Source organism: Mercurialis annua, linkage group LG5 (genome assembly GCF_937616625.2).
Source record: "Mercurialis annua linkage group LG5, ddMerAnnu1.2, whole genome shotgun sequence".
NCBI lineage: Eukaryota > Viridiplantae > Streptophyta > Magnoliopsida > Malpighiales > Euphorbiaceae > Mercurialis > Mercurialis annua.
In genome coordinates this window covers 5137515-5420268 of record NC_065574.1, presented here as the reverse complement: position 1 = coordinate 5420268, position 282754 = coordinate 5137515, and the positions used below count along the sequence as shown (strand labels likewise).

Genomic DNA, 282754 nt, shown 5'->3' with positions numbered 1-282754 from the left:
TGGCGACAAAACTTAAAGACTTAATAGTTTTAAAAAGCTATTTTTTTTGTCTTTTCATAAATAAATTTAAAGCTTTTAAAACTTATAAATCAAACTCATTTTAATAATTTTATTCGTAAATCTATTCAATTTATTTTCAATTAATTTAATTATTATTTTAATTTTTGTATTAATTTTTTATAATTGTAAAATTTAACTTTAAATTCCAAAAAAAAAAATCAAAAAAAAATATTAAAATTAATTTTAAATTTTTTATCTTTCAAAGATTGAAGCTTAAAAAAAGTTAAAGAACAAAATAAATATAAAAGACAAATGGATATTGTACTTCAGTAAAAAACTGCAAAATTAAGTTGATTAAATAAGATTGAATAGCTTTTTAAAAAAATTATCAAATTGAAATAGATTTGCAAAATTTAAAAAGCTCAAAATATATTTATAAATAATCAAATACAAAAAAGAGATTAAATCGATACAAGAAAAAAGAAATGTTGGTTAATATGCAAATAACCCTTTCAAATAGTTGCAACACTTTAATCTATTCACTACAATTTGATTAAAATTGTAAAAAAAAGTTAAAGCTTTGATTAAAATTATAAAAGATCAATAATGGTTCATGAATTACACGCCGGTTAATATTTTTGACTGTGTGGAAATTAAGTGAAATTGGACACACATTACTAAATTGATTGAGAATGTTTGAAATCGGATTAAAGTTTTAAAATTCCAAATTTTATTTAAAATTATAAAATAGTAAAAAAAAATCAAAAATCAGGCTTTTTAAAAAAATAAAAAATGAGCAAAAAAGTAGAAAGAGAGAAGAGAATCAGAAATATGTTTGATGAGGGTCAAGTAGGAAACAGAATGACATAAAGTAGTTGTCATTTTCATCAAATAGATAAACACCATATAAACCCACTTCCATAATTTTAATCATATTTAATCACTTCCTACCTCTTAATATCTCTTTTCATTTTTAATTAAGATACGCAAATTTAAAAGGGGAAATTAAGGAAAGCTAAACCACATATTAATTATGCAAGATGTGCCGACGATTCTCCGCATATAATTAGTATAATGATTGTCCTAAATCTTCTATATAGCACATTTAATTTAATAATTTGATCCAATCATATAAAAAAATTCACTTTTTCTGGAAATGTGATTGGTCGTTAATGTTTGTGTTAGAATTTTTTTTTTATTTATAATTATATTAGTGTTACAGTTAAATTTGAAAAAAATAAATTAAAAAGCTAAAACAGTAGGTCGGCAGATGTTAGGGGCGAACCCCTAACCATCTAATAGACTGGATTGCATAGGAGGATCTAGCCATTGAAACTCAGGTCTACTTGCAATACAAAATTCAATTTGGTTGTGGGTAAAAAATTTAAAATTTAGTTATTTCAGATTTTAATTAATTTAGTTTTAGTTAATTTAATTAATTCAGTTATTTCAATTTACAATTGATGAATTAATTTAGTTTTAACTAAACGAATCGGTTTTTAATAGGAGGAGCACTGGTTGCAGAAAATATAGAGCTTGTGAAATCTACTGTGTTCTCATTAAATTATTGCATCTATGGACTCAATTCCATCTTTGATTCTTATATACAGCTGTTTCATCGTGGTTGCATAATTACATTTTTTTAATTCAATTAAGAGTTACCCAAGTACTTTATTTATATAAGAAAAAGCACTATCTATCACTTTAAATCATCTTATATAATTTTAAAAAAAATCTGATTTATAAATCATTCATATACTATTATTATAATATTTAACTAGTTTTCTTATTCTCATTAAATTATTATTAATAAAAATAAATTTTAAAAAATAATAATAAATTCTCTTTTGATATTCTAAAATGATTATTATAAACCAAAAAAATATAGTATTAAAGCGTCAAACATTATAAATCAGAAGGAGTAACTAGTTCAGTAAAAGAATCATCTCTAGTGCGCAGGTGAGTTGGTAAAACGTTCTTCTGGCTTAAATGAAGTCGCGGATTCGAACTGTACTCATGTAGACAACAATCTCATGTTCGATTTTTCTCTTCTCATTATAATTAAAAACAAATATTCCAATTACAATCCAATTTTTCAATACGCTGAAAATTAAGAGTAATCAATATTCATACCTCTAAAATAGATACATGATCGGTAATTTATTTTAAAAACAATAACAATATTTACTTGTAATTCATATTGTATGAAAATAAAAGTATTTGAGTAAAAATGTCAAAATACTATTCCCTTCGGTTTATAATATTTGTCGCATTTGATAATTTGTTTTTGGTACATAATATTTGTCACTTTAAAATATCAAAAGAGCATTCATTTCTATATTTTCATGTTTGCTCCCATTGATTTATTAAAAGAATACAATAAACATATAAAAATAATAGTCATAAATGTAAAGAAGTTTTAATGTAGGATTAACTTAGTGAAAATATTTATAAATTAGCAAAATATAAGACTAATGCGATAAATATTATGGACCGGAGAAAATATTTTTTACAAAATAAACTAGAATGACAAATTTTTTTGCAAGGCGTAATAAATTGTCCTAAATCATAATGATTCTCAACCTAAAGATACATGGAGTAGTTTATTGATTTGTTTGGTTGGTTAATGTTGTGATTGCCAATAATATGCCTTTTTTACCACTTAAATATGGAAAAGAGGAATTATAAAGTGGCAAATGGTGAATTGATATCATGAATATGACCAAACCACACTAACCAAATTCACTGTTTCCAAACTCCAAAATTAGGAGCATGCTGATAATGACTTATTTTAATCTTTTCTTGTTTTTTTTTTGATGAATAATCTTTTCTTGTTTTGATAAATACTTATTTTAATCTTTCATTACAAACATAATGCTTAATGTATGTAACATCGAATGATGTCCTTTTCTTATATCTAACACCTGTCACATTTTTATTTGTAAAGTTTCTAACCCAAACCTATAGAATCCGGATTGGAATTCTCTCAACTTCATCTTGAATTTGAGGGGTTATGTTTACGATTTATACCGTTTATTATAAAATAAACGTCGTAGATTAATTTGATCAAAATTGTTCTTTTTAATCTACACTGTTCATTTTATAATAAACGATGCAAGTCGTGAACATTGACCCCTTAAAATTTATTTTGCACTTAAGGAAATTCCAATCTATGAAATCCATATTAATTAATAACAATAATAAAGGGATATAATTTATCCGAATAAAACAACATAATAATATATATTTTTTTGATTTTTGAATATAAGGATTTGTTTTTACCTTTATAGGTATATACATTGAGAAATGCATAGTGTTTGGGTAGATGATAATTTTTTTTTGATAAATAACAATTATTTAATATACCCCACCTTTTTAATATACTAGTTTCGCATTACGTGCTATGCACGTGACTCATAACGTAACTCCTCAATGAACATATTAATAAATTTATTATAATAATATTAATTTTTTATTTATAATTAGTTAAGAAATTTTGTAAATATAATATATTCGGTTATTAAATTTATTTTCCATACTGAATTTATTCTTCTTTTGGTTTTATAATAACCATAATAAAATAATTAATTTAATTTTATTAATAATATCTTTAAAAATAATAAGATAAAAATATAAATAATAATATATTGACCAAATTCAGTATTTTAATTTTGTAATTCAATCAAACTAAAAAATAGGTATTCCTACTAATTTGGAGACAATTTAGTTATTTCTTACATACTAAAAATTAAATTGGAGATAATTTAGCTACCTATTCTAATTAGGACTTTAATTACAATAGTGATTAACTAAATAACTAATTAGTTAATGACTATAAAACTTTTATTTAGTAGTAAATTGAAAAGAATTATTCAGTAAATTTGTCTGCCCCCCATTCATGCTTTTATATATAGTATAGATGAAGAAAGAAATGGAAGTAGAGACAAATAAAGGATAAGTAAAATATATGGAGAAAGAAAGGGAGTGAAATGAAAATAGAGAAAAAAAGAGTGAGGCAAAAAATTATCCATTACCAGTGGACCTTTTATTTGCTGAGAAAAACAAAAGATAAGTAAATTGAGAAAAAAATATTCGAACAATAAATGTCATCAGACTTCTGAATTAACAAAGTTAATGATCTTTTTTGTTATACAGTAATTAACAAAGTTAATGATCTAAATAGAATATATTAGTCTTTTCTATAACTATTAAGTATTAACGTCATAACTAATGAGTCTATCTGGATAAATTTTATTCCCTCCGTCTCATTTAAAAAGAGACGTATCTCATTTTTATTTGTCTCATTTAAAAAGGTCATATCATATTTTTTGTGTCAATTTATATGAATTTTTTTTTTATTTTATTTTCTCTTTTCATAATTAATAACTATTAGGAAGTTCTTATTTAGACCTGGTACATAAAAAATTCACGGACCTATCCAATAATAACTATTAGTTTATACATAAAATACAACACTATTTTAAATAGAGAAGAAATAAAAAAAAATACTATAGAAATTAATGCTTTTTTTAATACTAGTTTCGCATTACGTGTTATGCACGTGGCTCGTAACGTAACTCGTCAATAAATATATTAGTAAATTTATTATAATTATATTAATTTTTTATTTATAATTAATATTAAATTAGTTAAGACTTTTTATAAAAATGTAATAAATTCGGTTATTAATTTTTTTTCAATACTGAATTTATTCTTCTTTTAGTTTTATAATAACCATAATTAATTAATTAACTTAATTTTATTAATAATATCTTTAAAATAATAAGATAAAAATTTAAATAATATTATATTGACCAAATATAAAATTTTAATTTTGTAGTTCAATATAAAAAAAAGATAGGTATTCCTACTAATTTGGAGACAATTTAGTCATTTTTTACACACTAAAGCCTAAATTGAAGATAATTTAGCTATCTATTCTAATTAGAACTTTAATTACAATAGTAATTAATTAAATAACTAATTAGTTAATTACTATAAAACTTTTATTTAGTAGTAAACTGAAAAAGATTATTCAGTAAATTTGCCTGTCCCCCTCCCATCTGTGCTTTTATATATAGTACTAGTTTTTGCCACGTGCTACGCACGTGAGCGATATTATATGACCCGTTATTTATAATTACATATTTAGATATTTTTTATTTTAGTAATATATATATTATTTATATTAATTAGGATTGTATTTTTATTTTCGATTTGTATTTAATTAACAAAGTATTAACTTTTTAATGAAGATCAAGGTTTTTCAACTTCTATAATAACCAAATAAATTTTATCACCAGATTTACAAAAATAGTGTTTAATTAAGAGTATATACATCAATAAAAAGATTAGATTAAAGTTAGATTATTAGTTTGCCTAACTCATCCCACATATATAGAGTTATAGTGTTAGGTTAATACTGCAATTTTGCAACCTAAATTTATCAAAAAAAAGTATATTACCTTTTATATTAACTAGTGTCGCTTTACGTGTTTCACACGTGGCTCATAGCGTGACTCGTCAAATAATAATAATTATATTTATTTATAAAATATTAAATAATAATTAAAATGGTAGTTAATTAGGAATATTTATAAAAAAATATAGATATAAAATATATTAAATAATAATTAAAATAATAATTTATTAGAAATAGTTTACTTTAAGAATTCTAAATAATTGAATAATAATTTAAATAGTTTATTTTAACTAGTACTCTAAACAGTTAATATTAATATAGTATTATAAGTAGTTGATTTTAGTTCGTACTCTAATTTTAATAATTATCTCAATATTTTTAATTAATAATTATATTTTATAAAGTAAAAAAAACATTAATGTAAAAATATTTGTTACTAAATAACCCATTCAAATTCCAAAAAATAAAAAGTCGGCGGCTCAAAAGAACAATTAGCAAATGGAATTTTAAATTAAAACCAAGAATTGAAAATTGTGGCATCTGAGTTTGGTTATAGTAAAAGATTAGGAAAATACTATTTAACCCACCATTTTGTACCTCCTTCATTGTCCCTCCTTACGTAGCAGCATTTAATTCGTTCAATATTCCCCTCCTTACGTGGCAGCATTTAATTTGTTTAATTCGTTCAATTCTCCTCCCTTCCTTCATTGTCCCTCCTTACATGATTAAGAGTATTCAGTATAAAGTGATAATAATAAAACCTTACCTTAAGCTATCAATTAGCAAAAATTACCACGATTGTTGGAAATATTTAGAAAACATAGTGAATTGTTCTATCGTATGCTAACCAATATATCGATTACTTGTTAAAATCAAATTAACTATTTTCTTATTCTAATAGTATTTTATTTTTATTAATTAATTACTAATTCAGTTAGAAATAACTAATGACCATAAACATGTTATTAAAATAAATTTGAAAGGATAGTTTAGTAAATTTGCCTGTCCCCTACGCACGTGTCTCGTAACGTGACTCGTCAATTCATGTATTATTATTTTAAAACAAAATTAAAAAAATCAAATTAAATTTTTTTATATAGTTTTAAGCATAAATAACAAAGATTTGGACAATATTAATAGTGTTGCTAGTATAGTCAAATTAAAAAATTGATATTCCTATTATTTTGGAAAAAAATTAACTATTTTTCTACACTCAATTAGTATTCCTCTGTCATGATACAATTTTATTTTAACTAAGACTCTAATTATAATAATTTTTTAGTGATTAATTAAATAACTAATTTGTTAATTACTATAAAACCGTTATCTAATATAAATTAAAAAGGGGTATTCCGTAAATTTACTAAAAAAATTTTTTGATGAATCGAATTATATTAAAAAACCACCAAAGGTGGCAAAACCTCCTACTCTAGCTTTCGCACATGAAGTGACACATACTAGATGGCACACTAGAGGCTACAACTAAGAGCGAAGGTTAAAAGGTTACATCTTGAAAAAGAATATTGTAAGGATTTCTGAAAAAATCCGACCCTGAATTAAAAAAGGTTATTCCATAAATTTACTAAACTAGTTTCGCATTACGTGCTATGCACGTGGCTCGTAACGTAACTCCTCAATGAACATATTAGTAAATTTATTATAATTATATCAATTTTTTATTTATAATTAATATTTTCGGTTATTAAATTTTTTTCATACTTATTTATTCTTCTTTTGGTTTTATAATAACCATAATTAAACAATTAACTTAATTTTATTAATAATATCTTCTAAAATAATAAGATAGAAATTTAAATAATAATATATTGAGCAATTATAATATTTTAATTTTATATTTCAATCAAACTAAAAGATAGGTATTCCTACTAATTTGGAGACAATTTAGTTATTGTTTACATACTAAAAATTAAATTGGAGATAATTTAGCTACCTATTCTAATTAGGATTTTAATTACAATAGTGATTAATTAAATAACTAATTAGTTAATGACTATAAAACCTTTATTTAGTAGTAAACTGAAAAGGAGTATTCCGTAAATTTGCCTGTCCCCCCCCATCCGTGCTTTTATATATAGTATAGATTAAAAAGGGTTATTCCGTAAATTTGTATGTCTCCCCCCTGCTTTTATAGATAGTATAGATAGATTAGGAGTATAAGGACTCTTATTTCTTATCTAATTTATAGTAAAAGAGGATAATTTTCATATTTAATTAATTAAAGCTACGTATACACAAATATCTAAATGGCTATTTAGGTTATTAATGATAGTTTTATTATAGTTCACCAGCCTTTATAACTTCTAAATAATAGTGATCTTTGATTTATAGTACACTGCCTACTCCTATCTAATGTTGCTGTAGTTATCTTTATATTACATTGATTTAAACTAATTTTTTATTACGGAAGAAAACAGTGTATTCATATTATTTGATTTAAATTGAACTATTATTAATTTTATATTTTTTAATAATTCTGAGAGATAATAGCCAAAAATTTAGTAGTTTAATGTTCATTGCTATCTTCATACCGAACTTCATCGTCAACAGCTCCGCCACTTCGACGTTACTCACCCCTTGAAACTGCCGGCAACCATGAAAAATTACTGAACCTGCACTATTCCGAATAACAACTGCAGACCTGCAATTTTTCTGTCTTTTGAGAAACCTGCATCTAGTAACCTTTAACCATCCCTCACAAGGCAACTTCTATTTAGTAGCAGGTGTCTTCTTCTTCACATGGGCTTGATTAGCAAGGGAGTTGCATTGTTCCAACATATGTTGTACCGATTGGAAAAGTAGATCTCCATCCCATCTTTTATTTTCATGGATTAGGTTGTTTCTATCATTCCACAGTATAAAAACGTCTAAAATCATCGTGGTTGAGGACAGCCATTAAAGACTCAATCCAGTCTTCAATTTGCTTTTCATGTTGATCGTCGATCCGCAAAGCCAGCGGTGATATAAACCACAAACCACGTATAAGAGCATGTATTTTTACATTATGGACTTTACAATGAAAAATTTATCACGGTGTCATTTCAATTTAGAGTATTTCTAATTTTTTCTATGAGTAGTTGTATTTGTATGTTATACAATGACTTAAATATGCATATTTAAATTAGAATTTTATTTAGTTATTTTATTATTAATTAGACTTGTATATAATTTTGTAAATTTTTTAATTATTAAAGGTTAATGTTATAAATTTGCCTGTCCTCCCCCCTCCCCCTTCACACTTATAGAATAGTTATAAACTAGCGTTTCGCCACGTGCTACGCACATGATCAACATTTATATGACCCGCTATATGTATTATTTATTAATTTAACTATTAAATGATATATTTTAGTTTTTATTTTATTATTTGAAATAAAAAAGTGATAATTTCAATAATAATAATAATGATAAAGATATCACAAAAGTTTTACAATTAAAATGATAATGTTTGATAAATTAATTATTAATCATATGTCTTTTCCATTCTTAAATGGATTTTTGTGGTTGTTTTTTCACCTTCATTTTATGCTAGGATTTAGCATGAAAAATTATCTATCTATACTATATATAAAAGCACAGATGGGGGGACAGGCACATTTACGATAATATCCTCAATAATAATTTAAAAAATTATGTTAATATTTTATATTAATACAATCCAATAATCAATCCTAATTCAACTCATAATATACTTCCTTATCCAAATACGATATTAACTTTCCTAGAATATAGCATCCTTAATAATCTAAACTTTAAACTTTTCTAAGTGAATAAAAACTCTATAATGTTTGATTACCATTTTCCTTAATGAACTCCCATAGCTATAGCAACCAGAGATAGATTAATTTTACTAATTAGCGGTGTTGTCAATTTTGTACACTGTATTTACGAAGTTGGGAATTGAGGGAATTAGGTATTTTGTATATGTAATAGTAATATCATAATAATAAACTTAAGTAAATGACTTATAATAGAATACTCATTGGGCGTGTTAATAGCAATTTTATATATTTTCAATTTAAAGCAAATTATTTAAAAAAAACAAACAAATTTGGAATGTGTTAGCAATTTTATATTTTTTTTCAATAAAAAAAATCAAGAGAATTAGGATTTTTTATATATATAATACTAATAACATAATAAGATTACTTAATTAGTTTGCTTATTAAATTACTTATAATAGACTAATCATAGTTAAAAATATCATCAGTTTTATAAACAAACAAAAATTATAACTAAATTTATATTTAATTATATAAAAAATATATTGAAAAATATAATAGATTAAAAGAAATATATTATCAACGTCAATTAATTTTAAAATCAATAAATTGAAGTATTATTTTGTTTATAATAAAAATTCTAATTAATTTTTATGTTGATTATAAATAAACACATTGGTATAATTATAATGAATTTAATTAATACAAATTGGCGGGTTACACTACGAGCCACGTGCGTAGTACGTAATGCGAAACTAGTATGTTTAAGTAGAGATATCGTTGGACTATTACTACCTTTAATATTAATTTCCTACCTATTATTAAAATTCTCATTTAGTTTTATATTTTACTTTTTTATTAAAATAAAACTCTTTAATTATTTTACGTGAACAATATTCATATAACCCAATATATATTTAATAGTAATTTAAATATTAAATAAAATTAGTTAGTAAAATAAATTATTACAAATGATTTTTTTATAGACACATGCTACGCACGTGAATGATAATTATATGACCCGTTATAAATCAAACAATTCATATATAGCTAGACACATTTTTATATATCCATTGTTTAATTTAAATACTAATTAAATGGTTAAATGTAGTATTTTAGCTATAAATAATTCATAATATATTTTGTATATTTAGATTAAAATTGTAGCACACATTATACATATTAAAAAAAATTAATTACATATTTACTATTTTAAAAATGGTTTCAGTTTATCTTTCATTTTAATATAATTTAATAATTAGAAAAATCTCACATCAACAATTCCTAATTGTTGACCATTAATTATTTTATTCAATGCATGCATACTATTGTTTGTCAGTCACAATGAATAGTAAAAGCTATGTTCATTGTGTTAGATAATCATAGATTATAGGAAAAACCCATTTCCAGGTCCTTAAAGTATACCTGTTTTGATTATCTGGTCCCTAAACTAAATTTTGTCTTTTACTGGTCCCTAAACTACACGGATTCGCGACTTCAGGTCCCTAAATGGAAGTCTGTTAAAAGTGTGTCTGCACGCTCCGTTAAAACAACAAAAGCAATTAATAAGAATCCACGTATGAAAATAATTGATGACAGTGAAAATACACGTCTGCAATTTCCAATACATGGCAACGGGTTTATTGAAACGGTAAAATGGATTTTAATTGGGTCGGGATATAAAGGTTTGTCTAATTGTTTTAGGGTTTCAACTCAACACAAACAGAAAATCACCATAACTTACCATTGCATCGACCTGTCGGCTATGGCTGAAGAACTATCAGAAGACATTTTGAAAAATCAAGAGGATTATGCAGATGGATTCCCCATCTTCAATGTTCCTAAATGCAAATGTGGAATGCAAGAAAGGGTCATGGTGTCGTGGACTGAAAAGAATCCTAGGAGGCGATTCTTTCGTTGCGCAAAACCTAAGGTTAGTTCTGTGAAATTCATCTTCTTATGGAGTTGGTATTCTAATTTTAGGGTTCCCCATTTGATTTTAGGGTTCTGATTTTAGGGTTTCTGATTTTATGGGTGTAATATCCCGTAATTTTTTTTTTGGCTTTTTCCAATGGGATTCCAGTAATTTTGGAGTCGTTTGCATATTCGTGGTTCGATTTGTGGTTCGAATCGTGATCTGATTCGTGTTGGGTTGGTTTTGGGTCATCCAAAATTCGGTTCGACCAAATTTTGGTTGGATCTCGTTAACCAAATTATATATGTGTATTGTTGAATAATCTTAATACACTACAAAAGTTAGTTATCCTTTTATTCTCATTATTATTTTTAATGGTGATAGTATTTTAATATTAGTGATAAAAAAGCCCAATCAAGTATTAAACGTTATGTTGGCTCGCAAGAATGTGACCTGCATTCTTCTTTTATTCTTCAGTTTAGTTCATTAACCCTAGCTGTTTCTTGCCTATTTAATCTATATTTTTTTTACCCTAATCATTCTTCTATTATTCAACCTTAGCCGTCACGTTATTCTGCAAATCTCTGAAAATTTCACTCTCTCAATCCCTCCCTGATTTCTGCAATTCGGTGAGTAACTTTTGAATTTCAGTTTAATTCATTAATGGTCCTTATCGTTCCTGATCAATATCTCGTTCGTTTTAGCAGCGAAGCGAGATTCATTGTTTGCTGGCATAGCTAACTCAGTCCTCTTCGATTCTACGATTGAAATTTGTTATTTGGTACGTTATCCTCTCCGTACGAATCGCCATCGTTTCACTGCTTTTGCTGTTTTGGGATGCTGTTTGGATTGTTTAATTGCGGCTGCTGTATTCTGGTTATTGATTAATATGTTATTCTTTGAGGATTTGATAGTTGCATTAACAATAAAGATTAGCATCACCATACTATGTATTGATATTGAGATTGTAAATTTAATCCTACAACAGCGTGTTTTGTAGCTTGAAATTGTAATCAAACGCTGAGTGATTGAATTAGATGTTCTTTTCCGGCAAATACCATTGGACTAGCCCATACCTTCTTTGGGTGAAATACTGAAAACAATTCTAGAAATTATGTATAGGTGACAAAATTAAAGAAAACTTCTTGAATTTGTTTTGAAATACTGAAAACAACAATCTATCCGGATTAAATTTGTGGTGCCCTTGCTAATTAAAATTCAAATTGAGTAACTGAAGCCAATTGGAAGAAGTAAGGTGAATACTTGCTGTAAACCCATATAAAAGTAAATATATCAAATTTTGTTATCAAATTGTATGCAAAGTTCGACTTGAGAGTGCTAGCTGCAATAGTTTGCAACAGTATTATTATTTTGCCATAGATTATTATAATTGATGGAACAAATGTTTCATAATCACCATGGTTATAGTTTTATTTGCACTCATTATCTGGGATCCATGGCAAATAGTTTGCACTCATTATAATCACCATGGTTATGGTGATTATTTCCATATATCAAGATAGTTTGTTTTATTATCTTTTAATTGAATAATTATTCGGATAATTATTATTTTTGAGACTTTTGGCTTGTTGTGCCAAATTGGCTAAATTACAATTTAACTTTTAAATTATTTTTCCTAACTTATTTTAGTTAAGTAATTATAATGACTGTTGATTACTTATATTTCAAGTTATTGAGTTCCGATTTTATATTTGATTATTATTTTATCAAAAAGTATTATTTTGGAATTATAAACCGTGGTTTATAATTTTGATAAAATATTTTGTCGGGTTAGACTTGGGTCGCCCGACATGTGAGGTCAGCTTGGTAGTTATCGGTACTCGGCTAACCCACTATTTGAAAATTAAATTGATTTATTATTTAATAAATATTTAAATAATATGTTCTGAAACGGATTTTAAAGCGGGAACTCAATAGACTGGACTTGTTTATAGTATCAAAATTATTTGGGTATTGTGTTTACTCTGTGTGGCTTTTACCTTGACTTGTTGTTTGTGCTAGTCCTACGTGGTGTCTAGTACTCTCTAGAGTTAGGGTCTATTTTTAATTATGATTTTATACCTTGTCTAGACTCGTCGATTGTTTCGTACTTCAGAGGCGAACCACAGTTAGATTGCTTGCCAGGTTTCACGTGGAATAGCAAGCAGTGAGTTTATATCTCTATTTACCTCTTTATTAAGAAAATGTTATATTTTGTATATGTATATGTATAAACAGCTTTTGAACTGTTTTTCGGCATTGTGGATTTGATTTGGAACGTGCTACTCGATGGGCATCATCGGGACTGCGTGCGCACCGGTAATGAGTATGGTATTGAGGTAGGTTTGAGATACGTCTCACCTTAGTGAGGGCACCGGTGGAAGATACGTCTCCTGAGCTCACTATTTTATTAAGTGATAGTCGGGGATCGGTTATTGAGATACGTCTCACCGACACGACAATGGATTTAGAATTGTGGTTTAGGGTTTCATTGATAATCCATAATGAAAATGTTTTATTAAACGTTTTTTAAAGTTTTCAACTTAATAAATGTAAATGGTTATATAAACTCTACTCAGTAAATCTGACCCTGTTGTTTTTCCCAATTTTCCCCAGGGTTGTGATTTGAGCGAGTCAGCTGGTCTCTGATTCTTTATTTCCTCAGAGGTTTATTTTATTTTATTAAAACTATTAAATTGATTTTATTCTTAGACTGCAGTAGTAATTAGAAGTCGTACTTGTCTAATACTTGTTATTAGAATTATTCAATTGATTAATTGTTGTTTTGGCATTAATATAATAACTTGGGTTATTAAATATTTATGCTATGTTGGAGACTCGGAATTGATCGAGCATCTATTATATAAATATTGTATTTTATGAACTGTTAGAACTAGGCTGAAGTCTCGGTTGCGCCCGAGCATTGTTTTCTTGCATGTTATGTATTTATAAGGTTAACTGTAAGGCTAGCTACGGGTTTTGGTACAACCATACCCATACCCTAGCGCCGGTCGCGATTCATGAAAATGGGTCGTGACAAACTTGGTATCAGAGCTTTGGTTTCAAACCAAGGCCATTTGCATGCTATGTGTTTACTCTGTTAAGTTGTTATTGAGTCATAGGTACTGCTGCGGAATTAGGATTCGTGTCTTGTCTTTTGAAACGTCATCTTTTAATTTTAAACTTTCTGCCTACACCGATAGGAATGTGTCGAGTCAGTCATTTTTATGTCTTGATTTGATGCTAATATTTTTTGTTGTTGATTCCGTTTCGCTTGGATGATATTAAATTGCTTTTGATTTCGAAAATCTTATTCTGATAAATTGCTTTAATTCATGGTTGGACATGATGTTATTTTTCTTATCATGTAGTTGATGCGTCTTACTGGGTGATAGTATTCTTGTTTTTATGCCTTTAATAAAAATTGTTGATGTTGAATTATTTTGTGAGTACTTATGGCGTTGGCGGAAAGCCTTGATTTTAAAAATGATATTTTGTCAGACTTTGACATTATTTCGGGTTTAAATGATTTTTAACTGAATTTTTTTATCATGTTTTGTGGATTACGTTGTTGGCCACGTATTATTTTAAATTTCCTTAAGAAAATTATTTTAGCCTAATTGGTGTTTTGACGTAAAAAGTTAAATGGGTAGTCTGGACACGACACCATAAAATTTTATTTTAGTATCTTGCCAGTAAAAATTGAAATTCATGTATTTCAAATTTTTACATTTGACTAATGATTGCAAAAGGGTTATTCTTCTGAAATAAAATGGATTTCTCGTATTTTAAAAAAAATATTAAAGATTACATCTGAATTGTTGTTTCCAAAACGACTGTCTTCGAAATAAAATTATTTTAAAAGGGAATATCGCTTTGACATTTTAATATTACATTTGTGATTTTACCATTTTGTAATTTGTCAACACTTTGATGTTGTTATGCTCGATTTGCTAGTTTAACTGAAGCTTTTGTTTCTGATAAGGTTGATTAAGAAAAAAATTATTTTCTCACTCGGGTGATGAGTCTGATGTGTTATTGGGTGACGTCGAGTTTCCTATTTAAAAAAAATTGAGATTTTGTTTTAAGTGCATTTTCCGGATTTACAAATATTTAGAATACGTTTTAGAAACGGTAGTTTTGGGTTTGACTTGGGTCACCCAAATTTAGAAGTTGGGCTTGGAAGTTGTAAGGACTCGGCTAACTCAATGGTTTTACGAATTAAGATACTTGGATACTTTTAAAGCAATTAACTTGTAAAGGAGGTTTTTCCGGAAAATAAATTTTAAAAAAAAAACTATGAGGCTCAAACTTGGACTTGAAAAGTTTTATGATTGACTTTAAATTTCAAAATAAATTTTAAATTGCACTCTTATAAGATGATATAATTACAAGTTGATTTTGATACGAAAAGTCAAATTTGTTGTAGCATGTCTTGATTTTGGTCTTTTAAGTATGTTGGGCTGATTTTGCTGAATTTCATGTTTGGTTGAACTATTTTGATTATTTTTATTTTTGTCACTTCGTTTGGAGTAACACGTGAGATGAATTAATTCACGTGGTCATGGATGACTTACCTTGTTTTATGGACTTAATATGTGAGTAAGATCATTGTTTAGACCCCAGTTGCTTTTGTCTTCGTTTTTAGTTTTGATGGATTTGGTGTTTTGTTTGTGAGTTGAAATTTTTGGGTTTCGATATCGAGGAAGTGTAGGAATTTTTTTTGAAACGGTTGGTAGTTTCTGATTATACAGGAAAGGAATATCGGTAATCCTGACCCGAGATTTTAAATTGGTGTATTTAATACGCTGGTGTTTTCATTAAGTTGATTCGGTGTGACGCGGGAACTGGTGGTAAGTTTTGTAGAAATGTATGTGATCTGTTATTTTCTCTGAATTAAGTTTCAGTTTATTTGGAGTTTTATTGGATATTACTTTATGCTTATGCGTTTTAGTGGAGATGTTGTTTTAATTTGTTTTGGTGGTATCGTATGATTTAGTAGAATGTAAGTATGGAATTGAAGGAATATTTTAAGGTTGCTTGCAAGAATTTAGTTGTGCTAAGTACGGTATATAATTATATGTAGATTAGAAAGCTTTCGTGGAAGTTTTCGATATTTAATTTAATTTCTATGGATTAAAGGATTTTGTTATGCTCAACTTATTTAATTACACGGTGATTTTAAAATAAAATTTGTTATATTAATTTGATTTTTGTTCAAACATTTTGGTTTATTGATATAAAGGTATTTTTGTAAACAAAGAGATTTGCATTGCTAAATTTTACGTCCTGATGGGAAGAAAGGATTTTTATCAAATCTGATTCAAAATGAATAATTAATTTTTCGGTTGAACGAGTTCTTCAAATCGTATTTTTGTTTGAAAGTAAGATTTAAAAGTGACTTAAAATTTTGGATGTTTTGCAACATTAATGTGTATTTTGAATACGGAGAATTTTTTCACGGTTGATTATTACGAGAAAAGGACAAATGATTTAGCAAGTTTGATTTATAGATAACATAATTTTTGTTAGCTGAACTGTTTCACAAATTTGCAACTTATTCAAAAGTAAAGGAAATTTGTGGATTTAAAATGCAAATATTTTGATTTTTCAGAGATTTACAAAACTGATGGTTTTCCAACTGCAAAGGTACTCGATTTTTGAATATATAAAGGAGGTGTAAGATGTAAAGTCTTTTAAAAGAGAGGTGGAAAATTTTGAATATAAAATGTTCTGCGTATTTGAAAATTTTATACTTTCATAGGCTTGTTTTGAGCATAACTAACAATCCGGTCGGGTAAATTAGTCGTAGTAATTTCTTGTTGTATACGAGGTTATAGTCAATCGATGGAATTATTTTGAGAATTTAGATTTGATTTGGGTATATGAACTAGTTGATTTAAAAAAAAAATCTGATGATTGTGTTTGGTGAGTTTCGACAACAAAGTTGGTTGGTCGACACTGTAGATTGAGGGTTTAATCGTTGAGAGTTTTGATATTGTTTTGTTCGAATATTAAATATTTTTGTATGGAATAAAGTTAAGTTTGTGAGACATAGTTAGGATGTAAGTTGATGATTAGATACTTAGATTACTACGACCTATATTATTTTTGAATGATTGGAGGAATAACTAGGATTGAGATTTTGTTACTAATCTGGAGATTCTGCTATCATGAGTTAAGTTTACTTATTCTTTTGAATGACGATAAGAGTTTTGTGTTTATGATTCACGAAGTTAGTAGTATTTTCAAAATTGGTGATTCTTATGGTGTTTGTTTTTTACCGAAACATTATATGAAATTATTGAGTATTATGATCGATTATGTTGATGTCGAGCTTGTTATAAGTAGAAGAAAGTTAGTGTGGTAGAGTAATAGATTTTATCAACTGTGTTTTCAGTATCCCTGTTTGAGACGATAGAGTTTGGAATTGTAGACCTAGAGTTGAGTTTTAGGCTTAATCTTGCACTCTGTTATTGAGAATTTTATAATAGATAAGATTCGAGATGGTTTTGGAAGCCACTCCGGTAAAGAGTAATCATGACTCTCAGTTGGAAAGTTATTGTTTATTCACATTTCGTGTATTGAGTAATAGTTGGAACACCAAGTTGTTAGAATCAGAATAGTGTACATATGTGTATTGTGATCGCTTACATTGCAAATCAGTTTTAGATTTGAGATTTGAGATTCGTTCTTAATTATCCTAAGTATATCAGTCGAGTGTTGTGTAGTAGAGTTTGTTTTATCGTAGTTGATTTCACCTAGAGTTGGAATTATCGTTTCTATTAAGTGGAACTTAGTGTCGATGCTTTAATGGGCATTTTAGATTGTTCGGTTTATACAAATGGTAGTATTGAGTTATCATTCGAGAAACAACCTGTTGAGTTTTGCTTACGCAAGTGCGTTGGTCGTTGAGTACGGAAAACTTTTGAGCACAGTTGGGGTGGTTCTTGGTTGAGAACTGTTCTTGAAAGAAAGGGTTCGTTTGCAGTATTGTTGTTTTTGTTGTCTTTGATTTCGTTGGGTATCTTGTGGATGCGTTTTCACTTTGGTTACGTGCATCTTGTTCAGATTGACGCGTAGTTTTACGCTATGTTGTACGTCGGTTGTTTTGTTTTAAATTCCAGGACGAATTTTTAATAAGTTGGAGAGAATGTAATATCCCGTAATTTTTTTTTTGGCTTTTTCCAATGGGATTCCAGTAATTTTGGAGTCGTTTGCATATTCGTGGTTCGATTTGTGGTTCGAATCGTGATCCGATTCGTGTTGGGTTGGTTTTGGGTCATCCAAAATTCGGTTCGACCAAATTTTGGTTGGATCTCGTTAACCAAATTATATATGTGTATTGTTGAATAATCTTAATACACTACAAAAGTTAGTTATCCTTTTATTCTCATTATTATTTTTAATGGTGATAGTATTTTAATATTAGTGATAAAAAGCCCAATCAAGTATTAAACGTTATGTTGGCTCGCAAGAATGTGACCTGCATTCTTCTTTTATTCTTCAGTTTAGTTCATTAACCCTAGCCGTTTCTTGCCTATTTAATCTATATTTTTTTTTACCCTAATCATTCTTCTATTATTCAACCTTAGCCGTCACGTTATTCTGCAAATCTCTGAAAATTTCACTCTCTCCCTCCCTGATTTCTGCAATTCGGTGAGTAACTTTTGAATTTCAGTTTAATTCATTAATGGTCCTTATCGTTCCTGATCAATATCTCGTTCGTTTTAGCAGCGAAGCGAGATTCATTGTTTGCTGGCATAGCTAACTCAGTCCTCTTCGATTCTACGATTGAAATTTGTTATTTGGTACGTTATCCTCTCCGTACGAATCGCCATCGTTTCACTGCTTTTGCTGTTTTGGGATGCTGTTTGGATTGTTTAATTGCGGCTGCTGTATTCTGGTTATTGATTAATATGTTATTCTTTGAGGATTTGATAGTTGCATTAACAATAAAGATTAGCATCACCATACTATGTATTGATATTGAGATTGTAAATTTAATCCTACAACAGCGTGTTTTGTAGCTTGAAATTGTAATCAAACGCTGAGTGATTGAATTAGATGTTCTTTTCCGGCAAATACCATTGGACTAGCCCATACCTTCTTTGGGTGAAATACTGAAAACAATTCTAGAAATTATGTATAGGTGACAAAATTAAAGAAAGCTTCTTGAATTTGTTTTGAAATACTGAAAACAACAATCTATCCGGATTAAATTTGTGGTGCACTTGCTAATTAAAATTCAAATTGAGTAACTGAAGCCAATTGGAAGAAGTAAGGTGAATACTTGCTGTAAACCCATATAAAAGTAAATATATCAAATTTTGTTATCAAATTGTATGCAAAGTTCGACTTGAGAGTGCTAGCTGCAATAGTTTGCAACAATATTATTATTTTGCCATAGATTATTATAATTGATGGAACAAATGTTTCATAATCACCATGGTTATAGTTTTATTTGCACTCATTATCTGGGATCCATGGCAAATAGTTTGCACTCATTATAATCACCATGGTTATGGTGATTATTTCCATATATCAAGATAGTTTGTTTTATTATCTTTTAATTGAATAATTATTCGGATAATTATTATTTTTGAGACTTTTGGCTTGTTGTGCCAAATTGGCTAAATTACAATTTAACTTTTAAATTATTTTTTCTAACTTATTTTAGTTAAGTAATTATAATGACTGTTGATTACTTATATTTCAAGTTATTGAGTTCCGATTTTATATTTGATTATTATTTTATCAAAAAGTATTATTTTGGAATTATAAACCGTGGTTTATAATTTTGATAAAATATTTGGTCGGGTTAGACTTGGGTCGCCCGACATGTGAGGTCAGCTTGGTAGTTGTCGGTACTCGGCTAACCCACTATTTGAAAATTAAATTGATTTATTATTTAATAAATATTTAAATAATATGTTCTGAAACGGATTTTAAAGCGGGAACTCAATAGACTGGACTTGTTTATAGTATCAAAATTATTTGGGTATTGTGTTTACTCTGTGTGGCTTTTACCTTGACTTGTTGTTTGTGCTAGTCCTACGTGGTGTCTAGTACTCTCTAGAGTTAGGGTCTATTTTTAATTATGATTTTATACCTTGTCTAGACTCGTCGATTGTTTCGTACTTCAGAGGCGAACCACAGTTAGATTGCTTGCCAGGTTTCACGTGGAATAGCAAGCAGTGAGTTTATATCTCTATTTACCTCTTTATTAAGAAAATGTTATATTTTGTATATGTATATGTATAAACAGCTTTTGAACTGTTTTTCGGCATTGTGGATTTGATTTGGAACGTGCTACTCGATGGGCATCATCGGGACTGCGTGCGCACCGGTAATGAGTATGGTATTGAGGTAGGTTTGAGATACGTCTCACCTTAGTGAGGGCACCGGTGGAAGATACGTCTCCCGAGCTTACTATTTTATTAAGTGATAGTCGGGGATCGGTTATTGAGATACGTCTCACCGACACGACAATGGATTTAGAATTGTGGTTTAGGGTTTCATAGATAATCCATAATGAAAATGTTTTATTAAACGTTTTTTAAAGTTTTCAACTTAATAAATGTAAATGGTTATATAAACTCTACTCAGTAAATCTGACCCTGTTGTTTTTCCCAATTTTCCCCAGGGTTGTGATTTGAGCGAGTCAGCTGGTCTCTGATTCTTTATTTCCTCAGAGGTTTATTTTATTTTATTAAAACTATTAAATTGATTTTATTCTTAGACTGCAGTAGTAATTAGAAGTCGTACTTGTCTAATACTTGTTATTAGAATTATTCAATTGATTAATTGTTGTTTTGGCATTAATATAATAACTTGGGTTATTAAATATTTATGCTATGTTGGAGACTCGGAATTGATCGAGCATCTATTATATAAATATTGTATTTTATGAACTGTTAGAACTAGGCTGAAGTCTCGGTTGCGCCCGAGCATTGTTTTCTTGCATGTTATGTATTTATAAGGTTAACTGTAAGGCTAGCTACGGGTTTTGGTACAACCATACCCATACCCTAGCGCCGGTCGCGATTCATGAAAATGGGTCGTGACAATGGGTTTCTGTTAATTTTATGGAATTGACCTTCTTAATTAGGATATCAGCTAATTGTATGGTTTTAATTAGATTTTAGGGTTTGATTTTACGTTTGAGGATTTCTGATGTTAGCGTTTCTCATTTTAGGGTTTTTTTCCTAATGTTAGTGTTTTTTAATTTAGATATCTGATGTTCTCGTGTTTGATTTAAGGTTTAATTGTGATCTTATTTGTTTCTGCTGTTAGGTGTATGGAGAGGCCAAACCATGCCCTTTTTTTAGGTGGTATGATGAGGAATATGCTCCTCACATCAAACACATGTTGTATACTATGAATAAATCCAATGAGGAACTGCATAAGGAAGGAGAGAAGCTCAGAGGAGACGTATTTGAGTTGAAGTATTTGATAGATAAAACAAGTATTATTGATGCAATTTCTATGGAGGATGAACTGATTAAAGCTAGTGACAAAATTGAGAAGATGGAGGTGGAGCTAACAGATTTGTATTCCTCTAATAGGGGACTGCAGATGGAAATAAGAGAATTGAAGAACGAACTCAATGGTCGCTGGATTAGAGAAGGAAATAGAGGAACTGAAGGTTGATAAAGCACCTCCTCTTAATGTAGTAATTAATTTGTTATGGTAAATTTGGAACTGTAGTGAATGTTGTGTTTAAATTGAGGAACTTATGTGATTGTTGATATTTGTGTTTAAATTCAGAATTTGTGGCATGTGATTTGGATTGTAATTTAATGTGTTTGTGGTATGTGTTTAAACTCAGATTTGTGGATTTGTTCAGAACTTGTAAGATTGTCCATAATTTGTAACTCAATTCATAACTTCTGGTTCAATACAGGACTTGTAACTTCTGGTTCAATTCATAATTTGTAGCTCAATTAATAACTTATGATACTTGGTAGCTAAATTGAAAGTGAAAAAATACAATGCATTTCATTTCAAGTTCATGACAGTTCGTATCCAGAACACTATGGGTCCAAAAGAATACCCATATTAAGGACATAAACAGACCTATAAACAACACTTCCATGTGTCTCCAAAATGACATAAATACAACACAGATAAGACCTATAAACAGCACCTCCATGTGTCTTCAAAATGACATAAATTCAGCACAGCGAAGACCTATAACCACCACAACAATGTGTGTCCAAAAAAACTTAAATGTAGTAGACAACAAACCTAAAACCACCACGACAATGTGGCTCCAAACGTTCAAAACACCAAAATAGCAAGTTCAAACAACAGACTTACAGACCACGAAGCATCACAAACCTGTGCCTCACAAAATACAAAATATAAGTTCTAATATGATAGCTAAAAAACTACTTCTGCACATGTGCTATTTTCACATGAGCTTTCCCTTTTTCCTTTCGCTGCAAACTCTGTCTAGCTGACTGGGTAGTTGTTCGTGTAGTCTGTCCAAACGCAGGGTTTGTCACTGCTGATCCATAAGGTCCAAACAAAGGGCATGCCAGTGCTGATCCAGGCTACAAACACAAATATGATTTATGAGTCATTACACTAACATAATTAAAAAGTTCAAACCAGTAAAACAACATTAGAAATTAATAACATTTCACACTTACATTGAGTGTTGCTGCACCATCATCATCGATGAAAATTCCACGACCAATGGTTGGTCTGCGACCTCGCCCTCTACCTTGGCACCGACCTCGTCCTCGACCTCTAGAAACAGCTTGACCACGTCCTCGACCGCTTCCTTGCCTGATTGCATTGTCAGAGGTACTAGTACTAGCTTCACCACGTCCTCCGCCGCTTGATAGACTAGCCATTGCTCTTAGCACTGCCAATTTTCTTATTGATTCAGTCCTCATCCTTTCTTGATATGCACGTAGATCCGCCAAATGGACATCCACGTGCACACCGTGCCCTCACCCTAATTTTGTCATTTTTCACAAAATGAACAGCCAATTTCTTCACAATAGCATATTTAGCAACCGCAAATCGACATTCTTCTAAGTTTTTGAAAATCATACCCAACCCAAAAACTGGAATTTGGGTTTCAGGATCATAATTAACCTTGCTACTAGCCCTCCTCAGTGCATCATCCCCACATTCCTCATCACTTTAGCTATAGAAACTACCCAACTCATCACTGTCATAGTAGACACTGTCATTCTCATTATCATCAGAAGAACCACTGTCTGATTCCAGTTCATCGTCTCCGTCAGACTCAGGATCATCAACCTCTAAAGTATCCTCATCCTTCTCACTTTCCTGATGACCAGCTCGATCTCCATCCCCCTCATCAGCTCTCTCTCTCTCACCCTGACCACCTCCACCTCCATCCCTTTCTCTAGCTCCCCTTTTACTTTTCCTGCCGGTAGGTCTCGACTTCCTTACATTCGTTCTTGCTGCTTGTAATTCATCGTCTTCATCATCTGTCAATATGCTCACATTGACACAAACATTATCAAATGTTTCTTGGGGCAACCCATCATCCAAATTCACATCGTTGTCACCCTCGTCTGGTACCATTTGTCTACCCTCATGTGGTATAATTTCTCTAACCTCAACATCCTCGTCTACATCACCTACCCTCTTGACATATATGTGAAATTCTGGACCAGCATGCTCCTCATCAATGATGCGCCTCAAAGTTGAATCATCAGGGACTAACACATAGCCACGTCGCATACCTTTGTAGTAAATTGTCTGCATATCTCTACAACCAATTGAGCATATATATGACCTTAAATCAATGTAAGAAATCAGGTCCAAATCCAATTGTACAGCAGCTGTTATTGCACTACCTCCCTCATACTGCTCCGGTCTAAACAATCCCCCGTGATGTATTACCAACGTCGCAAGAACATCCAACATATTACCTGAAACAAACACAAATATCCCATTACTGAAATGCACAGTAGCAAACCAGTTACCCATCATTAGCTCAGAAATGGGAACACAAAGAAACTCTCTAAAATCCACCATATTTTAACATGTCCATTCAAAACATTATGAAATAACCCTAAACACTATGAAAAAACCTTAACAAACAACTTATTTTAGCAATTTAATATCAAAAAAGTCTGAAACCCTAAAAACATAATAATTAATCAATTAAGCAACAACTATAACACAAAACCCTAACTACTCGACAAAAACATGGCAATAGTAAAACCTAAAATTTCTTAAACTGGGGACCACAGATGACAACATTAACCATTATTATAAAAAGCACAAAATTATTCTAATTGGTATGCAGGGGACCACAATGTGAGTAAACAACAATATCTACTAACCTTTTTATCACAGCACAGGTCCCAACAATGGCGATTGCTTTAAATATCAAACCCCAGCAACGTTAACCCCACATACCCTACCAGAAGCAGATGGATCTTCGATTCAAGTGAATGAAAATAAAAAATGGAAGTTTCTAACCCCAGCAACGTTAACCCCACATACCCTACCAGTCGTGGATTTTTTTAGTGAAGGGGAATAAAAAATTCAGAAAATGACGATACCTAACTGAGAAACAAACAAGAACGGCGTATGGTATGATAAAAAAAATTAGGTTTAGGTTTAGAAGAAACTTTTGTTTTCAATTGAGATGAAACGGTGTCGCGTTCTGTTCAAAATTAGAGATCAGGTAAAACGGATCGTTTCATTCTTACCCAGTCACATTAATTGTGTGTCTGACTTGGCTTCCTACGTGGAAGCTCTATTTAAGTTCACACAATACCAACGGAGCGTGCAGACACGCTTTTAACAGACTTCCATTTAGGGACCTGAAGTCGCGAATCCGTGTAGTTTAGGGACCAGTAAAAGACAAAATTCAGTTTAGGGACCAGATAATCAAAACAGGTATACTGTAAGGACCTGGAAATGGATTTTTCCTAGATTATATTATACATTCACCTATATTTAAATTTTAACATGTTCACTTATTATTTGCAAAGTATTATCACGCGATAATTCTATTGGTTTAAATATTAATTACCCGGATTCTCTTATTAAAGTGGCCACTTTTATTTTGACTAGTTTCGCATTACGTGCTATGCACGTGACTCGTAACGTAACTCGTCAATGAACATATTAGTAAATTTATTAAAATTATATCAACTTTTTATTTATAATTAATATTAAATTAGTTAAAAAAATTGTAAAAGTAAATATAATATATTCGATTATTAAATTTTTTTCCATACTGAATCTATCCAACTTTTATAAAAATTACAGTTTTATCTAAATTTGACCAATTTACTATATATCTAATTTGAAGCTGCTTTTTCAAGTGTTAGTAACGTGACGTTCTGTCAATCGGGAAAGGTAAAATTGATTTAATTCTACCTTTTAACAATTGAATATGTAATTTAAAAAAAAAAGAGAAATAGTTATCAATTGAGATAACACATGGTTAGGATAAATTAATTTTGAAGAATATTAAGTCGATTTTGAAAAATTAAATATATTTCCAATGTATTGACTAAATTGGAATAGATTAATAATTTTTAAAAGATAATTTTTGAAAAGTCAATAAAATTTGACTTTTTAATGCCACTAGCCATTAAACAATTGATATAGTTTAGGATGATCAAAAATTCAGTTAAACCAAATTAACTACTAAACGATCTATTTTGGTTACTTCAGTTAAAGGTTTTTTGTCATTTTAATTAAAGGTTTTTGGTTGGAGTGGTCGGTTTGGATGATAATTTTTATTAATTTTGTTGTTTCTACGATTTTGTTAAATTAATTAGATCCAATTAAAGTGCTAAAACAATTCGATTAAGTTGGTTTTAATTATTAAGTCGGTTGGTTTTCACCATTTCTGCTGGTGCCTTACTTAAAAATTCAAATTAATACAAATTTAACTAATTTCAACAAAACAAAAAATGAAAAAAATAAATAAGCTATGTATTTTAAGTATGACACTGATTATCCTTAAAACTAAGTTAAAAGGAAACTTGTGTAGAAAGCAATGCATGGTGGTGATGTAAGTAGAGTAGAAAGCCCCGGATGAGGATTGAGAGTCCTTGTTTTGTTTTACTACTTATCTTACCACTAATTATTTCCTTAATTATACAAACCAATTTGATTTATCCTAACAAACCTCATCTCCATTTTTCCTATAACAATTCTTCCTTTTCTTTTCAGGATTTGGAATATTCTTAATTTGAATCGCCTCTCTATATATTTGTATGATATGATGCCATACAAACACTCTGCTACAAAATACAGAACCAAGAAAGAAAGAAAACCATTTGCTAAAATGGTGAGCCCTGGAAGTAACAAGCAGAAGCAACAGCACCGATTCGGCATTACAGAACCAATATCTTTTGGCGGCCCTACTGAGTACGATGTGATCAAGACGCGTGAGATCGAAAAGCTTCTGCAAGATGCCGGATTGTACGAGACTCAGGAGGAGGCTGTGAGAAGAGAGGAAGTGCTTGGCAGAATTGACCAGATTGTGAAGCGTTGGGTCAAAGTAGTCAGCCGCAAGAAAGGGTTAAATGAGCAGTTAGTGCAAGAAGCAAACGCCAAGATTTTCACCTTCGGTTCTTATCGATTAGGGGTGCATGGCCCCGGTGCAGATATCGACATTCTTTGCGTGGGGCCTAGACATGCGACGCGAGAAGAAGATTTTTTCGGTGAGCTACATGGAATGCTTTCTGAGATGCCTGAAGTCACAGAGTTGCATCCTGTTCCTGATGCGTATGTTCCAGTGATGAAATTCAAGTTTCTGGACGTTTCTGTGGATCTTCTTTATGCAAGATTGTCCCTTTCGGTGATTCCTGAAGATTTGGATATTTCGCAGGACTTTGTACTACACAACACGGATGAACAAACTGTTCGTAGTCTTAATGGTAGTAGAGTTACAGACCATATTTTACGATTGCTGCCTAATATTCAGAATTTCCGCACAACATTGCGATGCATGAAATATTGGGCAAAGCGACGCGGTGTTTATTCAAATGTGTCAGGGTTTCTAGGTGGTATAAACTGGGCGTTACTTGTCGCACGCATATGCCAGCTATTTCCCAATGCACTGCCCAGTATGCTAGTCTCCCGGTTTTTCAGGGTGTATACGCAGTGGCGTTGGCCGAATCCAGTCATGCTCTGTGCAATTGAAGAAGGATCTCTTGGTGTTCCAGTTTGGGATCCTAGAAGAAATCCAAAGGACAAGAATCATTTGATGCCTATCATCACTCCTGCTTATCCTTCCATGAATTCTAGCTACAATGTGTCGCACAGCACCTTGCGCATCATGTCAGAAGAGTTCCAAAGGGGGAATGATATATGTGAGGCTATGGAGGCAAGTAAGGCGGATTGGGATAATCTATTCGAGCCTGTCGCGTTCTTTGAAGCATACAAGAATTACCTGCAGATAGATATTGGTGCACAAAATGAAGATGATTTAAGAAAGTGGAAAGGCTGGGTTGAATCTCGTCTTCGTCAGCTTGTCTTAAGGATTGAGAGACACACATATAATGAGCTTCAATGCCATCCATACCCTGGCGAATTTGCAGACAAATCTAGGCCTCTACATTGTTCGTATTTTATGGGTTTGCAGCGTAAACAAGGAGCTCATGCAAATGAAGGGGTACCGTTTGATATCAGGCTAACTATTGAGGAATTTAAATATGTTGTCAATATGTATACCTCGTGGATGCCTGGAATGGAGATCTATGTAAGTCACGTAAAGCGACGAAGTATTCCTAGTTTTGTTTTTCCAAGTGGTATCCGTCCTTCAAAAGAAACTTGGGACAGCAGACGAAGTTTAGCAGAAAAACTAGCTGAAGGTAAAGGATTTTCAGATGGATCGGGTGAAGGAAGGAAGAGAAAGCAGACTGACGAAAATGTAGGAAATCTGAAGAAAATGTGTGACAGTTCAATGGAATCTTCACTGCCAAATACTACAAGTTTTACGAAACCATCAAATGCACCAGTGATCTCCAACAGTGGAGCTGCTGCATTCACTTCCTTATGTCCTAATGTTGGCTTGGAGGAGCTTGAGTCTGTTGAACTCGCGGCACCAATTTCTATTCGGATTCCATCTGTGGCTCAGCGAAAGCCACTTATCAGGTTGAGCTTCACCTCACTAGGTAGAGCCAATGTCAGATGCAGCTAGAAGGGACAGAGTGTAAGCTGGAAGAAAGCTGGCGCCTCAACATGAGCATTCTCTAGATTTTTAAATATAGATTTTTGAAATTTCAATCAATGTAGATTTTTATAAAAACTTATCATGTTGTCAATGATATGTTTTTGATATTAATTGTAGCTATCACTTTTTTTTATATTGCTTTATTTTTATTAAATTTAATAAATAATATCTTGATTGTTATATTTCATCCGGTTTTAAGCATTTAACTTAAACATTACAACTAAAAAATATAATCAATATATTTTAATTTATAAAAACTTTTACTAAGTTAACTGAATCTTAAAACTTGTTAACATTTATGAATATTATTTTTAATTGTGTTATTATATTTTTTTGAAAAGGGGATAAATTTAAAACAATAGTAATTAATTTTTTTTTAATATTTTTAAAGTGACAAATTAATATTCATCAACAAATTACACATTAAATCTTATTTATATGTGAATAAGAATTAAAAATAAATCAAAACCTTTCAACAATAAAGATAAAATTAGTTAATGGCCAAACAAAATTTATTTTGTTATTGTAACAATAGTATCTTGATTGTTATATTTCATCGGGTTTTAAGCATTTAACTTTAACATAACAATTAAAAAAATAATCAATATGTCTTAATTCACAAATACTTTTACTAAGTTAACTGAATTTTAAAATTTGTTAACATTTATGCATATTATTTTTATTTGTGTTATTATATCTTGTTGTGAATTTCAATTGTTGGCTTTGGGCACACCAAACTCCTGTCCAACCGGTTTATAATTTTCTATCTCCAACATTGAAACAAACTAAAACCAAGAAACTACTTCAGGCTAAAATTCTTCTAAGCATTAAATTTCTAGGCAATTTTGCTATCAAAAGAATCAGAATCATTTACAATAGTTTCGAGTCCTGAGCAGGTCAGCTACCACGAGAGGCTGAATCATCCTTATGTAGAGCAACATAGTTTACTGGTGATGCATTATAAAACCTGCTCTCTCTGCGTTCCTTCCCGGAAGATATCACATGCCGCCCTGGTGTAGCCCCACGCCGCCCATTTGGTGTTCCGGCCATGGTGTTTGCACTTGTGTTCTGCCCCAGAGGCTTCTTTGGTCTTGAACCATACAGTGCCTCTTGTTCAGCTGCAACTTGTTCTTGCTGACGTTTCTGTTCCTGTAAAAGTTTTGGGCAAAAGCATACGTGAGGTGCAATGTAGTAGGGAACCAAAAAACTGAAAATGGTGGAATAAGATAGCAAAGAAATAATATTTTTACCAATGTTATAAATATAGAATTTCAAAGTTCCATAAGCATTTTTAGAACGGAAATAAAATGCGGAAACATAACATTTGATAACTTTATGTGCAACATAAGTAAGGCATGTACAATAACTTAAGCACAGAATCATGAAAAAAGTAGATGAAAACTACACAACTTTGTAGTAGGTAAATGAAAAATACTGAAATGGCGAAATGGAAAGTTTATAAATATATTATAAATATAAAATTTCAAAGTTTTAAAAGCGTTTCTAAAAACAGAAACGAAACACGGAGACGTAACACTTGAGAAGTTCTCATGCAACATAGGTGAGGTATGTACAATATAACTTAAGCGGCATCATGGAAAAAGATGACAACTGCACAAATTATTTCAAATAACCACTCACTATCTAGAAAAAGAGAAATAAGTGGGTGAGCAATAGATACCCGGGATCGACGCTTCTCTTCCTCTCTCTCCTGTCTCAGATCAGTATAATCTTGCAAAGTTTTTAGAAGCGGAGCCTGGATATCAAAAGGAATTTTAGCTGCTGCTGCAAATGGCTTGACGTTAACACAAGAAAAATGAAGCTGGTGTACTACTAACCTTGTCATACAAGAATGGGACTCCATTCTCCAATTCCCATGCCTTCACTTTCGCAGTCAAATTATCAACAATAGCTAGACAACAGCTCGTGTCAAATTAAGATTCAGGGTAAAGGCATTGTAACTTTCACTCTATAAAACAAGCAATCAACTTTTTTCTCTACAAAACAAGCAATCAAGTGCAATTGTGATGCACGACTAGCATACTACTCCCTCCGTCCTAATAGAGTTGTCCACTTTGAGAAATATTTTTGTCCCAAAATTCTTGTCCACTTTGAAAAGGTAACTAACTTTTTTACTCAATTTTTCTATATTACCCCTATTTAAAATCCACTAATGAGTAAATTGAAAATAAATTGCAAGTGGACCCTATATTAAATAGGGGTATAACAAGAAAAGTAAGAAATTTTTTATAAAATCTATAGGTAATAATTGCTTTTCTTAAACTGTGTGATAAAGGCAAAGTGGACAACTCTATTGGAACGGAGGGAGTATATTATAGACCTTCACTTTCAACTCCGATTTATAGCACACTATTGATTATCTAAGTTGCTATGATTTCTTTTAAGTACGCGATTGAAATTTTCCAAAGTTTTATTTTCCCTCTTTATCAACATAAACTGAATGAATCACACTCTTTTCAGATTTCATAACTATTAATTGCCAAAACACTGAGGACGATGTATAAGCACATATGACTAATTTTTCCGAAAGACAGATGGTGTTTATGTTCAAGATACCAGCACAATAAGCGTAAGCGTTGCTCTTATGGTCCACATCACTGGAGACTAGAAATATAGTCATCTCCATAATTGGAGATCATTTCTAGAAGAGGTTATCAAACTTTACCATAATTTCAATAACAGAATAACATAAGGAAATGTGATATGATTGCAAGCTCACATGGTACTTTGCCGACCAGAATCCGTGCTTTTTCTGCACGTTTAAGATTTTTGTGTGCTCCTCTCCCTGCATTATATCTATTCTCATCCTGGTATTTCAAGAAATGGAACCCCATTGAATTATTCAGTAATTGTTATCTGGCAGCAAATTTAATTAATGGTTTCTAATCTCTTTCATGGATCCAAAAGCACAATTACATGAAAGTGGTGAATAATTCTGAAACAAAACAAATAAAGGCAAATGATAAATATCTTGTAAATTTAGACTAACTAGAATCAAGAAAGTGCAGGTGTTTTTGACAAGGAACAGGAGATACATCTAATTCAAATGCAATGGATCATATGACACCAGGACATCCATACTACGAAGCATGTGTACTCAAACCATGAATAAAGTAGCATCTAGCATAGGACTACTTGTAACAGTAGTGTCTGTGCAACTTTAAGAAATGAAAGAGAACAAATTAACGCGATCAGCATATAACATTCTTTTAAAAATTATGTTTCCCAGCAGGGCTTACTCTTTCATATTCATCAAGCCATTGTTCTTCCTCAGATGCACATCTCCACTTCTCTACCTTGTCCAAGATATCCTTCCGGCTTAAAGCGTGTTCTTTGGCTTTTGTGATCTGTTCATCCATGCTTGAAAGCAATTCAGATAGATCCACATTACCTATGACAGCACAATTAATTATGTAAGCAGCAAAAGATATATAAGTAGACCATACAGTCATCAAAATATCCACAATAAATGGGTCCGCATAAAAGGAATACGGCAAACAAGTCTATAGACTAGAATAATTCTGGCATCTCTAATATGGTTGCATTGATCAGAAAACCAGCTACTTTGCTAATCATTGCTGGCTTAAAATCACTATTGAGTATTGAAAAAAAAAAATTGCAGGAATAAATTAATAAAATAAATCTGAGAATAATTTCACAAAGATGCTACTAACTATCGACAAAATATGTAGTTGAATTACTAAAGATGAAGTGAAGATAGCATCTGATGCAACACATCAACCAACAAATATTCTTGAACAGGATATCTATTCAAGTATGCAAAAATGTGAAGTCCATGACAAAATGTTCAAGGAGCATTAGCAGAAACAAGCAAACCAATAAACACAAGGACCAACATCATAATTGTAGTTAGAAATAAGAAGCAATCGGATAACTTGCAGCTCCAACATCAAAACAAACATGCAAACACAAGTAGTAGTCACAGAAAATGCTGAATAGCATGGAAGAAAGTTGAGTTTTGCAGGAAACCAGATTCTGTAAGGCTAGTGAGCGTCTGCCTTGCTGCATCACCATCTACATCCATATGAACTCCTCTGTAGATTTCTTCCAGCTCATTTTGCCTCTTAAAAACTAACTCCTTCAACTTGCTGGTTTTGTAAACATTCAGTCTTTCAACTTCAATTTCAGCCTAAAAATTGTTAGCAGTATATGAATAAAACAGAAAACAATTCGTGCAGTAAATCAAACAGAAATTGAAAAAAGAACTGCTCCAGACAACTACTTCTGGAAAAGGAGAGAGATATTTTGTTACCTGCTCAATAACTTCAAGAGCAAGAGACCCCGACCTTAAATCTTCATCTGCAGAGGCAGAAATTAGCAAAGTAATATGGTCCCATTTTCTTTGCTCCTCAGGTGGAGTGTCCATTAGGTCCCATAGCTGTGTTAGTCTGCATCCAAGACCTTGAAGCTGAAATAAGAGACAAAGATTATAACACAAACAAGAGATGACATAGGTGATAGGTATGATAATATATCCCTCCAATGATGCAGAGGAGCTTGAATAGACTGCTTTCCTGCAGCAAATGCATCAGTTTTATTGCAATTTCAATTCCCTATATTCATCTCATAACTATTAGCCATCTGTACAATTTTACTGAAATTATAGATACAGTGCACATCTCATCAGCCAACTTTTTTCCAATGATATAAAGACACATGAAATGAAAAAGAAACTAAGACATGAATAATGCTACAATATGATTGTGATAATTTCAGGCTAAAAGTTGCGTTTGAACATCACCTTTTGTAACCTCTGTTGTTTCTCCTGCTTTAGCGAATGTATCACACTTGTTAATCTAGCAAGTGTGTCATTGCTGATGCTCTTGGACTGACCATTTTCAGAATCAATCAAGCTACGGTCAACATCTTCAATAGTCTTAGAAAAATCAATTGACATTACAACTGACAGATCATGGATAATACTAATGCTGCTGTTAACCTTTTGTAACCGCAAACTCTAAAATTCAAACAAGGGAAAGTATCAGACTTAAGTCAAATTAAAATCAGCTACAAATTACGATCTCAATTAAACAAATTGCTTGTGTAAGTAACCTTTTCGTTTTGAAGTTCCTTAAGGTGCGACTTAAGCTCCCCCAACTTATTCACCGTCAAATCATTTTCATCAACTTGTGGATCATTAGAATTGATAGAATCATCTGTGCCAGCTATTTCTGCATAAATTCGAGCAATCTGCAACTGTATTTCACTAAATTCTTTCAATCTTCCTTGTTTTTTCGACCTTAAGTCTTCTAGAGCAGGTTTTACTGCAGATATTTGCTGCTTTATAGTGCCCTTTCCCTTTTACAGTTAGAATAAAACACCTCTAAGTCAGTATGCAACATACAGAATAAAACCCCTTATATGAAGTAATGATGCCAAACAAATAATAACACCAATAGAAAGAAAGCACAAACCCGTGAAAAGGAGACAGTTTCCCCAAGAGCCGAAACAAGTTGTGAAATTTCAGCCACAACGTCAGCCAATGTTTGAAGCAAATCAGCTTTGTACTTTCTAGTGATGTCCACCTTTTTACGGTATATATCAAGACACTCTTGCTCAAGGTGCAATAGCATTTTATCTCGCTCACTATCACCCTCCCCAATTTCATCCCATATTTTCTGCATAACAATACCAACTGATTAAAAAAGACTACAGTATAAGTCCATGCATCACTATTCATAACTCCAGTACCCTCATTTACTCTTGTGCACTTCCCAATACTCGAAATGTGAATTCTTTTTCTACGCTCATAAAAATCACGAATAACTAATAAATTCAATACATACTTTTTAGGAAATAATAAACACACAATTGAATCCATAAAACGGCAATTTATAAGGAAATGCAACTAAATTTTTAGTGAATTCCAAAATTTCAAACCCCTATAATTAATAAACCAAACTAAACTCAAACACTTACTAAACCAAACACAATTCATATACATGTCAGTTGCACACAATACACTTCAATCAATCAATAATCAAACTGCTAAAACCTACTCAATCAAACCAAACTATAAAAAAAAAAAACGAAGCCAATCAACAATAATTTCACAATTCCTTTACAAAGACTTGAATTAAAAACCGCGAGATAGAACCTGCAATTCAACGAGGAGAGTGCCGCAAGTAGTGCGAGAAGGAGAGACCGGTGAGAATATCGTTGCCATTTTTGAATGTAAACCCTAGAAATTAAGAAAGCAATTCAAATGAAAATGATATATAGAGAGTGAGATCAGAATATAAGAGCGTTACGATTATGTTTTTCTTACTATGGAAATTTTGTTGCCTTTTATACACTCTGCTACTGCATTACATTTGGAGAGAGGTGAGAGGAGAGGATCTGGAAATTATTATTGATTTGTTTTTTGAAAAAGTTAACGTACGGATTTTAGGCGCCAAGATCAATGTTTTCGTTTTCTCTGTTAAACGACGTGTCGACACTGTAGCAAACTGGATGTAGTTTAGCTTGCTATTCTTTTTCGTTTGATTTCTAAACACTCCTTTTTTTTTTATCAAAAGTAGAATTACACTAGATTAGATATTAGCGGAGTTAGCGGAGGTTAGTGAGATTATTCATTTTTTAAGTAATCGATTGGCTGTCAGAGGGAGGATCGAACCCCTGTCCTCTAGAGATACATAGTGAAAGTAGCCCACTGAAGTACACCTCACCCGTTCTAAACACTCTTTTTGAAAACTAGATTTATTTTTGCCAACTTTTTATCAGAGCTTTACTTTAATTATTCAAATATTTTAAATATTATTAATTATTTAAATATTATAATTTATTTATTTTTAATATATTTTATTCATTTATCCTTCAATAATGAAAGTAAACAGTGTAAAAATAAAAATAAAATAAACATAGAAAAAATATATTTTAAAAATAATTATTGATTTTTGAAATTAGGAATATACTTTTCTTAAAGTTAAATTATTATTAATTTCTATATCCAATAAAGTGATAATTAATAATTAGAAAAAAATGATTTTTATGTTCTCTTATCCGACAAAGATATTAATGTGTATTTTGCACGAGAATTAAAAAATACTCTCTCCGTCACAAACAAATTGATAGCCACCATTATCGTACATTATAGACATTTATTTAAATTTTATTACTTTAAAAAAAATTATATTTTATTAAGCAGTTTTTAGATATACCTTCTTTGATTATAAATAAAGACAGATGTTGGCTATTTTAAAGATTTAATGCATTTTAATAATAAATTTATTTGTTAAATATATGTGTTTATAATAAATTGTATATCAATTAGAAATGGAATAATAGGTTAATTTATTTATTTTTTTACCGACTTTCCATTGTAATCTTAACTTCATTATCTAAATATTTTAAAAGCATAAATTGTTATATGAGATTAAGAAAAATTTATTAAAAAAAAATGAACTAAATATTAATTTTTATATTCAATGAAATGCCTAGTAATGATAATTAAAAAATATCATCTTTGTACTCTCTCATACTATTAAGATGTTAAATTTCATTTTACACAAGAATTAAAAACTAATAAATAAATTTATTTTATTTTTTTAGTAGCCTTAACTTAATTATCTAAATATTGTAGAAATTATTAACTATACCTTTAAAAATCTCAAATGTTATTTGAAATTAACAATAATTTAAAAAAATTATTTATTAATATTTATATACGATAAAGTGATAATTAAATTAACACAATAAACTTGACCTAGTGAAGGATTCAAAATAATTTTTTTATATAGATTTTTTTTCTGATTTTTTTTATTTATTTTTTATAGTGTAACAATAGTGTTTTTACAGTGTAAGATTGGTGTATATATAGTGTTAATTTTATTTTGTATAAATTTTTTTTCTGGAAGTTTTTTTTATTTTTTATAGTGTAACAATAGTGTATATATAGTGTTTTTATGGTGTTTTTATAGTGTAAAATTAGTGTATATATAGTGTATTTTAAGTGTATTTATGGCATTTTGTAGTGTTTTTTGTGGTTTACACCATGAAACACTGCAAATACACCATAAACATTGCAAATACACCATAAATATTGTAAATGCGCCATACATATATTAAAAAAGGCAGAAATACACTATAAATACACCAAAAATACACTAAAACGTAAATATATTATAAAATTACTACAAATGCACCATAAATCAGTTTTTTCTTTACAAAATCAGTAGTAATAAACAAATCTATAAATAAGAGAAGACAAAATAAATAATTATATGAATAATAGAACAATTTTATAAACAAAAAATTATAGATCTACAATAATTTATTTACAAAATATTTAAATCATTATAAAAAAACCTAAAAAATTACACAAATCTAAAAACGAGTCGAGAAATCTATAGCGCGAACGAAAGAGACGAACGGACTAATGCGAACGGAAAAGACGAACGAAAAAACGACCGAAAACGACGAAAAATCCATCGAAAGTAGACGAACGGAAGCACGACCGGAAAGAAGAACAGAAAGACGAACGGAAAAGTAATTGGAAGAGATAAACTGAAAATCAAATGAAAAAGAAGAATAAAAGAAAAAGAAAATAAGAGAGAACTTTGAGAGAGAAAAGAGGGAGAAAAAATGGTGGCTATGTAAAAGTTTAACCTAAAATGAGATAAGACTTGTTTATATAGTGGATATTTTTAGTAAATAAATTGGCGAATTAGGTAGCGTTGGATAAGAGAAAAAGATTGGCCAAAATGGTATAAATACTATACCAAAAACAAATATTTAGAAAATAATTTCTAAATTAAATTGATGATAGAAATTAATATCCAAATTATTTTATATTATATTTATTTAATATCTGAATTGATTCGTCATTTAATTTTTTTTCATTTTTTATATTAACGAACTTAATACAAGGACAGGTATACCGTATTGATATGAAACTTGACGTAGTTGTCTAGCAAAGGGACAAAGTGTTATGGGTACTTGGGTTGAGAGTTGAGCAAAAGTTTCACAAAAAACAGGGGTCCCAAGTTCCCAACACTCACGGGGTATCCTATACACAATGGTGGAGCTAAAAACAATTTTGGATGATCCATTATATTGTTCGGATAATTTTTGTTTATTTTTAAGAATCAAACGACATTTTAAAAAATAAATTAGATTTTATTATTTTAAATAATTAAAAATAATTATTTGATTTTTTAATTTTAAATTTATTGCATTGATTTATTAATCAAATATTAATTATTCAATTTACATGTAAAAACGCAAACAAATTAGTTAATCTAAGTTCAAAATACCTAATAGAAAAAAGAGCTAATTCATCAATTATCGATCATAAATTTAAGTTACTAGTTGCTATCAAAAATATGTTAATGAAATATTAATTTATTTTTGTTTTATTATTGTTAAATCAGTATAAATAAATAATATTTACAATTTGATATAATGTAGTTCTGATATTTGTTAGTTATTTTTGATGGCATTATAAACTTACTTTAGCTAAAAGAAGAAGAGTTTATGTTGCTTAACTATTCATTTCATTTCCCTCCTTTAATTAAAAATAAAATAAAGAAGTGGATGTTCATTTTAAAATTATTGAAATTATAAAAATAATAGAGCTCATTTGTTTTGAGGGACGTTTATTTTCGAAATTTATAAATTCTTACCATTTTTTGTTTTAATATATAATTATTCACATCTGATGGCCTAAAATCTCTCACTACAAACCACGTCTAAACGATAGATTCCCATAAAATTAAATAAAATTGATTTAGTAGTATATTTTAAAATCCTAATTAAATAGAATTCTAATTATGAATGTCTGAAAATAATAAGCGGTAAAAGTTTATCTCTCTTAGATAGAGAAAAATAGAAAAAAATAATTGATTTTTATCGGTTTCGAGCGTAAAAGATTGTGATTTTCATTCTCTAGCCGGAAGTCGTCGTCTCTCAGCTCGTCTATTATTTTGTTTCTCATATCTTTTGAATAAATTCCTCCATTCTTTAAAGTTTCTGTGATTTTTGCGTGGTTTGTTTATTTTGTATATTTTTGAATCGTTCAAGATTTTTTAGCAACTGTTCAATGTTCAGATTCGAATCTTTGAAGATTCAAGTTTTTTTTGTCGTTTAAAGTATATTAACAACGAAACATGAGTTGAATAGAAGTTATGAAGATGCAATTGGTATCAGAAAATTCTCGACACTTAAATTTTTCTGGATTATTTAACACTTGTAAAATTTGTATCTTTTAATTTTTATTATTGTTTATTTTTTCGTGGATCGATTACATGATTTTAGATTGATTCAATTTTTTGGTAATCTTAATCTACGATGGAGGTTATAATCTCGCTTTTCTTAATACATACTCTGGCTTTAATAAATTATAAATATTTAAAATTTTAATTTTCTTTTTTGAATTCAAAATTTTAATTTAATTGAAGTTTCGTTTTTTCATGTAGCTTCGGAGTTCTACGGCGTGCTTCCCTTTCACATTAGCGCCAAAATAAAAAAACATCATCAACAACAAAACCAAACAATACTATTCCACCACCCACAAAAACTCCTCAAAAGTCAATATTTCCGAAGAAAAAAAAAATCAAAAATGGAAAAAATAAGTTCCTCATCGTCGTGTAATCTAATCTCATATCTAATATCATCGTCGCGATTGAGCTACAATTTTACTACTAGTAGTAGTAATTGTAGTTCAACTGAAGACGCTAGAATGTTGTTGCTAAAAGATTACGCGACGCGTGAGTTCAATGCGTTTCTGTGGATTTCACTTATTACTGTAACTGCTCTCTTGCTCGAAAAACTTTATAAATTGCTTAGATTATGGACTAAAGCTAGAGCTATTCCTGGTCCTCCTTGCTCTTCAATTTTTGGCCACAGTAATTTCGGTTGTCGCGAAAAATTCATCGGTAAGTTTAATTTACCTTTTTTTTTTTGAATTTTATGCAGTTTGTAATATCAAAAATTAAGTTTGATTTGTTTTTGATATAAGTTATGTTTAGATATTTAGTAGATAAGTGTTGTTAATTTAGCTATCTTGCCAGATTAAGAAATGATTAATATAATATTAGGTCTTGTTTGGATTTATTTTAAGTTGAAATTATTTATTTGTAGTTCTAGCTATTTTGATACATGAGAATTGGATTGAATTAAATTCTTGCAATTATTTTTAGTTGTGGAGTGTTGTTTTGGATTTGATTTAATGATCTTATTGGTTTCTTAATTTCTTTTGTTAGAATTGTTGTCGGAGCTACACGATAATTATGGATCTGTATTGAAGTTATGGTTAGGGCCTACTCAGCTTCTTGTATCTATAAAAGATCCGGAGCTTATCAGAGATGTGCTTTTAAAGGCTGAGGATAAATTGCCTTTTACTGGAAAGGCTTTTCGTTTAGCATTTGGTCGATCAAATCTCTTCTTTTGCTCGTATGACCAGGTACAAACTTGATTGCACAAGTTTCAGCAAACCTTTTGCTGTTAGAAACTCAAATACTTTCATTAGTTGGGTTATGAATGTATTTAAACTTGAGGCGTCACGGCCCTATAGAAGCTTCAATCGCAATGTCAAAGCTCATTGGTTGGAACTAAATATTTTGATGCAAACAAACTGCGTTCTTTTAATTTATGCTTTCTTAATTTGCCTATAATATTCTCTTTTAGATTTGAGTGTATTTCGTTGTAAGTAGTGGCTTTTTCTGGCTGGTTCATTCTTCCTGTTAGTTGGACTCTTACTTATTATAAATTGCATTTGTGTCAGATGTGTGTCTGCCTTACAGCTCTTAATGTTTCCTTTTCTATATACAGGCGCAAAAAAGAAGAGAATCGTTGGCGTTACAATTGAATGAAAAATTGCTTCCAAGAGCAAGTGTAATTCCTGATCATGTTATACATCGTATCACAGAAAGAATAGATGAGAGTATGCGCAAAGGACATGTTGATTGTAAATTAATTTCTCAACATATGGCTTTTACTCTTATGGGAACTACACTTTTTGGAGATGCATTTTTGGCATGGTCAAAAGCAGCATCTTATGAAGATCTTCTCATGACTATTGCTAAAGATGCTACCTTTTGGGCCTCATATAGAATTACTCCTGTGTGGGAACGAGAATTTTGGAGGTACCAGTCTTTGTGCTCAAACTTGAAGTTCTTAACTCAAGACATTGTTCAACTGTGCAGAAAAAATTGTAAACTATTTCACCATGTGGATCAAAATTTTAATGATGAAATTGTGAAATGTGGAATGAAAGCAGCATCTGGAATACCTCCTTTCGGTGTTGTGATGCAAGATAACCTTTTCCCAAGGGAGATTGATGGTCATTATAATTCAAGAGAAGAGCCGTGTGGAAATATTATGGGCATGATGTTTCATGGATGCATAGCAACAGCAGGTTTGCTGGGCAATATCTTGGAGAGGCTTGTTGCATATCCAGAGTTACAGGATAAGGTAAAAGACTGTTCTCCCCTTTAAGTGTGAGCTCCAGTTTTGACCCCTGTTGATGCTTTGGTAAAGTATTTCTGCATATATAATCTCTTATTCTTTTTAGAAAAAAATTGGCTTCAGGCTGACCGAACTCATTCTGATATATGGCATATTACTTATAAATGTGTATACTGCAGATATACTCGGAGATTATAGGGGTAAGGCAAAGATTAGCAAAAGATGTTCAAAATGTTGATCAGATGCCCCAGTTAGTGGCAACTATTTATGAATCAGCCCGACTTCTACCTACTGGACCTTTGTTACAGAGATGCTCCTTGAAAGATGGTAAGACATTTTCTACTATTTTTACCAAGGAATTGACCGGAACCTATAGAGGTTTCTTGAAAATTTTGGCTGCCTAAAATGTACATCGCATATGTGTTTACCATTATTTATAAGTGTTGTGGCTTGGTTGGAATACTTTAATACAGCTTCTCTGTTAAGCTACCTAATCTGTTCAACCACTTTGGTTATTGCTGCAATGTCCTTGTGACATTTAGAAAATTAGCTTCATTGTTCATACATGTGCACCATTATTTAGAATGTGGGGATTTCTTCTGTGGGAGCACTTAAGTTGTCATTGAGCTGGAAACAATGTGTTTAGCATGTGTTTATTTCTACTGCTCCTTTTCAATATTGCAAATTCTGGTTTTAATAGAATTGTATCATTAGACCAAATTAGATTTGTCAATCACTTGCAACTATGTTTCTTTCTACTACTTTTCAAATTGCAAATTCTGGTTTATTGGTTTTATTTTTGCAGTCAATGATTGATTTCCCCTCTCTGTTTTCTCCTACTGCTAGATTTGATTCTAAAAAATGGTGTAACTATACCAGCTGGAGCAGTACTTGTTGTACCTGTGCATTTGCTGCAGATGGATGATGCTAGTTGGGGCAGTGATGCTGGCAAATTTAACCCGTATCGCTTTTTGTCAAAAGCCGGAAAGGATACTGATTCAATGCAGGATGTGTCTATTACAGGTTCCTTTCTTACTGAAAACAAATTCTCAATCTACTATAAGCGGAGTTACCTGTATCTCAGTTTTACTGTCCGAGATATGTTATTGATAACTAAAAGACATCAAGTCCTGAAGTGTATTGATAACCTCACTACTGAACACATTTTATTGACATTCTATATATATATATATAATATATACATATCTATAAATGTAAATTATAGCAAGAAGAGGAGTATAACTTTATTTGTTTGTAACCAATTTTTGCTACTAATATTCTCAGAGGTTGCAGAAGATGCTGTTGACTCAACTCGGAGCTCACTTGTTTTGAATGATCCAAACGAAAATGCTGCATTTCTTCCCTTTGGTTCTGGTATACGTGCATGTGTGGCTCAGAAATTTACAATCCAAGGAGTTGCCACTTTACTTGCTTCTGTGCTCGAACGCTATGAGGTTTGTCTGTTGAGCCACTATTTATTTCCGTTATTTCTTGTGCTAAATTTGTTTCCCACAATGCCAATATCATGCTGCTTATTTTCATAAAGACTTGTCAAAGCATCTTCACAAGTTTTCTCTGGGTTGGTAGTCAAGATATGATAGTTGAAGTATAAACCCAGATGAAGAGAAATAAAATCTAATGAGTTTTTGAGTGTCTCTAAATTCAAAATATCATTTAGGGATTTGATGATAACTTATTTTGGTCTGAAATTTCTGTTTGGTCTGCTGAGAAATATAGGACTCTGATTGTGATTCATTTACGCAAAATCACAGATAAGGCATCAAGTAAAGTCGGAAAATGATCCACTATCAGCTAGTCGAGAGATAGTATTTGTGAAGAGAAGCGGTTGACAGAACACACATTTATGAATATTATGATGTTTTTTTTTCTTTCCCATTCTCTTTACTTCAAAATCGATGGGAAGCGTTTTTCTTTTTTTGCTCAATAGCTGCGAAAGTGAGGGAGGATACTGCATGAGTTTCTATTTAATGATTCATGCGTCTTCTTGCAAGTTTTTAGAATGGTTCAAAGTTGCTGCGTCGAGTACCATCCATAATTGGTTTGGTTTTGAAGCAATTATGAGCCTCTCTACATTTGCTGTTGAGCTCGTTTTTTTCTTTTTCTTTTTTTCGCTGTTCGGTTTTGTCTTTTTAATTTTTTTTTTCCTCCCCAAAAGGGGAGTTATGTTGTATTATGTAATATGCTTACACAATAAAGTTTTTTACAAGGTCATGTTGGGATGGATTGCATAATGTTGCCAATTGTACTGCAGTTTGAAGGAAAAGTTTTTATTTTCTATAGTTTTCTTGATTATTCTGCAGTATTTTTTTTGTCGATAATTGTTTAAGTAGATCAGGCGTCTTGATCGGAGTGTAAATAGTCTTGTTGTTAATGTTGGTTGTGATATGACTTTCATAGGTTGTATTTGAATCTTCTTAATGAATTTCTATCGTTTGGAAAAAAAAAAAAAAAAAAAAAAAGTATTTGGAAAAGTTATCTGGGAAAATTGTTTACAAATGTGTAACGAATGTAAAATTGTAAGTATGAATTCCTAAAGATCAAATTGGTAAAACGTGTAGGGAAATGCTTGGAGTGCCGAAATTTGCATTTTATAGACTTTTCTCTAATTGCAACATGAAACTAGATAGATATATTTAATATAACAAAAAAGTAGATGTTTAGTAATTTAATTTATTATTTGATATTTGTTCTCTTAAATTGTTTTTAATAATGCAATCTAAATTTAATTAAGCTAAAATTACTTCAAATTTAAATTTCGCTAGATTTAATTTATATAGATTAGAACTCAAAGATAATTAATTAAATTTTGTTCTTACAAACAATTTTTTTTTCATTTAGAACTCAAAGATAATTAATTAAATTTTGTTCTTACAAACAATTTTTTTTTCATTTTAATCTTAAATTTTTTATGATGCAACTGATGTAGTAGAAATTATCTACTCTATTTAAATAGTCTTTTGTGGACCCGATGACCACTAGTTTGATGCTTTATTATTTCTAGAAAGACTTTCACCAAAGTTTTCTTTTTATAGATCTTTTATTATCGATAACAGGACCAGTAATATAAAGACGGTAAAACAGCCACACCCACATATGACCTCATCAGGTCAAGCAAACATGGGGACCCAGCACGAGATACTCACTATGACTGAGCTACTAAATCATAAAACACTTAAGAAGTCGGATCAAAAAACCATCATCTCGGTATAGATAATATCGGTCACATGTGAATCAAAGCTCGGTATCTTTTCCCTTTACCGAGCTAAACTATTCTCCTAAACAAACTCTAACAGAATCTGACACATAGAGACTCTATGCGTCGCATATCTTACTCGACAAACGAGACGTAACAAAAATGTGCCACATCAGCTAACCGATTCTGTGGGGACCAAAGAAGAGCAATAATCCACTGCGGAATAACTGTACCAGATAAAATTATATAAACCACCTTATGGACAAACCCTAAAAGGTACTTTTTTTCTCATTTTGCACTCTTTCTTTTCTCTTTTTTTCCTTCTCTTCTTTCTCTTCTTCCTCAAATACTGATTAGATCGTCGGAGCGATTTGTCGGTGTCCCCCACCGGTATTTCGGCTGACGGTCTGTATTCCTTTCTTGTCTTCTCAGGTACATTTAACCGGATCAGGCGGCAGCGATTTAGCAATTATTGAAACTTAAAAGTTTATTTTTCATTAAAATATGCTCGTCACTAGTACATTTTATTGATAAACAAAATTATTATATTTCTTTTAATCTTTTCTATATTATCAAGTATTATATTCATAAAAAATAATATAAATTAGAACTCTCAAAATCGGTTAAACATGATATATCATACTCGATCAATATATAAAATAAATGATTTGAATAAAAAAATGTAAATTATGTTGAGCTTATAAAATATACTAAAATTATCTTTTTTATTCTAATGATGTACTTTAATGATATAAAACATATTTATACTTTTAAAAAATGAATTAAAACTTAAAATATATAGTATTATCTATAAATGCAACATTATCTATAAGCGTCAACCTGAATGATTATTTAGCTTTATTTTCTCAAAAATAAAATAAAAAGAGTTATTAGCTTTATAAAAAGTCATCTGAGTCTCCGATTGGGCCCGACGATTGTCCAGCATAAAGCTTACTAACTAAGCAAGAGACATATACCAAAAGCAACACATCCCAACGCGGTTGATCAACACGTGTCGACACGCGTCCTTACCAAAAAGTAAAAAAATAAATAAACGGATAGCAACAACGACACAATAATAAGAAACGAAAAGGTCCAAAATAAATAAGAAATCTATAAAAAGGCCATGAAATCCCACACTCTCTCTACAAAATCTCTACTCATAATCACACTCTTCGTCGTAATTACAATATCTTTATCAACAGCAGCGGTTTCAAGCCTTTTCAGCGACCAGACAATGGCAACTCTCGGCGGAGTTCACGAATCCCAAGGCAACGCCGCGAACAGCGTCGAGATCGACGGTCTCGCTCGCTTCGCCGTCGATGAACATAACAAGAAAGAGGTCCGTTCACAATTTTGAATTCAAATGCGTATATGACTATATGATTAGGGTTTGATTAATTTTAAATTTGATAATTTGAAGAATGCGATGGTGGAGTTTGCGCGCGTGGTGAAAGCCAAGGAGCAAGTGGTGGCGGGGACGGTACATCATTTAACAATTGAAGCAATTGAAGCGGGGAAGAAGAAGATTTACGAGGCTAAAGTTTGGGTCAAACCGTGGCTCAATTTTAAAGAATTGCAAGAGTTTAAACACGCCGGTGATGCTGCTTCTTCAATTACCTCGTCGGATCTCGGTGTTAAGAGAGGTTAAATGTTTTTATTGTTATTTTACTTTTGTAATTGTTTGGTAGCAAATTGGAATTGGAATTAAGTGAAATTTTGGTTTAGAAATAAAGTTGTGGAATATGTGTTGTTTATCATCTAATTGTTGATTGATTTATGAGTGCATTGGATTGTCATTGATGTGATTAGGGTTTGTGCTGGTGGTTGCGTATCTTTTTAGTATGAATGTCCCAAGTGTTTGTTAGGAATAAACATACTTAGTGCCGCAATCCAGTCGCATGAGTTTGGTCTGGGCGCCACTCCATAGGTTCAAACTCCGGCTATGCCTTTTCTAATAAATGGAGTGGTTGGAATTGGACTGCCGGCCATTAGCCCATAATTACCAGGTATGTGGGCTTGTGGGCGGTCCACATTCTGGAGTTTGACAGTGATCCCAAGCTTCGGTGTGGTTTTGGGGATTGAGTTCTCGGGACTACAAAAAAGTTTAGTTAGTACTGTGCTCGTGATCGGCTTGGTTGCTAAACAAGCCGATTTCGTGATCGGCTTGGTTGCTAAACAAGCCGATTTCGAGCTCGGCTTGTTTAGACTGAAATGAACAATTTACTGGTCAGAGTTTGAGCTCAGCTCATTTAGAACTGAAATGAACAAGAAACTGACTCGGGTTTTGTTATTTTTTTATATATGGAGTAGAGGGGCATGGTACAGAATGGAGAGAAGTTGCAGGACATGACCCAGCAGTACAAGATGCAGCAACTCATGCTATAAAAACCATTCAACAGAGATCCAATTCTTTGTTCCCTTATGAACTTCAAGAAGTTGTTCATGCTAAAGCTCAGGTTCATTCTTTGTCTGACATGTTCAAACTTTGTTTGAATTAAAATTGGTTTGTTGGATTTAGTAAGGTTAATGATTGATGAAAAATGTGAACAGGTGGTGGATGATTCAGCCAAATTTGAGATGGTTATCAAGGTGAAGAGAGGAACGAATGAAGAGAAGCTGAAGGTGGAGGTTCACAAGAACAATGAAGGAACCTATCTCCTTAATCATATGGAGCCACACAACTGAACTGACTGCTGAATGTACTGACCAATATAATTATTATTACTTATGTATTATGATTTTCTTTTAATACTGTAACTATGGATGCTTGCTATTATTATTATTATTATGTAATTTGGTTGCCTTTTTATTATGCAAATCTATTTCTATGGTTATCAATATTTTGAGGGCATTCATTTTTTTTAAGGAAAACTTACATATAAATTTACCAATTTTACATGTATTTGCAATTACATCAATTGTCATTTCTTGGCAAATTAATATACCAATTGAAATCAGAAAATTATATGACAAACTCGGACTTCCACATATTTATCCATTTTAACTTGTAAAACCTGCAAATTGGTGGATTGACATTTAAATAATTTAATTATATTCTAGTTTGAAGAACTGTATATATTAAATAGTTATTAAATTCATTCGATTGAATTTAATTTTACTTTTAGAAAGATTGAACAGATCATTAACATTAAAACATGTAGGATCATACATCATGCAAGAAAAGCAATTTGCAGCAATCTAGAAGTGGCTCATAATATTATCAATTATCAGATACTAATGAAATGTTGCCTAACTTACACTACAATTACTACAAAGAGTCCATGCATAATAATCTCGCTCAACAGCTTCTACTAAGGCTGCTGTGCTCATCCTGCTCCTACATTTAAATCACACAATCTATAAGCTAGTATTCTGATACTGTTAGCAACTCTACTACTACTGAAAGAGGTTGGTTGTTAGGGGATGGCGTGACCGAGGATGCACAAAGAGAGACGATAGAAAACCTAAAAGATTACTATCTTACTTCCACCACCAGTTCATTCTCCAATTATCAGTTGTCTTTACGGTTCTTCATCTTCTGCTACTTTTATCTCCTTGTCTTTGCGCCCCTTTATCATAATTCAACCACTCAAATTACAGCTCATATCTAACACATAATAAGTTAGCCTTCTTCATCATAATCTTCCTCCTCATCCATCCCTGCACCAAGTTGTGCAAGCTGAAGAGGGTTAATGGCCATCTTATCCATTTCAGAAAGTGGCCAACCTGGATATTCTTCGGGATTAGTTTCCACTGGAGGCGCCACTGATGAGCTATCGACCGCGTGTGTTGCGGTTGTCGTTGATGCTGTAGCTGCTACCCCAGTAGCGATGGAAGCAGCAGCAGCAGCAGCTGTTGCTGCTGTAGCCTTTGCATCATCATTTTCATTCACCTCAGCGTTCAGATCAAAGTTTCTTTCTGCCACATTGGCACCATCAGTGACTATCATATTTTCCTTCAATAACTCTTTAGACTCTGGCTCATCGTCCATGGCTACTCCAGAATTTGAGTTATTTGCTGTGGCTTGCTGAACGGTACTGGGTTCAGATTCAGCTTCACGATGAGAAGAATCTCGTTCTGCATTTCGAGCACCTCGACCACGGCCCCTCCCCCGACCACGGCCCCTCCCCCTTCCACTGCTGCCTGAATGGCTTATTTCCTGCTGCAAAATAGATTTTGACACAATGTTATTCCTCTATAAGCAATTTTCCTTGATTAAAATTCTCTACCTTAGCCGCCAAATACTCAAAAGTTAATTGACTGTTCTAACATCTTTCAAACTTTTGAGTTATTTTGTTCTCTCTTTAAAAAGACATATATAGTTGCCGCAGGTCATGGTTCATGACCAACTACAAAACACTTGCAAAGAAAAAAAACAATGTCTGCTCATGCAATGAACTGTGGATGACGACAATGTCATTTATCAGCAACCTAAAACCCGAGAAGATCTTGGCAATGTATCTTACCATCCTGCTTCTCTTTGACTCCTCATCACTGTCATTGCCCTCATCCCCAATTGGCTTCCTGCAACAATAAGAATAGGTTTAATTCGGTCTCATAGATTACACAGGAAGAAGGATAAGGGAGTTCAGGGGTGGAATAAAGAAGAAGAATTTGTGTACTAACCTCTTTTGCAGGGTCTTATGTTCTGACGCATTATCAGAATGACTGTGACCATGACCATGACCATAATCAGGTACCTTACCGACAATTTCTCTCAGAAAATCAAACACATTGTAGCTCTGCACACAATGTTTTCTGCAATGTAAATAAGAAATTCAATTACATCATATCCACTCTAGAAATTCTTAATAAAACAATAAGGTTCCAGAAGAAAACAGCAGCATGATAGTATAATGTAACCCTCGTCTCAGGAAACAAATTAAGCAAGGCAAGGAAAGAGCTAAAAAACATGAAAACAAAACCCTCATCGTCTTGCTATTACATCATCAAGGAACATTTAACAAAGAAAAAAGGTGCAAAGTTAGGTAAGGGAGCAAGAGGGGAGGAGAATAACACTAACTACACAGCTCAAGAAAACGTCATCATAGTCAAAAGCAGAAGAAATGAAATAGCAACTACATAACCCAGGTGATGATAATCCATAGTTTTCTCTCTGCTCATCCAGAAGCAAATACACTGCCTGACTGAGTCATAAATAAGCAAAAACTATGAACAATTTCATTCTTTACTTCATTGCGTCTCCTCATTTTTATGAAAATAAATAACAATTTCATAAAAGTCAACCCAATTGCGAGAAAAGCAATTAAAGGAAAAAAATCCAAACAAGACAGATGATGCTCCTAGATGGTGAGTTCACAGCAATCAACGGGTTTAGCCAGTCAATGCAAATTCTACTATAGAAGGCATTCTTTCACTCACAAATGCAATGAACTCATAGTTTTTGCTCCTCGTTGAAGGGTGATTTCGTATGTGCGGTCACAAAGGTCTTGCAGAAACAATTCCAATGCTTTAGCTGCAACAGCATATAAACAAATGAATTTTGAAAGCCATTTACTTTAAGGTTACAGCATGGTTTGTTATAGGTACTACTTACAAACTAAAACAGGCACAGCCAGCGCTATCTTCCCAACATCCTCATCAGCTTGCATGATCTTCTTTATACGAGCCTGCCAAGATTTCATTTTACATCAGATAACAGAAAAAAGTAAGACACTCCACTCATCAACAACATTTAGTTTACATTTTTCTACAAGATGTCCCAGTCTTTTTGTAAACTATTTTCAATAATACTCAGAACTGATGTCAATTAAAATCTTCTAAAATTATTTAGGTGAATTTAGTTAATTAAATTTTAACATAAGCCCTTATAAATGAGTATCTTTCCCCCTAAAATTTAGTTTGTCAATTTGTTGCACTTAAGTACACTTAGATCCACCCCGGATCTAATCGTAGAAAGCCTATACATCAGAAATATCCTGTGGTCTCATGCTGCAAAGTCAAACCTGACATTGAATTGAAACTAGAAAAAGGTAGGGCTTATTACTTTCATAAGCATGTCCTACATACAGGCAAAAAAATTTCATGGACATTAATCATCCCACATCGCCTAAAGCACTTGCAGGAAACATACGATCTGGATTGTTCCCTGAACTTCCATACCCCCATCAAGTTTAGCCCCACAGCTAAAACTGTAAGTTAAGTGATTATTATTGATCCAAAAACAAAATGGAACCAGATACCAAACTTAAAAAAAAAACTACAGCCCTTGCCTGGCAGTAAAAGAAAATAGGCAAAAAAAGGTCCGTGGAACTAAACCTTGACCCCATAAGCAAATCTAATCACGAGATTTAACACGACCAAAAATCAAATTAAACAATAAACTCAACCAAAAAAAAAAACATGATCCGCAAAACTTCCACCGAGTACTACGAAATGATCGATTCAGTCTATCGAGTTCAACATAAACCAGTCATAGAAACAAAACTGCTGCAGAATGGTAACACCAAATTCAAATAAACAATATCTCTAACAACAGCCCAATATGAAAGCACAAAATCAGGTAATATCAGCACAAGACAGTTACTGCCAAAAACAGCACAAGCACCATAATCCAATAATACACTATAATTGGCATAATTATCAAAAATTAATTAAGCTAAATCAAAATTAAAAACTACCAACAAAAAAATTCAACTAAACCTTCCAACACTGTAATACCCATAACCTAATTTTTCATGTAGATCGCAATTCAAGACTCAATTAAAACAAAAAAACATAACCCAGATCTTATAAGAGCTAGAGATCCCTAATTTACAAACACCCATTTCCTAATTCCGAAAAAAAAATCAAAATCAAAGGAATCAGAGATAAACTTACAGCTGGGAAACGAGTGTCAAGCTTCTTCCTCATGGCTTTGTCAGATTTGGATCATTTAAACAAAAAAATTGAAATAAATTATTATAATAAACACCAAAAAAAGCCAAAAAAAGTGTGAAAAACAAATGATTTTTTTGTTTGTTTTTCAAATCAAAATCATAATAATTGATTTGGAGTTTCAGATGAAGGATTTAAAGTTTAGATCCGAAAACACGATAAAGCAACAGAACAGAGTCGCTCTTCCACGGAATATCCGTCCGTACAGTTTGATAAAAGTTTTAAAATAAATTTAAAAAATAATAATAATTCTGATGATAAAGTTACGTGATTGTTATTTCGACATGTATAACAGTATCTGTATTCGTGTTCTTCTTTTTACTATTTTTTAGTTTATACAAAGGCCCTCACGTGCGGAAAGTATTTTAAAATATTAGTAATTTATTTATTTATTTTGTCAAAGTGTAATTTATATTTGAACACGACAAATTTATAAAAAATTAATATCTTAATATATTCAAATTTAAATACTAATATTAGATGGAATTTTGAAAGACAAAAAAATTTCAATGTCCTAACTTTTACTTTTGTTATTGAAATGATTATTGGGAAAAGAATGTTTACGACGCTTGTGGAAGAAAATAATTTCGCGACTTTACTAATAATTGTCGAGGGTACATATTATTATGCTTATCGGTATTAGTGTTTAATTTTTCTAAAGTCTATCAAATAAATACTTTCTACCTTTTTTTATTAATGGTATGTTAAAAATACAAAAGAAGAATAACACATATTTATTTAAGCATTCTCGTGACTTTTGAAAATAAATAAATTAGTGATTAAATTATATAATTTTCAATTATTTATTATGAAAAATATTAAAAAAGTTATAGATGATAAAAAAAATACACTGAAAAACTGTTACATATATTAATTAGCCAGAAAATACTTTGTTGTTTTGAATTTTTTTTGCTAATATAATGGATAACTAATTTTTGAAAAGTTAACTATAGACGCAGGGTATATGGACAGATGCCCTAAAATTGGTGTTAAAAATGTAACGAGAAATAATTGTTTGTGAAATCTGCAGAGCGTTGTTTTAAAAGACTATCTGAACTCAATTTTGTGATAAAAGACTACAACTGAACTTAGAAGAGGAAGCTGCATCAACATTGATTTTAATAACATGAGGAGGGGGCAAATTAAACCAGCCTCTGCATGAGCATTTTTCCACTGATATGTTGCATAAACCATCAAGATCTATTAGTTAAGTATACTTTTAAAATCTATGCATAGCTAATGCAATTTTATCCACTTCAAATCTAATTTTATAACAAAACTTTTTACAATTTTTTAATTTTTAAACATGCCGTAACAGAAAACATAACTAGATAATCAAAAGCATGTGTCATCTAGTTATTGTAACTGAGTGTCAAAATATAATAAAATATTTGCAAATGTATGACCTCGTAGATTTTGAACCCGTAATGATAATAGAGAGCATAACTAAACGCAATGGATAAAATGATAATAGAAAACATAGTGACAAAGTCTCTTCTTGTTCACCGTTAGCATTTCGCTAGTAGCAAGACCTTGATGAAAAAATTTAGGCTTAATCACCAAAAAAAATTCTCACCTTTTAGCCTTTTTTCAGTTGCACCATGACGTTGTAATTTTATCAGTTGCACCCTAATTCGCACCTTTGGGTTTTAATTTCACCCTCAAAATCAAATTGGACTTTTTTCATTCGGAAAAAATTTATAAAAACTTTTATAAAGTACTCGTTTAAACTCTTTTCCATATAAAAAGTTAAAAATGGATGACTTATTTTAATTTTTTTCAAATGAAAAAGCGATCAATTTAGTACTTGAGGGTGGAATTGAAAACCAAAAGTGCGAATTAGCGTGCAACTGACAAAATTGCAACGTCAGAATACATTTAAAAAGGGATTAAAAGATGAGGTTTTTTTTGTGATTAAGCCAAAAAATTATGAAGCAACACTTTCAGTTTTGGTGAAATTTTCAAATTTCAAACATGTTGCTATTATTTGCGTGGCATAATAGTAAAAAAAATGATTGTGAATGGCACATTTGTTTTGGTAAAAAAAATGGCACATTTGTTGTGAAACTATTAATTAAATTAAAATATTTTTTTTGGCCTAATTTTTTATTAGAAGATTTAGCTTGTATGGATCGTTATTGGTTCGATGCTAATAATGCCGGTCGGTTCAGTATGATACATGTATCTATCTACAATTGATTTTTTATTAAGGGCGTTTTTCATATATACCCATAGCATATTTGATTTATAAATGAATCAACGGAATTTGTAGAATCTCAATTGGGCAGCTTTAACAGTAAAGATAAGTTCACTTGCTTAAACTTGGAATGGAATAGCTTTCCTGTTCTAGGCGAACTTCCTCTTCTTTCTTGAACAAGCTGTCACGACCCAATTTATTGAGCCGAGACCGACGCTAGGGAACGGGAGTGGTAGCTCCGGAACCCGTAGCAAGCCTAAAACCACTATAAATTTTTCGCGAATTATATAAAACATTTTTAGAAAATCTTTTTAAACTTTATTATTATAAATATCAAAACATCTTTACTACTTTCTGAAAATCATCGCGAATCATTATTATAGACTAGGGTCTTACCGAGCGACACCTCTTGTCCAGCTCTGCCCTGTCTCTGATTATATTCTAGACCAATTCCACACAAGGCAATTGGTTAAGGAAATCAAACGGTTAAAATATGATTTTCATTAATAAATAGTTATATATGTATACTTTTATATCAAATCAGAGTTGCCCATTTAAATATACCGTTTGAATTTAAACCTGACATTACATACAGAAATCTACCGACTACTGCAGCTCTACGAGGAAAACATCCTTTGACATACTCTTTCACTATCATAGACTTCCGGAAGAAGGAAAGGAAGTCCGTCCTTTAAATTGCTTTGACCTGAAAGAAAGACTGTGAGGGGTCAGTATATGGGGATATACTGAGTGAGTCTATACATTTACTAATAAGTATCCATATAAAACGTAAAGCGTAAAACAATGCAATAACGTTCAAACCTCGTGCAGCCAAGTACAGGATCCGAATGAAACCTTAATCCTCAAACATACTAATAATCAATCAATCAACCCAATCATAAATATCAATTGCGAGTCCAACTCGCTGGTGGCCCAGCCACTAGATACGGGGACTTCCAGGCTACACCGTAGCCGAGTTCACTCTCGTATCGAAATCATAACCCCATCGTAAATTTCATATTCATCATCAGCTCCCAGCTGAGTTATATCAAAACTGGTGATCACACAGTCCTATTGTCGCCCAATAGGTAGCACGTTCCATCGGATCAATACTGGTTTCAAATCAAGCATATGCAATTCATAAAAAGAATTCGCATCGCAATCATGTTAAACAAACATAAAGCAATATAAAATATTTGCTTAAATAAATACTTTAAAAGTAAATCGTATAAACTCACAGTGACCGCTTATCCAAAAATACTCTGGTGCTCAGAAACATCTAGCTCCTCGAGCTCCTGGTCCAGCGGCTTCTTGCCTCGCCGGATCTAAAACTATTTTAAAATAATTGACTCACGTCAGAATCTTATTCTAAGATTGACTCTAGACTCGAGATACGACACACTAATTTTATTAACCGTCGTGCTTCTCACGTATATTCCGATAAACGGTATCTAACTCGTTTACAGATCAAATGTCATCTCTAGATTGATTCTCATTTAACCTCATTAGGTTAACGGCTCAAACTAATCGATAATTAATCAATTACTAATTGATTTCAAATCTCGATCTGCGTGTATAGTAAATTTTTCTCAAAATAGATCAATCGGCAAATTTTCTTTACGGGCGAGCCGCCGACGTGTGCGGGCTGCGGTCGCACGCCCTGATGTGCGGGCTGCGGACGCACGCCCCGCATATGCGGGCGCGTCGCCCGCCTATGCGGGCGCGTCGCCCGCGTAGTATGCGGGCGCATCGCCCGCGTAGTATGCGGGCGCATCGCCCGCGTAGTATGCGGGCGCGTCGCCCCGCATATGCGGGCGCATCGCCCGCCTATGCGGGCGCGCCGCCGCCATACGCGGGCGTGCCGCACACACCGTCCCGGACGATTTTCCGACGTGCTTTCGATCCAAAAACGCTCCTAACACACTTATAACATATAATCTAGGCTCAAAACGCTATAATTCAATCCTAATATCGATTAAAACGATATATTCATTTCGTGGCCTAAAACTTTGAATCGATATAACTCAAAATCTATCTGTCTAAACGAGAAAACGTCAAGCTTACCGTGATTCGCCTCTGGAATACGATCAATTCGAGCTATTAAACGTCGGAAACGGACGAGAAACGGAAATCGCGCGACGAACCGTAAGAATTGAACGAGAGAGATGAAGAACTGATTATGCCTTCTGGATGATTCCTTCATCCTTAAGGTTATATATATATTCTGGCTAATTTACATTTTGATCCTTCATCTCTTTAACTTAAACCAATTCTCTATTAAACTTTCTATTTTAACTTAACCATTACTTTAACTCAATTACGTACGTATTATTTATATCCAAATAAATAATACGATTCTAAAATTATTATTTCCCGTCAATAATCCTCTAATTTCTATTCTTGAGGCTCAATTGGCAAATTTACATTTTAGCCCTTAAACTTCTTAAAAATTGCAAATTAACCCAAAATGCATCCGCGTCCAAATTTTAAAAGGTCTTCGATTGACTCGAGACTTTTACCATAAATATTATAAAATATTTTGCGGACCTTGGCGAAATAATTCTTATCTCGGGATTTATAATTTATTTTATATTAATTTCCGAAGTTATTTTCTTAATTCCCACCAATCCGCGCAATAATTATTATTCTTTATTCCCGATATAATTAAATTAAATCCTTCTTAATTTAATTTATCGAAATTCACGACACGTGGCACGACTTAATTATTCTAAAATATTTGGGGTATTACATTCACCCCCCCTTAAAATAAATTCGTCCTCGAATTTAAAACTTTTGCCACGTATCAAGGTAAATTAATACGAATATTTCCACCTTATATCTTCTTTTATTGCTCACGTGTACTTTTCTTACGAACTAACTCGTTCAGGGAACTATTACCATAAGTTCCTTCTTTATCCGAAATTTTCATACTTGTATACTAATGCTCTTTACTGGTTTTTCTTCGTACGATAATTCTTCGGTCATTTCCACCGCTTGCAGTTGAATCGTTCGAGAAGGACTAGATACATCTTTCTCGGGATAACTTGATAAATCTTCTGATAGCGGGGTCGTGTTCAAACGTTATTATCATCCGATGCATTGCACGCTTACCTCCTTTTCCAAACGTCGTTTGAATACGACTATCACTAATCTTTTTGGCGTACCGCGGTCGTTCTTTTACTGGAATTACTAAAAATCTTGTTCTTTATCCTCTTATTACTTTGCTTGCAGGTTCCGGCACTTAATCTCTTATGGATAATACAAATTGTCGTCCTCATAATCTCTCATGTTCTTTAAACTTCTGTGTTTTGTTGTTTCTTAACGGCTTACTATCTACTTGCATGTAGCAAGATTCCTTGCTTGCATTACTTAAATTACTTGTCCAAAGTAATTATCTCACATCTAGCTATACTAATCTTACTCTTGTATTCATTATCTTGTGGTTATTTATCGTCTTATAATGTATAATTTCACTCTAGTTGATCGTAGAGTGAAAAGATTCTTTGTCCTTATTTCTATCAATTCTCCGCTCTGTTGACTTGCTAATCTTTGTGGTCCTGTACCACGAATCGCATTACTCTCGAATTACTTCATGGTGTGTATATTAAAACTCGTTTAAATACCTGCATCCTTATCCATGTCCTTATGGAAGTGGTTTTACTTGGGTTAGGGAAAACCTCTTCAGAACGTTCGTCTTTGTTATATTATCCTTATACGTTTTCCTAAACTTGTATGAAGTTAACTACACTCTTAGTATCACTTGATATATTTAGCATCTGCCTTCTCTGACGTATCTTATTTCTCGATCTTTCGATTCCATTCACTTCTCTGGTTAGTATTACTCTCTCTTCATTTGAGGTTCTATTTCAAATTTCTAAATTCGTAAATTAGTTTTGTAGCTTATCCTTGTAAATAGTTACAAGCATTCTTCATGCTTCTTTGACCTACCTCTCGAGGTATCATTATTCTTTCATATTCTTTCAACAGCTTTTTATCCTTATAACTTATTGTTTTCATTAGACATTCCTTATCTAATGACACTTAACGTTAATCCGATCCTAATCTTCACATTGTTATACTCTCATGTCATTACTGTTCTTATAGATTCTTAAATAATCCTGGTTCGATTCTTCATTAGCTCTTTGGTTCTAAGAAGGTATTAGACTCAATTAGATAATCTGGCTATTCATCTCTCTATTACTTCCGATAGGTAATTTACCTCTTTTCTATTCACGTCCTTTGTTAAAACCATTCGCTTCACGTTGGTTTATGAATCCATAGATAGCTTACGCTTGAAATCATAAAAATGACATTTATAAACTTTTATAATAACCTTTCGTTCCCTTCTTGTACTTTTCCTTGTATTCGCACTATGTATAAATACTTTTACTTACGATTCGTTCTTATCGCAACCTATTACTTCTTTTCATACCTCTTAATTTCATTCATTAGTACTATTTCTCATGTAACTTTCGTAATTCCTTTCACATACTCCTTTGTCGTTGTTCTCACATTCCACTTTTTTGTTGTTACCTTTTCAATCATTAATGAAAATCTTAGATGTTACTTCCTCTAGATCACTTTAAGATCCAATGCTTCAATATTCAATTATACTCATTGGATACATTCAATACTGACATTCGTTATGTCAGTGAGACTAATTTCAACCTTCTATTTTTACATTCCTTTAAAACTTCTCGATTCTTCGAGTAAAGTCCGTATTGAATCTTATACTTGATCTTCGTAATACTTTTGTATCTTTTCCTCATACTAGTCACTTGTCTATTTAATCGCTTTGATTCGTCCTAGATGTCTCTTAAAAGTTGAAATACTAATCATTAATGTTCCACGTATCGTTTCTTTTCGTTCTAAATACTTATAAGTCGTTAATAATCTTTTGATCATACTCCAAAATGATCTATAGCATACATGATGTCAACTCATCATTTCGCCTGTGGATATGATGTCCTCTTTTGTATTTAACTAGTATACCTTGAACTTTAATCAATGTCCTTGAATTATGACTTCACTTTTGGTATTCTAATCTTGACTATTCATTCTTCTTCTTTGACTCATTCGTTATATATCTTTCCATCTACTTGCTCATTTATATCTAATGGGAGGTATTCCTATAACCGTGTACTTAATCCATCGTAACATTCCTCATTCGACGTCATTTCTCGTATCAAACTTCAGGATATGTTTTTCTGTATTGACTATATAGCTTTCTTTCTCTTTTACTCCTATCATAGCTTAACTCTCTTGTATACATCGCTTCCTTGCTTTCTTCGTTTATCATAACATCCTTATCCAGCCATCTTTGTTCGTAAGATATTACGTATTCTAAGTGTTACTTACTTCGATCTATTCGCCAGTCCTAAAATATGGAACTCTTAATTCGTATATGCCTAGTACCATCTTCGTCATGAAACATGTGCCCTTCTTTCACATGCAGCGTTCATGTCTTTCTTTGAAAGTTGTCATTATCAACATTGTATAGCTATCGTACTATACTCTTTGCGCTTCATCCTTCTTATCCTCATCTCGTGACCTTATACTTCGTATACCTGTCTTTATCCTTTAATTTGTTGGTCAGAATGTACAACCGCACAGCTCGCTACACGAATTTCCAATTTCTTAACATAGTCACACAACCACATATATAATCCATCCTTTTTGTTTTATTAATCCTATGTGTCACTCCATTCTTATTTGCTACATATCTTACGTTCTTACTTATTACACTTTCACAGTGTGTTAGCTAGGTTGGTCCTTTCTAGTCGTATAAGTCTCCTATGAATAATCTTATGAAGCTGTCGCTTAGTCCTCCGTTCGACCATCGCAACGGTCAACTCCTAGTCAACCTTCTTAGAAATATTGTACTCCAATATTAAACCGATCCAACGGTTCAATCACAAGATATCTCAGTTTTACTAGACTTGTTAATCTTCCAATATAGTGTAAAACTCACATTTTCCATTCGTGGATATTACCTTTACACCTTTAGAGTTTAAGCTAATAATCACTTTCCATGTTCAACAATCACTTCCCACTCTTCTATCATCTTATAACATATAGAGTTCTAATCACCTCGTTCAAGATAAAGACATCTTAGTTCACCAGTCAATGAATTTCACTTCATCATTCAAGCGTATCGTGTCTTTCTATGTTATAATAGGTCTTAAATCTACGACTATTTTCGTATCTTCCCAAAGCATGACTTCTTGTTCGTGTTCTCGTACACGTTCTTTGTACCTTCGAGAATTGCTTGTAAGTAGATCTTAAGCATTTCCCTTTCGTTACAGAGTTCTAGTCTAGGTCTACTCACATTAAAACAATCATGGTTGCAACCATTTCGAAATCTTTGAAATCCAAAGAAACTGACTCTTTTACGAAATTCATATTTAAATTCTTTAAACATTAATATAATTGTGCACTAGGGCGATGATGTCTCTCATCCCCAAAGAGTTGCCATAACTTACCTTTCATCTGAACATAATGCATATGATGCATGTCCTACTAATGTATGAATTCAGTTCTATTCTTTTCATTTAATGTGTATGTAGTGATGCAATTCTATTCATGTCATGGCAATAGTATATTACTATATCGAATCTAGGCACAATTATACTTTCAAAATCATTAAAACAGTTAATCTTTGTAAATCACAAATCTTTCACCTTGTAAGTTCTCTAAACCTTAAACTCTGTAACTTGGGAAATTCTTCCATTCCTCTGAATCCACGTTTCATTATCGATCATCTAGTAGCGCTTATATCGCATAACTTTAATGGTATCACAATACCATACGATACTTAGCACGCTAGCCTCGTCATCGCGTTGCATAATGTCGACTGTCCACCTCGTACGTGATCATATGCAACGATCACATAATATATATCGATTATTCTTACGTAAGCAGAATACTTTCGCAAACGTATATCATCTAACAATCCTATCGATCATACTAATAGACTCAGATCGTAAGGAGGAGAGTTAAAATCTTAAGATCAAATGAAAACTGATCAAGACATGACTCGAATCCCTATGTGCTGCAGTAGTTCCTAGGTAGACTCACACATAAAACAGTGGTATCCTGAACCAACTGTTTAAAATCACATATTAGCAGAGGTAACTGGACCAACTGCTCTGATACCACAATTGTCACGACCCAATTTATTGAGCCGAGACCGGCGCTAGGGAACGGGAGTGGTAGCTCCGGAACCCGTAGCAAGCCTAAAACCACTATAAATTTTTCGCGAATTATATAAAACATTTTTAGAAAATCTTTTTAAACTTTATTATTATAAATACCAAAACATCTTTACTACTTTCTGAAAATCATCGCGAATCATTATTATAGACTAGGGTCTTACCGAGCGACACCTCTTGTCCAGCTCTGCCATGTCTCTGATTATATTCTAGACCAATTCCACACAAGGCAATTGGTTAAGGAAATCAAACGGTTAAAATATGATTTTCATTAATAAATAGTTATATATGTATACTTTTATATCAAATCAGAGTTGCCCATTTAAATATACCGTTTGAATTTAAACCTGACATTACATACAGAAATCTACCGACTACTGCAGCTCTACGAGGAAAACATCCTTTGACATACTCTTTCACTATCATAGACTTCCGGAAGAAGGAAAGGAAGTCCGTCCTTTAAATTGCTTTGACCTGAAAGAAAGACTGTGACGGGTCAGTATATGAGGATATACTGAGTGAGTCTATACATTTACTAATAAGTATCCATATAAAACGTAAAGCGTAAAACAATGCAATAACGTTCAAACCTCGTGCAGCCAAGTACAGGATCCGAATGAAACCTTAATCCTCAAACATACTAATAATCAATCAATCAACCCAATCATAAATATCAATTGCGAGTCCAACTCGCTGGTGGCCCAGCCACTAGATACGGGGACTTCCAGGCTACACCGTAGCCGAGTTCACTCTCGTATCGAAATCATAACCCCATCGTAAATTTCATATTCATCATCAGCTCCCAGCTGAGTTATATCAAAACTGGTGATCACACAGTCCTATTGTCGCCCAATAGGTAGCACGTTCCATCGGATCAATACTGGTTTCAAATCAAGCATATGCAATTCATAAAAAGAATTCGCATCGCAATCATGTTAAACAAACATAAAGCAATATAAAATATTTGCTTAAATAAATACATTAAAAGTAAATCGTATAAACTCACAGTGACCGCTTATCCAAAAATACTCTGGTGCTCAGAAACATCTAGCTCCTCGAGCTCCTGGTCCAGCGGCTTCTTGCCTCGCCGGATCTAAAACTATTTTAAAATAATTGACTCACGTCAGAATCTTATTCTAAGATTGACTCTAGACTCGAGATACGACACACTAATTTTATTAACCGTCGTGCTTCTCACGTATATTCCGATAAACGGTATCTAACTCGTTTACAGATCAAATGTCATCTCTAGATTGATTCTCATTTAACCTCATTAGGTTAACGGCTCAAACTAATCGATAATTAATCAATTACTAATTGATTTCAAATCTCGATCTGCGTGTATAGTAAATTTTTCTCAAAATAGATCAATCGGCAAATTTTCTTTACGGGCGAGCCGCCGACGTGTGCGGGCTGCGGTCGCACGCCCTGATGTGCGGGCTGCGGACGCACGCCCCGCATATGCGGGCGCGTCGCCCGCGTAGTATGCGGGCGCGTCGCCCGCGTAGTATGCGGGCGCATCGCCCGCGTAGTATGCGGGCGCGTCGCCCGCCTATGCGGGCGCATCGCCCGCGTAGTATGCGGGCGCACGCCCCGCATATGCGGGCGCATCGCCCGCCTATGCGGGCGCGCCGCCGCCATACGCGGGCGTGCCGCACACACCGTCCCGGACGATTTTCCGACGTGCTTTCGATCCAAAAACGCTCCTAACACACTTATAACATATAATCTAGGCTCAAAACGCTATAATTCAATCCTAATATCGATTAAAACGATATATTCATTTCGTGGCCTAAAACTTTGAATCGATATAACTCAAAATCTATCTGTCTAAACGAGAAAACGTCAAGCTTACCGTGATTCGCCTCTGGAATACGATCAATTCGAGCTATTAAACGTCGGAAACGGACGAGAAACGGTAATCGCGCGACGAACCGTAAGAATTGAACGAGAGAGATGAAGAACTGATTATGCCTTCTGGATGATTCCTTCATCCTTAAGGTTATATATATATTCTGGCTAATTTACATTTTGATCCTTCATCTCTTTAACTTAAACCAATTATCTATTAAACTTTCTATTTTAACTTAACCATTACTTTAACTCAATTACGTACGTATTATTTATATCCAAATAAATAATACGATTCTAAAATTATTATTTCCCGTCAATAATCCTCTAATTTCTATTCTTGAGGCTCAATTGGCAAATTTACATTTTAGCCCTTAAACTTCTTAAAAATTGCAAATTAACCCAAAATGCATCCGCGTCCAAATTTTAAAAGGTCTTCGATTGACTCGAGACTTTTACCATAAATATTATAAAATATTTCGCGGACCTTGGCGAAATAATTCTTATCTCGGGATTTATAATTTATTTTATATTAATTTCCGAAGTTATTTTCTTAATTCCCACCAATCCGCGCAATAATTATTATTCTTTATTCCCGATATAATTAAATTAAATCCTTCTTAATTTAATTTATCGAAATTCACGACACGTGACACGACTTAATTATTCTAAAATATTTGGGGTATTACACAAGCATACCGAAAACGAACGAAAAAAAGCTGACCTGAAAAACGTTTCAATCTCCTATAGCATCTTCTTTAAAACAAAGAGAGAAGTATCTAGGATTAAACTCATTCCTATTTAGAAGATCATAATTTATCATATAAAAAACATAAGACAACGATATAGACAAAATAAGTAATCCATGCTGGAATAGATAACTTGTTCACTAAAAGAATGTTCTAGTCAGTATTATTAAACTTATACAAGCTGGAGAGTAAATATGGTATCTGACTGAGATAAATATTGTCTGGTAATTTTTAATTTAAATAAAATATTTATTTAAGCATTATTATGAGGACTATCGATTTTTATATACTATAATTTAATTTTTTTATCTTTTTTATAATAAAACTTATTGTTAATAAAATATTTTCATAATTTTTAATTTTTATTAAACTATTTATTTAATTTTACTATATTATTTATTTTATTATAAATCTTTTATTAATAAATATCTATAATAAATTCCCAATTTGTGTTAAATTTTAATTTTAATTTTAATTGTTAATATATTTATTATAAAAAAATTATTTATAAATAATTATTACTTTTTATTGTAAAGTTGATATTTCTAAAAAGTTAATAATCAATGAAACATAAGATCTAAGTTTCTATAACCTGATTATTTAACTTCATATTACTATTCTATATTATTATTATTCCGTTAAAAAAATATTCTATATTATTTAATTTTAAAATTATTTTATATCATTGTAAGCTTCAAATTGATAGAAAATGCTGATTTAAATTATATTTTATGTATTTTATTTTATAACTAATCGATATTCTCATTAATTTTCAATTTAAATTAGTTGTTTATTTAATTTCTATTTATTTAGTATTTAATTATCAAAATATTACTTTTAAAATTATTATTATTTTCTTTTGTAAAATTTATTATTTTTAAAATCTTAATTATTAAGATTTAATAAATTCATTAATTTTAATTCAATTTATAAAATATAAGTTATATAATAATATTTTATTTTAAAAATACTTATTTTAAAAGTTAATTTAATTTAAATTACAACTATTAATTGTAAACTAATTGATTAATATTATTTTTAAATTGATTAGATTGAAATAAAAACTTATCTATATATAACTTTAATAAATAATATATTATTACAATAATTCTCCGTTACTACACGAATTTACAATTATACGAAAGCTCTTTTCCTTTTTGAGAATATGAGAACTCTTTCTTTAAGAGTAGTGTTATACCACAAGAAGTGGTATGACACTAATTACACTAATTCTGTTGGTATTACAACAATAAATGTGCAATTTAATTTATAAAAATATATAAAAATACTACCTTAAAATAAATTTTGAATATATCACCTAGCATCAATTTTAGAATTTAGCAATACGATGAACGATTGGAAGTTCAACATAAAATTACTAATGTGTCATTAAAATGTACTAAATCATGTCATGTAAATACCATAAGAGTTATCATAATATACTATAATATCTCTAATTATATTTTTTATAATATAAAATATTTTAGAAATGGAAAGTAAATATTTTTTTAATTATAAAAAATATTTTTTAGTTCAATGGATCCTCTAATATTAATATTCTAGTTTTTATAAATATTAAATAATATTAATTTATTAGTTTATTTATTTATTTTATTGGGAAAAGAATAAATATCATATTAATTTGTCCGGTAAATTGAATAGTATCAATAAACAGATAGAAAGTGAAATTTAACTCTATATACACTCTCTACTTTTAAATAATAAAAAAAAAGTCATTTTTGCCCTTAAACTTTGTCTACAGAATCAAATGAGAGCCCCTAACGATATCCTTAATGTCTTATAAGTGAGCAATCAAACACCAATTTTGATTCATAAATGAGACATTGGGCTCTAGTTGTCAAAATCAAAGGGCATACTGTTTCTTTTTAAGATGTTAGAGACATATTTGAACATTTTCGGACGTTAAGGGTTTATTTGATCCTCGAGTCAAATCTTAGAAAAATAAACAACCCTTTTTCCAATAATAAATAATCAATTCAACTTTTAATTTATCATTAAATTCTTTAAATTAAAGAGTTCGACCCTTTTAAAGAATTTTCGGAAGATATTATTAGTGAATTAATGTAAATGTAATTGCAAATAGTCTTTCTCAACACTAGAAAAACAGAACCCTCAAAGAAGAATGATAAGGAAATTGAGTTGGACGTTGAAGGTTAAAAAAAATTCAAAAAGATACTATTAATCTTGTTTATTAATTAATGCATAAAAACTGTCCAATAATCTTGTTCATATAATATAATCAACCTAGATCATAAATTGTTAGAGTTCTACACGTATGAGTTATGTAATATGGATTAATATGATTTGACTACGAATATGTATAGATATAATAGGCAAGAATATCGACATATATATGCAATTTTAATACAAATTAGGAATAAACAGAAAATGTTTGAAGAGATGAATTGGAATTTTATGTACTAAAAAATTCAAATTTGATACCAAAAATGCACAACTGTTGCTCTTATTAACTTCTAACGATCTCTTCAAATTTGAACCATTAATAAATACAATGACATATTATTTCCATTTTTGAAATTTTAATAATCAAACATAGACTTCATGCAAAAGTAAATGTAATAATGGGACCAAATCATGGATTTTTATTACGGAAATTTGACCTTTTTAGGGCAATCAACAATGTTCACATAGTAGTTCAAATTATATATTAGGAATAATTGCATGGACATAAGTATTCTCATCACATTAATATTTTGCTTAATTGATGCATATAATAACTTTAGAACGAGATTTTATTCCATTTTTGAAAAAATATTTTTTTTATTTATATTCAAACCCTAGTTATAAAGACATCCATCTTTGATTAATTTTTGTCAAACCCAAAAAAAAAAGCCAGTTTTCTTTAATTTTAGTCTGTTTAATGGAGTCAATTATTCTAGAACCATGTCTCTCTGGTGCCTCAAGCATATCAGCTGCTTCAGAGGGAAGTAACCCTAAAGCTAGTAATGATATGAAGATGAAGAAGAAAGAGACGATCTCTCCAACAACCCACGAATCGAATTCTCGTGTTTTGCTCGACTTGAAGCTGTCGAGGGAAGATCCGATTCGTGGGTCCAGTTCGAGTTCAAAGTTAGAACTCAATCTTTTTAACCCTATGAATAATAATGGCAGTTCTTCTAATGAAGATAATACCGTGCGCGAGAAGCAATCCGATCAATCAAGGGTTTTTCCATGCAACTTTTGCAAGAGAGAGTTTTCGACATCTCAAGCCCTCGGAGGGCATCAAAACGCGCACAAACAAGAACGTCAACTAGCGAAAAGGCGTCAAGGGATGGATTTAAGTGCTTTTGGTCACTATCCATATTATCCTTATTCAAGCCTTTCAAATACTCATCCTTTCTATGGATCTTTTAGTAGATCACTTGGGGTTAGAATGGAGTCTTTGATTCAAAAACCATCGACTTATCCGTGGATGTCCTCGACTGGCGGGGGATATCGATACGCTCAAGGCGGCTGGCCTAGGCACGCGATGATGAATACACAATCTTCCATTGATCATCATAGATTAAGAGTTGAGAGTTTGAATGGTCTTAATAATGGCGGATTTGGTACTATTCCGAGATTTGATGATAATAAACATAATTTATTTGCTTCATCATCATCAAATAATTTGCCAATTATTAAACCATCCATCGTTGATAATCCTTCTCGAGGCGATCGTCCAGCAAGAGATCAAGTTGATGCATCAGGAATTGATTTGTCATTAAAACTTTAAATATTATGTATTTGCTAGCTTTTAAAGAATATCACATGTTTGTCATTGATTTTTTATTCTCACAATTAATTTAGATTTTTTTAATGCGAAAATTATCATTTGTTTATGATATATGTTGATGCTCTATTGAAGTCTATTAATTAAATTTTGCGTGCATGTAATTTTATGTATTTAAGTAAATATTGCATTTTCCCATGGAGGAAGAGGGTTATGCACTTCAAATTTCAAAATTGAAAAAATACATTAATGTTAGGCTTTAGAAAAAGAATCTGTAAGTTTACTATATTGTGCATAAATACAAAATTTTATTTTTCATTTTAATTATGTATTTTAGTCACTTTTGAGTCAACCATTTAAAATTATCTAATAAAAATACAAAAAGGAAAGATATTTGATTATAAGGATCAAAGAAGATATAATTAAGCATTGATTACTAGATCATTTGATGTTGAGAACTCAGATTTTGTTTTCGTTCTTGATTTAATACGAGTTTGAAAACAAATAAATTAATGTTTTACGTGAATGTAATATCAATATGTGTATCTCGTCATGCATTTGATTTGCACTTACGTAAAACGATCTATTTTAACGTGGGGTTTACACGACGTTTAAATTTTAGCAATCATATTAGCAATTTTATATCAATATTTTAATCGGTACATTAAATTGTAAAATTTTAAGAATTCATACACATTCTTATTAAACTTAGAAAGATATGATAAAAATATTTATGATGGTACTTTTTTTTTATAATTAACTCTATTGTGAGAGAATATAATTAGTTATATGTAACTGGAGGCTTTTCCTACAATTATTTTGTTTTTAGTTTACTTGTATTTTTATAGTATATGAAAATAAACATAAAAATAGTTTTAATATTATGTTAATTTCCAAAGTTTTATAATTTGTTTTTGATATTTTATGCTAATTTCAATATGTTTATCTTCAATTGACTCAATTTTAAAGAAATTTGGATTAAATTGTCAAAATAGACTAACTTTGATCTGAATAAATTTATCTCATAAGTTGAAGCATCAGAATGACCCTCTTTATTTAATGATTATTTGTCAAAAAATAGACGATATGGTTATGCGCGCACAGAGCAGAAGTGTAAAATGTTTTGAGAGAATGGATATGGCGACTGCGACGGCAACCTTACTACGGTCACCGCCTCCAATTTTGGCGCCAAAATCATCCAAAAATTTCAACAGAATTACAGTTAGAGTTTGTAAGTGCAGCAGCAGCGGCAATTCTCCTCCGCTATCTTCTATCACTCCGATCAACCAAAATACCTTATCTATAATTCAGAGTTCTGGTGTTATTGCTTGCCTTCGAGCCAATAGGTACTGTGACTTTTTAATGATCTTTTCAAGATAAGATTTAGTTCTTTTATTTCTTATTGAATTGAGAATTTAGTGCAGAGGTTGCATATGAAGCTGCTTCTGCTGCACTTAGAGGTGGAATCTCAGTGGTGAGTTTTTTTTTCTTTCATATGACATTTTTAATTTCCTAATAATTCTTCGTTTTGTTAGGGTTTGGATTTGTTTTCAATTTTTTTTGTTTATGTGCAGTTGGAGATTGTGGTGTCCACTCCTTGTGTGTTTCAGGTGGCTTTCAATCTTGATATGTCGTTTCCTTTTGGCTTTTGATTGTCTGTTATACTTATACGCGCCGTAATTGTAGTTTTATCTGTATTTTTTTGTCATTTTGAAAAAATATCTGGTGTGGATTTCAGATTTTACAGCAGCTGGTGCAGGATCATCCTACAAAAGTCTTGGGGGTAATCTTAGTTTCTAAAACCTTTTGCTTCTTTCAACGAATTCTGTTATGTTATGTGCTATGGAGTAGACTAGTGCATTATTTGACAAGCTTACCGGACTTTTAGATTAAAGGGAATGAATGGGTGCTTGTCATTTGCGTTAGCATTGCCCCTGTCTTGTGTATTATGGTTATTATATAAATATCTTTATATGATTTGAATGTGTCAGCATACCAGAAAATGTAGCGTGTTTCGTTTGCAATGAATTCCACCAAGATGCAGGCATTATGCTTTCCCTTTTAGTATTGACATGTTTTACATTTCTATATGAGCAATCTGGCTTTAGACACAAAGTATTCATCTTATATCTATCTATATAATTTAGAAACTCATAGTGGACTGAATCACTGAGGGAATTTGTGGTCATGATGAATTTTACAGGTTGGTACCGTTTTAAGTCTTGAGGATGCTATAAATGCGAAGGATGCTGGAGCTAAATTCTTCATGAGTCCTGCAATGATGAAGGTATAAATTTTCTATTCTTAGAATTACATGACTTTTGTTCTTGAATTAAACTGAGTTATTAGCCATGAAGAGTTTCTATGCACTCTCCTCCACCTTCCTCTCATATATAACTAAACCCGCTTGCTTCTCATTAGGGTATCATGGAAGCTGTCCACGATGGTGAAGTTCTGTACATACCTGGTGCAATGACACCGACAGAAGTAAGAAACTCCTTCACTTAAGCTTGATTCTTATTCTATTTTGCTACTGTTATAATCTATGTAATGGTGAATTTGGAAGACTTATTATCATATTGTAGTATTATTAGTGTTGGACTATGAGACAATTTCAGCCATTTTATATTTTTATTGTTTTATAACCAGAACCTGTTTTTACAGATATTGTCTGCTTATGATGCTGGTGCTAAAATTGTAAAGGTGAACTTACTATTCTTAAGGTATTGCAATTGGTAGAAATAGTGAAGGAAACATAGAATCTTAGCTGCATTGACTTGATGTGGTTTAATGTCAAGACTCATTCTTTAATATGTAACAACTTATCTGAATAGCCAATATGTGTGCATTTAGTCTTAAATTGGTTTAGGCGCTTTGTAAAAAATGTATTTGCATGTTTAATTGGTTATTATTCTTGTCCATTTTCATTATTTAAGAAATGCTTTAAATTGTGGATGATGGGTTTATGTTTAGACCATGAAAGAACTTATGGAATTTGTCTTTATCTTTTGGGTGAATCAGGTCTATCCAGTTTCTGCTTTAGGCGGTATCCGATATATATCAGCACTAAATAAACCTTTCGCTCACATACCCATGGTTGCATCTCAAGGAATAAAGATAGGTATGACATGAGCACTAAATCTGTGATCCTTGTCCCCTAATGAAACTTGTATGGTATTAAAGAAAATATTTTTGAAGCATATAAGCTTCCAGTTTCATTACTTGCTCGATAAGTTTATTAAAACATGTCTGCGGCGTAACAGATATGTACATTACTGTCATCGCAGAAAGGATGAAATTGTACTTATATGATTGCTTTCTTGTCCTCAATTTGAGGTTTATTTTTCATTATCGAGTACATTTGCCAGGTGCCTTTCAGCTCTTGAAGTGTTTTTATGCCTTCATAATAAATTGTAGCATGCATTATTCTCATTTCCATTTTGTTTGAAAAGAATGGTAATTAAGTACTGTATTTTCATCTGTGTTATTCTGTAATCATTGCATTGCTCGATAAAGGTATAATTTATAGGGCATTGAGCTTCTTCTTTTTCCTCTTTCCTAGGTCCCAGTTTAATACTACAGTAAAAAAAATGTTCCTTTGTTTCCAGCTATAGGTGCTCCTTGCTTTTGAATGAAATTCATTTCAAATTAATGCAGATTCTGTAGGTGACTACATCTCCTGTGGAGCATCATCGGTTGTTTTATCTGATGCCATATTTGAGAAAGAAGCAATGGCTCAAAAAAAATTCGATGCAATATATCAACTTGCAGAGCTTGCTGCTTTGCACGGCAAAAAAGCTGTGGCACGGTGAGTTTGAGTATGGCTTGTTTAATATAATTGCCCGTCTTTTCCATGTTTAGCTAGACTTTAATCATATTTTGTCTGCTAAATTATGTGGCATTCCCTTCTGTCTTCGGATTCCATAGTAGCTATGTGTTTTGTGCTCAATCCAGTCACATGCATCACATAATGTTACTAGATATCAAGCGAGGAACCTAACTGATTGAGTAGTATATCTGGTTTGGTACTTGCAAAAGTGACTTCTCTTATATAAGCAAGCTACTTAGCCTAGGAGCCTGTAACGAGTTTTTCTTTTATCGAGCATCACATGATACAAAATTTGCAATTGCTTAAAATAGTAACAATAAAACACACTAGTTAGAACATAGTTTCTAATTTATATATTTCGTTATCTGTAAATGCTAAATGACATAGATCTGTTTTTTGGCAAATGTATATTTCTGTGCTAATAAATCACCCCGTCACAAGAACAATTGATCATCATACTTCGCACTGTAGTTCTATTGGCTTCATCAAATTTCTTCATTACATGTATTTTAGGCATCTCCATTTGCTATAGTTTATCAATCTCCATATGCTCTGACAGTATGTTACTTAGTTAATTTAACAAAATCTTGCTTTCATTTCTTTTTCCTTTTGAAAATCTTATGTTTTTGATTTTTGCCGAATTGTCTTGTCGTGCAGAAAGCAAAATAACACCTCAAACTAACTGAGCAGCTTCCACATGTTGTGCACACCTGACTTGTTTAGAAGTGGTGAGACGGTATTGAAGGTCCAGTTGGAACATAGTCCTGTCTGAGACTGGTTAATCTCTGCATACAGCCTACGCATAAGTCTTGTTGAAGTATTCCATATTTCTAAACTGTTTAACAGATTTCAGATAATTTGTTCATTTGGAAACTCCGGTGAGTTGCAGATCCTTGTCTACAGAACTTCCGAAAAGTTGTGAGCTCGGCTATGCACAATCCAACAAAGATAAAACGGGGTACAGTTATTTCCATTCCAAAACTTTTCTTATCAGTACTTGTTCATATATGGAGTCTGGTGCCTGTCTAGAAGGTGAAAGAAAATTTTGAATAATGTTAGGGATGCTTATGGATCAGATTAAGTAGATGAATCATGAAAGTTATTCAGAAGCAGCCACCCGAAAGGAATTTTGTTTTGTACAAAAAGAATATTGAATGGAAATGTTCATATTTGTTATTTTGATAGTCATGTGGTGATAGGGGTGTGCAAAAGTTGGAACCAAAACCGACGACTTAAGTGGCAATTTCCCCTCAACTTCTAAGCAATGAGTAATTAACACATAAGTTAACTTTGTGAGCAAACTAGTCACGGATTTGGTAATTATGGGCAATTAACCCCATTTTGGCAAATTAGATTACAAGTTGAGAGGGCAAATTGTCAATTTAAGGAACAATTAGCTTACAAGTTGAGGGGACAAATTGCCAAAATGAGGTTAATTGTCCATAATCAACAAGTTTGTGACTAATTTGTCCACAAAGTTAATTTATGTGTTAATTGCCCATTGCTTACAAGTTGAAGGGGTAAATTGCCATTTAAGTCAAAAACCGACCAATGAACCTAACTAGAAAATTCTTTCGGTTTTGTTTGGTTTGACAGTATAATTTTTTTAAGTTTTCCAGTTTGATTCGGCTTTGGTTATAAAAAGTTGCAGTTAAATGTTAGTGCAAACCAAACCAAACTGAAAATTATTAGAACTGATTCATTTGGTTCAGTTTGAACTTTGATATCCTTATAAATGTGGTTTGATTTTAAGAAAAAGTACAATTTTAGTTCATGTTCAAGCAAAGAAACAATGTCATTATCTTGGTAAGAAAAAGCAGAGGTTTTTGAACTGTGTCATATCAGTACAAGTCAATGAAAAAGTTGTATGGTTACTGGGTGTCTAGCCATCAATTTTTGCCAGCTGTCTGAATCCTTAATCTGTATATTAATTAATTTATATTTGGTCAAATTATTTTAATTAAATTCTATAATTGGAAAGATCTTTGATTTATCACACCATAAGGACATCTGTGGATTGTCGGTCAGTTCTCAATTTGTAAACAATTATTGTAGTATTATATTTTTAATTATCTCCGAGTTATTTTTGCTGATTGATCTTATTCCCTAGTTCTCATTTGAACTCCTACAAATCAATTCCATCTTTCTTTCTGAAATCTAATTTTATATTTGTTTTTTATCAGTTGACATAATTAAAAAATTGCATTGGTTAAGTTATTATAAAACATAATTTTAAATATGGCTTTTGAATTTATTTTATTTCTATACGAGGCCATAAATTGTCAAAGATTTTATTTTTTAAGCTCTAAAATTTATTTTTTTAGCTCTAATTTTTTTTTTATTTTAAACAAGTCATAGATTTTATTCTCTAAATTTAACAATTGACATTGTCATCATTTTTGGCGAGTTAATGAAAATTTCGTTAGCTTTAACTCGTTTGGTGTATGATGTATTGTAGATCGGTGACTATAATATTTAATTTGTATAGTAATCAAAATCAAAATATAGATACTATAAAATAATAAAACTTATTTGGTTAAGAATTACTATTAAATGTCTAATTTAAAAAATATTTATATAATTCTTTTATATGAAATAGTAACTTTATTGAGCATTAAAAAAGAAATTTAAATGACATCAATTAAAATAAATATTATAACAATAACTAAATTTATAATAATCTCATAATATTAAATATTTTTTAACATAAATTGATTTAATATCTAAACAGTTGGATCAATTCAACCGGTTTGATAGATTAATGTTAACAAATATTTTTTTCTTTATTAAAATGAATTTTTTGGTTTAATTGATCCAAATTCTTCCGAATAAACTAGTTAATAAATGGGTTAAAGTATTGATTGACTGAATGATATTTATTTTATTTTAATAATTTTTTTACATAATTTATAACAAATTTTAACAACTATTATATATTTTAAATTTTTATGGCTTTAATTTTTTAATTTTCTTAAATAATTTATTTATAAAAAAATTACTTAATTTCAAATAAATTAATAATTTAATCTAGATACTTTTAGGATAGATTTATTGAAATAAAAATAAGTTTAAGAGTTAAAAATAATTTACATGTTTAATAATTCATGCACTTATTTGAAAATAAAAAAAATTCAAAAGTTTAATTGGAAGTGGAGAGTAATTTTGGTAAAACTGCAAGAAGGTGATTCTACTCTAAGTAGGTGGCCGAGTTTCGGACAGTTTACTGGGATCCTAACGGCATTCAAACAAAGGTGAATACGTCTCCTGAACTTGTTACATAAAATTATTTAATTTGATTTTTATCTTTTTTAAATAATTAGTTTCACTTTACGTGCTTTGCACGTGGCTCGTAAGTGACTCGTTCATAGTATTAATTAAATTTATCATAATTACAACAACATATTTTATTTATAATTAATATTCAGTTAATTAGATTTTGTTAGAAATAAATAGAATACTCCTTTTTCATTTATTAATTTTAAAAATTAATTGAGGTCAATAACGTTAACTTATAATTTTTTTTAAAAAATTCAATGCGTTTTATTTATAATCATACATTAGTTTGAATTTTTTTGTTTGATTATAAAATATTTTATGAGTTGAATTAAATTTATTATAAAATTATATTATATTTAATATATTTGTCATAATATAAATTTATGACAAAATCAAGCAAAAATATAAAGTAAAAATTTTCTTACTTTATATAAATTTAGAAAAAAGACTTATATTGTTTGAGTTTAAATAGGAAGGACGGAAATGTAATTGTAATAAATATTGAACCTCACAATAATTCGATCTAAAAGATTTACTATTACACAGTTCTTTCGGTAGTTTGTAGTACTGTAATTTATGGAATCATAAACATGTTGGTTGTGTAGATTTATAAAAACACTATTATAGTAGTAATTACAATATTTTATATTAAATTAATTAATAATTTATTTCAAAAATATTGATAAAATTAAAATGTTTGTTCATAAATGGAAAAAAAAAAGGTTTGGCCTATTTTTTGGAGTTATATAACTTAAATATGTGTTTTTGTTGACTTTCTTCTATGTTAGGATATTATATAGTATAGACATTCAAAGAAATTTCTGAATGCAGGTTCTTGGTATACTTTTTACTTCAATTTCTTCGCATTCCTTATCCGTTCAGCCTCTAATATTACCGGAAAACGTAATAATTTAATATTTACATAAAACTGTATAATAAAACAGATAGATAAGAATTGCTAATTACCTATGTTCATAGTTTAACTTGAATTTTATTTTGTTTTATTTTATAATAGTATAATTTAAACTTTAATTGTCTAATGTATTCCACGTTAGTAATTTTCAAACTTTTTAATTAAGTATTAAAAGCAAGTTTGATATAATATTGATAGTGCCGAAAAAGCAATGTCAATTTAGATAAGTGTTTAACTCTAAATAGGATGTTTACTATTTGATAAATATCTCTAGATTCCTTACTCCAATTAAATTTTATAGTTCAACTTCAATCAAATTAAAAGGCAGCTCTATTCCTACTAATTTGGAGATAATTTAGCTATTTTTTCCATACTAAATTAGCAACGTTCCGGCCCAAAAATTAAATAGGGGACAATTTAACTATCTATTCCAATTAGGATTTTGATTGTAATATATATTTAGTGATTAGTTAAATAACTAATTAGTTAATGACTATAAAACCTTTATTTTAATTAATTAAAAAGGATCATTCGGTAAATTTGCCTGTCCCCCCCATCCGTGCTTTTATATATAGTATAGATATAGATATAGATTAACTCTAAAATTCTTCATTTTTATCAGATTATTTTATAATTTATATTTTTATTATAAAAAATAAATTTAAACCTCATTTGATTAGGATAAATTCATTAAGGAAATTTAACTTTCCGAGAAATAGAATATTTTTCTTACTTGGTTCATCTTTGTCAATCTACTTTCCAGAAAGTTAAAGGGTTGACTTCCCTTTAATTAGAAAAATGACTTCCCTATTAAAATCTAAGTAAATTTTACTTGCCTAATTAAGTTAATTAAAATACGATTATAACTCTATATTTAATTAGTTAATTTAGTTATTGAGGGTAATATTGTTTTTATATTTTAATTAATTAAAAGTAAAATGCAATTCCGGGAAGTTACTAAAAATATTAATTTCCTCCACACTAACTTTCTTAATAATTAACTTCCCGGGAAGTATTATACTCTTTTGAACCAAGTGTGACTTTAAAATAATTTTATTGTAATAATTAGGAAATTTTTTAATTTCTTTTTCGCATCCTTCACATCTGATTTGTATTTCATGCATTTTAAAAATACAATTATAGAATAATCTGATCCAAAAATAATTTTTTTTGAAATTAGTTGCTAAAAAAAATAAAAATTGAATTAAGTAATCCAATGTCACAAGTTCAGGAGGCGCGTTGGCTTTTTTTTTTCAACGGCCTTCTCTCTACCCTAATTTCCATCTCTATTAATATTTCATCTTTGATATTATAAAGATTGAAAGTTTGTATCGCAATTATAAGAGTTATTACAAATTAAATCACGAATTGTAAAATAATTTGCAATTACAGTATAAATTTTAAAATTTAACAGTGTCAGGTATCAATTTTTATTTTTGGAAGATCAAAATACTGTTCATTTTTCGATACAATCTGCCGAGGTGGAAGCTGATATTGCCAGATAGACTGACACGTTGAAAAGTAAACGGTTTTTCCATTTAAAAAAAAAAATAAAAGTTGATGAAATTTTAAGTTAGTGTTGTAATTGCAAATTGCACTAAAAATTGTGATTTAATTTACGATATATTAAATTACGTGGAAAATACTGAAATCTATTATGTCAATATATATGGCAATTTCGGCTTCCGACTTAGCAAAAATGTCCTGAAAAAATATAGATGTATTGATTTGCCAAAATTACAAATTTCATTGATGACATTGCCAAATTTTAAAATTTATGTTTTAATTGCAAATTAGAGCAAAATTGGTGAATTTATTTACAGTAAACCTTAATTATAAACTACGCTAATATTATATTTTAATTTGTATGTAACTTCTAGATATATATTTTATAATTTATGTTCAATTCTTTTTGCCTGTTATATTCAACTTCAAAATTTATTCAATTTGCATTCAACCTTATGTTCAACTTCTAAAATAGGATTTATTCCACAGTTGCTAACTTAATTTTTTTTTTCACAAGTTGATTATCATAAAAGATACTAGAAAATTCCGCTTTCCTTACATCAACTTATAATTCAACAATTAACAACTTAATCATAACTAAAAATTTGAATTATAGATTTCAAAATAAAAATAAAAATTGAGTTATAGTATATTTTTGTACTTATCCTGACTCTACTAATAACGTTCAGATTTTCATTTATTTTTTTAATAAAAAAATTATAAGAAGAGGATAAAAAACAAGTTTCCATGACTTTTAAGGATAAAAAAACACAAAAATTATACTAGCAAAAAACAAAAACAAAATAAAAAAAAAAGGATAAGAAACGGAACTCAAATCATACATTTAACCGAAACCTAATAATAAGGCTTGCGCACGATAAGGAAGCATACAAATACCAAACCAATTAAACCATTTAATTTTTTTTTCTTTTATTAAAGAAAACAAACAACAAGAGAACAGAGAAGAAGATTAATCGAAAAATTATTACGAAATATTATCGGAAAATCGACCAGGTTTGTGTAGATCTGCTTCTTCTTTTGTAATCTAAAATTAAATTTAGATCTGCTTTATTTTGATTTTGAATGTCAATTTTGCTTGTTGAATTTTGTTTTTTAGGTTAGATTTGGTTGTAATTTCCTGGGCTTATGTTTGTTTCGTGATTAATTGTTTTTTAGTTTTATGTTTTGTTTATGCGGATGTGTAATTTAGGTTTTTTATTTATTTTAAGATCGAAACGTATTTTTTTGGGGTTAATTTTATTTGACTCTGTTGGTATTTGGGAATTTTAATTTGTGTAATGGTTTTGGGTTTCTTAATTTTAAGGGAATTTTGGTTTCGCATTGTGATTTAGGTTGAAATTTTGTGAACGCTTCAAACTTTGATTTATAACGATTTGATATAAATCAATTTGATATAAATTGGATGTGCAATGCGATTTAAATTTTGATTATCGCACAGTAATTAATTCGATTGAAAGTGTCGTTGTATTTTTGATTATTGTCTTTTGGGGGATTTTTCTTTTGTATTTTAAAGAGAGTTGACATTGAAAACGCATTAAGGTTTTTTAGTACAGAATTTGAGATTTCTTTTTGACATTATATGTGGGAAATTGTTTGTATCAACAAGTTGCTTAAATTGGTTGCGGAATGTTGCTGTCTTGTTAGTATATATAGTGGCATAAATTAGCTAAAGCATCATACTTCTTCTGTTAATTGAAGGGTAGTAATTTGCATTGATATGTTGCTTTATTGGCGTTTGTTTTGTACGTGAATTCTGCATCGTTTATCATATGATAAACTTACAAATTATCATTTGTTTGTATCGATAAATGTGTTACTTTTTAGCTAAAATGTTATGGCTGTTTTTGGTATGGTTTGTTGTTATCAATTGTCTTCCGTGTTTTTCTGTAAGAATTTGAGCTATCATGTCTGTCATGTTCCATTCCCCGTTTATTCATTACTGCTTCTCTGTTTAATTATTGCTTCTTTTCATGTGTGTTATCCGCAGGATCATACTAGTGAAAATATGTCTCCAGCATTGAAATCCAAGAGTAAGTCAAAAGATAAAGCCCCTGAAATGGCTTCCAAGGAACAGCAGAAGACATCTTCTAAGTCTTCTGGGTCTTCCAACAATGCAAGTGGTACTCCAGCGAGTGCTTACAATCCCATATCTGGGACATTTCATACTCTAGAGATACCATCTGGAGCTTCTTCTCCACCTTTTCATGACAATGGTCGTTTTAGAAATATAGATGACACTGATGAGCATTCTAATAGTCCACATGGAACTGTTTCTGAGTATGATTCAGTTTCAAATAATGGCAGTTGCTCTGGTGAATCGGAAGATTTAAAAGAGAAGATATCCAATTCTTCTCGGCAGGAAACTTTATCCGGATTAGACAATGAGAAGAGAGAAAAGATTCGGTTAAAGAATGAGAAGAAGCATCAGCGTCAGAGAGAGAGGCGGGCTCAAGAGTTGCATGACCGTTGCATAGAATTGCTGATGTCCAGGAAACTAGAATCTCTCTCGCAGCAGCTTGTCGCAATGGGATTTTCTAATGAGCAGGCAACTTTGGCCCTTGTTATGAATGAGGGAAAGCTAGAGCAATCAGTAAATTGGCTCTTTGAAGGGAATGAAGAGGAAGCTCGTAACAAGGATACTAAACCTGGAAGTAGTAATAATTTAAAAATAGATATTAGTGATGAGCTTTCTCGGATCTCGGCAATGGAGGTGGGTTACAAATGCTCAAAGCAGGAGGTGGAAAGAGCTGTTATTGCCTGTAAAGGTGATCTTGTTATGGCAGAAGAGAGCTTACATGAACAAAAGCAGGACACACCAGTCACTCTTCCAAATCCCGAGGAGAATGTTAATGGCTATACTATGAAGAGAACACAAGAAAAGCCTGGGACACCAGCTTCAATTACAATACAACAGAGAAGAAATGAACGGGATTTTAACTTTACCAAATCAGCAATTCCAGTGACTACAGCTGGTTTAGAACCTGGGACTCGTAATCTGCAATCTTTGAATCAGCCTAAGCCTCTTGCGGAAAAGAGGTGGATAGCAGGATTAAGCTCTTCCGTTGCATCAGTAGCTATGCCATCATCTATGGAAGTGACAGCCCCCTTATCAAAATTGGAAGCCCGGCCTGGTGTTTCTGGAAATAATGTGAAAAGTCATCAGCAAATACCGAGGGAACCAGTAGTGATGATGCAGCGTCCGCAATCTATTAATTCCAAGCAAAACCAAGTCCCTAGCATTACTGCCTCTCCTGCTGTAACAGCTGGATGGTACTCAAATAATATACCAGGAATTGAAAATACAAGGTCTAACGGGAAGTTACTTCCGAATCAGAGCATCGGCGCCCTTGGCTTTGTAAATCAGTATCCTGAGCAATTCTACCATCCGGCATCGTTTAAAGAAAGCCCGTATCCTTTAAATGGCCCAGTGGATTCTACATCATCGGTAGGGTTAGGAGGTTCTTGGAGCACAATGGGTAATACTTACCCTCGTGCAGTTCCATATGAGCCTCACAGTTCATATGGCTCAATGAATACATCTTCGCCTTCACTAGCAGCTCCCTCCTCGCTTGGCCTGTTTACTGGTGTGAGGTCGGCAGGAACTTTCGGTACATCATCACATGTGGACTGGAATACCGGAGGCTCGACGCAGGTGGACTACACCTCTATAGATTGGAGTTTGGATTCAAATGTAGCGGCTGGCAAGCCTAACGGGTTGTGGCTAGGTATTTCTTCGATGTTGAGGAATACACCCGGGGCAAGGATGAACAGTATGAATAATTCCCGCATGTCAGGGTTCCGGAATGGTGGGGCAGGTAAAGAAACGGCTTCTTCTGCTGGATTACATGAGTGGACATCTCCTTTTGCGGAGAACGATATATTTAGTTTGCCTAGGCAGTTTGTGAATTCTCCACTTCCTTAGAGCTAGGGTTTGTGCATCGGAATGGGAAATGAATTTTAAATGGTTGTTTATGGTTCAGTGGTAAATGCATTTACTTGTTTCTGTCATTTAATGATTTTCCTTTTCGTCAGTACTATGTTTGATTTTCTGCGTGTTTTGCTTTCTTGGTTTAATTGGCACCTACCTACCTCTCGTAAGAAGGGTGGCTTCTATACGAGAGTTGGAAATTTGGGTACTTCGATGACAGAAAAACATCATTAACCACCCAATTGAGAGCTAATTCTTAAAGTTGAGTGAGCCACAGTTTTGTGGGCAAATGAAAAAAAAAACTTTTAAAATGTGAATCACAGTTGGGAATCCCATGATTAAATTGTATTTTTTTGCTAACACTGAAGCAGCATGAAGGCATAAACAGCTGCTATACCAGCGCTCCCAATAATAGCATTATTGGTGGTGGTAGCAGTGGCGGTAGAGGGTAGGGATGGGGGAAATTTAGGGGAAGTTAAGTTTTTTTTAATTAGATCTAAAGTTATGGTGCAAACAAAATTTTATTTTCAAAGGTGTTTATATGTTTTTTGTTTTAGATATAAAATTATTCTATGTAACATGTGTTGATTTATTATTGGTGTATAAAATTGACACTTTTTATAAATTGTGACTAAATTAAAAAACCACATATTAACTCAAAATATAATGTTCTTTCGTTATGTTTTATTTTAGTGTTTCTCGTTTCATATATAGTTCTCCTGCACATTATAATCCATCGAATTATAATAAATTGACAAAAAATATTTATTATAATAAAAATCAAATCAAATCTACAGACAACGCTTTATTTATTCTATTTAAGTTAATCATGATTAGAAACCAGCTTGATTCCCCAACTAAGATCTAAACAATGTTTAAAAGAAGAAAAAACAATAGAAGCATCAAAAACTTTCCCCTCTTCTTGACAATTATAAGTTGGGGGAACATGAAAACAAGGCTCCATAGACAAATCTCTTGTACAAGGAGGATTTGGTAATTTATCACCATCTATCTTAAACAAAATCCATGGCTTCAAACCTCCTAAACCTTGAGCAACATATCCAAATGTAGACCAACCACTTGTAACTAAAACATCACTTAAACTTAAAAGATAAATTTCAGCCCATGCCTTCATATTATGCATATTATCACTAAAATGTTGGTACCCTTCATGACTTGGTTGGTATACTCCAATTATTTCATCTGTTTCTGTTGCTTTTGTCCAATACATATCACTTAAATTTCCATAAAATGATGAATATAATGATGTTACTAAAATAGCCTTTGATTTTTTGTTTCTGTATTGGGTGTGAGCTTCAGGTTTTTGGGTTTTCAGTACTTTTGGTAGTAGTTTTTCCTTTAATGTACAAGCTAATACTTGATCTAAAACTGTCTGAAGAGGAGTAGTTTTAGGGTTGAATACTCTTACTTGGATTCCAAGTCTTTGATCTGCCTTGGCTAGGTATGCATCATAGAATCTTGTTATTAAACCCCATGCTTGATTTGATGGATTGAAAAGATAATGCCCCAAGTGATAAAAAATAGTTTCCTTTTCAGGAAATAATTTACTTACCTCTTCCTTGTAAGATTTTGACATGAAGAAATACGGTGCGAAATATTGGTCTGATAACAGAAATAACCAGTTGATTTTCCTGAGGAAAGGTTCGGTTTTATCGCAGTAGAATAGCTTCTTGTCGAGATCATAATTACTGTGATCTAGATTCAGATATAGATGCGATGGAGGCGAATCTGTTGACGTATTGATGCTTCCGAAACTACGACTATACCTTATGTGTCCGTGATTCCTGACAGGAAAGTGGTTAGGCAATAACCATGATGTGTCAGGAAATGGCTCGCAGAAAAGATCAGCCATGTCCGTTCCGTGATCAACGAGAAGAACCCGGTTTGTTAAGAGAGCGTAAAGGAAAGTCGAAGCCATGCTTACTATTCTGTTTCCCAATCCGTTTGCCGGTATCCAGATGATGTAATTACACTTCAGGCTGCGTTTGCTTGTTCGATTCTGATTAAGTCTTTTTAGTGTTCTGTTGTAGGATTTTGTGTCAGGTCCACAGGTTTTATGAAGTTTTTCGTAGTTTCGTAGTTTCGACAGGAGATAAGCTGAGGGTTTGTGGGGTGAATTTTTCCGATACATGACTGATTCATATCTGCTTAAACAGGCTTTTTCGTCGAATCCTGAAGGTATTATTACTTCATCAATCAATTTGTCATTTGTAAGCTGAGAAGAACAATTTCTTGAACATGACACATTTCCAATTCCAGGATATGTAGTTGTATTTAGCATTTCACCATCAGGATTTCTGTCAGATCCTGGTGAAGCGTTTTTTGAATGTGAAACAGCCTCAGTTCTGGAATCAAGAGTTTGATTCTGAAGAATCTGACTTTCAGGACTGCTTGTAGGAACAATGGAATTATTACTTGTAGCTGCATATGGATTGCAAAAATGAATTCTATGTAGCACAGAAATGAAAACGATAAACCCAAAAAATAGCAGAACACTATTTTTCATAAAAGGAAGTTATAAATATAGAGTTTCGAGTTGAATTTCATACCTTCAAAGACGCGGCTTTGATCAAAAGGTAAGTTCCAATACAACATCGAAGCCATAATGGATACAGGAAGAACTATGAAAATCACAGTTGTGAATTTCTTGTAATCGAAACCCCAGTTTTCCCTGTTGATCTGAAACATCTCCATGGCTTTTATGTCTCTACCTGTAAACATATTAAAATTTATTAAATTGAGGTTTACAAATTCATTAAAAAAAACCAGAAACAAAAAATTTGCATGAACTTGTGAATAAGTTGAGTTTTTGTAAGAACAAACCTTATTTTTCTCCTTATTATGAGTTCATCAAGCCATGATCAACCTGTTATTATGAATTGAAGGGAAGATTTTTGTAAGGTTGTAGTGCATTACTTTTTACTATAATGCAAATTATTAGATGCAGATTAGGAAGTTGAGTAAAATTCTTTCAATCTGAATTTCTTTCCTTTTTATTGTTCAGATTAAAAATACTATTATTGTCTTATTTCAAGAACTTAATTTCTTCTTTATGAAAAAAAATATATGTATAACTTGGGATGTACAAAAACTGAACCAAACCGAATTGATAAATTCGGCTTGATTAATACCATCTACAAATTTAATTTTTTTAATTTGGTTTGATTTTAGACATAAAAAAATTCCAGGTGCATTTTAGTGCAAACCGAATTGACTGATTCGGTTCCATTTGAATTTTTTATTTATTTATAAATTCAGTTTGATTTGATAAATGAGTCTGTTCAGTTCGGATTAAACCGAATGCACACCCAATGTATTATACTCTCATCTTTAATACTCCATAAAAATAAGTAATAGCACCTTCTCATGTTATTAATAATTGTTTTTTTTTGTTTTGGAGTTGACAGAAATAAAAGATTAAAAATAATTAAATGGCATTGCCAATGAACACTCAAGTCAATGTGAATATATACATATACTAGTATAATATATAGATCTTTCATGGAGATTGATGAATATGAAGAGAAATTAACGTAATCTCTACGGACGTACATAATATATATTCATTTGTTTCCATCAATTTCTTCCTCCATTTTCGGATTATAATCCATATTGACAAGATTCATCTGTACATGAACAGCTGATGCCCACATCCCAACAAAGACCATCTTAAGCTCCAATAAGTACGCCACAAGTTATTAATATTAGCCAAATTTTAGTTATTTTATGATTCTATCTAAACTCAGGAATAAATAGGCAACGAAATTTGCATTTATTGAACCTTCGTTGGCCTTAATTTGCATATTGGACGACAAATAGTTGCACGATTTAATTCATCATGTAAGATTATATTGAGACTGTTACAAAACAAAACTAAAATACTGAAGTGTCCGAGTCGCGAACTAGTTCGTTTTCTTTTAGACGTTTTTTGATTCTGTCCGAAGATGTAAGACAGTCTAGCAATCATGCTGCCCCTAAGATAAAACAACTATTTATTAGCTCTGTGACCGGCGGTTTGAGGGTCGAACCCGTCGATAAAAATTATTTAATTGTAATATATTTGTATATATATTATATCATATTTTATATTTTTATAGTTATATAGTTATATTATATTATATTTTTTATTTTTAAATTATACTTTTTAGCTTTTAGTAATTAAATTTTAATTTTACTTTTAATTTTTTTTGAACCGCCCCAAACACGGAACCGGAACCGACACTTAGACAGGTCCGGGCCGGTTACATTTTTTCTTGAACCTTGACCCGGCAGTTTCGAACCGGAACCGACAGCTTGGCATCCACTCCATGCATAACTTGCAAAGGTGACAAAATCGTTCTTTCTGATATATTCCTATATCCAGATTCCCATTACATAAAACATCTCATGCCTCTAATATTTCATGTTTTCGTTCTTTTTTCCTAAAGAAAAAATAGTAATTTTGTAGGCTACAAGAAGCGAAAAACTACATCCAAATTGAGCAAATCTTGAGCTTGAGGTCAGGTAATGCACAAACACAAGAGAACTCACAAGATCAGCACTGCAGCATCAAACTTTGACATTGCATCCAAAACTTGGTGGCAAAAAATAGATATAAGGCTTCATAGATATGGCTAGTTGCCGAGTCTGCATTTGGGTAATTTTCACCAAGCCCTGATGCCATCCACCGTAAGACCTTGAGCCACATGGCCAGCAATTGATTAACTTATACCAACTTGTGCAGATGCAAAATAATTGTCATAATAAGCTGCTATGATGTTGCCGACTACTGTGGGTAATGGCTGCAGAAAAGATCAGCTAATTAGTCCAATTATCAAACGACTAGAATTCGGCTTGTGAGAAGAGCCATTAAGAATATGAAGGCACATGCTTATAATCCAGTTCCCAAATATTCATAACATCTTTTGTATTACTGACAATCTACATGGCACGGAAACTTATTCAATCCTATGTTTTGGCATTTTGTTTTCGTGACCGTTTTCAGAAATACTTATGAAACTCCGAGACATAGATAGAGCTCAGCGTATTTAGAGTTCTATGGGGCAGTGTTCAGTATGGTCTACACAGTAAATAAGAAGGGCTTATGGGGTAAAGTTGCTGTGGTATAAGGAAAGTCTAATACCTGCTTATGTAGGATGCGCCATCGAATCCTGCCGCCAAAAGTATGTGTAGCAGAATTATCTGTATTCCTTAATCATCCTCGTAGCATCAGAGGAGCCGTGTTTCCAAGTCCGTATAGTCAGGAAACAGATTGGAATAATCATACAAGTAAAAAATTTAGAATAGCATTCAACTAGCCTTCGAATTCAAAAGATGGATATCCAACATAAATTCCAATCTTTAACTTTTAGCACTAGGCTAATCTGTGTAGGCCTAATCCATCACATCAGGATATGCTACTTCCGAAAAATGCAGCTACTGTTTCTAGTGTTCATTAAAAAGCTTCACTCCTGACCCTCTATCCTCACATTTCCGTACATACGGAACAAGAGTTACGGGATCAACTTCATTCTTTGACTTGCAATTGTAACTGAAGGGATAGTGATAGCAGGGCTCCATAGACATTGCTTGCTTACAGGGAAGATATATTCCATGGCCTGGCTTATGCAAAATCCATGGTTTCAAACCTCCAAGACCATGAGCTACATAACCAAAAGTTGACCAAGCACTAGTCACCAACACATCACACAAACTCAGGAGATAAATTTCAGCCCATGCCTTCATATTGTGCAAATTGTCTCCACGGTGTTGATATCCTTCGTGGCTCGGCTGGTAAACCCCAATGACATCCCCTGTCACAGTTGGTTTATGCTTGTACATACTGCTCAAATTCTTGTAGAACTCAGTGTATAAAGATGTTACTAAAATAGCTTTTGATGATGTATGACTCGCGGAGGAAACAGCAGATTTTTCTGTGTCGACCACTTTTGGTAGAATTTTCTTGTTTGTAGAACATGCTAATATTTGATCCATAACAATTTCAAATGCTGCAGCATTCGCATGGAATACTCTTATTTGGAAGCCAATCCTTTCATCTGCTTTGGCTAAGTGTGCATCATAGAAGCTGGTGATTAGCTTCTCCCATACCTGATTCGAGGGATTCAGAAGATATCGACCCAAGTGATGAAAAACGGTGTCTTTTTCAGGGAATAATTTGGTTACCTGTTTTGTGAAAAATGGAATCAAGAAGAAAGAAGGGGCAAAATATTGCTCTGACAGCAAAATTAACCAAGGGACTTTCTGGAGAAGAGCTTGGTTTTGGTCACAGTAAAAAAGTTTCTTATCAAGATCATAATCACGTTTTGCAAGAGAAAGATAAAGATATGAAGGTGTTAACTCCTCTGATATGCTATGTTTTTCTAGCATGCCCCCCAAACTGTGAGCATACCTGAGTTCAGAATTGCGGAATTGATTCCTTAGCGGAAAGTCCACAGGCAATAACCATGATGAATTTGGAAACGGCTCACAAAAGAGATCGGTCATGTCACTTCCATGATCAACAAGCAAGACACGGTTTGTGAGCAAAGCATAAAGAAATGATGATACCATACTTACAATCCTGTTTCCCAACCCATTGTCAGGCCTCCAGACAATGTATTTACATTTCGTGGGGCTGCTTATGTGGCCAGATTTGAGAGTGTTTGACGTTGTGTTGTACGATTTTGTATAAGGTCCACACCGCTGGTGAAGCTTTTCATAATTGCGCAGTTTTGCAATGAGATAAGGAGAGGGCTCATGGGGAGAAATTCGACGATATAAAACAGACTGATACCTGCTTAAGCATGAGCTTTCATCAAAGCCACGAGCAATTAGTTCATCGAGCAATTTATTATTTTTCACCATTGGAACTTGAGAAACATTACTCTCTGAGCCTGATATATTATCATATGTGGCAGCCAGATTTCCATTGTGCATGTTCTTACTCTGTACATTGGTTGGTTGAGATGACTCATCTTTTCGAACTGTGAATTAGAGAGGAAAGACAAAGTTAGCATATACAGAATAGTACTCCACCGAATGCATTTTTTTTTAGTGTAATGAATATAACACTAAATTCACCATTCTCTAATATAAATGGATTCATTTCTTGAACCTGATCCTTCATCAAAAGCGGGAGCGAGGGTTCCATTGAGTAGTTTGTCATCTAGCATGTTGGGAGCCTGAGAGGACTTGTATTGTGAATCTGAAAATTCGGAATAAAGTTAAATCTCAAAAGTCAAAGAAAAGCAGAAAGCCACTAATCATTCTATTAATGTTTGATTTGATCCGACGACTACTCAAACATATAAGTATCTATAGTTTGTAGTTACTGAATAGAATTGTGCTTTAGTCATTCTCTAATCTGGAAGAAAAAGTTACATTAAGCAGTTCGCTAGCAGGTTTGATGGTAGATTCAAAGGATTGATGCATCTAATATGAATATTTTAGGTAGACAAAGAAGTTCAATAAGTAATGAAAAACACCCTATTACTTGAGCATCCTACAACAGCTTCTGCAAAATAACTACTCAAACATCTTTGCATATTTGAATTAACTTAGTGAATCCAATATATTTGATGAACCCGAAACCAATTTATTTAATGCATATATTAATTCAGTGCTCAAACCTGATCCACTGCCAGATTTATACTGCGGAGCTTCATCAAGGCTCGTGTCATCTGGTATTCCCGGGGGCTCAGAGGACTCATATTTTGCATCTGAAAATTTGGAGAAAGAAAAAGACACCACAACAAATAAATAGCAGCATACTGTTGGCACAGGCCCGAAATCTCCAGCGCAGACACATACTCGCATCGCATGTAATAGAAGTAATTAAAATTAAGGTAGGATTAAGCAATGTTCTTACCAAAACCTAATGGTGTAGCATTTTGAACAGCAACACCAAGGGCTGCACTTAGATTAAAGTTTGAGTTTCTAGATATCATTGAGACCATGAAGAACACCGGCAAAGCTATGAAACACACAACTAACACAGTTGTGAATCTTTTGGACATGAATCTTAAACTTTCCTTGCTGACTTTAAACATTTCCATGATCTTTTAAGTGTTTCACCTGTAATCATTACAAATTCAAGGTAAATATATACCTATTAAATGAATATCTAGCAAATTTGTATCAGATAAAAACAAAAATAAAAACAAAAAAACACTGGGACTGTTAATGTAAAGAACTGAAAAACAAGAACAAGAACAGCATTAACATAACAAATCACTGAGATTCAGACAAACCTTAATTGCCTCGAATTCAAATCTAAGATTTGCAGCAGAAGAGAACAATAAAAATGATTTTTTTTCCTTTTTGACTAATTATTGCAGTCTTTCTTATTAATAGTGGAGCCCACTTTTACTGATTTTATGGGAATTGATTAATAATGGAAAAAGCGACTGATAAGTCCTTGTGGTATCCCATCGAGAATTTTAGACCCTTATGGTGTTTACCCGTACATTAAAGCCCTTATAGGGAAAACAATCTGTGCAAATTAGTCCCTAAAACTTGCAATGTTAATGTTCGTTAAAAGAAAAATTTATTTAATACAATAACTAATCACATCTTCACACATACACACACTATATGTAGGATAAATTCTTAAAAAATACTACATAATATTGTTAATCAGTCCAATTCGGTTATTCTTTTTGGTTCGATTCATGCGTATACCTTTATATTATCAAAGGTAAAAAATTTCCAACCTGTTATATCAACAACATTAATTTAGGTCTAGTGCTATTTACATGCTATAAATTTTCTTACCTAAACACCCCTAATTTCCTACATTTTTTGAGCTAACAATTAAAGAGCTCAATTGCTTTAAAAATTACAAACTTTACCGTATTTTGTAATGTTAACATAAAATTTTAATTTTAACAATTTAATAAATAAACTATCATTTTTTGCAATTCGAAACACAAACAACTTTTTGTTAAAAATGTTGAGGTGGATATTGAAATATACGCTGTTCCGGCATCCATATAGTAATTTCTCACAGAAAATTGCTCGATGTTTCAAATTTTAAAAATTTAAAAGTTGGTGTTTAACATTGCCAAAATTAAAAAATTATGTTAAAATTATAAAACACGGTAAAATTCGTGATTATTAAAGCAATTAAGCCTTTTTAAATTATACAGTTCTCTAATTTTTGTGAATAATTCATTATAAATCGAATTGAACTAATCAATTTTACATTTTATAGATAAAGAATCTCTAACTTTAAATTTTCTTTTATTTTAATAAAAAAAACATTTAACTTCAGTTTACATAAGTCCCTCCCACAATAGAATACCCAAAGTAGAGCCTTTAAGGATGAGAAAGATAAAAACTAATCATAATTAAAAAGTCAAATGGCTAATGGTACATTAAATAATAAATTCGAAGTCTTGTCAAAATTTCATACTAAATTGTTTCTCTTTCAACTAACTGAAAATGAAAATGTTACAAAATGAAAAATTGATGCACAGCATGAAAATGTAAAAAATATTCATGAGGCTAATCTTTATTTATAAGAACAAAAAAATAACAAATTTGATGGGAAAAGATCATCAATGCTTGGCCGTGAATAAATTATTTTTACTATTGACCAATTTTACTCCCCAGCTCACATCTTCACACTGTGTAACATGCTCACCAAGATCAACATTTTCATCTCTAACATTTTTATCCCTATCATAACTTGGAGGATAATGGAAGCAAGGCTCCATAGACAAAACTCGCCGACACGGTGGATTCGGAATATTCCGATTATCCGGCATGAACATAATCCATGGCCTCAAACCCCCTAGCCCTTGAGCCACATACCCAAATGTAGACCAAGAACTAGTCACCAACACATCACTTAAACTCAGTACATACATTTCAGCCCATGCCTTAATATTATGCATATTGTCACCAAAATGTTGATACTCTTCATTGCTCGGCTGGTACACTCCGATTGCTTCCCCGGTCGCGGTCGGTTTCGTCCAATATATGTTCTTCAAATTTGTATAGTATTCTGAATGTAATGATGCTACTAAAATAGCTTTTAGTGTCTGGTTTCTTGATGCTGAAGTAACTGTATTTTTCTGATTAACTAATTTGGGTAGCAGGTTTTCATTTTCAGTACATGACAGGATTTGCTTCATCACAAGATCACTTGGATTTGATTTAGGATCGAATAGTCTTATTTGCAGACCGATTATTTCGTCGGCTCGAGCCAGGTAAGCTTGGTAGAATCTGGTGATTAGTCCCCAAGCTTGATTTGAAGGGTGGAATAAATATCTGCTCAAGTTGTGGAAAACTGTTTCTTTGTCAGGAAATAATCTGTTCAATTCGTTTTGAAATGACTTGATTAAGAATAGATAAGGAACAAAATACTGATCCGATCTTAGGATTAACCACGGAACTTTCCGGAGAAAATCTTGATTCTGATCCAAGTAAAAAAGCTTGTCAGATTCATCATAATTGTAAGCTAGATAAAGGAACAGAAAACCTGGGGGCTTCAGAGTTGAAGTATTCGTGTTGTTATTCTTCAGGAGGGCTCCGTAGCTATAATTGTTCCTCATTTTCGAGCTATCGAATTGATCTATGAGCGGAAAATCCGAAGGCAAGAACCATGATGTATTCGGAAATGGTTCACAGAAAAGATCCGCCATATCAGTTCCGTGATGAACAAGCAAGACTCTGTCAGTAACGAGAGAATATAGAAATGCTGCCGTCATGCTTACAATCCTGTTTCCAAGGCCATTGGAAGGCAACCAGACAATATAACTACATTCTGAAGTAACATTGGCGTGGCTTGAATCAAGTCCTTTTACAGCTTTATTGTAGAATTCTGTTCCAGGACCGCAATGTTTATGGCGTTTTTCGTACTTTCGAAGCTTGGAAATAAGATATGAAGAAGGCTTATGAGTTGAGGTTTTTCGATATAAGCTAGACTCATACCTGCTAATGCAAGATTCTGAATCAAATCCTGAAGCCAGAATTCCGCCAAGCAATTTATCAGAATGGCCTTCGGATTCTGAAAATTGGAGAACAAGAAAATTAAGTACAGAAACTGTATAAATAACAGAATTTGAAGAACATGAACATTAATAATCATCTCTTACCAATGATTTTTGGAAGTACAGTAAGATTTTTAGCTTTTTCTTTGAATGCAGATTGAGCTGAATATTCTTGAATTATTTTAGAAACTGAATTTTGATATATCATTGAGATTAGGAATAAAAGAGGCAATACAATGAAGCACAAAGCCATTCTCAATGTCAGCTTCTTCAAACTGAATCCTGAATTTTCCATTTTGTCTATAAATATTTGAACTTTTTACATGTGCAAGCTTCTATGTTAATATTTACAACCTGCAAAAAATGTACATGGTGTCATTACATTGAAAATTGGTTTCCAAATTGAAGATGAGATGAGTAATAGAAAAGAATCTAATTTTTGAATTTAATCCTCCTATTTTGTTGTTTTCTTTTTAATTTTTTTTTAAACGACTGTCTTTTTTAAGCGATTTTTCTTCAATTAATGAGTTATAAATTTCAGGGGCAAGTGCGAAATAAAGCATGGAATTTAGCGTGTTTTATAATATTAACACGAACCATCAATTATGATAATTTAAAATACGAACTATTATTTCTTTATAATTCGAAATAGCGAGTAATTTCCCGATTAAAAATACTGTGGATGTCGAAACAGTGTCAAATATTAATATTTTAGCATTCAAATCAATAGTCTTTTATCAAAAAGTTACTCAATAATTCCAATTGCAAATTTTTTGGTTTCAATATAGCATTTTATGTACTAACCATTTAGTCAACCAAACAGAAATACTAATAGATTTTACAGAAACAGAACATGTAGAACACTAAAACTAGAGCTAGAACTAGAACTACATACCTATAATTCTACAGAAAGTCAACTAACTTCAATTTATATTTCTCTAATATATATATATATACACAAAAGAAAAGCATGCATGAGACAAGAAGAAATTAATAAGATTACCTGCAAATGAATCTAAGTAGAGAAGAAGATAGATTTCTGGACAAAGGTGAGAAGAAGAAGCTGTCTTAAGAGTGGAGTTTCAAAGTCTACAAACATGGAAGCAATGCTTATTTTGTTAGCCATCAGACCGAGTTCTTTGACTTGTCAAATAGTATAAATTTAACAAAACTTAGTTTCTTGCTTTTACTTTTTTAAATTATTTTGCAAGTTGTAGCCACGTATAATATATAGTGTGTTTTGTCGGCTCAGAAAAGTCTTACTTTTGAATTTTAAAATTTGTAAGTTAGACTGTCTTTGTCTGTATAGAGACAAATTGTAGTTGCTTCCACACAAAACTTGTCGATTCTTATGTTTCGGTGTTTTGTTTTCGGAAATAAAAACGCTTTTGATATTTGATAATTCTATATTTCCGTTTCAATGTCTTCCGTTGGAGCATTTTTATTTCCGTGCTGTATAGCTTAAACATCGAAGATTAACGATTAGATAAATATTTTGTGGTGATTCTTCTATTTTGATGTATTTGTATACAAAATAACCTTGAAATGATACATATAACACGATAATAACTTATTACAACTCTATTACTAGAAACTAAATATTATAATTGTTAACAAGCTTTATTCCTGAAACTACTGGTTTCTCACAATGCTGAACATAAGGAAGAACTGAACCCATATCAGCATTTAGCTTAGCCTTGCACTCAAAAGTGGGTGGTCGATGCAAACACGGTTCCGTCGACATGGCTTGTTGACAGGTCGGATAAGGGTTCTTCCAACTCGCAGGCCGGAACAGAATCCACGGCTTTAACCCTCTGAGTCCTTGAGCAACATAGCCAAAAGTTGACCATGTGCTAGTCACCAAAACATCACTCATACTTAATAAATTTATTTCAGCCCATGCTTTCAGATTATGCAGATTCTCCCCAAAATGTTGATGCTTCTCGAAAGTCGGCTGGTATACTCCGATCACCTCGCCTTTCGTTGTCGGATATTTCCAATATAGTTTTCGTATAGTTTCGTAGAATTCAGAATGTAATGAGGCTATTAGTATCGCCTTGGACGATGTCTGGTTTTTCCTTGGAGAAAAAGTAACAAGCTTGTGTTTGTCTACCTCTGGCAGCACATTTTGTTTTTGAGTACAAGCTAATATTTGATCTGTTACGACAGGAAATGGAACAGCTTCAGGATTGAATATTCTTATTTGCATACCGATTCTTTCATCTGCTTTCGATAAGTAAGCCTGATAGAACCTGGTGATTAGTCCCCATGACTTGTTTGAAGGGCTGAATAAATATCTACCCAAGTGATGGAAAACAGATTCTTTGTCAGGAAACATCTTGCCAAGCTCCTGCTCGAAATTCGGGATCAGAAAGAGTGATGGAATGAAGTATAGGTCGGATTTTAGAATCAACCACGGGACTTTTTCGAGAAACAATTGATGCTCGTCGCAGTAAAAAAGCTTGTCGTAATCATCACTTGCCGATGATAGATTTAGATTCAGAAATGATGGTACTGAACCATTAATCATATGCATGTTGTCCCTTAGCTTGCTCCCATATGTATAATTGAATCTTTGGAATTGATTCTTCAATGGAAAATCCTGAGGCAGTAACCACGACGTATTGAGAAATGGCTCGCAGAACAGATCCGACATGTCTTTTTCGTGTTGGACAAGCAAAATTTTATTTGTAAGAAGAGCATAAAGAAAAGCTGAAGCCATGCTTAAAATCCTGTTTCCTAAGCCTCTAAGGCCTGTCCAGACTACATAATTGCACTCTTCATAATTTTGAATATTTCGCGAGTTCAGGACTTTCAGGGTTCTGTTGTAGGATTTCGTGTAAGGTCCACAGCGTCTGTGAAGAGTTTCATAATTACGTAGCTTCGAAAGAAGATACGGGGAAGGCTTGTGAGGGGATGTTTTTCGGTACAGAACAGATTGGTACCTGCTTAAGCAAGATTCTTCATCAAATCCTGAGGCCAATAGTCCACCGAGTAATTCGTCAGAATCTGACGAATCCTGTTCTGAACCTGTAAAATAAACACGAAATGGAAATTTTCCATCACTTTCTCAGGAAAATGATATATCAATTAAATGATTAGTTCTTATCAATTAAATGATTAGTTCTTACCAATGAAAAAATGTGAAACATCTTGAACTTTTCCGCCCTTGTCGGTAGCCGAACCCTCAATATTATTCTGATAAATCAGTGAGAGCATGATTGTGGTTGGTAAAGCTACTAGACAAGTAACTATGGTCAAGATCTTCATTTTATTAAAGTTCATCAGAAAAGCTTGTCTTCCATGATTCAAATCTAATAGAAACATTTTAATCTAAATATTTCAAATACTGATGATCTTGGCAATTAGGTTAGTGATGAATCTAGTTGAGTACTTGTCTTTAAATTTGAAGGTGACCAATTCTTGACGGTTCTTTTCTTTGAAATGTTTCACTATATCAGAAAATTTTAAAAAATTGCATTCCAATGATAAAACCTAGACGTATCTTAGTGACATAAGAAGGTGAGCAACTTGCCATAGTATTTTGACCAACAAAGGTTAATTTCCCCTCAAACGCGTCATAAAAGATTAAAAAAGTTTAAATTTATAATTTTGAATAAAAACACCCACAATGTATCACTTTAAGTTAGATTGGCGTCAGATTAGGATGTAAACTGACTCAAAATTGACGAAGTTGTGGGTTTTTTCGTCAAAATCTCCCAACTTTGACTCTTTCGATCTTATATGGCAAATTAAAGGGGCAAAATGAACCTTATTTAGTATTTTGACCAAGAGTATGTATTCGGTTCTAGTTCGGTTGGTTTTTCAGTTTTATTTAGTTTATTGTACCAAATCAAACCGTATTTAATGGTTTGATTCGGTTTTTAGATAGTTTGATTTTTGTACACCCCTAATTTGACTTTCTTTATTCAAGGAACAAGCTCTCACTTGTAAATTTGTAAAGCTTTAATTTCAGCTTGTTTATAGAAAATTAATTAGAGAAAATTTCGGATGCAATTCGCTTACTTTGACTAATAAGAATTTGGTGGTTGATTTTCTTTTCTCAGTTACTTATTGGCATTTTATGTATTTGAATATCTTGTACAATTGATATTTTTATGCAAATAAAACCTCTACAATCTAAACATAAGCAAACTCTAATTAATGCGAATGCCGCTATTTTCCGAGCGAAAAATGTTGGGGACATAATAAAAAAAAAGCACTCGCGCTTTTATTAAAAAGCAAAAGTTGTAATTTATTAAAATAAAAAATCTTGATCTGTCTCGAGAAATTGTTGCTCTGAAAATAGCGCCCCTCCAATTAATTATCCGGTAAAATTGTTAACAAGCTTCAATCCTGAAGTAACATCTTCACAATGCTGAACATAAGGCACAACATTACCCATATCAGCGTTAACCTTAGTCTTGCAGTCAAAACTCGGTGGTATATGTAGACAAGGTTCCATCGACATGACTCGACGACAAGCCGGATCGGTGTTCATCCAAAATTCAGGCCTGGTCAGAATCCATGGCTTTAAACCACCAAGGCCTTGAGCCACATAGCCAAAAGTTGACCATGAGCTAGTCACTAGCACATCAGTCATGCTTAATAGATTCATTTCAACCCATGCCTTTACATTGTGCATACTGTCACCAAAATGTTGATACGTCTCATGGCTTGGCTGAACAACCTCAACCGTCTCGCCTGTTATTGTCGGAAATGTCCAATACATGTTCTTGAAATTCTCGTAAAATTCCGAATACAATGACGCGATCAGGATAGCTTTTGTTGATGTCTGGTTCTTCGTCGTGACATCTACGAGGTGTTCTTTGTCTACATCTGGAATCAGATTTTCTTGTTTAGTACAAGCTAAGATTTGTTCCGTTACTTCTTGAAACGGAGTATCTTTCGGGTTGAACACTCGTATTTGCATACCAATTCTTTCATCTGTATTAGCTAAGTATGATTTGTAGAACCTAATAATAAGTCCCCATGCTTTATTTGAAGGGTGTAAAAGATACCTACCCAAGTGGTGAAAAATAGTTTCTTTGTCAGGAAACATCTGGTTGAGCTCGTGCTCAAAACCCGGCATCAGGAAGAAAGACGGAGTGAAATATTCGTCAGATTTCATAATTAACCAAGGGATTTTCTGAAGAAATGCTTGATCCTCTTCACAGTAAAAAAGCTTATCAAAATCATTGCATCCTGAAGCTAGAAAAAGATAAAGAACCGAAATCGGCGAACCAATGGCATGATTCTTTACCATGTTCCCATAGGTATTCGGATATTCACGACCAACCTTTTCGAATTCATTCTTCAAAGGAAAGTCTGCAGGCAATAACCATGATGTATTCAGAAATGGCTCGCAGAAGAGGTCAGCCATGTCAGGACCGTGTTGAACAAGCAAAGTTCGGTTAGTAAGGAGAGAGTAGAGAAATGCGGAAACTGTTGTTAAAATCCTGTTCCCTAAACCTGCCTCGCCGATCCAGATCATGTATTTACACTCTGCAGGACTCGAAAAGTTGCTAGAATTAAGCGTTTCGAGTGTTCTGTTATAGGCTTCTGTGTAAGGTCCGCAATGCTTGTGGAGATTTTCATAATTCCGTAATTTGAGAAGCAAGTATGGAGAAGGTTTGTGAGGTGAAGATTTCCGGTATCGGAAAGATCGATATCTGCTCAAGCAAGATTTCGTATTGAATCCTGAAGCCAAGAGTCCGCCAAGCAGTTGGTCATCAGAAAAATTGGCATGCCAAGAGGAATCATATTCTGGACCTGCGAATTACAAAACAAAGCAAAATTAATTAAGACGGTCAAATTTAAATGATGCTGTAATAGAAGTTGATGTCTCACCATCACCAAATTCTGTAACATTCTGAGAATTTCCTCCGAAAATCGTAACACCAGCGAATCCTCCGATTACACTAAACATTTGATCTTGGTAAGTGATTGACAGGATGATCATAAGAGGGAAAGCTATCAAACAAGAACCGAAAGCAACGGGCCTCATCGAAATCGACTCGAGTAGTTTCTTCAGAGGCTTGACTTCCATGATTCAGAGATCTTTCAAATTGAATGATAGCAGTAGACATGAAAAATGCTTAGATTATTTGCAAACTTTAGATCTTGTCATAGTAAATGATTCATAGAAAAAACGTAGACTATCTTTCAAGATGGGTTTTATAAGGCAAGGAAATCTTGCTTGGTAAGTTGCATAAGGAAATATCAAAAGGCAGATACTTAAGAAACTCCACATTCATTTCACCACTTGCCGGTGGGAGTTAAAGGCGCACAAGCCTAGACGCAAAGGCGAGGCGTAAATGACAAAAAAAAAACATCAATAAACGTCTCTCAGGCGGCGGACGCCTTCAATCAGGAGACGTCTTTTAAGGTCTAAGCGAGAGTTTTATAGGGCATGTATGATAATTTAAAAAAAAAATAAGTGATGTGTAAAGAGCTTGTTCAGCCTATATTTTACTAAATCAAGATATATATGGAAGTTTAATTTTTTAAAATAGGTTAGGCAGATTTCTTTCCTAATTAAAATTAAAAATCTATTATAAAAGAAAGTTTAGTACTAAATAAGTTAGGTAAATTCATTTGCCAAAATTATAGCCTATGCTGTAGGAATTTATTAAGAAATGCAAAAGTCTTTTAGGAATTTAAATTGTCTTAATAATTCTAAAAGTCTAAAAACCTTTTACGTTTTCTTTTTTAATTTCTATTCAAGTTAAAAATTCGTTAGGAAAATCACCATTATAAGGAAAATTACACCACACATCTAAAATCAAACCAAAGAAATTAAATAAAAGAATTCTATAAGTCTTTTGATGTAATAACATGATAATTCAAATTTCAAAAGTATTTCTTGAAATAGAAAGGAATCACCAAAATATAGAATTCGAGAAATTTCCGCACAACAGAGGTTTAAAGGAAGTAACCATGCGCCCTTGATTAGTCAGTGCCTATTTGTCAAGAGAGATGCCCAGAAAACTTGAGGTTGCTTAATCCTGTATGAATTAATTGATACCGTAGTTTTTCTTTTTTCTTTTCTGAGAATGAAGATATACATCGTATTCGATTACTAACGGAGTTGACACAAAAAGAAAGAAGCAAGCGTACACAGCCATACCATGCGCTAGCTGAAACTGACACAGTAAACAATCAACAACAATTGACTCATTCACCTATCAAACGCATACAGCCAAGAATACGATGCCTGAGATCTGAAAAAGAAATTGCGAAGCTCAACTCTCATTGTAAACACATTAAATCAGACTCATTACAGGGCATAGCCTCGGAAGACAAAATCTGCTCGGTAAACTATCAGTAACAATGATGGAGCAATTATAATCGATCATTTTCTTTAACCTCCAAATAGACGGGGTTTTTCCAGACACGTGAAGATCAAATAATGTCAAGCACAACAAACAAAGATCACAAACATGCTAAGGAACAGATTGCTTAAAAGTTATAAGATACTGCTTCTCAATTAGCCAATATATACATCATCATAAATAATACCAAGGGCTGTTCTGCCTGAACAAGCGCAATAACCTGATTAAGGAGTTGTACTACTTACAACACTAATTTGGATCCCAATAAAATTTATCCCTCTTAATCACCAACTGGAAAATTTTCTAAATAAAGGGAAACATGAGAGACTTAAGATATAAGGATTTCACATATGTACCTATTTTTCCACTAAATCAGCAATAGACATAGCACAGACACTTTCAATCAACGTTTCTTATTTTGAAAACTTGGTGTTTCGGACAAGGAACCTAATTTTTAACATCATAAACATTAAAATAACACTGTTTTGCCGTGCTTGTATAATATTTTCCCGTATCCGTGTCCATACTACATAGTATATAGATCTAGGGAGCTACAATAATTTAACTGTATTCTACAGCAATAGATTTAGGACGAAAACAAACGCTAGAGCACATAGATGAATAAATCAGTGAAATGAAAAACAGAATACCGATTACATGATCACAGACAAATGTATACACTGAATGTTTCCCAAAAGGCAAGGCATTCTTACATCAGTTGCCTCGAATTCCATGACCTTAACGGCTAATCAAGACAGCAATATGCATAATATCCGAATTAAAACTATTATGTTCCTCTCAGAAAATTGTATTATTTTCATATCATTTAAAATCAATTAACAGCAATATAACAAAACAATATAAGAAATATATAACAGCGCTCAACAAGGAATCTGACCTTAATAAATCTCACAACACTAATTTGGTTCATTTGCCACCTAACCAACACACTTCATTCACTCTCTATCATCAACTGGAAAATTTTCTTAAATTAGGGAAATGGGAGAGACTTAAACAAAAGGATTTCGAATCTGTACTTTTTTTCTAAATAAATAAGCACTAAACAAGAATTTATGGAGCTACAAGAATTTCACTATCTACAGCAATATATTGACTTTAAAATACGAAACTAACTCTAGAAGAAATAGATGGAGAAATGAATAAAATAAAACAGAATACCAGATACATTGATCACAGACAAATGTACACACTGAATGTTTCACAAAGGGCAAGGCCTTCTTACATCAGATGCTCATATTCCATGGCCTTAACGGCTCATCAATACTGCAATAACCATAATATCAGAATTAAAACTATATTCCATGGCCTTAATGGCTCATCGATACAATAAATGTAATATCAGAATCTATCATGTTCCACTCAGAAAATTGTATTATTTTCATATCATACAAATCGATTAACAGCAATATAACAAAAAAAGAAAAGAAATCAAGTATATAACAGTGAATCTGACCTTACAATAAATCTCACAATCTCTCTCCAAAAACTACAGCATGTAGTGAAGAAACTTTCATCCACCAATCATTCATGCAGCATAATGCGGCGCCCTAGCAGCCATACTTGCAACATGAGCCTGCATCTGAGTAGCTCTAACTTTTGCAGCTGTAGCCCGCTGGAAAAACTGCTCTCGGGACAGCAACCTAATGTTCCGCAGATACTGATCAAACGGCACTGCCCCTTCCTGCACCGCCTTATCCAAAGAGTAGACGACATCCTCAATTGCTAAATCTGCAGAAGTACACTCCAACATCTGCTTCGAGAGAACATCAGTGCACTCAAAAACATTATCAATATCCACATTTCCTTTAGCTTTTGATTTCCCCTCATTTTCTCTCACCCAAGCCTCTAAAATATCCGTATTCATCAAAACAACTTGCAACTGCGCCTCTAACGATTCCTTCTCATCTTGCATTTCTTTAACCCCTTTATTAATCTCCTCCTCCCTTCTCCTCAATACCGCCTGTGCGCTAAACAGCCCCTCCATCTCGGCTTCTCGCGCCTTCCTCAACTGCCCCACATCAGAATGAACACTTTCAACAATTTTACTAATAGCATTCCTCTTATAAACCTCCGAAGCATCCTCCGTCCCACCACCACTACTACTCCCACTACCACCATACGGGGAAGGCGGATACGGCGGGCGAGTAACCGGCCGCGAATATCCAGCCGAACCCACCGATCCGAAACTCGACGAATTCGAAAAGTTTGAAAAATTCGACGGATTAGGATTAACAGCATAATTCGAATTGGGATTATTATTACTAGGGTTAGGGTTAGACTGTGGACGGCGTTGAGAGTATAACGGGGGATCCCGACCAAAAAGTGAACCCAATTCACGAACTAAATCAACTAAATTAGAACTAGGGTAAATCCAATTTTGCAAATAAGGAGCAGAAACTAACCCGGACGGATTAACATGAGGATGTGGCCGTTTAATAATCATATCGCGTGTGGGATTCACGTAAACAACAGGCGGGTGACGAGGGTAAGACTCCATGAGCCAGGCAATTATGGGTATATTATAAGTATAGCCTTGGAAGGCCATCGGAATAGTGCCGTCGGCTTGCAATAGATTGACGGAGCGGCCGTCGTTGTGGGTGAAGGTGGCGGTTTTGGGTTCGAGAGAGGGGTAGGTTGTGATTAGGGCAAGTAAGTGCTGGCGGATTAGCCATTTGGTGTCTTCGGTGTAGGGGAGAGAGGATGGGCCGCGTTGGGAGAGGATTGAAGAGAGGAATTGTTGGGTGGCTTGTTGATTGGGGGATTGGGGTGTTGACGGCGGCGGCAGAACCATTGTTTTGGATTGGTGATCGGAGATTGGGATTGTTTGGAGTTGAGAGTGTTTGAAAGTAAGGTAGCTTTGAAGAGGAAGAAGAAGTAATTGCGCGTATGTTTTTTTGCTGGGAAAATTCTAGTAGTAACTTTCGTATTAAGTTTTTGTTTTTTATTTAAGTTGATTTTAAAAAGGGTCTAATTACTTAAAAATCACCCAACTTATAATTTTTTTTTATTTATACCATGACCTAGTAAAATTTTCAGTTGTCTATATTTTCAATTTTTATGTTTCATTTGTACCCAAAATTTAAAATTTCAATAATTTAATTAATTTAAGGATGAAAATATTAAAAACAAGATACATAAATGATTAATATTAACGTTTTATCAGAATATAGGTTAAAAATGAAGAACTAATAAAAATGAAGGACTAATTTGAACTCTTTTTCAAAAGAAAATAGGTCAATTCAACTCATTAGGTAGAGATGAAACATAAAAATCAAAAATAGGATACAATTGAAAATTTTCCTAGATCATAATATAAATGAAAAAAAGTTATAAGGTGGGTGGTTTTTAAGTAATTAGACCTTTTAAAAAGTAAGTACTGGAGAGAGTAATTCTTTTTAATTTTATAGAAACTTTGTTTTATTAATTTATGTTTTCTTAATAAAATATGAATGTATATAATATGAAGGAATGTAAACCATTTATTATTATTTTTAGAATTATTTATAAAAATGATATAAAATTTTAAACAAAAAATCATAATTTAAAAATTTAACATTCTTTATTCTATTTTAATTTTTATTTATTAAAATACTGCATCTAATAAATACAATCGAAACACCTGAAATATGTCAGAAAAACACCATTGGAATATGGTGATCGGTCACAGAATTTGGTCAAAAATTGGTTGGCCGGCAAAAGTCAACAGTGGTCAAGTATGGTCAATACATGTTATGTGCACTGTTGACCAGTGTACTGTTGATTATTGTTGGCTTCTATGGATAAGTATTTTTAGATGTATTTTTAAGAATACTTTTTGTATTATTTTTAGGTTTATTCACCAAAAAATACCAAACTTTTGCGGTTTGTGTAAATTTTAGCCAAACCTTTTAAAACCACCATATTTAGCCAAATCTTATATGTTGTGTTTCTTTTTCAGCCATTTTTGAATCGAACCGGATTTTGTGCCTACATGTCATCCATGTCACTACCAACTCAGCAAAACTAGCTGATGAGGCATATTTCAAATCATTAATCCAAACCTAACCAAATCAAAGATAAAATCAAATCCAACTAAATCAAATCAATTCAATTTTAAAAAAAAAAATATTTAATTAAAAAAATATTAATTATCTCAACATTTTATTTCATTCCGATTAAAAATCACGCCGACTAATAAAATTTTTAAATTTAATTTTAATTAATTTCTATATAAATTTTAATTAGTTAAATAAAAAATATAAATTAAATCATCTAAAATTAACATAAAAAAAAATTTAATTACCCCTAACTTTCTACCGAAAAGACGATTTTCGGCCCGCCAAAAAAAAACCGATCTCGACCGCCGGAATTTTTTCCGGCGGTCGTCTTTCTCAACCTGTTCTTCCCTAGAAGAACAGGCCCTGTTCTTCCATGGAAGAACAGACTGTTCTTCCCATGGAAGAACAGGTCGGAGAAGAAGACCGCCGAAAAAAAAAAATCGGCGGTCGGTTTGAGTTGGCGGCGGCAATTTTCGGCGGTCGGTTTAAATTAATAATATACCTATCATTTTAAATTAAATAATTTTTGAATTGATTTGATTTATTGAATTTATTTTTGTTTGATTTAGTTTTTGGTTTGATTAGATTTGGGTTAATGATTTATAATGTGCCATGTCAGTAAGTTTTGTTGAATTGGCAGTGACATGGATGACATGCAGGCATAAAATCCGGTTCGATTCAAAAATGGCTAAAAAAGAAACACAATATATAAGATTTGGCTAAATATGGTGGTTTTTAAAGGTTTTTCTAAAATTGACCCAAACCGCAAAGGTTTGACATTTTTTGGTGAATAAGCCTTATTTTTATGTTTTGGTATATTTTTATTATTTTTTTAATTTATTTTTAGTATTTAATTGGTTGTTTTTTGAGTGTGTTTTAGTGTGTTTTTTTGGTATTTTTATAAATATTTCTTCAAATAGTTTTTGCTAAAATTTTGCCAATGGCTCATATTTCGATACCTATAATAAAATAGATGACATAATCTTTGTATTTTGCATTTTGTTTTGGCCAAATGTTGTAAAAAGGCCAAACCTTTTACAAAAATTTCACAAAAGTCCTGACCTTTCAATTTTGTCGATTTTGGCCAAAAACTGATTATTTGGTTTCACAAAAATCCTAACCTTTCAATTTTATCGATTTTGGCCAAAAATGAATTATTTGGTTTCACAAAAGTCCTGGCCTTTCAATATTTGGCATGCCACATAGGCGCCACATAGGCGTCACATAGGCAAATTGAAATCAAATTGAGAGTTGGCCACAATTGAAACCAAATAATTTGTTTTTGGCCAAAATCGACAAAATTGAAAGGTCAGGACTTTTGTGAAACTTTTATGAAAGGTTTGGCCTTTTTAGGACATTTGGCCTTTTGTTTTTCATATAGATCTATAAGTTAGTTGTTAGTCGTATGATTTTTTCAATCGGTCTTAATTTAGTTGCGTTGATGTTTGAAATCGAAATTTTGAAAATACATTTAGAAAAGTGAAGTTTAGCCATTTGAATCAAGCTTTATTGGTGTATAATTTGACTTAATTATCATAAAAATAACAAACTTATTCTCTTAAAAATTATAATATCTTATATGGAAAATAATATTGAGATCAAATTCCTAAATTCCACTTACATTGATTTATTATACTCTTGTAATTTGAATTCACATCAATTCAATCTAAATAAAAGCTTTATTTTTAATGGAAATCTTATCATGTTTTTACAAAATTTAATAACCTAAAAAATTTAACTAGTATTTTCAGTTTCATTTTAACTAGTATTTTCAATGATCTAAACAGTCATCAATGAAATATCTTATATCAAGAGGCTAAGAGCGATATTCAAGACTCTATAAGGTTTTCATGTTTAAAACTCAACATCAATAAAATATAAAAACTATTTAAAGATGAAAGATTATAGGAAGAATGAAGATTGTAATGGAGAAATAAAAAGAGAAAATAACAACCCATATGTTTTTTAAATTTTTTTTATAATAATACACTCTAACATTTTGCTGTTGCACAATATTTTTTTTAAAATACGCCATCTATCAAAAGAGCGTATTTTTGTAAAAAGAAAAAATTAGAGCATATTTTTATAAATATTTAGCTGAAAATAAGTATTTTTTATAAAAGAAATCCAAATAAAAACTATGAACGGTTTGCAATACCATTTTGTCGAACTAATGAAAATTATTATACTCCATCAGTCCCATTTAGGAAGTCCCATTGTATCTTTTTAACTTAAATTTTCTTATTTACCCCTTATTTTATTTTAATAATTAAACACACTTGCAAGGTAATTAATGACATGTACAATTTCAAAGCACGATTAATAAAGATAAAATAAGATTTTTTTTTGTGTTCTTAATATGTGTAAAAAAACAATAATGAAACTTTCTAAATGAGACGGAGGAAGTATTAATTAGTATATAACAAAATAATCACTATCCAACATGTTATATATATATATATATATATAGATAGAATCAATAATGTAGTAAATATAACTCTTTTGTCTTCTCTCTCTAACACCCTTGCTCTAGTGTAAATATAACTCCTTTGTCTTCTCTCTCTAACACCCTTGCTTCTCTCTAAAAAAAACTTCTTCTCATCTTCATCCTTTAAAGGGTGGTAGGAGGTGATTATTCGGTTTCGATTGAAAATTACCTCCTCTCCGCTCATAAATACTAAATAATTTCTAGATCTACTTTTTATTTCAATAAAAGTTCTCCGCTAGGTAGTTTTCCGAGATGGATTTATCGTTTTTTGATTGAAATTTTATGGTTTTTTGTTTATTTATGGTTGGTCTTCTTAGATCTATCAAGAATCTATAGCGATTGTTCGGACTTTATAGTCAATTTCTTGTAGATCTAAGATCTTGAAGGGTTATCTATCTAATTTCGTAGAATTTCATTGACAAGATGATCGGAAATACTAAATTTCAACGGATCTACCGGTTTGAAGGTGTAACCGAAAGTGTTTCATAATCAAGACACTCGCACACAGCGGACTTTGTTCATCGTTTGTGGCCGAAATTGGCAACGTTAGCGAGATCCACGGCTCGAGTCATTTTCGATTAATTTTGCTTGATTCCTTTGTTGCTTATTAAATCTTTGATAAAGTAGAGTGGAAAGATCATATTGTTAAAACTTGTCATATGACTTTCTTGATTGCACTTTAATCTTGTTTTAATGGATTCTAAATTTTGGAAAAAAAAAATCAATGTTATTATTATATCATTAAAAACTATTAATAATGTAGTTTCATTAATTATAAATTTTATATATTCAATCACATACTTTTATAATATTAATACTATCTACCGACAATGTGATGAACAAAGTTCTTACAATAATTTCTCATGGTTACAATATTAACACTTAAATCATAATTTTCGAAGCAAAATTAACAAAATCAAAGCTTCACCTTTATTTGGATTTTAAGCTCAACTGTCTCACATAATTCTGTTATTCTTAACAATAACTCTCATAAAATCATCATAAGGAAAATAAAAAAATGTCTACAAAATTAAAGAATAATATTAATTCACAAAAACCAATTCTAATGTAAATACCAAAAAGATTTGAACTTGTCACAAACCGCAAACAGAAATGAGCTCACAATTCTTACCCATCACTGCAAAACCACCACAAGCATCACCACCATCTTCAACAACACACCACAAAACCTCACAAAAAATTCACATCCCAGACCACATATACAGCCACCCAGCAGCACTTCTCTTAGAACACTGCACATCCATCAAACAACTCCACCAAATCATCCCACTAGTCATTAAAAACGGCCTCTACGATGAACAACTTTTCCAAACCAAGCTCATCAGTCTGCTCTGTAACTATGGCAGCTTAACAGAAGCTGCAATTATTTTTGACCCAATTGATGATAAATTAGAGGGTCTTTATCATACTATGCTTAAAGGGTATGCCAAAAACTCATCCTTAGACTCTGCATTAGTGTTTTTTAACAGAATGAGGAGTGATAATGTTATGCCTGTTGTTTATAATTTTACTTATCTGTTGAAGCTTTGTGGTGATAGTTTTGATCTTAGAAGAGGTAAACAGATTCATGGGCAGTTGATTACTAGTGGGTTTGCTTGGGATTTGTTTGTTATGAGTGGGGTTGTGAATATGTATAGTAAATGTAGAGTGATTGGTGATGCGTATAAGATGTTTGGTAGAATGCCTGAGAGAGATTTGGTTTGTTGGAATACGATTATTTCTGGGTTTGCTCAAAACGGGTTGGCGAAAGTGGCATTGGAGTTGGTTCGTGGAATGTTTGAGGAAGGACATAGGCCGGATTTGGTTACGATTGTTTCGGTTTTGCCTGCTGTGGCAGATGTTAAATTGTTGAGAGCTGGTGAGGCTATTCATGGGTATGTTGTTAGAGGCGGGTTTGATTCGTTTGTTAATGTTTCGACTGCGTTGGTGGATATGTATTGCAAGTGTGGTTCGGTTGGGACGGCGAGAGTGATATTTGATGCGATGGGTAGTAGGACTGTTGTTACGTGGAATTCGATGATTGATGGGTATGTTCAAAGTGATGATCCTGATGAAGCAATGGTGCTGTTCAAGAAGATGATGGATGAAGGGTTTCAACCAACTGATGTTACTATAATGGAAATTCTACATGCATGTGCTGATTTGGGTGATCTTGAGCAGGGGAAGTTTGTTCATAAACTAGTGGATGATCTAAAACTCAATTCTAATGTTTCCGTGATGAATTCTTTGATTTCAATGTATTCCAAGTGTAAGAGGATTGACATTGCTACTAAATTGTTTGAAAACCTGCAGAATAGAACACTTGTATCATGGAATGCCATGATATTGGGTTATGCCCAAAATGGGTGTGTTAATAAGGCCTTAAATTCTTTTTGTGAGATGCAATCTCGGAATATAAAGCCGGATTCATTCACAATGGTGAGTGTGATTCCTGCTCTGGCAGAGTTATCTATTCCACGTCAGGCAAAGTGGATTCACGGGCTAGTTATCCGGAGACACTTACACAAGAATGTTTTTGTAATGACTGCTCTTGTCGACATGTATGCAAAATGCGGAGCTATTCACACAGCAAGAAAGCTCTTTAACATGATGGGCGACAGGCATACAATTACCTGGAATGCCATGATAGATTCCTATGGCACACATGGGCTTGGAAAAGAAGCTCTACAACTTTTTGAGGAAATGCAAAAAGGGATCGTCAAGCCAAATGATGTCACATTTCTATGTGTTCTCTCTGCTTGCAGCCACTCAGGTTTTGTGGAAGAAGGGAGGCGATATTTTTCCAGCATGAAGAAGGATTATGGACTGGAGCCGTCAATGGATCATTACGGAGCCATGGTTGATCTCCTTGGACGAGCTGGCCGGCTCAGTGAGGCTTGGGATTTTATTCAGAAGATGCCTGTAGAACCGGGGATAACTGTGTATGGCGCAATGCTTGGTGCTTGCAAAATTCACAAGAATGTTGACTTGGGTGAGAAGGCAGCATACAGACTCTTCGAGCTGAACCCAGATGAGGGTGGTTATCATGTTTTGCTGGCTAACATATATGCCACAGCTTCAATGTGGGAAAAAGTGGCTGAAGTTAGAAAAATGATGCAGAAGAAAGGGCTTCAGAAAACTCCTGGCTGTAGTTTGGTAGAATTAAGAAATGAAGTCCACAGTTTCTATTCTGGCAGTACAAGCCATCCCCAATCCAAAAAGATCTATAATTTTCTTGAGACCCTTGTTGATAGGATTAAAGCTGCTGGTTATGTTCCTGACACCAATTCGATCCACGACGTAGAAGATGATGTTAAGGAGAAACTGCTGAATACCCACAGTGAGAAATTGGCTATTGCCTTTGGAATTCTGAATACAACTCCTGGTACAACCATACATGTCAGGAAGAATCTACGAGTTTGTGGCGATTGTCATAGCGCAACAAAGTACATTTCACTTGTAACTGGACGAGAAATCATAGTACGAGATATGCATAGGTTTCATCACTTCAAAAATGGACTCTGTTCCTGTGGAGATTATTGGTAAATTTGACTCCTTGGTGAAGTACTGGATTCTTTTTCAAGTAGGTCTTGAAAGGACGGAATGCAACATACGTCTGTTATTGAATTTACCCGACTCAAATGGACACCTACTTTATTTTGAAAACATCCAGTTCCAAAGTCACTGAACCGATAAATAAATAAATTGTAAATAAACAATTTTGAAATTTCAAAAGCATTTTCAAAACGCAAATGTTGGAAAAGTGAACTCAATAAGTTTCCATGCAACATGTTGATCCATGCAAGTTCATTAATACAGTAACCATATGTGAGATGCCATTATCTTGCTGCAAATGCTAGCTTCACTCAGAAAAAAGAAAAGAAAAAAAGAATGCAGTTAAGGGTCTGGTCTATGTCTCTACAAAACCATCTTCTATTAACTTTCATCTTTAGACCATCTAGTATCTGTACATTCACCTTCAAACATCAATTAAGATTTAATGTGTCAACAAACAATTCTCTTCGTGATTTTGGTAATTTTGGAAAATATACATCCAAGTGTCATCTCCACCACCAAAACTGTCGAAATAAATAAATCTTCCGCATTCGAGCATTATATGTCATAAAGGCTCTAGCTTTAATGGGATCAGCATTCAGATATTCAAAAGCATACATTTTTTTAGCTTCTTCTAAGCCATCAATCTCCATCACCGTCTGCAACAATTCTGATGCATCAATGGCAGTTTTGCTTTGCTCCATTGTATCAGACAACCGACGGATGCTTGATGCCAATGCCAACATAGCATCTTGAAGAGATTCTGATACACGCGCTCGTTTCGGGAGTTGTCTGACTGGCTGGATAAGCGGAGGATCCTGATTATATTCCGGGATACAATCTGGCTGTCCAGTATATGATTCCGTTCCATCGGTTACGCTCACATCTTCTGAACTTTGTGAGAGAAATGAAGGAGAATCTTCTTCAAAATTCTTTGCTACATAACCTACATCTCTCATCTTAGCCCAACGACTAGGAGCTTGATAATTTCCACAAACAATTTTCAGTTCGTCGTACATCTCAATCTGTTTACCCCGGATTCCTTTTGCATCAGGATGTGCCTATTCAACACGTTTAATGAAAGAACTATAACTAACTAAACAAAAGCATGACATATCAATAGAAAAAGAAGAAGATCATCTATTAATAGACTTACTGTAATGTATCTCTTCCAAAAATCGTCACTATCGCACTCGATCATCTTTGTACCAGGATTCCACCTAAATCCGTCTTGACTAAGCATATCCCTTATAACCTTGTACCGTTTCTTTATGGTCTTAAGACGATTAACAACCTTTTGATTGTTCAAATTCAAATTAAAGCGAGAATTCACAGCAACGCAAGCAGCAGTGTACGCATTCTCGTTAAAACATTTGTCTATTTTGTTTCCATTTCTCGCCTGAATAGAGAGAGTTTCAATGAGGCACTTGTCCATAGCAATAGACCAAACAACATTTCTTCCTTTATGCTTCATATCCCTTCTCTGTGCTTGCAAGTCATACTGGTCCATTTACTGAGCCATTAAAGAACATATCAGTTCACATATTTGTACCGAGTAAAAAAAAAGTATTACGTTTCTGCCGTGCTTATCAGAGAAAATCTAGAATAGCCTTTTATACTCATTCAAAGTATTAAGAATACTATCTGCCCACACAATTATATTTATTCAATAAACTATAACTAACTATACAAACTCAGGTTTATAAAGATTAAATCAACCATGACTAATGCACAAGAACGACAAGCTCCCGGTGAGAAATCAATTAGGATAGCTGCACAAACCTCAAACTAGTTGCATTGCAATTTTTATTAACAGCTTGCCATAGAAAATAAGTTAACAGCTAGATCTTATGATCTAGAAAAAACTTCATAAGCACAAAATCCACCAAACAAACTCAGCCCATAAACAGTTACCTCTTAATCCGACTTATAAACTATTTCAGTGGCATAAAGTAACCTTTTACTGCTACAAAAATTACATACTGAACTTCAATGTACAAACACAGCTTAGTTACCATATTATCAAATGTACCAGTAGTTAAATTCAATGAACAAATACAGCCTACTTTAAAGATCAAATGTAAAGCTTATTATGGACTAACACTTACATTGAGAGAGATACCAGAGTGAATTAGTGGGAAATTGTGATCTCTTGCCGGCCAGATCGGTGACCGGAGGATCGCCGGAGAAGTGATCTAGCCGTTAAAAGTAAGAGAGGAAGTCATTATTAGGCTTCATTAAGAGATTAAGATTAGGGTTAGGGTTTTTTTTCAGGAAAAAATTTTCTCGAGAAAATGAAAATAAATATGGAAAATTTTCCCGAGCTGTTGCACTTTCTCGAAAACCAAACGCGTGGAGAGAAACGTTTCGATTTTCTTTACTATAGGTAAAATGCTTGGCAGTTCACGGAATTTAAATGACGGACCTATAATAAAATGCCACGTCTAGAACATCGTACATTTACTTTCTCCTCTTCTCGTTCCAAAGAATTTTCTTTTAAAATCCACGCCAGCATATATACCAAATGGCATATAGACATTAGGCCATATCAGCACTTACGCCAGGTCATTAAGAAATATCAGTCATTTGGCCACGTCATCGATATATCCAGGTGTCAGGAGTAAGGAGTTATGTGGCTTGATCTGAACTGTTCATTGATTTATTAAACTTTAATCGACGGCCAATATTCGTTATTTCTACATATGTATCAAATGGAGAAAAATAGATATTTACCTAAATTACAAAAATAATTTGATATTCTACATCAGCAATGAAATCTTACGAAAAATACATCACGAATTTTCTAATTTTAAATTTTTACTCTCCGCTTTTTTTTAATTAAAAAATTACTCCTACTATATAAACTCAACTAGCATTAGTCCCGTGCGTTGCACGTTTTTTTATTTAATTTTTTTACTTGTCTTTGGGTGTGTTTATTCAAAAAATTTACTAAAATAAATTATTACCAATAGGGCGTTATTTTAATTTTTCTTTGGATATTATTTAAGAATTATTATATATTTTATAATTGTTTTAGTTTTTTTTTTTGGATAAATGATGAGTTTATTAGCACAATCACAAAGCGGTGATTGGCAAAAGCCTTAAAAAAGGCCAAAAAAATTAATCAAACTTACAAAAGAATAGTAAATTTCGATACACATCATATCCCGAGTAAGCAAAACCCCGATTGTTTGCTTTGTAAAACTCCACCGTCTTGCAAACCGAAATGAAAACAACCGAATCAACTTTTGTGAACTCATAGACCCTCTTATTTCTCGCTTTCCACAATTCCTATATACAAAAAAAACATATGGTAAGTGTTTTAGTTTTAATAAAAATCTTCTAGTTAAATATTAGTTGGAATTAAGTTAAAATATAACAAATCGTACAATCAATTTTAAAAAGTAGGTTTTAGAAAAATCTACTTGAAATGACATAAATTAATATACAAGAGATCAAGTGAATTAATGAATAAATGATTAGAATATATATATGGTTATTGGTTAGTTTTAAATTTTGATATTTTTATTTGATATATTATGAATATTCTATAGAAAATAAAAATTGAATATTTAATTTCAATAGATAATTAAATAAATAAATAAATAATTTGATACGACACATAATAATATAACATTATAACATTAATATGATGCACGTACAATATGAAATTTTTAAAATTATGTCATCATATTGTAAACTTTATCTTTATTTCTTCGAATTGAATGATTATCAAAGATCCGAAGTGAATTGCGCAAAAGTTTCTTGTTCATCAGTAGCCGTTTGAATAAGATGTATAGTTTTAAAATAACAAATATTCAAATTTTAAAGGAGAAAATAATTATAATAAAAAAAAGAGTGCTAAATGTGAAACAATGTGAAAAATCCCGATGAATAATATTAACTAAATCCTTACATTTAGTAAAACTAAATCGGAGTTGTTGATGTTTATACGGATCAATCATAGAAGAAAAATTCTGATTCATTCCGATTAAGCTTCCTTCCTATTAATCTGGAAGTTTTCAGATACAAGGAAATTATTCAGTTCCAGTAATTAATTATGTTAATATTCAAAATCAATTAATATTTATATTGAAAATTGGCAATATTTAGCATTTGTAGGAATTAGTATCCATTTCAGTTACTCCATAAGAATTGGTTAAGAAAATTAATGAGTTTACTATAATTTGTGTGTGTGTGAGAGAGAGAAAGAAAAAGAGAGAGATTAACAATATTGTATACTTAATGTATAATAAATTCATTAATTTTTTATAATAATTATATAAAATATTAAATTATTTGTTTTCCATTATAGAGATTACATCTATAAATATTTTATGTAGAATGCATATATCTTAATTTTATATTTTTTCATTTATTTTCGAGAGGTGAAAATATTAATATACAAAGATATATATTGAGTTTTTATCTTTAGCATGCTTAATATACCAAAAGTTCCTCTAACTTGAAGATATCTACTCGAAAATCAAGCTCACATGTTGCAAATGACAAAAAAATTAAATAATGAATTAGAAATACAATTAGCTAGTTAACTTACCGAAGGATACAAACCCTACAAATTTTCCAGGTTCATATATTCTAATAGCACTCTTACTTTTTCAAAGTAAATTTGCAGTGCCACCGATATTAAACATAGCTCTAAATTTCATCAATAAAAAAGATAACATATTCATACATTTTTTTCTAATACAGCATCGCAAAACTAAATCGCTAAATTCATAATAGCTTTTCTCAATTTCAATCAGACATACAAACAAACAAAATACAAATAAACAAAATATAAGATGACGAAAAAAAATTAGAAAATTATGGACAAAACTGCACAATATAATATATATGACTAAAAAACAAACGACATTACCTATAGTATGAAGAAAAAAAACAAATAACTAACCTTGATAGAAGAAGAAAAAGATGAAGTGTTGTTGGTCATTATATATAAACGCAGAGAATAACAAATTGAATTAGCAACCTAAGAGACGTTATTTTTCAATGAAATAATTAAAAAAAAACGTTATGGATGTTTTAGGAAAAATATTACCAGCAAATCAGTCAACAAAGTAATTACTTCATCAATTTCACCTTAATGGAGTAAAAGGAAATGCTATAACAATTTGAAAAGAATGTTACCAAATTAAATTAATAACCAATAAATGCATTAAATTTATTGATTTTATACAAAAAAAAGGCTCAGTTAATTTGTTAACCTACGAAACGTATTTTTTTTCACCGATAATGATTGACTAATGGCTGAATATATAGTTTGACCCCTGAACTTGTACCCTTTTACCCTTTTACCCATCTAACCTCCAAACTTAACGTTTCACCTATCAAACCCCTGAACTTGTTAAATAACTCGATTTGACCCCGAACTTGATAAATACGTAAACATTTAACCCCTCCGTACATAATTTCTTCTAGAACGTTTCAAATGACAGGTGGACACGAACGGTTCAATACTTACATATTTATCAAGTTCAGGGGTTAAATCGGATTATTTAACAACTTCAGAGGTTCGATAGGTGAGACGTTACATTTAGGAGTTAGATGGGTAAAAGGGTATAAGTTCAGGAGTCAAACTATGTATTAAGCCATTGACTAATTATATGTTTGGTAACCTTTATTTCTATTTGATTCACTTCAAAACAATTAATCTTTCTTTACATTTCCTAAACTAATCCAATCAAATTTAAATAAAATTTTAATACTATTCACTAACCTTATTTGCATACTATAATATGGAAACAATTAATTACCAACATTTATTTTATTATGGAAAGAATTAATTGCTAACGTTATTCTTTTTGTTGTTAAAATAAGGTTTAATGGATAAAATACTAATGATGATTGATTGATTATATGTTTGGTAATTTTTATTTGCATTTTATTTTATAATAATTGTACAAATAAGGTTAGTGGAATAATTATATAATATTAAATTTTAAATCTTTAATGGTCCTATAATTATGAAAAAAGAAAAGGATGAAAATCAATTAGAGAGTGAAGCAAAGGAAAAATTTTGTGAATGTAATTATCAAAATAATTAAAGTAATGTTTTATAATTAATAATATAAAAAAATTAAAAGTATAAAACAAAATAAAATTAGAGTAAAACATTTGATTAATAAAACAAAATAAACAAAATAACGACTAAAGAACTATTAAAAACATAGTAAAAAAAATAAAAGAGAATTACATTTTTACTAAATAAAGTTAGCTATTGGTAACGTACTTTTTTTGTCGAATGCATTTTTTGCTTGACATTAATAACGTTTTAGTATATGAAATGAAGAACTATATTTAAATAAGACAATGCAATAGCAAGTTGACTACTAAAAGAGAAGAGAATCAACTAATAAGGTAAGACAGTTAATGTCATCTTAACAAATAATTAGTATAATTTATTGATATGTTTTTTAATATAATTTATTATTATGTATTTATCAAAAAATAATATTGGTACGTTTTAGAAAAGGGAATAGTTTCTATAATCAATGAGGAGACTAAAAAATTGTAATTGAAAATTCTAATAATTATTTTTACTTTTCTTATTTATTGATATGCATATAAATATGATTTAAAAAGAAAGGTTATAAAATTTAATGCCAGAATTGTTATCTTTTACAAAGAGATAAACGTAAATAGAAAGTCCATAAGTAATTCATTTTGCCTCTAATTAATAGAAAATAATATATAATCAATGTTATCAACAACACTATTTTAGAGAGATTAGTAAATAAATTATTGGCAAAACCCATACGGAGGCCCCTCTACTTTACACTTTTTCTGCGACAGGTCCCTAATCCAAAGTTACTCACGCGGAGATCCCTGTACTTGGCATAATCGAATATTGAGGTCCTTAATTGGATGGAAAATGTTGTGTGTGCCACACTCTCCGTTAATGAGAGTGGGGAGCAAAATAAGTCATATTAGAAAAGAAAAAAAATAATAAATTATGCCATGTAATTGTTTTTTTTTTTGCTGATTATACATCTTCTTCTTCCCTTCATTTTCTTCTAAAATTCAATTAAATGAAAGCCGCTATCGCCGCCGCGAACACCACAATTCTCCTCCTCTTTTTCCAGTTTACTACCGTTTCCTCCTCCACTGTCTACCACCACCGCATCTCCTTCACCAACCTTTATTTCCGCTAAACAACACTCCCCCGTTCGAGCCAACCACCGTCTCTTTCACAACGATTATTGCCGCAAACTCAGCTACCTAAATAACCATTTTCAGCAACACCAAACATTCCTAAATATCTATTCTCGCCATTTCCATTTCACTCTTTTCTCTTCATTACCATCCTCTCTGCTATCTTCGGCCCGCCTCTTATCTCTCCCACTCCCGCCGCCACAATACCAGCACCGCCACCCAAAAACCCAACGTTCATACAGTATAGAGGATCCACTGCAACAGAAGTAGGAGACGCCGGAGATCCCGTCGGCTGCGACTGATCTTTTAATTGTTGCTCTCTATCCATTGACGGCGATGTCAAGGTTTGAACCGCTAAATCTTGATCGGTTTCAAGCACCATCGTGGAATCGTTGGGCAATTTTATTTTGATTGTTTCTTTGGTTTATATTTTTCTATTACCGGGAAGTTGTTGTTCATAAGATTAAAATTGATATCTCTTGTTGCCGAGTTTGTAATAAAGCTGTGTTCTTTGGCTGCTTGTATTAATACTTTTGTTCTTGGGCTGTTTGTATCAATTTGATCGACCAAAAAGGAGAAGATGGAAAAATGGTATGTTTTCAAATTTTTTATTTTTAAAAGAAAATTGTGATGTGGCATATAATTGTGACGTGTACTGTGATGTGGCATTATATTTGTTTAGTTAACGGTGTTTTTGTTAATTAACGGAGAGTGTGGCACACACAACATTTTCCATCCAATTAAGGGCCTCAATATTCGATTATGCCAAGTACAGGGATCTCCGCGTGAGTAACTTTGGATTAGGGACCTGTCGCAGAAAAAGTGTAAAGTAGAGGGGCCTCCGTATGGGTTTTGCCTAAATTAATGTTAAAAATATAAGAACATTTGTAAGAGTGACACTTGTCAATCAAAGGAAAAAACATCTTGTTTTGTATAGTAGATATACCAAATACTATTTTTAATTTCTTTTTGTGATTACCAAATATATGATTAGTTTTTAAAACTATTACCAAATATATATAGTCAATCATTATTAGTGAAAAAAAAATTTGGTAGATTAAAAATTTAGTTTCACGTTTTTTTGCCAAAAATTATTAATATGAAATTGTTTTCATAGTAAAATTATGTTATTAATTATTTATTTCCATATTAGTTTCTTTTTTTAAAATGTCCATATTAAATTAATTGGTACATAAATAAGATTGACAAATCATCAATCATCAATTAATATAATATTAGTAAAAATAGAAAGAAAAAATATGTAAGAACTAATAGAAATGTGCCAAGTGTCAACTTCTTAAACCATGGGAAAAAATATCCTACTTTATATATATATAGTAGATGTTTAAAGAAATCATTACTTTTCACGCACAACTAGAAACCTTACTTTTCTCTCTCTATTTTTCTCTCTCTAAATTCTTCTCTCAGCTCGTAATCAAGCACGCTTCTTTGAAAAATTCTTCTTCGAAATTTCAGATTCCTAAATACAAATCTCTTCAACAGATCGATCACCGGAATTATTCTTCTCTTCTGCAAATCACATATAGAATTCAAGCAAAACAGCTCGATCTTCATAAAAACAGTGATTCTTAAAGGTAATTATCTGATCTTGTTAATAAAATTTACAGTTGTAACTGTTTTTTAAAATTTACAGTTGTAACAGCTCGATCTTCATAAAAACAGTGATTCTTAAACTCTAATTATCTGTTCTTGATAATATGATTATAATATTATTATTATCATATGATTATATTATAAAAATATTTTAGTTTAAATTGATCACATGATAATGTGATAATGTTATAATAACATGATAATAATATGTTATATTTTAACTGATAATCAAATGATAATATGTCTAAATTATTATAATCAGTTAATAAGTTTGCCTGATTATCATGTGATGTGATAATCAAATAACAATGTGTCCGAAATTTGATATGATAATGTGAATGTGTCTGAACTGTGATAACCAGTTGATAACCAGTTGATAACATGTGATAATTATGTCATAACCAGTTGATAACCAGTTGATAACCAGTTGATAACATGTGTCTGCTAATCAAATGATAATGTGTCTGCTAATCACATGATAATTTAACTTATCTGATAATCACATGATAATCACATGATATGATAATGTGAATGTGTCTGCTAATCACATGATAATTACATGATAATCAAATAATAATAACATGATAATCACATGATAATGATAATTTTATGATATACATGTTTAATCAAATGATAATCACATGATAATGATAATAATATGATAATCAAATAATAATGTGTCTGTTTATTATCTTATGATAATCACATGATAATGATAATAATGTGATAATAATGTGATAATGATAATGATATGATAATGTGATAATCACATGATAATGATAATGTGTCCGAAATGTGATATGATAATGTGAATGTGTCTGAATTGTGATAACCAGTTGATAACCAGTTGATAACAGTAATTATGTCATAATCAGGTGATAATTCAAATTATCTGATAATCACATGATACTTTGTCTGATAATCACATGATAATCAAATAATAATGATAATAATATGATAATAATGTGATAATGATAATGATATGACAATGTGATAATAATTGTGATAATCACATGATACTTTGTCTGTGTATTATCTGATAATCACATGATAATTCAAATTATCATATTATTAGCTGAATATCTGCTAATCACAGGATAATATCATTATACAGCATTGTTATCATCTATTTTTCATTAATTTATCATCTATTTATCATTTTTCAGGATGGAAATTATTCAAGTGCTAATGCAACATGATGGACAATGGACAGAAGATGGAAAATATATAAACTTCAAAATAACAGGAATTTTATTGGAAATAGACTGCACATTTGAAAGTTTTATTGAATTGGTATATCAACATTTGCAAATTCAAGAGACTGACACTCAATTAGATATTCAATATCTAGTCAGTGATGATTATCCTCCAATCAAAATAAAAGATGAAGGAAGCCTCAGATTCTATATACAGTTAAAAAGGAGTGAAATGAACTTCACAAAATATCCAATCTGCATTATATTAAATAAGCCTATCAGATTTCTGGAATCATCATCATCAGCAGCTGCAAACGATTCAATTCTAGTTCAAGAAGACGATATGACATATCTGGATGAACAGTTCTTTAAAGAAAAAGAAATGTCTTGTTCAAATTTGGATATGATTGAATATGCAAACCTTCTTTGTGACCTTCAAGAGGATCTTCCGGAAACAGATTTTAATGAAGATTATATTGCAATAAATCAAACTAATCATAAATTAGAAGAAGGAGGCATATTCACTGATAAAGAATCAGTAATATCAGAGATGAGCCTCTATGGAATATCAGATCATTTTCAATACAAGGTACATTTCAATATTCTGTTTGTCCTTTTTATGTTATTATTATTTAAGTAATTATATTCTGAATTGTGATAATCAGTTGATAAGTTTGTGATACTTAAATGACAAGTTTGTGATACAGTTAACATTAGCATAACAGTATCAAAAACTGATTATTACTAATTACAGGTACAAAAATCATGCAAAAGACAGTACCGATTGAGATGTGTAGATGAATCTTGTGAATGGAAATTTTATGCGTCAAGGGTTGGAAACACAAAAATGTTTCAAGTACGAAAGTACAACAATGTTCATACATGTTCTTTGGAGATGAGAATGGGAGACCAGAAATATGTCAGCTCAAAAACAATAGCTAAAATCATCAAATCACAATTGTTGGATATAAAAACAATTTACACACCAAATGATATAATAAGAGACATGAGAAAGGATTACAGCATCAAATTAGATTATTGGAAAGCATGGAAATGTAGACAAATTGCACTAGAGCTTTTAAGAGGGAAACCAGAAGATTCATATGGTGTACTACCAAGATATCTTCACATGATAATGCAAACAAATCCAGGATCATTTGTAAGTTATAAAACAGATGTGGATGATACATTTCTCTATGCTTTCATGTCACTGAAGGCATCTATAAGTGGATGGAATCACTGTATTCCTATTATGATTGTGGATGCTACCTTTTTGAAAGGACCATATGGAGGTACTCTGTTTTCAGCATCAACTCTTGATGCAGCAGGTATGTTTTCAGCATTAAAGTTTTTATTAGCATACTGTTATCATTATGGCATTATCATGTGATAATCTGATAATCAAAACAAACTTTGATTTTACAGGAAAAATATTCCCTCTTGCATTTTCAATAACAGATTCAGAAAATGATGAATCATGGAATTGGTTTTTTACACACATCAAAAATGTTTTTGGTGTAAGGGAAGAAATGTGTATAATTTCAGACAGACATCAGAGCATTAAAAATGCAATAGAGAGTGTTTTTGCTGGAGAAGTTCAACATGATATTTGCATATATCATTTACTAAAAAACATGAAAAGCAAATTCAGAAGGAATCGGAAGACAATTAAAGATCTGTTCAAAGCAGCAGCAAGAGCTTATACAAAGGAAGAATTTAATACTCATATGGCAGAGCTTAACAATATAAATCCAGCAGTTATATCTTATCTCAAGGAAGCAGGATTCAAAAGGTGGGCAGTTTCACATTCTGTGAAAAAAAGATACAACATAATGACTTCAAATACGGCTGAGTCATTTAATGCAGCAGTAAATAGGGCAAGAGAATTACCAGTTACCATGCTTATGGAATACTTGAGAAGCTTGGTACAAAGATGGAGCTACAAAAACAGAAATCTTGCTAGAGGAACTTTCACAAAATTGACTACCAAATATGATTCTCTGCTAAGGGAAAATTATATTAATTCCCTCAAAATCGAGGTAAGCATTCATTTAAACATAATAGTATTCTGTTTATTATTAGCATTGTCATCTGTTTATATCAGGTTCACTTTAGTATTATCATCTGTTTATCAAAGTTCAGTTTAATATTATCATCTGTTTATCAGGTTCAGCCATCTGATGATGACATATTTACTGTTACTGAAAATGGTAAACCCTCCACTGTTAACATCAAGGAAAAATCTTGCACATGCAACAGATATCAAGAAGAAATGATTCCATGTAAACATGCTGCTGCTGTATTCAATTACAAACATCAAGACCCAACTGAATATTGCTCAAAGTATTTCACAAATGAAGAAATGCTTGCTACATATGCAGAAACTGTATACCCGATTCCTAAAGAAGAAACATGGGAAGTCACTGCAGAGGTTGAAGATGTCATTATCTTACCTCCTATAGGAAGAATTAAACCTGGAAGACCAAAAAAAAGAAGAATAAAAGGTCCAGATGAACAAAAAAATCAAAATAAGTGCAGCCGATGTGAAAAATATGGACATAATCGTAAGACTTGTAGAAATATTCCAAAAAAAGGCTAGAACTGTTCATTGAAAATTTAATTGTACTATTTTTCATTCAATAAAAAATTTTAATCATTCTTATATAATGTATTAATGATATAGAATAATTATCATAATATAGGTATGATAATATTATCATATGAATATCACAATCATTCTTATATAATGTATTAATGATATAGAATAATTATCATAATATAGGTATGATAGGTATGATAATATTATCATATGAATATCACAACATAATCATATAATTATCAACAGCATTAGACAACTTATCATTATTATAAAATTATCATTAGTTATCATGTGAGTATCATAAAATTTATCATTAAAGTGTAATCACATTATCATATTATTATCATTATCATCTGATTATCACCTGATTGATTATGACATAATTATCACCTGATTATCAAAAAACTGAAATTGTTATCATTAATCACATTATCATAAATTTATCACATTACCATTTTATCATAAAGTTATCACCTGATTATGACATAATTATCACCTGTTATAATTAGTCACATTATCATAAACTTATCATTTATCATTTTATCATCTGAATATCACCTGATTATGACATAATTATCACCTGTTTATTATTAGTCACATTATCATAAAGTTATCATTTGTTATTTTATCATCTGAGTATCACCTGATTATGACATAATTATTAATTATTACCTGAGTAGCAAAAAACTAAAATTGTAATCATTAACATTGTAAAAAACTTACACAACCATTTTTGTTCCAGAATCACATTTACACAATCACAAAACTTTAGTATAAGTTTTAAAAACTAAAAACAACAGTTCATTCAGAAATATAACCACATTTAGTCTTGATCTTCCACCTTCCATAGATGTACAAATTAGTTGCATATCTTTCACGAAGTCTAAAGACATCAATATTTCTCGGAATTGCCTTCCCTTCTATCAAGTATTCAGCAAAAGCCACAATGTACAAACCACAATCTCTGCATTGTTTAAAAAAATTGTCACTGTCTCAACATTTTAATTATTTATCTAAAATCTGTAATTGAAAAAAATAAAAAGAAATATGAAAGAAAAAGAAAGAAACTTACGCTTTTTCTTGAACAGGAAGTCTGTCAACATAAGCTACAGCAAATGGATCAATTTTACTCTTGTCCATATAATAAACAGAGTGGAAGTTGATATCACTCCGATCATAAAATCCAACAATGTCCAATATCATAAGAATATTATCATACAATTATCATAAATATTATCAATATCATTATGATAACATTATCATAAAATTATCATAGAATAATGTTAATATTATCATAATGTTATCATACAATTATAACAAACCACATACCTTTCCAGAATTGACTTTGAAAATATTACTTAATTGATTTACTTCAAAATTATCAACAGAAGCACAAATGCGCTTTCGAACGTCACTCTCCAAATCAGAATAATCAACATCATTGTCAAAAATCTGAGCTTTCAATTCCTTGACAAAGTTAACGCAAGCAGACCTTGCCACTTCCATGATTCTAACTTCAGCTATACAAGCATCATTTCTTTCTTGCGCAGCAACGTGACCTTGATAATAGAGTCCATTAACAATAAGACTACCAGACTCATCGTCAGTTGCTACAATATTTGAAAGGACTGTGACCTATAAGAATTAATTAATAATTAGATCACGAAAAATACACAAATTAATCGAGCAAAAATTAAATAAGCATCATTATACCTTTTCAGTTTCATCATCAAAAACTTTAAAATCAAAGTTCTGCATTTTTTTTATATCCTTCGGTATCCAACGCATTAACCGAGGATAGGCAGCAGCATCGTTCAAAGTACACAGGTACTGAGGCACAGAAACTAATGTTTCATAAAACCAGAATTGGATGGCATACGGAAATCCATAAAGTCGATAGAAGGTAGATTGACTTGATGACTTCAGTTTACTTGAGAGCTTGTTCTTAGTAGACTGAACAAATAATTCAAACGAATATTTCCCCCATGGAAAATCATCATAATCAGAACTATCCAGCAAGTGAATGAAACGATCTTCAATCAAAGTAGTCCCAAGATTACCCAAAATAAAACATTGCACCATGTAAAGCTTCGCAAACTTTACAGCCTCATCATCATTCTCCCAAACAGCATCAAGAAATTTTGCTTCAATAACCTGACGTGTAATCTTGCTCTCATCACTAAAAAATTTATTAAAAAAATCACCATCCTCAAAATAACCAGAAAATCTTGACTCGTCACTTCCACAAACAAGACCGCTAACGAGACCAAACTCATACAAACTGAAACGCAGAATCTGAGATCCGTAATTAAACCAAAGTTCAGAAAGATTGGCATGATGCACCTCCCTTAAAAGTATAGAATGTATGAGTCTAAGACTAAGTACATCCTTGTCCAGCCATAAAAAGGAACCAAACCTACTGTTCTTTAAAATAGATAACTGATCATCATTAAGCTTCAACTTTATATTTTTGATCACTGAATTGGAACTTGCATTTCCAACTTTCCCAACAAAACGTTCCTTTGGATCAATTAACAAATCAAACTTCTGCAGTAAACAAAGACAAAAAAAAAAAAATGGTATCATTTAAAACTCAGGCAGAAACTTCTCAGATATCACAATTTTATTATATTATCATCAAGTAATCATCATATAATATTGTATGATCAATGCAGTATCTTCACAGAGTTATCATGTTATCATCATGTTATAATTTCAATGATAGCAATCATTATAATCATATTATCTTACAATGACATTATATTATCATCATGTTATAATTTCAAATACAACAATACAACTATCTTAAAAATGTTATCATATAAACAAAATTATAATCATATTATCATCAGATAATCATCAAACAACAATACATTAACAAGAAGTTATCTTAACTTCAGCAGCTCTTCATATTATAATATGATAATATGATAATATGATAATCTATCACATATTTATCAAACACATTATCATGTCATAATCATAGAGCTTATCTGACACATTATCATGTGATTATCATGTTACACATCTTCATATTATCAGTACATTATCATGTGATTGTCATAATATTATCATTTCATTATCATAACAAAAAAAACAAAAATACCTGCATAGAATCACTTTTATTCAAGTTATCACTACCAAGCCTTTTCCTCTTGATATCTCTTTGGTGCAAAACAACATCTCCTTTTCTTTTACAAGCAACATCCTTCTTCACAGACTTATATTTCACAATTGCTTTCTTCTCTTTTACACAGACAACAGCATTAGATTTAATAATTTCTTTACTTCTCGAACTCCTACGAAGAGGAGAAACACCAGCCTTTTCCATTGTTTTCTCAGGACTCTTAGAAGTCTTCTTTTTACTCAAAAAATCAGATAATGTTTCTTCAAAATCACTATCACTCATATTGTGCAATTAACTGAGAATCAAAAACAAACACAAAAACACTTGATAAGTTAATAAAGATAAAAAATATAAATATATAAATGCATGAATAGAAAACAAAGTAAAATCATAATAAAATCAATGCTAAATAACATAATCAGATGATAAACACATCTAATTAATAAAAAAACAATGCTGATTATACAATCAGATGATAAACACATCTCAATACTAAATGTAACAGTAAATTACTCAACAAAACGATATCGTCAACAGAGAAAAGAAAACAGAACACGTAAAAAATTCTCACCGGAGCACAATGAAGATGATGAAAGTAACGACAACGAGCAATGCGACACAGAGAATCGTAAGCGGAGAAGAACGAGAAGTTAGGGCAAAAAGAAGAGGCAAAACGAAGAATCAAAAAGTTTCAAAGATTCGACAGAATTGAGATAAACGAAAAACTGAGCGAAAAACAAATAAATGAGCAATAACTGCTCCTAGAGTATAAAAATAAAGATTTAAAAAAAACGGGAGTAAAAAAATAAATAAGCTAGGTAAATATATTAAGAAAAGACACGTGTGAGTAAAAACAAGAATAAATTTAAAACAGGAAGTATTTTACGTATCTTTTCATAAGGGAGGTAATCTTTACAAATATTTTTAAAATTAGGGTGTTTTCTCAAATTTTCTCTATCAAATGCGTGTTGTACCGTCCGGTTTGATTTTGATCACAGTACAGCATATGACTATTCTACCCTTATAGTCAGTAGCCTACTGAGTCCATCAGATCAAAGCTCAGTAAGACGTGGCACAATCACAAGCCATCCAGAAAAACCAAACGGAAAAACAAGTTTCCAGTACTGAGCACTCTTTAAATTCCAATCGTGGCAGTCCTGTAAATAAAAACAAAACACGAGTCCTGTTTGGTCTTCCCCTGAAATACTCTGCACAGAGTACACAGTCTACAGCTCCACTCTCACACATTTCAGAGCTCTCTCTGAAAAAAAAAAAACACATTCAGGTCTGTATTCCATAGCTTACAATGAAGAAGAAAAAATTAATGTTAATCGATGAACACGACGAAGATCAAGGTTAATTTTTTTACACCCGCACATTAAATATAAGAGCAAAAATTAAACCTCATTTTTTCTCTTTTTTTTGGAACAGCTGGCGTTTCAATGAAGAAGAAAGAAAAACTAAATATTAACCTAGACGACGATGAATTCGACGAAGACGGTACATTACATTACGCGCATGTGCTTAATTAGTTTTCTTATCAGTTTTTTATTTATTTGTTTTTGTTTTCGTCTTGCCAAGTTGAGTTTGCTTGTTAATTTGTGAATTCTAGGGTTTCTATTTTAGTTTCAATTCTATTTGTCAGTAGTCTTTCAAAAGTTGATGATTAGGAGCTGCTTTGCATGTATGAATAGATGATGAATTGAATCAGTTTGAGAATGACGGTTTTATCGTTGATAATGAGGAAGAGGAGAGTGACCGAGATGATAGTAAAAAAAAGAAGAAAAGGTGAATTAATTTCTCATTTTGAACTTGTATTTTGATACGTTGTTTGATTTTATTCCCACTATGAACTATTGTGTTTTATTTTTCGTTAGGAAATTAAAAGATCATGTTCTTGATGACGATGATCTTGAGTTGCTCGCGGAAAACAAACTCTCTGGGTTACTTAAGGCTAACAGGAGTGTGAGTGCTTATTCATTTCTTTAGTCGTCTCCCAAGTAACATCCAGTGTTTTTTATGGTTGTTTGAATTGTTTTTATGATATTTATGAAGAAGTGCAAAGATTGTGAAATTAAATATCCCCTTGTGACTTTATGGTTGATGGAAATTTGGCTCAGGAAAATGAAAAATTCAAGCGACTCAAGAAAGCTGAAAAAAGCACCAAAAGTTCTGGCTACTCTGGATTCTTTGATGATGATGGTATTTTACTTTTAACTTTAGTCTAAATAGTCATCAAATGCTTATTTTATTTTTGAGAACTATCGAAAATTAGTGAACCTATTATTGGAAAGGTTGTTGTTTTACTTCTTTTGTGGGGAAATTTTGTCCTATTGCGTTCTTTACATCTAAGCTCTCATGCTTGCTTTCCTGTTGGTTTTTATTGCCAACTTTCAGTTATATTTTAGTTTTATGATGTGATTGACTAATTGCAACTATATTTTACCTTTCTAGTTTTATTAAGTGATTTTGGTGCTAAACAAGAGGAAGACATTTCTTGGGATGAAGAGGATGATATGGCCGATTTTATCGTTGATGACGAAGTTGATAATAATATGGCAGCCTCGTCCAGGTACATCAGGCCTATTACCGGAAACTTGATTAATATGTCTTCAGTTATTTTTTGTGTATGCTCTTGATTTACTGTAGCAGTTGCTTTTTCTGCTTATTGTTTATAGTGTGGTCATTGATGTGGATTGTCTTCTTAGGCAACAAACACAGGGTGAAAAGAGGTCAACCCTAGTAACAGCTTCATCAGCTGCCAACTCTAGAGAGATTTTACATCATGATCTAGTTAATATTGTAAAACCTGATGACTTTAATAAGTTTGACTTGGATAACCATTCAAGTTTGAGGGAAGATTATATAAAGGAAAGTGATGTGCCAGAGAGAATGCAGGTCTGTTGTTTTTCTTTATCAGTAATGTAAATTTAAGGTCTTCTTTGGAACTCTTGTCCAAGTATTGCATTAACTTTTCTATGCTGTCCGTTTAGATGTTTGAGGAAATTGCTGGCCCTGCTCCAGTTGACGAAACTAACAGAGAAGAGGAGATTTCCTGGATGCTTGAGCAACTTGCTGGAAATACATGTTTGCTATACTCGACTAATGGTGCTGATGTGCTGAAGAAAATTAACAAGGAAGATGTTATGAGATTTTTGGAATTACGTCATCGGGATAAGTATGATGTAAGTAATATAGACGATGCTCTAGTTTTTCATCTTTCACATGTTTCACTGTATTAAGGTTTCTTTTGCCCATTTTACTCTAGATTCCATTCATTGCTATGTATCGGAAGGAGAATTGCCTTAGTTTATTGCAAGATCTTGAGGAAAAGTATGAAGATGATTTTGGGAGAAAATTGAGATTGAAGTGGCACAAGGTATGTTCTCTTTTGAAAATACAGGAAAAGAAAGGCATGCTTATGTTTGCGCATTTTCACACTTGGTCATTTAGATTTTATGTTTTTCTTTTCTTGCTTAGGGTGACTAATTGATCTCTTGAGTCTTGACCTCTATGAAAAGTGAGGAGAGATTATGGAAGAACAAGAGAGTTGACATTAACATTGAACCAGCCGACTGATTACTTAGAAAAAATTAAATTGATTGAGGACTAGGGTCTGAGAACAATATGGGGACGAATGATACACTGCATATAGTGACTTTGTTGCTTGATTTGCAGATCATGTGGCTGTTCAATGCGCTGGATGAAAAATGGCTGCTCATTCAGAAGAGGAAGAGCGCCCTTCAGATGTATTACAAAAAACGTTATGAAGAGGAATGCCGCAACTTTGATAATGTGGAAAAACTTTCTTCATTTGAGAAGCATTTTGATGCAATAATGAAGTCTCTTAAGCTAGCTGAAACAGAGAGAGAGATTGATGATTTAGATGTCAAGTTTAACCTACATTTCCCTCCACCTGAAGATATAATAACAACAAAATTTAGACAGCCAAAGAGAAGATCCGAATACAGTACCTGCAGTAAGGCTGGCCTATGGAAGCTTTCAGGGATGTTTGGTTGTAGTTCTGAGCAATTTGGACTGCATCTTTCTCTTGAAAAAGTGGTAAATATTGGTTTAGTCTCAATCTTTTTTTTTCTTTTGCTGGTATTGGAACTACTTTAATATCACTTCGTATTGTGTAAGCTTGTCATTACTGTTAGCCAAAAATAACTTCACACTTCATTTTTGTAGGGTATGGACTTTAGGGAAGATCCTCCAGAATCTCCAGAGTTGATAGCTTTAGATTTTATATGTCCTATGTTTAAAACTCCAGAAGAAGTACTTAAAGGCGCTCGGCTCATGGTATGCTGTTATTTGCTTATGATTCTTGCTTAACACGGAGCTGTTTAGTTTCTTTGTCTGATTAGTATGAGGGTACCCCTTTGCTTTCCTTTAGGCCGCGCTGGAGATCAGCTGTGAACCTTCTGTCAGGAAGCATGTTCGTGAAGTTTTTATGGATAAAGGTTTAGTCTCTACATGCCCAACCCTTGAAGGAGACAAAGTGATGGACAATTTTCATATGTTTCATGGGGTTAAGTGGCTATGTGACAAGCCACTGGATAAATTTCAGGAAGCGCAATGGCTTCTTATTCAGAAAGCTGAAGAAGAGAAGCTTCTTCATGTTACCATAAAAGTACCAGAAAGCATTGTTGATAAGTTGATCACTGACTCCCAAGAAATTTATCTTGTGGGCAGCAGTGATGGGTCTACTCAACTATGGGATGAACAGCGTAAGATGATAATACATGACATGTTTTCAAAATTTCTTCTGCCATCACTTGAGAAGGAAGCTCGGGCTTTGCTAACTGATAGAGCAAAGAAGTGGCTTCTTTCGGAATATGGACAGCAGTTATGGAACAGAGCATCAGTTGCACCATATCAAAAAGAGGAGAATGTTTCCAGTCAGGATGAAAGTACTGCACCAAGGGTCATGGCTTGCTGCTGGGGTCCTGGAAAGCCACCAATTACATTTGCAATGCTCGGTTCATCTGGACAGTTGCTAAATGTGTTGGAAGCTAGATCACTTGGTCTGCGTTCACAGAATGTTATTGACCAGCAAAGGAAGAAACATGACCAGCAATGTGTCCTCAAGTTCATCATCACTTACAAGCCGAATGTTATTGTCCTTGGTGCTGCAAATATGCCTTCCATTTGGTTGAAGGATGTTATTGAGGAGGTAGAAAGTTTTCTTGCACAAATGTTTGTTTCTTTTAATGCTATTGATTTGCTAGGGTGCAAATTTGATCTTTGATTGTTGTGTTTTGCATCACATTATATATGTTTCTTTTCTTTAATGCATAAAGGCTAAAGCTTATTATTGAATTAGGGATGATAAGATATTCCGACCTCCTTGTGGCAGAAACTGATGCTACAAACTCACTTCGGGCAACAAAGGTGTCCAGTAGATCTTATATATATATATATTTATTTATATATACATATAGATTGAATTAATTGATGCTGTACTCAATATTTTGTAGTGTTGTGAGGGCTATCATGAAAATTGTGATGATCAAACAGAAATCGATTCATGAGTATCAAATATGGCTGCATAAAATATGGTTTTTCGTATATAATAATATTGCATTAATTTCTTGGATAGCGTTACTTATGTTTTCAGTGCAAGTCATATTAGTAATATAAAGTATTTGTTGTGTCTGCACTTTATACTATTAGATAACATGCCCTTAGGAAATTATAACTCTATCAAGAGTGACCGTAGGTTGAACCATTTTATTTCATGTTCTTGCTGGTAAAATCTCTATAAGCAGTATTTTATTGATCTGCCAAAAATTTCTGTGTATTGCCCCGTGTGGAAGGATAATTTTGTTCAACTTTGTTGGCAATCAGGTATTACTTCAGATAGAAGAAACTCCTGCTGTCAGCCTGGTGTATGGGGATGAATCTTTTGCTCAACTTTATGAAAATTCAAAGGTGTCATCATCCCAATTACCTGGGCAATCAGGTATTTATGTTCGAATTTTGATGTTATATCCAGATCAATATTATTAGTTTATTACCTAGTGTCATGTGTTCTATGATGTATAGGCATTGTGAGACGGGCTGTAGCTTTGGGGCGCTATCTCCAAAATCCATTGGCTATGATTGCAACACTTAGTGGGCCCAGGAAAGAAATTGTTTCTTGGAAGCTACACCCTCTAGATTATTTGTTGACACCTGATGAAAAGCATGTGGTGATTGATATGGTATTGGTGGATGTTACCAATCAAGTAGGCCTGGATGTAATTTTTGCTACAAGCCAGGACTGGCTCTTTTCTCCTCTTCAGTTTGTGTCTGGGCTTGGTCCCCACAAGGCAGCCTTTCTTCAAAGCAAATTAGTTGGTGGTCAACCGATTAATAACCGACATGATTTGGTGGGCTGTGGATTGAGAACACAGAAGATTTTCTACAATGCAGTTGGTTTTTTACGAGTCCAAAGCACTCCGCTGCTTTCTGGTCCCAGTGAATTCAGCTTTTTGGACAATACAAGAATTCACCCCGAGTCATACAGTCTTGCAGAAAGATTGGCAACGGCTGTCCTTGATGACGCTAATCAAACACAACCCCTTTTCTATCTTAAGGACAATCCACAGCTGCTGAATGACTTCAATATTGATGATTTTGCTGAGAAATATGAAATAGAGCATGGGGAAAATAAGAAGCAGACTCTTCATGATATAAAACAAGAGTTGCTACATGGATTTCTTGATCCTCGAAACCCCTATGAAAATCTAACTCAAGATGCGATATTCTTCTTAATATCTGGCCAAAATGAGGATGCATTGGCTGTAGGACGAATCATCCAGGTTAGAGTTTCCCGAGTTATGCAGCAACGAGCTTTCTGCGCTCTTGACTCGGGATTGACAGGGGTGATAATGAAGGAGGATTATATGGATGGAAGTGATGATTTTTTGTTGACAGAAAAGCTACATGAAGGAACTATTCTTTCTTGCAAGATAAAAGATCTAGATAAGAGTAGATTCCAAGTGCTTCTAACTTGTAAAGAGAGTGAGCTCAAGAGTTGCAAACGCCAAAATTTACAGGAGAGTGATCCTTATTATTCTGAAAGCAAGAAGAATTTGTTAGGTCAGCAGAATGAAGCTCAAAAGAATGAGCTTTCAAGGAAACATTTCAAGCAGAGGATCATAGTTCATCCATGCTTCCAAAATTTAACTGGAGACATGGCAATGCAGGTATGTTAGTTTTTAAGTGCTCTATTTACTTCTATAAAGGGTTTCCCATTGTACTAGTAGTGCCCATTGCTGATGAGGGATGTATTATTCACCTTTGTTGAGTAGCTCCTTGACGACAAAGATGTCGGCGAGTTCTTGTTTCATCCAAGTTCAAGAGGCCCCTTTTATTTGACCTTAACTCTGAAAATCTGTGATGGATTATATGTTCACAAAGACATCATTGAAAGCGAGAAGGACCCCAAAGACATTACAAGCTTGCTCCAGATTGGGAAAACATTGAAAATTGCAGATTGCACTTTTAAGGATTTAGAAGAGGTAAGTGGTTTCTTTTCAGCTTTATTGAAAGACTACAATGTACTCCGTCTCATGCTTATGTTTGACCATGATATGCTTGTGATTACTTAAATGACATGTATTTGATGATTCAAATATGTTTACATTCAGTTAGTGATACAAGCATGTTGTTGCTGATTTTCCTTGCAAAAATTAATTGGAAGCTAAAAGTTTGAAATTAATGGTTGCCATGATTAAATGTGTGCAACTCGTCATTATTCATTATGTCCCATATATACGTAAGCTTCTAAAGGAAATATCCATCTCTCAACCTGCCAAAATGTGCTTCTGGTTGCTGAATATATCTTTGCTCTGGGCTAGCTTTTCTTGCGAATAGGCTTGTTTGGCTAATCTCTTGGTTCCTAGATACATTTCACTGATTAATGGTTCTCATCGTTCTCACAACTAGGTTATGGATTTATATGTGAAGCCATTGGTAGGCAACCTCAAAGCAATGACTAGCTTCCGAAAATTTAAGAGGGGCTCAAAAGCAGAGGTTGATGAACTTTTGAGAGCAGAGAAGTCAGAGTTTCCAATGAGGATAGGTTACTGTTTTGGCCTTTCTTATGAGCACCCCGGCACTTTCCTGTTATCTTACATTAGAACAAACCTACATCACGAGTACGTAGGCCTGCATCCTAAGGGATTCAAGTTCAGGAAGCAAATATTTGCCAAAGTTGAACAACTTGTTGCATATTTCCAAAACCATATTGATGATATACACCGTGGCTTAGCACCAACAGGCAATACCGCAGGAAACGACAGTGGTGGTGATTGGCAAAGCCATTCAAGAGATGGAACTGGATTCGGAGGTAAAAATTTAACCATTTATTAATGTGGATCATTCTGTATGTGCATTGCATCATCCCTCTAAATTCTACGATGCACACCAAAGTCCTTTACCTTTTGTTCGAGGAATTAGGCCATATCAACTATTCTATATCGAGTGATAAGCAGTATGCTATATAAATTTTTGCTGTTCTGCTGTTTTCATTTGCTTAGATGAAGTGGACAAGTTGTCTCTGACTATTTACTGAACAAATTTCAATTTATACTTTTTATGAACAATTCTATGTTTACTAAATTAGTATCACTTGCTTTTGTTTTCATTGTCCTTTTTTCGGGGTTGCCAGTTTTTCTTAATGGAACAGTGTTAATCAGGTTTGCCAATCATATTGAACTTAAATGCCCAAGGATAGTAGAATTCAAGTTCTAGTTGAATGTCATTGTTATCATCGTCTTTATTTACATCTGATATGTATGGCTCAAATATCATTTGATCATAATGATGGCCACCTTTTCATATTTTCCACCGTTTCACATGATGTAATCTAGGATGTTAGCCTTCATATCATTCGCATCATCTTATGTACTTATGAATATCATCAAACTGGGCCTGTTTGGTATCTCTTTTCTTCCCTGTTTGTGGTTTTTATTTTCCGAATTCAAAACAGTTACATTTTGGAAAACAAGACGAGAAAACTAGAAAATCATATATTTATTTTGGGTTTGTTTAGTTGAGGAAGAAGAAAATCATTCAATTTGATTTTCTGATGGATATTATGAAGTGCAACTAATATTCTTGTAGCATATATGGAGTACCTAGTAAAGCATCTCCAGCCAGTAATTCTCTCTCAAACTTGTGTGTAAATTTTGTTCATATGTCAAGTTATTGACTAATACGCTGTCATAAATTGATGTGATTTTTTTTTTTATAATTTTTTCTTCGTTATATAGACAAGTGTTGTCTTCAGGTGATGATCTGAGTTAACTGTTCTTAAAGTCTTTGAACTTACTTTTAACTCTCCAGGGATCAATTGAAATGCTTGGCCTTTTATAGCTAAATACTGCTGTAGTAAATTAGTTATGTGAGCATTCATCATAGCGTTTCAAGTCAACTTTCAAGGATATTGAAACATGTTTATTTTGAATGCTTCTAAAACAAATACTTGGTAGTTTTTACTTTCAAGCTGGGTCCCCCCTATAAGTTTGATGCTTTTTCTGGAACAGCGGTAATATCATATTTGCTTACCTGAAACAAGATCTTTTCTCCCTAGAATACATTGTGGTTCCCTTTAGTTAACCTTCTAAAAGTATTTATTTTACGATGGTTATGACTTATGATTTACCCATCTACGTTCTATCTTGAGTGAATATTAATGTTCATGAATAATGCTTTTATTTTTATGTGGTACACGTGATAGTGATGAAATGCCCTGTATGTTTGGGGGTACATAGATCACTGATATCATGTGAATAATTATCTAGTTGAAATTTGCTTTTCTTTTGGCCTTTTTTTGACCTTTTTCTTTATGGTTAACAGGAAGAACAGAATACAATAGAGATGGAGATGGAGGCCGTGGGCGAGGCCGTGGGCGTGGCCGTGGTGGTGACCGTGGGCGTGGCCGTGGACGCGGACGTGGTCGTGGGCGTGACAATGGAGGATATAATGACACTGAGAAAAGTGAAGATCTTGATCATGGTAGTGCTTCAAAATGGGGCTGGAGTTCTAATGATGGGGATGGAGGCAAAGCATGGGGAAATGCTGATACTGGTTCAAATGGTGAAAATTGGGGTGGTTCTAATGGGTGCCCTAAAAATGAAATTGATGGTGGTAATTGGGGTGGCTCTAGCAGTGGCGCAGTCAAAGATACAACTTGGGGAAATGCTTCTGGTGGTATTAGTGGGGACACTTCTAAAGGTGGATGGGGCAGCAATGACACTGGTACTGCTAAGAATGAAAGTGATGGTGGTAATTGGGGTGGCTCTAGTAGTGCTGCAGTCAAAGATACAACTTGGGGAAATGCTTCTGGTGGTATTGGTGGTGACACTTCTAAAGGTGGATGGGGCAGCAATGACACTGGTACTGCTAAGAATGGAAGTGATGGTGGTAATTGGGGTGGCTCTAGTAGTGGTGCAGTCAAAGATACAACTTGGGGAAATGCTTCTGGTGGTATTAGTGGTGACACTTCTAAAGGTGGATGGGGCAGCAATGACACTGGTACTGCTAGTGGTCCATCTTGGGGCAATCCTTCTGGTGCTACAGCTGGTGATTGGGACAACAACAATGGGAATCGGAGCACAAGTGGTGGAAGTTGGGGTATGAAAGAGAGAGAAGGGGGAGGTGGCAGCTGGGACAACCAAAGAGAAGGTGGTCGTGGGCGTGGCCGAGGCCGTGGTCGTGGTAGGGGAAGTAGCTTTGGACGTGGAGATGATAACACCAAGAAGGAAACTTTCACTGGTGGATGGAGTAGCAGCAGCAATGATAATGCCACTGGGGGCGGTTGGAGCGGTGGTGGTGGAAGTTGGGGTGTGAAAGAGGGAGAAGGTGGAGATGGCAGTTGGGACAACCAAAGAGAAGGTGGCCGTGGGCGTGGCCGAGGCCAGGGTCGTGGTAGGGGAAGTAGCTTTGGACGAGGAGAAGACTCCTTCAACAGCGGAGATGATAACACCAAGAAGGGAACTTTCACTGGTGGATGGAATAGCAGCGGCAATGATAATGCCACTGGGGGCAGTTGGAGTAATGCTGGTGCTAGTAATGCTGGTACTTGGAACGACAAAAATGAAGGTAAAAATACTAGTGGTGGATGGGCTAGCAGTGGGAATGATAATACGGGAGGAGGAAACTGGAGTAACCGCAATGGTGATGATACCAATGATTGGAGTGGCAGCAACAGGGGTACAAGAGGGAGAGGAAGAGGAAGGAGAGGTGATTGGAATGACAGGGGAAGTGGCGATCAAGAAGGAAGCTATGACAGTGGGCGTGGACGGGGACGCGGGGGAAGGAGCTGGCGAGGGCGTGGGCGTGGATTTAATGACGAAAGGGGTGACAACAATTCTAGTGGAACTGATTTTGGCGGCAATGGTGGAGGTGGAGGCTGGAGTGCTCGCTCTGCTGGCAGCTGGGGCGGAAACAATGCAGGTGAAAACTCTGGTTGGGGAAATAAAAATTCAGCTGGAAGTGGTGATGGTACGAACACAACTTCTGCTGGGAATACTGGAGGTGGAGGCTGGAGTGCTGGCTCTGGTGGCAGCTGGGGTGGAAACGATGCAGGTAAAAACTCTGGCTGGGGAAAGAAAAATTCAGGTGGGAATGGTGATAGTACGAACACAACTTCTGGCGGCAACGGTTGGGGTGGAGGCTGGAGTGCTCGCTCTGGTGGTAGCTGGGGCGGAAACAGTGCAGCTGAAAGTGGAGGTGAAAAGTCTGGCTGGGGAAAGAAGAATTCAGGCGGGGACGGTGATGGAATGAACACGACTTCCGGTGGCGATGATGGAGGTGGAGGCTGGAGTGCTGGCTCTAGTGGCAACTGGGGTGGAAACAAAGCAGGCGAAAGTGATTGGGGTAGCAATAGCAAAAACGGCGGGAATGCTGGTGTTGGCAACTGGAACAAAAATGGGAATGATGGGAAGGGTATCCTTGGTAGTGGTCCTTCAAGTGGGAATGATTTGCCGGTAGGGAACAGTAACTCTGGCAGTAAAAGTGGATGGGGAGCTGAGGGCAGCAATGGTGGAAATGGAGGTGGTTCGAAAAATGAACCAGAGACGGAAAATACTGGTTGGGGTGGTGGTGCATCAGGGAAGAGCTCCTCCTTTGGTGGCAGTGGTGGATGGTCCTGAATCACTTTTGCTAAATATATGGAATTTTGGTTGAAGATATTGAATTGTGGATGGCTGACAAGCAGAAAGTGTAGTATTATATGCATCTTTTTGTATCTATCTGATCTTTAGTAGGAAAATTGTAAACACTTTGATATTGTTTATATATATATATCATATGCTATTAGTCTAATACTTCTTGAATCTCTGTTCCACAACCAGGCTTTGATCTGTAGATGAATTACATAATTGATGATGTTCTTTTATTTTCATCATATTCAGGGAGATCATTATTCAGGATTTTCAAAATTGCTGCCTTGTCATCAGCTTTAAATTTAAAAGCAGTATTCGATAAAACTTGTATCGTAATGATTTTTCTGTTTTTATAATTTAAAGACTCTATTTATATTTTATTTCTGATTAGAAACTTTAAAAATTAGAAATTAAGACTTCAAACGAATTTTGTAAAGTGGAAGAGCTTACCGGCAAGCTGCATTAGTTAATTTTAATGGTTTCGCATATGGATGGCTGCAGTGCTGGCGGCGGTCGGTGATCGGTATTGAATTCTTGTTTTATTACCTGATTGATAGTTAATTTCCTTTAATTCTGATATGGGTTTTCAAATTTAAAGCAGTGTTATGCAATAGAGCTGAAAATGTCAGCAATTTCATGGAGGCTGATTCTATCTTTGGTCCGGTATCAGAGGTTTGTAAACTGTGCATATATCAGGCTCTGTTATCTAATATTTTTTTGTTTGTATAATTGTATCTGGGTGAATTGTCCAACTGCATTGTCCATTTTGTAAGTTAAGTGTAAAGCTCCTTGGCATTCTGAAATTAGCTAGAAGTTTCAGAAATTGAAGAAGAAAGGTGATGATATTGGTGGAGGTGTCCTAAATGCAAGTTTAATGTTGAAAACTATGTTGGTTGCTTTTACTTGAAATGCAGGTATATTTTTGGCTCTTTTAATTTGTTTGATTGGGTTTTTAGTAGTTATAAATAAGAGATTCAAGCAAAAATAGCCACATTAAATGTGCGTGTTAATTATAGATGATTGGTTGTTGTAAATAAGCAATTGGCAAGCTTTGTAACGAACGCAAATGCTTTAAGCGACAATTAACAATTTCGTTAGGTGCGGAAACCTGACAAATTTAGTAAAATTAAATATGAAAACAACACAGAAAGATAATAAAATAGCCAAAAGAAAACCAACCTCAGTTCGCAAAGTTGTGTGACGTACAGTACAATACTAACCAATTTTATAGTTGAATGACAAGGTAATGGGAATTGTAAAGGAGTGCATTCTTTTCAGAAAAAGAAAGGTCGTCCTTGATTCACGGTGGTCAAAGGTATACTTTGATTCTCGAAACAAATATTTTTCAGTATACTCTAACTTTGTAGATATATAGTGGTCTGCTATAATTGTTAAATTTTTTTTTCCGACGGAGTAGGTTTTGTGAAAGCTAATAGTGCGAGAAATTAAATGCACAACTACCATGGGAATGATTCACGATTTGTGTGAAGCTATCGAAGCCTTTTTTTTTTCATCTACCAATCGAGTTTTCCGAGGAGTAAAGCATCCAGGAAAAATGAATAGTATTCTGTCAATTGAGTTTCCCGAGGAGTAAAACATCCAAGAAAAAAAATGATAATATATGTTATGTTAGGTCCTATGGTGTGAGCATTGAACATATATGTCTCGGATGAGACATGAGAGTTGAAAAGAAAAGAAAACAATTGCACACACTAAGACCCTTCACTTGAAAAGACAAATGCAAATAATGTGCAAAGAGATGTATATGCACCCTTAGCACTTGGGCTGCACGCAAAAACCAGAAAATTTAATCTTTATATAGGCCATGTCTCATGAGGATTGCACATTCGGTCTTATATGCAATCAACTAAAATTCGAACCTTTTCATCCATAAGGCTTACCATACACTGTACAACGTACATGAATTTACACTTCAGTTTTATAATATAGGGCTAATAATCACCCACGGACCCTGACTTTAGGGGTACCTTACGCTAAACCCCCTGATAAAAAAAAACTGCCAACCCCCTAAATTTTACCCAATAATTAGCTAAACCCCTTTTCGCATAAATTGACCAAAATACCCTTCAAATCTGTAAATAAATACAAACAAACCAGACAGCTTCAATCTAACCACACTTAAAACCGATCCAATCAAATCAAACCAAACAAATTAATCAAACCTAAATTTATTTAAAAATTAAATAAATAATTATTTTTAATTTAAATAAAAAATAAAAAATAAAAATTTTCAATCCGCGGTGGGTCTGCTCACCGGAAAGCAGACCCACCGCGGTGGGTCTGCTACCTGCAGCAGACCCACCACGGTGGGTCTGCTCTGTGAAGCAGACCCACCGGCGTGGGTCTGCTGCAATGAGCAGACCCACCGGCGTGGGTCTGCTGCAATGAGCAGACCCACCGCGGGTCTGCTCTTTGCAGCAGACCCGCGGTGGATCTGCTGCAAAGAGCAGACCCACCGCGGGTCCGCTATTTGCAGCAGACCCGCGGTGGGTCTGCTCTTTGAAGCAGACCCACCACGGTGGGTTTAAAATTAATTTAAAAAAAAATATTTTTTTATTTAAATTAAAAATAATTATTTATTTATTTTTTAAAATTAAATGAGTTTTTATTTGAATAATTTTTTTTGCGGCAATGGACGGTGGTGGCCGGAAAAAACCGGCGGCGGCGGGTGGAAGTTTTCGGTTGAATGGTTTGATTTAGTTGAGTTGATTGGTGGTTTAAGTATGATTTGGATGGTTTATGTCTGATTTGATTAGATAATGACTTTAGATTTGGTTAGATTAGGTTGGTTTGGTTTTTGTTATTAACCTTAGGGGTATTTTAGGTATTTTTGAAAAAATAAAGGGCTTGGGGCGGTTTTTTGGGGCGGTTTTAGGGTAAAAGGGGTTTATCTGATCATTAGGTAAAGTTTAGGGGGTTTACGGCAGTTTTTTTTTATCAGGGGGTTTAGCGTAAGGTACCCCTAAAGTCAGGGTCCGTGGGTGATTATTAGCCATAATATAGATATAGTTATATTAAATATGAATTTGACTATTATATAGTTTGTGTTTATCTTTAATTTTTCTGCTGTTTGGTATGTTACGATGTGGACAAAACATTCTTGATTCTTGTTTATTTTGTATGCTAAGATTGATTTTGCAATTATGCTATCAGAATTGAAGTTAATCTCATTATCTTAATGAATATCTGGTTTGGTTTGTCATCTATGACATATAGGAAGACTATCTAAAATCACAGTAATTAACAATAGTAGAGCTTTTACTTTAATCGTTTATGTTGCATCAGAACTGATTCAGTGAAACATGAAATGCTAAAACGGAAATGGTGAGATGATTGTTTTACAAGCATGACTATAGATCCTGTAAATCAAATTGCGAGATTTTGTTTATATATCACATATCACTCTTGCTTTTTTATGTGTCTGTGCGCGCGTGTTATTATATATGTGGATTTGCTTTATGACTTCCCTAATTGCGGTTCATTATATTTTGGATTAGGTTTCAGACCAAGAGTTTCCGTTTTTTGTTTTTCCTTTCATCATTGATGTTCTTAATTATTAGAAGGTTATTCTTTATTTTAAAAAAATTATATAATTTTGTATATACAATTTCTTTGCACAATTATATATTTAATGTGTGAAGTCTTTATAGTAACGTGTCTATAAATAACATAACATATCAATACCAATTCATTCAACTAATATATTAAATAAGATTAAAAAACTATTAATATTGATATTAATATTAAACTAAGGTTACTTTAAATAAATTAAATAAAAAAATTAATTATTAAGAAAAATTATAAATTTATTTAATTGCACTGGCGCAACGCACAAGTATCGGCGTAGTGTAGTATAAAAGAACCAATACTGAAGATTTATAGGACCCCATATGATAATCTGCATAACATCAAAATCTCGTGAGTGTTGATTAGAAAGGCTACACTTTTTCAATTTCGGATAATCTATTGGAAAAAAGCAAAGTGTTTATGTACATCAATTGAAATTGAAACTCACTTACAATCCTTCTTCTCTCATGCTATAGTCAACAACAACCCTGTGAGAAAAAGTAAATACCAGTTTTGTTGTTTTGTTTGACAATAGTAAATATATTTTTGAAAGTAAACTGATAATAAATTAATAGGTTATTTTAATTTTAAGTAAACTGAAAATAAACAAATTAAAATTAACATAAAAAAATACTAATAGTAAACTAAACAAAGTAGTTTATAAAAGCTTTATAATTTCGATTGCAATTTTTTTTTGTTTTTTTAGTAAACTGAAAGAAAACCGATAATAAATTAATTTTAATTTTTTTAATAAAATTAAACATAAACAATGAAAAAGTAAACTAATAGTAAATTGATAGTAAACTAATCAATAATAGTTCAAAAAAATAAACTAATAGTAAATTTGTTTTTTCAAGTAAATCGATAGAAAACTAACAGTAAACTAAGACTAGTTTTTAAGTAAACTAATAGTAAATTTATTTTTTAATAAATTAAAAATATACAAATTAACTAATATTTGTACATGTTATATAATACTGAAAGTAAATTGATAGTAAACTAAGCAACAATTTACTTTAGTTTTATAATCCAAAAAATCAAACAATAGTAAACTTGTAAATTTATAATAAACCGACATTAAATTTTTTTGTTAGTGAACGTTATTAAACCAATAATAAATTTAAATAATTTTTTTTAAAGAAAATCATATTTTTACAATCAGAAAGTCCAACCAATTTTGCAAATTTTAAAAATCAAACCGTACTAATCAACTCAAGTTGGTCAGATAGTATTTTTTCATAATATTTGTCCACGGTATTTTCCAGAAAAGCCCAAACAGAAATTATGAGTAGTTAGGCCCAGTCCATAATAGGCCTACAGTGTGCACTTTAGAGTTTTGTGGTGTGAATACATATGGTGTGTGCATCAGTGGGGTTTTAGGGTTTTTGGTGTATTCTCTCAGCTTCTACTGTTTCTCCTTCCAATCGAAAACAATTCGCCATGACTGCACAGACCCAAGAAGAGCTTGCTGCTCAGCTTGAAGCCCAAAAGATCCTCCAACAGGAGGTATCACATCAAACTTTCTATTTCTATTTTATCATGCAATGGATTCTTTATTTATTATTAGCCTCTTTTAGTAACACTTTTATGTTGGATCTGTTGTTTTTATTTGTGTTACTTCTCAGATGCTTAATTACTGTTCCGTTATGAAAATCACTTTGAAATATTCAATCTTTAGGGGGGGGGGGGAAATCAACTCGAAATGGAAGAAAATAAATGTATTAAAGACCAAGTAAATTGATATTAGATAAAATAAGTGATTCAATGATGTGGGTTTAGGTTTTGTTTTTTCAATTTTGGTATATTTATTTGCTTGTGGATATTCAGTCCTTTTAGATACTGATGAAGTTAATGGGTATTATGTTCCATGGATGATAAACAAATGTTGGTCTATGTGTTTTGTTTGCTAGAAATACATGTGAAGAGCTGCAAGTTATAGAATGCAGGTCGAGTTTATAAGTTACAGTTGAGAACTTGAGATTGTTTATCTGATTAGATTGTGATGATATATATAACTGAATTACTGCTTTATTGTTTTATTTTGTGTTTGCATCTATTTGGCTACCTATTATTAATCCTTGCATTATTATCTTATGTAGGCTGATAAACCTGTGGTTGAGGATGAAGATGATGACGAGGATGACGATGATGAAGACGATGATGATGACAGAGACGATGACGATGAAGGTAAAAAACAGCTCTCTTGACTCTTGATTCAGTTTTAAATCATCCAAGATCTTGAAAAGCTAGGAATAAAGATTGAACTCTCCTTATGTGTTCTGCTGTTCATATTTAATGCCAACTATTTTCTTTTATTCCCTCTTATTCTATTTATAGGACAACATGATGGGGATGTAAGCGGTAGATCAAAGCAAAGCCGGAGTGAAAAGAAAAGTCGGAAAGCTATGTTAAAGCTTGGAATGAAACCAATTCCCGGTGTTAGTCGGGTTACTGTTAAAAAGAGCAAGAATGTATGTGTACTTTGATTAGTTTATTTGTATTACGTTCTCTTTACCTTTCTAAATTATCGCTTAACTCTGTATTCTTTTCCTCTGTCTATCAGATTTTATTTGTCATCTCAAAGCCCGATGTTTTCAAGAGCCCAACATCAGACACCTATGTGATCTTTGGCGAAGCTAAGATTGAGGACTTGAGCTCGCAACTACAAACACAGGCTGCAGAGCAGTTTAAGGCTCCAGATCTAAGCCATGTGATTTCAAAGCCTGAAACTTCAGCTATGCCTCAGGATGATGAAGATGTTGATGAGACTGGAGTGGAGCCAAAGGATATTGAATTGGTGATGACACAGGCTGGAGTTTCTAGGTCAAATGCCGTAAAGGCTTTGAAGACGGCCGATGGAGACATAGTTTCCGCCATCATGGAACTTACCAATTGATAATCTTTTACTTATATTTCTTATGTGATCTAGTGAATTTCTATTATGGCTCTACACACTTTGCTTTTTAGTTGGGTTTGTTTTTTCAACTTTTCAAATTTTGGTATTTTCATCATGTTTTGTTTTCTGCTGTTGTATTACTACTTAACAGAGATCAAATGCATCTTTTGGTGATGAATGAGTTTCCTTTTCTTTTCTTTTGCTTGTTTTTATCTTTTCAAAATTTGGACAATATTGATTGATGGTATCTTTTTTTGGTGATGCTGATTAATAAAGCTGATCTCTCGGTATATGGCAGGATTGAACCTGAGATATCTCCCAACACTTGATTTGAACTAATTTTAAAGTAATCTAGAAGTGAATGAAAAGGGTGAAGCTCTCTTCTTTTCATTATTTGCAGTAAAAAAATGAGTCTTATTGTCTTCACAAAGGTTAAGCCACGGACAAATAAAACCAGCTTTGTAGCAACCAGACAGCCATTTTAACTTTTAACTAAGAGATGACTCAACTCAAGTGGACATTAAGCTTCCAAGTTTTGTTCATTTACCTTTGCAGAACATCTCAATCTCCAACTTGACATGAGATTAAAAGTGTCAAGTTGGATTCAAATAAATAAACTGAGAGTTTGTTGAAGTTTGATCATTTTACTCCATGTTTGCAAAGCGGGCGTGGATTTATTACGTATGAGGAGTTACCAACTAACACTTTTGATCTTTTGCTCAAGTTGGAGGGGTGAAGAAGACCTTTATTGTTCACCTTTCAATCATAACATACAAACTTTCCATAAGAATTAGGAAGCTAAACTGTCAATCCTATGACAGGAGACACTTATTTACCTCTTAGCATTCCTCGAAAGATAAAAGTGGCATATAAATGAAAAGACTAGAAAGAGTCCAGAACTAATGCTTTAATAATCCGGCATTACCCTCAAGAATGAGGAAGCTAATGACAGCAGATATCCATTAATATCCGAATCCGTCGCTATTTGCTAGAGCATTAACCCCTTTATTTTCAATCTGAAGCCATGAATCTCCTTTATTCAGTTTGATATCCAATACTCATCAATGTGAAGACCTAAAGGCCGCAGATAAAGATATGGTCCTGGTCATCTCGAAGTTTATCAAAAATTAGCAGCCTTAACTAAAATGTTACATGATACAAACTACTTCTTTTACAGGATTCTCTACTGTTATTGTTTAAAACAATTGAGTCTATTGCTGTACTATTCTCATGCTTCTGCCTCAGGCATGATGTTAATTTCTTGTAGAAATTTCTCGTCCAGTTTTTGCGTCTGTGTTTAGAGTCCCTGGATTTAGAAAAAACAAGTCAATCTTTGGAGGTTTCACAGATATAGAAAATAAAATGATTCATCATGGAAGCACATCACAAAAAAAAAAAGGCTTTGTGGTATCAAAATTTGATAACTTGGTGTGCAAATAGATAAGTTCTCATATCAATCTTGCAAGCTAGATGGGGCAAAGTAACAAATAATCAACGGAATAATCTAGAGCAAAAATATAATGAAGATTATTAAGAAATGAGCCAAAACAAATCAGCAATGTCCATATTAGCTCTAATTTACAGGGCAAACACAATTCAAAAGCAAAAAAAAAAAAAAAAAACAGCTAAATTCAATATAGCTCTAACTTACTTCTTCATTAAGCACCAATCTTTTTCACTTCTAGGGCAGCCAGGTATATTTCCATCATACCGGGGAATTCATCTGCATACTTCATGACATATCGCTGCAGGAAAGCCTTTTCATTTAACGTTAGCAACCACTCAATCTTCTTATGCCCTTTAATCAAATTCTTCGACTCCAAAGCTTTCAAAACATTGTACCTTGGCCGGAGCCTTGTCTCAATAGCATACATTAAAAATCTCGGATAAGAAATAACAACCTTCGGTTCCAACTTCATAGTGTTCAAGTAGAAATCCATAGCATTCCTAAGTTTTTTCTCGGAACAAGCCAAGCAAAGCGGGTGTCGAGCAAAAGCCCCAATAATATCCTCATAATTCCACCCTAAACTCTTCATTACCTCAATTTTATTCTTCCAAGTCACATCACTCATCGATAACATAACTCTAATAGCATGAACAAACATAGGAGATTTCGGTTCAACGCCTTTTTCCTTAACAGAATTAAAAGCTTGAACTACTCTATCATGTTTTTGCATTATAGCTCTTGGCTGCAATCTAAGCAATCTCTCTATATGTAATGCAGGAACACCGCCTTTTTCTAAGAACTCGATATTCGGTAGCATTACACCCTTCACATTAAATGTCAATAACCATGAGGAACGTTTAACAGAAGCTACAACACTACCATTACTACCAAGAACCGATTTCAAAAACTCGAAAGACGGTTTAATATGAGAATCTAAAGCTCTCCTCAAAATTACTGGATTTAACAAAATAAGCTCAGGAAGAAGCTTACCAGCAAACCCTTGATTTTCCAAGTACTCTAGCTTGGGTTGAATATTTTCCTTTACTTTGCTTAGAAGAATTTCAGGCCTTTTTTCAATCAATTTGGTGAGTTGGGTATCAGTAAAGCTGTGAGCTTTCAAGATTTCAAGAACAGATTGAATGTTTTTTTGATTTTTTTCTTCAAGGTGTAACCTTTGAGTAACTGAAATTGCAGATTTTAGTGAGAGCCCACATGAATTTTTTAAGAACTCAACTGTAGAAGATGAAGAGGGTGGTGTTGGAGTTGATGTAAAGAAGCGTTTTTGTATATGAAAAACCAGGTTTTTGAGTTGGGTTTTAGCCATGGGATAGTAAAGCTCGGATCTTTGGAATGAAAATGCAAAATTGACATAAAATTAGAGAAGGGAAAGAGAGGGAAATAATGAGAAATCAGGTTTTGTTATGTTTTGAATGGGCCTGCTTCTAAACCTAGATAAACTAGTGACCAGGGCTGAGAAAAAACAGAACTAGACCCAGAAACTGAACGAGAGCGAACCGAAGTTTGTTGTTTGATTCGGGTATTCGGTGAAAACCGTCTAATTTGGTGCTCAGTTTGAAAAATTTTGGAGTTTTGATTAATGGTTTGATTTAAAGGTTTGTAACGCCGAAGGAATCATAAAATCGAAAAAAATAAACTTCTCAAAATTTAGAAGGCTTTTATTTGACATTTGATCAAAAATATGAGCATTGTCAATAATCCAAGCCGAATAAAAAATTAATCAAAATCAAACCGATCGAAAGTTCAATCAAATGTTTGTTAGTGTTCAGTAAAAAAAACTTAACAATTCGATTATTTACTAAACTTCGGCGCTGCTATTCTGATCGATTTGAAACCGAACCGACCGAAACTCAACCCAATAAAAAAAAAAACCTTTAACTACATTAACCCACACTCAAAAAATCAGAGAAGAAAAAAGATCCAATCTTTTTCTTCTTTTAAATAAGAAGATGAAGAGTTTTTGATTAGGTTATTAATGTTTATAGTACTTATTTGAGCGTGTATCAGTTTAATATCTATTATCAGTTCCATACTTCAAAAAGATTACAGCTTTGTTGGTGTTGGTGTATTCTACTGTCAGACAAAAGCATGGATCTGAAGAGTCGCAAACAAACCAGAAAGCCCAACATCTCAGAAGCTTCCGATTCATCATCGTCTTCTCGTAGTGAATCAAACCTCCCCATTTCCTATAACAGAAGAAATTACAAATTTTCAAGCTTTAATTCTGGCAATATAAGCATTGCCAGCAATGGCAAAATCAACATTGAAAGCGAAGAGGAAGAGGAAGAGGAAGAAGAAGAGGTTACAGAAGATGATAGTTCTCCAGTTTTAATGGGAACTTGCCCTAATATGTGCCCAGGTAACTTACTCTTCAATCAACATTTTTTATGCAATTTTAAGATATACTGCAATTAGGTATTTCATGTTTAAAATAATTAGCCCAAGAAATTTAGCTGAACTGAATCTTTGAATTCTTTTATGTATTGCTTTCGACTGAATTTTGGCTGGAAAATCACAAAAAAAAGCTAGTTAATCTAAATCAATATGGAAATTAAGAAATTTAAGTACTATTAAAGAGAAATTACTCTTAATTTAACCAATTGGAGATTGAAGATAGAAAAATACTGAGTTTTGAATTCGTTTTGTTGATAAATTTGAGTTGTGCCTTGTACAATAGAAAACCTAGTTATTTATAAGAACAACCCTAGAAGAAGTTTAACATCTTATTTAGATAAACATTAGAACTAAATTAGATAATGCTTACAAAGAAACAAAAGGATAATTAGGCTTGTTTTTTGAACTCTATAAAAGAATAACATACCTATCAATTTTTTTCACCATCTACTTCTCTCTCGAATCCTCTGAATTATCTATGGGAATTCCTTTAAAGACCTATCTAGGTATGCTCATATTTATAATTTTTGCATTAAGGATTCATGAATAGATCTGTCTGTTTTTCATATATATTGATTATACTTTAATAGCTTTTTATCAAACCCTAGGTAGCACGGATACGGACATGGGGACATAGGACACGGGCAATGTGAAACGTTGTTATTTTAAGGTTTACTAAGTAAAAAATGAAGTTTCTTGTCTGAAACGTCAAGTATCTGACACGTTTCCGAAACGGGACACATTGATTAAATGAAGTGTTTGTGCTACCTAGATCAAACCCTCTTGATCAGTAATTTCATCAAATTATAGCATGATTGCCGATCAAGGATACCTTCGCTTCATCATTTCTTACGCTTCTACTTGGTGAGCTCTCTTCGATATAGAAATTTGGTGTTCGGCCTTTCTTAAAACTTTAGTGGCTTAGGATGATATTTTATAAACTTTTATGCTCCACAATGTGGTCGATTACAAAGCCTTCCTTGTCCACTTCAGATTACTAGAACGACTATGAGGTTAATAGAGACCGGCTTACTGCTACTGACAGATATCTTATCCATTTAAAAAGAAATATCTTCCTAACCATGAAGATAACTCATAACTTGAATCCTAACCATCATGCGGTGCGAGTTCGACAGCTGGTGAAGGATAGTGGAATTGTACTTCACTGTCTCTTCAGCTCATGTCTCGACCTTTAACAATTTTACCCTTTCCTCTTTAAAGCCTAAGCCTTGCATGTGGACGTTTTTCTTTTGCAGGCTTCCAAGTCATCCAAATTCAAAGGTATATCTCGCATAGCTTACGAATTAAAACATTTTGTAAGGTTTTTTTAAGTTAAAGTATACTCCAAATGCTCGGCCTGGCCTATACCAAAAACACGGAAGAGCATAGACGGAATGTCAAGGCGAGGCATCTAAACAAATAGATTAATAAATTAGTTTTACGATAGAATTTGTCCACCTTTTGCTTATAAACCTCTCTCGATTTTAGATACACTAATAGGTTTAGCCGATCTAGCCTCTAATAGATAACTTTCTCAGGAATTTATGTTCCAGACGGTACTTCTTTTTATACCCGAGTTTATCATATCGGTTAATCCTTGTTAAAGTGGGAGTATTCACATTGGTTGTGTGTGTTAAATGGACATGTTTTTATATATCGGTCGGACATCTCTACTTAGTACCAATTGGTTTTAAGATGAAATCTAACATGGTATCAGAGTCTTGTCCATTCACACAATTTGAATTTGACCTAGCCCACATGAAGCGTGAGGGGGGATCTATTGCTCGGCCTGGTCACGCTATGCGTGAGGGGGAGTATTAAAGTAGGAGTATCACATTGATTGTGTGTTGAATGGACATTTGTTTATATATCGGTTGGACATCTTCACTTAGTAGCAATTGGTTTTAAGATAGAATCTAACAATCCTGGGATCTTAGGTATAACACTTCACTTTCATTCATTTTTTTATCTTGATTATACCTATGACTTGATGATTTTTCAGATGCTACTCCAGTTTTGAGGAAGCCAATGAGCTCATTTTCCTCGGACGAGGACGATAGACCTTTGTGCAAGAGATTCAAGAGTATTTCAACCAAACCGATGGGTGCTGGGAAATCTACACTTGCTTCCTCTAAGAAAAGTTCCTCCAAGATCGTCTCTTCTGACCGATCTCAAGAAGGTGATCCTAAGAAGAGCGGAAGTACTCAAACTAGGATCGCAATCACACTTGGTGGGAATCCACAAACAAAAGCTAGTTTGGCTTCAGGACAAAGATCAAAAGTCCCAACTACCAAGGAAGTGCCGATCATAGGAAAGCCTACTCAATCAAGCATTCCGGTCCTTTTAGTGTCTTCTACCGGATCCTTAAAAGTAACATTTTATGGATGATTTTACTACCATGTCAATTATGAATGTTATTTTATTAACCGATCATTTTTTTTTCTAGAAATCGATAGCTGCTGAGTTGAGAGCCCTCGACTCCGATGACTCGGATGATAATGAAGAATCCCCTTTCATAACTCTTGCTTCAAATCTTCCCCCAGATGAAAATTGCCTTGAAGAAGACTTGTCTACGTACCTTGAGACAATCAAGAGTATGAAAACCAAAGGAATGGCGATGTTCGAGGATGAAGCCGCTATCGCCAATCTAAAGGAATGCCTCGAGGTACTTTCAAGTCGAGCAACGCACCCCAATATTGGTCCTAAAGTGAAAATGGCGATCGACATAGCAAATGATAATCTTCCCACTCTTCACAAGATGTATCATTCAGCCATTCCTACTCGAACATTTTTCGAGAAAAAGCTCCGAGACAATGAGGAGATTAAGAGGAAGCTTGATCATTTGAGAAAAGAAGGGAAAGAGCTTGCTCCCATGATCGGCACTCATAACAAAAGGATCGACTCTTTAGAACAACAAATCCTGAAGTTGCAAGAAGAGCTGAGACTTGAGAAGGAAGCATTGACACCTCTAGGGAAGAAATTTGATCAACTGATCATACATGGGATGTCGTTGAAGAAACGTCGTGCAACTTTAAAGAAAGAAATTTTAGCTGAGCAAGCCGAGTATGATAAAGCCCTTAAGGATTATGCCAAAGTAAAGAGCCAGATTAGCGAATTCTTCGGGATGTTCTGATCAGCATTTTAATCCTTCTATTTTTGAACAATTAATAGGTTTAGCTCGGCATCCATTTTTCCTTTTCACTTTTGAACAATTCTTGAATTGCAAGGATCGGCTGTTGATCTAATCGTACTCTTGAATGATTGTTTCTTTTCATAATAATCATTTTATGCGTGTTTACTTACTATTTCATTATGTATGTAATGCATCATAATTTGTTTTCAGCCTCAAAGACATTTTAAAATTGGTACATTTTGCCTGATCTTTATTGATGATCCTTTATTTGTCTGATACTTTTTTCATTGAAAACTTGGTCTAAACCGGCTTTAAATCCTGACTATGCACTTAATTATGAGATCGGCCTTTCTTCCTACTTAAGTGCCTCCAAGATGTGGTAATGTTAAGTGGCTTGCCCACGGATTCACAGCTTCGTCGTCTGGAATGATCACATCGCCATCCAGTATGGCTTTCTGACTTGGCTTATTGTAGAAGGAATCAGGTATTGTCACCACCTTGACATTGTGACTTGCATCGGGTTTGCAGATCCAAGCCTTCAATTGGCCATTGGTGTTCTCAACCTGTGTATCTTCGTATAACTTTTTGCCCGTATCTTGTCCTTGGCCTTTGGCCGATATCAGAGGCTACATCTTTTGTGGGCTTATCATCGAGCGTTTTAGCCCTTAGCGATTCAGCAATTTTAGCCACCGCGGCCTGGCTTTTTCAACCCGTATTTTCCTAACTTTTTGACTAGGTGATCTAGATCTGTCCTGGTGCTCCGCAGTGACCTTCTTTTTATGATCAGGCTGGTTATATTTGTCAACTTCTAATTACAGTTTTCCTGCCAATAGAGGGTGAAAGGTCCCAAAGAGAGCGTCTTCGAGACTTGGCTGTGTTTGAGAGGCTGCATGGAAATCCAGGGAGAACATCTCCAAGCCTAGCTGTCAAAAAGGTACTCTCTCAGCTTTATGCCTTCTGTATCTTTTGTTAACTCATAATTTTCCTGTGAATTTTAGTTGTATCTAGATGGTTTGGCATTCAGAAATATGTTCAGTTATACCTCCTCAATTTTCATAAATCAATAGCAAACAAAACCGTGTCCTACTTTGTCAATCAAATTATCAACCACTATTTATCCTTTGTCATCACTATAGACTTTCAGTTCCTATAAACATTTGCAGGCAATGGTGGCAAGTGGATTTAATATGCTAATGTTGAACGAAATAAGCCCCGTCTGGAATGTCTTTTTCATGTGTACCGTAGATATTCGAGTTTTAAAGTCAAAGTACTATTTACCTTCTATGTCTCGTTTTAGTTTTGCAGAACAATATCAAGCAAGCATGTGCAAGCATCTGATGTGCGGCCACTCCCAGTGTTGGAAGAGACTTTGAGCTACCTTTTAAACTTGGTAGATTCCACAGGCCATCCTTTTGAAGTAGTACACGATTTCATCTTTGACCGGACAAGGTCCATAAGACAAGATCTTGTCATGCAGAGCATAGTCAATGATATAGCAGTCAACATGTATGAGAAAATGGTATCATTTCTTTTGCAGAAACCTTTCCGTTATCTTTTCTTCCTATAAATCTTCTTCTCCACTGTAGATATCCGGATTTAGTGAATTTCTTTTGTAGATATGAATATCTTATTGTTCTTCTATTTTATTTATAGCGCTGAAATGATTTTTAGGCGTGGATATGATATGTTTTACTTGTATTTGTCACACAGGTAAGATTTCATGTGGAATCTCACCATAAGCTTAAACACGGTGGGAGTAATGAAAATATTTCTTCAGTGCATTACCTCAACATGGAGCAGCTTATAAAGGCACTGACGTCTCTTTATAATTTGTATGATGCAAACCGAGATCCTGATTCTAGTCATGAGAATGAAGCCCAGTTTCGTTCACTTTACGTGCTTCTTCATCTTGATTCTAGAAGCCAGCCAATGGTTTGAACTCTACTTCATTGAAGCCGTTAACTGAATAAATAGTCTTCTGTCATAAGAAGGCATCCTTGTACTAGGTGCTAAATAGATTCAACATAATTGTCTAATGCTCAGGGGGAGTCGCTTTCTTTGTGGTTTCGCCGCGTGCCTCATTCAATTATGCAGTCAAAAGAAATGCATTTTGCTCGGAGTGTGTTACGGTATCTCTTAATTTTTTACCACTGTGTTTTCAGCTGTTGTGTCTCATCTAAAATAGTTTTCTAATTTCTAATTTATTTCCTTCAACTAGTTTTTGTCGCTCTTCAAATTTGAATGCCAATGATTTTATTTCTCTGCAGATTTTTCCGTATGGACAATTATAAGAGATTCTTTTGTACCGTAGCTAGTGAGGCATCCTATATCCAGTACTGTATTATCGAACGTTACATTAACGAGGTAACGAGAAGTGTTTGTCTGATGTGAACTTCTGCCCTGTGACGATATTGATCTCAGTTAAAATTATCTCTCTTTTTTGACAAATTTTATTATTATCGATAGCATAGTTAGAGCAAAATTTAGTGCTTATTCTCCGTAATGTGGATTACGGATGTATATTAAGCTTATTTTTCTTTTGAACTTATCATGAAGGTCCGAGTGCAATCTCTAGCCTGTATAAATAATGTTGGATACAAGCTTCATCCATATCCCTTGGCACACCTATCAAATTTGTTGATAATGAAGGTATGCTTATGGCCATTTGGAACTCTATGCATTGTCGCCTTTTGGAAATTGATACAATGTCGCTTAACTATTTTTATATATTAAATTGTGAAATCTCTATGTGATTTTAGGAATCAGATCTGGAAGTTCTTTGCAATGCTTGTGGTCTCGAGACCTTTGAGGATGAGATGGGAAATAAGTTTCTTCCTACCAAGCAAACAACTTTCAGTCTCCCCAAAGGTGGATTTCAAAAATTTAACTTTCCAGGTTTGGAGCGATTCGAGAGGTAATCTGTGGTATCAAAACTCGAGGATTCCAACCACGAAAAATAACTTGTTTAAGGATAGGTAACATTTGTGAGACATGATCTTTGGATGACCTCTATCGATACCCACTCTTGAATAGCTCTTGTAAATTTAATACCATAATTTGTTTGCATTGATTCGTCATTTCAAGATAATAACTTTTGAATTTTGATGCGCAAACTTTGTTATCAGCAGTAACTTGAACTTTTACATTCCATTTTCCAAAACTTTGGTACAGTCGACCCTCTAATAGTTAATATTCTATAAATTAATAATTCTAATAATTAATAGAAAATTGAGAGAACCAACTTCGTTCCACGTCGGATAATTAATAATTCTATTATTTAATAATTAATAAAATTTAAAATATATTCTACATGAATATTAATTATTAGAGAGATTTTTTTAAAGAAATATATAACAATTGATGATTTATTTGAGGCAATATTAATCTTAATTCATAAAGTGGAAGTTAAAATACCATCAAATTATAACTTTCTTATTCTTTTAAGAAATTTTAAAAGAAGTTATTAGATAAACAAATTATAATAAGTAAAATATTTCTAGTATAAAAAATTTAAAAATTATTTTACTTTATGAATACAATTTCTTAATAATTATATTTTAGTTTGATATCAATTGATATTTTTTTAAATTGAATATAAAATTATTTCTTTTAAATTGAGTGATTGTAAACTGTATTTATTTAGTTTTTTTTATAATATAATATTAATATTAGGTCTATTATTATAGATGTTTTAAAATATCTTTTATAATTTACTTTTTATACAAATTCAATAAATTAATAATTCTAATAATTAATAAATTTTTGATCCACCATGTGTATTAATTATCAGAGGGTCGAGTGTATTTCATTGAAATGTTTGCGAGTAAAAGATTTGATTTTACAAAAAAAAAAGGAACATTAATTCTACAGGCTCAACTAATATTCCTAAATGTACACTGAAAATGAAAGCTAGAACTGCCTCTTATAGGCTATAGCTCGTCTTTGCATGTAGCAACTCATCATCTTTATCTGTCGACGAAATATGTCAAACATTTCGACCACTAATTTGCAAAAAGGGAAATTGGTAAAACGAGCAAAATTTGGCTACAGATGATGAGAACATGAAAGAAATCGGCAATATGAGAACATCACCTAGCTGCTTCAAACAAAACTGCGGATATGATGTTACGCCCAAAGCAACGTTACAACCAAAAATAGGATGAAGGCAAGTCCAAAACAGAAACCAACTGCTGCCATGAAAGCCTGGGAATCAAAAAATTAGTTTAGATGGATGTAACTGAACTTTGATACAACTTTTGAAGTACTTCAAATCCAAGATACCTTTCCCTGAGACTCGAACTTATATTTGACAGAGAACCATGATAATCCAGTGTCTACAAAAGGTGCAAGAGCAAGGGCCCTGAAGAAGAAAACAAATGCTTTTAACTCAAAATGTTAATTGCAGTCATTACTATAAGTCCATGATTTTGAAGCCACAAACACTGACAGAGTTATGCACCAGATATCAGTCAAATTTCTGGAATTTTACACAGAAATAGCAATGTTGATTCAAAAAATAAGTATGGATTAAGAAAATGACTATACAAATTTATATGAGAGGATAACAAAATATATATCAACCAGCTATATCATCACCCATTTTCGTTTAGATGCCCAGCAGTCAATCAGAGGCATCAGCTACCAAATGGGTAAAATAGTACAAAACTCGAAAACAGACCAGAAGAAGGAAAGTAAAGGAATCAATAATACAGAAAGTTAGAATAGTATAACACAGGTTAAAAAGAAATAGCATGGTTAAAGAAAAACTTGTGCTATATATAAATTACTGGTGATTCAAGTTTCCGGTTCTTCAATGACATAATCAAACGTATACTGGAAAAATAAGATAGCAACTGATATTAGTAGCTCACCCTCCAGCTCTAAATAACTTAGTAACTTGACTCCCAGCCCACACCATTGCCATCACTTTGAGAAATCTACAAATCATTAATATGTCAGCATACTTACTATTATGGTTAACATAAATAAAATGGGTTACCTTTTAACAGCAGCAAAATAACCCATTTTCCCAGGTGCTGGAGCAACGTAAAACCTAACAAGCAATTGAAAAAGGTCGTTAAAATAATCCCAAATCACACAATATTCCTAGAACTGGCTTTCACTACTATTTCCAGTTTTCCCAAAATGTAACTATAATGAAACTATATAAATCAATGCATAACTGGACCATCATGCCATCCTATTTACAAGCAAACTAAATCCAAAGAAAGACAATCCGATTATAAATTTTTTACAACAGAAACTTGACTACTAAACTCAGCAATACTACTCGCCCAGTTTTCCTGATCACGTATAAGAGATTGTCTAATAACTCTTTCTAGTGAGAAAGGGGATTTGTGTTTCACAAACTTTTCATTTCTGCTTATTTTTTTCGAGAACACGTACAATACTAAGTAATTGAGCTTGTATATGTAAGTAAGAGAATTAAACATCACTCACCATACCAAAAGAAAGGTTGTGAGGTAGTAAACAGTATTTAAAATCCCATAAGAAAGTACTCCAGAAAGTCCGTATCTCTTCAATTTTTTCAATATCCTGTCAAATTAAACAAAATAATTTCTGCAATATATATAATATGTTCCATTAAATGAGGCCAAAACACACTAATTCACCATTTCCAGCATTCAGACATTACATAACCTAATTATCCCGAGCAGTATCCGTTAACTATAAACATAAACAAATTAAAGCAAGCAGTAATTACTCGCTGGATGTGAGCAATTTTTGACCTGCCTCGGATTCTTCTTCTGGACCTGAAAAATTGAGATAAAAATCAATTAAATTACATGAAAAGAACAAAATGCATAGCTATACTTTTGAAACATATAATTATACCTTCAATGTCAGAATTGATATCATTTGGATAAGGCTGACCTTAGTACCAAACAAACAGAATGTATCATTAATTAAAATTTTAACAAACTATACTTCTATAACAATGATATATAAAAAAAGAATTGAATTGCATACTCAAATTGTTTTCGCCGTTAATTGAGAAGAGCCGTCGTCTATGATACTCATTTAGCGACGAAATATGACATTTTTGAAAGTAAACATGCTTCCCTGGAAAGCTAGAAATTGAGGTGTAATAACGGAGCTTGTTGAAACCCTAATAAAAAAATGTACTGTAAATTTAAAAATTAAAAACATAAATGTACTGTAACAGAGTAAATCAGACATAATATCAGTACCAGGTGATGAAATGGTAGATTTGCAGAGCATGAAGAGGTGACTTTCAGCGACAGTGACATTGGTGAATTAGACAGAGGATAATCTGAAATTACGCGGGAGACGGTTAGCTGTATAACAACATTTTGGGTTAATTACAGATACCCGCTTGATTTCAGATTTAATTTACATTTTAGTTCATCTTACCGTGAGTAAAATAACCAAACAGTCCGCAATCTTTACTTTTTCTACAATTTTAGTCTTTTTATTTCTTCATATTCTAGTAAAATGATATTACACGGCCTCTTGGTAACATTTTTTTTTCTTTTTTTCGATGAAAGGTCTTTAAAAATCAGGTTAATTGTTTCAAAAAAGAATCAGGTTAATTGCAAGGTATCCAACTTTTATTTGAATAATATATTTTAATAAATTTCGATTAAATTATGCGAATGTGGTAGCCGAATTTATCATATTAAATGCAGTATTATTTACTCCCTCCGTCCCAATAAAGTTGTCCACTTTAAGAAATTTTTTTGTCCCAAAACTCTTGTCCACTTTCAAAAAGTAACTAACTTTTACACTTAAAATCCTATATTATCCCTATTTAAAATCCACTAATGAGTCTTTTGAAAGTAAATTGCAAGTGGACCCTATATTAAATAGGGGTATGACAAGAAAAGTAAGGAAAATTTTACAAAATTCATAAGCAATAATTACTTTTCTTAAACTGTGTGATAAAGACAAAGTGGACAATTCTATTGGGACGGAGGGAGTAATATATCCACGAATCGTGGCATTGACATAATATTTGATGTTGAAGATACAAGTGCCAAATGAACTTAATTTAATCAAAATTTATAAAAATATCATCACCTGTATAGTAATTGAAAAATAAAATAAACAAGTTAAATTTTACTTATTAATTTAATACATTAAAAAATTAAATAAGTTTACATACTAATTGTATTTAACGGATTAACTAGATGAGTAAAACTTTCGGAGATTTTTTTTGGGTTAATTGTAAATTTATACACGAACTTTATCCTGATTTGCAATTACAACACACACTTTGAAACTTAGCCAATTGGTATACCAAATTTAGTTTTTGGCAAATTGGTATATCCAACCAATCATACAATAAGACGTGGATGTATATTATAATATCCACGTTAGTGTTTCTCTAGTTCGGTGTATTAAATTTTTTAAAAACGAAAGTTGGTGTACCAAATTGCCAAAAAGACAAAAGTTGGTGATATCAATTTGTCAAGTTTTAAAGTCCGTGCTGTAATTACAAATCAGGATAAAATTCGTGTATTAATTTGCAGTTAACCTTTTTTCCGTTCTCAAATTGAAAATTTACTTACAATTAAAAGAAATAAAATACTTACAACTTAAGCCAACTGTCTTTGGACCTATCTAAAATCTAAATTGAATGGTTAATTATTAATTCCTTTATTTTATAGAGATTATCAAAGAAGATTCTTACAAACAACCATGAATACGATAGGAATCTGTTGATTAGGATAAATATGGGTATCTGATTCATTAGAACATTACAATTGCAAAGGGATTGTTTGGATTAAATTCAATTTAAATCACCAATTGAAATTTTAGTTGATCGGTCCTTATGCAAAATAATGTTGAATTCAAAAATAAAAGGTATAGTAAGATGGATTCCGATGTTCGCAATTAGTGTTTCAATTCGGCTAATAATTTTTTTTTATTCCGTTACGACTTAGAGTTGTAAAATTTTAGTTAACTAAATTAAACGAATAATTTCTTTTTCTTTTTTTAATAATTATTCCTTATATTTTATCGGTTGACCGAATTGATTGACTAATTCGATCGGTTCAATTAAAGAAATAAAATAATTCAGTTTGATTAGCAAACCGCTCACCCCTGGTTAAAATGCATTTTCTTCAGAAAAAGTACAAAAGTGTTTTTTATATCCTGAGATCATGCATAAACAGAACTTATCAATTTCGGCCATTCGAGCAAAATAGTACAAATAATACTACTGAAGCAGCTGTATTTTCAATGTCAGGCTGGATGAAGGCAATCAAACACAAATTAATAAATACTTTGCCTACAATGAGAGACTTTCTAGAGACGAAAACCTCGAAATCATCGGTAACAATTTGAGAATCTTCCTGTCTTTAGGCCACAGATAAGTTACAGACAACAACTATACTATGTGTTAAAAGAAGAGCATAGGGATAATCAGCATATAGAAGAAAAAGATTGTTTGATTATATAATTACATACTTCGGAATTCCGAATATGCGCTTAGGTAACTTCCCGAGATGCTTGCTTGGATTCACCACATGACCTTTTCCTTACAGAATCTTCATCAATTTATTTCCTGTCTGAAAACTCATTCCAGGGTTGATTTTCATTTCCTTTAGCCAACCCGTAGCCTGTTATTTCGATTTCTGAAGTCTGTCAGGATTAGCGTATTCTGTCAGGATTTCGGTTCAGGATTTGTACATAGTATATAATTTGGCCTGCTTTAGCTATTTAAGTTATTAAAATTGTAATTTCAGGTTTTTCACTAAAGAAAACTCATGGCAGAAGAAAATCAAGCTCAAAGAGTAGTGGTGATCCAAGATGCATCGAGGGATGTTAGTCCGAGCGCAATCCGATGGATACTTGAAAACTTGTCGTTTAAGCCTGGAGATGTTCTTATACTCTTTGGAATTCTTCATCAGGTTAATAACCCTAGTACGTTATCTTTCATGGGAGCTGGAAAACTGAGTAAGAGTTTATGTTTATTGTCTATTTATAGAAATCCGGGTTAAAGTTTTATGCGGTTATTGAACTATAGTTGTTTTACACAACGGTTACCATCGTTTTATTTTATTATATTTTAGTAGCGGAACTTCTATTTTTACATCAACGGGATTATTATAGCAATTCAGGCCAAAAATTGCTTCACGAACATGTTGGATAACCGCTCAAAATTCCGTTGCAACGGAAGTAATTTTTGACTTGAGTTGCTATAATAACCTCTTATTGGTGTAAAAATGAAGGTTTAGTTACCAAAATGTATTAAATGAAACGATGATAATTGTTCTGCAAAAGGATTATAGTTGAATAGCTGCAAAGAGATTTAACTCGTAGAAATCCAGGAAAGAACATAACAGGTAAAGCATAAATTCTGATTTTTAAGATGCAATATTTTGTATTGTACTAATTACTTTACTCTCTTCTGTTTTCATTTTCTTTCTCAGTGGGATACAAGGTGAAGGTCGATTCGAGTTCAATGTTCGGAGTGAATCCGAAATACATTGCAGAAGAAGTTGCTAGGAAGAAAGAAGAATACGCTACCAATGTGGAAATCAAGAAAATTGCTGAGCACTGTGAAGTGGAACAGGTCAGGTTTATGAGAACCAACCTGATGATGAATTTTGAGATATGCTGCATGGAAACTTGTCAGAGTCTTACCGTTCGGAGTTTCATTTCTTTTTATAGAAACACTTATGAACTCCAAAACTTTACATCTATAGCCTATCTCTGTACAAAAATACAACTATTCCATTTTCCGTTTCAGCGTTTTCCCTTTCTGATGTGACTTATTTTGTGCTATAAACTTATCAGATTAAGTTCCAAGTAGATGTACGAGCCGGAGCTATTCCAAAGGTTGTGGCTGTAAAAGCTGCGAAAAGTTTAAGCGCAACTTGGGTAGTACTTGACAGGTTTGTCAGAAAAATTTCAATCTTCTGATCTTATAGAAATGTTTTGCTTTAATGAGATTCTACTGCATATGATTCAAGCTGAGTTTACAGTGCTGAATCAGTTCGTGCATAGCAAAAACTGAAGCTTTTTTCAGAACCTGTATTATTGTTCTGAGAATTACAGAAAGAACAGGAACCTAATAATGTGTACTGCATATTCTGCAGGCACATGAAGAGAGACAAGAAATACTTCTTGGATAAGCTGCAATGCGGAGTATCGAGGATAAAGCGCGACAACACTGTTGAAACGTTGAGAGGTGCAAAAGCCAGAGTGATCATAATATCACCCCCAGAGAAAAGCCTTCAGACCAAAAGTGTTGTTAGATACGATGAAATGATACCGGGAAGCCCCAGGACCAGAGACTCGTCCCAGAGTAAGCATACTGATTCCTACTTCTCAGGATAAGAAACCGTTTTCATTTCTAAAAACATTTCTGAAAGTCCAAAACTTTGTATATATAACTTATTCTCGTAAAAAAATGTTGTTTTGCTATATTCTAGTTTCAGCATTTTCCGTTTCAGTGCAACATAGCTGATAGACTAATGCTTAGTTCTATACATGACAAGAATGCAAGCATAAATCTGTAACCTTGACTCAGGTGTCGCGACAGGCAAACAAATACTGGTTGATAATGGTGAAGAGATTTCCGGCCAAAGCTATAGCAAGTCGACTTCATTGTCAAAATCTTTATCAAGTGATCAAGTGATGACAGCTTCTTCATCAGCTTCAAATCTGTGGAATCTTGAAGCTTCGGGTTCAAGTTTAGCTGAGGCAAAGCAATCCCCATTTAATTATCAAGAGGAAGAGTACACCAACACGGAACGAGAAACTGCGGAAGAACAATCCCCAGTTTCAAATCCTGAGGGACATGTAGGCAGTCAAAAGGAGGTTCGGACAGAAAGTCCAAATGAACAATTAAAGCAGAACAGAAACAGTAATGATTGGATGGGAAGTGGTTCAACAGATGAGATGTTCAACAATTCAATATGCTCGATCTGTAAGAACAGGCGTCCGAGGATTGGATGGAAACGAGATTTCACTTATGCAGAGCTTCATGCTGCTACTGAGGGATTTTCTCCCAAGAATTTCTTATCCGAAGGCGGTTTCGGTTCTGTCTATAGAGGAGAGATTGGTGGGCTGAAAATTGCTGTAAAGCAACACAAAAGTGCAAGTTTCCAAGGAGAGAAGGAATTCAAATCTGAAGTTAATGTACTTAGCAAAGCTAGAAATAAGAATCTGGTGATGCTGTTGGGATCTTGTTCTGAAGGAAGTCACAGATTGCTTGTTTATGAGTATGTCTGCAATGGTTCACTAGACCAACATCTGTCAAGTAAGTATACAATTTCCCAGAAATTGAATCTGTACTATTTTGCACAGAAACTTCTCGATTCCTAAGTTTTGGCGTTTCATTTCCGTTTTCACAGGATCTTTTGAATCTTGAAACTCTATATTTTTAACCTATTCTTCTAAAAACAATAGTTTCGCTATTTCGATTTCGACATTTTCCTTTTCAATGTTTCCATTTCTGAGTTACACAGTCTACATTTCCTTCAAGAAACATCATATATCAATTACAAGCCTAATCAAAGAGTTCTATTTGACAAAATGATGCAGAACACTCCCGTAGGCCGCTCAGTTGGGAAAAAAGGATGAAAATTGCCTTAGGAGCTGCGAAAGGCCTGCAGTATCTACATGAAAACAGCATTATTCACAGAGATATGAGGCCAAACAACATCCTTATAACCCATGATCATGAAGCACTGGTAATAACTCGCACCTATATTGTCACGAAACTTCTCTAGTCTTAGGCTTCAGCCTTCTGAAGACTCTGGAAACTCTATTTATAACCTATTTTTAATTGTTTTTCATCGTTTCCTGGTTTGGTTTTTTCCGTTTTTGTGCTACATTGGCTCGCGCATGTGTTTTATGTTCATATACTGCCACTATATAATACAAAGTTTGTAATTCTGTGATCCTTATCAGCTTGGAGATTTTGGACTTGCAAGAACTCAGCATGATGGTTCAGATCATTCCTGGGAGACAAGAGTTGTTGGAACTCTGGGATACTTGGCACCTGAATACGCAGAATGTGGGAAAGTGTCGACTAAAACAGACGTTTATTCTTTTGGCGTTTTGCTATTGCAGATGATAACTGGACTTAAGACTACAGACAAGATGCTTGGAGGAAAAAGTCTTGTCGGATGGGTAATACCTGCAAGAAGATATACATATTTGATATTTTTGTGCTGTTCAGAAGATTTTGATTTGATCTCGTTGTTTTTGCTTACAGGCAAGGCCACTGTTAAAAGAAAGGAATTATCCTGATCTTATTGACCCTAGGATCTTGGACTCCCATGATGTTCATCAGCTTTTTTGGATGGTTCGCGTTGCAGAAAAATGTCTCAGCCGGGATCCTCATAAGAGATTAACCATGGTCAAGGTAACTAAATCTTCTAAATTCCACTTTAGCACCATCAATATTCTCCTATAAAAAAAATCGACTAGCAAGCACCCAGCTTTTATGTTGCACGAAAACTTATCGAGTCCTCTAAAAAGCTGCTTTGTTTCCATTTCCAACGGGGCTTTTGAAATTTCAAAACATTATAGTTATAACATATTGTGGTAAGAGACGGTGTTCCGTTATTTCTCATTTGAAAGTTAGCAGTTTCAGCGTTTGCCATTGCAGCATTGTGTTCCCGTGCAACATAGATGTCATTGGCCTTCTAGCACCAATCAACTAGTCCTGCTAAAGCAAAACAACATTTTTTGTGTTCAATAATTTTGCAGGTGGTGTATGCCTTGAAAAATATAATGGAAAGTGACACTGTATGTGATTTAGAAGATTGCTCCCCAGCACCATCAAATTCACCAAGTAGCACACAGGAGTCTTATGATTCACCATATGATGATTCAGTTAACAGCACGAGTCAAATCAATTTAAGGCAACCACCGTCACCTCCGACAGGATTTCAGGTATCTCCGCCGCCGCCAATACTAGCCAGTAGCCATTTTTATAAAAGGAGCACTGGCACTCTATGGTAAGATTGTCATTTCTAGTGCTCTTTATGGTAAGATTGTCGATGCAGCTTAATTGTCGTCTTCTTATTCCCAGTCTTTCTCTAATCAACTCTTCTTTTTTCTGGGGTTGAATTTCATGAATGTTTACAATTTACAAGCTCTATACTGTAATTCGCAAAACTGGATTTAATAATATGTTATGCTGCTATTTCATTTCGTATGGTGATAACAAAGAATCTTACAGAAATTTCACTAGTCTTCTCGTTATAACTACAATTCTAGAAAGAACTGTGGAAATTGCAGAGAAATTTAAGCATATAATTGAAAAACAAATTCAATACATGAAAAATAATGAGCTGAAGTGCTTAGTTATTCTACAAACTGAACAACAGCCGCTATGGCTTCTGCATACCTCATTTTAAGTTCCATATTGGCAATACATGCACCACCCTGTTTCACAAACCAAAAATCACAATCCACAAAATAAAAAAACTTTGTTGATCCAGACAAATTACATGATAAAACTTTCCGTGGTCCTCCGGGTGCCAGGAAACAGATCATACCTGACCACCCAAACTGAAGCAATAATCAACACAAATAATCCAACAACAGTATTGAAAGTTCATAAGTTTGATGAGATAGCAGTCCTCATGGATGTTCGGAAATTTGACATACGGCAGGCATGTTATTCCATGCACAAGAACCAAGTCCCCACGCTTGATTGGACGTAGAAGCTCCAGTTGACATTTGCTTATAATCATTGCTCAAATCTTCACCGAGAAGTGTAGCTATGTTATCCGTCATAATGACTTGGTCCTTGACAAAACCAGAACCCTGTCCAAGCCAGTCGGAAGCAAGTAATGCATCAGGGCGAGTAATGTCCAACTGAGTATCTGTTCCTTTATCTCTTTCTGGGCTCCATGGTTGATCAACTAGTTCAGATTTAACATTGCAACCTGCAGGACATTCAAATCTAAGTCGAAATACAGTAACCCAAAAAAACAAGTTCAGATTGTGCGTGCAAGTAAAAAAAATCAAATGAGGCTCGAATGAAATGATCCCCAATGAGAAGCGATAGTTCAAGAAAAAAATGTTGAAAAAATCTATTCTCTCACTGGAATTGTTTAGAATCCGTCCAAATTTGCAATCAATGAAAGGGCATTTGCAAAAATGTACAAGACGAGAACTCATGCTTAAAACAAATGAGTCAATCCGAGATGAAACAAGGGCTTTCACAATACTTTAGACATCCTAATTACAACTAGAATGGTCAAAAAAATGCACAAATTTAACAGGCCTACCAGTATAAGTATCAGGAGGTGGTGGTTCATCCAAAGAACTTCCACTGGCACTCAGAGGAGTGCACTCACTGAAAAGAGAGGTTGCAGTGTGGCCCAAAGGGGAAAGGGGATCACCATAGCCTTCCCACTCTGTCTCGCAAATATTCATGGCAGAACATTCGGCAAGTTCACCAGGAGTAACGGTGGATGAATTTGAACTCTTCTCAGATGAATGATTCTTCCCACTGCTTAAAGCTTTAGCCTCATGAAGTAAAGCATCCAATAGGCCGCTATTACGTGATGAAGATTCAATTGTTGCTGTAGGTGGAGACTGGATAAAGTTGTCAACAGTCTCAAGAAAGGGTGGTGGGGATGTGCCCCAGCTACCTAACTCGGTTTCTGGATATTGGAGTGAAGGGAGCTCCAACTTCACAGGCCCAGGGGAGGACCTAGAAGTAGAGAAATTGCCATTTTCAAGGGCATGGCTTCCCTGATTTTCATCGAAGGACTTGGTGGGATCAGGATCAAATGGAAAAGACAGCCCAAAAGATTGGGAAACTTTATCACAAGAATCACCCTGATACTGGTCAAACAAAGGATATTCACTTTTTACGTCGCTACTGTAACAGTGTATTGAAGTTGTTGATTCTCGAAGACGCTTTTGACGATGCATTACAGGTGACATGAAGTTACCATAATGCAGACCTTTCATTAGCATGTTGCTTCTTGTAATATCAGGAAGTTCAGGGACATATGGCGAGATGCCATGGGTGGCCTTCAGACTGTCAAATATGACATCAGGTATTTCATAGCCATTGGTCCGCAAGAGGCTGTGGTGACCCTTATCCCCGGTATCGATTCCATTAATGAGGCCTCGATGGCTCTCCTGCAGTGCTTGAAAAGAGAGTTCAGGAGGATAAAGAGGTAAGCCAGCCCGCTGACGCCTCTTAATTCTGGTGTTCCAATAATTCTTTATCTCATTGTCTGTACGACCAGGCAACTGCTAGAAGTAAAAGGGACACAATTACTATGGATATATGTGATCTGAATTGAATGTAAAACATAGAAATACAATGACTTCTCCACTCTTTATGGGGTTGATAAACGATTTACAGAAATTAGGAAAAGCAATGATGAACTCTCAACAAAACTGGAAAACAATTGTATGAAGAAGTCACAAGTCTTGATTAGAAATTGTTAGTTAGAAAATCCTCAAAAAAAAGAGAAAAATAGTAGCAGTAGTATATAGGCCATGCCACACAAATTTTCTTTATGACTACAATTATAAATGCAATTACTTGGCATCAAATAATATTAACATATGATAAAAAAATTAAGCAAAAAAGGCCAAAGATATCAAATCAAACAGGAGGAATCATTTAAACTTACATGTGCGGCCATGCGTGCCCATTTGTTTCCCATCTTGGCATGGAGTTCAATGATTAGTTGTTCTTCTTCTTGAGTAAATGCTCCCTTCTTCAAGTTAGGCCTCAAGTGATTGGCCCATCTCAATCTGCAGCTTTTGCCACACCGGGAAAGTCCCGAGTGCTTCTGAACAGCATTCCAGTTCCCTTCCCCGTGTTTCTTTACATATTCTATCAAGATTGCATCTTCAGCAGATGTCCATGGCCCTTTCTTCAGCAAAACTCCACCATTTGCGCTTCCACCATAATTACCTTCCTCAGCCAGAGGTGAATCAATCCCGTCTTTAAGGAACAATCCATCGTCACTTTCATTTGTCGTGTGACTCATCTCCTTGTAATCACACGGCCAATCCCTATTAAACAGCTCAGAACCATCCAATCAGCAGGACAAGAACCTAAACCAAAAGGAAGATGAAGAAAACAAATCAACACTCAAATAATTGAAAAGGAAGTGCAATTCGCTCTCGCTTGTTGATACTTGCACTCAACCTCCTATGCATATATTATTGTTCCAATAAAAGCATTTTATGGTGCACGACAAACTACAAGTGGGGCAAAAACATTAATAAATCACGGGCAAAAACAGTAATAAATCTCGGGCAAAAACAGTAATAAATCACGGGCAAAAAAAGTAATAAATCACGCAAAGATGCAATCTCAAAGCAACCAAAGCCTGAAGAAACAAAATTTAGCTATAAGGAAATAAAACCAATTACAATAGCCTTAAGAAAAATATGCATATAACTATCTCGAAAAGGAACAACACATGTAAAAGTCAGACGGTAATAAAAAAAACTTACGCACAGAGCACAGCCTGCCTATGTAGCATTCAAGTGTTAAATCGTGACAAACTCCTAATTGTAAGAAAAAAAACATGGATCTTACAAACTTAAAAATTGTAAACAAGTCATACTATTCCCAGTACAGAAGTAAAGTAATGCGTCTTATCCAATCATCGAGAAGCCGTAAACCACAAAAAGATGCGCCATGTTCGAAATTTTAATACAAAACACACTCATATAGTATTCATTGCTGAGACCATAAAAATGACCATTATACAGAATTCAATTGGTTTAAGACAAACAGACCATAAGAGGAAAGCTTAGTATCATTTATTTCAGCATACTGCATTAACTATTGCACAATTGAATCAAGAAAGTTATATGCACCAATCTATTAATAGCCGAATATATAAAAAAGCAATGAATAAGCTGTCAATGACTATCAAAACTGCACATACACACACATAAAAATTGGCAGCTAACAAAAATTTAGCAAAAAGTAAATAAACAGAAGAAATTAAATGAAGTACTTGGAAAAAAATGGAAAAACAACAAAATCTACCAAAATGAATATAATACCTGAATCAGAACAAGATGGCAGATCCTAAAGCTAAAATCTTTAAGTTACCAGAATTAGAATCTTATGAAAAGCTCAGAGATAGTTCCTGAATTAGCTAAGAGCTGATATAAGGGTATAAACAGAATACCTGTTAAACAAATCAAAATCAAAGTGATTAACTGCATCTAAACTAGAATCAGCTCAACAAAAAATTTATAATCTACAGCATGAAGCAGCTCAATTAGAGCAGCTTTGAAGTTCCATTACCAGATCCAAATGAAGAGAAAATAATAATTAAAACTTAGCTAAAAATTTAAAAAAGAAGCTTAAAAGAATGAGAAATAGAGATGTTCACCGTAATTTATGAAAGAGCACAATTAAGATCTGAGCATAGAACGAGCAAAACATTTGAAAGATCCAAAATTTGAAGCCAGCACACCAAGTGAGACACAAACACGCAAAAAGATTTCTATTTTAAATTTTACACACTCAAACTACAATAATAAATGAACCAAATTTAATATCCCAAAATTAAAAAAAAATAAAGTATATAAGCTTCTTAAGAAAGAAATGGCAAAAAAAGAGTAAAATTAGGAGAGAAAAATCAGGACAAAACTCCACCTTTTCTCAAATTATTCACCTTTATTTCCATTATCATTATTATTATTATCATTTTAATAATTTCTTGAATTTTTTTCAAAAAAACAAAAAATCTAAACCAAACCCATTAATGGAAATGAAGTAAAAATACAAACCCATTACTTAAATTTTGCTAGAAATAAGATATAACTTGACTTGATCAATAAAAACTCCACCTTTATGAAGAACTATTTCTTCTTTTTTCTTTCTTCTCTTTGAATTTTTCCTTTAAAAGAAAATCTTGGGTATTGAAATTTTGTCTTACATAAATGAATGAATAATTATAACATAAGGTTTGAAGTTGAATTTTTCAATATAATAAGCAGATTTTATACAGAGAGAAGCCATGATTGATTGGTAAATTAGAGAGATGGAGGTGGTGGTAGTGAAGGGGCCCACATTCACATGAGAAGGTCAAGTACTTTAGCATTAGGTTATTGGAGCGTGGGGAGGACGCGGGAGAGGGTGAGAGTGGGGGTGGGGGTGTTTGAGAGGATTGCATTGCATGGATGGTCATGGTCTGATATTGAAATTTGATTGATTAATTGATTGATTGATTTTAATAATATTGGGATTAGACTTTACTAAATTAAGGAAACAACACATGGAGATTGAATGATTTTGATAGCTAATGGTTTTTTGTTTAGTGCAGTGAGGTCTATCTTTTCTAATTATGTCCATGCCATGTGCAATTTTTAATTATGTTTTATAATTTATTAACTTTTACATAGTACAGTCGAACCTTTAATAGTTAATATTTTATAAATTAATAATTCTAATAATTAATAGAAAATTGAGAAAACCAACTTCGTTGCATGTCGGATAATTAATAATTCTATTATTTAATAATTAATAAAATTTAAAATATATTCTACATGAATATTAATTATTAGAGAGATTTTTTTAAAGAAATATATAACAATTTATGATTTAATTGAGATAATACTAATCTTAATTCATAAAATGGAATTTAAAATACTATCAAATTATGACTTTTTTATTCTTTTAAAATTTTTTAAAAGAAGTTTATTTGATAAAAAAAATTAAAATAAGTAAACTATCTCTAATATAAAAAATATTAAAAATTAATTTACTTTATGAATACAATTTCTTAAAAATTATTTTTTGATTTGGTATCAATTGATATTTTAAAATTGAATATAAAATTGTTTCTTTTTAATTGAGTGGATGTAAAGTGTATTTAGTTTGTTTTTTTATAATTTAATATTAATATTAGGTCTATTAATGTAGATGCTTCAAAATATCTTTTATAATTTTTTCTATACAAATTCAATAAATTAATAATTCTAATAATTAATAAATTTTTGATCCACCATGTATATTAATTATCAGAGGGTCGACTGTAATTGTTTGTTTATTTCACTTTGTCTGATTAAATCCTTCTAATAATCAATTTGTTAAAAATTCATTTATTCATATTCACGGAGAAATAATTGTGAGATATAATTTTTTTATAAAATTGTAAAATAATTTATTTACTATATAAAATGATAAAAATAAATAATTAAATTCAATATTTATACTATTATTTTCAAAAATAGATTTACAAATGAATAATATCCACAATACTCCAATTTGAATGTAATTATAATATTATTTATCGGTGTTCAACAATTACGTTGTTTAAATAGTTTAGATGTTAAAGAAATTATGTAACATTATACAAACGTAACAGAATTGATTTAATTTGTACATTCGTTTAATTTATTTCTGTTTAATTATCTAAATTTTAAATTTATTAATTTAGTATATTTATTTATATTAAATATAATATTTATTATAGATGTTATTAATAAATTTTTTATTTATATCTATTTCTACTGTAGGCATTAAATTAAATAGAAATCTATTTAATTTTTAGAAATTAAATAGATTTTTTTGTTATTTATCGCATCCTAATATTATTAGGTTCTGTGTTTATCTATATCATTATCTTTAACTTTAATTTGAATGAATCCTCTAAAAATAAGGAAATTGTATTTTTATTTTTATATTTAATGCTATTAACTTGTTTTGATGGATGTAGTGGGAAGAAATAGCATAGAATTGCATGTGGGCTCGAATCCATTATTAATGTGTACGTAGTTTGGGCCCACCATATCTTAGAATGTCCCACATCATAAAGACTCTCTTCCTTCCGGATACTTTTACTATACAACAATTCACATGTCCACAAAGCCCCAATTCTAGTTTTTGATGGGCCTTAACTCTAGTATCGGCCCATACATTTATTGCGTCATCAAACTCAGCATATAAAGAAGAAGAAGCCGAAAATTGGAAGGAAAAAGAAGGCAATGTCATTTTATCTTTCTTCCATCTTCTTGCCAAAATGCCAATATGGATGATACAATGAGATCATCAATTCAATACCCAAAGTTTTGTGGGGATGTGTAGATAACGAAAATTCTTTACTGCACCCAATTGCATGAATTATTTTTAAGTTTCTTTTAATAAAATAGTATTTTTAAAAAATGAATGCCGATACTAACTAACTCCCGCTAACTTTCACTAACAATTAAAGTAGTTTTATCTTTGATTAAAAAAAGTTAAATGAGGATGAAAACGAAAAATAAAAAAATTAGAAGAAAAGAAAGAAGGTGATTATGAAAGAATAAAATATAATAATTAAAAAATAAAGAAAAGTCCTCACAAGTTTGATTTAGTAGTTTAAGTTTTAGTCATCTAGCGCTAAAATCGTAGGTTCAAACTCTGTCTACACCCATTTTAAAAAATAGAACGTCTAGGATTGGACTGCTGGCCATTATAACCCAGATTTATCAGATATGTGGGTTTATGGGCAGTTCACATTTCGGCATTTGACAATGAAACCATTAAAAGATACATAGTCACTCGACTGTAAATTTCGGCTCAAGAGTCACGCAAAAATAATAAAGATAATTTACTAATCCAGTTTATTTTAAATCAAATTTAAATACTTAATATTCTTCAAGTCCAATTTAAATATTGATTCATCAACACATATTCTTATCAATGTATTTATATTTTCATTTTTAATTGAAATTTTATATAAATCCTTATAAATATAATTCATGAACTATATTTGAATGACATATATCATGCTCAACAAGTCTGTTTAAAATAGTGGCATTATCATAAATTCTACCTATTAGATCCATCATTTAATAAATTTTTTTAAAAAGGTCAAATAATATATCATTTGATTGTTCTTTTAATTATGTGCGTGTTGTATTATAATTAATGTTTTTACTAGTAAAATAATATAAATAACCAAAATTAGTAACGTTGTTATGTTATGTTACTATAAACAAGTATATAATACAGTTTAGCATATTTAAAGCATTTAATAATATAAAATTTAAACTTAAAGGCTAAAATATTATTTCAATAATAATTAAAAGATTTTACAATACAGTTTAACAAACAAAAAATTAAAAAATGTAGCCCGCTTTCGCATTATATAATATATAAAATTACAAAACTCGAAAAATAAACTCTTTTTTTTTTCATATTCTAGTTCACTAATACTATAACTTATATCTTACTCTAAATTTATAACACACGGGAATAGGACGGAAACAACTCAAGACAACCCCGGTGGGTGCCGGCTATGGACATCCTCAAGTTAGGGCGGCCAACTCTCTCATCTCTTGATTCCGCCATTGATTGGTGACTGATAGTCGAAAGAGCGGATGCCCATTCCGTCTCTTTATTATTTCGCTTCTCACATAAAATTGACTACCATAAAATTATAGGATGAATCAAATGAACATGATCTATAAAAATCGGGGTTGGACATTTTCTTACGCGTACATATAATAGATGTTTGCGAGAATATTATGGGTTGTTTACTTTATCATATTCTTGTATTGTCGCTCGTCACCTCTGAATTTGTATGTTTGTAATAACATGTTGGTCATAAAAATGGTGGTGCCAAAATCTAACTCTCTATCCTTTAAATTATTAATTCACTCTCAAACATCATTTTTCTTGCTTTATCAAACGTATACGTTGCTCATGATGAAACCACAAACTACCAAATCAAATAACGTCTTCTTTATGGACTTTCTTTCTTTTTCATTTCCATTGGATGCACCCATTTCTAAATATTCACATTGTTTTTTCATTCATTCATTTTCTTTTGTCAATTGCTACAACACGCAATACCTCAACCCGCAAAATTTGACGGGTGCATATTTAGTTTGAACCGAATTGAGCTGAATGAATTAAATATTTATTTCTTTAATATCAAATTGATATAATTTTTTTTAAAATTAAACTCGATCAGTCGATCCAGTTGATTTTCGGTGCTTTTTATACTAGAATTTAACTCAATTTCAAGTTTACTATGCTAAAATCCGATAAAAACTAAATAATTGATTTTGTTTACAATATTATACTAAACTGAACTAATTTCTTTTATTCGATTATTCAATTTAGTTCAAGTTTGGCACACCTCTATTTATATATATTTATATATATATATATATATATATATATATATATATATTAAAATTCATTAAATAAATTGTGAAGTGTGAATAATATAAAAACAAATGACTCGTCGTAATTTTAAATGAATCATTTTAAGATAAAATAATTTTACCGCAAAACAATCATTCTTAAATTAAAATTATAATAATTAATAGATTAGATTAAGGATAATTGTCACTCCAACATCTCAATCATCGCAAAAAGATAATTTTTATGTATTTATAAAAACTCAATAATTCTTTTTAAAAATAAAATTATGATAATTTATGAATTATAATTCCACAGCCGCACTCCGGTGTTTAAAGTTCTCTCTTTTTGTAAATATACATACAGATCATATGTTTTAGTAGATTATTTTGTTATATATTTTATTAATACTCGTTTTCTAATATTTGTTGTCACATCTTAGTCTTTTTAAATTGCCAATTTCTTACCATTAAAAATAATGACCAATAATGTTGCATAAAAGATTTGAAAATACAATCTAATGAAATGAAGAAATAATATAAGCAAGCTGCAAGAAGAAACAATAATCTTTTAAAGTTTTTCAATGAAATGCAAATATTATTTCCACACAAAACTAAACAAAAGTAACAGTGGGAAACATTTATATATGGACGGCTAGCTACATATGTGAACATTATCCAGTTATTTTCCAACTATGTATATAGCTAGACATCAGCACATTCAGAGTAATAATTAATACATGAAGGGAGAACATTAACCGAAATTTAGGGGCCTCTCTAATAAAAATATTCATTTAGAATATTAATGTATTTTATAAAATACAGTAATATAAAATAACAATAATATATTGATCTCTATCAAGCACTTGCTGCACTTAACGGGTGGGGGTGGGGGGCTCAGCCCTTCTCCACCAGTTTACAACTATCCATAAACAAATATGTTCATGCATTTGGAAATCTGTCTCATCTGTTCAGACTTGCATTTCTTGATCTAAATTTAGAATAATTTTTTTTTAGACCTAGCCCAAATGCAAACCCTAAAAAACTTGACATTTTATGAATGGGTCTGAATTTTTATTTTTTATAAATTTTATAAAAATCTAAAAAAAGTATGGCAAAACCCGAGTCCACATATATAGAGTGTAACTGATTAGTAAATATGAAATTCCAATTGGGCTCGAGCTTATATAAAAAAAATACTAAAACCCAATTCAAGCCCGGCCCAAACCCGGCCATGAACAGGTCTACCGACAAGGGATGCAAACTGATAAATAAAATTAGTGAATTGTTATTTTAGTTGAAAGTTCTAAACTTTTAAATTTTATTAATATAATATTTAATTTTATCCATGAAATATAACCAAAAGGTTATAGTAAAAATATTAATTTTAGAGATATCTGCGTATTAATTCCAAATGTATGATGTTTGTAGCGATCTAGTTTCAAACTTTAAAAACATTATATATAAAATTATAATCTCTAGTGGTTTTTCATTTTATAACTTAAAATCCGTTTTTCGGCAATTTTGAATATAATTGGCATTAACGGAATGTCAAATCATGAACAAAGTGGCATGGATTTACGGATGTCGAGTATGAACGAAACCGCGAAAGGTTAAAATTTTGTATTTAATGTTTTAAACCATATCATTGGGTTAGATCGCGACAAACATGTTAAGATTTTATATGCCACTACCCTTGATTTTACGTTATCATGTTCCTTTCACCCCAATAACATTAACCATCATGTCACAATTTCATTTTAAGTGTTCATTTGGTAGAATACGTAAAGTTTAGGGACTAATAAACGAGTTTTACATAACAAATAAACTTCAGGACGTGGCTCAGTATAAGTCAAACTTAAGGTAATGCAATCAAACGGCTACTACGAGACCGTTAACCATGTAAAATCAGTCACTGGAATCACTCCCAAAAGATGTCATTTTTCTTTAGCAAATGACGAGGGTAATTTACACTAATGGTTCCTTAACTATCGTTTTTCACCCAATTTTTTTTAAATTTTTTATTTGTATTCTAAATACTCAAGAACTTTTAGCAAATATAATAATTTTTTAAACCCATTAACTTTTAGTGATACGGCACCTACTGCGCCTGATTTGATAGTTCATTAGAAAATATATCTACCAACTATAAATATATTTGGACGGTATTTTTTAATTTAAATTATATCACGTTCTTTAAAAAACAATAAAAATAAATTATACTATAATATGTAAGCATACATTTTTGTTTTCATTTGACATGTTAATGAATAAAGATATCATTGATATTTATCTCTAATCCATTCGCTCTTTTTTTTATTAATATCACCATGATAATTCTAATGTTTTTTTTTCTTCATATTTGTTCGTCTACTGATGTCGATACTTTCACCAATTGTCTCTAGCCGGCATTGCTGATGCCGCCCTTCTTCTCTCAACCCTATCATCACTACTTCACATTTTAAAGTGTATTTGTATTTATAAACCAGACAGATATCAATTTTGTTTATTTTTATATTTTTCAAGTGCATAAAAATCAATCGTAAAATAATTTTATTTAATATTTTATATTAATTATAATTTATTTTTATTAGTTATAATAAATTATATTTTTATTAACTGTAAATATTTTTATGAGTCTTTTACCGCCTCAGTATATATAATTAGATATTTTGAAAAGTTATGGATTAAATTGTCAAAACATATTAAATACAATTTATATCAACCCATCCTAAAAGTTCAAGAACCGGAATGACCCTTTACTCATATTTCTTTGTGGCCTGCCATTGTTAAAACTTAAACTGTTAATAAAATTCAGAACGATAATAAAAAAAAAAGCACAAAAAAGTTCAAACAAAGCATAATCTCAACTCTCTGTTCTTCGATGTCCTCTATATCATCAACTTAATCGATCATCAGCTTTAATTTCAGATCTCAGATCCAAAATCGCAAAAAAAAGGTATTAATTAATTAAGCACTCGTATTTTACTTCTTCTTTTCGAATCGCATTCTGTACCAACTCATTGAAAATCATGTTTAATTAGCTTGATCATTTTTAGAATGATATAAACTTGTAATTAATTGTTTTTGTGTTTGATTATCTTAGGGTTTTGATGGAGAGTTTAGCGCAACTGGAAGCTTTATGTGAAAGATTATACAATTCACAGGATTCTGTGGAGAGAGCGCATGCGGAGAATACATTGAAATGTTTTTCAGTGAATACAGATTATATTTCACAGTGTCAATACATACTTGATAATGCATTGACTCCTTATGCTTTAATGCTTGCTAGTTCTAGTCTTTTAAAGCAAGTTACTGAGCATAGTTTGTCGTTACAGCTTCGTCTCGATATTCGTAACTATCTCGTTAATTATCTTGCTACTAGAGGACCTGAATTGCAGTCTTTTGTTATTGCTTCTCTGATTCAACTTTTGTGCCGTGTTACGAAGTTTGGCTGGTTTGATGATGATAGATTTAGAGATGTGGTTAAGGAGTCTACTAATTTCTTGAGTCAGGTATTTTCTTTATTTATCTGATTTTGTTGATTGATCACTCTATGTATTACTTTCAAAAAATGATAACAGGCAACAATTTTATAAGTGCATTATGTAAAGTCTCTATTATCTTTTTGTGTGTAAATTACTTTGGATTGCTAATGAGCTGACAAGAAATGCTATGTAGTTATCATTTACGGAAATGCAGTGAGGAGGTTGAAGAAAGGGAACATGTCTTGCTCATTAAAATTAAAAATGAGTTTCTAATATGTGATTATGCTATTTGGTGGTACTTGATTCTTTTGTGGCATGTTTATCATCAAATTGTATGTTCTTTATACCTTTCTCTTTGGTTTGTTATTAAGCAGGCAACATCGGATCATTATGCCATTGGTTTGAAGATTTTGAATCAGCTCGTCTCTGAGATGAATCAGGTTTGTTTATATATTTACAAATGTTTTATTACCATTATGATGACAAGTTTTTTCTCAATCAGAAATGAAATTTATACTCTTCAAAAAGACAGATACCTAATATGCCTTTCTGCATAATGGATGCAGAAGAATTTATTTCCTAATATAGATGCTATGCTACACTCCATAAAAACGGTAAAGTTTATTTAGACCGGCTACTAGGCAAGGGCCTCCTATTTCAAAAGGCTGCACAAACATGTATTCATTAACATGTTGGTAACTTGGGATGCATTAACATCGTGCAACTAATTTTTTCTTAGAATTTTGCAAAATGGTAATCCTGATAGTCCTTAAGGTTTTAGTGTCACTTATTGAATTGAACTAGTTTAAAAAAATTGAAATGCTGATGATTTTTGTAATCCACCTTCACCATTAAAATTGTATGTAATGCGACTGGTTTGTCAATTACAATTTAAACAGTGTTGTTTCTTTATGTGGCTTTTATTGGTGCCAATGCTACTACTGCTGTAACAGCTGCTACTGCTTCTGTTATTGTAATGATCTGCTTACTGACATCTTGTGCCTCTTTTGTTACATAAACTTTTAGCCTAACCCTGGGTTGCCTTCAACGCATCATCGGAGGGTGGCATGCAACTTCCGGGATCAGTCACTTTTTCAAATATTCCAAATATCTTTAACTTCATTGCTTCAATTGAAAAATGATGGTAATTATCAGCATTTCTCATACTGTGTTCTTGTTCCTCTTGCCTTTCTTCTCCCCTTACCCAATTTCCAGTGCCATTTACTGTATTTGCATCTTTTGGGGATTGCTAGTTGATGTTTTTGCATTTTGTGGGTATAGTTGCAAGCCGACTGCGAGAATCAGCACTCTCTCTTTCGCTCAAATGTTTATCATTTGATTTTGTTGGGACATCAGTTGATGAAAGCTCAGAAGAGTTTGGTACTGTTCAGGTATTATTGTGTGCTTCCACAATGAATGCATAACTTTTGATTTAATATTTAATTATTCAGATGCCCTTGAAAATTCTTTGTTTTCTAGATTGAGAAAGTTCTGACTTATATCATATGTTGACCATTCTACAGATTCCATCATCTTGGAGGCCAGTTTTAGAGGATCCATCAACACTACAGATATTTTTTGATTATTATGCAATCACAACAGCTCCTCTTTCTAAAGAGGTTAGTTCCAGTATATACATAAATAAATATTCTTAGATGGTCTGTAGAATTCCAGACTACAATAGATTTTAATTTGGTGTTTGTTTGCAAAATTCACATGTTCAAATTTTAAAATTTCAGATCAATTTGGCTAACCATATCTTTTCTTTTTAGTTGAGTCTTTTAATTCTAACAACATAAATAACTGATATTATTTAAATCTAAAAAATGTGGCCTAGCTATCTGGAATTCTCTTTTGAAAATTAAATAACTGATACATATTGTCAAGTAACCAAATGGTGAATATGGGATTCAATTTTCTAGAAGTTGAGGGAATGCTCTCACGAAGGGTTACACTTGCTATAGCTGTAATGCTAGTTAAAATATATGGATTGTCTTGTTAATCTGAAAAGTTTAATTTTAAGTGAAAAATTGATTAGAATTGTCGAATTTTTGTCTTGAATCAATTTGCAAATTTTGGCCTACTATTGCTAATTGTTCTTTTGTACATGTAAGTGTGAAATGTAGGCTGTATGTACCGTATACATTTAGTTTTTTCTTTTGTTTGAGGTTTGAAAATTAACTCATGAGATTGCTGCTAAGTTGTCTTTCCACTTTTGTATTCGTCAAAAAATGTGTTTATTTTTCAATTCCCATTCTTGATTCTGATTCCCTAAGATTCTCATTTATTTCTAGGCATTGGAGTGTTTGGTTCGGCTTGCATCCGTGAGACGTTCTTTGTTTACAAATGATGGTACCCGTTCTAAGTTTTTGGCGCATTTAATGACTGGAACAAAAGAAATTCTACAAACTGGACAAGGTGATGTCTTTTCTCCTTCTTTATATACATACTCATATGTACTATGAGTCTGCAAGTTTACTGCATATCATCATTAAATTGAGGGGGCTTGGTTTATACATGTGGTTTTCTGATATTCAACTGTATGTCTTACTAGTACTATTTACATTTTAAATGATTTTTGAGATGAATTTTTGTTGATTAGAACTAAATTAGAAATCAACTGAGCTTTGATTCATCAAAAAAACTGAGCTTTGATTTGTTTATGCTTTGTATTGGAGTTAATTATTGAGAAACTTAAAATTAATAATATTCTCAAAAATAGTTCTTATACGGCATTTAAATTTCTGCAATCATATTATGAGTTAGAGTGGACGAGTCTTGATGTTATACTCACACTTATTCTTTCTGTTCTTCTTGTATGAATAAACAAATATGTTAAGGGGCCGTTTGGTTCAAGGTTGGGAATGGGAATCGGAATGGGAATCGGAATGAGAAGGAATGGGAATGATTGTTTTTATTTTTTGTTTGGTTCAAAGTATAGGAATGGGAATGGGTAAAGTTTAATAAAAAAATTATTATTATTTATTAAAAATATTTTTTTATTTTTTTAAATATTTTTTTAAAATAGAATATTTTTTAAAGAAATATTTTTTTTAAATAAAATATATTTAAAAAAATATATATTTAAAAAAATATATATTTTAAAATAAAAATAAAAAATTATTTTAAAAAAATAAAAAAATAATTTTTTTAATTTTTATTTTTAAGTATATTTTTTAAAATTTAAAAATATTTTTTTTAATAATTATATATTTATTATTTATCATTAGAATATTTTGTTAAATTTTTATTTCCATTCCCAAAAGTTCATTCCCATGGGGTAAGGGGGAAATGGGTGATTCCCGTTGAAGGGGTAATCACATTCCCATTCCCTAGTCTAATTTGACAAAACAAACACAGACAATGGGAATCATTCCCATTCCCCCCTCTTTCTGGCGAACCAAACGGCCCCTAAGTTTTTAATATTGTCATGAATGTAGAAAGTGGCACTTGGTATTTTGCAAAATTTTCTGGGTTTTATCGATTCGAACTGTTCAAATAACTGGCTTTGTATGTATATCTGCTACTTTTAGCTTCTTATTTACTGATCATGTATGGACTGGGTTCAGGTCTTGCTGATCATGATAATTACCATGAATATTGTCGTCTCCTTGGACGTTTCAGAGTAAATTATCAGGTATTTTTTTTATTAATTTTCACATCAATTTACGCTATTATAATCCTTTATTGGTATTTAAATGCTTTTGACCTCAAAATATTTCCTTTTCTAGATATATTTGCTCGCCTACATTTTTATGTACAGTTGGACATAGCTTGTGTCTATTAATGTTTGTGAATTTATACGTCAAGCATAATTCAGCACTGTTAATCAGTTTACTCTGTTGTGACATTGTGTAAGACTTGCAAAAACTTTAGTGGCGTATGTATCTGTATTTTATATCTACATGCATTAATGGAGACTCTGATAAGTTTGCTGATTAACAGTAGTGGTTAAGTGTATCTGGTATTCAATGTTAGCTGCAATTGAAAATTAAAGGTTTAACATGTTATCACTAATATGTTAGAAATTATACAACAGAAGTTTTTGCCGAGTAGTCAATTTTTGTTGATTGTTTTCCACAATCTTCCATTTAGAGCAATCTGGCAGTGTTTGATGACCACCATACACCCCCTTTTCCCTCTGCAAAACTGATTTTGGTGGCTTTTTGTTTTTTCTAAGAGAAAATGGAGTTGTTATTATCATCTCAAGGGGATCTCCAGAGTTGCGCTTGTACTTTAATTTGATATGCTGTATTTTGTTTGTAATCTTAGAATTCCATAATCATGATTTTACATGTTCAGAATGTGTGAAATTGTGTTGCAGCTGTCAGAGCTTGTGAATGTGGAAGGCTATGGTGATTGGATACAACTAGTGGCAGAGTTCACTTTAAAGTCTCTACAGTCTTGGCAGGTTGGCTGATGTTCATTACTCCATTCTTTCCACAATACATTGATGATGATGTTGTCGAACTTTTTAATATACTTATATGTTCCTCCTATATAGGTCTCTGAATCTATATTTAAGGTTAAAATAATGCCTTCTGCTGTTTTTAATGCTAATTATGTTTATATTTTACCAGTGGGCCAGTAGCAGTGTATACTACCTTTTAGGGCTGTGGTCTAGATTAGTGACATCTGTACCATATCTGAAGGGTGATGCACCAAGTATGCTTGATGGATTTGTTCCCAAAATTACTGAAGGTTTTATCACGTCAAGATTTAACTCGGTGCAGGTATGCTTGTTCTCGAGGAGTGATTATGATTTCTTGCAGGTACCATCAATAATTTGTTATTGGTCTTCTGTAGGCAGGTTTTCCAGATGACCTATCGGACAATCCCTTAGACAATGTTGAGCTTCTTCAGGATCAGCTGGACTGCTTTCCTCATCTCTGTAGATTCCAGGTTCAGTTACCTTACAGTGTAGTGGTTTCCTTTAAAATACGCTTGTCAGTGATTGAACGTAGATTTAGTTCGTGTTACTGCTTACCACGTGAATGATTGTTGAAGCTCTTAACTTAATCGGCTTTATGATTATCTCCCCCACTTTTATTCGCAGTACGAAAGCACTGGTTTATATATAACAAAGATCATGGAGCCTCTTCTGCAATCTTACACGGTACTATAGTTTGGGATTGATTGGAGTGCTTTTGAATGTTAAATAACTTGCAAAATTGTGCATGATAAAGTTATTAGAATCTTCATTTATATGACTTATATAGGAAAGAGTTAGAGTTCAAACAACCGAAGGCAATGAATTGGCTGTTATTGAGGCAAAGCTTGCTTGGATTGTTCATATCATTGCCGCTATTCTTAAAATCAAACAATCTACTGGCTGTAGGTAATCTTTTCTTTTTATTTTTGCATTTTCTGTTAGGAAAATATTTTTCACCAGGCAATTCTCAATATGTTTGTTACATTTACCTGATGCAGTGTGGAGTCCCAAGAAGTGCTTGATGCAGAACTTTCAGCTCGTGTTTTGCAATTAATTAATGTCACAGATAGTGGGCTTCATAGCCAGGTATATGAGCTTACCTTCAACTCATTGAGATGAACTTGCTTTCAACTAATTTGCCGCAGCAGTTCTATTATTTGATATTCTTCTCATGTTGACACATTACAGAGATACGGCGAACTGAGTAAGCAAAGACTTGATCGGGCTATTCTTACCTTCTTTCAGCATTTCCGAAAATCTTATGTTGGTGATCAGGCTGTGCACTCATCCAAGGTAGTAAAATTTCAGTGTTACATTTATTTAAATTAGGGTGATATCCTCCAGTTTATAGACTTTATTCGTACAATTCCTCAAGTCTCTCTCTTTCTATTGCAGCAGTTATATGCTCGATTGTCTGAACTTCTTGGACTACACGATCATCTGGTGTTGCTGAATGTGATTGTCGGGAAGATTGCTACTAATCTAAAGTGCTACACAGAGGTGATTGCCTCATTATTGATCTATTGTTTGATTTTGTATGATTAGAATTATGGTTGCTAATGCTATATTTTCATTATGATCATTCCAGAGTGAGGAGGTCATTGATCACACTTTAAATTTGTTCTTGGAGTTGGCATCTGGGTTAGTCTCGTTGTTTTAATATCTAGCTTGAAGAAGTCAAGTTATCTGCTCTCTTCTTTTGATACTAAGTTATTTGTCTCAATGACAACTGATTGTTTAATCATCTTTCTTTATTCATCTTTTTTTTTTTACAGCTATATGACTGGAAAGCTGCTATTGAAGTTAGACACTATTAAATTTATAGTTGCTAACCATACTGTAAGTTGTCATCTCATATCCTTTCAACTCTCAAAAAAAGAATTTTGATTGATCAGTTATCAATTATTTTCTTGAAAATAGAGGGAGCACTTCCCCTTTTTAGAAGAATACAGATGCTCTCGCAGCAGAACAACATTTTATTACACTATTGGCTGGTTAATATTCATGGAGGACAGCCCCGTGAAATTCAAGTCTTCTATGGAACCACTCTTACAGGTAGACTCTTTCTCTTTAACTCTATATCTGTGTATTTGTTTGCCTGCACACTGCATGTTTGAGTTTGCCTGCACATACTTAGAAGTTGATTCTGCGACTTCATATTTGCTTGTCCTCTTTTTGGAACCATGCTTAGATTTGCACAAGTTGATACTCTCTTTCCTACATGTGTGTATTTGTTTACCTACACTGGTGCTTTCGCCTGCACATTCTTAAAAGTTTGTTCTGTTGTGACTTCATATATACTTCTCCTCCTAGTTGCCACTCTTATATCTTCATAAGTTGGTACTTTTTTTCTGCAAACTTTTTTTAGTTATTTTGTTGTTCTTGGGGGTGCATTTGTAAATTATGACCGGTTTATTTTCTTGTATCATCATCTGTTGGATTTTATGGCTATGATGTTATAATTGGTTTCATCCTTTTTAGTTATATATCATCGACTTCTTTCCAATGGTGTTATCATTATCTGCTGCATTTTATTGTTACAATCTGTAATTCCCTTTGTCTTTTTTAGTTATTTATCATTGAGATCTTGTCAATGGTGTCATAGGTTTTCATTCGTTTGGAAACAACACCTGATGCAATGTTTCGAACTGATGCGGTTAAGTTCGCTTTAATTGGGCAAATGAGGGATCTTAGAGGCATCGCTATGGCTACAAACAGGTTTGTGTATGTTTGACATCTGATATTCTAGTGTTTATGCTGAAGGCTAGAGTTCTGAACCGTGTTTTCAATATTTTGCAGTCGAAGAACTTATGGGCTTTTATTTGATTGGCTATATCCTTCTCACTTGCCACTTCTCTTGAAAGGGCTTTCCCATTGGGCAGATACACCCGAGGTACAGAGATATAGTTCTTGTGTTTTGATGTTATCAACTGCTATTTTTGCATAATGTTTTGTTTCTGCCAAGCCTCCTATGATCTTTTGATAATGGGTCCTTTTCTATTTGCTATGGAGAATTTTTTCTGATTATGTCAGTGTGTTCATGTCCCAATTGGCTTAATAATCTCTAGGTCAGCTAATAAGATCAACTCAGGGCCAAAAATTCATTGGATACAGATGTGGTTTGCTAGTGCATGGCTTTAGCTATTGGTTCTTGATAATCTAGTTTTAAGTTCCTAAGGGTGACAAAGTAGAATGTCATGACTCAGGAAAAAATGTATATGCAGCTTTTACTACTTGAATTTTAAGAATCAGCTCTGTAGGACAGCTGTATTGTTTGATCACATATCATAAATATGATCTTTGAATTCATTCCACCTACATTTTGAGATTCAGTTGCTTTATTTTATTTTTATTTTCGGGTAAGTAAGATACTTTTTTGTGCTTTCCCTTGGCTTTAACTTATGGCATTCAGTAATGAGTATGAGCGTTGTTTGTTCTGTATAATATACATTTCTTAACAAGTCATCTACTTATTGTTGGCTCAACATGTAGGTTACTACACCATTGTTAAAATTCATGGCTGAATTTGTGCTAAATAAAGCCCAACGTTTAACTTTCGATTCATCTTCCCCAAATGGAATTCTTCTTTTCCGGGAGGTCAGCAAAATGATTGTAGCCTACGGCACCAGGATTTTATCTCTTCCAAATGTTGCTGACATATATGCCTATAAATACAAGGGAATATGGATTTGTTTAACGATTCTCTCTAGAGGTTAGACTTGGACTATTAATCTCCTTTTACTTGTTTACCGTTTAATTAATTGCATTGTAGCTATTAAAAGCTTTATGAATTTTTTAGTTTGGTTGTCATTTTAGTTTTTGTTTCTTGTTTCTTGTTTTTTTTGTCATTGTCATTGAAATATAAGCAAAAGTTATTTTTTTTAGAAGCGTTAATATCCTCTTCACAGATGAATTATTTATATTTGTGCAAATAAAAATGCATTTTCTTTCTTCAAAGTAGAATATACTTGGCTAATGTACTTTATGCAGTGGGACTAAACTTTATGTTTTCTTTCCTTTTAACTGTTTTTACATATTCTCCAATATTTGGCGCACCCCCCCTTTTTGGTAGTTTTTTTTTTCTTGTGATAATTTTGTTAATAACATGAAAGGAGCTGCCACAAACAAAATGAAACTTGAGAGAAGAGGCTTATCAAGAAACCTAATGGACACCTTTCGATGGTTTGTAGGTGGACATCCAAAAGAGGTTCCTTTGGAAGAAGGGATATATTAATGTAGAAACCATTTCTTATAATGGGGCATGATTTACTTTTGCTTAGTGGAAAGGTGGGATTTCAGTCAAAATGAAGCCTTACTGGGGATATGGTTATGGAGATTTGTGTTTGAGGAGCACTTTTGGAGGGGGTTTGACTTTTCCCAAGTATGAAGAACATTATCGTCAACATAAAATATCAGTGGTTCACTTCTAAGAAGTGATGTTTACTTGTTTAGATCAGTTGCTTCAGGCTGGTCAGGTTTATTCTTAAGTGATTTAGGTAAATGAAATCATTCCATACAGTGAATCACTAATGTCAGGTTGGAATATAGTGGGTGGAGATTAGTTCTAGAAATCTTGTGGTATGGGGTGATGGAAGCATATTTCTGCTCTTTTCTATCATTACTTTCAAAGTTCACTTTCTGTATATTTTGTGGTTCTTCGTGCGGAATGTTTTATGGTAAATTCAACCACGATGCCTTTTTAATTGTTTCATTCAAGAACATTATCACTATGAGACGTTGTCATCTCATATTTTGAAGGATTCTCCATGATTGGGAGATGGAAAGGATCTTGGTTTGTTGAAAGATTCTTGCCAATTCTGTGAGTATTTTATACGAGTGGTAACTATGGACCTAGGACAGTGACTGTTCCTGTATTGTTTCTGATCTAATTATTTTTGTCATTAATTTGCGCCTTACTTAGCTGAAACCATTAGATGGTGTTGACTGGAGCCAAAAATAATCCTTTTGTTGTGTTTAGTTCTTTTTCTTGTTGGCTGCAAACCCATTAATCAGCTTCTTCCTCTTAATGCATGTTATAGTCTGACTTGTTTTCTTTGTTACTGATCATTTGCTGCTGAATATTGGCAGCTCTTTCGGGAAATTATGTCAATTTTGGTGTGTTTGAACTATATGGCGATAGAGCTCTTGCTGATGCACTTGATATTGCTCTAAAGATGACTCTGTCAGTTCCTCTGGCTGACATATTGGCATATCGGAAGGTATGATTGACCTCTTTGCTGCTAGTTGGAATATTTCATGGAAGTCTTGGTCTTTTTCTCTTTCTCTCTTCATGTTTCCCTTTTCGTAAAATTCAAATACTGGATCTTTTGCTTTTTTCAGTATGCCTGTAGACTATTATTTAAGATTTTTTCTGGGTAAATTATCAACAAAAAATGACTGGAGGTTTGGTCCAATTAGTAGCATCTTCTCCGATTTCTAGGGTTTATGGGATAAACCAGACGTCGGGTTTTATTTGTACTTTATGTCTTTTGAAACAAAATGAAGAAGGTTACTATAACAAACCATGGCATTTAAACTTGCTCTTGTTAATAGTTAGTTCATGACTTGAAATATTGGCAGCGTGCTTTTTTTTTTGGATGAATACTTTTATGTTGTATATATTGTGGATTTCACTTCCACGTGTGTTTGATCTCTTTTCTCTGTGTTGCTAACTTGCTACCTTTAGCTTGCTTCTTTCAACTCACTTGCACTTTGTTTTTATTCCGTTTTGCATTAATGGTATGTTTCTTTTTGGCAGCTGACAAAGGCTTACTTTGCATTTCTGGAGGTCCTATTCAGCAGCCATATTGTTTTCATTCTGAATCTAGACACCAACACCTTTATGCATTTAGTTGGATCCTTAGAATCTGGTCTCAAAGGTCTGGATACGAGTATCTCATCACAGGTATGTAATGCACAGAATACTGCAATTCTTTGTAACTAGCTAGAGTTTTCATTTACCAATTATAACTTTCGAATTCATTTTATATATTTGTTTTATTTTTATGATTCAACTCATCAAAGCTGCAAATGTCTGGTATGTCATATCAGTGTGCGTCTGCTGTTGAAAATTTGGCTGCATACTATTTCAACAACGTCACGATGGGGGAGGCACCCACTTCACCTGCTGCGGCTAAGCTTGCTCGACATATTGCAGACTGCCCCAATCTATTCCCAGAAGTAAGATACTGCAATTCTTTGTGATATGATACCGTCCAAAACTCTTATTTGCTTTGAAGAAGTACAAAAAGTGTATTGTGGTGAACTTATGTTATTAGTTGATACTTGATATGCATAAAAGTATTGAATACTCACTTTTTGATGATGCTGAATATTTTTAACCTATGACATATTTTGGAATGTTGGCCTTTCTCCTATAATGGTGGCTATTTGCTTATACTAGTATAAACTGTACTATTGAGATGGGAATGCTCGATTTTATTCTCTGATATTTTAATTAATTTTCTTTTTGGCGTTGCGTTGCCAGTTCTGTTATCTGAAAATTATGTTACTTTTAAAACCAAAGGATTTTAACAAGATTACGGTTTGTGTTGTGGGGATCAATGGTGGAGACTTAAGCCAACCAGTAATCTGAATCAGGAAATTATCTCCAATTGACTTGATTTTCATGCTGCATTAATTTTTGAAAAAGTGGAGTCTTAATATAATTTCTCTCCTGTCCTTGAAATTCTTGCTATGCTTGTGTTTTCTCACTTCTCAGTGGACAATACCTGATAGAAGGTAAAATGTGTTCATGAAAAGTTCAAAAAACTACCATGTGGTTTGGTTGGTGTTTAATATTTTTAGCACTTTGCCGTCAAATTTATCTACAATATTGATTTTTCATATTATAACATTGAAACTAAGAGAATTTTCAATAAATTTATTATTTACTTAGTAATTTAGGATCAGATTAAACATTTTAGAATTATGAAAAATCATGAACATGTAATTTATTAATTTTTTGGGAAACTTTAAAGATAATCTTTTTAAATTAACTCCAAATAAATTTAAAATTTACTAATACTTGGTTAAGGGTTAATTTTTATTATGGAATTTATGGTTTATTTTAAATCCATCCAAAATTATAGAGTAGAAGTGAACAATTTGAGTTTAATTGGTATCAAACTCATAAAAGAATGAAGCACAAGGTACTCATTAGAGTTGAAAAATTGCTGTCCTCAAAGTGTCAAAGCATCAATCTACATGGTAGATTTTTTAAACTTTTTCCTACTTTATTTAAAATAACTAAATTCGATTAGACTTGTTTACTTTTTGTTTTGTAGAAAATAAAATAAGATACTCGAAATAAGTTGAATTATATGTTAATTTTTTTTTCTTGGTTATTGCTTGTATTTGTATTTTAATCCTTTTCTTTTTTAATTTGCAGATATTGAAGACCCTGTTTGAGATTGTTTTATTTGAGGATTGTGGCAATCAGTGGAGTCTCAGTAGACCTATGTTGAGCTTAATTCTTATTAGTGAGCAGGTACAGCTGAATCAAAGATGCACTCATATATTTAGAAGCTTTAAGTAATATCCAATTCCACCAGCTTATAGTCTGCATTCATAATGGGACAATCTGTCAACCTTGTCCGATTTTTATGGAGGATGTGCATGATCTTCATTTTACAGTATTTTTCCAGTCCCTTCCTCTCTTCCCATTTCTTCACCCGTCCTTACTTATTTGTATTTTGTAGACTTCTTTTGTTTTGCTACAATATGTTCTGTTGTGACATTGTTAGAGCATATGTGTATTTTGGTTCATTTCTAAAATAAATCATCACCTTCCCCTTCAACATTTTAGCACAGTGCTGATTCCATGAATGATATTACTATCATGTCGTTATTGTTTGTGGGAAACTGAACAGGTTCTGCATTTGGTTTTAGATAATCTCCTGCTCTTTCTCTAATTTTTAAGTTTTTTTGTCTTGTTTCAGTTTGCTTTTGAATGCCCAATATTTGTTTTAATTGAGAAAGCTTCCATTTTCTTGCAGTTATTCTCTGATTTGAAGGCTCAAATTCTGGTTTCGCAGGTAAGTAATTTTTATATTAAATGCTGATCTATGAAGAGAAAAATTAGTTTACTTCTGCTTGTGTCAGAGCGCATGCGCATGTTTGTGTATAGAAGTTCTGCTCTTAGTACTTTGTCATTTTTTTTTATGACACTTTGCAATCATGTTGCAGCCGTTGGATCAGCATCAGCGACTTTACATTTGTTTTGATAAGCTGATGGCAGATGTTACGAGAAGCTTGGATTCAAAGAACAGGGACAGGTTTACTCAGAATTTGACTGTTTTCAGAAACGAATTTCGCATCAAATAGCTTCCCTTTTTGTCGCTTTTAGCTGCTCGATTTGGGGATTGCAGTATATCCCTCCAGATGACGATTGAAGAATCACAAGTAACTTACACCAATTAGACTTGTACAAATAGACTCTTTTCCAAGGGGAGAGGAGCATGTTTTTGATGCCGTGTCTGTATTTTATGGGTTAAATCAGTTAGAAGCTAATATCTATAGAAAGAATAGAAAAAGATGAAAATTGTTTGCAGAGGAGACAGGTGGTGTTGTATGAGATTTTTGTGGTGTACAGATTGCCCTTTTTGTTGACTAAATTCCAGAATTGGAGAGGAAGATAGTAGAAAGTAATAGATGGTATAGTATGGGAAGGAAGATTTGAATGGTGGGGCTTGATAGTTGCTGAGAGTATTAATTCTTTTTAGGACTAAGATGTAAAAATCAAATCATTCATGAGTTTTGTGTTTTAGTGGTGGGTTTAAAGCAGGTTTTTGTACATTAACCTCAACATTATTATTCTTTGTATCTCTGTTGATAATAGAAAGAAAAAGAGAATGCATTTTAGTCTTTTATCATCCTTCTCCTTCTTCTCTTTATAGCATCCTCTGAAGCTGAACTGAAAAGTGGACACCGTCTTCCTCGGTTTGGATTCTGTCTTCGCCACAGTTTCGGTTCATGTAGCACAAATCTGATAAAGGTAAAAAGGTCGAGTGTTTTGGTGATGGACTGTTTGAGTCTTGTTTTTCATTGATGTTTTTTGCTCCATTTCCTCTGAATGAAGTTATTGTGACGAATTAAATTTGCTTTTTTATGTTACTTTATGGCGTGTAGATATGTTTTATGTATCTACAATATGATATGCTTTAACATTTAGTTTTTCTATTGTCTTACAGTGTATTGCTAATCAACTGTCAGCTATTGTATGTATTGGCGGTGACCTATTAGGCAAATTTTACAATTTTTCCAAAGAAAAAACGTTTACTTGAAATTTGTTAGATTATAGATAAAACCTTTGAGAAGTAGATTTGATTCTTCTAAAGAATATCATAAAATAACTTTTTTTTGCCTCAAGTAAATTTTAATTTTAAACTTTTTATTTAATGAAAGTTCATTGATTTTTGGCTTAATCACTTAAAAGTGCCCTATCCTTTTGATTTTTTTAGGCCTAATTACTTAAAAAAAACCCACCTTGAAACAATTTTTCGTTTATACCCTGACCTAGGAAAAAGTTCATTTGTACCCTTTTTTTGATTTTTCGTTTTCAATTGTACCCCAAAATTTTATTTTTTGACAATTTAATTAATTATAGGATGAAAATATTAAAAATAATTAAATAGAAGGGTTATATCATCTTTTTTCTATTTGAAAAAATAAAAATAAGTTAAAAAATGAAGGATTATTTTAAATTTTCTCTAGATAAAAAAAGTTCAATTTAGTGCTTTAGGGTAGAGTTGAAAACAAAAAATCAAAAAAAGAGTACAAATGAACTTTTTCCTAGTTCATGGTATAAACGAAAAAATATTACAAGGTGGAGGTTTTTTAAGTAATTAAGCCATTTTTTAATCTATGGGCACATCTTTTAAAATATTCAATTTTAGCTTATTTTTCAATTTTCACTTTCAATTATAGCCAATTGTCAAAATTAAAACGGAAAAAAGTTCAAATGAACTTCTCATATTGCTTCATTTTTAAATTTTATTATGATAAAAATACAAATTGAAATAATATGAAATAATATAAACAACAAATTATTTTTTTCCATTCCAACTTGCACAAATGGTTACAATTGAAAGTGAGAATTGAAAAATGAGCTACAATTGAAGATTTTGAAAGATGTGGCCATTAATGAAAAAAATCAAAAAGATGGGGTATTTTTGAACGATTAAGCCTTGATTTTTAGTTTGTAAAATGATACTAATATTTTATTTAAAAATTACAAGAAATAACTAATTGAAGCTCTAAATTCATTTTAGAAATAGTTTCTGTCCCATAAACTTAAATTATGCTTACCTTAAAGTTAATCAACAGTTCAAAAGGCAAGACCATCTGCTACTACAACATAGAAATAAGTACTCATACCTATAAATATAATATTTTTTGCTGTACACTATCCACAGAGACATTAAAGGTTCAAGTTTAATGTGTAGTAGTTTCAGGTTTTTTTCATAAATTAAAATTTGAAGTTTTCATAAAGCCATGTTATTTTCTGCTTTGAAATTTTTTATCTTTTTATTACATTAAATTAGTAGTTAAATACTCCTAGCCAAACACGAGTTATCCAGAGACTCACCCGACTATAATCAAACCTAGTACTAGTAGTACTGTCTGTACTAGTTGCAACTCGCAAGTCAACTCGCAATCAGTACTAAAGTAGGCAATTTCTTGTAACTGTCTCTGTTTCGATAACCTCTCCGTCTGATGCACAGTGTATATATACTATTCTTTCTCTGCTTCCAGTCTTACTTCTCTACTCATTTTGCTTGTTAAAAATGGGTCAATTGACATGTTTTTTTTTTAGAATTTATGCTATAAACCGAACTCTTTCTTTTGTCAAATTCTTTTCTTGATGGTTATCAATGAAGGGCTCAATTTCCATAACCAATTTAACTTCCAAGCTTAAGCTTCTAACAACCAACATAATACCCAAGTCCAGATTTTTCTCATCATTGTCTACATTATCTCTTTCTGAGGAAGATGATGATGATAATGATATGGTTCCCAGTCCTGAATTTTGTAGTTTATCAACACCCAATTTAAAAAAGACTGATTCTTTTATCCCCAAATCTCAAAATTTGGTGCCAAGCAATGTTTCTTACTTGGGTTATGGAAACGGGTTTAGTACCGATTTGACTCAGTTAACCGTCATTGAATTTCTCAATGATATGTTTGGGGACAGTTTCAGTGCTGCACTTGCTCTTTACTTCTTTAGATTATCAGAGTGTTGCTCTGGGTTAGAGTCTATAATTAGGTCAATTTGTAGATTGCTTCATATTTTAGTTTATGGGAAGAGGAACCATAGAGTTGTGGATTTAATTTCGTTTTCTGTGAGAGTTTTCGGTCGAGATGCCGGTGATGAAAAATTGAGTGATTTATTGATCAGATTCGTATACGAAACTGGTTTTGAAACTAAGGATGTAGAAACTTTGTATAGCATGATTGTTGATTGTTATATATGTGAGGATAAAGTAAATTTAGCTCTTAAATTAGTTCATGAGATTAAATTGCTCAACTTTTTTCCATCTATGGGTGTTTGCAATTCACTGCTTAAGGCATTGTTAGAATTGCGTAAGGTGGATTCAGCATGGGAGTTTTTGGAGGAAATGCAAAGCCAAGGTATGCGTGTGAATGCGTCGATTATTAGCTTGTTTATTAGTAGTTATTGTGCTCAAGGTGACATAGAAAGTGGCTGGAAGTTGCTCACGGAAATGGAGAATTACTCGATTAAAGCTGATGTAATTGCGTACACTATTGTCATTGATGCTCTCTGTAAAATATCTTGTTTGAAAAAAGCTACTTCTTTGTTGTTCAAAATGACCCTCTGTGGAATTTCGGTGGATTCAGTTTCAGTTTCTTCGCTTGTTGATGGTTATTGTAAGCTAGGAAGGTTAGATGAAGCAATAAAGATTCTAAATTTCTTCAATGTTAGACCTAATGTTTTTGTGTATAACAGCTTTATATCAAAGCTATGCACAGATGGTAACATGCTTGAAGCTTCAAAGATTTTTCGTGAAATGTCTGAATTTGGCTTGTACCCAGATTGTTTTTGTTACACTACAATGATTGGAGGTTTTTGCAAAGTAAGTGAGATAAATAGAGGTTTTGAGTATTTAGGGAAAATGGTGAAATGTGGGATTGAACCCTCTGTTACAACATATACCTTGCTTATTGACGCATGTTGCAAGTGTAGAAACATGGAAATGGCGGAATATCTATTCCAGCGGATTATGCAAGAGGGTTTGGTACCTGATGTCGTTACATTCAACTGTTTAATTGATGGTTTTGGGAAGATGGGGAATTTGCAAAAGGCCTTTGAATTGTTGGATATCATGAGATCTGCCGGCGTTTCTCCTGATGTTGTGACCTATAATATGCTTATTCACAGTCTTATTGCAAGAGGATTTTTGGACGAGGCAAAATATTTGCTAGATGAGCTTATCAGGAGGGGGTTTTCACCAGACTTGATGACTTTCACGAATATTATAGATGGGTTTTCAAAAAAAGAGAATTTTGCGGAGGCATTGCTAGTGTGGTCTTACATGAGTGAGAATCATGTCAAACCTGATGTTGTGACTTGCAGTGCTTTGATTAACGGATATTGTAGGGCACGTCATATAGATGAAGCTAATGCTATATTTCTTAAGATGCTTGATGCCGGGCTTAAACCAGACTTGATATTGTATAACACTCTTATACATGGATTTTGTACTGTTGGAAATATGGATGCCGCATGCAATCTGCTGTCTATGATGATTAATGATCGAATTTTTCCGAATACTACCACCCATCGGGCACTTGTACTTGGGTTTGATAAGAAGCGGGCGAAGAATCCTGAGCTGAGTGCAACTCTTAGGCTGAAGCAAATTCTGCTGAATTATGAGTATATAGACAATTCACAATTCACTTGAGATTAGGGCTTAATGGAGTTGAGCTAAGTTGATGAGTATAGAGCAATGGTACACGAACCTGTTTGCCAAGATGTTGAGGTTTTTGTGCAAAGCTCTTAACTTTGAAGCCGCATATCGGCTGGAACCTCGGAGATGCCGAGGTACAATCTGTAACGTGATGCTAGTAAAGGTTGAGATATAAGATATGTGCTATTGCATTTCTTTCTTTTGATTGAAAGCATTAATTGTAAATGTGCTGACTATATAATTTATGGCCTTATATTCATTTCTCAGGTAGGACTCCGAGTCGGCTTCACCATCATTTCACAGAGCTTCATAAGGCCACTTTGCTGAAAAACAGAGAGCTTATAGATGGGGAAATTTTCTTATCAATCAGAAGAAGTGGGAGGAATTTTAACTGTGGTAAACCATTTTTTTAGCTATGCCTTTGACATCTCTTGTTCTTGAGCTTATGCCTAATGATACATTGCACACACCAAAGAGGCACATTCAAAGGTACCCAACTTTTGGATTCATTCTGCTATTTAAATGCTATGTTGCAGAAAGTGAAAGAATTGAAGTGGGAAATGCTACGGAAAATGGCGAACCAATATTTCTTTATAAAAATTAACTATAAATATAAAGTTTCGGAGTTCAGAAGCGTTTTCCTATCTGTGCTATTGAATGAGTTATTTTCTCTACCTCTCTTAGACTAGACCAACTGACATTGTCTAGTAAATATTTTATGGCTGTTGGTGCAGTTTCATGCTGTCAAGGTCTTCTTTGCTCCGATGGTGTGGAAGTGGGCGATGTGAGCAGCAGGGAGGACACAATTCAACGTTGGAACCAAATAACGAACTGAACCGATTAATTCGGTTTGGTTTGGTTTGATATGATTTGGATTTTTTAGCATTCATATAAAATCAGTTGATTTGAACTGAACTTAGTAATTGGTTCTTGTGGTTTATAACTTTCTTAATTGACATGTCAAAAATATGTATGTACTAGTCTGTTTATAATCAAATAATAGTAATAATAGTTATGCTTTTGCATATGATTTGAGAATTTTTGACTAACTGTTGATTTCAATACAGTTTAGTATTATTTTTAGCACTTCAATAGTTTAGGGACCTCAGATTTCATTATACTAGTATTAGTATGTGATCAAGTATTCTAACATACCAATGAGCTTTAGCTCAAATTGTATAAGCGTTGAGCAGCAAACTGCTAGGTCGTGGGTTCAATTCCTCCCACAAGCGCTTCCCCCTCCCCAAATTATCAAAAAAAAAAAAAAGGTATTCTAACATGTTTTTATATTCAAAAAGTATATTTTTTTACTTCACTAAGCACTAATTTTATCCTAAACATGAATCTATTAGGCATCTTAAGCTGACATACAAGGAATGTGATTTGTGATCTCAGTTCTAATTGTCGCTTAATCATTGATTATAATTTATACTTATGGGATGCACCACCTATTTAATGATAATAATATTCTTGCCATATCCTGATTATGACATAAGTAGTTAGTTAAAAAATTATTTAAATTCCTTTAACTTTTGATTTATTAGTTGTTGAACCTGATTATATTTTTAGAAACAAATAAAAAGAATTCAGTTTATATTTTTTTAATTCCCGAAATTCTAACTCAAACCCATTTATAAAGAAAAATGTAATCCCTCATTATTTGTGCTAATATATATTGATAGGGTGAATGTTAAATTGAGTGGAATTTTCAACAAATTTACGGGTTGATAATTATTTATTCCATCACTTATTTTTAAAATAATTATTCAAGCAAGTTAGTATGATTTATTTTCCTCAAAATGAGATATTAATAAATTATTAGCCAATAAAAGTGAGTGAAAATGTATTTGGAAAGTGGATAAGAAAAACAAATTTAGGAATTTGAAAGAAGTAAAAATAGAAAAAAGAAGAAAATAAGGTGAGAAAATAAGAAAGAAAATTCGTGCTTCCCGGTTCCCGATACTTACGGATTTTCCGTTTTCCCAAACACCATTTTTAGGGTTTTTTTTGAGCCACAAGAACAAGAAGAAACTCTTTACGTTAGGGATATTTCCTCAGGTACAATTTTCTTTGTATTTTTTCTGAATTTAATTGGAGATATAATTAGTTCCACTACTTACTCAAATCATCAACAATTAATGCTCAAATTCCATTGATATTTGATACTTTAGATCTCTAAACTATTGAATTTTTTAATTGATTTGCAATTTGGTGCAGAATTTGATTAATAAAATGGCATCAGTGTGTCCATTTGCAAAATCTTCAAGACCAGATGATTCATCACCAAAACATGGTCAAGAAGCTGAAGGAAAACCAAATAAAGAATCTTCTGCTGCAGATTCTCCAAAATGCCCTTTTGGATATGACTCTGCTGATGCTAAGGCCTCTCCCAAATCCGCCACAGTTCCCGCAAAATGTCCTTTAGGATATGATTCTCAGTCTTTTAAAATTGGCCCTTTTAGTTGTATGATATGCCAAGCACTTCTCTTTGATACTGCTAAATGTGTGCCTTGTAGTCATTTGTTTTGCAAGTAAGTTTTGGAATTTTGATGTTGGGTTTTCTTTGTTTGTTTTGGTGTTAATTAGTTGTTCTTGTTGATGTTTAATGTAGATTTTGTGTTTCGCGGTTTAAAGACTGTCCTTTGTGTGGTGCTGACATTGAGAAGTATGAAGCTGAAACGAATCTGCAAGCTACTGTTGATCGTTTCATTGAGGGCCATGCTAGAATCAAGAGGTCTGTTGTTGATGCGGATAAAGAGGAAGAAGTAGGAAAGAATACAAAAGTGACATATGAAGATGTGTCTTTAGAAAGAGGTGCTTTTTTGGTGCAACATGCTATGAGGGTGAGTTTGTTATCTTCCCATGTTTGAGCGTTTTGTCTGTTCGTTTTGCCAATAATTTTTACTTTTATCTTCTGGAGTGAGATGCATAAACAAGTTTCTTAAGTTAAAATAGCATTTTGTATTTTTGCTTTAATGATTATTAATTATCTATAAGATTTTTTCTTTATCCGTGGGTAGACTTTTTTGTGTTATTTGCTGATTTCTTATCTAAGTTTTCCTGTTTACCTTCGTTACTCTTTTTTGATGCTGGATTTCCATGTGTAGGCATTTCGTGCGAAGAACTTTGAAAGTGCTAAATCGAGACTCAGTCTCTGTGCAGAAGACATCCGAGGCCAGATAGAGACTATGGGCAGCACGCCGGAGTTCTGTTCACAGCTTGGGGCTGTCCTTGGCATGCATGGTGACTGCTGGTCAGTCAGCTCTTCCTTTTTATAATTTACTTGATATACATTTACAATTTTGGTTTGTATTCTTTATTGGATTTCAGATTCTGTAGAAAGAAAACCCATATATTTCTTAGTTTGTTTGCTTCTGAATTGCGGAAGTAGCAGACCTTGAATTGTATTATGTTTTGTTTTTGGACTTAGAACGTTTGTAAGTTAAAAAAGAATATAACTTATTAACTTTTCATTTTTGTTGCAGTCGAGCAATGGGAGATGCTGGCTCCGCAATTTCTTCTTTTGAAGAGAGTGTGGAATTTCTCTCAAAGTTGCCTGCAGATGATCAGGAGGTTACAACTTCACAACTCTTCGTGCATGTTATCCTACGTTTGTTTTAGGGTTCCAAACCTAACTGTTTTGGCAACTTTTCCTTCACAGATAACACATACACTTTCTGTTTCTCTTAATAAAATTGGAGATCTTAAATACTATGATGGGGATGTGGAAGCTGCTAAATCTTACTATTCTCGTTCTCTGAATGTCCGCCGTGATGCCATCAAACATCATCCTAATGTTTCATCGCAGGTCAGTTAACTGTTATTTTAGGCCGCATTTCATGTTGATTAATCATTTATGAATGTTATTTTAATTGCGTCTTTGTGCATAATTTTATTAAAAAAATAATATTAATTGGCTTCCACCTTTTGGACCTTGTATTACAGTGGCTATGTCACCATGCATGACATCAACGTAAAAGTGTTCATAAATGATTCTGGGTATATATGTCTGCATTGTTATATCATCATCGTCATTTTAATTGTTGTTAGCTGGAGCTGTTTCATCAGTCCCTTAATTATTTCTGAACTCCTTCTACTCCAGTAAATCTCATTGCTTGTCTGTGAGCAATCTCTAGAAGAAAATGGTGTATCACAACCACATCTATGATCTCTGTCTCTTTTTCTTTCAGTTCAGAGTCCATTTCCATATCAAGGAGAAGTCATTGATCTTCATTACCCTCATAATTTCACCAACTTTGAGACTTTTTCTTTTATTTGCTCATTCCTGAAACTGTCTGGGAATTTGACATGAGGCAATTGTTGTCAAATGCTGCCAGAAATTATCTAAAATAACATCTATAATTAAGTCGAATATAAGAGAACCTGAACCTGATTAAGATCCATCTCCTGAGCATGACCTTGTTTAAATTCTAATATTCATAAATCTCTTCCACTGTCGGGAACATCTTCTCATTCTGTTTATTAAAACTTTTGTGATATTTTTGAAGCTTCAAGTTGAATTTGGTTTAAGAGCTCCACATTTCTTGACTTTAATTTGATTACAGACCCTAGATGTGGCTGTTTCGCTAGCAAAAGTTGCTGATGCAGATAGAAGTCTGGGAAATGAGGATGCAGCACTTGATAGATTTCAGGAAGCAATAACATTGTTGGAATCCTTGACACTAAAGCCTGAAGAAGCTCCTCTTGACCAAAGGGTAAGGTTCCTTTCCTTCATCTTTTGTGACTATATTGATCCTAATGGGCCCGGAAGATAGTAATTTGGATTTTTGTTTCTAATTGCAGCGCCTTTCGGTTCTGGAATTTCTCAACAATCAGCTTGCAGAGAAACATTCTAATCAAACTGCCTGAAGTTGAGTCTTCTTCTGCAGGGAACAATAATCAAACCATATAAAATAGCCTTAAATATGTGTATATGCAAAATTATTTTCATGTGAAAATAAGTTCAGTTTTATTAATGGTGATTCCTAGAAGAACAAAAGCTTTCAGAACTTATATCAAGCAGGACGTGGATCACAAGTGGATCGTTTACTCAAGCAAAACCTCAGGATCTCGGTGCACTTCTGTAAGTTGCTCGAGCACTTGGGTTTTAATTCGTGTTTTGGATCTTGTCTAATTGTCTGAAGTTCTCAACGCAATGAGTTATTCCCTTTGCCCGTCCTATTCCTATAGGATTAAGGACTACTTCTGGGGAATCATTTAGAAGAGTGCACTTTTGTATTTCTATATCCCAGCCTATGAACTATCCTTTAAGTGAAAACGAGTCCCTGCAGAAATGAAAACTGTACTTGTCATTATGTGCAAAAGCTATTTGTATCTGAATTTTGAAATATTATATACGATATGCATTCCTCGTCTTTTTTTCATATTTCTTTTCTGAGGTTCTAGTTGATGATGATGCCATGGTTCTTTCCTTGTACTTTTTCTTTTGTCATGCTTTGTTAAAGAAGCTGCTTCTCTTAAAGTCTGAACAAGGGTTACAGATTTTACGGCTGATGAACTACAGGCCATAGGTCTTTTTACATTGAACTTTCTTTTCATGTCAAAAATTATTTGTGGCAGTATTACCCGGCATGTCCATTGTCACATAAGCAATTTTAGACCTGAATTGCTATGGTAACTTCTCGTTGACATAAAAATGAAAGTTTAGTTACCAAAATTTAACAGATCAATGATGGTAACTGCTTCATAAAAATCTATAATTCAGTAGCAGGAAAAAAAAAATTAACCCGACAGAAGTAGATGCTGTCATTTCAAAAAGAAGAAGAAAGCTGTCTGGTTCTACTAGAAACAATATACTAAATATTTTCATCTCTTAAAAGCTGAGGGGTTTCATATTCTTGGAAGTTTTTTTATGTTATAATAATAAACAGTCATGTGAAAGAGTCTAATTTTAAACATTTCCAACGATATAATTTAAATTAATCATGTTATTAGCCATGTGAAAGAATCCAATTTTAAAAGATCAATTAAACTATTAAGGAAAACTCTATCAAAGTAGAATAATAAGAAGAAAAAAAACAGGAGAATAAAGGAAATGAAGAATATAATCTTGCATACCACATGCCTTTTTTTTTTCTTCTCTTTAGCAAAAGTTATGATTACTTGCATTACAAGTTTATGATTATAAGTGACTTTTTTCTCCATCCCAAAATCATACTCAGACTATACATTTAGCTTCCACGAGAGCCTGTAAATTGTTCTTAAAGTAGACACACTCACGAGCGTTTATTCTATGTTAACGGTTGTGCCATATCATTTTTACAACAAGCTAATGAACATTTGCGACAGTGAAATATTTGTATTGTTTATTTTATCATTAAATATCTCAACATTACAAATGTCTCATTAATTTATTATACGGATGACGTGACACAATTGTCGCGTTGTATAATTAGACCACACTCTGTTCAAAGTCGCAGAAATGCATTAATATATTCCTGCCTCAATCTTATCATTAGCATTTAATATATTCAATTAGTAGTGAAAAAACTTAATTATTAGTTGATCTCTATGCATAGCATCAAGAAACTATGATTTAGAATGAATCAAATCTAGAAAAAAAAATCATGTTTTCAGTACTATTCAATTATACTTTTATTGCATTCCATGCATCCACTATATATATGCCTGCAACATAAAAACTTCAAAGACGAAACAATTTATAAAATTAATTAAGTATAAACACACCATTTCTTTTGAAGATATTATATACAGTAGACTCTCTAATAGTTAATATTCAATAAATTAACAATTCTAATAATTAATAAAAAATTGAGGGAATCAACTTCGTTCCACGTCGGATAATTAATAAATCTATTATTTAATAATTAATAAAATTTAAAATATGTTTTATATGAATATTAATTATTATTATTTTTTGATAATTGGGGGAGGGGGGAGCGCTTGTGGGAGGAATTGAACCCACGACCTTGACAGTTTGCTGTCCAGCGCTTATACCATTTGAGCTACAACTCGTTGGTATGAATATTAATTATTAGAGAGAGTTTTTTTAAAGAAATATATATATTTACATATAAATATAATAGATCAATTTAATTTATATGTGAGATAAAAGCGTTATGCAACACTTAACTTAATTATTTATTAAAATAAAAGATTTCTCATATGCCTAGTAAAAAAAAGATATTAAAAGTTATTGTACTTTATTAATACATCTTCTTGATAATTATTTTTTAATTTAATATCAAATAGATATTTTTTAAACTGAATACAAAATTCGTGATTAAATTGAAAAAATATGTATAGTTTATGAATTTTTTTAACATTACTCTAAGTATATTTTATACTTTTCATGATTTTTCCTATACAAATTCAAATAAATTAATAATATTAATAATTAATAATTTTTTGATCCACCGTGTGTATTAATTATCAGATGGTCGACTGTAGTTAAAATATCCAAAATCTGCCAGCTCTTCAGTGTTAACAGCAACAATTTTGAAACAAACAAAATATAATAATATGGATTATCCTACAAAAAAAAAAGAAATTCGAATAGAAAAGGCAGGAAAATGACATTTATACAAGATTTTTTTATTAGAGGTTCAATAAACCGTGCGAGCTACACAATATAGAGTAGCTCATTTACTTACGTTCATCATAAAAAATACGGTAAGCATAGACTCAAACTCGAGACCTCCATAATTCTCACAGATTGATAATATCAATTAGACCTTTTAAAAATTAATAAAAGTTAAATTAGTCAAGGGAAAACTAATTAGCTCACTCGCCCCTTTATTCAGCCTTCAAATATGTAGTTTCATGAACCACACTTCTTCTTCAATATTAAAATTTCTCATCTTCCATGGCCTCTCTTCTTCCTCTAAAACTTTTCCTTTTCTTTTCCCTTCTTGTCACTTCCACTTATTCCTCAACTCAAATTCCTCAGGTAATTCTGTCTAATCAATAACGCAATTTTAACACGAATTTTTAATTATCGCAATTTTTAAAATATGAACTATCATTTTTTGCAATTCGAGATACTGAACAATGTTCCGTTAAAGAATGCTAATATAGACACCGGAATATATACACTGTTTCAAATAGCACAAACTAAACGTTCATATATATAGATTGAGAAAGATTGATTCATATATATTGTTAATGCTTTATTTCTTGAACGTTGGCAGCAATATGTTGTATATATGGGAAGTTCGTCAAATGAAAATATTGCAGAGGATACTGAGTCGGCTCATTTGCAGTTGTTATCATCCATTATACCAAGGTTTATATCATTGTCAAATTATCATTTTCTTTAGAATTATTATAGATGTTGATGAATAATAATGTTTATGCAGCCATGAGAGTGAAAGAATATCTCTAATTCATCATTATAATCATGCTTTTAGTGGATTCTCTGCCATGCTTACACAGACCGAAGCTTCTCTATTGTCTAGTAATAATTCTTCTACTTCTTTTTTTTTTGTCTTAACTTTAGTATATGCTTCAATATTACTAGTATTTACTAAAGTAGAAAATGACATCTTTAGATTTTTAGGACAATGAGTTATTATGAACCATACAAATTTTAAAAATAATAGAAGAAAAGAAAAAAGACCATATTTGTTAAATATTCTGTTATATATTTACATATAAATTCATAAAGTATTTAATTACATTTTATGGAAGCTAGTAAATATATACCCTTATTGTCGTGTTTTGTCAAATTGATACACCGATTGAAAATTCGGTAAAAATTAACGATGTGAAAAATAATGATGAAATACAGGGCATGAAAGAGTTGTGTCGGTATTTAAAGATGCAACACTTAAACTCCATACAACTCGTTCTTGGGATTTCTTGGACGCAAATTCAAGATTGCAATCCCAATCCACTCATATGGATTCTCACTTTTCAAGTGATGTAATTATTGGAGTCATCGATACAGGTATACATTTTAATTCATTTACTATTATTTTAGAAAACTATTTTTCATAGCTTTTTACAAATTAATTTTATTCTGTTCAACAAATTAAAAGAGACACATGAAAGAGTAGGCCACCTTGAGACTAATTAGCATGTGCATCGCCCCTTTGAAATCCTCATAATTTAGGATTTTTCCTAATCCGTGTTTTAAGAATCGAGTTCAATCTCTTTGAATCGCAAAAATACTGTAAAATTGAAAATTATTGTACCGATTAAACCGTAATAATGGTCTGATTTTTTATTTATTAGTTAAAATATAAATATATTTTTGCTTTGGTGTAGGAATATGGCCTGAGTCTCGAAGTTTCTATGACAATGGAATGGGAGAAATCCCTTCAAGGTGGAAAGGAGTTTGTATGGAAGCCTATGATTTCAAAAACTCCAACTGTAACAGGTATTCAGTTTGTTTATTTCTTTACAGATTAATTGCAAATCATATTTTATTGAGGAATTTGCACAAAACACTCTTTTTTTTAACTTATTTGTTCTAAATACCTCAATTTCAAAAATTTATTTTTTTACTCTATTTTTCTATTATTTTTAGTTGTACCTCAATTAGCAAAATAACTTATTTGTATTTTTACTCTCCTTCTTTTAAACACATGTTTATCTCATTTCCTTTTTTTTCTCTCTCCTTTTTCTCTTTCCTCTTTCTTCTTTCTTTTTTCGTTTTTTTCTTTTCTCTCTCCTTTTTCTCTTTCTTCCTTCTCATTTTTTTTCTCTCACTTCTTTTTCTCTCTTTTTCTTCTTCCTCTTTTTCTTTTTCTTCTTCTTCTTCTTCTTCTTCTTTCCTCTGCAACTTTTTTTTTCTTCGTTTTTCTTAAATCTGCTTTTTCTATTTTCCACATTATATAAATGAACTCCAAAACAAAGAAATTTGAATAAAAAAGAGTTTAAGAGATAATATGATGGTGATAGATGAGAAAGTTCTTCTTCTTCTTCTTCTTCTTCTTCTTCTTTCTTTCTTTCTATGTTGTTTTAAATTATTTTAGCATCGTTTTTTGGAATTTTTTACAACTTTTTTTGAAAAAATCGTAATGTTCTTCATTAATGATATTTTGACCTGGTTTTCAAATGTTTTAAATTAATTTTAGAAATCGTTTGAAACTGTTTTCTCGAAACTGTTTTATACTGTTCGCAACCTTTGTAAACGGTTTGAAACTGTTTGAAACTGTTATTTTTTAAACTGTTTGAAAGTTTTTTTTAGAAACTGTTTTAGACTGTTTGAGATATTTGGAAACGGTTTGCAACTGTTTTATACTGTTTGAAACCTTTGTAAACGGTTTGAAACTGTTTTTTTGAAACTGTTATTTTTTATGTAAACGGTTTGAAACTGTTTGATACTATTTGAAACTGTTATTTTATAAACCATTGAAAAGTATTTTTTAGAATCTGTTTTAGACAGTTTGAGACCTTTGTAAACGGTTTGAAACTGTTTTATACTGTTCGAAACTGTTTTTTGAAACTGTTTGAAACTGTTATTTTTTAGACTACTTAAAAGCGTTTTTTAGAAACTGTTTTAGACTGTTTGAAACCTTTGTAAACGGTTTGAAACCGTAATTGAAACTGTACTTGAAACCGTTTGAAATTTTTTTTAATAGATTTTTAATGAGAACAAATAAATTAATAATTTACAGTTTTCTTTGTTTTTTAAGAAAGTTATGATCGTTAGATTTGAATTCGAAGTGAAATTTGAAGCTATTTAATTAGGAATTAAAAATTCGAGCGGATCGAAATTAAATTTGAAAGTCACAATAAATTTTTAAAAAGTAATGATAGAATTAGAAAAATTAATTTGTTGAATTGTTATGAGCTGAAGATTTTTAATTGAATTGTTGATTTGTTGTTTTTTTTTTATCTTTAAATGAGCTGAGAAGAGGAGAAGAAGAAGAAGAAGAAACTTTGAATAAAGTGTGTTAGGTATAAGTGGAGTATAAAAAATAAAGAGCAGAGTAAAAAAATAAATGGTTGACACGCTTGGGGTATGTAAATCAAGTTAGAATTTTAGGGTTACTAAATGCTAATATTTTTCTAATCTAGGTAATTTGCTAATTCACTCTATTTTATTTTAAAAAGGAAAAATAGTGACGAAATAAAAAATAATAATCAAAAGAACAAAAAAGATAGAATAAAACAATTTAAGACACATTGAAAGAATAACAAAGTATTGTATACTATCATTGGTTGACAGCCTAGTTCCATCCCCGTACACTTTTAATTAAGTGTAAATTCATGCAAATTATCGGTTATTTTCAGTTATTCTAATCGTCTAGTTTTATCTCTCTTTTTAAATCACTAGCCGTTTTTCTATATGCTCTATTTTTTATTTTCTAATTCCGACATTAGCTATAATATACATTAGTTGATTGGAACATCATATATGAAACTTAATTTACAGGAAGCTGATAGGAGCAAGATATTATGACAATAACCCAATACCAACCAAAAATAGCAAGTCCCATGAGTCCAAACCAAATGGTTCACCAAGGGACTACATTGGTCACGGCACCCACACTGCGTCTATAGCCGGTGGTGCTAAAGTGGCTAATGTAAGTTACCATGGGCTAGCATCAGGCTCAGCCAGGGGTGGCTCACCTTCATCAAGGCTAGCCATCTACAAAGCTTGTTCATCGGACGGCTGTGCTGGCTCCATAATTTTGAAGGCAATAGAAGATGCAATTAAAGATGGTGTTGATTTAATTTCAATTTCTATTGGAATGAGTTCAAATTTTGAAGCGGATTACCTAAATGACCCTATAGCAATCGGGGCATTTCATGCCGAAGAGAGGGGTGTTATGGTAATATGTTCTGGAGGAAATGAAGGACCTGATCCTTATACTATTGTCAATTCAGCTCCTTGGATTTTTACTGTTGCAGCTTCTAGTATTGATAGAGATTTTCAATCTACTGTTAAGCTTGGAAATGGGAAGACTTTTCAAGTAAGATAATCTACTTCAACAATGTTATCTGTTTTAAATATTATATCGTTCAGTAACGGAATCAGAAAATAAAGAAAAAACAACAACTAATGACCGAACAAAAAAAGACTAAATGAAAAATATTATGTTACGACAATAGGTGACTAACGGCCAAGAGACGGTTCTTCATTTTGTCCCCTCTAGTTCCGCTTCCGTATCTCTGTATAATAAGCGGTGTTTCAAGAGTCAAAAAAACTGTAAAATTTAAAAATTATAGAACAGGTTAGACTGTAAAAACCGTCTATTTCTCTATTTACTAGCTGAAGTATAATACACATTTACTCGAGTTTTCGATCTATTTGCTAGTTATAAACTTTATATATATATATGCTCAAATTTTAAATAAATAAATTCAATTTAAAAAAATGTCTTAGCATTTTTAATTATTTGTTCTCTTAACTATATACAGGGGTCTGCAATTAATTTCTCAAAACTCAATCGATCAAGAACTTATCCTCTGGTATTCGGAGAAGATGCTGCTGCCAAATTTACTCCTTTATCAGAAGCAAAGTAATTTAAAATTTAATCTATTAAATTAAGCATTTATAATTATGCTTAATTAATTCTGATTCTATAAACTGAGGATTACGCATTTACACTGCAGAAACTGCTATCCGGGATCATTAGACGCCGAGAAAGTTGCCGGCAAGATTGTCATCTGCGTAGCCGACGATTTTACGGTTACAAGACAAATCAAGAAATTAGTTGTGCAAGATGCCAAAGCCAAAGGCTTAATTTTAATCAACGAAGATGAGAGAGCCGTTCCCTTTGACTCCGGCGATTTTCCGTTCTCAGAACTCGGCGAACTCGCCGGAACTCAGCTTCTTAATTACATTAATTCTACAAAGTAACTAATCTTCACTCTCAAACATTCTTCAATTTCCTTTTCTATTCTTGAATCTCTATGTAATTCTCTGTTTTTTTCTTCATAGAAAGCCGACGGCGACAATCTTTGCTGCTGTGGAGGTTCCGAGGTGTAGACCGGCGCCGGTGGTTGCGTATTTTTCTTCCAGGGGACCGTCGCAGCTTACGGAAAATATTCTCAAGGTATAAATTAGGGTTTGGGATTTTGTTTATAGTTTAATAAATTGAATTAGGTGATTATTAACAGTAGTTATAATTATGTATTCAGCCGGATATAATGGCTCCCGGAGTTGCCATTTTAGCAGCCATGGTTCCGAAAAATGAGTCGGGAATGGGATCGGAATATGCAATAAAATCTGGTACGTCCATGGCTTGTCCTCATGTAACCGGAGCTGCTGCGTTTATTAAATCCGTTCACCGTCGATGGAGCTCTTCGATGATTAAATCTGCACTTATGACCACGGGTATATCCTCAAACTAGTAATCTGAGTCGAGTCAGCTCACGAGCTATACGGAATTAACTAAAAGTATTTAAAGTCGACTCTATATTAATCGATTCGAGTTCGGGTTTAAGCTACTCGAGTAAACTGTCAAGTCGAGTTCGAGTTTAAGCTACTCGAGTAAACTGTCAAGTCGAGCTGGACTCGATTCGATTATATTACCAGCCTGATTGATCATTTCGCCAATTTACATTTTTTTTTTATCTTTTTTAATTATAGATATTTATAATAATAAGCTTATTTTTACTAAAATTTAATTTTTTAATATTTATAGAAGTAATCGAGTTAAATTGAGTTTGATTCTCAATTATTCTATCGATTTCTAGTGCGGACTTCTAAAATAAAATATGATCAAGTTTGAATTTAAATTTGAAGTCGGCTCAACTTTGAACTAGACAGTTTGCGGCTCGAACTTAAAAGTGAACTCGACTCTATTACACCCCTGTCTCATACTAGTATCTCGAACTCAAGATTGCAGAGACATGCTTATACTAGTCGAGCTTAACTCAATTGGTATTTTATGCCATACATTACTAGGCGATTTGTGCGATAAATCTTATATTTCACAGAAACAAATATATTGAACCAGTAGACGCGGAAATGAAAAATGTTTTTATAATAATAGATTATATATAAAAAATTTGAAGTTTCTGTAATCTTTCAGAACCAAAAAACAGAACATATAAACGTAATACTCGATAAGTTTCCGTGCAATACAAATACTCACAAATATGTCTTACTTGTTACAGCCACCATCTATAACAATATGGGAAAACCCTTGACAAACAGTTCAAATTCATCTTCAAACTTGCACGAAATGGGAGCTGGAGAAATAAACCCACTTAATGCTCTTAATCCAGGTTTAGTTTTCGAAACAACAACACAAGACTATCTTCAATTCCTATGTTACTACGGATACTTAGAAAAAAACATAAGATCAGTCTCCAGCAAATCAAATTTCAACTGTCCAAAAAACAGCATTGACCAACTAATCTCCAACGTTAATTACCCATCAATCTCCATCAGCAACCTTGACAGACACCAAACTGCCATGACGACCGTTAAAAGAACTGTCACGAACGTTGGATCTCCGAATAGCACTTACGTTGCGAAAATTCAGGCTCCTCCGGGACTAGAGGTTGAGGTTTTGCCGAAGAAACTTCGATTTAAAGAAGGGTTATCGAGAATTTCTTTTGAGGTGTGTTTTAATGGAAAAATGGTGAAACATAGATATAATTATGGGTCTGTTACTTGGGTTGATGGCAGACATTCTGTTCGTTTAGTGTTTACGGTATATGTTAAATAGTAAGAAAAGTAAGTGACAATATTTTGTATCCATATAAGTAAAAAAAAGGCTGCATTTTCTTTTATAAATATGAGTGACTACGATTGAAATGTATTTATAAAAATTAGATTAAAATTAATATTTATGAAAGATATAATTGTTTTTTTTTAAAGTGAATTTTTTTTGAGTAATTATGCCTTAAAATAGCAATATCGTAATGCTTTTAATTTATCGGAATCACAAGATGTTAAAGAATTTTCTCGCTAGCACAAGAAAGGGAAATATACTGACGAATTTCCATATGAAATCCAAGGAATATCCTTTTGCTAATTTTATTAGAAAATCTCAGTATCATAAAACATTAATTCTTTTACCGTGAAAAGAGAGATTCTTAAGTAGACTAAGTCTACCACGTCATCCGTGAACTAACCTATCACATTATAACACGTCATTAAAATAGTGGCACTATTGTAATTTTGTTTTTTACTTATTTACACTTTTGAATAGCAATATTACGATAGTGCCATTATTTTAATAACGTGTCATAGTATGATAGGTTTAGTCCACGGATGACGTGGTGAACTGAGTCTACCTAAGAATTTCTCCCGTGAAAAATGTATTTGCAAATTGCAATCTCTTGATTTTACATAAGTTGATTCTATTACTATATTTTATCATTTATGCTTTAATTTTCAATTAATAAATTGTATTTCAATTATGATTCAATTTAATTTTTTATTCTTACTTTTTTTGAATATATAGGTTTAATGGTCGGCTAATATTTAAAGATCATAATTATTATAATAAAAATAATCTTAGCATCTAACAATCATATTCATAACGTACTATTTAAAATAAATATCATTTTATTCAATTATTACTATTAAACTAATAATAATAGATAATATAATTCAGATAAAAATATAAAAAAATTATATCAACCATAAAATTCTGCTAAATGATCAAATCAAAACAATTTAACAGTTTCTAGTTATGTTTGGTATTCTAGTAAAACAATAAACAAAGAAGAGAAATGCCAAATTTGAAAAAGAAATACAAATTGAACCATACACTTAACATTTTTAATTAATTAACACTAATATTCTCTATTTTTTAAGTCTATTAAAAATATAATTATGTCATTCCAATTTTTAAAATTATTTATTTTATACGATATTATTATTAATTGATGTAAAAGTAGATTATTTTTAATTGACTAAAATACATAAACGTGAGTTAATACATAAATTTAAGGACCGAAATGACTATTACTGGAAAAAGAATTCGAAATGAAAGGCCCTTTTATTTAGCTTTCCTTTTATGACTTATTGAGTTAGGACACATATTTGACATCGGGCAAGCACTCATTTCCCAAACCAAAACCAAACCCATCACCGGAATCTTTCACTTCTGTCTTCTTTCACAGCCCTAACACTCGCCCAATTCTCCAACAAGGTCAGTTTCTTGTTTCAATTTTTGTTTTGTCAATTGTTTTTACTTTGATCCGTTTATTGTGTTTTTGTACTATTTGATACATTAGTTTACAGATCTTCCATGTTTTTTATGTTTTTATGAACATGCAAGCCATTTTTGTTTATGTTTTTTGCAGTTGGAAGGGCAAAAGAAATGATCTTTCTGGTTTCTAGGTAAGAAAATTTAGAAATGAAGTGCTGATTAGGGCAAAGTTGAAGTCTTTTTTTGAGGATTTTGAAGGGTTTATAAGTTGGTGTTATTTACTTTTTTGGGCTTTTAGTAATTATTGAAATGGAAGGAGGGTCTGGTAATAATTCTGTACCTCCTTCGTCTACTTTTGATAAATCTAGAGTTTTGGATGTCAAACCACTCCGTACTTTGGTACCTGTTTTTCCGAATAGTCCACAGAATCCTCCTTTTGTTTGTGCACCTCCTAATGGCCCTTTCCCGGCCGGGTTTTCGCCTTTTTACCCGTTTAATGGACCGCATTCCGCGGGTACTACCGTGGCTCCTGACCTCAACCAGCAGCAGACGCATACTCCAGCTCCTCTTCGCTCTTTCCGGGCGCCTGAATCCAATGGGAACTTTTCTAGTGCTAAGAGTGGAGATGGTTCTTCAGATGGAAGGCCAAAGCGCGCTGTAGGACGACCAAAGGCATCGGCTTCCGCTTCGCAAAAGAAGTATAAGAAAGACTTGGATTTTACGTTGTCGGTCTCTGCTAATTTTGTTGTGGGGATTTCTCCCGCGCAGAGGGATGATGGTGATAGGGAAGTGGTTAACAATATAATGATGAGGTTTGATTCCCTTAGGAGAAGGATTAGCCAATTAGAGGATTCTAAGGAAGCGACCAGTGGGTTGATTAAGCGTGCAGATTTGAAAGCAGGGAATGTCTTGATGAGTAAAGGGGTGAGGACTAATATGAGGAAGAGGATTGGAGTGGTACCCGGGGTTGAGATTGGGGACATTTTCTTTTTCCGAATGGAAATGTGTGTTGTTGGGTTGCATTCCCAGTCCATGGCTGGGATTGATTACATGATTGTTAGAGGTGATGTGGATGAAGATCCTCTGGCTGTAAGCATTGTTTCGTCTGGCGGGTATGACGATGAGGCAGAAGATAGGGATGTTCTGATTTATAGTGGACAGGGTGGTAATGCAAACAGCAACAAAAAGGAAGCAGCTGATCAGAAGCTTGAAAGGGGTAACCTTGCATTGGAAAGGAGTTTGCATCGTGCCAATGAAGTGAGAGTCATTCGAGGAATGAAGGACAGCTATAATGCAGCAGGAAGGATCTACGTGTATGACGGCCTTTATAAAATTCAGGAATCATGGGTGGACAAGGGAAAATCTGGGTGCAATATATTTAAGTATAAGTTGGCTAGAGTGCCTGGGCAGCCAGGTGCTTTCTCTGTTTGGAAATCAATTCAGCAGTGGAAGGAAGGGATTATTACAAGAGCTGGACTAGTTCTTCCAGACCTCACTTCTGGGGCTGAAAGTCAACCAGTTTCCCTTGTAAATGATGTTGATGAAGAAAAGGGACCCGCATACTTCACATATGTCCCTACTGTTAAGTACGTCAAATCTTTTAAACTATCCGAGCCTTCTTATGGATGCAACTGTCGCACTGCATGTGCCCAAGGTGATTTGAATTGCTCTTGCATTAGGAAAAATGGAGGTGACTTCCCTTATACAGCCAATGGAGTTCTTGTTAACAGGAGGCCATTGGTTCATGAGTGTGGTCCCACATGTCCATGCATTCCCAGCTGCAAGAACCGAGTGTCTCAAACTGGTTTTAAAGTTCGCTTGGAAGTGTTTAAAACAAAGGATAGAGGTTGGGGTTTGCGATCATGGGATCCTATTCGTGGTGGTACTTTTATTTGTGAATATGCAGGTGAAGTTATAGAAAAAGACAAGGCAAAGCAAGATGGAGAAGGTGACGATGATTATATCTTTGATTCAACCCGTGCTTATGAGCCATTCAAATGGAATTGTGAATCTGGACTAATAGAGGAGGATGAAAATGACATTGCTGAAGAACCCAATATCCCTTCTCCTTTAATCATTAATGCCAAGAATATTGGAAATGTAGCTCGATTTATGAATCATAGTTGTGATCCAAATGCTTTTTGGCAGCCTGTTGCATATGAAACCAACAATGAATCTTATGTCCATGTTGCATTTTTTGCAATGAAACACATACCCCCTATGACAGAGTTGACTTATGATTATGGGGTCTCACGCTCAGATGAGGCTGCAGATGACAATAACGTGCGACATGGAAAAAAGAAATGCTTATGTGGCTCCCGAAAATGTCGGGGTTCCTTTGCTTGAAGGTTGTCTACAACTAGCATGGTGGCTGGAAGCATATCATAGCTGAAAAGGTCTGTTATCATACCCAGTTCTTGTTTATTTTAAATATTTCATGTTGATATAAGATATTATTTGCTTTGGTTTCTACAGGCTTACTTGATTTTCTGAAGTTGGATATTGCTTGTCTATATATATATATATATAAAAAAAATATATGCATATAAGACAACATTTATGTTTATAGTATGTAAGTAATTTGGGGAAGATATTAAGCTATGTGAAGAATCTAAGAATAAAACTTTTTCCAAATTGACATTCTAGCGCTTTATAAGTGGTGTATGTTACTCATGTGTTTAGCTGCATCAAGAACTTGATACTTGTTTTCCTAGGAATTGTTTTGTTTTTTTGGAAGAAGCACCTATAGGTTGCTAGCGTGTTAATCTTTAAGATAAAATAGGTTTGTACTTAAGCTAGTAGACCTTTACTTGGTGTGTTGTGTAGTGAAATTAATTATCAAGATGCGCTTGTAGAAATAAAAAAGGGAGGACACTCAGGCATAGGTGTGTATAAACATTTGGAAACAGTAATAGATTGGGCTGCATGTGAAGTTTCTAAGATGGGGAATTACATGTGAGCTTTTGAGGTCCATTTGGTTCAAGGTCAGGAATAAAAACAAGAATAAGAATGAGAATTGATGTAGTAAATTATTTGGTTGAGTAGATAATAGGAATGAGAAATAAAGAAAAAGTAATTGAAATTAATTGTCATGATGGATGGGAATCTTATTCCAATTAATTTTTTCCAAGCAAACACAAATAATGGGAAACATTCCCTTCTTTGTTTTCATTCCTTCCAAAATTTAGTGAATCGAACCACCCCTAAGAGAGGAAGGGTTGTTTTGCATAATTTGGCTGTTTTAGCATCGACCTTTAGATGCAGCAGATGAAAGTCATTGGATTACTGTAGGAGCAGGAGAAAAATTAGAATTATATGTGGCCTTGCTAGCCTCGAGTACAAATTTGTTTGTCTTTGAATTTTTGAAAGCGATTTTTTTAGCTTTCTTAAAATGTAATTATCAATTTTCACAGTCAGTGGATATGTACGTTGCTGCCCTACACTGAAATGCTTTTATCTCCCATGAATGTGATTTTTACAATGTTCTGTGGTCTCTTTCTGTCTATTCTTTAACTTTTCTGCTTGTCTCTGTCAATGTTCTTCTGTGTCTTCCAACCCGGCTGTATCTTTCTATGATTGGCCTTCTTGGAATTTAAACTCCATGATGTTGCATCCTTATGAGGGAGCTATTTTGACAAAAAAAATCATAATCCTCATGATGTTGATTCCAGTGTGGGCCTAGCTTGGATGGCTAAGGCACCTCTAAGTGCACCAAGAGATTGTGGGTTCGAACCACGCCTCTGTAACTAACAAACTAACAATTGAGACTCTAAAGAGTCGATTACCATCTTTGACAAAAAATAATAATATGAGGGAGCTATTTTGTCTTATAAATAAGTGGAAGCATTTAGCATGCACATTTTGACAAATAACCTTTTTTCAGTTTTTCCTACATCTATTATTAAATCATTACCTGAGTGGCAGATTTGTCATTTCTTTTTTATTAAATGGAATTTATCCTCTGAGCAATGATTTTAAACTGGCAGATCTGTTTTTTGTTTGCAGTGAAGGATTCATAGTTGATTAGACATATTTATTTTATTGGTTGCGTAACATTTAGCCTGTCTCTTGCTTGCGCGTTCTTTATATTGTTCCTAAGACTCTGATCTCATGTACTCGCACAGCTGAATTCATTCCAGCAACTGCAAGAACTATGCATGTTCCGAGCATCATATGGGCACAGCATTTTTAAATGTTAGTTTTCTTCTTCCAAGCTTTACTAGCCAGGTAGGACAGATCCTCTTTTTTTAATGGCAGACTCAGCTTGTGGCGTCCGAAGATAGGACCCCTGCCATCTAATTTTTGTTAAGGAGTGTAAGTTAGATTTTGGTGGAGCAGGGACAGAATCAAAGTAGTATTGCGGTGCTTGTATTTGTAATTTTAAGGTATTTTGTACTATATTTTCAGTGCGAGTCCCTGAAATGTTCAACCTTTTGTATCATTTGTGTACAACCCCTCTCATACTTTCTGCACTTGGTAGTAAGACAGTGTGCTGCTGAATACTTGCCACTCATTGAATTTTCACATAATGAGAATTCTTACATCTTGCAATAAAAGCCTCATTCAAGAGTAGTAAATAAGTAGACTTTTCTTTCTGATGGATACATGTAAACACAGATTCTGGCAGCTTTAAAGTAATTCTGTTGGGTAATTGATCCTGAAGATCACTGAACTTTCGAGTTTTTTCATTTCAGTCATTAAACTATTTTTTTTCATTTTGATCACTGAACTTTCATTTTTTTTCATTTTGGTATTTTTCGGCCAAAATTGCTTAGGTGGCAGCCGGAATTAATTTTTTTTAACCTGAAAACTTGCCATATATGCATTATTTGATCTAAAAACTCATTTTCAAAGTGAAATTATGTATATGTGATAAATCTTTAAAGTAAAACTTGTAAAATCCGGTTGTCATATGTCAACTTCCGGCTGCCACCTAAGCATTTTTGACCTGAAATATCAAAATGAAAAAAAATGAAAGTTTAGTGATCAAAATGAAAAAAAAAATAGTTTAGTGGCTAAAATGAAAAAACTCGAAAGTTCAGTGATGGTCAGGAACAATTACCCTAATTCTGTCACTTTACAAGACGATCACAAACTGAAAATTTGAGGTCAATCTGGTTTGATTCTTTCTTACAAATCAAAAACACAATTCAACTCATTTGGATAGATAGAAAGCTATTGGACCGATTAAATCGTAAAAATCATTTGGTATTTTGTTTACTTGTTCTGTTTTTATGTATATCGTAAAAATCATAAAGAATTTAGAACATTGCCTTGGCCTAGCTGATGCATATATGTTCAAACATTACAGCAAACAAAATCATTTTTCAAGATGGTGTCAAAAGTTTGTGAAGGCCACTAATTCACAACAGAATTTCTAGCTTTCCCTATCCTTGGCTAAAAAGGCGCACCAAAGAAACATAAGATGTCAGCTCACCCCTTGAAGCACAATCTTGCATTTTTTGAAGGGAACAGACAGCACAAGAATAATATTCACCTGCACTGGAATGGATACAACAAAATCTTGGATTGGTTTACTGCCATCCATGTCTCTTCATGGTTCATCATTAGTTTCCATTATAAACTTCACCCTCTTGGCATGCCGCTTATCCTCTTTATCGGATTTCTTTAGGCATGATTTAATGCTGGGCGAAGGGACTCGAAACTTGGATTCACTTCGTTTCTCATCTGGTCGAAGCCAGAACAGAACATTTCCTCCTCCATATAAAACTTTCTTCCTCTTTGCATACTGATAAGCAGTCGCCGCATCAAGATGGCTTAAGAAAACCACCTGAGCAGAACGCAACCGCGTACAGATTTTGGTTTTATGCGAATCTATTTTTCCAAATCGACTGAATTTCCTTATCAAATCCTCCTTGGATGGAAGATTGGAATCTTTAGGAAACTTGATGTGCAAATTTAGATAGTCCGAGTCCCAGAGAGCATCAAGCCCCGATTGTTTTTCTACTTCTTCGGGTATAACAGTTACGTCAGAACTAACCTGTGTCTCATGCTTCCTATCATCAATAGAGCTGCCTCTAATGTTTGCATAGGTTATAGTGTCGGTGCTGTAATGATCTGTAGGATCGGGAGCGGGCAAGTACTTTATTGTTTCTGCACTTGCACTTGATGTACTGGATTTAGATCTTATTCTGAATCTGTGTAGAAAATCATATGCACCATTGAAGAACCTCAAGAAAATATCCGAGAGAGCAGGCTTTGAGATCAAAGCATCACATAAACGTATATTGTCCTTAGTTTTCTCTTCCTCAATGTTAACATTAGCTCCATTGGACGAGGAGAGATGCTTAGTCTTGTACCGCTTATAACAAAAATCAGAATCAATGTGATCATCATAAGGCCTTTTCAACTCCGAGAAGTTAATAGAGCTTGCCGCATAAGGTTTCATGAGGGCCAAAACATTTCTACCATTATTCCCGTCAAGACTTCTTATATATCGAGGGCGACAACTGCTGCTGTGAGAATGTGAGGATTTTTCAAACATGGAATTCAAGCCAGTTTGGCATACCGAATTTCTGAAAAACAAAACATTCTTTTTCACTGTGCTCAAGCATTGCCTGTTTAAATATTGTGAATCTAAAGCAAGAGAACGCAACATTAGTAGCATCTCATGTACTGATGGTGTCTTTGTCAGCTCAGTTTCATTCCATGACCTGAAGTCAGTTTGATCCTTATTCGGCAGTTTGAAGTCGAGCTGTGGAGTATCAGATTTTTGAGCTACCGGTTTACCTAAAAAGAAAACAGAAAGAAGAAACACAATAACGCATGATATTCAAACAAAGTTAGAAAAATGCTGCTGCAGAAAACAATGCTACTGTGCAGTTCATCCTAAAAACACGAGAGAGGTCAATTAAGTGAAGTATTTACTTTAACGGGATGTGGTTTCCTCGTAAGCAAAAACTAAATAAAACACAGATAAAGCAAGCATAAAACATCATCCACACAATGAGACTAACACTGTAGAAAGTGCATGAAACACTGCTACTTAAAGTCATCCCTAGCTAGCACATTTCACTTTCATACCAACTTATGTTCCATCTTTGCTCGAAACTAATCAAGCACTATCATTGCAGTATTACCCAAAGACCCCCTAAATCTTATCAACACAATGTCACTAACACAGTAACACAAATGAAACAGCTACAGAAAATCAACAAACACAAACTTAAAGAACCAAAAAAGAAAATCAAAATCACCCAATTCAATCACTATCACAGCCAATCATCAATCACTTCAATTATTTTTAAACTTTACTATGAAAGAACATAAATAGGCAAATATTGCCCATACGGGTTTGGTCAGGTGGTCTAAGTCTCAGCCATCTGGGCGCTATGATTACTGATTAAAATTCCGGCTACATGGGATTGGACTACTGGACATTATAGCCCGGAACTGTCAGGTATGTGAGCTTGTGGACAGTCGACATCCCGGGATTTAATAAATAGTCAAGTACCCAATTGGGTTATTAATATTAAATGAAGAAAAACTTCCACTTACCAACAATAAAACGGCGAAAAGCATGAATCTTGGCAGCCATACCAACAGCATAAATCAAATCAGAATCACCAACAAACGGTTCAACCGCCACATCAAGAACAAACCCTAAAACCGCCCCACTCTGAAACAATTTCTCCCTCCTCGGAATTTCCGCTTCTCTTCTCGAAATCAAGAAATGGCAAGAGCAGCATTTCAAGCTCGAATAAACTTTACTGGCAATCAATTTCAAAGCAAAATCCAATAACTTATCTCCCTTGCTACCCTTCTCAACAGTCTTAACTAAAGACTCGTAGTTTTCTTGAAAAGAACAGACGTCCGTATCAAGAATGTAACGGGAGGAGTTGGTGAAGAAGGAAACTAAAACCCAGTGAGCTTTGATGCTTAAAACAATGGCGGGCCGCCATTTTTGGGGGTGTATTCGCACTTTTGCCCATATAATTCCCCCTCTTTTAAAACCCATATTTTGTTCTTGTTTCATTGTTTGTGTTTAATTTTGTTTGAGAGAAATCGATTAAGTTTTTACTGTTTCGTTTTCCCGCGATTTTTGTTTCTACTTATCCCGCTAATATATTCTGTAATAGTAGATGATAAATTATGATGGGTGACAATTCGTATAAAACACTGATTTATATAGATTTTTTTTTAAAAAAAAAACATTAAAATTATTTTTGTTAGATTGCATTATATTTTTAAAATTTATTATTGTAATTAAAGATAATATCTAAAATATATAATTTTGCCAAATCTAAAATAGTAAATAACTGTATAATTTAATTAATAAAAATAATATCTAAAATATATAATCACTTTAATAGTAAATAACTGTTTATAATTTAATTAATATCTATTAATTCAAGATAATATATAAGTATTATAATTTTTAAAAATTATATTGAATTAAATGATGTAAGTTCTATTTTTATACAAAAAAAGCAAAAAAAAATGACTCTAATGCTAATCTCAAATATTACTTACTTAGTTTTTTTTTTGTGTTTTTTGAATTTCAATTATGACTTTTATATTCTTCTGTTAACAAAAAAAAAATAGTGATACATTTATTTCCATTAAATAATTTGATATAACACTCTTTTCTTATCATAAGACTCTATCGTGGAATGATTTTTAACAAAAAAAATATATAAACGATCTTAATATTTACTCCGCTTTTCACTTAGTCATTTAATATTTTTTTATCTCAATTATGACCTTAATAATAAAATTTATATTTTTAAACACAATAATTGACGGAATTGAATATCTCTATTAACGAATATGACGTGGCATTAATTTAAGAACTTGTGGACATTCAATATACTGGTTTAGCTAAATTAATACAAAAATTAGATAGCATCATTAACATTTTTTTACCATAGCTTTTATAATTAGTGAAAGTAAAAAAATTAGAGTTTCTTAAGTGGTGGCATATGGATATTCGCTTTGGAGCTATACGATACCTTAGGTGGTAGCTGTGGATCGAGAACCGAGATTTATATTTTGATTTTTAAAAAGATGATAACAAATTATCAATTTCATCTAATTTTTTAAAAAAAATTAGTAAATTTTGCCAAATCAGATTTGTACATGCTCGTAAGTTTTATATTAGTTCATAAAGACGTCAAATTCCGCCAATTGTTGTGTTTAAAATATGTATTTTATTAAGGTCGTAAATGAGATCTAATAAATATTAATGACTAAGTGAAAGTTAGAGTAAATTTATGATCCTTTTTGTACATTTTTGGAAACAGTCATATGTCACATAAGAGCATCTCCAATGGTCTTTTTAAAATTGACAAACTCTTTAATTTAAAGAGTTTGATCAATAAATTAAAGTCCAATGAACTCTCTAAAATTTAAATTTAAAAAAGAGAGTGAAAATAGCTCTCTATATGTGGGGAGCCATTTTTATTTTCTATTTCATTTTCAAAAAGATAAACTTTCAAATTTTAAAATAAGTTAGTTATTTTTCATTTGAAATATAATATTTTATATTTTTGAATTTAAAAACTGAATAAGTAAACCAATATTATTAATATTTTAATATCATTTATAATAATAAAAATAAAATAAAGAGTTATTATTAGAGAGTTATTGGAGTAAATTTAAATATATTACTCTTTATATTAAAGGTACTCTTTATTTTACTAAATATGCTTTTTAAAATAAAGAACACCATTGGAGATGCTCTAAGAGTCTTGCGGTAAAAAAAGAGCGTCACATCATATTAGTTAACGGGAATGAATGTTCCAGCTGTGTTGTATGTTTTTTTGTTAACAGACAAAATACGAAGATCATAATTGACATCCGAAAAAAAATATAGGAACCAAGTGAGATTTGAGATAACGTGTAGGGTCATTTTTGTACCATTTTTTTTTTTTTTTATTATATATATACATACGTACACACACCACATATACACTCCAGACACCATATAATTTGAGAAAAAAAAATATGTATAAGCAAATAAATTTTTAGTGTCTATTAAACATCTCTCTATTACATCCTTCTTGAGGTTAAGACAATTTATTTGAACTTGCATTTTTTTATAATGGTCTCATAGTTCTGCTGATGAGTTTTTATATCTTTTTCTTACTGTGTGTCTCTTTCCAAGCTAAAGGAAAAGATTCCACTTTCTTCATCTCTTATTATCCTCGAGGCACTTTATGTATTCGTTTAGTAATAACGAGTGGAATAAACAGCGAATAGAGTACATAAGTCCCTTTGAAGATAGAGACGAGCAACCCGACTCTTTAGTGAATGTGATCAAGAGCACGCAGTGAACTTGACCCACTAATCATCACCTGAAGCGAAACAAAAAAATGGGGATCCCTTCATTCCCAACCCGGCCGCTCTATCAACAATTTGTAATAAAAAAAAAAACTTATGTATAGGTCTAATTTTTTTTCCAAAATCTTCTACTTTATCATATATATTGGCAAAAATTAATAAATTTAAAATATATTTAGTTCTAATTAGTTATTCGGTATGTAAACACCATCAATGTAAAAATTTCATACATAAAATAAAAATGTGAGGCCATAAGGGATAAAAATATATTAGGTGATATTACATATAACCTTTCAATTTCAAATTAGAAACAGGAATTATTGAATGGAAGGTGCTTTATTCTAGTTTTGGGTACTTATCAAGACACCTTGGCTTATATGGGTTGTGACTTGACTTTCTATTTCTATTTGTTTAGTCCAATTGCAATTTTCAAAGATCAAGTTGAAAATGTTTATAAATTTCACAAAACCTGCTTGTCACATACAAAAATAAGATTCATACGTTGGAAAATAGTAAATTCAAAGTTCCAAATTGAGATTTATTTAAACTGAATGACCTTTGGGTTGAACTTATGAACATCAACATCTTTGAACATTTGTTAATTCTAGTGTGTCCAACGATTTCAAATGTTTGTCCTTTATATTAATATATTTTTTATTTTTTATTTCTTAAGGCTTAATAATTAAAAGATACTCCACCTTTTTTTTATAACCCGAATTTATAAAATCATCAATTTTAGTCTCTTTTGTTTAGTTTTAATTATAGGCATTTGTTTAAATTAGAGTGAAAAAGTTTTCAAAAATACTTTCATGTTTGAATTCTTATGATAAAAAAAAATCAAATTGCAATAAACAATATAAAGGATATATATGAACAAATATTTACAATTGAAATTAAAAATAAAAAAATAAGCTAAAATTGGTAATTTTAAATATTTAGACCATAAAAAAGTCAAAAAGGTGAAATATTTCTAGACAATTAAACCTTCTTTTAATTATATACTTGAAAGATTTTATTTGAATAATCTTTACAATTAAATAAATTAAACATGAATTCCTCAAATGAGATCTATTGAAAGGTGTGATCTATTACCAATGAGTTATCTCAAATGGTATTAACGTTTGATATCAATTTGTTAAGTCGTGCGTTCAATTTTTCTCACAAACTTTTTTCTTTTCAATTATAAAAAAAGAAAGAAAGGTGTGGTTTATTAAAGTAAATTCATCCACTCAAATCAAAAATTATAAAAACAATTATTATGACTGACACGCAAAGAGATTTAATTTAATTGATCCAATTGAGCGGATTCAATTATAAACGAAATAAAAATATGTAAATAACCGAAACTACAGCTAATACCGTTCTCTAAAAAATTGTATTAAAATTAAGAATAATAGCAAACTGTAAATATTTTAGAATCATGAAGGCTTTTAAAACACAATCATCTTGACGGCAACTCTAAGCATAACATGATGAAAGAAAAGTTTGTGCCAAGCAACAAGGATCATTCAGTTTTGTATTAAAAAAAAAACTAGTAATTATGTGCTATAAGGGGCAGTGATGTGCATCGGCCGGTTCAATTCTGAATTAAAATAGAATTAACCGTAATCAAATTTAAAATAATAATAATAATATTATAACTATAATCGAAATATGTATAATAAAAATAAATAATTTTGGTTATTTAAAGAATTATAATTACTAAAAAGTAAAAATGAATTAAATTAATTTTGGTGTTAATATTTAATTATAATAAGGGTTAATGTCATAAAAATTCATCAACTTTACATGTTTTCTTATTTTAATTACGCAGTTTAAATTTTTTCATTTTCATGCACGAACTATCACTTTTTCTCAAATTCATGCACGGTGATGATGTGTCACGACTCTATTGGTGTAATTTGTTGAGGTGGAGGTTATTTTACATTAATGAATGAGTGCTACCTCAGCACCGTGCATGAATTTGAGAAAAAGTGGTAGTTCGTGCATGAAAATGAGAAAATTTAAACTGTAAGATTAAAATGAGAAAACATGTAAAGTTCGTGATTTTTTTTAATATAAATCTTTATAATAATCATTTAAAAATTTAGAAGACAAATGGACATTCAATCCTATAAAAACTTACGATAGCACCTTGAATATTTAAAAATTTACAAAAAGAACGTTATATATATGCTTTAATTTAATTAATTCAGTTTTGTTCGTTTAATTCAAAAATTTCATATTAAAAATTTAGCTGAACCAAATTAATTAGTTTTTTTTTTTAAAATGTCAACCATAACCTTTCTGGATTAACAGAAAATGAAACTAAATTAAAGTTAAAATTGGATTAATTTGGTTATGGCTGCACACTCCTAATGAGGGGGTTGACCATTGAGCAGTTTAGGCAAATTTAATTTCTGGGTTTGTTGCAACTTGCAAGCATTGCCTATCTGTCTGCTTACCAATTTCACAAAATAGAAATTCCAAAGATAAGTACAACCAACACCCTGCCCACTAAATGACAATATACCATCATTCACTCAAATTAATTAACCATTCAAATCAGTGCATTATTAAAAAATACTAGTAATCTTATTTAAATAAAAATTATACTCTAATACCATTATGAAATTTTATTCTTCAGATAATAATTATTCATATAGCTCTTTTATATAATAGAATTCGAATCTGGTACTTTCGGATTTAAGCAACACCTCCCAGTTAGTATTTTAAAATTGAACCAATGGTAAAATTTATCAGTTCATAATTCAATCGGTTCAACCATCATTTTTAACTAAATAAATGAACAATAAGTATATTTCTATAGTACATATCTAACATTTTTAAAATTGATCCAATAGTCAAACCTGTTTAGCCATCGATTTCCATTTAAACTACCAGTTAAATCGATTTAACAAAATTAAATAAAACCGTCGGTTCATATATCATTTCAATCTGTATTCTCCGGTTTATTCGGGTAGGACCAAATTTCCGACTTTAAAGCCAGTTAGACCGAATTTATCTTTTTTGATCACTAATCTAATCCAAACGATTTTATAGTTTAGCTAATATAATGGTCTATGATTATTTCAAATTCAAGGAGGTTTAATTAAATAAATTGATTTTTTACAAAAATCAAACCAATCAAACATCCGATTTCCGATTGAACCGGCCGGTATGACTCGTCCTCAAAACATTGCTTCCAATTGTAAAAACACTATGATACAGTTTCCATTCATAGAGAAAGTTAGATGCAATCCAAAAACACAAAAACAAAAGCAAATGGTAATAATTAAACACTAATAATAATTAAAACAAAGCATGGTGGGTTTAGTCATCAATCAATCAATCAATCATAATCCCAAAGAAAGAGTCCAATCCATCTCCATTTCCACCACCACCACCACTACCACCACCACCACCATCAGCCACTACCAGCCGCCCACAAAAGTAAACGCTTAATAATAATATTCATATCACAAAATGATGCTTCTTTATGAATATTTGTATTTTAATATCATTAGTGACCAATCGTCAGCCTCACACACTCTCTCTCTCTAAATTTATTATCTTTTCCTGCTTTTAGTCAATGGCTTTTTTACAACTCCCATCTCCAAATCTTTGTATCAGTTTGCTTAGATACGGGCTAATTATGTTCTTATGGGAACGATGGTGAAACATGTTAACTTTTCAGTTATGGTCTCGTCTATTCTCGTACTGGTTTTCTTACTTTTGATTCATTCTTGCTATGTTGGAGCTGTCTGTAATCAAGATGATCATAATTCTCTCTTGGTTTTCTTGTCAAACACGTCAGCTTCACCTCCTTTGAATTGGCTTTCTTCTGATTCTGTTGATTGCTGCTCTTGGGAAGGTATTGTTTGTGATGGAGATGATCGAGTTGTTGGTGTTTTGCTGCCTTTTAGAGGTATCAGTGGAACTCTACCGGATTCTGTTCCTAATCTGACTCGTTTGAGTAATCTCAACCTGTCTCATAATGGCCTGACCGGTCGGGTTCCGGCCGGATTCTTCTCTCTTAGTAGTCTCCAGATTCTTGATCTGAGCTACAATCGTTTCCATGGAGATTTGCCATCAATTGGTGATAGCAGCAACAGAACTATGGCTATCCAAGAAGTGGACTTATCTAGCAATCAGTTTGATGGGGTAATTCAATCCAATTCATTTCTTCAGTTTGCTGGAAATTTGAGTAGATTCAATGTCAGCAACAACAGCTTTACAGGCCGAATTCCATCTAATATATGTCTTGTTTCTTCGCGCACCATGACGGTTCTTGACTTCTCCAACAATGATTTTAGTGGAGAAATTCCACTGGGGATAGGTAAATGTTCCAATCTGAGGATTTTCTCTGCAGGTTTCAATAATCTATGGGGGAGTATTCCTGAAGATATTTACCAAGCAGTCATGCTTGAACGACTCTCCTTGCCTCTCAACAATCTATCTGGTAACATCAGTAATGCACTGGTGAACCTAAAAGACCTCAGGATTCTTGATCTTTATTCCAATAATTTGGCTGGCACGATACCTCAAGATATCGGCAACTTAACCAACTTGGAACAGCTGCAGCTTCATATCAACAAGCTCACTGGAACAATCCCGTCATCACTAACAAACTGTATCAAACTTGTTACACTAAATTTGCGGGTGAATTTGTTGAAAGGGAAGCTCTCTGAGTTTGATTTCTCCAGGTTCGGCCAACTCAGCATCCTAGATCTTGGTAACAATAACTTTACAGGTACTTTGCCCACAACCCTTTATTCATGTACTAAGCTAGCTGCCGTTAGACTTGCCTTTAACCAATTGGAGGGGCAGTTTTCACCTGATATACAAAAAGTGGAATCATTGTCTTTCTTGTCCGTTTCATACAATAACTTGACCAATCTTACCGGGGCTATCCAAATTATGATGGGTTGCAAGAACCTCACTACTTTGATCCTCTCGGTGAATTTCTTAAATGAAAAAATACCAGATGATCAAGACATAGGAGACTTGAATGGATTCCAAAATCTCCAAGTTCTTGCAATTGGCGCTTCCAAACTCTCCGGCCAAGTGCCCACATGGCTAAGGAAACTCAAGGACCTAGAGGTATTGGACTTATCTGTTAATCGACTTACAGGCTCTGTTCCCAGTTGGTTGGCTGGTCTAGAAAACCTGTTCTACCTAGAATTGTCCAATAATCTCCTTACAGGTGGATTGCCAAAGGAACTTGGAGGATTGCAGACACTAGCATCACGCGGGGCAAATGAACTAATAGACCGCAGTTATCTACCTTTGCCTGTGTTTGCGCAGCCTGCTAATGCTACCTATCAGCAGTACAATCAGCTCTCTAGCCTGCCACCAGCTATATATGTGGGAAACAACAGGCTCAGTGGTGAAATCCCTAAAGAAATTGGCCAACTGAAGTTTATTCATGTGCTGGATCTCAGAAATAACAACTTCTCTGGCAACATTCCTGATGAATTATCAAATCTCACCAACTTGGAGACATTGAATCTTGCTGGAAACCAACTTTCTGGAGAAATACCTGCGTCACTAAGTGGTCTGCATTTCTTGTCTTCATTCGATGTCTCCGATAATGATCTTCAAGGACCTATACCATCTGGAAGTCAGTTTGATACATTCCCAGCTTCCAGCTTTGTAGGGAATCCTGGATTATGTGGTCTTTCTATACAGCGTTCTTGCTCAGGTTCATCAGGGCCCGGCCACCGTTCTGCACATAAAAACGCAAATGTGAAACTTATTGTTGCACTAGTTGTTGGAGTTTGTTTCGGAACTGGTTTACTCATTGCTATACTAGCACTGTGGATATTGTCCAAGAGAAGGATCATTCCAGGAGAGGACTCTGACGATGTAGAGATGGACAGACTACCCAACAACTCCGATTCTGGATTTCCTCCTGAAGCCGGCAAGGATACAAGCCTAGTTATATTTCCAAACAACACAGAAGAGATCAAGGATCTAACCATTAGCGAACTCTTAAAAGCCACTGATAATTTCAATCAAGCAAACATTGTTGGCTGTGGAGGCTTTGGTTTGGTCTACAAAGCAACATTTGCAAATGGGGTCAAGTTGGCTGTCAAGAAACTCTCGGGAGATACAGGACTCATGGAAAGAGAGTTTAAAGCTGAAGTAGAAGCTCTCTCCACAGCCCAACACGAGAACGTGGTTTCCTTGCAGGGTTATTGTGTGCACGAGGGCTTTCGACTGCTTATATATTCCTATATGGAGAACGGAAGTCTGGATTACTGGTTGCACGAGAAGCCTGATGGGGCATCCAAACTAGATTGGCCAACTCGACTAAATATTGCCAGGGGCGCCAGTTATGGTTTGGCTTATATGCACCAGATATGCGAACCACACATTGTCCATCGCGACATCAAGTCCAGCAATATCCTTCTTGACGATAAATTTGAGGCACACGTCGCAGATTTTGGATTGGCCAGATTGATTCTTCCTTATCAAACTCATGTGTCAACCGAGCTAGTCGGTACTCTAGGTTACATTCCCCCAGAGTATGGACAAGCATGGGTAGCCACATTAAGAGGCGATATGTACAGTTTTGGGGTCGTTATGCTCGAGCTGCTCACAGGAAAGAGACCTGTGGATGCTTTCAAGCCAAAGATGTCGAGGGAACTCGTTGTCTGGGTCCAACAAACAAGAATCGCGGGTAAACAAGACGAAATCTTCGATCCCCACCTGAAGGGGAAGGGATTTGATGATGAGTTGTTGCAAGTGCTAGAGTTGGCATGCATGTGTGTCAACCAAAACCCATTCAAGAGACCAACCATCAAGGAAGTTGTAACCTGGCTAACCAATGTGGGAGCACACAGACACCAAAATATGAGCTAATGTAAATGCCTTAATGCACATAATATTTTGAAAAGATGAATATAGCTGCACAAAATGTGGGTTTATGAATGCAGTTTTTTATATCATTTTGCTATTGTAAATAAGAGTTTATCATACTGCTTTGAAGATGTACAGAAAAAGTTATACAATTAAACTAATATAGTAGATGTTAGCTAAGAATCTGTATTGGAGCAGAAGATCGTTTTGCGAAAAATTACTTGCAACACAAGCATTTTAACAAACACTTAACATGCAAAATAATGTCCTACGAATATATCACAAAACAGAAATAAATATGTAATGTATCAATGCTTATAATGTGAAGGAAAAAGGGTTACCTGAGAACAAATTGAAATATCCATAGAAAGCTTAGACAGTTATATTAATGGTTGCTTGAAATTTGGCAAAACCTAAAGCTCTTTTATTTGGTTTAAGTTCAAAACTTGGATATTAAACTCCCCGGTTAAAGGGTATTAAAATTCAAATCACTAAAAAACAATCAATAACTTATCGAATTATTTCTCAGGGAGGTCACCGTCTTTAAAAAAAAAAGTCATTTATCGTAAATTACAAAACAGGTAAGTTATACCCTTTTGTTAAAAAAAGATAGTGAATTGTAAACCTTTTTGTAATTCTGGCATGTCACATAGTATTAAATGCACAAAGTTCAGTGCGTTTTGCTTCACGTGACATCCGGTGAAATAGTTTGATAAGTTAGTGACTGTTTTTTAACGATTTAAATTTTAATATCTTTTTTATAATATCCTTCCAAACTTTGCCAAAACAATTTATCTGAAAATGGAAGATAAGAAAAGAAAATATCGCCGTTTGTTCAAACTACTAGTGGTTTAAAGGGGATAAAGAAAAATGAGGATAGTGTCAATCTGGTTCTCGAACTTGTCTCTTGGACTTGAATAAATTATTTTTAACTTATTAAAAGACAAAAAATATTTAGAAATTTATTGAAAGATAAAAAATTGAACCATCAAAAATATTTTATTTCGAAAACAATCCGAGAGTCATAAACATAAGAACCGCCTGTTCGCCCTATCAAACAACAACAAAAATGAGAGGGAAAATCCTAACCTATAAGGGAGTTTTCTAAAAAAATGTGAAAAGAATATTTAATCGCGTAACTGAGACTTCTTAAATTAAGGAGGTTTTCAGTTTCATCTTAACGCGTTTTTTTAAAAATTAGATTCAAAATTATTAATTTTTTTTATAGAGAAAGTCAAGCAAATCGACATGAACCGATCAATAAGTTGTCTGTCGTCGGATCCTGATAAACGATATGCGGTTGTATCTATTTTTTAATTAATTAAAGGGGTATTTTTATGGGTTTGCTTTGATATTCATACCGTTGTATTAAATAATAAGAGATCATGGGGAAATTCAACCGCTAGTACCAGTTTTTTCTGATCTGATTGACTGGGATGCTTCGACTTCAGCTTGAATATCAATTGGGTTCGTCTTCTTTCCATGTCATGGGTTTGGTACATAGTCTCCCCTACTTCCAATTGTAAAAGCACTATATTATAGTTTCCATTCCTGGTAAAGTTTACATAGCCAGAAATAATTAATTATAGGCCATGTTTGGTTCATGAAATGGAATAACATAAAATAGATTAGTTTTTTTTTTTTTAAGGAATGAAATAGATTAGTTATTCAATAAAGAATGAAAAAATCATTTTTTAATTTTTGAGAGGAGTACTTATTCCACAAAATCATGAAATAACAATTACAGGAAATACCTATTCCATAACCAAAGCAAAGAATTTTCATTTTATACGGAATAGCTATTCCATTCCGCACCTATTTCATGAACCAAACATGGCCATAATTTCATATAAAAAGCACCAGAACCACATATATTATTTTATATACAATCATACTAATTTTTTTTAGAGATGTATAACTTAATAATAAAATTGCAAGAATTTTCAAAAATATACATTTACATTTACATTTTAATTTCATAATTTCTCATTTTAAAATTTAAATTAGATAAAAACCAATTTAAAATAGTATATGTAGCTCGTAATTGTTTAACTATCAAAAAAACATTTGCAATTATCAAAAATTTGCTAACGCTTTATAATATTTAAGCATTGTGTATTTTTTCTTGAAATTTGTACATGGTTTAATAAAAAAAGGATAACAATTAGGCCATAGTGGAGAAATAGTTGAAATATTTTTAAGTCTTTCGAATTGTAAAATTAGCGCAATGGAAGGTTGACGAGTCTTATATCAAGAGCTATTTCAGCAACTTTACTGAAGAAATAGATCCGTCCTTCATAAGCTTATAGAAACAGAAAATACATTCACGTATCCTTTAGCTTGGTCGGTTTGGAATTCTTTGTTAAACAAAATTGAAATTGTGACCTTTTTTTTTCTCGAAAAATTGCAAGGATTTTTATCAACAATGGTTAGCATTAGCTGGTTTTAGATACAGACAATTATGAGCAATAGTTTGATTCTTTTGTGTTTGAGATATTTGGAAAATTCAAAACAGAAGGATGTTCACACAAGAATTAACATAATTTAATTTATTTTTTTGCATGTTAATAAGCGTGTGATTCATTATAAATCACATAATCTGATCTTTTTGTATAATGGTAATGACATTTTTAGAAACATAGCTCTTTTTGCTAAAGAGTTCTTACCTTTCATTTTTTTGTGGTTGAGCTAATATAATAATCATTTATCAAAAAAAAAATTGTAAAATCAGATTTGACATGGATTAAGTATTGTAATTCCATAAAAAAATAGTTTTTCATTGCTTTCTTATCATGCCAAATTTATTTTGATAAATTAAATGAAAAATGATTTTTTTTTTAAAATCTAATGTAGTAATAAACTCAATATTAATTAATAAAATAACTTTTAAAAATAATTTTAATTTTAATTATAGATATTGTAAACGATATTATAACTAATATTAATAAATGAATATTGAAATTTTCACAAATGTTATTATATGATATTTTATAGTGACTTTTAATATATGTCATAGTAAATATATTCAAATGTTAATTTAATGATTACCAACATTTGTATAGCCTATACAATTTAGCATTAGATTCTCATAATAATTAATAAAAATCAGCAATTTATGATATACTATACTTTCATTTTACTGCTATAATACTGAATGAAAGAAAGCACTGATAAGTTATTTTTTTTATTTAAACTAAATATTATAACTATACTTTCATTTTTGAACATTTAAATTATTAACTTTTTTTATTTAAACTAAATATTTATAAATATAATAATATAAATAATTTATATTATATTAAAAAATAAATTTAAATATTAAATTATTTAGTCTCAGATAAAATTAAATAATTTAATTGCAATAAATAAATTACATTCGATTAGTATAATTAAAAATTAAATAATTTGTAAATTTTTTATACTTAATAAATTATAGTATTAATAATATTGTATACATGAAAAATTAATTATAATTTTTATTTAAATTATATTTTTAGTCAGTTATATTCATCAAAAAAACATTAATGTGTAATAATTATAATATAAATTGTTAATATATTTGTTTTTTTTATAATATTATACATTTAAAATCTATAATCATTTTGAAAATAAGAATATATAATTAGAAATAATATTATAGTATCTTTTTAATTTATTATTAAATCATATTAATGAATATCAAATTATATAATGAGATTACATTTATATGTGTTAAAAGGGTTATCTACAATTACTTTGTCTTTTTAAAGTAAAATTTATCTTGTTTATTTTTCACCATTGGATGATTTATTATTATTTTCATCTAATATTAAAATTACAAAAGTAAACTAAAAAAAAAGATAACTGTGAAAAAAAGTCATGTTATATATATATATATTCCCTTTCTTAGTTCGAAACGGTTAGGTACAGTTCAATTCGGTTTTTGGTACGAGGATCTACCTAAGATCTAGATCCGTCCTAATAATATTTTTGGTATAGTCTGGTTCGAAAAAGTCAACGGTTCAACAGACATTTTTCGGGTTTGAATACTTTCATTTCAATTTTCGATCTGGATTTGGAAATTACCAAGACCTGTGCAAAACCTTACCAGCTTAAACGCTTATAATAATTTTCATATCTAAAATGATGATTCTTTATGAATATTTGTATTGAAATATCATTAGTGAGCAATCGTCATCTTCAGACACATTCTAAATTCATTATCTTTTCCTGTTTTTGGTCAACGTGTTATTTACAACTCCCATTTCCAAATCTTTTATTGTATCAGTTTGCTTAGCTACGGGATACTTATGTACTTATGGGAACGATGGTGAAACATGTTAAAGACACCAAGTTTTTAGTTGCTTTCATGGCATATCAACCACTAATCCCAAGAACAAGATCGTCATCATTATCCTTGGTGATGGTCTGGTCTATTCTCGTTCCGGTCTTGTTACTTCTGATCCATCCTTGCTATGCCTGTAATCAAGATGATCATAATTCTCTATTTGTTTTCTTGTCAAACACGTCATCTTCACCTCCTTTGAATTGGTCTTCTTCTAATTCTGTTGATTGCTGCTCATGGGAAGGTGTTGACTGTGATGGAGATGATCGAGTGGTTGGTCTTTTGCTGCCTTTTAGAGGTATCAGTGGCACTCTTCCGGATTCTCTTGCTAATCTGACTCGTCTGTCTCGTCTCAATCTGTCTCATAATGGCCTGACCGGTCAGGTTCCGGCGGGATTCTTCTCGCTTAGTAATCTCCAGATTCTTGATCTCAGCTACAATCGTTTCCATGGAGATTTGCCAGCAATTGGTAATAATAGCAACAGTACCATGGCTATCCAAGTAGTGGACTTATCTAGCAATCAGTTTGATGGGGTAATTCCATCCAAATCATTTCTTCAGTTTGCTAGAAATTTGAGTAGTTTCAATATCAGCAACAATAGTTTTACAGGCCAAATTCCACCCAATATATGCGTTGTTTCTTTTCGGGCCATGGCTGTTCTTGATTTCTCCAACAATGATTTTAGTGGAGAAATTCCATTGGCCATAGGTAAATGTTTCAATCTGAGGATTTTCTCTGCAGGTTTCAATAATCTACGGGGGAGTATTCCTGAAGATATTTACCAAGCTGTCATGCTTGAGCGACTCTCCTTGCCTCGCAACAATCTATCTGGTACTATCAGGAATGCACTGGTAAACCTCAAAAACCTCAGGATTCTTGATCTCTATTCCAATAGTTTGACCGGGATGATACCTCAAGATATCGGCAACTTAATCAACTTAGAACAGCTGCAGCTTCATATCAACAAGCTCTCAGGAACAATTCCTCCATCGCTAACAAATTGTATCAAACTCGTTACATTAAATTTACGGGAAAATTTCTTGGAAGGGAAGCTCTCTGAATTTGATTTCTCCGGGTTCGGCCAACTCAGCATCCTTGATCTTGGTAACAATAACTTTACAGGTACTTTGCCCGCAACTCTTTATTCGTGTAGTAAGCTAGCTGCCGTTAGACTTGCATATAACCGATTGGAGGGGCAGTTTTCACCTGATATACAAAAATTAGAATCCTTGTCTTTCTTGACGGTTTCTTACAACAGCTTGACCAATCTTACCGGTGCTATCCAAATTATGATGGGTTGTAAAAACCTCACTACTTTGATCCTCTCGGTGAATTTCTTACATGAAAAAATACCTGATGATCAAGACATAGGAGGCTTGAATGGATTCCAAAATCTCCAAGTTTTTGCAATTGGTGCTTCCCAACTCTCTGGCCAAGTTCCCACATGGCTAAGGAAACTCAAGAACCTAGAGGTATTGGACTTATCTGTTAATCAACTTACAGGCTCTGTTCCCGGTTGGTTAGCAGGTCTAGAAAACCTGTTCTACCTAGAATTGTCCAATAATCTCCTTGCAGGTGGATTGCCAAAGGAACTTGGAGGATTGCAGACACTAGCATCACGCGGGGCTAATGAACTAATAGACCGCAGTTATCTTCCTTTGCCTGTGTTTGCCCAGCCCGGCAACGTTACCTATCAGCAGTACAATCAGCTCTCTAGCCTGCCACCAGCTATATGCTTGGGTAATAACAGGCTCAGTGGTGAAATCCCTAAAGAAATTGGCCAACTGAAGTTTATTCATGTGCTGGATCTCAGTAAGAACAACTTCTCTGGCATTATTCCTGATGAATTATCAAATCTCACCAACTTGGAGACATTAATCTCGCTGGAAACCAACTTTCTGGAGAAATACCTGCGTCACTAAGAGGTCTGCACTTCTTGTCTTCATTCGATGTCTCCGATAATGATCTTCAAGGACCTATACCATCTGGAGGTCAGTTTGATACATTCCCAGGTTCCAGCTTTGCAGGGAATCCTGGATTATGTGGTCTTTCTTTACAGCGTTCTTGCTCAGGTTCACCAGCGCCCGGCCACCGTTCTGCACATAAGAACACAAATGTGAAACTTATTATTGCACTAATTGTTGGAATTTGTTTTGGAACTGGTTTACTCATTGCTATACTAGCACTGTGGATATTGTCCAAGAGAAGGATCATTCCAGGAGAAGACTCTGATGATGTAGAGATGGACAGACTAACCAGCAACCCCGATACTGGATTTCCTCCTGAAGCCGGCAAGGATACAAGCCTAATTGTATTCCCAAACAACACAGAGGAGATCAAGGATCTGACCATCAGCGAACTCTTAAAAGCCACCGACAATTTCAATGAAGCAAACATCATTGGCTGTGGAGGCTTTGGTTTGGTCTACAAAGCAACATTTGCAAATGGGATCAAGTTGGCTGTCAAGAAACTCTCGGGAGATACAGGTCTCACGGAAAGAGAGTTTAAAGTTGAAGTAGAAGTTCTCTCCACAGCCCAACACGAGAACGTGGTTTCCTTGCAAGGTTACTGTGTGCACGAGGGCTTTCGACTGCTTATATATTCCTATATGGAGAATGGAAGTCTAAATTACTGGTTGCATGAGAAGCCTGATGGGGCATCCAAACTAGATTGGCCAACTAGACTAAACATTGCCAGGGGCGGCAGTCATGGTTTGGCTTATATGCACCAAATATGCGAACCACACATTGTGCATCGCGACATCAAGTCCAGCAATATCCTCCTTGATGATAAATTTGAGGCACACGTCGCAGATTTTGGATTGGCCAGATTGATTCTTCCATATCAAACTCATGTGTCAACAGAGCTAGTCGGTACTTTAGGTTACATTCCCCCAGAGTATGGACAAGCATGGGTAGCCACATTAAGAGACGATATGTACAGTTTTGGTGTCGTTATGCTCGAGCTGCTCACAGGAAAGAGACCCGTAGATGCATTCAAGCCAAAGATGTCGAGAGAACTCGCTGTCTGGGTTCAACAAACGAGAATCGCGGGTAAACAAGACGAAATCTTCGATCCCCACCTGAAAGGAAAGGGATATGATGATGAGTTGTTGCAAGTGCTAGAGTTGGCATGCATGTGTGTCAACCAAAACCCTTTCAAGAGACCAACCATCAAGGAAGTTGTAACCTGGCTAACCAATGTGGGAGCACACAGACACCAAAATATGAGCTAGTGTAAATGCCCTAATGCACATAATATTTTGAAAAGATGAATATGCCTGCACAAAATGTGGGTTTATGAATGCAGATTTTCATATGATTTTGCTATTGTAAATAAGAGTTTATCATACTGCTTTGAAGATGTACAGAAAAAGATATACAATTAAACCAATATAGTAGTTGTTAGCTAAGAATGTGTGTTGAAGCAGAAGATCATATTGCAAAAATTTACTTGCAACATAAGCATTTCAACAAACACTTAACATGCAAAGTAATGGCTTCCATATATGTCAAATAATTGAAATAATAATGCAATGTATCACTTATCTAACGGACACATGAAAACGGGACACTTGACACGGATACAACGAAACAATATTATTTTAAGGTTTTCTATGTTAAAAATGAAGTTTGGTGTCCGAAATACAAAGTTTCCGAAACGTTTTCAAAATAAAAAATGTCGATTTAATGAAGTGTCCGTGCTACCTAAATACTTATAATGTAAAGAGAAAAGGGTTACCTGAGTGAAAATTGAAATATTCATGAAATCAGACAGCTTATAGTTCTCTCATCAAATTAAAGTTCAATCTGAAGGAAAGAAAATAACGTCGTTTATACAAACGGCAAGTAGTTTAAAGGGGATGAAATAAAAATGAGCAGTTATGGCTAGCTTTTATAATGTAAACTCGTTTACATAGTATTGAAATAAGCTCATGTCTGAAAAGAAACTGTAAAAATCTGAAAAACTATTTTGGGCTTTTTACATAAACATCTAATATTTGCAAAAATATATCTTTTATACGGGTAAGAGTTTTCAATATGAAAACTACCATCCACGCTGGAGATCATTACTTTTATACGGAAAAAATATATTTTCTACTCCAAATCAAATCCTCATAAACCAAATATTTTTCTCTCTCCTCAATTTTCTCTCTCCTTTCTCTCTCTTAACTCACCTTTTGTTCTTCGCACCAATCCGCCTCCGCTGTTCTATTTTCATCGTTTCTCTTCCATTGTTCCACCTCCTTCGTTCCACCTCCATCGTTCTGCCTCCGCCGTTCCGTCTTCGTCTCGCCGTCATCTTTCTTTTATCGTTTTGATTTCAGATTTGAATTTTTTTGTTCTTTTTTTTTATTTTCAGATCTGTAATTTGTTAATTGTTTACTGTTTTTTCATCATTAAATATGTATAAAAGAGTATCTTTAGAGAATCTAATACTCATTTCATGTTATGTAGAATAATTTTGTGATTTTATGTAATAAAATTATGTTATTTCTGCATTTTTCTTGTGTTTCTGCGTTTTTTTTAATTCTGCAGAACGATTTGTTGATGATGATTGATTGCTGAATTATTGTAATATCACAGTGTTTTTGATTTTATGTTGACTTTATGTTGATATTATGTTGCTATCAACTGATTTTTTTTTATTTTAACATTGGCAAATAAAATAATATTGTCTGTGAAATAAACTAAAAAATTAAATTAAATTAGATTGAGACTAGATAATAATATGGTATCATCATGGAAGAAGACAAATAACGAAGTTGAATTATTGTAATGATACAGTGTTGACATTGTGTTAATTTTCGGTTGATATTTTGTTAATTTTAGTATTTGTGAAAAAGAAAATAATGATGTTAAATTATTATGGTGTTACAATGTTAATCTTATGTTGATATTGCGTTAATATTATGTTGATATTTAGTTGATTTTATCATCAACCAAAAAAACACATTATATGTGAAAATAAAATAAAAAAATTGAAATTAAATTGAAAAAATGTTGAAAAAATAAAAATTAGTATAAAAAAGATTGAAAAGTTTGAATCAGTTAGTTTATTACATATGTTGATATCAACATAACATCAACACAATATCAACACAGGATCAACATTATAACATTATAATAATTCAATATCATTATTGTTTTTTTTCACCAATGTTAAAATCAACAAAATATTAACCGAAAATCAACACAATTTCAACATTGTAACATTATAATAATTCAACATCTTTATTTGTCTTCTTTCCCAATGCTAACATATCATTATCTAGTCTCAGTTAAATTTTTATTTTTTTAGTTTATTTCACGGACATCATTATCTTATTTGTCAATGTTAAAATCAATAAATATCAACCGATTATCAACATAAAATTAACATAAAATCAACAACACTGAAACATTACAATAATTTTATCAATCTATCATCATCAACAAATCGTGCTGCAGAATTAAAAAAACGCAGAAATATAACCAAACATAGTAAAACTGCAGAAATAACATATTTTCATTACATAAAATCATAAAATTATTTTATGTACATGAAAATTATTATTACATTCCTTAAAGATAATCTTTACACATGTTTAATGGTAAAAAAATTACTGTGACTTAAAAACAGTTAATAAAACAATTTCTAGATCTGAAAATGAAAAAGAAGAATAAGAAGAACGGTGAATCTTTTCGTTTCAAAATCGGATCATATGCCTTTAAAAAACTTTTTAAAATCGTTAAAAACTTCTGATATCTATTATTCCTTCCAACAATAAATTCCGGTTCAGATCTGAAAAAGAAAACACAAAAATAAGAAAACGGCGGCGGCACAACGAAGGCGGCAGTGGAGCGGCACTGAGATTTGATGAAGAGCGACGACTATCAGAAGAAGAATCGTGTGGAGAAGAAGAAAAGAAGCTGCTATTTTCAGAGAAAAAAGAAAAAGAAACCGCCAATTCAGAGCTAAGAGAAGGAAGTTCGTAAAAAAGAGAAGAATTTAAAATTCTAGGTCAACAAAGTAATAAAATCTGGTATGAAAAGTAAAGAAATTGTTTGGCCCGTATAAAAGATATTGGGCTGAAAAAACCCGTAAAACATATAAAAAGCCCAACTATTTTGGTATAACAAACAAACCCAAGAAAGGAAAGATTTGCAAAATTTAAGGAAAGAAATGAAACAGCACCACAAGGCGACGGTGGCGCTTTGTGGAATATGGGCGGCGACGCTTCTTTACGGTGAAATGTTTTCATTTTGGGTACCTTCTTCTTGGTCGTGTTCTTCTTGGCCTCATCTCCAAAAATCTTCATCTCTCAATTCTACGGTAATTAATTCAATTACTCCTTCTCTATCTAAATCAACCCTCAACATTTACTTAACGGTTAATCTGATAGTATATCTTAATTTAAAAAGTTTCTGCCTTTTGTCTTGTTGTTTACTGCATCTAGATGGACTAAATATTCCAAATTTATGGTACCCTTTACCAGCATTTATACTAATCCTCACTTTTAGAATAATTTGGAATTATACAAAGGCGTAGATGAGTTGGTAAAATGTTCTACTGGTTTAAGTTAGGTCGCGGGTTCAAACTGACACTCATGTATGCCGCCGTTTAAAAGCTGGGATTAGAGTTTTCCTTTTGCAAAGTAGCTAGCTCGAGTGAGAATTAGTATGAATGTGGAATATTTAGGTATTTCCGTTGAGACGCATTCAGGACACTCAAGTACCCTGTACCCAAAAACATTTGAAATTTATGTTTATTACAGATCATCAAGTTCTTGAGCCACTTTGATTAGCTGTGTATTTTTAACAGCTTCACTTAAATGCCACTTTTGTATTGTAAATTCTATTACAGATAAATGGAGTAGGAAATTATGTAAAAGTTGCTGTTATAGCTGACCCACAGGTGATATTTTGCTTCTTCTTTTTTCCTGCACAATTCTTTTTTAATTTTTTGAATATGGGATTTTCTAAACTGATATGAAGTTACTATAACAGATTATGGACAGAACCTCGCTTCGTTTACCTCCAAAATCGTTTGCTTTGGAGACAGTGCAATTTTATACTGATTTATACATGCGCAGGGCTTTCCTCATGTCTATCCTGCCTTTGGAACCTGATGTGATTTTGTTTTTGGGTGATTATTTTGATGGAGGCCCTTATTTATTAGATCAAGAGTAAGACATTGAACTTCAATCAGCTGCTATGCTATGTTGTTGAAGTCATTACAAAGTTGCCATTTTACAGTTCTGGATTGTCTTTGAAATTTAATTTTGGTCAGGAAGTATGAATCATGATGTCAATACATTTTCTGTTCCCTTAGATCATTCTAAAAAAAGTGAATTGTAACATTTAATCTTTGTTAGATTAAACTTCTGTTTTGCTCCTTGCAATGAATATCCGATATCCTCTTTTCATTTTACTTCTCTCCACTTTTATATTCGATACTGATCAAAATTTCTAAATGTCCAGCTCTTCCTTTCGCTTTTCTGAATTTTGACTTTCAGCATATTTTTCAGATACTATATTCTGTCCAATTCCTTCATGTGACCTTTCTTATTAGCTTCGTTTTCTATATGTTCATTTCTCCTTTGTGTGTCCGTGCTTGACATGTTTCCTCTTATAAGATGGCAGGAATCACTATGGCGCTATAGGCATATCTTTGGAATGGATGCAGAAGGAAAATATGCAGATATGCAGGTGTACTCCATTCCTGGAAACCATGATATTGGCTATCCAAGCATCAATTCTCATAAACCAGAGGTACTTTAGAACTTTATTAATTGCAAATATACCATTTCAATTTTTACATATACACATTCCTTATAATTAATAGGAATTTACTTTATTTTTTTATCTTTGTTGATGAACGGTACACAATGAGAATAATTTTCATTTGGGAGAAATTGGAAAATGAAATGCACCTCACCACTCAAAAAGTTTACAAGGATTTGTTCCTTGTATTGTTAGTTACTGGTTGCTGATTGTTTTAGTTATCTGCAGTACCTAGTGCTGAAGAATAGGTTCCATTTTTTACTGGTTTAAGGGGTTCTTTGAGTTGAGTGGTTTTTTTGTTTTTATACTTTTCATATGGTTGACACTTATTAGAACACTTGTAAAAATTGCATATTTTATATTTGGTCATGGATTGTATTTGTGTAATTTAACTCACTTACATACAGGTGGTGAGACGCTATGAGGAAGGGTTTGGAGCTAGAAACTTTCGGTTTACAATTGGAAAAGTGGAATTTATTGCTGTCGATGCTCAGACTCTTGATGGTAAAGTAGTCAACTCTTACATGTTCAGTGCAAATCTGATTTACAAACATTGAAGTTTAATACCACATATGTGTTTCTAAGCATGGTAATTTCTATTGAAGCGGTGTGGTATCAGAGATATCCTTGCTGGTAATTGAGCAAAATGCTTAGTAAAATTCCATAGTTTTCTATGACAGAAATAGTTGTAATGCTCCGATGACACTTTAACCAGTGACATATATATATAGATCTCTTCAGGTACTTTTGTAGTGTTTTTATAATCAGGATCCTTAATCTCACGAATATTTCTGAATTTATGTGGCTTGTACTGAATAAGTTATGAATTTAAGATCATATCATGCAACATGATTTGCTTGATCACATATTATATTTTGTTGCTGGCTACATTTATTTTGTGGTTCGTGCACTGCATAGTAAATGTACACTAAACAAATTAATACCTGGAATTAATTGGGTGTTGTAAAGCGACGTGAATCTGAAGAGATTATGATTTTTCTATCTTCAGGTGACCCACAGGGAAATATTTCTTCCATGACATGGGAGTTCTTAAAGAATGCCTCTAAGGGTATATATATGGTATTTGTTTATGGTTTTTCACTAATGACTTGGTGCTTACAATTTACACATTAGTAATTCAATTTTTTTTGTTAATATTTATCCAGACACACAGCAAATTCCAAGGGTTCTACTGACCCATATTCCATTGTATCGGCGGGATAATACTGATTGTGGCCCTCACCGTAGTTCCCCAATTGTAAATCAGGTATCATTTTTGTCAATTCAGGAGAGTCCTTTTTTAGCTCGTTATCTTTGTTAATTTGTTTTTTATCATGTGTTTTGAGCTCCTTCTCCTTGTTGTGGATTATGTATCTAAATGCATATGTTCCTCTTCATGCTTGTACTCATTTGCATGTATATCTCTTTCATGTGCAGCGAATTTCACATTCTCCTCATAGTCAAGAAATAGCGTAAGCTTTTTGTTCTTTTTCTAATGAAATGATCTCAAGGGACTTGTATGAAATTCTAGATTTTAATTGGTTGTTTGCTGGTTGTTGATGCTGCAGGTACCAGAATTATGTTACTGAGGAGTCATCGAACAAATTGCTGGAGTTGCTCAAGCCTGTAAACACTTTTTACGCCCTTGATTTCTCGAGTGCTTTATCTGCATATGCGTTTAGCATCATATTTAATTCTTTTATACGAGAAGCTGAGCTTGAATTTTATTTTAAATATAACTGTATTTTATGTAATTGGCCACCTTGTTGTTGAAGATAATATTGGGAACAACCTTTTGCTGGCAGTAATACTCATGGTTTCCTGCAGGAACTTATTTTATCAGGACATGATCATGACCAGTGTACTGTGATACATAAGTCAAAGTCTGACCCCATAACAGAGGTAATCACCTGTTAGTTTGCCATATCTTGTTTTGCCCGGGGTAAAAGATTAATTGATAATAATATGCAGCACACTGTAGGGACCATAAGCTGGCAGCAGGGTAACCTGTATCCATCTTTCATGCTATTGTCTGTTAGTAACGCTGCAAATGCAAATCAAACCACTGCAGAAGATGCATTACTTTCTCAACTTTGCTTTCTTCCGATGCAAACACACATTTATATATGGTTAGTATCGCACTAAATTGCTATAACTAGATGGGTGGATATGTTGTGTTGCTAATTCCTTTGCTCAAAATGTCAGGTACGCGGCCCTCTTCGTTTTAACACTTCTGACTCTCCTCTTCTGGCCAACCAGCGGCATAAGTTTTGAGCGTTACTCGAGTGGTTTTCTGGCATGTTTCAGATTTTACAGTAGCATGTTTAGAGGAGAGACAAAAGAGAAAAATGAAGATGAGCATTTCGAGTATGAGGAGATGTGGGATGCGGAAGGAACCATGCATCTCGTGAAGAAACCTCTGAATATCCCTATTTCACGTCTCGGTGATAATGCTTCAGTGGAGAGGTGTTTTAAATCTCTGCATTTTCATGAGTTTTAGTTGTATGATGCGCAACATATATTTGCCTTTTTTGCCCCTTCTCATTTTCTTTTTATTTTGGCTCGATGGCAGGGGTAATGCTGTGATGCGGCCAACAGCAAGAAAAAACATTACCCCGGAAATGGAGATATCGGTGAATATTGATGGAAATATGGATCCAAACATAAAATTGAGCCATAAGACAAGCAAATCAATGACAAAGATCATTATCCAGAGACTAATCAGGACCGTCTGTATGGTTGTGGTCATTGCCGCTGTAAATGTACCCATATACATGATGTTGCTCTTCAAAGATTGGATTGACCTGTGACATTTAAAAATAGCGCACAATGAAGTGATTAAACTTCATCGGGTTTATTGCTTCAGCTCCTCATTTGAAGTTCAAGTGTTTTATCTCAGTGCACTGCACCATTCTGAGAAATCTGCGGCAGTTCAGTTTTAAAACTGACGAGCAGGATCGCCTGTGAGATAAATGTAAGTTTATCTTCGTCTTGGATAATTGGAACTTGAAATTGTCCTGATCATGAATCCTTAGAAGAACTTCATGCCATGATTAGTTGAAACGTGAATTTTCGGAGGGCAAAAACCATATGCGCAGAGCTTCAATTCATCATTTTCATGTCCTGATTTCGCATGTATTGTTGACTAATGAGCTATCTTCCACAGAAACTTATCAAAGCCCAATATTTCAGCGTTTCATTTCTTTCTCTGCAAACACTTTTGCCATTCTGAAACTTTATTTTATACTCCCTCCATTCCACAATACATGTCGTTTTAGGTTCTAGCACACATATTAAGATGTCATTAATTTATGAAATTATTTCCTGAATTACCCCTAATAACTCGCCTGTCAGTTTCATAAACAAAAGAAAGAAAAAAGCTTTCCCATAATAAAACACAAATTCCAAAGCAATATATTAGGTGTCCTTCACTTCCATTTCAAAAGCAACACCAACTTCTAATTTCTTTTCTTTTCCAATTTCTTAATCACTATAGCTTTCTATCTTCTTCTTTTGCAGAGCCTTGCTGCTTCTTCACAAATCATTATCCTTCACATTTCACACAAAAAAAACTCCATCGGTTCCAAATTTTTAATATCCTAATCTTTTCTTTTTCTTATCAATAAGTTCCAGCGAGTTTTCTCTCGGTTTTAATGTCAGATCGTTGCTGCTATAGTTGCAGCAGCAGGGCCATCTCGGCCTAACTCAGCCGCAACAGCGAGAACGATACACTCTACACGAAATAATCTTTGGAGTTTCTTCAGATGAATGAATCTGTGTTTGTAGATGAAATAAAGCCTTCTCTTTGAAATTTTTGGACTCAATAATCTAGATTCTAGACTATACATATCACGAGCACTAATAAAAAAAGCTAGAGAGTTGTCCTTTTCTCAAAAGAAGAGAAGGTCATTTTAGGTAGAAAGAGGTGTAAATATCTATAACGTCATGTATTTTAGAATTTTTCAAATATTCTAAAACGACATGTATTGTGGAATGGAGGGAGTAACTTATTATCATGCAAACATTATTTTACTATTTTCCGTTTCAGGCATTTCTATTTTCATGCAACATTGCCGATGAATATAAAATAGAATAAAGACTATGCAGATGCTGAAATTAAGAGAACAGACTTGACTTCAGAATGTTTCATAATAGCAGTTGATTGTTTCAAGTTAAATTCAAAATTAACTGCAAAATGCAAATCTCAAGAAACTTAACCTGCAAGAAAAGTGACAGTCATAAATGTAATTTTTCAAATCTGTAACACATTAAATAATGTTTATAATCTTATGAATCACAACGTGTCAAACAACATTTACTTTGGATCACACAAAATTATAAGTTATGTCTAAGATCTGAGCATATCTATAGAGACATTTAAGAAATAGCTGTCCCCAACTTGACATAAACATAATCTTACAGGATTAACTCAGAAAGCTACATATGTTTACTGATATTTTTGCCATTTGCTTACACAAATTCTTTAATCATGCTGCTGAGTCGCCATTATGGTTTTGTAATATATAGCAACACAAGAAGAGATTGTGTTCAACTGCCAAACATGGGCCAAGATCTGTGTCGTAGGATGGACCAACCTGCTTACTTATACACTAGACAATATTGCATCATTTGCGCCTGTCACTACCCTATACATACCATTTCAACTTACACTTGTGAAAATATTCCATTAATCTTTACTCAAAAAATTCTCTTTGATCATTCCATTTTTTTATAATTAAGATTAATTTTTTTCGGTATTTTTTTGACGTTATTTTACTATTTGCATTGTTAAATAACCAATTCATCTAAAAATTCAAGTTGTTCGGTGATGCTCTAATATTAATATTATTATAGCACACTCTTGCACGTAAACATTCATCAGGCTCAAAATGTGAACAAATAAGCAAACTACACCTTTCGATTTGATATCATGTCAAATAACCAATTCACTAAGAAGCTCACGTTGTTGGGTAAAACCGACCTAAATCACCCACCTACTCCTTAGTGATTTATCAAATTCTTGAAAGCTATGCTGTACATAAACATATAAATGTTTGAAAGTTGAAACAAAAAATGGCAAAACACTATGTTTCACTTGAATTAACCAATAATATAAAGTAATTCGAAATTTCAAAAACGGAAAGAAAATGTCGAAATATAAAACTTGATAAATTTCCGTGTTACATTGACTGAAAGAGGAATATAATTCCGTAAACTTTTTTTATAACGAAAAAGATAAATAATTAATTTCACAAAGAAATTAAAGATAAGATAAGTTTATTGAAATACAATTAATATTCAACTACATGGACTTACAACTCACAATTACAGCTTCTCTCCTCATTGTTTTTTTTTCTTTTTACAGGCAATGACAATGTCACTCCCTAAAAAAGAAGGAGATACAATTTTACAAATTACCCAAATACAATCTGGAAATCAAAACCCTTTGCTTGTCAAAAGGCGACCAACTCTCGACGACGACGATGATTCAGCGAACGGTGGTAAAACAGCAAAGAAAGCAGCTATATGATGATGACGAACCATATATAATCAGTAATATTCTTCTGTAGATGCTCCAAAAACCCAAATTGGGTAAAAACTGGTGGAATAATTGCACCACAGATGAATTTAATAAAACGATGGGTTCAAGTTCAGCAGATCATAAGCTACACCTTAGCTCTCATGAAACCAAACCGGATCGATCAGCATATAAACATATACATATTGATAGTAACATAAAGTATACATAATTAATAAGTAGATGACAAATAAACTATTCATCACCATGAATATACCAGCACAGAAGCATGGTGGCGCAACGCCGTAAAATATAGATACGGGCACGTTGCTGTTTAATCAAGGAAGCACATTTAGTGGTGAGACCCTTCTTCTTTGAAGAGGTGATCTTGGGTTCGTATTCTTGGAGTTTAAACTGACCAGCCATTGTTGATGATTCAAGATTACAGTAGAATGTTTAGAATATGGTGAAAAAATAGGAAGATGGTGAAAAAAGATGAGGGGGAGAGGGGGAGGTTGAAAAAAAAAACTAGGGTTTACTAGTAAAAAAGCTCAATGAGGAGCTTGAGAGGTGGTGGAAGGGGAGATGGGAGTATATATACAATGTTTTGAAGCTCGCAAGTCAAGAAAGGGTTTACTGAGTTTTGAAGGAATTAAGTGAACATGGACATGGACATTATATTATAGTCTGCTTCGATATTTGAGGGATTTGCATGGAAATTTACAGCACCTCATTTTTATTTTTATTTTTTTATGTGCTACGTGCACAATTTTATTGTTTATTTTAGTTTACCTAGGTTAAAGCTTAACAAAAGACACATTTTTTTTTGGAATTCAGCTTTTTCACTTGATTTTTTTTTAAATATACTAACATTCTGTTTTAATAATTATACCTCAGCTTTAAGAATTTAGAGTAATTATAATTCAAATGATTACTACTCTTTTTAATCGAATTAAATTTTTAAAAATTAATTGTATTTACAAAAAATGGAAATTTATGCCTATTTAAAAAAATGATAATATTAAAGTCGAAGAAAGCAATTTATAAATTCAAAATAAAAGTAATCAAAATATAAATGAATCTTGAAGAAGTAATTTGAACAAAGGGTCAACGCGCCCCCTGAATTTGTGACACGGGGTCATCTAACCCAGTTTATACTTTTTTGAGCAAATAACTCCAAAACTCTTTATTTTTGGGTCAAATAACCCCATAATTATATTTTTAAAATGCGTAAAATACAAATCGGAGGTGAGAGATGCAAAAATGTAATTAAATATTTTTTTAATTATTGTGATATAATTATTCTAAATTCAGGTTTTTTAATAAAAATACAAATTATTGGGTTATTTGACCAAAAATGGAGAGTTTTGGGGTTAACTGCTCAAAAAAGTATAAATTGGGTTAGATGACCTCGTGTCACAAGTTCAGAGGGCGCGTTGACCCTTTGTTCGAAGTAATTTCAAGCTAAAATTTTTCAGGTGGTCTAATTGATTTTCAGAAATATAAAAATTTCTTTTTATGAATGATGAAATCTTTATCTATACTATATATAAAAGCACGGATAGGGGACATGTAAATTTACTAAATAATCCTTTTCAGTTTACTACTAAATAAAGGTTTTATAGTCATTAACTAATTAGTTATTTAACTAATTAATTATTTAATTAATCACTATTGTAATTAAAGTTCTAATTAGAATATGTAGCTAAATTATTTCCAATTTATTTTTTAGTATGTAAAAAATAACTAAATTGTCTCCAAATTAGTAGGAATACCTATCTTTTAGTTTGATTGAACTATAAAATTAAAATATTGTATTTGGTCAATATATTATTATTTAAATTTCTATCTTATTATTTTTAAAGATATTATTAATAAAATTAAGTTAATTATTTAATTATGGTTATTATAAAACCAAAAGAACAATAAATTCAGTATGGAAAAAAAATTAATAATCGAATATATTATATTTACTTTTACAAAATTTTTTAACTAATTTAATATTAATTATAAATAAAAAAGTGATATAATTATAATAAATTTATTAATATGTTCATTGACGAGTTACATTACGAGTCACGTGCATAGCACGTAATGCGAAACTAGTATATGTAAAAGTTATTTTAGTTTATGAATTCCTAGATGTGTGGATGATATTGTAGTAGTATTAGTTTTGGAAGAGATGAGAAGTGTGAAAATAATTGAATTTAGGAAAGTGGGAATATAAAATATAGAATAGATTGATTGGAGAAGTGGCAAAGTGGGCATGAAAAGTGGAATTGTGTTTAATGAAGACAAAGCATCAGATTTGGCTTATGGAACATAGCTCCGGCAACTTGCCCTCATTTTTGAGGTAGCTAGTCTGTTTGGTTGGAGATGAATTTCCAGTCAGGTAGAGTCTGTCCACCACGTCTATAAATTATTAAATTTAATTTCAAAAATGATCTAATCAAAATTCTAAAACTGACTGAATTTACCACTTAAACTAATACTAATATATAATACATTTGATTAAATGAATCTTATAATTTTAACCCTAACTAAACCGTTTTTTAGTTATTTAAATTAAATTGATTGAGCTAACCTCGATCTTTAATGAAATTTAATTGAAATAAGCGATTTAACTGACTGTTTCCTCACTTCTACTCTATTATATTATTTTCTCTTATTCACTAGCAACTTTAACAATTAATTAGGTGCAAACATACAATTGCATACACACATATATTGGGAATAATTATAATAACTCTCATGAATTTAGGTTCAAAATTAGTTTATTTTTTAAAAAATTTAAAATTTATTATTTTCTCCTTCACTTTTAGATTTATCTTAATTGAAACCCCTTTATAAAAAGGAGTTTTAGTTCAAAAAAATTAAAAAGTAGCATTTATAAAAATTTAAGGAGAAAATTATTTCGATATGTACACTTACAGAAGCAATAGTAATTGACGCTAGATTATAATGAAATCAGAAAGTAAAAAAAAGCGAGATAAAAAAATTTAGTTAACGAATAAAAAAGAACAAGAGTGATGATTAATATTGAAGTGGGAATCCCACATTGGTTATGTGTGTGAATGGACATGTGTTTAAATATTAGTTGGGCACCTCCACTTAACACTAATTGGTTTTAAAATGGAATCTGACATGGTATCAGATGCTTGTCCAATCACACAATTTAAATTTGGTCCGGCCCATGTAAGATGCATGAGGAGGGATTGTTTACTCGGTCCGGACCCTACGCGTGAGGGGGAGTATTGAAGTGGGAATCCCACATTGGTTATGTTATGTGTATGAATGAACATGTGTTTCAATATTACTTGGGCACCTCCACTTAACACCAATTGGTTTTAAAATAGAATTTAAGAATTAAAAAAATGAAATACTAATATGAAAAGAGATAGAATTAGGATTAGAAATAATTAGTGACGGGCAGTCAGGAACGACTACTCATTCTGCCCCAATATATGCGCTAAACTGTTAAATTCTATATAAAAAATGGTTTTTAATGGAAAACTATATGGTTTTGCTTTATAATATGCAAAATGGGGTTGAGCAAATCTAATGATTCTGAATCAATAAAATGAAGAATAAAAGAGGAAAAGATTTAGTTCAAAGGTGAAGTTAGCTGTCAATAAATTAGTTGTAAAAATCAAAGATGGATCTTATACATTGTATATGTAACTCTCTGCTAAGTAAAAATAACATTTAAATCCATGTAAATCTTTTTAGAATAATCTTCAATCACCAGTAAGATCCTTCTATTTTGTTTTTATTGATAATTTGTGTTCTAAATGAATTACAAGTTACAACTATATGACGGCACCTTTAAATTTTCTACATTTAAATTAATTCCCACTCTAACCGGATAGGTCGATCCCTAACGGGAGGGAAAGCTCTGGTCCCGAATTTTAAACAGATACATACATAAATACGGTTCAAAACCAGCAATATCACTTAAGTCATAATAGCGCTTTAGCAACTCACGTGCATCATAAAGTTTGATCCTTCTAATCTATTAAGTTGAGACCCATTTCAACGTTAAATTTTAATGGGACTGTATTTATATTATCAGCTGTAAGGTCTAATAGTTTTATAATTTATTTCAATTATATCCAAATAACAAATGAAAAAAATGAAAAATTAATTGGATTTTATTTTTACTTTTTTATGATATATTTAGTCCATAAGTGAGGAAAAATTTGTAAATTAATTACAAAATTATCTATTAAATTTTAATGTTATTAATAAATTATTTTATGAATTCTTATGTTATTATGATAAAATCTATGCACTGTTTTTTTTAAATATAAGCTAATTTATCATAAAATAATTTTGAGATATTGAATCATAATTTTTTTTATATCATTTAAACTCTTTATCTTATTTACTTATAGCTTGGATATAATTGATTCAAAATATAAAAATAATGGATCAAATTGTCATATATATTTATTCAGAATATATTAATTTTATTAGATATATTAATTCATTTTGTATATTCTCTACGTTCTTAATTATATGTTGTTATAGAGTTTCTAATTTATTTCATATGATTTTTGAGTGATTTCAAAATATTGATTATTTTTTTACATAAAATACTATGTTTTAAAATCTGTCTATCCATTTATGATAGAATTTTAATACTAATATTTCTCATGCCTTTTATTTTCTTTCCTCTTCTTACCAGCAAAATAATTTTCTTTGAAACATGCAAAATAAATATTTAAAATTAAATGAGCAGTAAATAATAAGGACAATCTAAAAATTGTATTATGTATTTTAATTATTTTCTTAATTTAGATGTCTTACTCTAAAATGATATTATTGTATATGGTTAAAAATGAGGAATAATATTATTTTATAAAATTTCTTAACTCATAATATTAATTAGTGCTGAAGTGAGATATAGTAGGCGGACATGATTTTTGCTGTCTTACGCACAGAGAATGGGGCAAATTATAAGCTGTACTCACACATTATACAGTTGATTTTCATTTTGAAGCAAACCATAGAATATGAGTAATTGAACATATACTTCTTTTAATAAAAGAAAATAAAACAAGGTTGAAGAAACATAGATAATTACTTTATTATATTGCACCATGTATACGTCATTAAATTAATATAGGATTGAATAGTCACGTCCATATAATTCATTACATTATTATATTTTATATTGTATAAATAAAAAATTTAATTATTTTAAAAGTTATGAACTTTAGTGTGTTTTGTATTTTAATATGAACTTCAATTTTGATATTTCACAGAATAATTGTCCGTCAAAAAAATTACCGATATGTCTACCCAAAATCTTCTTTAACTATCCTAAAATCAGATTTGATAAGGGGGTCAATGCAGACAACTCTTATCTTGATTGATATGGTGGTTCAACACCTAAGTAAATTAGATTATATTGATATCCATATTTTTTTTGTCTTTTATATCACTAGATCTAGGGTTAGCAAACGTTTAGAACCAACCGACTTTATAATTAAAACCAACTTAATTGAATCTAATTAATTTACCAAAATCTTAGAAAAACAATTTTAAACCAACCGAATTAGTCAATTAATTTGGTTAAATCATTAAAATTGTATAAAGAAGAATATTAAAAAATAGATTAAAATATATTAAAGAATTGATTAATTTGAATAACCAATTTTTTGAAATTTTAATCCAATTTTTATCAACCTACCCAAACCGACCACTCCAACTGAAAACCTTTAATTGAAATAACGAAAAACCTTTAACTGAGGTAACCAAAATAAATCGCTCAATGTAGTTAATTTGGTTTAACTAAATTTTTGCTCACCCCAATTAGGTAGCACGGACACTTCATTCAATCGACGTTTCCTGTTTCGGAAATGTTTCGGACACTTGACGTTTCGGATACAAAACTTCATTTTGTACATAGAAAATTTTAAAATTATACCATTTCGCCGTTTTCAAGTGTCCCCTTTCTCCGTATCCGTGTCCGTGTCCGTGCTACCTAGCCTCAAACTATATCAATTGTTTAATGATCTAGTGATGTTAAAAACTCAATTTTTTTTGATTTTTTAAAAATTTATCTAAAGTTCTTAAAAATTATAAATCTATTCCAATCTAATCAATACAGTAAAAATATATTTAATTTTTCGAAATCAATTTAATATTTTTTAAAATTAATTTATCGGAACCATGTGCATCTTATTTGGCTACTATTCCATTTTTCATTTTTTTTTAAAAAATTACATATTCAATTGTTACGTAGGTGAAATTAAATCAATTTTGTCAAACAAAAATAAATTTATAATTTTTAAAAAATTTGGATAAATTCTTAAAAATTGCTGATTGTTTAATTAACTCTACCGTAAAATATAGAATGAAAAGTGAAAAGGCTATTTAACTTGCATATTCGGTGCCTTCCACGAACATGCATTCCATTCGATCTCCATCGATTGGAGTTTTGCTCAATTTTCAAGTTCTTGAAATAAAAGAAAAAGGAAAATCAGCCATGTCCAATGTATATTTCCATTTCAATTTGAGTGAAACTGAAGTTGTCAGCGTTTTTGAAAAGGATGAGTTCCGTACTAGGATTGGTACATTAATCTTATTTTATTTTTTGTCAATGGCTAAACTTTATTAATTGAAAAAATAATATATACAAATAAAAAATGACTGCTCATCACCAATGAATAAATCATTTCAAAAGTAAATGATGAGAACTACAAAGCAGTCACCAATAATTTTAATTTATATAATTATGTTCTAATATATTCAAATATTAAAAATATATATCTTTATTATTATTTTTTATATGACTTCTAATAAAATTATAAATATTTAAAAACCGTATATATTATAAACTAATAATATATAAGATTAACAAAAAATATATTTTAATTGATAATATAAACAATTATAAAAATAACAACAATATAATAATAATAATAATATTGTATTTTCTTATATTAATTTTTATATTTATTTTTATTTTTATGTAATGTTTAATATGTGTCTTTTATTTAAATATAATTTTTAATTTACATATTAAAAATATTAATATTTTATTTTATTTTAGAGTTAGAGATAGAGTATATGGTTGGAGGAGAACTTATTTAGAAATAGAGATAGAATTTGTAGTTGGAGAAAAATTTATTCTATCTCTATAAAATAGAGTTCCAATAATTATAGAGTGGGTTGGAGATGGCCTCAGATAATATAATTTTCTATAGGAAGTGGTATGTATTAGGTAATCGGAAATTGAGCGAATCATGTAGAGTTTTAAGGAAGCAAGGAAAACTGCAGAAAATCATACTGTAATTGCAAAAAGGAAGAAAAAATATAGTAGAAATGATGAAAAGTAAGTAAAAATTGAAAAAACAAAACAAGATTATTTAAAAATTAGGTTTGATGAAGGGAAGGATAATTAATTAAAGAAATATTGAATTAAGTAAGAACCTGAAGATGAAAATAGAAAGAAAATACCAGAAATTGAATGGCAGCAGTGAAGAGGAAGTGGCGGCGGCAAATTCAATGGAAGAAACCGCTAATAACCGTCATCACTTTCAATTTATTGCCCAGAGCCTTTGTATAACTGTACAATTAGGGGGGAATGGCAGCAATGAGCGGTGGCCGCTAGGTCAGATTGGCAACGGAATTGAAGTTTCAACTTTGACAGAAGTCCTTTTACTTGCATCCACCGCCTGTAACTTGTCCCTCCACTGTCAGGTTTGAATTCTAACACTAATCATATATATCATTACGGTTTATTTTGACATTAATTCATCTAATTATAATCAAATGGACTACATGTTAATTTGTTTATTTCATATGCTTACAATGTACGATGTGAACTAATTTTATCAAAACTTTTTTTTCATGAGAAAGTTAAAAATATTATGATTTCACTTAACAATTTAAGTTTGTTCTCTTAGTTTAATAAAAAAATGGCAATTTCTACTAGAATTAAGCAATTTGTGTATCAATTATAAAAAGATAGAAAGTTTATTTTACACTCAAGACTTAAAACATAAAACTTCACCATTAGCATATAAAAAAAGAGACCAATTTCATATGACTACAACCCAAATGTTATAAACATTGAGCCATATTCTGTAAAGGTAAATATATAAGTACCAATGGACAATATAATTAAGACAATCCTCTTTTTTTAAATTCATTAAGAGATGAATCGAACCATGTACGGCTTGATGTCTTTGAAAAAAAAGTTCCGGCTTAACGTGACAAGTTTGATGATCGAGAACGCTATACCAGCTGAGATCCTTTCGTGCGCACGGCAATACCGAAAGGCATTAGAGATATTCATTCCAACATTCCCACATAATAAATTCTGAAATGTATATCTTTTTTAACATCTAGCCATTCATGAATCGTGATGTTTGATTAGTAGAAAGTGTTACACATGTTTCGTTAGTCCTTACCATAAAAATAAGAAATAAAGAATTGGAGATTTTGGAGGGAAATGTAACAGAATTATAAATTATAAGACCGTTAGGTTAGAAGGGTAAGTTCAAAGAGAGGTAGTTATAAGCTAACAGTCAACACCATCTTCAGAAGTATTAGTTCCAATCTGAATGTATATCAAGAAATAAAAACGCTGAAATAAAATAAGTTTTAGAGTTTCAAAAGAGTTTATGTAAATGAAAACGAAACATCCAACAAATTTTGGTGCAACATAGTATATAGTTAGATTAGTGATATTGTCATTGATTCTTTTCTGAAGTTACTATGTAATTAATGATTGAAGATCTGAATCATGGCCGAGGAGCTGGAGAAACCGTTGCTCGATCCTGAGAATTTCAATCGAGATGGGATTGATTTGGTAAGTTCAATACCAAAAAGATTAAACATTTGACAACCATTTCAAAATCAAAAACATTCTGAACTTTTGAAAAACTTTTTGATTTATAGGAGCAGTTGCCTCTCGAGGATGTTTTCGAGCAACTCAAAACTTCAAAACACGGACTTTCATCAGAAGATGCTGAACTTCGATTACAAATTTTTGGTCTAAACAAACTTGATCAGAAGCCCGTAAGCAGTACACTTTTAGAAAATTCAATAATTCATGGAAGTATTTTGGTTAATGAGTAAATTTTTAATTGAATGCAGGAAAATAAAATTTTAAAATTTCTGAGTTTCATGTGGAATCCTTTATCATGGATCATGGAAGCTGCAGCTATAATGGCAATTGCTCTTGCGAATGGTGGTGTAAGTGCCTTGCTAATGGCTGCGTGATTATTTTATTCCGATTTAAAAAATTAACAGTAATTTTAGTTAATTTTCTGACTATTTCAGGGAGAAGGTCCAGATTGGCAGGATTTTGTAGGGATCATAATTCTTCTGATAATCAATTCAACAATCAGTTTTATAGAGGAAAATAATGCTGGAAATGCTTCAGCTGCACTTATGTCACGTCTAGCTCCAAAAACAAAGGTGTGTACCTTTTGATTCATTGCCTCAATTACGACAAATTCTTAAATGAACCTAGTTCATCTCGTAGGATTATGAACCATACATTAATTGCGTGACAGGTAACATTGTTGAATGTAATTAACCAATCAATAAATATCACATTAATTAGTGATATATATTGATTGGTGAATTATATTCAATAAAACCAGGAGCACGCAATTAATTGAAGGTTTATAATCCTGCATAGCGAATCATGTTATGTCTATTCAGAAGAAGTATTATTTGGATAATTTGCAGGTTCTGAGGGATGGACTATGGAAAGAGCAAGACGCAGCGATTTTAGTTCCAGGCGATATTGTCAGCATTAAACTTGGCGATATTATTCCTGCTGATGCTCGATTGCTCGAAGGCGATCCATTAAAAATCGATCAGGCTTGTGCTTTTGCTTTCCAACTATTCTGCTAAGTAGTGATTACTGATCATAACAAGCACTCAAGTACTATAATATATAGTAATGGTGTAGTGATTTTTGTATGCAGTCAGCTCTTACAGGAGAATCTCTTCTTGTAACCAAGAAGACCGGTGATGAAGTGTTTTCTGGTTCTACATGTAAGCAAGGTGAAATTGAAGCTGTTGTTATTGCCACCGGTGCTAAAACTTTCTTCGGAAAAGCAGCACGTCTCGTCGATTCCACAGAAATTGTTAGCCATTTTCAGAAGGTACTTACAAACATAAATTAATCATTATTGTCCGAATCAAATGTTTCAATGTTTTATTTCCATTTTCATAAACACTTTTGAAACACAGAACTTCCTATATCTAATCTAAAACATGTCATTTTGCTGTTCAAATGTTTCCGTTTCAGCATTTTTATTTCCGTGCAGCATATATCAGACTGCCTAAGAAATGACTATTACTATAGTTTCTAGGCTTGTTTGTATGCTTTAATCCACAAAACATGTTGAATATCAAGTGTGATTGAAATTCTAAATATAAAAGGTTCGAGTAGAATGAGGAACACATAAGTGAAAAAGACCGACTAATCTGGCCACGATTGTGGTTCCCTTTCTGGGCTCATGAATGTGTTCTCGCTACACTGTGCTCCTTCTAGTTCTAACAAACACATATTATGTAAGAACTTCTGTAAATATTGCATAATGCTAGTTTTACAGTTTCAAAATTTTTCAGTTCTAATCTCTTTAATCTCAACTGCTAGAAATAAAAAAGTGATCCAAATTATGAAAATGTTGCATGACAGGTTCTTACTGCCATTGGGAACTTCTGCATTTGTTCTATAGCACTAGGAATGGTTCTTGAAACCATAATAATGTATGCGGTTCAGGGTCGGTCATATCGGGATGGAATCAACAACCTTCTTGTTCTCTTGATTGGAGGAATCCCTATAGCTATGCCTACTGTTTTGTCTGTTACACTTGCTATTGGTGCTCATCGTCTCTCTCAACAAGTACTTTTCGTATATCAGTGATTTGAATAGCAAACAAAACGGAAGTTTGTGTTCAAATTGCAAGGCATTTTATTTTTAGTTTCTTTTTCAAATTTTAATTAGGGTGCTATCACAAAGAGGATGACTGCAATTGAAGAAATGGCAGGCATGGATGTTCTTTGTTGTGACAAAACCGGAACTCTCACCTTGAATCGCCTCACAGTTGATCGAAACCTTATCGAGGTGAAATAAAAAATCTTATCTAATTCTCTACGTAATCTTTAATAAACTTAATTTCTACCTTATAATGCCTTACATTACCATTTGCAATAACAGCAAATATGAATATTCTGTATTGAATACAGATTGCTCTGTTCTTGAACAGAGCATTTAGTTAAAAACAGAATTCCCTGTTTTTACCTCTTTATGACTGAATTTGATGTCTCATTACAGATTTTCAACCATGAAGTGGATAAAGACATAATAGTTTTGCTTGCATCAAGAGCATCCAGGCTTGAGAACCAGGACGCTATTGATTCCGCAATTGTTGATATGCTTGCCGATCCAAATGAGGTCAGCCAAAAGACGAGTTAACTCGTTTTTCTTTGATAATAGTAATAATAATGATAATAATGATGATCATGATTTAGGCACGCGCGACCATTGAGGAAGTCCATTTCCTGCCTTTCAATCCAGTCGAAAAACGTACTGCAATTACATATATCGATTCAAATAATGGTAAATGGTATCGTATCAGCAAAGGAGCTCCGGAACAGGTTTTCATTTGACCTCATAATGCTCACATTCGACAAAGAAATTGTTGTACATTGGTTAAATATCAAAGTTAAGCATCTCATGTCATTTTCCAATATTTCAGATACTAAAGCTGTGCAAAGATAAGGATCTCATTGCTCAAAAAGTTCACACCATCGTCGAAAAATTCGCAGATAGAGGCCTGAGATCACTTGGAGTCGCGATTCAGGCATTCTACTTGCACCTATATTTTTGTTTGTGTTAGCAAAAGGGATCAGCTTGTACATAATTTTGTAAACCCACTCTTGCAGGAAGTACCTGAAAAAATTAAGGACAGTCCTGGAGGACCTTGGACATTTTGTGGTTTATTGCCCTTGTTTGATCCTCCAAGACATGATAGTGCTGAGACCATTCGTCGAGCACTTAACCTCGGAATTAATGTCAAGATGATTACAGGTCCGAAATGTAGATCAATTTTGATCTCATTTCTGCTGTGAGATATTTCAATACAAATTCAAGAAAAAAAACTAATGTCTTTTATGTGCTAATAATGTAGGTGATCAGCTAGCAATTGCCAAGGAGACAGGAAGACGACTTGGCATGGGAACGAACATGTATCCCTCTTCGTCGCTGCTAGGCTGCGAAAAAGATGAAAATGAGGCTATTCCGTTGGATGAGCTCGTTGAGAAGGCAGACGGCTTCGCTGGCATATTTCCAGGTATATTCATTGCATACTTGTATCTTGACTCTCAAGTTATCCTACATTTCTATATTTTATTTCCATTTCTATATCTAAAAACGCTTTAAAACTCTGAAACTCTATATTTATAGCTTATTGTAAACAAATGTCATTTTGCTGTTTTCTGTTCCAGCATTTTGCGTTTTAACATTTTTGTTTCCGTGCTACATAGCTCTTAAGTAACACGTGTTACTCGTATAAATTTTTCAGAACATAAATACGAAATTGTAAGAATCTTACAAGAAAAGCATCATATAGTCGGGATGACCGGAGATGGTGTAAATGATGCACCAGCCTTGAAGAAAGCAGATGTCGGTATAGCAGTGGCAGATGCAACAGATGCTGCAAGAAGTGCTTCGGACATTGTCTTAACTGAGCCTGGCTTAAGTGTCATAATCAGTGCTGTCTTAACCAGCAGAGCTATTTTCCAGAGAATGAAAAACTATACAGTTAAGTCTCACCTTTTTTTATCATAGGGATAATTACTATCCTCCTCCCGAGATTAGGTCAAAATTACTGTTTTCTCCCTGTATTCTATAACATCACTATGTTTTTTGTATGCAATGTGCAGATATATGCAGTCTCAATTACCATTCGTATCGTGGTTAGCTGAGTTTTCTTGTATATTTCCAATTTCTATGTTAAATTTTGATTTTGAATTGATGTTAGAAACTCATATGCAGCTTGGTTTTATGCTTTTAGCATTAATATGGGAATTCGATTTTCCACCTTTCATGGTTCTGATTATGGCAATACTTAATGATGGTAAGAACTCCTAGCCAATCTTGTCACATTCTTTACTGATTAACACGGATCAGAATTCGAAACACGGTGGAAAGACTATTATCTATGTAGCACGGAAACATAAACGCTGAAATGAGAGACGAAAAATGATTTTTATACTATAAGAATAAGTTATAAATATGAAGTTTTAGAGTTTCATAAGTGCAACATAAATTTGGTTAACAGCTGTAGTAAATCAGGACCCCTTTCATTTTCTCTAGGGACTATCATGACTATTTCACATGATCGAGTCAAACCATCGCTATGGCCCGACAATTGGAAGCTACCGGAAATATTCATAACCGGAATAATCATCGGAACATATCTAGCCTTAGTAACTGTCCTGTTCTACTGGGTTGTGATCGACACTAATTTCTTCGAGGTATCAATCAATCAATCCTTCTTGAATATTCCAATAAAAAAATACCATTTTTTTCTCAAAATTTTATCAAATTATGTGCAGAAAACGTTCAATGTAAGAGATATATCAAACAAAACTGAAGAAGTAGCCTCTGCTGTATATCTACATGTGAGCATTATCAGCCAGGCCCTAATATTCGTTACGCGTTGTCAAAGTTTTTCGTTTCTGGAGCGACCCGGAGTTCTCTTGATGTGTGCATTTGCAGTGGCTCAACTGGTATATGCTTGTCATATATTCATTCAATTTTGTCTCTGATAAGAGTACTAATGGTCTACTATTTTTTGTATGTTCTCATTGTATGTATAGGTAGCAACCTTAATTGCAGTGTATGCAGAAATTGCATTTTCTTCATTTAGTGGCATTGGATGGAGATGGGCTGGTGTGATATGGTTATACAGTTTGATCTTTTACGTACCGTTGGATTTCATAAAGTTTGCAGTTCGTTACGCATTGAGCGGAGAACCATGGAACCTTGTATTTGAAAGAAAGGTGTGTGATTCTTCTGAGTTTTCCAATTTTCGGTATTCTTAGAATCAACGAATTTTGTGAATGTTTAATTTATCGATTAACCGTTGCAACTTGCAATCATACGCGATTCAATAATTTGATAATATTTATTCTTTTATTGTTATTTTGGTCATTTTTTATTAAACAAGATTTCAATTCTATTTCGTTCAATTAGTCCATCAGAATGATTCTTTTATATGGCTGCTTTCTCAGAGAAGTCTACAAGGCTTGGAGGAGCCAAACCAGGAATTCTGTGCCAATACAGGATCTTCTTTTGTTTCTGAGCAGGCCAGTCAGTGTGCTGAAATTACCAGGTAGGCTATTAGAAGCGAATTTCTTTGAAAATTTTATTTTACTAGGTCGATACCCGCGCGTTGCGCGGGTGAGATTGAATAATTTTATATTTTTTAAAAATTTAATTCTTTATTTGATTGTTGGCCTAAGATATGTTTTAAAATTAAGTTTTCAAACTTTACTAATTTTTTAATTTGTATTAAATTAAATAATTTAACTTCTTAATATAAATTAAACTTTAAAATATATTAATATAATATTGCTAAATTTGGTGATTAAACTGTTTTCTAAAGAATCATATTTAGTAGCTTATAAATGTTATTAACATTTACTTAAACTAATTAATTTAAAAAATAATTGTAATTCATAATCTATAAATATTAATTATATATCAAAATCTTTGAAATGTTATAACTCATAAACATAAATAAAATCTTCAAATTTTATAACCATCAAAATTTTCAAAAATATAAGTTACATTTTATTTTGAATTAAATTTATTTATTATTTATTTTTTATTTTTTAAATTCCATAATGTACAAGAAGCTACATTTTACATTATTTGTTAATTTAATATAATTATAAAATAAAAAAACTTTAATTGGCAGTTTATGATCAGTCCACTTGTCAAAGTACCCATGATCATCATAAAATTTAAATTCTATTTAAAATGTTAACTAATTAAATTTCAAAAACTTTTCATATTTCATAACATATAATAATATAATATTTTATTGATTAAAATTTATAAAAACTCGTCATATACAATTACATATAAACACTACTAATATATTAAAAAGATTAGAATATTATAGTCATTGAACTTTTAAAATTCTATTAGTTTTACTTTTTATATGTCATAACTTACAATAATATTTTATAAAATTATAAATCAATTTAAATTTAAAAAATTACCAACTTGTCGATGTGTCAATTAACTTATCAAAATATTCATAACACTCTATTTGAATGATAGAGTAAATAATTGATACATGACAGGTTAAATACTTAGAAAACTACATCCCTTATCATTATATCCGATGAAATTACACATCCCAATTACTTCATAATTCATTTGAGTCTCAATACCATCACTGCTTATCTAACCATGATGAAAAACCGAACTGCATATTTGCACTCGATAACACCTGCTATGAATTTACTCTTTATATTTCTTTCAATTTTCAGTGAAACAATTACTCGAGCACAGATTGTCAGCATAAATTAAAAGCATGAGACCTTTTTAAGTATTTGAAGAAATAAACATTTATATATTAATTCACCCCAAATTTCTAGAAAAATATTTCACAGAAAGTGATTAAAATTCCGTCAATAATCAGAAATTGCCTAAACCCATTTAATCGAGTATCTGATGTGCACATGAGCCAAAGTACAACATAAATTCCCAAATTTCCAGAAAACTATTGCCCAAAAAGCGATTAAAATTCTGCGAATAAAAAAATTCCAAATATAGCCTAAACCCATATAACCTAGCACATAATTTTTAAAGATTGAAAATTAAAGCTGACCTGAGCCGATGAATTCCATATTTTCCTATCCGAGATTCTGGGTTAACAAAATTTGGTTGTTACAGCTGAGTTATATGGAAGATTGAAGACGGAGATGGGTTTTGGTGGTTTTTTGATGTTGAACCTGAATGGTGCTAGTTTTTCAATTTTAAATACCACTGCAGCAGTGTCGTGTAACGGATTGAACAGTTGAATGGGCGCACAACGTCTGGGAGGGAATTGGGTTTTTTAGAGAAGTTCGAAAGATTTGAACTGTTCGGGAATTAAAAAACGTCTGGGAATTGAATTTTACGTTATTAGTTGGCTGTGCAGTCTTTTCCGTTTTTGTTTAGAGCAAGGCCGTGTAAGTTATGAGTGAGAGAGTTGATGAGAGTGAATAATCCACGTGTCAGAATTATAGAGTGCTATTGTGTTAAAACAGAATTTGGGAGTTCAGAATTATAATATAGTATAGATATAGATATAGATTGTGTATCCGTTTTATAGTTTTTTTACATTTCAGCATTTTGTTTCCGTGCAACTGATTCGAATTTGTATGTTGTTTGATTAATTTGCTTCTTTGGAGCAACTTGCTTTGAAATGAACTAGAATATTTTCAGGCTGGAGAAATTTATACATTGAGAGGACATGCTGAATCAGTACTGAGACTTAACAATTTGGACATACCGTTTATATTCATCATACACCATTAACATTTAATTTTGTTATTGTTTCTTAATTATTTCAAATTAGATGTTCAAAATTACAATTCTGAAAAATAAATTTTGCTTACTAACAAGTCATAGTATATAAATTGACTTAAAAATCTACATTGATTGAAATTTCAAAAATCTACATCGAAAAATCTAGAGAATCTATAGCTTTCTTCCAGCTTACACTCTGTCCCTTTTAGCTGCATCTGACATTGGCTCTACCTAGTGAGGTGAAGCTCAACCTGATAAGTGGCTTTCGCTGAGCCACAGATGGAATCCGAATAGAAATTGGTGCCGCGAGTTCAACAGACTCAAGCTCCTCCAAGCCAACATTAGGACATAAGGAAGTGAATGCAGCAGCTCCACTGTTGGAGATCACTGGTGCATTTGATGGTTTCGTTAAACTTGTAGTATTTGGCAGTGAAGATTCCATTGAACTGTCACACATTTTCTTCAGATTTCCTACATTTTCGTCACTCTGCTTTCGCTTCCTTCCTTCATCCGATCCATCTGAAACTCCTTTACCTTCAGCTAATTTTTCTGCTAAACTTCGTCTGCTGTCCCAAGTTTCTTTTGAAGGACGGATACCACTTGGAAAAACAAAACTAGGAATACTTCGTCGCTTTACGTGACTTACATAGATCTCCATTCCAGGCACCCACGAGGTATACATATTGACAACATATTTAAATTCCTCAATAGTTAGCCTGATATCAAACGGTACCCCTTCATTCGCATGAGCTCCTTGTTTACGCTGCAAACCCATAAAATACGAACAATGTAGAGGCCTTGATTTGTCTGCAAATTCTCCAGGGTATGGATGGCATTGAAGCTCATTATATGTGTGTCTCTCAATCCTTAAGACAAGCTGACGAAGACGAGATTCAACCCAGCCTTTCCACTTTCTTAAATCATCTTCATTTTGTGCACCGATATCTATCTGCAGGTAATTCTTGTATGCTTCAAAGAACGCGACAGGCTCGAATAGATTATCCCAATCCGCCTTACTTGCCTCCATAGCCTCACATATATCATTCCCCCTTTGGAACTCTTCTGACATGATGCGCAGAGTGTTGTACGACACATTGTAGCTAGAATTCATGGAAGGATAAGCAGGAGTGATGATTGGCATCAAATGATTCTTGTCCTTTGGATTTCTACTAGGATCCCAAACTGGAACACCAAGAGATCCTTCTTCAATTGGACAGAGCATGACGGGATTCGGCCAACGCCACTGCGTATACACCCTGAAAAACCGGGAGACTAGCATATTGGGCAGCGCATTGGGAAATAGCTGGCATATGCGTGCGACAAGTAACGCCCAGTTTATACCACCTAGAAACCCTGACACATTTGAATAAACACCGCGTCGCTTTGCCCAATATTTCATGCATCGCAATGTTCTGCGGAAATTCTGAATATTTGGCACCAATCGTAAAATATGGTCTGTAACTCTACTACCATTAAGACTACGAACAGTTTGTTCATCCGTGTTGTGTAGTACAAAGTCCTGCGAAATATCCAAATCTTCAGGAATCACCGAAAGGGACAATCTTGCATAAAGAAGATCCACAGAAACGTCCAGAAACTTGAATTTCATCACTGGAACATACGCATCAGGAACAGGATGCAACTCTGTCACTTCAGGCATCTCAGAAAGCATTCCATGTAGCTCACCGAAAAAATCTTCTTCTCGCGTCGCATGTCTAGGTCCCACACAAAGAATGTCGATATCTGCACCGGGGCCATGCACCCCTAATCGATAAGAACCAAAGGTGAAAATCTTGGCGTTTGCTTCTTGCACTAACTGCTCATTTAACCCTTTCTTGCGGCTGATTACTTTGACCCAACGCTTCACAGTCTGGTCAATTCTGCCGAGCACTTCCTCTCTACAAACAGCCTCCTCCTGAGTCTCGTACAATCCGGCATCTTGCAAAAGCTTTTCGATCTCACGCGTGTTGATCACATCGTACTCAGTAGGGCCGCCAAAAGATATTGGTTCTGTAATGCCGAATCGCTGCTGTTGCTTCTGCTTGTTACTTCCAGGGCTCACCATTTTAGCAAATGGTTTTCTTTCTTTCTTGGTTCTGTATTTTGTAGCAGAGTGTTTGTATGGCATCATATGATACAAATATATAGAGAGGCGATTCAAATTAAGAATATTCCAAATCCTGAAAAGAAAAGGAACAAGTGCATTGTTATAGGAAAAATGGAGATGAGGTTTGTTAGGATAAATCAAATTGGTTTGTATAATTAAGGAAATAATTAGTGGTAAGATAAGTAGTAAAACAAAACAAGGACTCTCAATCCTCATCCGGGGCTTTCTACTCTACTTACATCACCACCATGCATTGCTTTCTACACAAGTTTCCCTTTAACTTAGTTAAAAATCTTCTACGGGTATGCCTATTTACTTTTCTCATTTTTTGTTTTGTTGACATTAGTATTAATTTGAATTTTTAAGTAAGGTGCCAGCCGCAACGGTGGCTACTACCACTAACCATTTCCAGTCACAACTTTTTCAATTTTAATTTGAGAAACTGTTCTCTGAACAAATGAATTTTATGTGAAAATCATTTACAAATGGATTATAACATTTGAAATGAAAAAATATAAAATTTAGAATTGAAATGAAATGAATTCCATATATTTATATTTGTAATGAATTCTAGAATTGAATTATATTCTTAATAACTTTATTTCCAAATTAACCTTATAAATATTTTATTAAAAATATTTTAAAAATAGAAATGATCATTATATATTTTTTATAATATGAACTTATTAAATACTATGTATATATAAATATTTAAAAGTAATAATATTAAAGTCACTAATATTATGGTTAAGATATATAAAATAATTTAAATGATTTTTAAAAATTGGAAATAATAATATATATGAAAAAAAGATGGAAATGAAAATTAAAAGAAAAAGATAGAAAGAAAGAAAAAACAATAGTAATAAAGAAAATGAAAATAAATAGCTTTATAAAGTAAGGATAATTTAGTCAAATAAAATTATTCTTTTAAATTTTTGGAATTTAATTGCAAATTCTACCCATTTTAGCTGGATTTACAATTTCTCAAATTATAACTAAATTCAATTTCAGAATTTCAATTCTAAAATTGTTTTAATACATTTATTTATTCCGAATACGAAAAATCGAATTTACAAATGAATTTCACATAACCTTAAGAAATTCATCCATTTCAAATTGGATTTGCAAAATCATTTTAAGGAATTGATTTGCAAACTAGATTTGCAGTTTTCTTTTTTGCCTTCAATTTTTTCCTTTCTGCTTTTTTTTAATACAAATTGCAGTTATTAAAAATGGGATATAATTTCAGATACTTGAAGAAGCATACAAAATTCTCTGTTATTCATAATTTTATTCATATATCTCTATTTCTTATCATAAATTTATCCGAAGTTCTTTAATTATTTTGATTTTTTTAAAAAAATATTTCAACATATATGATTTGATTCTAAATTTACAAGTTCCATTTCAAAAAAAAAAAAACACCACAAACACACTTACTAACCGTAAATTTTCCTGGGCATAAAAACCTATTTACATGATTTGAATGGTATTATGGCTTATTGATCCATAATTAATATCTATCTTTAATCATTCTAATTAATATCTGTACTAGATTACTAACGAAAACACATACAATTTGATTTTGCTAACTTTTATGTTTATACTAGCTTTAGCCCGTGCGTTGCACGTATTTATTTTAATATTATTTGAATATTATAAATTTATTATCTGTTATAGTTATTTTTATATTCTAACAATAAAAGACAATAAAAATAAAAATAAATATATAATTAAAAAAAGGCTTAATGGCGTAAAAAATCATAAACTTTAGCGTGTTTTGCAAATTTAACATAAACTTTTAATTTTGGCAAATTAATACACAAATTTTTGATTTTTTGCAATTTTAGTACCGATCAATTTTCTTTCAAAAAAATAGAGAAAAATGCTGATGTGGACGCCGGAATAGTGGTTATTCCGGTGTACACATCAGCATTTTTTTCACAAAAAATTAATTGGTGCTAAAATTGCCAAAAATCAGAAGTTTGTGTATTAATTTGCCAAAATTAAAAGTTTATGTTAAATTTGCAAAACACGCTAAATTTTGTGATTTTTTAAGCAATTAAACCTTAAAAAAATAGATATTAATTTTATAATATTAAAATATCTTTATTTTCATTTATATAATATAATATAATATAATATAATATAAGTGTGTGTGTGTGTGTAAACAAGAATGTTACCTTTTCGTAATTATTTGTTTCTAGTTTACTATTAATTAATCTTAATGTATATTATTAAATATTTTTCCGTAAAAAAACTAAAATAATAATTGATTCTTTTAAAATTATTTATCTTATATTTTATTAATTCTCGCACATGTAATATACATTAGTTAAGATATAAAAAATAATAATATAAGTAACTCGTGAGCATCACAATTTTTATTTTCTTATATATAGTTGATATAGTTTATAAATCTCTTTTTCTTAAAAAAAATAGTTTATAAATCTCAGTTTTCTAGACTCATACTCATTTATGACTTTCTAACTCTAACACATGATTTCCATTTTAATACAGTTCCGTAAATTTTAAATCTGTCATTTTTTTAAGTACTCTCTCCGTCCCATTTTATTTGTCTTATTTCAGTTTTTACACATATTAAAAACAATATTAATACATTTTTTAAAAACTTTTCATTTCATTATATTTCTTGATTACTGAATTATGATTTAAAATTATATATTAAAAAAATAAATATACTCAATACACTAAACATAGCATTTAATACTTTTAAAAAATCATTTTTCTATGATAAAATAACTCTTGTATGGAAAATATAAAACAGTCAAATACACTATCACTGTACAATATATACACATTAATAAATAAATTATATTCATTAATATTAAAAGTAAAAGATAAAAGTATTTATCCATAATAAAATTGCGACAATCATTTTGAGACATCCAAATATAGAAAATAGAACAAACATAATAAGACGGAGAGAGTCTATACATATTTTACACTATTTATGCTTAATATACTGTAGTTTGTTTTTTTTTACATAATAAACAACTCAAGTAATAATTGATTTTTAAATTATGATAGTTCCTTCAATTTTAGTTAATCATTAAATAAATTTAATAATCTTTTCTTTATCAAAAAACACTATTTTTCATACTATGTATGTTTCTAGATTTCTCTCAAAACAAAAAATATGTTTCTATATTTTTTTATTTGACATTCATTAATTTAAAAAACATTGCCTTATCTTTTTTGGTTCAATTTTACACTATAACTTGTTCTTTTAGACATAAAGTTATTTTTGTATCAATTGTCTGTAAAAAGAAAATTTTCAAAAGAATACCACAAAACTGAGTATTAATTATTTAGTCAAAAATAATTTTTATTTTTTTTTATATTTTATGACTTATCGGCTAACTATTCAGTGGTATCCAAACTTTTTATTTATTATTAATCACTAATAAACATGCATGTCAAATAATGTTCTAGTTGTAAAATTTTAATTATATATGGCGCCAACAATTACATAATAGACACTTATTGTCTTTTAATATCAAATGTTATTACACTAATTTCTATTTAAAATATTTAATACACTTAATGCGTCATAATAAAATTATTGGTATTTTATATAATTATATTAAATATTAAATTATACATTTTCCATAACAAATGTTACTAATATAAATTTTTATTGATTTGAATCGTTGTTGAAGAGGAAAAAAATGGGCGGGCGTTCTTGGACGGAGATCTGAAAAGAAGAAAGAATGAATTTGTGCCGGAAATCTGGAAAAAAAAACTATTTTGAAGATTTTGTTTGCAATTGCTATAAAAGAAAAAAATAATTAAAAAAAATTAGAGTTGTAGTTAGTTGGCTGCCTTTATATTATAAAAACTAAAAACATACAAACCTTATAAATATTTACGCAACAAAATCAGAAAAGAATTTTATAAATTAATAATTTCTAGAGGTAAATTTGTAGTTGCACCAACTATGAATAAAACTCCAAATTCATCAATCAAAAGAGTCTATTTGCATATAAATTTTTTTCTAATCAAATAATATGTACTTAAATCGTTAAATTTAAATCAGCTTTTGTAGATTTCAAGTAAACACACCACAACCAAAATATAAAAACATAAAAGCAATCACAAAATTATGAATTTCACAGCAAAAATTATTACATACAACATAAAGATAAATACATGACTACAATAAAAAGAATAAGAAATGACTAACCTTTATAAAAAGAAGTGGTGAATGATTGTTATTATATATAAGGCAGGATACTAAATTAAATTAGCAATCCAATTAAATGTTTTAAATTCACTAATGTTACCATAATAATTAAAGAAACGTTTTACGAATTCAAAAGAAAAAAACGTTACCAAATTAAATATGCAAATCAATGATCAATCAATATATTCTTTTTGTCAAAGTATCAATCAATATATTAAATACACCAATTTTTCTATAAAAATTTAAAAGAAATATTCTAAGCATATATATATATATATATAGTAGTTTAACCAAATTAAATACAGAACAATATAGGAAATAAAATTACCAAATTAAATGTGAAAATTGCATGAAAGTTAAAAAAATCGTTTTATATACATGCTTATAGCTATAGGAGCTTAAAAAGGAATATTACTAAATTATATGTATAACAATTTAGAAAGAAAGGTTATCAAATTAAATGTAGAATTGATAATGAGTGTGCCATGTGTCAATCATTGGAAAAATATATAGTAGATATATTTAATAATACTTAAATTATATAGTATTAGTTTTTTCTATATGATTATAATGCATAATTTTAATTAATAAATTATTTACATGTTATAGAAGGTGATTAACCATATATTAATTTTTATTTATTCTCCATGATTGACATGTTTAAGTAATATTAATAATTTTAAGTTAAAAAATAAAAAACTTTTATTTTCAAAGTTGGAGTAACTTAATTAAAAATATTACTATATAATTGAGTGAAACCAATAATTCAAAACTAACATTTATAAATATATAACACCTATATTAAAAAAACGTCATATTTCGTCAAAATTAATTTCATATTATATTCAAAATTAATATCAGATTTTTAAAGAAGGAAAGGAATAAGAATCAATATAATTAAATCAATAGCGTTTCCATAATTGTCTATTTACATTAGTGCATGCATTTAGCTCTAGACGTTTTTTACAAATATATTTGTTGAAACTTTCCGTTTTTAATTTCATAATTTTTATCTATTGGAATTAAATTATCAATACCTATATTATGCTATTCAATTATGGTAAATTGGTTATTCTAACAAATATTCTTAACTTTCTATTCAATTTTTGCATTAATGACAGACATTTTTTATTTCCAATTTTTCCTTTTTTTCCTTTGTAGAGTTCAATCAGGGCATTTTTAATTCTTATATATTTAACAATATTTAAATTATATACTGTATTAGTTTTTCTAATGCCTAATTCTAATTTATAAATTATTTGCATGTATAAAAGGTGATTAGCCATAAATAAAAATTAAACCCGTGATATGTGTCAAAATTAATTTTAATCAATTTTTTTTTTGAAAAGAAACTATATCAAAATGAAAAAATTATATAATCAAAATTAAACCCGTGATATAGTTTTTTTTTTTGAAAAGAAACTATAAAAGAGTCAATATTAAAATTACATATGGTATCTAAAAGTAAAGCTTATAAAGAAAAAATTGAAAAGATATTAGCATTTATAGTTTTAAAGGAGGTCAATATTAAAATTATATAATCAAAATATAATAATTAGCATTAATTAGAGATATACAAATATATATTACCAAATTTATTAATTAAAAAGATAAAAATACAAATCAAATGAAAGAGTGCCAAGTGTCAATCATTTGGAAAAAATGTCCTGCTTTATATATATATAGTAGATATGTATGTTGTCATACTTTTAATAAATATATTTATACTGTTCATTGAAATGTCTCTGAAATGATAGGGTAATAGTTTTATATTGGTATTATTGCTTAATTATTTTTTTAAACGAATGTGTAATTGGATAGTTGATCAAATAGTCGTAAGTCATCCGATACTTATTTTTGCGGGAATGATTCATTATCTTCATAGAATAATCATTCTTTTATTTATATATTGCTATCTTTAGCAAAATATAAAGTTTATTAGGATAAGTGAATCTTTTTTTTTTGATTAAAATAAGTGAATTATTAAGTGTGCATGCGTGTGTGCATATTTGACTTAACATATCATAAAGTTTGTGTATTTTTTATTTTTGATGTTTCGTCCTTAAGCGTTTTTATTTTTTTAATTAGTCTAATATTCTTTCGAAAGCAGCTCTATGAATTACTTCCGTTTCTTTATTTATTCTCTATATTTTTAAAAATATTTTATATTTGATATTTGAAAGTGAATGACACTTTTGTTAATAAAAACCTTTTATAATACTGTTTTCAAAAGTATGAGAATCAAATAAAAAATAAAAAAATTTAAAATTGAAATAAAGAAAAAAAAATAAAAAATATAAAAATGTTAAAATAGAAATTGTCTATATATTTTTGAAATCTTCGATTTATTTGTTATCTAATTTTATCAGAAAACAAACTCAAAGAACGGAAACTAATTAAATTGGATTGTAAAATTACAAATCGAAGTCTAAAACTAAAATATTGAACTCTATTTATACACATCATATGAGTTCTACATGAGCTGTAACCAGCTGTAACTAGCTGTGGATGAGCTGTAATTAGCTGTTTATGAGCTGGAATTTACAGCAGCAATGTTGGAGTAGCGGAGCAGTGGCCTTGACGATAGCAGCGGAGCAGCATGACTTGTGTATCTCAGCAACAGTTTGCATAAACTCTGTTATCATAAATCTAAAAATATTAGACCATGAGGATGTATGAACATTTCTATTATCATAAATCTAAAAATATTATGCTACATACAACGATATGATTTCAAATGAATTATCTAACAGAAACGTGCATCATTGTAACAGAAACCAATTTTAAATAATCATAACATAATATGATATGATATAATATAATATCATTTTATTTTTATCATTAAAAAGGATAACGTTTGTAGAAGAAATGAGCCCACAACTTAGTAAAATGTCATCTAACCCTTATACCATTTGAAATATATTGAACAAAGGATCAATTCATCCCCCTCAATTTGACACAAAATATCAAATCAGTCAATTGCGCCATTTTTAGTACAAACATACCCAAAACTTATGTTTTCGTATCAAATTAAGAAAAGTAGATGAAGATAAAAGAAAAAGGGAAGATGAAGGAGGAAGAAGGGAAAAATGAATAAAAAATCTCTAATTTTTTACTAAAGAATATTTAAAATATCAAGGATCAATATAAGAGATAAATAAAATATTAAGAGTTTTTTTTAATGTTTTCCATTTTTTGCGGAAAGTGTAGTTTACTTGTTTGGGTGAAAGTAGGGGATGGGCTTTTTGATATGAAAACGCAAAGTTTGGATTTATTTGTACCAAAAGCCGCGAGAATGACTCATTTGATATTTTGTGCCAAGTTGAGGGGTGAATTGATCCTTTGTTTGAGATATATTTATTGGTAAACGATATTACTATATAATAAATCTAATGGCGTTAAAAGTTAAATATTTTTGGGTTATTGCGAATTTATCTAAAACTTTTTAAATTTGTAAAATCAGTCTCAATTTAATAATTTCATTGGATTTTTTTTTTTTTACAATTAAATTGTATCATTCTTTCCACTCAGTACAATATTTATTTGTCATTTTAAACTTCAATTTTATTTATTTTTGGTTCAACATTTAATAAAATAGAGAATTTGAAATTAAATTTATTTTTATCTATTGTTTTTTAAATTAGGAGTGTATTTTTACAATTCTAAAAAATCAATTTTAATAATTATTTAAGAAATTAGTATAAAAATGCAATTGAAAATTAAATTAAATGAAAAATTAGATAAAATTTCAATAAAATTATTAAACTGAAATAAAATACAAATTTTTTCAAAGTTTTAGATAAATTAAAAAATTGATTTAAGTTTTTTGATACCATTAAATTTTCATAGAATTCAACATATTCAAGATTTGTCACTGCTGTTGTAGCACAATAATAATAGCCACAGGTGTTTTGCCAAGAGTTCTCATGTTCGAATCTCACTCCCCTCTCCCTAATTATTAAAAAAAATCAAAATTTTATATTTTTATTCACATGGTTTGTATTCACAATAGATTAGATGAGGGACAAAGTTCATATTAAATCCACTATCATTTATGCCCTCATGGTTCAAAAAAATGTATTTATTTTTAATAGTTTTAAATTTATTTATTTAGATCCTTACACTTAACACGGTTGGGCGCATATAGAATTTTTTTTAGAAAATATAAATGGTCTAAATGAATCCATTTAAAAATATTAGAAGTACATTTGCACCTTTTTAAATTACGAGGGCACATATTGTTTTGAGTCAAATATTAAGGATATATAATCCTCTTGCCACAGAAAAAACAAGTTGTCACAATCTGCAATATTTGTCTAATATAAATATAAATATTCCACAACCTTAAAACAATTTTATTGAATAATTTTATTAAAGAGGAAGTACAAGAAATAACTCACAGCTACAAAAAGCTAGAGATACGTATCCCTAGAGAAAACTAAACTTAATTAAAATGCACTCTTTAAATTTTAATTTATTACCGATTTTCCTAAATACTTAATTAATTAAAAATTTCCATCCCTTGACCTCATAAATGATCAAGAGAAGGTATTACATTTTGCGAGTGAAGCTTTTCAAGGATGTCGTCGGAGTTACTCTTTCCCTTCCGAGCCTGACGGAGTTGACATAATCAATCGGACTATGAGCAGAAATTCCGGGAAGCAAAAGTCCGGCCGCCCTGGCAAGAGTGCAGAACCAACTCTCCTCGTAGTCTGGTCCATGTGTATGCCTTATCAACAAACTTCTCACGAGTTCCCATAATGCATTCAGTCTCATTGGAATTATTCGTGTCAAGTTAAAGAAATTAGGGTTTGGCTCCTCATCCATGAACTTCAAAACAAAAAGTGAATAAATATTAACAATAAATTTAATATAAGTCTTGCAATATTACTAATAGAGGTGTTAGCCCCATAAACACTTCAAGGTCGTGCTATGTTGCACCAATTTTTGTTTTGAATTTTAAGATTTTAATATTTTATTTGAAAACGCTGCATAAATTCTCGATTCAAAATCTATTTTTATAAAAATTATGATTTTATTTAATACTTACTTGACCAAAGTAGCGGCTATCATAGTAAAGACAAGTTCCAAAATGCTTGAAAGCAAAAATCTTGTCATCAAAAGGAACTCTTGGCACCATATCATTGCAATAAACAACCCTAAAATATCTAGTAACCGGATAATTCAAATAAGACTCAATGAAGTTCCCCAGCTGAACATCGCCAATTCTCGGCTGTCCAAATGTGTAAACATTCATCAGCCTCTGCAGCATCTCAGTCTCCTCCTGAATAACCAGAATCGACGGGTACAATATTGCAAGTGCACCACCTAAACTATGTCCGGTGACCACAAATTTTGCATTCTTGTGTTCTTTGAGTAAGCTTTTAAGCTTCAGTGACACAGCATAATAAGCACTCTTTCTTGCCCATTGAACCACTAAATTTTCAAAATCACCAAATAAATGGAAGAAACTTGAATGTTTCTTTTGAAGGTGAGTGTGAAAGGTGGCAGTATTTTCTCTGTTTCCTAACCCTAAAGCTTCTAAAAATCCGATATGGATTTTGCCAACTTTTGGGATTTCGTACCAGGAGAAATCGAAATCTGTATCCCAATCTTGTGCATTGAATGGTTCGGTTCCTCTGAAGCTGACGACGATAAGATTTGCATCTTTTGGCTTGTCACAGCATATGAACACTTGGGTGTTGCTTTGTTTTTGTTGCTCTAATCAATAGAAAAACAAAAATTTATTGCTAGTTCATCAAAAGAAATCAAATAGGGTTGGATTAAAATTTCTTAGTTACTAAATTATAGTTTTTTATATTTCGGTTATCATTTATCTTTTACATTTTAATAATACAACTTTCATTTTCCGAAACATGAGGCTATGTCAGGTTTCCGGCATTAATTGCTTATGTGACAAGCTGCCACATAAACGATAATTCGCCTGAATTCACTATATAATCGACCATTATTGGGAAAATGAAAGTTGAATTATCGAGATGTAAAAATAAAACGATGCTGACCAAAGTATATAAAAGTCTATACTTCAGTAACTAATTTTTTTTTTATCCAAAAGGTTTTGTTGCTTACCATTCCAACAGTTGTAGAAGGCCGCAAAATGCATCTAAACATCAAGAGTGATACAAATTTGCATTAGATCCGTGTCATATATATATATAAAAACTAGCTAGATTAGGGCTAATATATTACCTTCCAGTGACGCTCAACGACATTTTGAACAACTTTCTCATTTTCATATACTAATTTAGCTGCCATGATACAAAGATCCATCAGATATCGGTTACCAAGTTCTGATCGGATACCGAGTTCCGATTTAACATTGCTAACATCAGCTGCGATAGAATCATCAACTTTCTCCGACAGGATTGTAGTCTTGTATAGGTCAATACGCCCATCTAAATGCCCAATTGTGCTTAAGAAATTTTCTGTTCCTTTCTTTGGTATCTTCACGTTTGCTGCATGCATGCCATTTATTAAAATTAAAACATATTATGTAGCTTGTAACTATATTTTATTAATGGACTCGACCAATCACTAGTCAGAGAAAAAATATATAAAAATTTACAACTTCTAAATCCGGATTATTTAAAAAGCTCAATAGATATAGTTTGATATAGTAAATATAAACGTACCACGAAGAAAGTTATTCAATATGCCAGAGAATCCGCCATTTTGAGAAATGAAATTGAGGATGAATTCAATGATAATGCCAAGTAATTTTAACGGCGTTTCAAGAAATGTCATAAGTCTCCGAATGATAATAGATACCAATAAAATAGATCTATGATCAACAGCTGCACCACCCTTAACATCATCCTCGGAACTTTCCAAGAATTTCATTCCACTTTTCACATCATTGCTCACCAAGTACTTGAATATGTCTCGTTTTTTGCCCTTTTTTGGGTCAACGATCAAGAAATTTGGAGCAATGCTAGTAGTGGCAGCCATGGAGTTTGATTTCTCAATTACTGCCTCACTCTTTTTTCTCACTAAAGACTTAAAAGCCAAGCTCAAGATGGGTTGAGATGGGAGGATTGTAAATGTATTTATAGGTAAACTTAGCATCAAAAAGTAGTGCTACCCATAATACATATTTTGTCTTCTCTTTTCTGGTTTTCAATAAAACAACTCATCAAGTTGTGCCCTCTATTATCGTCTACCTCCCTTCTATGTAATTTTGCTCATGTGACGCCTGCTCGGCGCTGATGTGATAATGCTACACATTAGCGCCAAATAAGCAAAATTGTGTAGTTGGATATAATTGAAACGAAATCATGTGTTTCAGGATAAATTGGGATAAAACTAAAAGGTGTAATTTTTTTTAAAACTTTCATGAAAGATTTGAACTTTTTTAATCATTGGCCTATTTTTTATTTAGAATATAACTAATGTTTTCTCAATATACAAAATAAAATAAAAATAAAAATAAAAGAAAAGAAAATATAAAATAATAATATGCAATATATGAAAAAAAAATTAAAATAAATAGCTGTAACTTAAAGAATGTATTGTGTACCGTATGGATTGATAATTTTAAAATCAAATAAATTTAGCAAAATCTGTAAAATGTGAGGTTTATGATTAAACTTCAATTTTTATTTGAAACGAAAATTTCGATCTACTTTTGTTGTTTGGCTACCTGAGTTAATAAAATATTTGTAGAAGTTTTGTCACGTTAGCACTCTAGTTAGATAAAGTATCACTTAAAAGTAAATATTTATGTTGAAATAAATATATATAATATATGATTCTATAAATTTTTAGATTTTATATTCAAATTTTTCTTCATATAAAATTTAAAAAATTATTATCCAACATTAAATAAAATTTTGAATCATTAATTGACAATTATATACATTAAAATATAATTAAATAAAATATATAGTAAAAGATAGATTAATTAATTAAAAATGTCTAAATAGTATGATTTTTTTGATATTTTAATTATTATTTTTCTTAGTTATCAAATTACAAATATAAATTAAATTCTTTTGTGTAGAATATTATAAAAAAATATTAAATTCTTTATTTTAAAACAATTTTTTTGATTATAAATAATATGGAGTCTAATTAGATTGTTTTTTATTATATATAATTGGGAAAACATGAGCACTTGTGGAAAAAATCAAACTAAACTAGATTGTTACTATGGTTTAATCAATACAATTTGGTCCTTTAAAAAAAGTTAAAATTAAAATGTATTTATAAAATAAATTAAAGTTTAATAATTAAATTAAAATTTGGAAAAAATCTAGTAACTTATGGAGTTTATTACTCTTGTAGGTGCATCAATTATAGAGATTATATGAAAGAAATGAACTTTGATGAAAGGATAAAAATAGGTAGGAATAGGCAGCATGATAAACACGTGGGTATGGCGCCAATAGCAAATTACCGAATAATATATCTCGATGAGCTACAAACAAATTTGTAGGTTTTGTTTTGATTTTTTTCATAAAAATGGAACTGAAAAATTGCAAAGAAACAAATATATTAATTATTACGTTTTTGTATGTTTCTAATTATTTCAAATTTATTATTGAGTTTGATTGTTGTGGTGCACATGCTACAAGATTTTGATGACATTTCAATAATTTTTTATTGTATTTATGAACCAATTATAGAAGTGGTAGTTTGACTAGTATTTTAAGATTTCAAAATTTGTTAACATCTTACAAATGAATTATTTATCAGAGTTATGGTTCAAATAATATAAGCGTTTATCAGTAATTTTATTAAATTATGAGTTCAATCTCTTCAATAAACGCTCCACTCTTCTAATTATACAAAAAAAGTGAATTATTTTTTATTTTGTAGCTCGTAGTTATATAGAATCATTATTTATTTTTTTGTCGGAAATATAGAATATTATGACTTACAATGTTAAGTTTTTATTTTGAAATGGGCCAATGATTGAAAAGGCTAAATCTTTTGTGAATGTTTCAAAAACACAAGACCTTTCAATTATATTTAAATGGTCTTGAAACACGGATTTTCGTTTCAATAATGTTTAACTGCGCGATTTTGCTGATGTTGCGGCTACGTGACAATAATGTGACATATTCCGCACATCAACGCCATTTAAGTAAAATTGAAAATTTTGAACTTTTCTGAAATTTTTATAAAAGATTTAGTATTTTTAGTCGTTAAGCCAAATAAAATCAATATGGGTCTTGAACTTTAGGGTTAGGCAACAAAATTAGTCATTATTGATTTTTTTAGTCAATTAGATCTTAAAATTATGTTTCGGGGTCAAACAAATTATTACTATTAACCTTTTTAGTCAATGGCAAAAATGTACAAAAAAACCCACCAAATTTTCCGAAAGGGACAATTCAGCCCCTAAACTTTTTGGGCACAATTAAGTTTTTCCCCTTTTTTTATCAAACAAAACCCTCCCACTTTGACTGACTGACGTTAACTTGGTGACGTGGCAATAGAAAAAAAAGTTCAAAAATAATCTTGATTTTTAAAATACTTACTAATTATATATATATATATATATATGTTTATTTCACTCTTAAAAAAAGTTCAAAAATACCCTTAAATTTTAAATTATTAATTAATTTTATATTTATAATTTTGTTTTTTTATGTTATTTTACTCTCTTCTTCGTAATTAACTCTAATTAATTTTTTTTATTAAAATCAATTAAAAATTGAACCCGACATTCCCAGAATAAACGACTACTGGCATGTCCGATTAATTTTTTTCCCTTTTTGATTAAAAAAAATAACAATCTCCGGCCAGCGGAGGTCGTGGTCTATTCTTTTTGTTCTCGCCTTTAGATGGTGAGAACAGACCTCTTTGTTCTCAATCTGTTCTCATGTGAGAACAAAGCAGGTATGTCCTCAGTGAGAACAGTCATGGCAGTAATTAACTGAAATTAAAAAAACCAGGAATATTTTGGTCATTTTGTGAAAGGAGCTGGATACATAATTCAAGATAATAAGATACAATTTGAATTTTTAAAAAATCAAAACAAAAGAAAAGGTTTGAAACATTTACATACAAATTAAGTTTTCACAAAACTTATGTAGACCAAAACCATCGGCTCTGATCAATTTTTTTTTTTGTGACTCTTTTAAATCTCTCAAATTAGCTAATTAATTGAAATTAAAAATTAATCGTGTAAAATAATTATTTATACGATCAAAAATTTATAAGAATATATTTAAAAAATATATATAATTTGATGTTTTAATATATTTGTCTCATTTAATAAAATTGACATATCAAAATATTAAAATCAATTTTTAAGGATACATTTGACAAAATGACCAAAATTGTGAATTTGAAAAATCATTTTACCAATCATAATAAGTTCAAACTCTTGTAGAGGCAAATTAAACCTCAAAACATCTAATCTTCAAAGTAATAGGATATTAGGATTCATGAGCTTTTATTTTATTATAAATTTAAAAATAATATATTTTACAACGATATGATTTTACATGGACTTTCTAATAGAAAATTACTAAATGTGCATGCACTGTCGTGAAAACAAGTAGAGAATAAAAAATTATTTAAAGTTATATGGAGTACCTTAACAGAAACTAATCTTTATTAATTTACTATATAAAATTAGTATATTCTAGAGAACTTGAAGATCTAAAAGAACAAGCTGCATTAAATATTCAAGATCCATTTTATATATTAATCTTATCTTCTTGTTGATTGATCTTTATTCTATAATATCATTCACGTGATATTTTATTAAGACTAGTTTTGCTTTACGTGTTTCACACGTGGCTCGTAGTGTGACTTGTCAAATTATGTAACTCGTAACGTAACTCGTCAATTACATATTAGTAAATTTATTATAATTATATCAATTTTTTATTTATAATTAATATTAAATTAGTTAAGAATTTTCGTAAAAGTAAATATAATATATTCGGTTATTAATTTTTTCCATACTAAATTTATTCTTCTTTTGGTTTTATAATAACTATAATTAAATATTTAACTTAATTTTATTAATAATATCTTTAAAAATAATAAGATAGAAATTTATATAATAATATATTAGTCAAATATAGTATTTTAATTTTTTAGTTCAATCAAATTAAAAGATAGATATTCCTATTAATTTGGAGACAATTTAGTTATTTTTTACATAATAAAAATTAAATTGGAGATAATTTAGCTACTTAGTCTAATTAGGACTTTAATTACAATTGTGATTAATTAAATAACTAATTAGTTAATGACTATAAAACATTTATTTAGTAGTAAATTAAAAAGGATTATTCAGTAAATTTGCCTGTCCCCCCCTCCTCCGTGCTTTTATATATAGTATAGATAAGAAAAACAAAGTTGTCATGATCTGCAATGTATATTACAGTAAAGCTAGAGATACTTTTTGCCCTAATGAAAATTAAATGTAAATAATATGCATCCTTTTAATTTAATTTATTACTCTCTTGACCTCATATCAAGAGAAGGTATTATTAGTATTACATTTTGCGAGTGAAGCTTTTCAAGGATGTCATAGGAGCTACTCTTTCCCTTCCGAGCCTGACGGAATTGACATAATCGACCGGACTATGAGCGGAAATTCCGGGAAGCAAAAGTCCGGCTGCCCTGGCAAGAGTGCAGAACCAACCCTCCTCATAGTCTGGTCCATGTATATGCCTAATCAGCAAACTTCTCACTAGCTCCCATAATGCATTAATCCTCATTGGAATTATGTGTGTCAACCCAAAGAAATTAGGGTTTGGCTGCTCATCCATGAACTGTAAAACAAAACAGGAGAATCAATAATAAAAATATACATATAGATGGAGTAATCAAGTGAAGTCTTAATGAAATACTTGCAATAATTAAATACTTACCTGACCAAAGTAGCGGCTATCATAGTAAAGACAAGTTCCAAAATGCTTGAAAGAGAAAATCTTGTCATCAAAAGGAACTCTTGGAACCAGATCATTGCAGTAAACAACTCTAAAATATCTAGTCACTGGATAATTCAAATGAGACTCCATGAAATTCCCCAGCTGAACGTCCCCGATTCTCGGCTGTCCGAATGTGTAAACGTTCATCAGCCTCTCCAGCATCTCAGTCTCCTCCTGAATAACCAGAATCGACGGGTATAATATTGCGAGTGCGCCACCTAAACTATGTCCGGTGACCACAAATTTTGCGTTCTTGTGTTCTTTAAGTAAGCTCTTAAGCTTCATTGACACGGCATAATAAGCACTTCTTCTTGCCCATTGCGCCACTATACTTTCAGACTGACCAACAAGCTGTAAGAAATTTGTTTGTTTCTTTTGAAGGTGAGTTTGAAAGGTGGCAATATTTCCTCTGTTGCCTAACCCTAAAGCTTCTAAAAATCCGATATGGATTTTGCCAACTTTTGGGATTTCATACCAGGAGAAATCGAAATCTGTGTTCCAATCTTGTGCATTGAATGGTTCGGTTCCTCTGAAGCTGACGACGATCAGATTTGCATCTTTTGGCTTGTCACAGCATATGAAAACCTGGGTGTTGCTTTGTTTTTGTTGTTCTGTCAAAATGATCTCACAAAATTACTGCTAGTTCATCAGAGAAATACAAATTTTATCAAGAAATCAAAAAAGATTTCTCTTACCATTCCAGCAGTTGTAAAAGGCCTCGAAATGCATCTGTTTTTTGGTCAAGAAAGATACAGAATTACATTAGATCTGTGTCATATACAGATAATTAAGTAGCTAGATGTAAAGAACCAGATCTAATAATTACCTTCCACTGACGCTCGACGACATTTTGAACAATTATTTTATTTTCATATACTAATTTAGCTGCCATGACACAAAGATCCATCACATATCGATTACCAAGTTCCGATCGGATACCGTGTTCCGATTTAACGTTGCTAACATCAGCAGCAATAGAATCATCAACTTTCTCCGACAGGATTGTAGTCTTATGTAGGTCGATACGTCCATCTAAATGCCCAATCGCGCTTAAGAAATTTTCTGTTCCTTTCTGTGGTATCTTCAGGTTTGCTGCATGCATGTTATGAATCAAAATTAAAACATATGGTCATCAATTTGTAACTAGATTAAATTCATGGACTAAAGTCTCAACCAATCAGAAGTCAGAAAAATATGTAAAATTTTCCAGTTTCTGAGAATATGCAACCGGATAAACCTCGATCAATAGATATAATTTGATATAGTAAATATAAACGTACCACGAAAAAGGTTATTTAATATGCCAAAGAATCCACCATTTTGAGAAATGAAATTGAGGATGAATTCAATGATAAAGCCAAGAAATTGTAATGGCGTTTCAAGAAATGTAAGAAGTCTCCGAACGATAATAGAAATTAATAGAAGGGATCTATGATGAACAGCTGCACCACCCTTAACATCATCCTGGGAACTTTCCAAGAATTTGACTCCACTTTTCACATCATTGCTCACCAAATACTTGAATATGTCTCTTTTTTTGCCCTTTTTTGGGTCAACAATCAAGAAATTTGGAGCAACGCTAGTAGCAGTAGCAGCCATGGTTTTTGATTTCGTAATTACTGGCTCACTCTTTTTTCTCACTAAATACTTAAAAACTAAGCTCAAGATGGGTTGACATAGGAGGATTATGAATGTATTTATAGGTAAAATTGGCATTAAAAAGTAGTACTACAAATGATATTTATTTTCTCTTTGCTTTTCTCGTTTTCAATAAAATAACTAAACTTGTGTTCTATTATTGTCTACTACCTCCCTTCTATTCATAATAATTTTGGGACTTGGTCCCTCAGCTAAATTATTAGTACTCCCTCCGTCCCACTTTAGAAGTCTCATTTGACTTTACACACAGATTAAGAAAACATTAATTATTCTTGTCTTTTTATGTTTTTTCATGTTTTGCCCCTATTAATGATAGTGGAATTTTTCATAAAACTCTTTTAAGATAACTAAAATAAGGGTAAAATGGGGTATTCAATGGAAAAATAATTTAAAAATAGTAATGGGACTTTTTAAATGGGACATCCCAAAATAGAATATGGGACTTCTTAAACGGGACGGAGGGAGTATTATTTTATTTTTAGAAAACAGAACCAATATTTAAATTTTTAGATCTAAATATATAAATAAATACGATAGCGTCCTCACATTAGACTAGTTCATATAACGTGATTAGACTTGATTATTTTTAATGTAAGTTTAAATGTGGCCTGCACCCAACTCTGGTCACCATTTTTACTATTCAAGTTCATCCCGCATATTATATTTATATAGAGCTGCGCCTAACTTTTATGGACTTACACATAAACAATTATAAAAAGAGAAAATTAGGAAAAACACTCCATTTTTAAAAATAATTGTAAAGATTATCTCACCAAAAAAAAATATGGAAAATACTTTCCGTTTTTTTTTTATTTCTGTTTTTACTCTGACGTGGCTTTTTTTAATATAACTACCTGATTTATTTATGTTTTTACTCCCTCTGTTTTATAACTTATTTTTATACTTTCATAGCAGTTACTGCTCCTCTTCTTCTTCTTCTTCTTTTCTTTTTCTTCTTCTTTTTTTTCTCTTTTTCTTCTTTATCTTTTTTTTTCGTCGTTCTCCAATCCTTCATCGATCTGCCGTCGTTTCGCCGCCAATCCGCTGCTCTTCTATATTAAATTTTAGCAATTTTTTTCTTAACTCGTGGTGATTATTACGAGTTATTTTAACGCTCAGATCTGAAAAAACTGCTCTTCAATTTTTTCTGTTTTAGATCTAAAAAATCTGCATAAATAACAATTTTATGATAAAAAAATAATTTTCTGCAGAAATAACGATTTTTTTTTTGCAGAAAACAGCGTCTGATTATCATATCGTTATCACTATGACGTTATCATATCATCATCATAACACTACAGCGAAAAACGTTTTTTTATTAAGAAAAGTGCTTGATTATCATTTCGGTATCACTAACGTTAGCATATCTATATCATTAACGTTATCATATTAATATCATAATATTATACGGTTATGATAATAATATGATAAAATTATGATAATAGTATGATAAAGTTATGATATAGTTATGATAAAGTACGTCATGATAATATTATGATAATATTTTTAGATACTGTTATGATAAAGTATATTGTGATAATGTTATGATAAGTTTATGATAAAAAATTACGATATAGTTATGATAAAAGTATGTCATGATAATATTATGATAATAGTATGATATAGTTATGATAAAAGATAAATAATGTTATGATAACAATATGATAAAATTGATGATAATAATATGACACCGTTTGATAATAATATGATAAGGTATAATAAAATGTTATGATAAAATACGTTATGATAATATTATGATAATATACTATTATGATAAAGTAGGTCATGATAATGTTATGATAATATACTGTTATGATAAAGTACGTCATGATAATGTTATGATAATATAGTGTTATGACAAAGTACGTCATGATAATGTTATGATAGCAGTATGATAATCAAACATTATTTTTCATAGATTTTTTTTTATTTTCTGCAGTATTATGATAACGGCGTGATAACATGGTGATAATGATATGATAATCAAACACTGTTTTTCCACAGAAAATCGTTTTTTACATATTATGATAATAGTATGATATAGTTATGATAAAAGATAAATAATATTATGATAACAATATGATAAATTTGATGATAATAATATGATACCGTTTGATAATAATATGATAAGGTATAATAAAATGTTATGATAAAATACGTTATGATAATATTATGATAATATACTATTATGATAAAGTAGGTCATGATAATGTTATGATAATATACTGTTATGATAAAGTACGTCATGATAATGTTATTATAATATAGTGTTATGACAAAATACGTCATGATAATGTTATGATAACAGTATGATAATCAAACATTATTTTTCATAGTTTTTTTTATTTTCTGCAGTATTATGATAACGGCGTGATAACATAGTGATAATGATATGATAATCGGACACTGTTTTTCCACAGAAAATCGTTTTTTTGCAGAAAATTATTTTTTTTCAGATGAAAATCGTTTTTTTCTACAGATTTTTAGATCTGAAAATTGAAAAATTGTAAGATCGATATTTTTTAGACCTGTAAGTTAAAATAAACTATAAAAATTACAGAATCGATAATTTAAATCTCAAATAATAGTGGAACGACGGCGAAGGCGATGGCGGAGCGATGGCGGGGCGATGGCGGGGCGATGGCGGAGGCGATGGCGGAGCGATGTCGGAGGCGATGGCGGAGGCGACAGCGGAGGCGATGGGGAGAAA

General features: G+C 32.1%; 38 protein-coding genes, 1 long non-coding RNA gene and 1 pseudogene across 60 annotated transcripts; 21 read left to right on the top strand and 19 right to left on the bottom strand.

The window, feature by feature from the left end:
- Nucleotides 1-22436: 22436 nt before the first annotated feature.
- LOC126681353 (uncharacterized) lies at nt 22437-22994 on the bottom strand. Its single transcript, XM_050376897.2, has 2 exons — nt 22735-22994; nt 22437-22635 (listed from the first exon to the last, which is right to left on the bottom strand). Exons 1-2 carry the CDS (start codon nt 22981-22983, stop codon nt 22471-22473), a joined length of 414 nt encoding a protein of 137 aa, XP_050232854.2. The 5' UTR covers nt 22984-22994; the 3' UTR covers nt 22437-22470.
- Nucleotides 22995-26352: 3358 nt separating this feature from the next.
- On the top strand, nt 26353-28316 carry LOC126682590 (nuclear poly(A) polymerase 1-like). Its single transcript, XM_050378315.2, has one exon. The coding sequence runs from the start codon at nt 26382-26384 to the stop codon at nt 28239-28241; it is 1860 nt and encodes a 619-aa protein (XP_050234272.1). The 5' UTR covers nt 26353-26381; the 3' UTR covers nt 28242-28316.
- A 696-nt stretch (nt 28317-29012) lies between these two features.
- Nucleotides 29013-34708, bottom strand: LOC126683385 (65-kDa microtubule-associated protein 5). Of its 2 annotated transcripts, XM_050379256.2 has the most exons (12): nt 34585-34708; nt 34414-34497; nt 33731-33934; nt 33369-33614; nt 33058-33273; nt 32569-32724; nt 32286-32445; nt 31535-31686; nt 31015-31102; nt 30113-30186; nt 29956-30030; nt 29013-29423 (listed from the first exon to the last, which is right to left on the bottom strand). In XM_050379256.2, exons 2-12 carry the CDS (start codon nt 34480-34482, stop codon nt 29172-29174), a joined length of 1692 nt encoding a protein of 563 aa, XP_050235213.1. In that variant the 5' UTR covers nt 34483-34497; nt 34585-34708; the 3' UTR covers nt 29013-29171. The 2 variants fall into 2 exon arrangements, with proteins under 2 accessions (XP_050235213.1, XP_050235215.1); XM_050379258.1 differs by lacking the exon at nt 34585-34708 and having other exon boundaries at nt 34414-34577.
- Nucleotides 34709-38773: 4065 nt separating this feature from the next.
- Nucleotides 38774-43333, top strand: LOC126682878 (cytochrome P450 71A20-like). Of its 3 annotated transcripts, none has more exons than XM_050378645.2 (7): nt 38774-39190; nt 39518-39717; nt 40086-40727; nt 40901-41048; nt 41568-41744; nt 42015-42175; nt 42494-43333. In XM_050378645.2, exons 1-7 carry the CDS (start codon nt 38875-38877, stop codon nt 42569-42571), a joined length of 1722 nt encoding a protein of 573 aa, XP_050234602.1. In that variant the 5' UTR covers nt 38774-38874; the 3' UTR covers nt 42572-43333. The 3 variants fall into 3 exon arrangements, with proteins under 3 accessions (XP_050234602.1, XP_050234603.1, XP_050234601.1); XM_050378646.2 differs by having other exon boundaries at nt 42006-42175; nt 42459-42666; XM_050378644.2 differs by having other exon boundaries at nt 38776-39190; nt 42006-42175.
- A 1684-nt stretch (nt 43334-45017) lies between these two features.
- On the top strand, nt 45018-46778 carry LOC126683222 (cysteine proteinase inhibitor 6). Its single transcript, XM_050379071.2, has 4 exons — nt 45018-45277; nt 45359-45581; nt 46249-46394; nt 46489-46778. Exons 1-4 carry the CDS (start codon nt 45062-45064, stop codon nt 46621-46623), a joined length of 720 nt encoding a protein of 239 aa, XP_050235028.1. The 5' UTR covers nt 45018-45061; the 3' UTR covers nt 46624-46778.
- Nucleotides 46779-47125: 347 nt separating this feature from the next.
- LOC126682825 (uncharacterized) lies at nt 47126-51056 on the bottom strand. 2 transcript variants are annotated; one of them, XM_050378586.2, is made up of 6 exons: nt 50779-51056; nt 49496-49568; nt 49321-49414; nt 48565-48696; nt 48405-48462; nt 47126-48097 (listed from the first exon to the last, which is right to left on the bottom strand). In XM_050378586.2, exons 1-6 carry the CDS (start codon nt 50809-50811, stop codon nt 47561-47563), a joined length of 927 nt encoding a protein of 308 aa, XP_050234543.1. In that variant the 5' UTR covers nt 50812-51056; the 3' UTR covers nt 47126-47560. The 2 variants fall into 2 exon arrangements, with proteins under 2 accessions (XP_050234543.1, XP_050234542.1); XM_050378585.2 differs by having other exon boundaries at nt 47126-48100; nt 50779-51055.
- A 14689-nt stretch (nt 51057-65745) lies between these two features.
- LOC130015511 (zinc finger protein 3-like) lies at nt 65746-66600 on the top strand. Its single transcript, XM_056105824.1, has one exon. It carries the CDS (start codon nt 65746-65748, stop codon nt 66598-66600), a length of 855 nt encoding a protein of 284 aa, XP_055961799.1.
- A 1086-nt stretch (nt 66601-67686) lies between these two features.
- On the top strand, nt 67687-71602 carry LOC126679824 (uncharacterized). 2 transcript variants are annotated; one of them, XM_050374829.1, is made up of 10 exons: nt 67687-67943; nt 68017-68071; nt 68172-68207; nt 68336-68380; nt 68801-68884; nt 69019-69084; nt 69262-69300; nt 69619-69718; nt 70255-70405; nt 71084-71602. In XM_050374829.1, exons 1-10 carry the CDS (start codon nt 67690-67692, stop codon nt 71106-71108), a joined length of 855 nt encoding a protein of 284 aa, XP_050230786.1. In that variant the 5' UTR covers nt 67687-67689; the 3' UTR covers nt 71109-71602. The 2 variants fall into 2 exon arrangements, with proteins under 2 accessions (XP_050230786.1, XP_050230787.1); XM_050374830.1 differs by lacking the exon at nt 69262-69300.
- A 5357-nt stretch (nt 71603-76959) lies between these two features.
- Nucleotides 76960-80150, top strand: LOC126682100 (uncharacterized). The gene is made up of 2 exons (XM_050377660.2): nt 76960-77135; nt 78130-80150. Exon 2 carries the CDS (start codon nt 78148-78150, stop codon nt 80062-80064), a length of 1917 nt encoding a protein of 638 aa, XP_050233617.1. The 5' UTR covers nt 76960-77135; nt 78130-78147; the 3' UTR covers nt 80065-80150.
- A 712-nt stretch (nt 80151-80862) lies between these two features.
- Nucleotides 80863-83091, bottom strand: LOC126682469 (galactoside 2-alpha-L-fucosyltransferase-like). Its single transcript, XM_050378180.1, has 3 exons — nt 82915-83091; nt 82641-82802; nt 80863-82512 (listed from the first exon to the last, which is right to left on the bottom strand). Exons 2-3 carry the CDS (start codon nt 82783-82785, stop codon nt 80894-80896), a joined length of 1764 nt encoding a protein of 587 aa, XP_050234137.1. The 5' UTR covers nt 82786-82802; nt 82915-83091; the 3' UTR covers nt 80863-80893.
- Nucleotides 83092-84416: 1325 nt separating this feature from the next.
- LOC126682627 (galactoside 2-alpha-L-fucosyltransferase-like) lies at nt 84417-88423 on the bottom strand. 2 transcript variants are annotated; one of them, XM_050378363.2, is made up of 6 exons: nt 88320-88423; nt 87938-88143; nt 87699-87788; nt 87185-87274; nt 85214-87053; nt 84417-84872 (listed from the first exon to the last, which is right to left on the bottom strand). In XM_050378363.2, exons 2-5 carry the CDS (start codon nt 88122-88124, stop codon nt 85516-85518), a joined length of 1905 nt encoding a protein of 634 aa, XP_050234320.1. In that variant the 5' UTR covers nt 88125-88143; nt 88320-88423; the 3' UTR covers nt 84417-84872; nt 85214-85515. The 2 variants fall into 2 exon arrangements, with proteins under 2 accessions (XP_050234320.1, XP_050234321.1); XM_050378364.2 differs by lacking the exon at nt 88320-88423 and having other exon boundaries at nt 87938-88277.
- Nucleotides 88424-89452: 1029 nt separating this feature from the next.
- LOC126680052 (galactoside 2-alpha-L-fucosyltransferase-like) lies at nt 89453-92238 on the bottom strand. Its single transcript, XM_050375089.2, has 3 exons — nt 92068-92238; nt 91170-91418; nt 89453-91081 (listed from the first exon to the last, which is right to left on the bottom strand). Exons 2-3 carry the CDS (start codon nt 91357-91359, stop codon nt 89628-89630), a joined length of 1644 nt encoding a protein of 547 aa, XP_050231046.1. The 5' UTR covers nt 91360-91418; nt 92068-92238; the 3' UTR covers nt 89453-89627.
- A 408-nt stretch (nt 92239-92646) lies between these two features.
- On the bottom strand, nt 92647-94388 carry LOC126681352 (galactoside 2-alpha-L-fucosyltransferase-like). The gene is made up of 2 exons (XM_050376896.2): nt 94196-94388; nt 92647-94094 (listed from the first exon to the last, which is right to left on the bottom strand). The coding sequence occupies exons 1-2, from the start codon at nt 94347-94349 to the stop codon at nt 92659-92661; spliced, it is 1590 nt and encodes a 529-aa protein (XP_050232853.1). The 5' UTR covers nt 94350-94388; the 3' UTR covers nt 92647-92658.
- A 725-nt stretch (nt 94389-95113) lies between these two features.
- On the bottom strand, nt 95114-97489 carry LOC126680138 (galactoside 2-alpha-L-fucosyltransferase-like). The gene is made up of 2 exons (XM_050375196.1): nt 96915-97489; nt 95114-96836 (listed from the first exon to the last, which is right to left on the bottom strand). Exons 1-2 carry the CDS (start codon nt 97111-97113, stop codon nt 95389-95391), a joined length of 1647 nt encoding a protein of 548 aa, XP_050231153.1. The 5' UTR covers nt 97114-97489; the 3' UTR covers nt 95114-95388.
- A 2045-nt stretch (nt 97490-99534) lies between these two features.
- LOC126682763 (protein ELC-like) lies at nt 99535-101337 on the bottom strand. Its single transcript, XM_050378519.2, has 2 exons — nt 99873-101337; nt 99535-99682 (listed from the first exon to the last, which is right to left on the bottom strand). Exon 1 carries the CDS (start codon nt 101208-101210, stop codon nt 99945-99947), a length of 1266 nt encoding a protein of 421 aa, XP_050234476.1. The 5' UTR covers nt 101211-101337; the 3' UTR covers nt 99535-99682; nt 99873-99944.
- A 4596-nt stretch (nt 101338-105933) lies between these two features.
- Nucleotides 105934-108749, top strand: LOC126681321 (pentatricopeptide repeat-containing protein At1g11290, chloroplastic). Its single transcript, XM_050376859.2, has one exon. It carries the CDS (start codon nt 106058-106060, stop codon nt 108488-108490), a length of 2433 nt encoding a protein of 810 aa, XP_050232816.1. The 5' UTR covers nt 105934-106057; the 3' UTR covers nt 108491-108749.
- A 108-nt stretch (nt 108750-108857) lies between these two features.
- LOC126681322 (uncharacterized protein At2g29880) lies at nt 108858-110855 on the bottom strand. The gene is made up of 3 exons (XM_050376860.2): nt 110608-110855; nt 109656-110012; nt 108858-109560 (listed from the first exon to the last, which is right to left on the bottom strand). Exons 2-3 carry the CDS (start codon nt 110007-110009, stop codon nt 109006-109008), a joined length of 909 nt encoding a protein of 302 aa, XP_050232817.1. The 5' UTR covers nt 110010-110012; nt 110608-110855; the 3' UTR covers nt 108858-109005.
- A 6181-nt stretch (nt 110856-117036) lies between these two features.
- Nucleotides 117037-121152, top strand: LOC126681350 (uncharacterized). The gene is made up of 5 exons (XM_050376895.2): nt 117037-117270; nt 118456-119074; nt 119240-119813; nt 119911-120524; nt 120653-121152. Exons 2-5 carry the CDS (start codon nt 118457-118459, stop codon nt 121082-121084), a joined length of 2238 nt encoding a protein of 745 aa, XP_050232852.2. The 5' UTR covers nt 117037-117270; nt 118456; the 3' UTR covers nt 121085-121152.
- Nucleotides 121153-122395: 1243 nt separating this feature from the next.
- Nucleotides 122396-124558, bottom strand: LOC126681349 (uncharacterized). Its single transcript, XM_050376894.1, has 3 exons — nt 124191-124558; nt 122798-123631; nt 122396-122719 (listed from the first exon to the last, which is right to left on the bottom strand). The coding sequence occupies exons 1-3, from the start codon at nt 124491-124493 to the stop codon at nt 122396-122398; spliced, it is 1461 nt and encodes a 486-aa protein (XP_050232851.1). The 5' UTR covers nt 124494-124558.
- Nucleotides 124559-125443: 885 nt separating this feature from the next.
- Nucleotides 125444-136529, top strand: LOC126681299 (transcription elongation factor SPT6 homolog). Of its 3 annotated transcripts, none has more exons than XM_056105785.1 (17): nt 125444-125566; nt 125643-125697; nt 125910-125999; nt 126089-126176; nt 126332-126413; nt 126666-126783; nt 126890-127109; nt 127205-127396; nt 127480-127590; nt 127890-128273; nt 128403-128513; nt 128608-129387; nt 130062-130176; nt 130260-131404; nt 131510-131719; nt 132147-132549; nt 134061-136529. In XM_056105785.1, exons 1-17 carry the CDS (start codon nt 125518-125520, stop codon nt 136355-136357), a joined length of 6450 nt encoding a protein of 2149 aa, XP_055961760.1. In that variant the 5' UTR covers nt 125444-125517; the 3' UTR covers nt 136358-136529. The 3 variants fall into 3 exon arrangements, with proteins under 3 accessions (XP_055961760.1, XP_055961759.1, XP_050232775.1); XM_056105784.1 differs by having other exon boundaries at nt 125643-125711; nt 125906-125999; XM_050376818.2 differs by having other exon boundaries at nt 125445-125566; nt 125643-125711; nt 125906-125999; nt 126920-127109.
- Nucleotides 136530-141304: 4775 nt separating this feature from the next.
- On the top strand, nt 141305-143031 carry LOC126681300 (nascent polypeptide-associated complex subunit alpha-like protein 1). Its single transcript, XM_050376822.1, has 4 exons — nt 141305-141463; nt 142057-142144; nt 142295-142428; nt 142521-143031. The coding sequence occupies exons 1-4, from the start codon at nt 141398-141400 to the stop codon at nt 142851-142853; spliced, it is 621 nt and encodes a 206-aa protein (XP_050232779.1). The 5' UTR covers nt 141305-141397; the 3' UTR covers nt 142854-143031.
- A 930-nt stretch (nt 143032-143961) lies between these two features.
- LOC126680841 (transcription termination factor MTERF4, chloroplastic-like) lies at nt 143962-145881 on the bottom strand. Its single transcript, XM_050376077.2, has 2 exons — nt 144505-145881; nt 143962-144159 (listed from the first exon to the last, which is right to left on the bottom strand). Exon 1 carries the CDS (start codon nt 145622-145624, stop codon nt 144512-144514), a length of 1113 nt encoding a protein of 370 aa, XP_050232034.1. The 5' UTR covers nt 145625-145881; the 3' UTR covers nt 143962-144159; nt 144505-144511.
- A 321-nt stretch (nt 145882-146202) lies between these two features.
- On the top strand, nt 146203-152958 carry LOC126680840 (SAC3 family protein C). 4 transcript variants are annotated; one of them, XM_050376073.2, is made up of 8 exons: nt 146203-146677; nt 150664-150779; nt 151143-151364; nt 151556-151777; nt 151889-151974; nt 152113-152209; nt 152402-152494; nt 152605-152958. In XM_050376073.2, the coding sequence occupies exons 1-8, from the start codon at nt 146407-146409 to the stop codon at nt 152761-152763; spliced, it is 1266 nt and encodes a 421-aa protein (XP_050232030.1). In that variant the 5' UTR covers nt 146203-146406; the 3' UTR covers nt 152764-152958. The 4 variants fall into 4 exon arrangements, with proteins under 4 accessions (XP_050232030.1, XP_050232031.1, XP_050232029.1 ...); XM_050376074.2 differs by having other exon boundaries at nt 146204-146677; nt 150679-150779; XM_050376072.2 differs by lacking the exons at nt 150664-150779; nt 151143-151364; nt 151556-151777; ... (2 more) ...; nt 152402-152494; nt 152605-152958 and adding exons at nt 148715-149082; nt 149159-150017 and having other exon boundaries at nt 146204-146677.
- Nucleotides 152959-153745: 787 nt separating this feature from the next.
- LOC126679945 (uncharacterized) lies at nt 153746-156200 on the bottom strand. 3 transcript variants are annotated; one of them, XM_050374967.2, is made up of 9 exons: nt 156058-156200; nt 155837-155975; nt 155702-155740; nt 155571-155619; nt 155306-155401; nt 154845-154898; nt 154717-154782; nt 154127-154205; nt 153746-154048 (listed from the first exon to the last, which is right to left on the bottom strand). In XM_050374967.2, exons 1-9 carry the CDS (start codon nt 156115-156117, stop codon nt 153971-153973), a joined length of 660 nt encoding a protein of 219 aa, XP_050230924.1. In that variant the 5' UTR covers nt 156118-156200; the 3' UTR covers nt 153746-153970. The 3 variants fall into 3 exon arrangements, with proteins under 3 accessions (XP_050230924.1, XP_050230925.1, XP_050230926.1); XM_050374968.2 differs by having other exon boundaries at nt 155571-155613; XM_050374969.2 differs by lacking the exon at nt 155702-155740.
- A 1842-nt stretch (nt 156201-158042) lies between these two features.
- Nucleotides 158043-162978, top strand: LOC126681263 (probable serine/threonine-protein kinase PBL5). The gene is made up of 9 exons (XM_050376767.1): nt 158043-158788; nt 159265-159407; nt 159632-159729; nt 159934-160142; nt 160368-161099; nt 161384-161532; nt 161753-161974; nt 162060-162209; nt 162557-162978. The coding sequence occupies exons 1-9, from the start codon at nt 158599-158601 to the stop codon at nt 162809-162811; spliced, it is 2148 nt and encodes a 715-aa protein (XP_050232724.1). The 5' UTR covers nt 158043-158598; the 3' UTR covers nt 162812-162978.
- A 127-nt stretch (nt 162979-163105) lies between these two features.
- Nucleotides 163106-167874, bottom strand: LOC126681264 (transcription factor MYB33). 2 transcript variants are annotated; one of them, XM_050376770.2, is made up of 5 exons: nt 167648-167874; nt 166853-166980; nt 165457-165886; nt 164089-165067; nt 163106-163743 (listed from the first exon to the last, which is right to left on the bottom strand). In XM_050376770.2, the coding sequence occupies exons 3-5, from the start codon at nt 165817-165819 to the stop codon at nt 163436-163438; spliced, it is 1650 nt and encodes a 549-aa protein (XP_050232727.1). In that variant the 5' UTR covers nt 165820-165886; nt 166853-166980; nt 167648-167874; the 3' UTR covers nt 163106-163435. The 2 variants fall into 2 exon arrangements, with proteins under 2 accessions (XP_050232727.1, XP_050232728.1); XM_050376771.2 differs by lacking the exon at nt 167648-167874 and adding an exon at nt 167188-167534.
- A 6865-nt stretch (nt 167875-174739) lies between these two features.
- On the top strand, nt 174740-188724 carry LOC126680977 (uncharacterized). 4 transcript variants are annotated; one of them, XM_050376307.2, is made up of 28 exons: nt 174740-174890; nt 175038-175446; nt 175794-175859; nt 176446-176563; nt 176701-176810; nt 176943-177038; nt 177714-177837; nt 178989-179056; nt 179744-179830; nt 180000-180152; nt 180226-180321; nt 180476-180535; nt 180639-180757; nt 180850-180937; nt 181040-181144; nt 181250-181351; nt 181440-181492; nt 181627-181690; nt 181772-181906; nt 182457-182569; nt 182651-182744; nt 183344-183563; nt 184940-185070; nt 185610-185756; nt 185903-186031; nt 187242-187340; nt 187849-187887; nt 188039-188724. In XM_050376307.2, the coding sequence occupies exons 2-28, from the start codon at nt 175045-175047 to the stop codon at nt 188174-188176; spliced, it is 3156 nt and encodes a 1051-aa protein (XP_050232264.1). In that variant the 5' UTR covers nt 174740-174890; nt 175038-175044; the 3' UTR covers nt 188177-188724. The 4 variants fall into 4 exon arrangements, with proteins under 4 accessions (XP_050232264.1, XP_050232262.1, XP_050232263.1 ...); XM_050376305.2 differs by having other exon boundaries at nt 181247-181351; XM_050376306.2 differs by having other exon boundaries at nt 175791-175859.
- Nucleotides 188725-190263: 1539 nt separating this feature from the next.
- LOC126682871 (pentatricopeptide repeat-containing protein At2g19280) lies at nt 190264-193818 on the top strand. Of its 4 annotated transcripts, none has more exons than XM_056105956.1 (3): nt 190264-192914; nt 193048-193269; nt 193515-193818. In XM_056105956.1, the coding sequence occupies exon 1, from the start codon at nt 190726-190728 to the stop codon at nt 192772-192774; it is 2049 nt and encodes a 682-aa protein (XP_055961931.1). In that variant the 5' UTR covers nt 190264-190725; the 3' UTR covers nt 192775-192914; nt 193048-193269; nt 193515-193818. The 4 variants fall into 4 exon arrangements, with proteins under 4 accessions (XP_055961931.1, XP_050234592.1, XP_055961930.1 ...); XM_050378635.2 differs by having other exon boundaries at nt 190264-192943; nt 193048-193176; XM_056105955.1 differs by having other exon boundaries at nt 190264-192943; nt 193048-193176; nt 193317-193818.
- Nucleotides 193819-194623: 805 nt separating this feature from the next.
- On the top strand, nt 194624-198164 carry LOC126682578 (protein NCA1). The gene is made up of 8 exons (XM_050378302.2): nt 194624-194838; nt 194998-195311; nt 195392-195623; nt 195888-196033; nt 196266-196353; nt 196442-196588; nt 197346-197495; nt 197584-198164. Exons 2-8 carry the CDS (start codon nt 195013-195015, stop codon nt 197647-197649), a joined length of 1128 nt encoding a protein of 375 aa, XP_050234259.1. The 5' UTR covers nt 194624-194838; nt 194998-195012; the 3' UTR covers nt 197650-198164.
- A 2394-nt stretch (nt 198165-200558) lies between these two features.
- Nucleotides 200559-207546, top strand: LOC126683485 (CO(2)-response secreted protease-like). The gene is made up of 11 exons (XM_050379396.2): nt 200559-200710; nt 200952-201046; nt 201120-201217; nt 201551-201709; nt 202030-202141; nt 204146-204686; nt 205135-205235; nt 205330-205572; nt 205658-205772; nt 205858-206053; nt 206839-207546. The coding sequence occupies exons 1-11, from the start codon at nt 200627-200629 to the stop codon at nt 207393-207395; spliced, it is 2301 nt and encodes a 766-aa protein (XP_050235353.1). The 5' UTR covers nt 200559-200626; the 3' UTR covers nt 207396-207546.
- A 1113-nt stretch (nt 207547-208659) lies between these two features.
- LOC126680509 (histone-lysine N-methyltransferase, H3 lysine-9 specific SUVH3-like) lies at nt 208660-213267 on the top strand. The gene is made up of 3 exons (XM_050375640.2): nt 208660-208829; nt 208984-211225; nt 212954-213267. The coding sequence occupies exon 2, from the start codon at nt 209139-209141 to the stop codon at nt 211173-211175; it is 2037 nt and encodes a 678-aa protein (XP_050231597.1). The 5' UTR covers nt 208660-208829; nt 208984-209138; the 3' UTR covers nt 211176-211225; nt 212954-213267.
- A 22-nt stretch (nt 213268-213289) lies between these two features.
- On the bottom strand, nt 213290-216930 carry LOC126680510 (uncharacterized). Its single transcript, XM_050375642.2, has 2 exons — nt 216348-216930; nt 213290-215579 (listed from the first exon to the last, which is right to left on the bottom strand). The coding sequence occupies exons 1-2, from the start codon at nt 216823-216825 to the stop codon at nt 214384-214386; spliced, it is 1674 nt and encodes a 557-aa protein (XP_050231599.1). The 5' UTR covers nt 216826-216930; the 3' UTR covers nt 213290-214383.
- Nucleotides 216931-222450: 5520 nt separating this feature from the next.
- LOC126682475 (tyrosine-sulfated glycopeptide receptor 1) lies at nt 222451-226046 on the top strand. The gene has a single exon (XM_050378189.2). The coding sequence runs from the start codon at nt 222774-222776 to the stop codon at nt 225975-225977; it is 3204 nt and encodes a 1067-aa protein (XP_050234146.1). The 5' UTR covers nt 222451-222773; the 3' UTR covers nt 225978-226046.
- A 4013-nt stretch (nt 226047-230059) lies between these two features.
- On the top strand, nt 230060-233731 carry LOC126681348 (tyrosine-sulfated glycopeptide receptor 1-like; annotated as a pseudogene).
- A 2677-nt stretch (nt 233732-236408) lies between these two features.
- LOC126682476 (uncharacterized protein C630.12) lies at nt 236409-241268 on the top strand. Its single transcript, XM_050378190.2, has 13 exons — nt 236409-236614; nt 237146-237196; nt 237289-237467; nt 237918-238053; nt 238473-238569; nt 239075-239134; nt 239232-239332; nt 239503-239537; nt 239634-239691; nt 239893-239967; nt 240037-240194; nt 240271-240531; nt 240638-241268. Exons 1-13 carry the CDS (start codon nt 236465-236467, stop codon nt 240873-240875), a joined length of 1599 nt encoding a protein of 532 aa, XP_050234147.1. The 5' UTR covers nt 236409-236464; the 3' UTR covers nt 240876-241268.
- Nucleotides 241269-250760: 9492 nt separating this feature from the next.
- LOC126682623 (ATPase 10, plasma membrane-type-like) lies at nt 250761-259935 on the top strand. Of its 2 annotated transcripts, XM_050378361.2 has the most exons (22): nt 250764-251293; nt 252333-252407; nt 252497-252616; nt 252695-252793; nt 252881-253018; nt 253295-253429; nt 253537-253716; nt 254256-254462; nt 254565-254684; nt 254895-255014; nt 255092-255217; nt 255319-255423; nt 255506-255650; nt 255751-255912; nt 256144-256382; nt 256505-256537; nt 256617-256698; nt 256938-257098; nt 257180-257353; nt 257444-257626; nt 257858-257958; nt 259533-259935. In XM_050378361.2, exons 2-22 carry the CDS (start codon nt 252342-252344, stop codon nt 259534-259536), a joined length of 2700 nt encoding a protein of 899 aa, XP_050234318.1. In that variant the 5' UTR covers nt 250764-251293; nt 252333-252341; the 3' UTR covers nt 259537-259935. The 2 variants fall into 2 exon arrangements, with proteins under 2 accessions (XP_050234317.1, XP_050234318.1); XM_050378360.2 differs by having other exon boundaries at nt 250761-251293; nt 256938-257353.
- Nucleotides 258841-259558, bottom strand: LOC126682624 (uncharacterized). The gene is made up of 2 exons (XR_007641476.2): nt 259468-259558; nt 258841-259086 (listed from the first exon to the last, which is right to left on the bottom strand). It is a non-coding gene; the product is annotated as an uncharacterized LOC126682624 (long non-coding RNA).
- Nucleotides 259936-260305: 370 nt separating the features above from the next.
- LOC126682688 (nuclear poly(A) polymerase 1-like) lies at nt 260306-262248 on the bottom strand. The gene has a single exon (XM_050378436.2). The coding sequence runs from the start codon at nt 262213-262215 to the stop codon at nt 260356-260358; it is 1860 nt and encodes a 619-aa protein (XP_050234393.2). The 5' UTR covers nt 262216-262248; the 3' UTR covers nt 260306-260355.
- Nucleotides 262249-270865: 8617 nt separating this feature from the next.
- On the bottom strand, nt 270866-273486 carry LOC126682603 (triacylglycerol lipase OBL1-like). The gene is made up of 5 exons (XM_050378335.2): nt 273121-273486; nt 272678-272943; nt 272558-272591; nt 271518-272188; nt 270866-271297 (listed from the first exon to the last, which is right to left on the bottom strand). The coding sequence occupies exons 1-5, from the start codon at nt 273434-273436 to the stop codon at nt 271019-271021; spliced, it is 1566 nt and encodes a 521-aa protein (XP_050234292.1). The 5' UTR covers nt 273437-273486; the 3' UTR covers nt 270866-271018.
- A 4304-nt stretch (nt 273487-277790) lies between these two features.
- On the bottom strand, nt 277791-280131 carry LOC126679889 (triacylglycerol lipase OBL1-like). The gene is made up of 5 exons (XM_050374901.2): nt 279666-280131; nt 279212-279477; nt 279081-279114; nt 278326-278996; nt 277791-278226 (listed from the first exon to the last, which is right to left on the bottom strand). The coding sequence occupies exons 1-5, from the start codon at nt 280099-280101 to the stop codon at nt 277948-277950; spliced, it is 1686 nt and encodes a 561-aa protein (XP_050230858.1). The 5' UTR covers nt 280102-280131; the 3' UTR covers nt 277791-277947.
- Nucleotides 280132-282754: the final 2623 nt, after the last annotated feature.

Excerpts from the sequence above, each read along its gene's own strand:
- LOC126680510 (XM_050375642.2), bottom strand. The coding sequence starts at position 216,825 with ATGAAACAAGAACAAAATATGGGTTTTAAAAGAGGGGGAATTATATGG. Across the intron at positions 215,580-216,347 it reads TTTTCGCCGTTTTATTGTTG|GTAAACCGGTAGCTCAAAAA; the intron begins GTAAGTGGAAGT and ends TTTTCTTTTTAG.
- LOC126681321 (XM_050376859.2), top strand. The coding sequence starts at position 106,058 with ATGAGCTCACAATTCTTACCCATCACTGCAAAACCACCACAAGCATCA.
- LOC126681350 (XM_050376895.2), top strand. The coding sequence starts at position 118,457 with ATGGAAATTATTCAAGTGCTAATGCAACATGATGGACAATGGACAGAA. Across the intron at positions 119,814-119,910 it reads ATCAACTCTTGATGCAGCAG|GAAAAATATTCCCTCTTGCA; the intron begins GTATGTTTTCAG and ends TTGATTTTACAG. Across the intron at positions 120,525-120,652 it reads TTAATTCCCTCAAAATCGAG|GTTCAGCCATCTGATGATGA; the intron begins GTAAGCATTCAT and ends TCTGTTTATCAG.
- LOC126681264 (XM_050376770.2), bottom strand. The coding sequence starts at position 165,819 with ATGAGTCACACGACAAATGAAAGTGACGATGGATTGTTCCTTAAAGAC. Across the intron at positions 165,068-165,456 it reads GGGCACGCATGGCCGCACAT|TTGCCTGGTCGTACAGACAA; the intron begins GTAAGTTTAAAT and ends TACTTCTAGCAG. Across the intron at positions 163,744-164,088 it reads ACCTCCTGATACTTATACTG|GTTGCAATGTTAAATCTGAA; the intron begins GTAGGCCTGTTA and ends AATGTCCTGCAG.
- LOC126682476 (XM_050378190.2), top strand. The coding sequence starts at position 236,465 with ATGAAACAGCACCACAAGGCGACGGTGGCGCTTTGTGGAATATGGGCG. Across the intron at positions 237,468-237,917 it reads CCTTATTTATTAGATCAAGA|ATGGCAGGAATCACTATGGC; the intron begins GTAAGACATTGA and ends TCCTCTTATAAG. Across the intron at positions 239,135-239,231 it reads CTTAAAGAATGCCTCTAAGG|ACACACAGCAAATTCCAAGG; the intron begins GTATATATATGG and ends ATATTTATCCAG.
- LOC126680138 (XM_050375196.1), bottom strand. The coding sequence starts at position 97,113 with ATGGAAGTCAAGCCTCTGAAGAAACTACTCGAGTCGATTTCGATGAGG. Across the intron at positions 96,837-96,914 it reads TGTTACAGAATTTGGTGATG|GTCCAGAATATGATTCCTCT; the intron begins GTGAGACATCAA and ends TGTAATTCGCAG.
- LOC126682590 (XM_050378315.2), top strand. The coding sequence starts at position 26,382 with ATGGTGAGCCCTGGAAGTAACAAGCAGAAGCAACAGCACCGATTCGGC.
- LOC126681263 (XM_050376767.1), top strand. The coding sequence starts at position 158,599 with ATGGCAGAAGAAAATCAAGCTCAAAGAGTAGTGGTGATCCAAGATGCA. Across the intron at positions 159,730-159,933 it reads ACTTGGGTAGTACTTGACAG|GCACATGAAGAGAGACAAGA; the intron begins GTTTGTCAGAAA and ends CATATTCTGCAG. Across the intron at positions 162,210-162,556 it reads AGAGATTAACCATGGTCAAG|GTGGTGTATGCCTTGAAAAA; the intron begins GTAACTAAATCT and ends ATAATTTTGCAG.
- LOC126680509 (XM_050375640.2), top strand. The coding sequence starts at position 209,139 with ATGGAAGGAGGGTCTGGTAATAATTCTGTACCTCCTTCGTCTACTTTT.
- LOC126683222 (XM_050379071.2), top strand. The coding sequence starts at position 45,062 with ATGAAATCCCACACTCTCTCTACAAAATCTCTACTCATAATCACACTC. Across the intron at positions 45,582-46,248 it reads GGATCTCGGTGTTAAGAGAG|AGGGGCATGGTACAGAATGG; the intron begins GTTAAATGTTTT and ends TATATGGAGTAG. Across the intron at positions 46,395-46,488 it reads TTGTTCATGCTAAAGCTCAG|GTGGTGGATGATTCAGCCAA; the intron begins GTTCATTCTTTG and ends AAATGTGAACAG.
- LOC126681300 (XM_050376822.1), top strand. The coding sequence starts at position 141,398 with ATGACTGCACAGACCCAAGAAGAGCTTGCTGCTCAGCTTGAAGCCCAA. Across the intron at positions 141,464-142,056 it reads AAAAGATCCTCCAACAGGAG|GCTGATAAACCTGTGGTTGA; the intron begins GTATCACATCAA and ends TATCTTATGTAG. Across the intron at positions 142,145-142,294 it reads CAGAGACGATGACGATGAAG|GACAACATGATGGGGATGTA; the intron begins GTAAAAAACAGC and ends TTCTATTTATAG.
- LOC126683385 (XM_050379256.2), bottom strand. The coding sequence starts at position 34,482 with ATGGCAACGATATTCTCACCGGTCTCTCCTTCTCGCACTACTTGCGGC. Across the intron at positions 33,615-33,730 it reads AAACTGTCTCCTTTTCACGG|GGAAAGGGCACTATAAAGCA; the intron begins GTTTGTGCTTTC and ends TAACTGTAAAAG. Across the intron at positions 31,103-31,534 it reads GGCTTGATGAATATGAAAGA|GATGAGAATAGATATAATGC; the intron begins GTAAGCCCTGCT and ends TTGAAATACCAG.
- LOC126682763 (XM_050378519.2), bottom strand. The coding sequence starts at position 101,210 with ATGGTTCTGCCGCCGCCGTCAACACCCCAATCCCCCAATCAACAAGCC.
- LOC126680840 (XM_050376072.2), top strand. The coding sequence starts at position 146,407 with ATGGATCTGAAGAGTCGCAAACAAACCAGAAAGCCCAACATCTCAGAA. Across the intron at positions 146,678-148,714 it reads TTGCCCTAATATGTGCCCAG|ATGCTACTCCAGTTTTGAGG; the intron begins GTAACTTACTCT and ends ATGATTTTTCAG. Across the intron at positions 149,083-149,158 it reads CTTCTACCGGATCCTTAAAA|AAATCGATAGCTGCTGAGTT; the intron begins GTAACATTTTAT and ends TTTTTTTTCTAG.
- LOC126682688 (XM_050378436.2), bottom strand. The coding sequence starts at position 262,215 with ATGGTGAGCCCTGGAAGTAACAAGCAGAAGCAACAGCAGCGATTCGGC.
- LOC126681299 (XM_056105784.1), top strand. The coding sequence starts at position 125,518 with ATGAAGAAGAAAAAATTAATGTTAATCGATGAACACGACGAAGATCAA. Across the intron at positions 126,414-126,665 it reads TGGATTCTTTGATGATGATG|TTTTATTAAGTGATTTTGGT; the intron begins GTATTTTACTTT and ends TTACCTTTCTAG. Across the intron at positions 129,388-130,061 it reads TGAAGGATGTTATTGAGGAG|GTATTACTTCAGATAGAAGA; the intron begins GTAGAAAGTTTT and ends GTTGGCAATCAG.
- LOC126679824 (XM_050374829.1), top strand. The coding sequence starts at position 67,690 with ATGCGCGCACAGAGCAGAAGTGTAAAATGTTTTGAGAGAATGGATATG. Across the intron at positions 69,301-69,618 it reads CTGGTGCTAAAATTGTAAAG|GTCTATCCAGTTTCTGCTTT; the intron begins GTGAACTTACTA and ends TGGGTGAATCAG. Across the intron at positions 70,406-71,083 it reads GGCAAAAAAGCTGTGGCACG|AAAGCAAAATAACACCTCAA; the intron begins GTGAGTTTGAGT and ends CTTGTCGTGCAG.
- LOC126681352 (XM_050376896.2), bottom strand. The coding sequence starts at position 94,349 with ATGAACTTTAATAAAATGAAGATCTTGACCATAGTTACTTGTCTAGTA. Across the intron at positions 94,095-94,195 it reads TGTTTCACATTTTTTCATTG|GTTCAGAACAGGATTCGTCA; the intron begins GTAAGAACTAAT and ends TTTATTTTACAG.
- LOC126680977 (XM_050376304.2), top strand. The coding sequence starts at position 175,045 with ATGGAGAGTTTAGCGCAACTGGAAGCTTTATGTGAAAGATTATACAAT. Across the intron at positions 182,745-183,343 it reads ATTGGGCAGATACACCCGAG|GTTACTACACCATTGTTAAA; the intron begins GTACAGAGATAT and ends CTCAACATGTAG. Across the intron at positions 185,757-185,902 it reads ATACGAGTATCTCATCACAG|TGTGCGTCTGCTGTTGAAAA; the intron begins GTATGTAATGCA and ends ATGTCATATCAG.
- LOC126681349 (XM_050376894.1), bottom strand. The coding sequence starts at position 124,493 with ATGAGTGATAGTGATTTTGAAGAAACATTATCTGATTTTTTGAGTAAA. Across the intron at positions 123,632-124,190 it reads ATAAAAGTGATTCTATGCAG|AAGTTTGATTTGTTAATTGA; the intron begins GTATTTTTGTTT and ends TGTTTACTGCAG. Across the intron at positions 122,720-122,797 it reads TTGATGATGAAACTGAAAAG|GTCACAGTCCTTTCAAATAT; the intron begins GTATAATGATGC and ends TAATTCTTATAG.
- LOC126682878 (XM_050378644.2), top strand. The coding sequence starts at position 38,875 with ATGGAAAAAATAAGTTCCTCATCGTCGTGTAATCTAATCTCATATCTA. Across the intron at positions 41,745-42,005 it reads GCAGGATGTGTCTATTACAG|AGGTTGCAGAAGATGCTGTT; the intron begins GTTCCTTTCTTA and ends TAATATTCTCAG. Across the intron at positions 42,176-42,493 it reads CTGTGCTCGAACGCTATGAG|ATAAGGCATCAAGTAAAGTC; the intron begins GTTTGTCTGTTG and ends GCAAAATCACAG.
- LOC126682100 (XM_050377660.2), top strand. The coding sequence starts at position 78,148 with ATGTCTCCAGCATTGAAATCCAAGAGTAAGTCAAAAGATAAAGCCCCT.
- LOC126682623 (XM_050378360.2), top strand. The coding sequence starts at position 252,342 with ATGGCCGAGGAGCTGGAGAAACCGTTGCTCGATCCTGAGAATTTCAAT. Across the intron at positions 252,794-252,880 it reads TTGCTCTTGCGAATGGTGGT|GGAGAAGGTCCAGATTGGCA; the intron begins GTAAGTGCCTTG and ends TGACTATTTCAG. Across the intron at positions 255,424-255,505 it reads CACTTGGAGTCGCGATTCAG|GAAGTACCTGAAAAAATTAA; the intron begins GCATTCTACTTG and ends CCACTCTTGCAG.
- LOC126681353 (XM_050376897.2), bottom strand. The coding sequence starts at position 22,983 with ATGAGGACTGAATCAATAAGAAAATTGGCAGTGCTAAGAGCAATGGCT. Across the intron at positions 22,636-22,734 it reads ATGGTGCAGCAACACTCAAT|CCTGGATCAGCACTGGCATG; the intron begins GTAAGTGTGAAA and ends TTGTGTTTGTAG.
- LOC126679889 (XM_050374901.2), bottom strand. The coding sequence starts at position 280,101 with ATGCCAATTTTACCTATAAATACATTCATAATCCTCCTATGTCAACCC. Across the intron at positions 279,115-279,211 it reads TCGTCGAGCGTCAGTGGAAG|ATGCATTTCGAGGCCTTTTA; the intron begins GTAATTATTAGA and ends ACCAAAAAACAG. Across the intron at positions 278,227-278,325 it reads ATAGCCGCTACTTTGGTCAG|TTCATGGATGAGCAGCCAAA; the intron begins GTAAGTATTTAA and ends TTTGTTTTACAG.
- LOC126682871 (XM_056105956.1), top strand. The coding sequence starts at position 190,726 with ATGAAGGGCTCAATTTCCATAACCAATTTAACTTCCAAGCTTAAGCTT.
- LOC126682825 (XM_050378585.2), bottom strand. The coding sequence starts at position 50,811 with ATGAGGAAGAAGCTTGACACTCGTTTCCCAGCT. Across the intron at positions 49,415-49,495 it reads GGCTGTGCCTGTTTTAGTTT|CTAAAGCATTGGAATTGTTT; the intron begins GTAAGTAGTACC and ends ATGCTGTTGCAG. Across the intron at positions 48,101-48,404 it reads AGTCAAAGAGAAGCAGGATG|CAGGAAATAAGCCATTCAGG; the intron begins GTAAGATACATT and ends TCTATTTTGCAG.
- LOC126681322 (XM_050376860.2), bottom strand. The coding sequence starts at position 110,009 with ATGGACCAGTATGACTTGCAAGCACAGAGAAGGGATATGAAGCATAAA. Across the intron at positions 109,561-109,655 it reads TTTGGAAGAGATACATTACA|GCACATCCTGATGCAAAAGG; the intron begins GTAAGTCTATTA and ends CGTGTTGAATAG.
- LOC126679945 (XM_050374967.2), bottom strand. The coding sequence starts at position 156,117 with ATGTCACTGTCGCTGAAAGTCACCTCTTCATGCTCTGCAAATCTACCA. Across the intron at positions 155,976-156,057 it reads ATCTACCATTTCATCACCTG|GGTTTCAACAAGCTCCGTTA; the intron begins GTACTGATATTA and ends TTTTTTTATTAG. Across the intron at positions 154,049-154,126 it reads AGTTCGAGTCTCAGGGAAAG|GCTTTCATGGCAGCAGTTGG; the intron begins GTATCTTGGATT and ends TTTGATTCCCAG.
- LOC126682603 (XM_050378335.2), bottom strand. The coding sequence starts at position 273,436 with ATGGCTGCCACTACTAGCATTGCTCCAAATTTCTTGATCGTTGACCCA. Across the intron at positions 272,592-272,677 it reads TCGTTGAGCGTCACTGGAAG|ATGCATTTTGCGGCCTTCTA; the intron begins GTAATATATTAG and ends CTTGATGTTTAG. Across the intron at positions 271,298-271,517 it reads ATAGCCGCTACTTTGGTCAA|TTCATGGATGAGGAGCCAAA; the intron begins GTAAGTATTAAA and ends TTTGTTTTGAAG.
- LOC130015511 (XM_056105824.1), top strand. The coding sequence starts at position 65,746 with ATGGAGTCAATTATTCTAGAACCATGTCTCTCTGGTGCCTCAAGCATA.
- LOC126682469 (XM_050378180.1), bottom strand. The coding sequence starts at position 82,785 with ATGGAGATGTTTCAGATCAACAGGGAAAACTGGGGTTTCGATTACAAG. Across the intron at positions 82,513-82,640 it reads TCAAAGCCGCGTCTTTGAAG|CTACAAGTAATAATTCCATT; the intron begins GTATGAAATTCA and ends ATCCATATGCAG.
- LOC126680841 (XM_050376077.2), bottom strand. The coding sequence starts at position 145,624 with ATGGCTAAAACCCAACTCAAAAACCTGGTTTTTCATATACAAAAACGC.
- LOC126682475 (XM_050378189.2), top strand. The coding sequence starts at position 222,774 with ATGGGAACGATGGTGAAACATGTTAACTTTTCAGTTATGGTCTCGTCT.
- LOC126683485 (XM_050379396.2), top strand. The coding sequence starts at position 200,627 with ATGGCCTCTCTTCTTCCTCTAAAACTTTTCCTTTTCTTTTCCCTTCTT. Across the intron at positions 201,047-201,119 it reads TTATCATCCATTATACCAAG|CCATGAGAGTGAAAGAATAT; the intron begins GTTTATATCATT and ends ATGTTTATGCAG. Across the intron at positions 204,687-205,134 it reads GAAATGGGAAGACTTTTCAA|GGGTCTGCAATTAATTTCTC; the intron begins GTAAGATAATCT and ends AACTATATACAG.
- LOC126682578 (XM_050378302.2), top strand. The coding sequence starts at position 195,013 with ATGGCATCAGTGTGTCCATTTGCAAAATCTTCAAGACCAGATGATTCA. Across the intron at positions 195,624-195,887 it reads TGGTGCAACATGCTATGAGG|GCATTTCGTGCGAAGAACTT; the intron begins GTGAGTTTGTTA and ends TTCCATGTGTAG. Across the intron at positions 197,496-197,583 it reads AAGCTCCTCTTGACCAAAGG|CGCCTTTCGGTTCTGGAATT; the intron begins GTAAGGTTCCTT and ends TTCTAATTGCAG.
- LOC126680052 (XM_050375089.2), bottom strand. The coding sequence starts at position 91,359 with ATGGAAAATTCAGGATTCAGTTTGAAGAAGCTGACATTGAGAATGGCT. Across the intron at positions 91,082-91,169 it reads TGTACTTCCAAAAATCATTG|AATCCGAAGGCCATTCTGAT; the intron begins GTAAGAGATGAT and ends TCCAATTTTCAG.
- LOC126682627 (XM_050378363.2), bottom strand. The coding sequence starts at position 88,124 with ATGGAAATGTTTAAAGTCAGCAAGGAAAGTTTAAGATTCATGTCCAAA. Across the intron at positions 87,789-87,937 it reads TGCTACACCATTAGGTTTTG|ATGCAAAATATGAGTCCTCT; the intron begins GTAAGAACATTG and ends CCAAATTTTCAG. Across the intron at positions 87,054-87,184 it reads CGCTTTTGATGAAGGATCAG|TTCGAAAAGATGAGTCATCT; the intron begins GTTCAAGAAATG and ends TCTAATTCACAG.